The sequence below is a fragment of the Heptranchias perlo genome, chromosome 31 (assembly GCF_035084215.1).
Source record: "Heptranchias perlo isolate sHepPer1 chromosome 31, sHepPer1.hap1, whole genome shotgun sequence".
Classification (NCBI taxonomy): Eukaryota; Metazoa; Chordata; class Chondrichthyes; order Hexanchiformes; family Hexanchidae; genus Heptranchias; species Heptranchias perlo.
Window position 1 is genome coordinate 18,159,033 of NC_090355.1, and position 284,371 is coordinate 18,443,403.

Below are 284,371 nucleotides of genomic sequence, written 5' to 3' on the forward strand. Positions count from 1 at the left end.
GGGAGAGCCCTCACCCACGCAGGAGGCCACCGCGTCACGTAGGGCAACCCCTGCCCTCCACCACCCCCCGCCAAGCCAGAGGACAGACCGACGTGAAACCGCAGCCCCAGTGCGAGGAACCACCTACCTACCCTGCACAACCCCTCAGACCAACACCTGCCAGATGGGTGGTGCGTTGACATCCTCGGAGGATGAACAGCATGACCAGCCTCGCAGTCCACGCCGTCTGCCTCGGAGACGTGGAGCCCCCCAACACGGTGCTGTGGCACACCCACTTGCACAGCAGGAGGGAGGGCAACCACAGAGAGAGATGCGTCGCAGGAGGCACTACCCTCCGCACAGGGTCTACAGACCAAGGCTCAGCTTCATGGACCTCTCCGAGGAGCAGTGCATACGTCGGCTCAGAGTCAATCGCCAGGTAGTCGCCAACATCTGCAGCCTCCTTAACGACGAGCTGCTCCCGGATGGACCAAGCAGCATCATCTTACCTGTCGCTGTCAAAGTCACCACTGCCCTCAACTTCTTTGCATCCGGATCCTTCCAGGGTGCCACCGGGGACATCACAGGGGTCTGTCAGTCGTCTGCACACAAGTGCATAAGGCAGGTCACCGATGGGTTGTTCCGCAGGGCCTCGCACTACATCAACTTCGCCATGGACGAGCACAGCCAGATGGAGAGGGCGGTTGGATTCCATGCCATGGCTGGCTTCCCACGGGTACAGGGTGTAATCGACTGCACCCACATCGCAATACGGGCACCTCCGCATGAGCCAGGGCTGTTCATCAACAGGAAGGGGTATCACTCCATGAACGCCCAGCTCATCTGTGACCACCGCCAGAGATTCCTACACGTGTGCGCCAGATACCCCGGCAGCTGCCACGATGCCTTCGTACTCAGGGAGTCCACCGTCCCGCCCATCCTCCACGCACCCAACGCCGGCAACGGCTGGCTCCTCGGCGACAAGAGGTATCCCCTACACACGTGGCTCATGACGCCTCTGAGGAACCCCATCACCGAGCCGGAGCGTCGGTACAATGACAGCCACACTGCTACCAGGTCTACAATTGAGCAGACCATAGGGCTGCTCAAGATGCGCTTCAGGTGCCTTGATCGTTCTGGGGGAGCGCTCCAATACACACCATTCAGAGTGGGACGAATCATAGTTGTCTGCTGTGCCCTGCATAACATGGCACTACAGAGAGGGGTGCCGCTGGAGGAGGCCCAATCCACACCCGCCACCCACATTGAGGACGGCGATGAGGAGGAGGAGGAGGAGCAGGAGCAGGAGGAAGAGGAAGAGGAGGAGGAGGAGGATGCAGAGGAGGACGCGGACGCGCCAGAGGATGGTGGACACCCATGCGCCGAACCACGACTCACCGGGATGCTCGCCGGGCCAGGGAGGCACTCATACGTCAACGGTTCTCCTAGAGTCAGACAGTGCGAGGTGCTCGCATCTCCTCACCTGCACATGCGAGGAGCCATACCAGCCCCCTCCACTGAAGACTGTTGCCAGTACTCCTGCACCCACAGCAGTGTGCCCAATGGGCAGGTGTTCGCCGTCATGATGGGCTGCACGGAACGCACCTATTGCACAGGCCGCGGAAGAATGGACGAGAGGTGGCAGGAGTGGTGAGAATATAGTGTTTAATATGTACAATGTGAGATAATATAAACAAAAAGTGTACAAATTAACAGACACCCTGGTGCATTCCCTTTGTGCTTATAACGCCTTTGGATTTCTTTTGCGGGTACCCCTACGTGGTGCTACCCCTGTGGCTCCAGCAGAGGTAGTGGCAGGTTGCTCCTGTTCTTGCCCTGACCGGGTAGATGCTTTGGGCGGACGGCCCCTGGGTTTCGGTGCCCGTGACGGCACCTCCACAGACTGCTCCTCCTGCACCGGGGCAGGGGCAGACTCGGCCACCTGGAGAGGAGGCACCATTGCGGGAACTGGTTGAGAGGGGGGCAACGGGTGGGACGTGGGGGCGCCTTGAGAAGCGTCCCCGCTTCCATGTCCCCGGTCACCATCATCCCTCTCGTGGCCTCGGCCCACATCACCCCTTCCATCCTGCTGGACAGCAGTTTGGATGGCATGTGTGAGGCCTTGCAAGGCCACCCCTAGTGTATCCGTCAGCCTGTTTATGGCGGCGGAATGTTGCTCACCCTGAATCCGTACAGCCGTTGTCAGGGCCTGCACGGACTCGATGTGGAGCTGTGTGTGATGCTCGAGGGAGGCCAGCCTGTCCTCCACCGCAGACGCTCCCGCACCTACCCACGACACTGTGTCGCCGGTACCCTCCTGTACCTGCGCCACCAATGCCCTCATGCAGGAGTTGGACTCCTCCATCGCCTGCGCAATTGTGGACAATGCGCGCGGCACCTCTCCCAGTACCTCAGCAATTAGCTGGTGCCCCTCGACGACTCTCCTTTTCACTGGTGGCCCCCTGGGTTCAGCATCTGGGTCCGGCTGAGCAGAGCCTGGAGAAGAGTGCTCCCTCCGTCGCGGACCCTCCGCGGCTGCCCCTGCCACCAGGGTCTGCTCATGCTCACTCGTGCGCGGTGAATCACCAAGTGCTACCCCAACTAGTTGGCGAGGGGGACCCACCGAGGTGCGTGTCTCTGCACTGGTGGATGGTTGGCTCAGATGTGACGATGCACCCTCAGAGACCGCCATGTCCTCTGAGGAATCGCCCTCCTCACACACAGCGCTCGCAGACGGCCCTGCAAGAGAACAGAGGGCACTATGAGGCATGTGCACCAACGTTACGGTGCGCCTGATGGCAGGTGATGATACGGTCACTCGCGATCATGGGTGTTGAGTGTCAGCTTTCCCTTACCGGCCGTTTCTGCAGCGACAGACTCGCCATCTGCGACCGACAGGCAATGTGGCGTGCGGGCGAGGTCGAGCGCCTCCACCTCTGCGTCGGTGAGGTCTACCAGGTGCGGCGGGCCACCTCCGGTGCGTGCCCTTTCCCTGTTGTTCTTGCTTCTCTTCTCCTGTCAAGGCAAAACACAGATGCGTGAGTGGGTGCGTATTGCATAGTGACACGCATCGAGCATCGGTGTGGGTGGGTTGAGCGTGGGGCGGATGGATGGGAGGATGCGTGTGCCACATGCCCATCCCATTGCATGGGGATTGGGGTGTGTGGTAGTGTTCGGGTGGGGACAGGGACGGTGGGTACTTGCGGGCACGGCGAGGATGGTGAGTGAGTGGCTGTGAGGATTGCTGCGGGAGCGCTGTGGTGGCTCTGCAGGAGGGGTTGTGATCTGTTTGGCGTGATGGTGGGGACGGGTTGTGGGAGGGTGCGTTGGTGTACTCACCTTGCCGGACCTAGTGAGGTCATTGAACCGCTTGCGGCACTGCTCCCATGTCCTTGGGGTGTTGGCCCTGCTGCTGACCTCCGCCGCCACCTCTGCCCATGCCTTCCTGGTGGCGGCAGGGCACTTGCGTCCATCCGCAGGGAAGAGCGTGTCCCTCCTCCTCCTCACGCCCTCCAGCATCAGCTGCAGCGCAAGGTCCGAAAAACGGGGCGCAGCCTTTCCCCTCGGGTGAGCCATCATCTCTAGCCTACTGATTGCAGCAGGAGGGGCTTTGGGAGACTGCCCCTTTAAGTGGAGCTCCTACATCGCATCGACGGTACTTCGCATGCGCAGCCCGCCGGCACGCAGCTGGGGAGCGGAGAACCCGGAAGCAGGGCTTAAGCAGTTCAATTATCCCGCGATCGCGCGGGGGACGCACGCAATTAGCCGTCCGCGTTTTCCACGCTCCCGGAGGACCACCCGCTGGGAACCCGCAGGCCTGCTAAAATCGAGCCCATGGTCTCTGGATTATCGATATCTGCACAGTATCTGCCCTTAGTGAAACCAGTCAGAGCTTTGTTAATCAGGCATGATAATAAAATGTACAGTTTTGTTCCTCCAAGTATTTTTATGAACTGCATTGAGTGTGGATACTTGGCATCCATTATAATCTTTTTCCTCTGTGGAATTAAGGAATGAGCAGATCCTTCTTGTCAAATACCACAAGGATGTGTCTGCAATTTATTACTGTCTAAGAGGGTCTCCATGTCGAACATATCTTAATTAGGCATTAACAATGTTTTTTTAGTAATAACATTTTAAAACAGAAGGGTGCAGCGCAGGTATCTCACTGATAGATATAAACTGTACCTCAGTAGATTCAATGATTATTATTAAACTCTGTAAAAAGGAATATACAAATCACTTAAGGAATGAAGTAGATGACAGATCAGCAACTAGACTGAGTGGAATTTGAAGCCACATTAACCCATGTAGTATTTTGGAGAAAATAATGATATCCAGTTCTATGTTTTATTTCGAAGGTATAATTAGATGACAATGATCCATGTATTACTTATTTTAATTATATTAATAAATGAATGAATTCAGGTAAGGTTCAGTTTTGTTAAAAACTGATGATTGCCAGGTCAGCTAAATACTGATTTAAAAGGACCATAACAAGAATTGCATTGATAGTGACTATGGAGGAAGTTTAAATGGTGTGTGAATGCAGAGTGGAGAGATGTTACATTGAGTTGACTAACGCTAATTGCATAGCGGAAAAGCTTCACCAACTTTACTAACATGGGGTTACGACTGCACACTGACGGGTCTTAAGCTGATCACCTTAATGTAGGACTAAAACTTTCTATTATAATTTTAGTCATTACTAAAGAGGCAAACGACAATGTCCATTTATATTGCACTTTTAACTTAATAAAATATCCCAAAGCAGTTCACAAAGGTGAAAATCAGACATCAAGCAAGTGCTGGGAGCAAGTTTGCTGAAGTAACCAAAGGCGTGATCAAAGAGATAAGCATTGAGGAGGCATTTGGAGGAGGGGAAAGAGGCAATAAGTCCAAGGATTTAGTGAGAGTGTTCCAGAATGTGGCAATAAGATAGCTGAAGGCTATGTGCCCAAAGGCAGAGGGCAGGTGCAAAGGAGACCAAGTCGGAAGAGTGGAGGGTGTGCCTGTGAAGGGCATGTAGAGCTGGGAGTGAGGTAGAGGCAGAAGTGGGTGATGTTGTGGAGGTGGAAATAGGTGGTCTTTGTTTTGGCTGGGATGTGGGATTGGAGTTGAGCTCAGTGTCCAACGGGACTCTGAGGTTGTGCAGCACCAGGATCAGCCTAAGTGAACAGCTAGGGAGGAGGATGAATCGGGGGGGCTAGGGTGCGGAGTTTTGGTGGGAGCCAAACAGGATGGCTTTGGTCTTGCTGGTGTTAAGCCAGAGACAGTTACTGGCTCTGTGTGAGTTGATCTTAGACAAACAGGTAGGAAGGTGTGTTACTGTCCCTGCCTGGCACTGTTATATTTCTTGCCAGTTCAAAAGTTGGATCATAAAGTTATCAACAACATTTTGAGTTTCTGGAATGTTTATAGAATTTGGAACTGTTAGGCTGCTCATTTTGATCTTTCTAGTGGAGAAATGTTAAAGAAAATCCCCCTCTTTAATTCACTTTATTCCATCTCACCTCATATGCTTTGGTCAGAAAATAATCAATTAAAAAGTCTGTGTTAGGATTTTGATTGATTGTCCATTTTATCTCTAACTTAGTATGGAAGTAGATGACTGTAGGGCCTCACTGTAAATGAATCTTTGATTAAAATGTGTTTTTCCTTTTTGTGCCCACATTGTGAAGGATTAATAGCTGTTTGCCTTAGGTGGATACGTATGCTCTTTAGGCAGCAAATAATTAAACTTTTCACATTTAATTCAGTGCAAATTATACTCAATCCATTAGCCTAACATAAAGCACTCTTCCTTTGAGTTTAGTGTGGTGCGAGTGGAATTTAATTAATTCGCATACAAAAAGTCTGTATATCTGTTGCATATAGGATATAATTTTCCTTGAACTACAGACAGTCTGTGACAGCATCTAATGAGCTGCAGTTTGGGTGCATGTGCTGCAAATGTGTAGGACATATGTGTAACATCTACACGCAGAATGCTTTCAGATGTTTACAGTATTGCGTTCTTCATCTTATTCTTCATTCACTTGATATACAAAGTCACAAAACTATCTGGGCAATAATATTTACAGTATTATAAATAGGTATGTAATGACACTGGTATGATTTCATATCCTGTTTAATGTGTATTTCATCTCCACATAGGGAATCTATAATGAAACAGATTTGCCCTTTCATAAGGATATTGATACAGATAACATATTTCAAGAAAAATTCAATCAGTTCGTAAAATATTCAGGCAGACAATCTGCTCTTTCCGTTCTTGGGCTTCATTGCAGATGTTTAGATTGGAATCGGCCGTGGTCTGGTGCCATTAGTTGGGCCGCCTTTAGACTACTTGTTACAGTATCTAGAAAGATGTTGGCTTCAAGGCATTCACACAGTCACTCGCCTGTGTTTCTGTCCCATTCTACTACACCAACCCATTGCATCTTTAGACGACCGTCACAGGCAGTTGCACATATTTCTGATCATCGTCATCCAGGATACATTCTGTCTTCCTACCAGCCTGGTTTCTGATAAATCATTCTGAAGATAATGACTGCCATCAATTAAACGGAGGTCCCTCCAATACCCGAAGCCTAGGTGAAACCCTAGACGATGGAGCTGTTGCCTAATTTCATGACTGGCAGCAAACACTTCCTACAATCACACTCCCATTAGACAACATCAGGGGTTTTTGCATTAATTTGCCCACAGGATGCTTGACCAGAAATCTTCCACATATTTTCTCACAAATGCAAGCTACTCCTTGTAGTTTCTGGCACTGATGTGTGGGCTTCCTGCCATATAGACCCTTCTTGTGCAGCATTTGTTTCACAGTCTTGGTATTTATGTCGACTGTGCTGCTTTATAACAAACCATTGGCAACTTGGATGTTCTTCTCGACCCTGCCTTGTTTGATTGATGGTTTTAGAAGTTTTTCTAGACTGCTCAAACTGATGAAAGCTTGGTAACACCATTGCTAGGTGATACCACAGTTGAACCCTTCAGATGAACCGTGGAAGCTGCTACATTCTGAGACCATCCTTGACTGAGCACTGTCCACATTGTAATACTGTGAATGTTGTCACTGCAGTATCTGTATAGTACATTGCTCTGATTAATACCTGAATAGCACTACAGGACAAAATAGGATGAAGCAGTAATATTTCTGGAGGTTCTCATACTGCAACTTGAACGCTTGTTAATACGACATACTTTGTTTATTTTAATTTCATAAGATTATCTGAACACAGTGTAGGTAAGTTCTTTTGTGAAGCATAAAGCATTTTCTGAAAATAGGTTGTGTTTAACATCTTGTTCCCTATACTTTTTGGGATATTTAATAGTATTTCTTACTGGATGAACTGGGGATGAATAATTCCGATCTATGGGATAGTCTCAGGTGCAGTCTTTTTATTCAAAAAATTGCTGCAGAAGTTGTGCAAGTGAGATTTTTAAAAAGTCACAGCATTGTGGATACGTGCCAATTGTGATGTGCCCTGATCTCAACCCATGGGACAATGCATGCAGTCCTAGACCCTGAGAATATTTACTTTAAGAATACATTTAGATAGAAATAAAGGCAAGCCTTGTTGATTAATTTTACTATATAATTTTAGAAACATTTCACACATTAGGTTACTGAGATTGACAAAAAAAAGCTGTGTCCTTAGTAGGTTATTAACCCTGAATGTCCTTCTGTAGTTTTTCAAATGTTATGGGAGGAGTGCTTGGTGGGTTGAATGGCATTTTCTCATTTCTTGCTTTCTTACCCTCTCGTAAATATACAACTGTTACCTTCCACATATTTCTCAGAAAATAAATACTTTCATTCATACACACAACTTACTGCAAGCCTTATAGCTTAGTTACCGCAGACCTCATTGTGATGGACTTTCAAAAGAGTAAAAATTGGATAAGTAACATTGTGTGTCTTGGTGGAACCATAAATACAACTGTTAATTTTATTTGTATGGTTATCATCTCTGATCTTTAAATGTATAAAAGATTACGGCCAGCGAGATTACTAGTCACACAGATAGAATGAAAACATTTTGCCTGAGTACCACATAGTACCCACCGTTTATAGTGGGCGCATTTGTGCGAACGCGATTTGCCCACTGCACGCGATGGCTGGTATAACGGGGTAGCACTATGACCATACTCTACTTCTGTATATACTGTAGATCACTAATGATGAAACCAAACAAGACTGCATGCAATGCAATTAGCTTTATTTAAACCACAGTCAAATAATTATGTAAAAAAAAATGTTAAATGCTAAAAAAGTTTTAAAAATTAAAAATGGGTATTTAAAATAAAATAAAATGATCTGCATTAAAATTGTGTAGTGGTCCAGCATGTTTCCACCAAAGAACTGTGGAATCTGAGTTTCAATTGTCTTTCTCTGGATGCTAGACTGTCAACTTTTCTGAGGATCTCCCAGTCTGGATCTATAGCTGGGTGCTGCTCCATAGCACATCGCAATACGAGAGCAGCAAAGCCAACATTGGCCGGTGTGACCAAAATCTCTTCACTGTCCAGATCCTGTTCCTGTTCATGGTCTCCTTCCTCTTCATTTTGAGCTCATGTTGCATCCACCGCCTCTCCAAAGTCACCCGTGTCATTTCCAGATGGAGCATCCTGGTCACCAAGGAATCATCCTCTCACGTCCCATCTGGTGATGTCACAGTATCCATTTCTGCCAAACTTTCATCAGCGTTTGCCTCACCATCAGTTTAAAAAAAGCTCTGCTTTCTTGAAGCAACGCTGGATTGTTTGCTGATTGATTGAGTCCCAGGCATCTTTCAGCAGACCAACTGCATCCAAGAGATTGGATGCAGTCAGTTCAGTCCATCTCTTCATAGATCTTCTCTCTCACTGCTTTGACACAACGTTGCTTCGTACAGTAGATGGTGCACTAGTCCAAGGGTTGGGTCAGACAGGTGATGTTGACAGGGAGGAATACAAGTTGGATGTTCCACCACCCAGAGACCACGAGAGTGTCTAGAATAAGGACAATACTGCAACCTATCAATCTATGATCCCACTACATATCCATTCCGAAAAAATATCTGAAATAATCCAGGCAGTCTTACTGGCGTGGTAAATCGCAGGCAGATGGTGAACCTCTCTGAAGTAGCATGGGTTCTGCCACTTTCCAATAACCAAGATCACATTTCTCAGTGCCACCCATATTGCAGCGTGCCATAACAGAAAGTCTTTCCTTGGCTTTCTTTTGGCCAAACAGAGCTTCACCGTTGAAGGCGAGGGTGCTATATCCAACCCACCTGTAGAAACCACCAGTCTCATCACCATCAACAATGTCCCGGGGTCCCTAGCCTTTGTGAAGCCGAGGCAACATGTTTTCCATCCACAGCTCTGCACCTGTAACATTGGAGTTGAGCTTTTCCCTGTGTGCACGGTGGGACACTGTGTTGTGGCGAGACTTCCATCTCTGAAGCCAGCCCTCTGAGCGATTACAATCAGGCTTTCCAAGTGCTTTGGCCAACTGCTTGGACTTTTGGGCTGGAAGGGAGCCTCTGATAAGGGCATCTCTCCCACGACCATTCTGAAACCAATGGAGAGGTGCCACCTCAACTTTCCCATCCTTACCCTCTCGTTTCCTTTTTCTGTTCTGATTATAATTCTGATGCCATTTGCTGTAAAAAAAAAGTAATTTAAAGGGTAGTAAAACATTGCTTGCTTGTTAATTCACACAACGCTGTGAATCACCTAAAATCATTGAATTGTGTTACACTTTTAATCTTTTACTTTGTTGAAAAAATTCAACATGATGGGATGAACAGTTGTGCTTGTGAATTGGGCTGTAGCCAGGAGACAAATTAATACCCATTTTAATATTGACCTTTAAAATGAATAAACATAGTAAGAAAATAATGAAATGGGAACTAGTAAAAGCCATTTGGTGAATCCAGCATCTCCTATTATTTAAAATCGCCTTCACGATCTTCCACAGATTTTCATTCTCCCTCTTGCCTCCGTGCCAAGCGTATGTTGCTCCACTTCCCATTGGGAAGCCTTGGGACGTTCTACTACATTAAAGGCGCCATATAAATGCAAGTTGTGTTGTTGTCAGTTATTCGGCGATTACCTTTTTGAATACTTCCAACAAAGTTAGCATAATTTATTTTTTTTAAGTCAACAACACAAAGCTACATTTTCATCACAACATGGATAAAAATGCATTCATAATTGTATGATCTATATTTAGGTACATATTGCTTTATTTTTGTAAAAATAAAATGTGACACTGGCATTTTATAAATGAAACGCACAGGGGCCAATTTTACTGGGCCAATTTTACTGGCCCTCCCCACACCCCAGCAAAAGTCAAGGGGGTACATGTGTGAAACCCACCCAACCTGAATGTAGCTTAATAAGGCTGAATTGCCAACGTAAAAGGCCTGCACCAGCACAGATCCCAGTGAGCTATGGACCTTCTGGCTGAGGCCTCCAGCCCCACAGTGGAGCCCTGCCGCACACAAGAAAGAAAATTTACCTGAGGCCTAAGAGGTTGCGGGCAGCTCCTTTTCCAGATCCTTCGGCGTGAAGGGGCTGGCCAGCCCACCTCTGAGGCTCAGTTTCCATGGGCGGTCTTCTTTTCTGCCAGATGCCAGGCAGAATCCTCAAAATGGCGCACACTTTGCACCTGCATCGTTTATATTAGATTTGCATGTTCCCACCAGTTTTCAGGATGCTGCAGGAAATGCCCAATACGTAAAAAGGGGCGAAGCCCAGAACTACAGGTCTCCATTAGAATGTTCTCTGCCTAATACCCTGGAAACTAGCGCAGAGAGGCCAATAGGCAGAGGAAAATCCACCTCACATAGTTCAGTGTAAATGTCTACAATTTTAAATAGATAGCAAAAAAATATAACATTTGAATTAATGTTTACAACCACTGCAGCTTAATGCTGTAATAAGAGCTCATGAGTTAGCGATGTACTGGTGAGGGGATTAAATAACAGATAAATGCCAGAGGTAAATATTTATTATTCTAGGGTACTACAAATTACTTTGGAGCCTGTTCAGTAAATATGCTCTGAGGGCATAAGACATTGGTTTGATGTTGCTGTGTCTGACAGGCTCCCTCTGTTTTGGTTCGAATATTCAGCGAATGTCAGAATGGACCGCTCTGCCAATTTAATGTAAAGTAACTGTGCCTGGGGAGATTAAAATAAAAATTTATAGGAACGTACGGCTTTTATAAGAACTAAGGCCTCTATGGGATTCTGCAGTTCAACATGATACTCTTATACAACTGAAAGTATGTAAACAGTAATGTGCAGAAAATACAAGAATACATCTTCTTCTGATAAAAAGAAACTCTGGAACAAATGTCGATGGTTATTGATTACCCTCTGACAACTTGTACTTTTTGTCTATTTAATGAAGCTCCGTGTCGAAGAATTGAAGGAATATTTTATTGGATGTAACTTGAATTTGGTGTCAACGCACAATTATTAATTATAAAAATGCTGGTGGTGAAAGACCGCTGTTATTAACATTCTGGAGAAGTTTATGTATTTTAGATCAACTCTGGATGTGCTAAAGTAAACACGAATTCTAACAGTATTGTCTGTCTTTTAAAGATGAATAGTGTGCTCTTCACAGAGTCTGTATGATCGAGTGCTCCGTTACTCCTCTATAGCTGGCCGTAGCTCCCTCATTCATTACTTTGTCTCTTATGAGTGATGGGTCAGTCTCATGAGTGGGCATAAAAATGAAATCATATGCAAACCTCGGTGAGTTATTCTGTTCATAAAACTTTGCATTTTCAGTGGATCTGTGCAGTTTTAAAGCAATTTCCTCCTCTGCTCTGGTTCAAGGAATGCTGAAATCATTCATGTGGTGATGTCATTGCCTTTGCTAGTGTGGAAATACGATTTTTATTTCCACCGTTCTGAGACCACACAAGCATTATAAAAAATCTTTACTGAATTTCACAATTTTACAAGTTACAGCTGTGAGGGAGGAAGGAGTACAAACATCAGGAATAAAGCTGTCTACTCACATTTAAGTGATGCGTACGAAATATGTGAATCTCACCACAATCTACGAATCTCTTTCCTGATCTATTTTGCCCACAGGGATTAGGAGTCACTCTTAATCTACTGCATTTGCGCAATGCTTTCAAACCCAGTACACGACCAACTTGAGCTGACAAGGGAAGGCTGCACGTACAAAAAATGGCTGAAATGCAACTAACTTTTCTAAGAATGACAGAAAAGCAAATAAATTAAGACCTAAGCATCAGACAGTGATATATCTAGATGTTACCAACCAGGGAAGAAGCTAACTGCCTTCTTTAGTTGTCTTTCTTAAAAGCAAATAGCCTAAGAGAAGTTTGCTACTAGTATGTATAATATTTGTGATTGTGGTGAAGAAAGGATTGAGGATATGCTTCTGTTATACAGCTCCATATATTGTATATCTTTGTCATACCATCTTCTTCAGATGTGTGCTCTTAGCTCTCACACTCTGTGCTTCTTAATATCTCAATCCTTTGGCTGACTGTATATCACAGAGCATGCAACTGAATTTACTAACGGTAACAGAATGGATATGTCTATGAAAATCATGAAGCAATATGGATATCTGCATAACTTGGATTAATATTAACAATATAACTAGGAATTTCTGATTTCTGTTGGAGATGCCTATCTTAAAAAGAACAGACATTATATTATATTGATTAAGCAAGCGTTGATAATGAGTACATGATAACTTGTTACTGAGTTTGGCAAATGACCAGTATTCAATCCCACAAGTTTAAAACTAACCAGTGCTCTTTCCATGGCTCCAGTATATTGCTTTATCTCATTCATCATCTTATTGACCAGACAGGAATAACCGCATTTCGTAATTCTGCTGTTCATTCCAGTAAAAATGGATTTACATGGATATGATAAACCTTATTTTTGTCATGCCTTGTGGATACATATCTCTTGCTAAATAATTGACAGAGCATTATTGGTATTAAAAGCAACCATGGATGTTTCCTGGCAGAATATTGAGCGGCCCCAAAATAGGAAGGAACTATGAATAAAAATGATTCCATAAGTATATTTAAATATGGTATTGAAAATACTGAAGTCGCTGAAACGTGAATAAAATACATGTAGCCTCTTGAGCTTTTGACTTAAGACCTCAATGACTCCTCAGTAAAGTCGTGCTAAAACATGATAGGCATATGCTTTTACTTTTAAAATTTTGCCTAATTGCACACATGCAAATCAAAATGCCGAACAATACCACGGTTTAAGGCTCCGCAAAGTCCTGCAGCAACATGTTGTGGGTACTGTACTCATAGAAGTATCAATATTGAACATTAAGTCGCTAAGGATCAAGGCTGTAGGTCAGGAAATTGCCACAGACACAAAGCTAAATATACAATCTCCCTGTATCAGGCAATCATGATTTCCAGCAGATTTGAAATGACATTTTAACCACTTTAATTCAAAGAAGCTCTGTCTAAGGAGCGCAGTGTGTGCCATGGAAGAACTCGTGCCGTTTTTCTATTTTGGGTTGGGTTTTCCTATAATTGAGTGCATGTTTGACTAACTACACTGAATTCTTTAGGTCAGTTGTTTGTAGAGACAAACTGATGGAAGGAAATAATTTACCTTATGGGATCAGTTACCTGATTTAAGAGTTTACTTTATAAAAAATTGCTTCGGAATGGTTCGGTGAGCTAACAGCTGCCACACAACAAATCTGGTTTCCAAAACTAAACCATGTGTAGACTGAAGGGAAACACATGCACATTTTTGTCCGAATGTTGGTCCGAGTAATTAAACACTTTCTTTTCACTTTCATTTTTTTTGACAGGATAAAATAGTTCATATTCACCATCAAATGAGATTATGTGTAAAGTTTGTTAACCTAATTACAGTGACTGTGTCAGCCCTCTCTGAGAAACTGTCTCCAAGCTTATTTATTTCTATTTAATGGTTTATTGAACTTTTGATTATACGAAGACTGTTTAAACTCTAATTACTCGAGTGTTTTTGCAGTCTTCTAAAGAAATTGTGCACAAACATTTTTTTTTCCTTTCCCCATTTAACAGCTTGTTGATTCCAGGCCATATACTTGGTCTCAGGTCCAAAATACACAGCTCAGGCTGCAGGATAAAGAAATGAAATTGTAACTATACATTTGCCGGCTTTATAGGACAATTACAGCAAAATCTATGATTCCTTAACAGCCTGCATGCCATCACATGCTATGACCAAATTTGATAGTTGTCTCAGTAATGATTTTGATGTCCATGCCAGGGTGTTTTTGGCTGGAGTTTAGAATGGTTAAAATAATCAGTTGTACCTCATGCTTTTATTATCTCTCTGACCCTTACTGCAGGGTAAAATAACCTGGAGTATAAAGGACCTTAACTGTGTCTGAGTGAAATACAAGGCAGCAATCTAATTGAGTTGCTTTGCCAATATCGCACACCTTGAGAGAGATGAATGGTTAAATCTCCTATTTGAATCCCAAAGGCTGCATTAGTGCCTTAAAATCACTGACAGACATTTATTTACTTTGCACTGTTTAAAAGATCATTGAGGCTCAATACCTATGATCCCATTGCCACTTAAAGGTAAAACTAATGCCAGGTGAGGTAAAGCAAAGGATATTTTTTCTTTAATGACACATGACCTGAAGTGTATTTTGTGGAGTTATACTGCAGCTATTAGTTGTACACTGACATGATCTTGAGTGTGGTGCACGCAGTTATAGGGCTAGAAATTGTTGTGCCTTTGTCATGTTTTCCGGGTCCAGAACGCGCGTCACAAAGTTGAATTCTGCGGCACGGAGTTCCACGCTGGAACGGCCTCAGAATTGTACCCGACGACTTGTTGGTTCGGGCACTCAATAGGCGCCCTTGACAACCGCCTGAAACAAACAGAGACTTCATTTAAATATGTTAACTAGGGTCCTGCGCCTGAATCAGGACCCATTTGTGAAATTATTGTCCACTTGTGCCTGAAACGTCAGTTCCTTAATGTGTCGAGCAAATTATGGTGGGAATAGTCAGTAAGCGGTATTTAAAGGGATCCTCACCTCCACAAGTTGGAGCTGGACTCCTCCATGCTCTTCGACATTGTGTGCAGGCTCGCTGGCAGGCAGGACAGTGCACTTAGAAGGTCCATGAGGATTGCCATCACTCTTCTTGCATACGGTGGGCCTCAATGACTTCATCTGTGTGCTCTGCAGCAGGGCTAGGATGCGAGCTCTTTCCCGAGCAAGCTGCTTCCTGGACCTTCCCACACCTTGCCCTTGCTCCTGCTCACTAATGCTGGGTGCATCTCCACATGCAGAACACTGTAGCCTATCCTCTGAACTACGCGGGGTGCTAGTCTCTGAGCTGGTGTCTGCAAGTGTCTGGTCGAGTGACGCTTCCTGTTATGCAGTGCTGCCCACTTCCTCTTCTTCTGCTCCCTGAGGGCTGCGTGGACCTTCTTGACCTGAAATGGAAGAAAGGGACAAGGGTTAGCGTTCAGTGGCATGGGTAAGCAGAGACCGATGAGTGGCTTCTGAAAGTAGCAGCAATTTGTCATACATAGTGCGTAAGGGTGAGATTTAAGTGAGGAGGGAACGAGGGGAAGATGGTTTAAAAACATGCAGGACTTGTCCTCCAGCCTCGCCAGATGCCAAGCTCCTGTCAAACCCTCTGCCCACGATGTCCATAACCTGTTCAAGTGGGGACAGCGCATGGTTAAAATGTGACTGTTAATGTGTGTGAGTTTGCCCTGCAGGAGAGTGTGTCAGTGTTAAGAGTAGTGAGAAGTTTTGAGGACGTGCATGTCAGGGTGGAACATTGCTGCTGGTGTGTGTAAGATGGCAGAGGTGTCAGGAGGTGAAGGAAGTAATAGTGAGGAGAGCAGCAGGTACAAAGTGCTGCAGTAGGAACAGAAGGAGGTGGAGTGAAGTGTGCTGCAGTGATTGGAGGAGAGTGCTGGTAATCGGGGAGTGGGGAGGAAGGGAAGGTGCTGTGAGCACTGGGGCAACAGATAGTGCAAGGCTAAGCAGAGAGTAATGCAAGTTATGAATTAGGAAGCTTACCTTTGCTACTCTTGTGAAGTCATTGACCTTTTTGCTGCATTGTAGCCATGTCCTGGGGGTGATACTTCTGGCACTCACCCATTTTGCCCACTCGTGTTGGGCAGATGTCTTGATGTCTTGATATCTTCTTGTCACCTGGTGGATAGAAGATATCCCCCCTCCTGTTGAGCTCCTCCACCAAACCTCCAAAGCAGCGGCAGAAAAAAAGGGGCACTTACAGCTTCACCTGTGCCTGGAATTGTCCACAATCTTCATTTATAATTGCCTGCAATCAAAATGCACCTTCCCTTTAAGAGGTGCAGGCCGCCTTTAAAAGGCGTCAGCAACATGCGACATTGACGCCCCCCATTAGGTGATCTGCCAGTGAACTGTGTGAGTAGTGAGGGCAACCTGCCTATTTTATTTTAATTAAAGAGACCAATTTGGGACCTTAGTTGCGTCCACGTGATCGGGTGTGCGCTCCAAGCAAGACGACTATTCTGCACCTGAAAACAGGCTTAAACCAATTTCTACTCTTGCTTGCACCACTCTCAAATCAATGGAGACAGACCTATTTGCACAAGTAGTTAAATACATGCACAGAAATCTGCTTGATGACATCTAAATGCAGCTGATATTTTTCTTAACATAGTCAAGAGTCGACTCGCTTCTTAACCCTTTACTAACATTAAGAGGGTAATTTTAACCTAACCTGCCAGGGGGGAAACCCATGAAATAACTTTTACACCTCGCCCAATATTACACTCTCGACTTCAATGGAGAGTAAAATTGGGCGGGATATAAAACCAGCGTTGCACCCAATCCCGTCAGTTTCCTGACAGGCGGGTTAGGTTAAAATTGCTCCCTAAGCTTTTAACCACCTGGGCACTTTTCAAATTTTAATCTTTAAACTTTTCCGACATAACAACATGACTGCACTTCAAAAGTAATCCATTGATTGTAAAATGCTTAGGGACTTTCAGCAGATGTGAAAAGGCACCATATAAATGTAAGTTCTTTTTTCCAAACTTTAATCTTAAATTGGTTTCTCAGTCATTGAAGCCAAAGCATTATTAAACTGCCTCTCAAGGTGATATCACACCTGACACCAATCGCCAGTGGTTCTGCTACAATTATATTGCACACTTTCAGTTACTAAATTGTGAAAAGTAGCTTTGTTGCAATAAAAATTGTTCAGTATTACTAGCCTGGTCTTTCTGCAATATCACACGGTTACTTTTTGTAATGAATTACAGATAAACTCACTATCTTGTATATATTTTGGGCTCATTAAAAATGTCTTCCATTTGGCTGTTGATGTAAACAGATAGTGAACATTCTGATGTTGAGCCAAACTATTTATCGTGAGTTTTCCCACAGTTTGCAGTTTCAGAACTTTTCTTTCTGACCTCCTACAGCTCGAATACTTGTTACAAATTTACAAAATGCCCTTTTGGACATTTCTCAATGAAAGGTTATGTAACTTCAGTCTTACTTGATTTTCTGTCACCAGGCCTGTCACTCATTCTTTTTTTGTTGGGGTGGTTACATTCATTGTTGCTACTTGAGAAACGTCTCTGGACTATTACCTGTAAATATGACTATCGTTACAGATATCGACTAGAAACATGTTGACTTTCAAACTCACATAACTTGTATATGTAAGTGTCAAAGAAATAAGAGCAGTGAGGGTTGGAAGTTCTGCAAAAGACAGTTGAGAATAACCAAAGTAAAGACTTGCACTTATATAGCACTTTATCACATCTCTCAGATGTTTCAAAGCACTTTGCATAGAATGAATTACTTTGACATGCAGTATGTGGGTAATCACTGTAGTTATTTTGTGCATAATGTCACACAAACATCAATGAGATGATTGGCCAGTTGATCTGTTTTAAGTGGTTGAGGAAGGAATGTTGGCTGGGAAACTGGGAAATCTCTGAATAATGCCATAGGATTTTAACATCTACCTGAACTACTGGAACTAGTGGGCGTCAGTTTAAAGTCTCATCTGAAGAGTGACATTTCTCACAATGCAGTGTTTCCTCATTAGTGTACTAGAGTATCAGCCCCCGATTATACACTCACTTCTTCTTAGTGTGAGGCTTGAACCCAAGATGTTCTGATCCTGAGATGAAATTGCTATCAACTGAGCCAGATTCGAATAAAGAAGGGACACGAGGCCAACATTAAAGCTGCTTGTAGAAAACAGGAAAAGTGATCCAAAGAAGTTGTTTTATCAATGTTAGAAGCAAAGAGAATGTTAAAGACCAAGTTAACAAAATCTTTAGATGCTTTTTGATTGGAGCCACTAGTTTTCATTCACCTCTGAAATACTGTCCGTTGCTAGATTTTCACTCGAAGCTGGTGGTAATTTTTCCGTAAGATTTCTTCCACATACAGGCGAGTGAAGCTGCACAGTGGAATTTTCTTCATCACAAAGTTTCACTTAATCCTCATTGACAGTGCGTGAGTTATATTGAACCCTATTGTTCACTCAAAGAACAACACTCAGGTTTAGAACCCTTGTAAGTTTTCTTTTATTGGTTCGTGGGATGTGGGCGTCATTTATTGCCCATCCCTAATTGCCCTTGAGAAGGTGGTGGTGAGCCACCTTCTTGAACTGCTGCAGTCTGTCTGGTGAAGGTTCTCCCACAGTGCTGTTAGGAAGGGAGTTCAAGGATTTTGACCCAGTGACGATGAAGGAACGGCGATATATTTCCAAGTCGGGATGGTGTGTGACTTCGAGAGGAACGTGCAGGTGATGTTGTTCCCATGTACCTGCTGCCCTTGTCCTTCTAGGTGGTAGAGGTCGCGGGTTTGGGAGGTGCTGTCAAATAAGCCTTGGTGAGTTGCTGCAGTGCATCCTATGAATGGTACACACTGCAGCCACGGTGCACTGGTAGTGAAGGGAGTGAATGTTTAGGGTGGTGGATGGGGTGCCAATCAAGCGGGCTGCTTTGTCCTGGATGGTGTCGAGCTTCTTGAGTGGTGTTGGAGCTGCACTCATCCAGGCAAGTGGAGAGTATTCTATCACACTCCTGACTTGTGCCTTGTAGATGGTGGAAAGGCTTTGGGGAGTCAGGAGATGAGTCACTCGCCGCAGAATACACAGCCTCTTACCTGCTCTTGTAGCCGCAGTATTTAAGTGACTGGTCCAGGTAAGTTTCTGGTCAATGGTAACCCCCAGGATGTTGATGGTGGAGGATTCGGCAATGATAATGCCATTGAATATCAAGGGGAGGTGGTTAGACTCTCTCTTGTTGGAAATGGTCATTGCCTGGCACTTGTCTGGCAAGTGGTGCTCTGAAACAAAAGTCCTGTTGACGTTACTATGAAAAACTTGCATGTTGATATTTATATGAGGATTTAGCTCAACAACTATAACAACTTGCATTTATATCACGCTTTTAATGTAGAAAGAAACATCCCAAGGCATTTCACAGAGGCACAAGCAGAACACTAGAGTTGCCATTGGTGACATTGGCTAAATAATACTTGGGAGGACTGTAGGAGAGTGCCCAAGAGGGTAAGTAAACATAGAAACATAGAAAATAGGAGCAGGAGTAGACCATTCGGCCCTTCGAGCCTGCTCCGCCATTCAATATGATCATGGCTGATCCTCTATCTCAATACCATATTCCCACTCTCTCCCCATACCCCTTGATGCCTTCTTGTGTCTAGAAATCTATCTAGCTCCTTCCTAAATATATTCAGTGACTTGGCCTCCACAGCCTTCTGTGGTAGAGAATTCCACAGGTAGCTGGTCCTTTAAACTTCTAGATCTTCCAAAAATGTTTATTGGTTATTGATTTGACCAAAAGGACATATATGTGTTTGCAGATTCCTACCCTGATATGGCCTTCAAAGGACATGTTGCTTATTTTGTTTAAATTGTAAAATACAGTGCATAAAGCTACTAAAGGGAAATAGAGGGCAAATTATGATCATTTTATATTGGTCTTTTGTGTGAGCACAATTTGTATAAATCTGCATCCATAAGTGTGTGGAAAATATAAATAGCTTGAAGGTTAAAACCTATCTCTTTGACCAAGCTTTTGGTCACCTATCAAATTTTATTTGATAATCACCCCTGTGAATCACCTTGGGACGCTTTACTACATTAAAGGCAATATACAACTGCAAGTTGTTGTTGATGTGGTTGATGGGGCCGAACACTTACTGTGGTGCAATTTAATGCACTTTTAACATTTTTTATTCCTGTCCTGACCTCTGTTTGCCATTCTCCCCCATTTATATTTGTTGTCAGATGTTGGTCACTGCAGGCCTGCTGGGCTCCAATATGTAAAAGAGAGAAGAGCAAAGGTGCAGGACCACACCACGTGCTAAGTTTGACACAGCAGTAGGCCTTAATGAGACGGCAGATTCATAGACCTGCACCTTCATGGGTCTATGATGATGTCGGTTCTCTGCAGCTCAAGTCATTTATATTTGAGAGCAGCCGATGGCCGCAGAGCCACACATCTGCGACTGCTGCACTCCTTCAAAGCAAGAGTCTTCAGAAAGATTCGCCATCAGACATGCAGCATGTTATGGCTGTTTTCATGCAGTGTTTAAATGTGTGAGTTGAAGCTGCATCGATCAGTGTATTGAGACATCGGCCTCTGATACCTGCTGCGATGCTCGTGGGGAGCATTGGAAGCCCACTTGCCTCAGATTGAATACTCCCTCAGGCTACAAACACAATTTCCACCGGCACAAATGCTATTTATGTCCTTGTACATTTACTAAAACAATTCACTCTACTGTTTTGTAATGAAGAAAACAATGAATATGGTATCTCTCTCACTGTAACACTCATCAGTAGTCTTGTCAGAATAAATGGAACAAAATTATAGTCACGTTGAATGTCCTGTTTTGGTGTAAAAATGTTGTCTTAATTGTCAAATGGTCAAAAAATGATTACCCTCCCCCTTCAATCTTGCTCTTATTTTTTGCTTTCCTTTTGTCTGAAAAATCCTGTGGATCTCGATACATTAATTGATGCAGTTTCAATTCATATTTTTAAATGCTGCATTAAAACAGTCATAACACGCTGTATGTTTGATACCGAATCGGTCTAAATTACATTTGTTTTTTGATGACTGCGCCACTGAAAGAACCAGGTGCCCAGGTCAGATTAAGTCTCACAGACATAAAAGGACGGAGCCCATGCAAAACAGAGCCACTGATTGCATCAGTTTGTACTGAAATCACTTTTTTATTCATCTAGGTGAAGATTACAATGTAATGTACGGAGCAGATGGAGATAAGAGTCGTTGACAGCCAATTACAGCCAACTGAAGTGATTAATAAAGCTCTTCAGTTTTGTATAACTATCTCTGCATCCAACTGCAAATTGCATCTCATCAGTGCTTGCAGAAGGAAGTTAATAACAGACTGATTCATTTTGAACTTACTGTCACTCAAGCATGCAGCTTTACAAGAACACTGATATGCTAATGTCATACAATCTTGTGGAAAAATTGTATTCTCCTGGAAGTGCTGAAAGTGCTTTGCACCTTGGAGCCTAGGAATAGATTCTGAAGAAAATCTCTTAAAATATGCTGGCTGGAAGTAATACAGAGAGAGAGAAATAGGAGCACAGCAGTCAGAATAATGCTTTTAGTGGACAGTTATGCAGGGCTCCATTTGGAAAAATCTATTACTGTTTCTTTTTTCTGCACAAAAGAAATTTCAGACCCTGCAGAAAAGACCTGGCAGTCTGAGGTCTCCATCAGGGGGGAGAAATTAAATGCTGTTATGATGGAAATTATTGGTCACTTACCTGCGTTCAACCTTATTTTCTGATTTCGGTCCCCTGCTATTTTAAATTAGACTCCTAGCATCCTTTGAGCTGAATCAATGCTCTTTAACCCCTCCACATTCGCATTCACCACCTGTAGCATAGGATAACCTGGAGGGGGATTTACATCTTATTCGGGTTATTTATCTGATTTCGGAGAGCCTCGTCCTTAGAACTTTTTGCTTAAGTCAATGAAGGGCTGTTTTGTGCAAGCACATATGAACCATACATAGTGTGCTTGTGATGTTCTGCTAATTAGATTATCATATCTCTGGTCATTTCCTAGTATTTACTTGCATAACACTTGAAGAGTAATTTTTTATGTGGAGTACATTGAAATTTTTGGTGTGAGAAAATGTTGTATAAAGACAAATGTCCTTTGTGGTCAGGCAGGATGTTCAACATTCATATAAAATCATCATGTTTCTAGTCTCCAAACCAGTTTAACCAGCTAAAACCAGAGGACTTATCAGCGCAGGGCATTTGTAAGCACCCCACTCTGAGTGAGAAAAATCCCCCAGACAGGTCTACATCTCCAGAAATCTTAGGTTCCATCAATGAGCCTGACATCAACTTGGATTACTGCAGGCCTGCCTATCTTAGGTATCAGATCACCAAGTTTTCCATAGGCAATTGACTTAATTCCAATCTCTTATTTTCCTGGTGTGCCATCTTGAATGCAGTTTGACACCAAAGAAATCCACTCATCTCCCTCCCAAGCAGGGTGGATATCAGTTAATCATTTGACAACTAACAAGTACGAGTTGGAGCTCTACTCTTGGTAGGTACCAAGAACTCATGAGTGCCACACTGAGCAGCACACCTCACCATAAGACCTGTGAGTACATTGATATCATTGTCCTGACCACAGCATTGAAGTGTAGTACAGCAGACATGCCTGTTATTTTCAATCTTCTAAGGAGGGAGAGTTAAACCTGTAACTGCTGTAAATCTACAGCATACCATTACTACTGTTTAATAATCTGTTTACAGTTTATAAACTGCAAAAACAGATGTATTAGTCTAAGCCACAGACTAGTAGAGTGCTCCTGAAATTGAAGATCATCACTTGAGGGCATGTGATATAATCAGTGAGCTGAAGTACATTGATGACGGTTTTCTGTTCAACTCCTGGACTTACTATAAAAGCCTTAGGTATTACGAACATACAAAATTGACGGGCAGGAAAAGACCAGCTGGTCCATCAAGCCTGCCCCAGGTGAGCAAGTAAAGGCACAATCCAATTCATATGGGGTAATGGACTCACCCATAGGAATGTTTTGAGATCCTGAACCCAAGATGGAGTCAAAACCCAAAGAACAAATAAGATCGTAATGGTTTGCCTTACCTTGGCTGATTTCTTCAGGTCTGAAAGCTTCCTACTTTGGAGCCTATGGAGGAGATTTTCGACTGCCTACAACCCGTTTAGCAGCATAATTGGGGCTGTAGACAGACCAAAATGTTAAAAAAAAAATGTACTGCTCACTTTCAATCAAGCCTCGAAAAAGGCAACCAGTGCTTCCTCCTTCCATAGTAATAGTTCATAATGTAGAAGAACTTTCCAAAGTTGCCTGTTGGCAAAAGAGGCCCTTCCCTTTAAATGACTGCTGTAGTTCCAGCATCCCATGTTCAGCATGCTGTATCCCATCCCTATAATTTGTGAGCTCCCTGAGATAATGAATTATACCCTGGACGCTCACTGTGAATATCTATAAGGGCTGATCCCAGACAATTCGATGGACTCAGCTAACAGCTGTCCATACAAGATCAAAGTCAGTAACACAAACTTCTGGCCTACCCATCATCCCGCCCCCACCCCCAGCATCACAGAAAATCTACCTATAAGTAAGTTGCACCAATCTTTGTTATCATCAATCTAAGTGTTTATTTTCATTTGTTTAATACACTGGGGAAAAAAATGATATGAAACAAATGTTAGAATCTGACTATTGAATCATGATCCATTAGAGACCATTGTGCATGACTTTTAAGAACATTGCTGGTTTCGGAACTGTTTAACAAACCTATTTGCATGACACCTCATTTCTGCATTGAATCATAGAATGTTACAGCACAAAAACAGGCCATTTGGTCCATGAAGTCTATAATGATTTTCTCCATATGAGCCATCTACTCTAATCCCCCTCTCCTGCTCACACTCCACACCGTTTAATATTCCTGTTTTTCAAGCAACTATCTAATTTCCTTTTGAAAGTACTTATCGAATCTGCTTCAACATTGGTTAATGAATTCCATATTCTAACCACCCTCTGAAAAGAAACTTTTTCCAATATCCCCTTTAAGTTTTGTGATTACCCTAAATTTGCACCCTCTGACCAGTGGAAATAATCTATCACTATTTCTCCTATCATAAGGCTTCATAACCAAGAACAGCTCAGTCAAATCTCCCCTTAATCTTCTCCGCTCCAATGAAAAATGCCCTTTCTCAAGTCTCTCTTCATAACTGTAACTGCTCATCCCTGGTAACATCCTAGTGAATCCACAGTTTCCAGTGCTTCTAAATTCTTCCTATAATGGGGCACCCAAAACTGTACTCAACCACTGTGGCTTAAGGGGTCTTGAAGAAGTTCAACATTACTTCCTTGTTTTGTATTCTATGCCTCCAGATACAAAACCAAGGATTCTGTGTGCCATTTTTATGGCCTTATCTTCTTTAATAACTTGCTTATTGCTCCAAAGGGACACTGGAGCACAGTTTGCCATTCCAACATTGACACAGAACAAATTTTGTTTTCCAAGTGACAAAACGCAAATCACGTTCTGTATGAAGTATTAGCAGCAGAAGGATTCAGAAGACCAGCAGGACAAAAGAGCAACACGTGGAACAATATTTCAGAAATTATGAAACTTGTACCCTGTAGAGTAAGAAAGAACGCGCATTTATATAGCAGACTTGTTAAATGAATACTTTGGGCTCGATTTTAGGATCGTGTTTCCGGCGGGTTCCCAGCGGGGTCGCCCCGAAAATCCCGATATCCGGTCACGTGACCGGATCGCGACGAAATCCCGGCCACTTCCGGGTACCGCGCTGACGTGCGGGGCTGCGCGCGCAAGCCCCGCTGGTGGGAATCCCGCAGGCAATTAAAGCCAGCGGGGTTCCACTTGAGAGTACTTACCTTGCTCGTTGTGGTCAGTTAATGAGCTGAAGCAGCTGTCAAAAGAGGAAGTGTGGGATTTTAGGTTCAAGGCAGTGAGTTTCCCACACTGGGGGAAACAGTCTCCCTCCAACCAGGCGTGTTGCAGCCAGCAGCCTGTGGCAGGTGCCAAGGTGCGCTCCACGGGGGAGAGCCTTCAGCCACGCAGGAGGCCACCGCGTCACATAGGGCAACCCCTGCCCTCCACCACCCCCCGCCAAGCCAGAGGACAGACCGACACAAAACCGCAGCCCCAGTCCGAGGAACCACACACCTACCCTGCACAACCCCTCAGACCAACACCTGCCAGTTGGGTGGTGTGTGGAGACCCTCGGAGGACGAAGAGCATGACCAGCACCAGCAGCCTCGCAGTCCACGCCGTCCGCCGCAGAGACGTGGATCCCCCCAACACGGTGTTGTTGCACGCCCACCTGCACAGCAGGAGGGAGGGCTACCACAGAGAGAGACGCGTCGCAGAGGGCACTACCCTCGCCACAGGGTCCACAGACCGAGGCGCAGCTCCCCGGACCTCTCCGAGCAGCAGTGCACAGGGAGGCGCAGATTCGCTCGACATGTAGTCGTGGAGATCTGCAGCGTCTTTCATGCCGAGCTGCTCCTGGCTGGCCCCAGCACCAACTGCTTACCTGTCGCTGTCAAAGTCACCACTGCCCTCCACACCTTCTCCTCCGCATCCTTCCAGGGTGCAGCCGGCTACACCGCCGATGTCTCTCAGTCGTCTGCGCGGACGAGCCCTGCAAATACACCTGCACCTACTCTGCAGTAACACGATGGGTGGCATCAGTGGTGGGTCCTCATAGTGATACCCAGGAGCGGGCATTATTGGACACAACGGACAGGATTCGCGGAGACATGGCAGTGGTGGTGTCAATATAATGTGTGCTGTTTGTTGCTCTGAAATTCAATATGGGTAACACCCATGACAAACCCTCAGACACCCTTGTGCACTCCCTTCATGCTGACGAGACGTTTGCCTTACGCTGCCTACTGCACATATGTGATGCATGCCCTGTGGCTGCAGCACAGGTGGTGGCAGGTTGAGGCTGGCCGTGAGGGAGATGCACGAGAGGGTGAGTATGGGATGGAGCAATGAGATTGTATGTGGATTGGGTTGCGTGTTAGTGGCAGGATGAGTACTGGCGAGGTGAGTAGGTGGAGGTAAGATGAGGATGGGGTGTGAGTGGGTATGAAGGGTGATGTGACAGAATAGTGTTGGCGGTGCAGAAGGAGATGTGGGGTGGGGGCAGTGTTGTGGCAGACGGAGTGTAGGGGAAAGACTTCGTGTTCTCACTTTGGCTGACCTACTTAGGTCATTGCAGCGCCTCCTGCACTGTATGCAGGTGGGCGATATGTTGGTGGCGCAGGTGACCCCCTCTGCCACCTCGAGCCAGGCCTTCTTGGTGGCAGAGGCAGACCGCTTCCTCCCGCCCGCCGGGGGGAAGATCTGTGTCCTCCCCCTCCTCCTCACCCCATCTGATGATACCTGGGGTGAGGCATCATTAAACTGGGAGCAGCCTTCCCCCTGGGCTGCTCCATGCTGCAATTTGTGCCATTGGTTGCAGCATCTGTCAGTGGAGGACTGCCCCTTTAACTAGAGAGCCTCCAGCTGACAGATCGTACTGCGCATGCGCAGCCCGACCGACGTTCAGGCCAGCGCCGTGGACCCCGGAGGAGCAGGTAATTGATTCCTATTAGTGGGTTGCCTGCTACGATCGCGCGGGCAACCCACTAATTTCGCCGAGCGTGTTGACCACGCTCCCGGAGGACCACCCGCTGGGAACCCGCAGGCCTGCTAAATTCGGGCCCTTTGTATCTGTCATCATAGTAGAGGAAGAAGATAAAATACCAATGGTATAAGGGAAACAAAAAAGTCAAGTGGAAGAATTTATTGGATTTAATATAAGTTTTTTTTAAATGGTAATGGAGAAAATAATGGGACTTGAGATAAACAAATCTCCAGGGCCTGTTGGTTTCCACCCTGGGGTATTAAAAGAAATAGGTGAGGAAATTGTAGATGCGTTAGTCATAATTTTACAAAGCTCTCTTGATTCAGGAATTGTGCCGATGGATTGGAAAATTACAAACGTCACTCAATTATTTAAGAAGGGAGGGAGAGATAAACCAGGTAACAACAAACCTGTCAGTCTAAAGTCAGGTGCGGGGAAGTTACTGGACTCCATCATCGGGGAGAATGAATTTGTGAAGGGTAGGTCATATCTGACTAGTTTGGTTGAATTTTTTAAGGAGGTCATTAAATTGTGGAGAAGAGAATATCTATGGACTTCCAGATGGCATTTGATAAGTTTCCACATAAGTGATTAGCAAAAAAGAAAGCGCATGGAATTGGAGGCAACCTTGCGACATGGGTTGGAAAATAGGAGACAGAGTGTAGGGATAAAGGGAACGTACTCTAATTGGTGGTATGTGACAAGTAGAGTTCTTCAGGGAAGTGTACTGGGGCCTCAGCTTTTCACCATATATAACAATAACTTAGATATAGGAATAGAGAATTGTATATACGAGTTTGCAGATGACACTAGCTTAGGAGGCACAGCAAATTGTGCAGGTGGCAGCAGAAAGCTACAAAGGAACATAGAAAGATTAAATGAGTGGACAAAACTGTGGCAAATGGAGTTCAATGTGGGGAAGTGTGAGGTCATCCAATCTGGATCCAAGAAAGACAAATCTGTATATTTTTAAAATGGTGAGACATTAGGAGCTGTGGAGGAGCAGAGATTTGGGCGTCCATGTACACAGATCACTAAAAGCTAGAACAGGTATAAAAAGTAGTGAAAAAGACTAACAGAATGTTGACCTTTATGTCAAGGAGGCTGGAATACAAAGGGGAAGAAGTTATGCTTCAGTTGTACAGAGCCTTGGTCAGACCCCATCTGGAGTACTGCCATCTATTAATTAAATTAGCAAAGGCACATCAAACTATTCTGGACACAGGATATCACAATGAATCAGTGGCATTTATATTAGTGGACGACATGAAAATTGCTGGGCTGATGACAAGCAGCAAGCATTATTTACCGTTTGCCACTTATAGATTAAGTAGCGGACTTGGATGCCGAGAAGCTGACATTGTCACTTGAAAAGATGGGCTATCATTCTTTCGGGTCATGACAGTTATTTCCTTGGTGCCCTCCTGTCCTGTGCAATTTATTTGAACTTCCTACTGTGCTGCAATTAAAATATTGTAACCCTTTCCATGTCATTGATTTGTTTCCAAACAGTCTGTTGCAGTTCTGAGCACCGATGTATATACTTATTGACTTTGTTGGCAGTGCTGTCCCAAGCCTTTTGAAGGCCCTGGATGATGGTAATGCTAAATAATGTATACTCTTGCACTACGTAGAAAACACATTATGGTCCACCACTAAAACGCAGTCTGTGCTGCCACTTTCTACCATTTATCACCATCAGTACAATATGTCACATTAGTTGCTTTGGTAAAAGGCTCACTTTCGCTTAAAGTGCTAAGTTTAAATCATTTCCACTTGCCTCTGATTGACCTAACTTACTGCTGATAACTTGATACCCAGGGAAACTTACAGAATCATAGAAGGTTACAGCACGGAAGGAGGCCACTCGGCCCATCGAGTCCGCGCCAGCTCGATGCATGAGCAATCCAGCTAGTCGCACTGCCCTGCCCTATCCCTGTAGCCCTGCACACTTTTTCATTTCAAGTACATATCCAGTTCCCTTTTGAAGGCCATGATTGAATCTGCCTCCACCACCCCCTCGGCTGTGCATTCCAGATCCTAACCACTCGCTGTGTTTAAAAAAAAAAGTGGGCACAATTGTCTGGGCAGCTACTGTCTAAACCTGGCAGTACAAAAGCAAGAGTATTTAACACTTAGCTTGTGACAGCCTTTCTTCTGAGCTAAAAGTGGCTGAAGCTGATTATTTTTCTATTTGTTTATTACATTTAATGATGAAGGTTTTGTTGCTGTATAATGATGTACTATTGGGTCCAAAGTCTGGATTTTCCTCTTCTTACCAATTGATACTTAGGTGGATGGGGACAGGAAATGGTCTGGGGCTCCCCTTTGCAAGATCCCTCTCATTGTACTACAAGTGGAAGTGCCTGCCCTAAAAAGTGTGGGTGTATTTTAAAGAGGTGGTAATGACATGATGACATCACACATCACAAATGGTGTCACCACAACTTCATTTACATTCAGTCAAAATCAGGCTCATATATGACAGGCATCTCGGGTTGCTAAGCACTGGGGGGAAAGGCAGAGGCGAATTTCAAGAGTCATACACAATATTTTAAAGCTTTGCAAAATGTTTATTTCTCCACTTATTCTGAAAATTGTTTTTTTGCTCCTACCAACTACTTTACCATCTGCCATTTGTTGCAGGGCTGCCCCCCCCACCCCCATCAACAGCCCCCCCCCTCCCACCCCATCCATCAGCCCCCCCCCTCCCACCCCATCCATCCATCAGGGATTATTCTCTGCCTCCGCTTCCTGGAGAAATGGGAAGTGGAATGGAGGGAGGGCACTGGATGCTGAGGCTGCACTGGAGACGCATGGCACCTAACTACTAGTCCCACCACACTTTAGGATACAGGCAGAAGTGCCACTACCTACATTTGCCAGAGGAGAAGGAGGCACAGCACCAGCTTGAAGAGGACAGTTTTTTCCTGACTGCAAGGCACATTCATACAAGACACTTTTTTTTTACTTCTTATCTTGTGAGACCTGGTAATGTCATTAAACTTTTTCCAGCACTGTGCTTGAGTCGTTGGGTTGGCACTGACTACCATGGCCAGCTCTTGCCACTGCCGCTATGCTGCTCTCTTTGAGGGATGGCATTGATGATCGCTATCCAGTAATCCCTGTTGTAAAGTGTGTGCATGTGAACATCAGGTTTGGACAGCATTAGGCTTGGGTCTGATGAATAATCCATTGATATTTACCAAGCAGGCTCATATATGAGGAAAGATAACTTGGGTAAAATACCAGAGGACAACTCATGTTCATGAAACCAAACAGCAGTATGAGTCTGTACCTTCAAGAGATAAGAGGAGAAAATTGGAAGCAAGGGGGAAATAAAATAAGAGGCAACATTTAATACTCCTCCAAAATCCTTTCTGGTAAAAATTACAATCAACTTGTTTCCTTCCTTTCAGCTTTGAATGTAAAATCCAATACTGTTGATTTGTTAACAGCCAGATGACTTCAAGTATTATTTGATTGTCCCTCCTTTTTCCCCGCATCCTTCCGAGCTGAGAGGATGGGTGATTGACCCTCCACCAATGGCATTAAATAATCCCCCACATGGAAGCAGTTGAATAGGACCGATGGGTGAATGGACCTCAGATTTTCCTTTTCTGTGGGAAAGCATAGCCTTTTACTTAGCATCTCCTTTCATGTGGAGATTCAGCATCCCACTGCTCTCAGGAGCAATTTGTTGCACTTCTGGTGTACACCTCCCCACTTCTATACATTTTAAAGTTAGATTTAAGTAACATTAAGTGCTCTGAGAAATTAATATATTTTCAAAGATTTACTACAAAGCTAGCTTCATCTGTTTTATGTTAACAATTCTCACTAGAATTCAATGGATGGACTCTCAGCACCTGCAGTAGATTTATCCATATGCTTCTCTTCTTCCCAATCCCTTTTCATGTTCTTTTCCAGTTTGATTATGTGTTGGATTTAGTCTGAAATTAGTGAAGTGTGGTTTCACTGCAGCACCATATAGACTGTATAACCCAGTTGGTTACCTGTTTTCTCTGGGTTACAACATAGAATAAGTCGGTCATTATCAACCTTGAAAGTGCTTATTTTTAAAAACACTTATATAATTCTGAGTTGGTAATGAAGCAATACTAATCAATGGCTCATTGGTAGAATAGAAAAAGGAAAATGTTCCATGTAGATCCAATTGAAGGATTGGATTGACGAGGGACTACTGTCAGTTCAATAATGGACTCTTGATAAACTAAAACCATATAATCAGTATAAGCACAGGCACAATGGTACAGCTCAGAATCCTCACATGTTGTCTTTGCATTCTCACCTTATTACTTAACCCTGATATTGTGGTTACTCATTAGTTCATTTTAATTGCCGTGTTTTTTAATCTATTCACACTGCTGTGCCATCAGTAATACCTTCAGTAGTAAACCACAAATTATTTCGAATGACAGGCCTTATTTCACAATCTTTTGCTCAACATGAATGACAGCTTGTATTACCTGGAGCAGATGGTGTCTAATAAAGACCTTCCAGCTCAGGAACATGAAAATCAAGTGTTCATTAATCTCCAAACCCTCAGAGTGGTTTTGTCGTGTTCTGACTGGGATTTCCAACTACAGAGGCCAAAAAACAGACAAAATTAATCTGCCAGGGATCAGGCGCACGTTCACTGCTACACCATTGGGATCAGATTTTTTTTTTTGGAGAATCCTAGGTTGACGAGATGAGGTAAATCAAGTTGTACCAATTATATGATGCCAAGGTTGGCTTTTAAAAGCCTGTAGATTGTCAGAGGAAGGGAAGAATGAGAAAAGTAAGAGGTTCCACATTTATGGGATCCGAGGAAAGAATGAAGTGGAACACGAGACTTGTTTTCAACATTGTGGGAAATAAAGAGGAGTAAGGGTGGCACATTTGAAGTTGAGGAAGAATGAGAGAAGAACGTACAGGGGAGTGAAGAGTCAAGATGTGGTGAGAGAGAAAGATTGGATGATCGTGGTAACAGAAGGACTGGCTATCAAAAGTGTTTTTTTTCTTGAGACTCACAGGTGACCATTTTGACGGTCAAGGGGTCTGGTGCCAATTCACTGCTAGTCTGACTGACATACATAACTGGCATTGTGAGTTTTTTAGAACAGCAATGGTCATTTACAGCCCACAAGCCAGTCATAAGAACATAAATTGTGCCATCAGAAAAGGCCACTGGCTCAATCAAACCAGCTCTTTCCAGCAGGCCACAGAACTGAATTTGTCTTCACTGGAGATTATGAGCAGATATGATCCTGGTTTTTAAAATGCTGAGAGGAATGAATAGTGTAGATACAAGCACGTTATTTAAACTACACAGGAAATATAAAACTAGAGGATATGAATATAAGGTTTACCAACAAGACATGAGATGAACATAATGTTTTGCCCCCTCAGAGTGGTGAATATGTGAAATAGATAAAGTTATTAATCCCACCTCAATTAAGAATTTTAAAAAGCACAGCTGGATGAATATCTAGTTAGAAGCAGAACTGAGGATTTTACCCAGTGGAACAGGATAGTTCTTAACTGCCGCAACCCTGGAAATGTACCTAACCCAGGAATTTCCTCAGCTTCTCCCGCTCTGTACGGGGTTTCACCACACTTCCAGCGAAATTACGGCGGCGGAACGGGAGCAGGTCCGAGGAGAATCCCAGCCTGATTCTTATTCAGCCCTTTGTTTTTTGGTTGCGCTTTATTGGGTGCTTTCTGTCAAGTAAAAAGTAAAAATTAGGACATATATATGGTAACTTTACTCACCTCACTAAAACGAGTGTTTAACATAAATAGCATTAAAGACCATGCATTCTGGTGCAAATGATCCTGTTCAATAATTTTGTCTGTTATTTTGGAAGAAGCTCAGAAACATAGCCCAACATTATTAACGAGGATGGAGATGTTATCTGGTTTTATCAGTTTAAAACAAAAATCAGACAGCTTAACTATACTTTAATTAGGCTTTGCACACTTACTGTAATTCTATGACGATGCAGAGATACATACCTCCAAGGATTGGGCCTTATACTTACTCCTGCACTTTAGTACTAAGCAAACACCACCTGCTGGATTTTCTAAATCATTACAATGAGTAAAACAACTTTGTTAAATGACATAATCTTATTTGCTATAAGCATTGCCTGTTACAGATTCTGAGCATGATTCAGCATGACTTGTTGCAAAATAATATTCAGGGAATGCTAATTGAAATAGCATTATGAATGACATCATGGAATACTCTAACATTTATCAGTGTACGGTAGAATACTTAGCCTCACTAATAATAAATACTGGGTTAAAAAAGTACTTGGAGCCAAATAGCAAGCCCTTACATAGAGTAGGCTAAGAATTTTGACTGTTGCATGCAGGAGTCCCAGACAGGGGACCTCAGCTGAAATGCGTCCATCAATTTTAGCACTTGGCTTTCCCCAGTCAATAGTTGTAATATATTGCGCTGACAGGGTGCTCCATAATAGAAGTCAGCAATGGAGATTAACCTACCCAATGAAATGTGCTTCCTGTGGGCTGATATGGAATGATGGCAGCCATGGGAAGGTCGGCAGATCAGGACAGGCTGGAAGGCAGCAGATACAGAGATGGGAAAAAATATTTTTAAATACGTGGGTGCTTCATTTTCATCAAGCAGGACATGTAAGCAACATCTATAAATAGGAATTGTATTTTTGCTTTCTATTCCCTAGGCCTTTTGGTTGTTTGTTTTTGCATTTTTAAGCTATTAGATATATGTTACATTGTGCTGTGATGGTCCTTTGCTTTCAGATATGTCTAATGAATCTTATCAGAGAGTTCTTGAAAGGATTCCACTATGTATGGATGGCTCTTAAATAGTAACAGTACATGAGGTTTTTTTTGTTGAAAGCTATCTTATATTTTGTACCCTGCCCCCTCTCAGGGATCTCTCTGCACCATCCACCATCCACGGGCTGAGGACATACTGGGAAGCTGCTGTCTGGCCCCTACAAATGTAACTCCGTAACCAGGCACTGAAAATTGTGTAGCATCAGCTTTGTGTGATTCACCCCCTGATCTTCCCTCCATCTCCATTGTGTGAAACAATGGCGGAGGGAGGGTTTTGTTCATTGATACACATTTGCAAACTACCACAAAATCTGTCAGATTAATTTTTTTTGGAAGGCTGCCTGCCTGAAAATTTTAATGCAATAAGTATTTAATACAATCACAGATGGTAAAATGTACTTTAGTAAGCTGCACTGATGTGTGGTATCTAACTGTAGCTACAAAGTTCAAAGCCCTTCTTCATTCTCCCAAAGCTTCAGTTCCAAGCATTCACTGTACTTGGGAATATTGCAATGTCTGCTCTTGCCTGAGTACGAGTGCACTTGATGCTGTTTTTCTGTAGCTGGCACAATTGAGTTCAGACACTAAACACAACAAGTCCTGGTCCTAAAAATATAATTGAAACCAGCAAGTTTTTAAATAATCACTGGGGCTTTGTATTTTTAAGTTTCAATTTTAACAGTTGAAAGCTTGTTCTGACTTAAACTGAGCCCGTGATGTGCTTTCAGTGCTAATGTTGGCATTTAGAAGCAGGAAGGCCTTCAGTAGCAGTTGAATGTCGAGGGATCTCTTCGTTACTTCATCCAGTCTTCCAGTCAGAATTGACATAGCAGGCCTCTGCATGCTTTTGGACATAGATATGTCATCTCAGCAAGGAGTTATATTTAACAATCATTTCTAATGGTTTTATAGGAGTATTCTATATTGAAAGCACTTCTCCAAAGTGACATTCCTCTTTAAGGCCATTCCGGAGTCTCACTGTGGAACATTCCTTTAATAAGTAGATCCAATTTGTGCTGCTTAGGATGTGAGGTAATCTGAAATGCTGCTTTCCATATCAAAACAAAGTGAGACAGGGACAAATTAACCAGCCATGACATAGTCAATGGGCTTTAAAAAGTAAAAATATAAATTGTATTGCTAGGGTTAGATTCCATAAAGTGTGTGTGATTGGTTTATTCTAATTACTGGACTTAGTAAGCACATAAATTGCCTGATTTCACATGCAAATTAGTAATTCTGAAATGGCTCTTCCCTTTTGTATTTCTCCCTCTTTAGGTCCCTCCTTGCCATGTACCAGCTGCTAGTTGAGAGAGTGGGCACCTGGACAACCCATTCCCAGTTGTTTACCAATGCCGTGCATAAGTCAACTGCAAATTTTGCTCCCCACCCTGTGCAGAGGCACCCAGCCTGCACACAGTGTCGCCTCCTTAGAAAATCACAGGCAAAAAAAGCACATCCTGTCATTCGATAGGCACAGTGTCCATTGGAACACCGAAATGCTGTGCCACCGTATCCATCCTCAATTATTATTTAATTTTAATTTTAGTCATATTAATCCATCAAAATCATAGCTGCTAAAAAGCTTGTGCTCTCCCGCAACTGTGTTTGTCTTTGTGAATTAATGCATATTAGTACATTAATGCATATTAGAATGTAGATAACAGAAACACTCCTCAGTTTTATGAATTGGATACCTGTACTCAGGAGAAAAAAGTAGGAAAGATAACTCTCCAAATTGATCCTAATAACTACTGTTCAACTCTCTGAGTACCATCTTAAGGTGCCAACCTTGGCTCAGTTAGTTGCCTCTTGCCTATGAGTCAGAAGGTTGTGGGTTCCAGTCCCACTCCAGAGACTTAAGCATATAATCTAGAATGACACTTCAGTGCAGTACTGGGGGAGTGCTGCTCTGTCGGAGGTGCTGTCTTTTGGATGAGACGTTAAAGCGAGGCCCCATCTGCCTACCTGAAAATTTTAATGCAATAAGTATTTAATATTTAATTCAATTGGATGTAAAACATCCCATGGCACTATTCAAAGAAGAACTGTTGAGTCCTCCCAGTGTCCTGGCCAACATTTATCCCTCAACCATCACCTGAAACAGATGATCTAGTCATTATCTCATTGCTGTTTGTGGGACCTTACTGTGCACAAATTGGCTTTCGCAGTTCTTACATTACAACACTGATTACACTTCAAAAGTATTTCATTGGCTGTAAAGCGCTTTGGGAAGTCCTGAAGTCGTGAAAGGTGCTATATAAATGCAAGTTCATTCTGATTCCTAACAGAACAATAATGTTCAATTCAATTGTACGGTAATGGCCATCAATGTAACAACCATTTTAGCAAACGCTTTGCAGAAGCTTGACCAAAACTGTTGCTGTCTGATATCAAACTCAATTTGTGAGCCATATGGTTGATTTGGGATTTTTAAAAATTATAATATGTATGTCTGCAGCCACCAATTTTTTCATTACTATTTCTATGACAACAGCCAGGAATGAGCATTTAAGTCTTTCAGGGGTTTTAAAGACTTCTTCTTTAGAACTAGTAAAATTTGAATATTGTTGAAATCAAAGCAGGAGTCTCCCTGACTTGCCAGGAAACATGGAAAATTCCTCTTCTGCTCTACAGACTGTTCCCATGGACACACACCAAGACAAAAATCAACTGCTGCTGGAAAGCCATCAATTCAGCAAAAAGACACCCTTTGGTCTGTCTGAAACCTGCTGCTCTTCCAAAACGAAGACCCAGTCCATAAGAGTGTTGCAGACTGGCACATTCAATAGTCCAGGCCTATGGGCTGAGGGATGCACGGAAGCTTAGTGCAGTTGCTGTAAAGGCAAAATGAGGAACAGCTGTGATCTGAGGTGCTCTTGCCATTGTATCTTGCCATTTTCACATCGTTCACCTGAGGAAGGAGGAAGCCTCCGAAAGCTTGTGAATTTAAAATAAAATTGCTGGACTATAACTTGGTGTTGTAAAATTGTTTACAATTGTATTTGTGTACTGAGAGGACTGAATGAAACATCCTTTCAGTTTGAATAATTATCAAAGAACCAAATGTATTAAGGTGAACAAACACCTCTGAAAACTGCGTACTTCCAAAACATATGTAGCACCTTCCAAATGTTTTGGATAGGGAAGTTCTCCTGATGCCCTGGCCAACATTTATCACTCAACCAACACCACGAAAAACAGATCAACTGGTTATTTGTTTCATTGCTGTTTATGGGATCTGGCTGCGTGCAAATTGGCTGCTGCTCTTGCCTTAAAAACAACGGTGACTACACTTCAAAAATAATTCATTCATTAAAAAGCACATAGGAACATAGGAACAGGAGTAGGCCATTCAGCCCCTCGTGCCTGCTCTGCCATTTGATAAGATCATGGCTGATCTGTGATCTAACTCCATATACCTGCCTTTGGCCCATATCCCTTAATACCCTTGGTTGCCAGCTCTTCCTGAGGATCTGAAAGATGTTCTTTAATATATATAAATGCAAGTTTGTTCTTCTTTCTTCGTCTCCTCTAAGCCAAAGTGGTTCAAATTTGAGTAATGTTATTTTTTTTGAGTAGATCTAAAAAGTCCCATCATATCTTAATGGTACTTTTTCCATCCCTTTCTTCAAAATAATAGTCTTTGGAGATCTACACTACATAACAAAGTTAATATTTTAATACCCTATCCCTTTAGAAAAGCGTGTGTGTGATTTATGTTATCATAGAATTATACAGCACAGAAGGAGGCCATTCGGCCCATTAAACCTGTGCCAGCTCTTTGAAAGAGCTATCCAATTAGTCCCAGTCCTTTGCTCTTTCCCCGTAGTCCTGCAAATTTTTCCTTTTTAAGTATATATCCAATTCCCTTTTGAAAGTTACTGTTGATCTACTTCCACCACCCTCTCGGGTGGTGCATTCCAGATCATCATAACTCTGGTTGTGGTGCTGCCTGTCTGTCCACTCTGAACATTAACTCAGGAACGTATAACACTTGTTTAAATACAAATCACATGTCCTAAGTTGCAACATCTTCTCATCAGACATTGAATGCTTTCCCAAAGTGAAGCCTGCTGAAAACACTGCACACATGTGTATAGGGGTATCCATAAACAGTGCCTGACTCACTCAGTAACTTGGACATTTATCAGATGTTGCCCAGACTAAGGAACTTATCAACTTTCCTTAAAGGCTGAATTCTTTTCACAAATCAACAAGTCCATGTGTTTGCTTTAATAATCTGGAAGTGTTTTTTGTGAAAGCATTTCTAATTTTACAACTTCAGCTGTCTGATCCTGCTCAACAGCCCACAAAATAATGAAACATTTACAGTTTTGACTTTGTAAAACAGAGCTAGTGCTCCCCAAGACCATGAGGTAATATGATCTGATTATTAATAACTTCAACAACGGGTGAAGGAAACCGGGCAGAAAGATAAGAGAACTGAAATAAGTAAAATATTAAATATCCCCTGTTTTATTAATATGATGGGATTATACCAAGTGTTTATAAATAAATAATGCAATAACATCTCTACATCACCAGTTGTGTAAAAAAAAAACGATCTTACAAAATCTGCATTTCAAGTTTGTGCTGCAATATTTTTCACAAGAGCAAGCTAAACCAAAAGATTTTGTCCAGCTTTGATTTTGCTCCTGGCCATTTTCATGCCATTTTATAATGAAAGTGACAAACATTTGTGATGATCTAATTTCCACAACAAAAGTGCGGATGAGAAATCCGCAGAAGTAAGGCTCACGTGAAAATGGTAGAATTTGCAGTCGTCACATCTACTGCAGTATAACATTAACCAGTAGGTAATATAGCGCCTGTAAAATAGAATTTTCAGAGCAACTGGTTCTGCCTAAAAACTCCCCATTAGGGCGTCCATGCCTCTATATTATCAGTTCTACTAGAAGAAAAGTACCTGGACTGGCAATGCAATCTAAGACAGCAGAGCACACCAAAGCATGTTACAAGTTGCACATTTTACTTTGAATGCTGCATGATAAATGTTGGATCAACAAGGCAATCAGATCACAAAGACCTCTCTGACATCCTGAGAACCATGTTTGCTTTGCACTGCTGAAGGGCGCAAGCAGCAATTCACTGATATGGGCATTTTACTCAGTAGGAAAGAACATTTCCACTCGCTTTTTAAACTTATCTTCCATAATTGTCCAAAAAGCAATAGACACAATCAAACAAAGACAATGAGCGGAGACCACAATGGACCACTTACTATAGTTGAAATATGCAAAGGATATAAATGGAAAGCAGTGTCTGTGTTAGTAGTCTGAAGCTAATCTGCAGCATATTATTGAGTGGTTTGCTTGGTCACCCTTGCATTATAGGTTGACCATCAGGTTAAAGAAAGTTTTGAGACTTGCACTGAACTGGACCAGCTCACATTTACAATGAGCTGAAGTTCATGGCGGGGAGCACATAGCTAAATGCAGTGAAAAGTTTTTCATACCTGAACACTGTACTTGGTTGCAACGCACAATGGGAGCACGAATCCAATAGCCACGTCAAAAAGGCCAATGCAGCATGCAGCCTACAGTGAAAGGTACTACTATGGCTGTACAGCGCAATTGTGCTCACCACATTTTGTCTGTCATCAGCACGTGGAGTAGCTAGAAAAATTCCACCGAAGATGTATATAATTGCTCATGAAAATGACGTGGCAAGACAGAATGACGAACACTGAAATCTTGCAGTATGCCAACATGATTAGTGTCCAAGTTATGGCTATGCAGGGACAGCTCTGGTGTTTGAATTTCAGACATATAACTCTTCCAAAGACATATTCCACAGCTAGCTGGTGACAGGAAAAATATTTGAAGGATGTGAGGCTGAAATTTAATGGATGTTACATGCATCCAGAAACCTAGGACAATCTAGCCAAAGATCACAATCTGTAAATCTGCTATGGACATGGGATTCATGCTTTGAACCCAACAGAGTAACAACAAAAGAAAAGTCAGCCAACAACAGTCATGAAATATATATGGCTGTCAATATGGTTTGCACATTGATCTACTGAGGCATTCCTATAAATACCACTGACTGGCCCTTTCTCCTACATATATGCTGTGGCCAAATTTCTTTTGTAGCATTACTATTTGGTGACATATCCTGACATTAGTTGAACCGATGAAATTTTTTAAGGAAGAGGAGGGGGTACTTGACTGATTCACTCACTTTTGTACTGATGTTACAAAACTCAAAAAAAACCTGAGCATTTAGCTAAACTTACATTGTATTTTCATTGTAAAAATGTGTGTTTTTCCAGCTTATTTTAGCTAGTTACTAAATGAATAAAATGTTTTCCTAGTTCCTGGGCTTGTAGCAATCATATTATTTGTATTTTTCCTCAGATTCAATGGGCATGACTTTAACATTAAAAAACGGGTGGGTTGGTGGCAGGGGGCTTTCAAAATCGCAACCATTCCAGACCTGCCCATTTCCGGTTTTCACCGGGGCGGGACGAGGGGCAGGCGACCAACACGCTTCCAATTGGCGGGTTGATGACTAAAACCTTTCAAGGAGGCTGCGGGCCTCCATTTTTGCAGAATTTGAAATTTCAATCCCTGGGGACCTGGATTCTGGAGCTGCCTTTTTCACACCATGTGAAAGGAGGCAAGAAGGCCTGAAACTGCAGGTAAGTGCCTTTCTGGCACAGCTTGTGGGCCCGGAGGAGCCCGAGTGCTTCCCCCAGGCCCAACAAGCCTACCTACAATGACACCCCAATGATTGTGAACCCCCCCACCGATCCCAGACTCCCCCATGATGACCCCCGACCTCCCCCCCCACAAACGATCGTGGTCCTCTGCGATAACCCCCGATCCCGACACACCCTCCCCGGTGACTGACCCCTGATTTCCACCCCCCCCCCCCATGGCCCCCATGCCCATCGGTGCCACATGCCCACCTGTGCCCCCGTGCGCATCTGTGCCCCATCCATATAATCAAAGACTTACCTGAAAACTTACCTAAGCATCTCCTCTCCCTGGCTGCTTTCCCGTCCGACTGAGACCAGCCTGTCACTTAGGCTGGTCAGTCGGATGGCAAACCGCCAAAAAAATAATAAAAGATGTCCTTACGTCAAAATTGTAAGGACGTCCGGGAAACCCGTACTTCCAGGTTGCCCATCTGCAATTTGACCCCACCCCCCCGCCACCCCATTCCCGGTTCGGGGTCAAAATCATGCCCAATGTGTACCAATTCAAAAAGTACTATTTTAACTTTTACAAACTCAATCACTAGATTGTTTCAACCAAAAGAAAATGTAGATTATGGGAACAGGAGTAGGCCATTCAGCCCCTCAAGCCTCTTCTGCCATTCAACCAGAGCGGCGGCGGACCTGAACGGGAACAGAGGAGAGAGACCGAGAGCGGGGATAAAAGAGCGGCGGCCCGAGGCCCGAGACCAGAGCAGCGGCGGACCTGAACGGGAGCAGAGGAGAGAGACCGAGAGCGGGGATAAAAGAGCGGCGGCCCGAGGCCCGAGACCAGAGCGGCGGCGGACCTGGACAGGAGCAGAGGAGAGAGACCGAGAGCGGGGATAAAAGAGCGGCGGCCCGAGACCAGAGCGGCGGCGGACCTGAACGGGAGCAGAGCTATAGTGATAGGGGACTCGATTGTAAGGGGAATAGACAGGCGTTTCTGCGGACACAACCAAGACTCCAGGATGGTATGTTGCCTCCCTGGTGCAAGGGTCAGGAATGTCTCGGAGCGGCTGCAGGACATTCTGGAGGGGGAGGGTGAACAGCCAGTTGTCGTGGTGCATATAGGTACCAACGATATAGGTAAAAAACGGGATGAGGTCCTACAAGCTGAATTTAGGGAGTTAGGAGTTAAACTAAAAAGTAGGACCTCAAAGGTAGTAATCTCAGGATTGCTACCAGTGCCACGGGCTAGTCAGAGTAGGAATGACAGGATAGCTAAGATGAATACGTGGCTTGAGAGATGGTGCAAGAGGGAGGGATTCAAATTCCTGGGACATTGGAACCGGTTCTGGGGGAGGTGGGACCAGTACAAATTGGACGGTCTGCATCTGGGCAGGACTGGAACCAATGTCCGAGGGGGAGTGTTTGCTAGTGCTGTTGGGGAGGGTTTAAACTAAAATGGCAGGGGGATGGGAACCGATGCAGGAAGTCAGTGGGAAGTAAAGTGGTGACAGAAACAAAAGGCAGTAAGGGAGAGTGTACAAAACATGACCGGACAGATGGTCTGAGAAAGCAGGGCAAAGACCAAGGGAAGTCTAGATTAAACTGCATTTATTTCAATGCAAGAAGCCTGATGGGCAAGGTAGATGAACTCAGGGCATGGATGGGTACATGGGACTGGGATGTTATGGATATTACTGAAACATGGCTAAGGGAGGGGCAGGACTGGCAGCTCAATGTTCCAGGGTACAGATGCTATAGGAAAGATAGAGCAGGAGGTAAGAGAGGAGGGGGAGTTGCGTTCTTGATTAGGGAGAACATCACGGCAGTAGTGAGAGAGGATATATCCGAGGGTTCGCCCACGGAGTCTATATGGGTAGAACTGAAAAATAAGAAGGGAGAGATCACCTTGATAGGATTGTACTACAGACCCCCAAATAGTCAACGGGAAATTGAGGAGCAAATATGTAAGGAGATTACAGACAGCTGCAAGAAAAATAGGGTGGTAATAGTAGGGGACTTTAACTTTCCCAACATTGACTGGGACAGCCATAGCATTAGGGGCTTGGATGGAGAGAAATTTGTTGTGTATTCAGGAGGAATTTCTCATTCAGTATGTGGATGGCCCGACTAGAGAGGGGGCAAAACTTGACCTCCTCTTGGGAAATAAGGAAGGGCAGGTGACAGAAGTGTTAGTGAGGGATCACTTTGGGACCAGTGATCATAATTCCATTAGTTTGAAGATAGCTATGGAGAATGATAGGTCTGGCCCAAAAGTTAAAATTCTAAATTGGGGAAAGGCCAATTTTGATGGTATTAGACAGGAACTTTCAGAAGTTGATTGGGAGAGTCTGTTGGCAGGCAAAGGGACGTCTGGTAAGTGGGAGGCTTTCAAAAGTGTGTTAACCAGGGTTCAGGGTAAGCACATTCCTTATAAAGTGAAGGGCAAGGCTGGTAGAAGTAGGGAACCTTGGATGACTCGGGAGATTGAGGCCCTAGTCAGAAAGAAGAAGGAGGCATATGACATGCATAGGCAGCTGGGATCAAGTGGATCCCTTGAAGAGTATAGAGATTGCCGGAGTTGAGTTAAGAGAGAAATCAGGAGGGCAAAAAAGGGACATGAGATTGCTTTGGCAGATAAGGCAAAGGTGAATCCAAAGAGCTTCTACAAATACATAAAGGGCAAAAGAGTAACTAGGGAGAGAGTAGGGCCTCTTAAGGATCAACAAGGTCATCTATGTGCGGAACCACAAGAGATGGGTGAGATCCTAAATGAATATTTCGCATCGGTATTTACGGTTGAGAAAGGCATGGATGTTAGGGAACTTGTGGAAATAAATAGTGATGTTTTGAGTGTACATATTACAGAGAGGGAGGTGCTGGAAGTCTTAACGCGCATCAAGGTAGATAAATCTCCGGGACCTGATGAAATGTATCCCAGGACGTTATGGGAGGTTAGGGAGGAAATTGCGGGACCCCTAGCAGAGATATTTGAATCATCGACAGCTACAGTTGAGGTGCCTGAAGATTGGAGGGTAGCAAATGTTGTGCCTTTGTTTAAGAAGGGTGGCAGGGAGGAGCCTGGGAACTACAGACCGGTGAGCCTGACATCTGTAGTGGATAAGTTGTTAGAGGGTATTCTGAGAGACAGGATCTATGGGCATTTGGAGAGGCAGGGACTGATTAGGAACAGTCAGCATGGTTTTGTGAGAGGAAAATCATGTCTCACAAATTTGATTGAGTTTTTTGAAGGGGTAACCAAGAAGATAGATGAGTGCTGTGCAGTAGACGTGGTCTACATGGACTTTAGCAAAGCCTTTGACAAGGTACCGCATGGTAGGTTGTTACATAAGGTTAGATCTCACGGGATCCAAGGTGAGGTAGCCAATTGGATACAAAATTGGATTGACGACAGAAGACAGAGGGTGGTTGTAGAGGGTTACTTTTCAAACTGGAGGCCTGTGACCAGCGGTGTGCCTCAGGGATCGGTGCTGGGTCCGCTGTTATTTGTTATTTATATTAATGATTTGGATGACAATTTAGGAGGCATGGTTAGTAAGTTTGCAGATGACACCAAGATTGGTGGCATTGTGGACAGTGAAGAAGGTTATCTAGGATTGCAAAGGGATCTTGATAAATTGGGCCAGTGGGCCGATGAATGGCAGATGGAGTTTAATTTAGATAAATGTGAGGTGATGTATTTTGGTAGATCGAATCGGGCCAGGACCTACTCCATTAATGGTAGGGCATTGGGGAGAGTTATGGAACAAAGAGATCTAGGAGTACAGGTTCATAGCTCCTTGAAAGTGGAGTCACACGTGGATAGGGTGGTGAAGAAGGCATTCAGCATGCTTGGTTTCATTGGTCAGAACATTGAACACAGGAGTTGGGATGTCTTGTTGAAGTTGTACAAGACATTAGTAAGGCCACACTTGGAATACTGTGTACAGTTCTGGTCACCCTATTATAGAAAGGATATTATTAAACTAGAAAGAGTGCAGAAACGATTTACTAGGATGCTACCGGGACTTGATGGTTTGACTTACAGGGAGAGGTTGGATAGACTGAGACTTTTTTCCCTGGAGAGTAGGAGGTTTCAGGGTGATCTTATAGAAGTCTATAAAATAATGAGGGGCATAGATAAGGTAGATAGTCAAAATCTTTTCCCAAAGGTAGGGGAGTCTATAACGAGGGGGCATAGATTTAAGGTGAGAGGGGAGAGATACAAAAGGGTCCAGAGGGGCAATTTTTTCACTCAAAGGGTGGTGAGTGTCTGGAACGAGCTGCCAGAGGCAGTCGTAGAGGCGGGTACAATTTTGTCTTTTAAAAAGCATTTGGACAGTTGCATGGGTAAGATGGGTATAGAGGGATATGGGCCAAGTGCAAGCAATTGGGACTAGCTTAGTGGTATAAACTGGGCGACATGGACATGTTGGGCCGAAGGGCCTGTTTCCATGTTGTAAACTTCTATGATTCTATGGCTGATCTGTATCTTAATTCCATCTACCACCTTGGTTCCATAACCTTTAATACCCTTGCCTAACAAAAATCTATCAATCTCAGTTTTTAAATTTCCAACTGATTCTTTTTCAATTTTCAATTATACTATTGAATTCTGTCTTGCCAGTCACAGAATAATCAGGATTAAAATTAGATTCAAATACAGAAAGTAGCCCAGTCTGGTTGATGTATATGTGAAGCCAGTTCGGGGGAAAAGGATTGTTGAGAGGTGGCTTAGTCCTCCCATTGCTTCTGGATGGTGACCTGTCTCACAGGCCATCTGGAATATTTGAGGATAGATATTCCAGGATAGAAGGGGTTCAAGCCATTCAATTCCAACGTAAGCTGAGAGATGTCTTTTGAACCTACTGTAAGTGGCAGATATATATGGGCAAATACCATTCAGAATCCCCTTTGGCCTGTGAGGGAACGGACTGTAATTCGTGTAGACCATTTGATTCACAGATCTGTAGCCAGGAGCTGTCTGATGTGACTTTATATTTGGCAGCCTTTTCCTGGATCCGGAGGCACCCTGAAGCCATCATAGAAAGGAGCACATCAGAGACTGTGGGTTGATCCGCCGAAAACCATTACAGTGACCGTGTTTCCACTACAGTTTAAAGTGAAAGATAGTGACGGAGCAATGCTTTTGTTGTTTTTGATGTTCCAAGGAGGAACAATAAAATTTGTAATAAATAAATCTACTGTTTGTATTTAATACGGTTCATTTATCTGTTTAACAAATCTATTTAATAGCTCATAGAATCATAGAAAGGTTACAGCACTGAAGGAGGCCATTCAGCCCGTCGAGTCCGTGCCGGCTCTATGCAAGAGCAATCCAGCTAGTCCCACTCCCCTGCCCTATCCCCGTAGCCCTGCAAATTTTTTCCTTTCAAGTACTTACCCAGTTCCCTTTTGAAAGCCAAGATTGAATCTGCCTCCACCACCCCCTCTGGCAGTGCATTCCAGATTCTAACCACTCTCTGTGTAAAAAATTTTTTCCTCATGTCACCTTTGGTTCTTTTGCCAATCACCTTAAATCTATGTCCTCTGGTTCTTGACCCTTCCGCCAATGGGAACAATTTCTCCCTATCTACTTAGTCTAGACCCTTCATGATTTTGAATACCTCTATCAAATCTCCTCCCAACCTTCTCTGTTCCAAGGTGAACAACCCCAGCTTCTCCAGTCTATCCACGTAACTAAAGTCCCTCATCCCTGGAATCATTCTAGTAAATCTCTTCTGCACCCTCTCCAAGGCCTTCACATCTTTCCTAAAGTGCGGTGCCCAGAACTGAACACAATGGTCCAGTTGTGGCCGAACCAGTGTTTTATAAAGGTTCATCATGACTTCCATACTTTTGTACTCTAAGCCTCTATTTAGAAAGCCCAGGATCCCGTATGCTTTTTTTTACCGCTTTCTCAACCTGCCCTGCCACCTTCAATGATTTGTACACATATATCCCCAGATCTCTCTGTCGCTGTGCCCGCTGGTTTATATTGCCTCTCCTCGTTCTTCCCACTAAAATGTATCACTTTGCATTTTTCTGCGTTAAGTTTCATCTGCCAGGTGTCCACCCATGCCACCAGCCTGTCTATATCCTCTTGAAGTCTATCACTATCCTCCTCACTGTTTACTACACTTCCAAGTTTTGTGTCATCTACAAATTTGGAAATTGTGCCCTGTACACCCAAGTCCAAGTCATTAATATATATCAAGAAAAGCAATGGTCCCATCACCGACCCCTGGGGAACACTACTGTACATCTCCCTCCAGTCCAAAAAACTACCGTTCACCGCTATTCTTTGTTTCCTGTCACTTAGCCAATTCTGTATCCATGTTGCTACTGCCCCCTTTATTCCATGGGCCGCAATCTTGATGATAAGCCTACCATGCGGCACTTTATCAAACATCTTTTGAAAGTCCACATACACCACATCAACTGCATTGCCCTCATCTACCCTCTCTGTTGCCTCATCAAAAAACTCTATCAGGTTAGTTAAACACGATTCGCCTTTAACAAATCCGTGCTGGCTTTCCATAGCCAAAGCTACTTCTGATAGAATGCTCTGAAGTTGATTAAAGCACATGACGGCAAGTCATATATCCAATAGGCCAAAATGCACTGACACAGGTTCTCTATTCAGCTCCTGGGCTCACTACATTTCTCTGGATATTGAACAAAGGCACACTCTGGGTCATGACAGGATAGAGAGCCACATATCCCAGTTTGCCAATGACACAAAGATAGGCAGCATTGTATGCAGTGTAGATGGAAGCATAAAATTACGGAGATATTAATAGATAAAGTGAATGTGCAAAACTGTGGCAAATGGATTTCAATGTAGGCAAGTGTGAGGTCATCCATTTTGGACCTATAAAGGATAGATCAGAGTACTTTCTAAATGGTGAAAAGCTCAAAACAGTGGAGGTCCAAAGAGATATGGAGGTCCATGTACATGGACCATTAAAATGTCATGGACAGGTACAGAAAATAATCAAAAAGGCTAATGGAATGCTGGCCTTTATATCTAAAGGACTAGAATACAAAGGGGTAGAAGTTATGCTACAGCAATAGAAAGCCCTGGTTAGACCACACCTGGAGTACTGTGTTCAGTTCTGGGCTTAGGAAAGATATATTGGTCTTGGGGGGAGTGCAGCGTAGATTTACTAGAATGGTACCTGGATGCCAAGGGTTAAATTAGGAGAGATTACACAAACTAGAGTTGTATTCCCTGGAATTTAGAAGATTAAGGGGTGATTTGATTGAAGTTTTCAAGATATTATGGGGAACTGATAGGGTAGATAGAAATTATTTCTGTTGGCTGGGGAGTCTAGGATTAGGGGACATAGCCTAAAAATTAGAGCCAGGACTTTCAGTAGTGAAGTTAGGAAACACTTCTACATGGAAAGGATTTTGGAACTCTCTTCCACAAACAGCCATTGATGCTAGCTCAATTGTTAATTTTAAATCTTGAGATTGATGGATTTTTGTTAGCCCCATATCCCTTCATACTTTTGGTTAAGGTATATGGAGTTAGGTCGCAGATCAGCCCTGATCTCATCGAATGGAGTAACAGGCTCGAGAGGCTAAATGGCCTACTCCTGTTCCTATGTTCCATAAGGTGCGAGGCCTCATTCATGGGATTGGTCTTCTGACACTCAACCAAGAAAAAAATATCCACTGTTAAAACCCAAAAACGTAACAACACTGCTCAAGAACAACCCCTGCTTGGTCAGCTATGGACTGGTAGTGATGACATCATGGAGATTTTTGAAGACCAGACAATTACATCCTCCTTATGAAAAATGAGGGGAATGTAGAGTTTAAAAATAAATAAATTCTATTCCCCGGGCTCACTCATGGGTAATGGAAATGCTTGGCCATACCAGCTAAGATTTATATTCATGTTATTTATAAAGCGATCCAGACTCTTCTGAGCCTGAAGCAGTGAGAGAACGATCATTTTTGTTTGGCCTTATACCACCAAGCAAGTTTTGGACGAGGAAGTTGGGGATATTTGTTAGGGTGCTGTGTTCTCTCATAATAATTGTCAACGCAATAAATCACATTAACTTTTAACCTTTTGAATTAGGATTCTTTTGTGTGTAACACAGCACCAAATTATAAATAGCTCATCATAACTGTCAAAATGGGAAATAGGTAGGATAATGAGTAAAATGTGTTAATGTATATGTGCAACAAAGCGTAGAATATAAGACACCATATCCTTTCTGTGAGCAACCTGGGCAGGATGCCAAAGGTACCAAATTACAAAATGTTAATAATTTGCCATTTGTTTTCTGTTATCTTTATTCATGGGCTCATAATAAATGCTTCAGTGAAAAAACTCCCTGAGCTGAGATCTGAGACCTATCCTGAACTCCTCTCAACACCCCTATACACCCACAAAATGTTGGTTGCTGACTTCTGCTGTTCTATTATCATGCTACATTTATTTAAAGGAGGCATACGCTTTATTTTGTGGCACGTTCCCGTTCTCTCTCCACCCGCCCCCCCCCCCCCCCCCCCCCAATCTTAACTTGCCTGAATTCAGACACAGGAAGGCTGCCCATCCCAGAGGAACAGGGGCCTAATTTAAATGGCAAATTCACATCCCGATGATGTCATTGGGAAGCAGACGCCATTTTAACTGCAGGCTCAACAAAGGTCTGGACAGCCTTGAAGCCGCCAGCGATAGATTATGGCAGGCAGGATCCTGGCCATTAAAGGCCCCGGTAACTTCAATTTTCTTTTACAATTTAAAACAGTAACAGGGGAGAGCTCCTCCTCGCCCTACAAGGATAACTTGGGCTCCCACTGCCCTGGGTTTCCGCTCCACCTCCTCCCCCCCATCCCTGATTGCGGACTTTACCAACTCCACCCCCACCCCCACCTCACCGGGGACCTTTTCCGTAGGTTTGGGCGGGAGTCAATGTTCGAACATGCTACTGAGGCCTGGGAGTTAAAATCTCAGATGGATTGCCTCCCACTTCAACACCGTACCCGATTCCCACCTGATCACTTACCTTGCTGGCGACCGGGATGGCCCGGCCTTGGCCAGGCTTAATCCGGCGAGCTGCATCGGGACACCCATTTGGTGACTCACAGCTCGCCGGCCTGATGTAAATGAGACTGGAGCCTCAAATCATGGCTGCCTCTTCGCCGTGGATATGGGCGACTGTCTGCCGCGCTCTGCTGGTTGGTCACCATAAGTTAAAATTGACCCCAGGAGCTACTGGAATATAGAGGACCAGAAAAAAAAACATTGCAGTCCATCTGACCAGCCCCAGTATCTAGGAAATATCTCAGCCCACAATACCTCTCCTTCCCCTCTATCAAATCTTTCTCCAGGTACTTATCCAACTCGTTCTTGAATTTGCTGATACAACCAGCCCCCACTGATTTCCTTGACAATCCATTCCATACATTCACCCTCCCTTATCTATATTTGAGGCTATGTTGCTGCTAGCATCAAATCTGACTAATCCATTACCATACATTGGAGGTGTTGGAATGCATTACATTGTCTTACCTTCCTGTTTGGAATCAGGTGCGTCCACCTTTTCAAGTCCCTAAGCATTTGCACATAAAAGGGTTTCTTTTGCAATATTTTGTTTGCAGCTTCGCTTGTTTTAACTCATTTCTCCAGATCACTTAAACCTCTACTGAAATGTTTCAGAAGCTACACCGCTAGAACACTTAATTTCCAATAAAAAAAACTAAGAGACCTTGGCTCAAATTCCAATCTTAAAAAAAAACTGCAGAGCTTAAAAAGAGGTTGGAAAATGTTCACGATGGGAACAACAAATCAAGCACTTCTGTGTAATTATGCATACTTTAAGCGAGGAGAATGATCATGTCTAAGAAATATCTGAACTGCTCCCTCCAAACCTAAGGGGAAGGGGAGGGGAAACCAAAATTCTTCTCATCACTCCCAAAGCTAATCTTAGTAAGGGCATCTTTCAGCTTCAAATTCTAATCTTAACTGACGTCGATACTCGAGTTTCCCCCTGGAGATTGAGTTTCCCACTCCGAGCCAACTGATGGAGGAGAGAGAATTTAAGCCAGAGTATGAGACCTTTGCCAGCGTTCCAATGTATCTCCAATTGAAGATGTGGTTATAATCTATTGACCGCTTCAGAATGGACCATCTTCACCTCGCTCAATTCTAGTGTTGGGGTCTAACATGAAGAATGATTGGGGGTGGAGAATTGGGGAAAAACTCAACAGGAGCGTGCAGCTCACAAGAGCAGCAAGTTTTAGTTGAAAGGTTCTGATGTCTTGTAGAAATGTCACCGGCTCTGTGTCTAACTTCAGCAGATTAACATTTTTGCATAGCTAAACTTATTAACACATTATGTTGATTTTTTTTTTATTATTTTAACAATCTTTTGCACAGTAGTAGAATGATGTATCCATTGAAAACTATTTGATAAATGTCAAATGAAATAAAGTAATCAGCTGAAAGCAATTTGCATGTCCCTGGGACTGCCAGAGGCTTATGATTTTCCTTCATTCATCTATCATGAAATAGTGTTGTTAGCCAAAATACACAAAGCAGTAAAATTGCTGACATATGTAGACTAACTGCAAAAAAATCCCACATTTTTTCTTGTGCCTGGGCAAAATAAATTTTTGTTTATTTGAAGACCATAGAGCATTTTCTCGCTATTAGCAACAATGTTTTTTTAATGCAGTTCTTAAACAATGTGCAATTTCCTCAGTTTATTAGGAAGGACTACAGCCATAGCCTGATTGGCAAGATAAAATTGCAGTCTTTTAACAGAGTGTTTTAACCTGTACATATACATGAAATCCAAACTCCTGTAAAATGCATTGCATTTCAACTTGAGTTCAACAGCAGAAATAGCAACAATTTGATAGGACTGCATTTCACTGCAGAAAAACAGGAGTTAATTTTAAACAAAGTTCCAAAAAAGTGAAATCTCTGCATAATTTATGATTTCACTCAAATTATTTTTATACTGACATTACGTGGGGGAAAATTAAACAAAGAAAATGTAGCAGGTAAAGCGTTGTGTCAGCAGCTTGTTCATCCCACCCTGCATATGTGGATCTGTAGATGCAGCCTTCCAGAGGAGGGAATCATTTGTTTACATCCATCTTTTAATTTTATTCACTGAATAATCTAAATGAAAGAATATACTGTTATCATGTACGTTTTTGTAATTCTACTTCATATTAGATGCCAGTACATGTTAAAAGCAAGTGATTCAGTCGCGTTTGATATTCTAGGTTGTAATACTGTGTCAAATAAAAATGTTTGCTTTAAATTGCGTGCCCAGCGCAGCAGAGAAACTGATATCTGACAGCAGAACGAGCAGTGTTGGTGAAGGAGGAGCCAGTATTCTATAACTGCAGTATAGGCAGGGACAGCAGCTGGATAAATAACGTGTGGTCCACTGTATAAATATGCTGTACAAATCACATACAGCTTTAGTATGGTACATGCACCAGTGCCAGTGTTTAGCTGATGTTTACAGTATAATAGATACTGTACTGGAAGGGTGCTATAAATCTAACTCGGCAGAGGGATTATAGTGATGTCATAGAGGCATCAGCAGAACACTGAGATTTAATTACAGCTTTTAACTCCTTGGCATCTGTTGTTTTATATAATACATAATGACATCATACTTAAAATAAACTTTTAAAATCGTTACCTTACTGTTACTCTGGAGAGAGTTGTGGAGAGGCTTTGAGCTCTTAACTCTCTAATTATGGTATCAGCAGTTGGAACTAATGCCAATTGATGTAATTGTATTTTGAAGTACATTAGCAAACAGTTCATTATGCTGGATATTTTGGATGGAGAATTACACATTTTAAAATTTACAAAGCACTTTGGAGTTATATGGTTGAAATTAAGCTGTTTGTAAATGTCAGGGGGGCTTTGATACTGCAAAGGTTAGCTAATACCTCCATAAAATGTAGTTTCTGTTTGTTATAAACTCATTTGTAAAATAATTATAGACTTCAATTATTTCACTGGAAAAATTTCTAACATCACATTCATAATACAGAGGAACCTTTTTTCTCACGAGCACGTTCATGCAGAATTTAATTTTCATACTCACCCAGCCCAGATTTTTTTTTACTCTTCTAACCAATGGGGGAGAGGTGGATTTAAAAGTAGATGAAAGATCTGTGTGTGTTTTTTTAAAAAAGAAAAGTGGCCATTAAAGAAAATCTATTACAAAATTACATTTTACCCATCTTGCCCTTTGTAAGCTTAAATCTGAACAATAATTTATTATATTGCCATCAGTGAACAAAATAAATGATATCCTCACTAGCAAAATGTTACTTTTTGACACTCATTCAAACTAACTTTTTTTTCAAACAATCAGGCTTTTGGAGCAATTTGGAAGCAAATCCAAAGCATAATTCAGCAAGGTTACTCTTGAGTCCTGCAATTCTTATTTTCTAACAACACGCAAACAGAAGTTCCTGCTGCACCTCAGCTCATATCACCAGGTCTACCATTTGAGTCCAGTAACGCTGATCTGGGAAGTTGTGCGATGTTTTTGTTTTGAGCAAGTTTCTGGTGCAGTACTGACTGTCATTCCTGGTTGAACTTGTAACCGTAGCAAAGAGGAAAGCTCCAAAATAGCAAATGCATGAATTCAGGTGCTGCACTACGCAAGTTTTTTCTACTTATTTTAAAATGGAGTAAGTGCAGATTCAGAGCCCTTTACAGAGTCTTATAAATACTTTTTAGTTTTTTTTTAAGTTTTAGAACAACAAAAAGCTGTGCTTCATTAAAACAACATTACAAATATTTTTAATACACAGAGATGAAAACTCTAATCCAAAGCTGGGACACTCCCTTAGGGATGAGGATGCTTTTGTCAAGGCTGCATCTCCAGAAGTTTAAGGGATATGGACCCAGCAGAAAAGGAAACTTCATTCACTATGCAAGAAATGCCCTCACACCATTCTAAGTTATGTGACCCGATGCACCATACCCAGCATAAGTGACTTTGCACAGCACAGCCTGGAACAAATCCGAGGAATTTCTACTTGCTGCGTGTCCTGCAGTTTTCTGTCCGAGTCCCACAATTTGCATTAAAAAAATTTGAAAGGCAGCTAAAAAGCAGAGTTGAGTGGATCCGAATAATCATGTACCTTACTCCTACCTCACGAAGAGCACTCCTCAAATTTAAATCCTATTTTTACACATTTAATTTAGAAAGCAGTTATAAACTCAGAAATTAATTGTAAATCTGATTAGTCTTGATTTTCCGCTTTAGTGGAATTGGAGCACATCTTCAGTGAGATACTAGGACTTCCACCGGCCACAAAGATGTGCCCCTAACCACAGCCAATCTTCTGTCCTCGGGGCCATTTGCATTATTTTGGTGGGCTCACCGGCCTTTGCCGGCAGCCTCTGTGCTGTTGATGTAAATCTAAACAATTTTCAATTGTTTTGAATTTGGTGCCTATACCACTGCAATCACCATGAATTGCATTGGTTTTTGGGTCAATTAACTATGGGTCAAATGTAGGAAAACAAATCGGGTCATGTATTTCCATCATTGGAATATGATTTCGATGCACCCGTTGTGTATGGACAGCGAAGTACCTATGCTGCAGCGCATTGTGTGTGTGAGTGCATGAACATGCATCATACAGCTCAGTTTTGTCAGAAGGATTTTTTAGTGTGAAACTATTTCAAGGAATTTGTGTGCCAAAAGTTTCAGTATCAAGTTGCAGCCAGAAATGGTGCCTTGTTATAGTAAAGGCATGCATGGTAAGCACTTAAAGGGTTGTAAGATAGTTTAAAAGTTTTGCATGGGGTAGAGGTCAATGTGTAACAGGGTGCAAGGAAACACTCTTTGACATGCCTACTTTGCCCATCTACTTGGTAGGTCACCTTTCCTTGGCTACCTTCTATAAGTCTGAAAACTTGCAAATTTGCTGCCAGTTGCCCTGAGTGATACAGACCTAACTGACATCACCTCCTGTTAAGCACTTTTGACTACTCCTGTGGGGAGAATTCCATAGAGTGCCATACTTTCCCCCAACTTGAGCAGCATCAAAGAATCTGGGGCTCTGCCTTGCATTATCGGTCTGCAGCTTGCAAACAGGTCAAGAAATCCTCTTCCCAAGATTCGCCTGCAAAAATTAACCAACAATTTATACAGGTGCTGCAGCATCAAATATCCCACCCCTAAATCAGTGAGCTTCCCTTGTGAGTGGTGAGTTACACACCAGGAGCTTGCTTTGAATACGTAACTAGATTTGAACCCAGATGATTGACTGGGATTGGACATGCATCACTCGACTTTTACAAAGCCTGCACCGCAACATTCCTCCATCACTGCAAAAATCTACCTTTTATTCTCATGAAAGTCAGCATTTTCCAGTGCATGAACATTGGGCACAGTTGTACCAACTTGAACTTAAAAGCTTCAAGGGCTCAAATGTTCTTTTGAATTTTTGAAAAGTTATAACATTTGCAAAAGTTTTTCTACATTTTGCTAATTATAAATTAAAACTAGATAAACGCACACAGCCCTGGAATATTTCATCAAATAGTAAATTTACTATGTTTTAAAATATTAAGTATAGTCAGATTAATGCTGTTTGTGTTCATTTTCTTAAATAGCCACCTGTTCAGACCTAACACTAAGGAAGTGCATGCAAACGACTTCCAATAAATTTCTTAAATTAAGAAATTATGTGGTTTCATATATTTTATAGACTATTACAGGAAGAGAATATTGTGAAGAAACAACTTTTTATTTTAAAGATAATTACAGTTTCATTTTCTGACAACAGCATGGATCTCTCAATCATTCACATAATTCAAGTGACAAAATTATGTAGTCTTTTACTTGTGGCAGTTAAACTAAGTTATACTTTACAAAGCTAAGTTACTGAGGCACACCAATCAGAATGTGTCAATTTAATTTTCTACAGTTTGAAATAACAACTATGTAGAATGAAAATGCATTCAGTCTTTTCAATGTACAACTTATCTTCAGCGACTAATGCATAATGTGGTGAGATACAGGGCCATACAAAAGAGTAAAGGAAAGGACTTGCATTTATACAGATCCTCTCATTTCCTCATGACACACCAAAACACCATCAATAGATTACTTCTAAAGTAGATTCATCGTTGTCATGTAGGCAAACAGGTCAGGAACTTCCCAAGTTTGATCCATAGTCTATGCTCAGCAAATGGACAGGGTTTATGTGCTTGTTGGAAGGTCAAATGGCACTATATTCAAATACCTTGTTAATATTCAGTGGCTATGTTAATAGTTGTCAGTCAGCCTTGGCTCAGTGATAGCTCTCTTGCCTCTGAGTCAGAAGACCGTGGGTTCAAGTCCCACTCCAGAGACTTGAGCACATAATCTAGGCTGGCACTTCTGTGCAGTACTGAAGCAATGCTGCACCATTGGAGGTGCCGTCTTTTGGATGAGAAGTTAAACTGAGGCCCTGTCTGCCCCCTCAGGTGTACATAAAAGATCCCATGGCAACATTCAAGGAAAACAGGGGAGTTCTCCTGGCATCCAACATTTATTCTTCAACCGACACCTAAAACAGATGTTCTGGTCATTTATTTCATTGCTGTTTGTGGAAGCTTGCTGTGTGTAAAATTGGCTGCTGCGTTTCCTACATTACAACAGAGACTACACTTCAAAAGTACTTCACTGGCTGTAAAGCACTTTGGTAAATCCTGAGGTTGTCAAAGGCGCTATATAAATACAATCTTAATACGCAAAGAATAGTCTCTGGAGCAAACAGCTGAATGGCTGCCAGTACCCATGGAACTGTATCCAGCATGAGCAACCACTTTCTGGAAAGGAGGTGGGAAAAAATAATTTCTTTATCTCCTGCCCATTTCATATACTTTCCATCCTGCTCAACCTAAGAGCTCTTTGGTTTTTGCCATCAGATGTTTGTCCATGTCAGCAACAACATCGTCTGCCATCTGTTGAATCTGCAAAGAACAACAAAGGAATTAAAAGGAGTTTATCATCTACAACCACTGCTTAACCTCTCACAGAACCACTGTTTGCAAAGAAACTTTGCTATAGCACTGAATGCAGTTTTTTTTGGAACATTATATTTGAAGTTAAAATAAAATAAACTAGCAAATTAATAGTAATTTGGACTAAATTTTTGTTAAGCTGCTTTGGCTTTCTGGATACAAGTGTGCATATTTTGCTGTGTGTGAAATAAAAGAAAAAATACTTTAAGCTATCATTTTAAACTTCCCTAATTTAATTAACTTCACACAGAGCAAAATATACCCCAGGTTCATACAATATTAATTGTCCCAATTTTTTATTAACAATACAAAGATAATGAGACAGCTTGTACCAACCACAGTAGTTTTACACTATCCAGAAAATGTTCAGGCCTACATACAGCACCACATTGGTAAAAGGCCTTGTTCTTTTTTGATCTGTATAATTTAATTGAAATACGCCTTCTTCCAACAATTATCACTTATCCATCACTGGTAAAAAGCAGTGGTTTCTAAAGACGTTGCGAACATCACAGAAGCCAGTTATTAGCAGCCTTGTCCGAACGATTTGCTTTGCTCCTGACTCTCACTCTTGTTCACTGATGAATAGTCAATTTATAAAAGATAACTTACTGTTAGATCTTATCGCATCATTCAGTGGACAGCTGATAAATGGAATGAGTTGACCTTTTGCGGGGGGCATTGTGCTATTGGGTTTAATAATCAGTAAGATAAAATATAAAGTGACAATAGAAACATGCAGGAGAAATTTGCAGGACTATGGGGACAGAACAGGAGAATGGGACTAATTGGATAGCTCTTTCAAAGAGCTGGCATGAACATGATGGGCCGAATAACCGGTTCCTGTGCTGTATGATTCTATACAGAGAGTAGGGAAATGTAGCTGATTAAGCAATGGCTTGATAGAAATCAACTAATTCGGAAGCACTGGTATGACACATTTCACATAGAAAATGGTCCAGCATGATGGGCAATAAATGCTGGCCTCGCTAGCGACGCCCACATCCCATGAACGAATTTTTAAAAAACTTGTTGCTTGTCCATCTATTCCATGATTTCTACTTATTCACGGCCAACTTTTGTTGATCCTGTATTCCTTTGCTGTACATGTTATGGTACAGATACAGAAATAAAATTAAGACATAGAGTTGGTATTTTGCCAGTTTATCTGGGCTGCAGCATTTAAATATAATTGAGAGGATTATTCCTAATCTGCATGCATTATATAGTTAACCTCTCTAACTTCACTGTAACAATCAGAATCAACATGTTTAGATCATGTGATTCAATTAAACCATTCCAGCATACTAACACTAGGACCCTGTGTAATAACAGTGTATGAATACTTAACCCATTCGGCTGAAATGACACTCTCCACTATTTTAGCTGGGGTGTCAACCCGTTTAAAATGGTTGTGTGATTTCAGAGCCCAAGTTTAAAAGATTTAAATCTGTTTAAAGGTGGATATCCTAGGCCGGACTTATTAGAATCACAATATTAACTCTCCTGCACTACAAACAATTTGCAAAATTTTAAAAATGTTCCCCAAACTTTAAATAAAATAAAGTAACAGAAACCAAAGTGACTCCCCTCCACAATACACAAACTAAAAGGCTTATTTGTCAATTTCAGAACAACGTTACAAACTCAACCAGCCAGTATAGAGACTACTGTAATTAAAGTTTAAAGAACTTTAAAATGAAGAACAAAACCAAATACTGCAGTCAGAAGGAAGTAATTACAGGAATTCATGCAAGAGACATACAGGGATCTGCAATGGGTTTTAGGCTGGAATATCATTTACCAGAAAATTAATGTAGCAATGCCAGTATAATTACATCTTGCTTTATTTAGCATGTACTTAATCTTTGATATATATGATATCTATACCAACATTAATTGGCCTTTTCTATAAAGATTTCTGCAGTCAGAAGGGCCAGGTGCTTCCCCACAGGAAGCAAGAAAAAAATCAGAGGAAGAATCATTGCTGGGCTGTTGTGGATCTCCTGGTGGCCAAATTCACATTGGCACACTGGACACCTGGAAGTGGATTACCTGACCCAACTGTGAATGATTTGTGATTCAGGAAAGCCAAGTCAGGAAGAAAGGGGAGAAGAATCCTCAACTAAGGAAAATTCCTCATGTAGCATTACCTCCAATCTATAGGTAAGACCCCCGTAACCCCTCCTCCAGCTCAACTAAACACAAGGAACCTGACCAAACAAATCACGTTGATCTTTAAGCATTCAATGCCTCCAGAGTCTGCACAGTTCTATCAGCAAGAACCATTCTTCCATAAGCACATTGCAAATTGAATCTTGACCTCACAAAATATGAATATGTACAATGATTTCCAGCTTCGTCAAACAAAAAAAAGAAATATGTTGTTACCTGCAGAGCTAAGTGTTTTCAATGACTAAGATCAATGTCTAGTGATGTAATCTTCAATCACAGCCTGGATTTGCTGAAGAGGTTATGAACACTTCCAGACGCTATTTGCATTTAATTTGGAGATAGCAGCATAGAACAGGAGTAGGCCAATCAGCCCCTTTAGCCTGTTCCGCCATTCAATGAGATCGTGGCTGACTATCCGAGCTCCATATCCTTTAATACCCTTGGCTAGCAAAAATCTATCAATCTCGGATTTAAAATTATTAATTGAGCTAGCATCTACTACTTTTTGTGGGAAAATTCCACAATTCTAACACCCTTTGTGTGAAGAAGTGTTTCCTAATTTCTCTCCTGAATGGTCTGGCTCTGATTTCAAGGTTATGTCCCCTTGTCCCAGATTCCCCTACCAGCGGAAAAAGTTTCTCTCCATCTGCCCTATCAATTCCTTTCAAAATCCTAAAAACCTCAATCAAATCACCCCTTAACCTTATATATATTCCAGGAAATACAACCCTAGTTTATGTAATATCTCCTCATAATTTAGCCCTTGGCGCCCCTTAGATGCAATTTAGTTACTGACTTGCTGCTTCTTTAGGAGATCTTCCACAAACAGCAACTAAACTCTCTGGCCATTATCAAGCAGGAATGCCTACCATCTTCCCAATAAGCTGACATGTCTGTACATAATATCATCAGTAAAATGAAAGCCAGTATGCAAGCCAGGGATTTATTCACTGACTTTATGGGTAACACCAGATATCATTCACAATCACTTGGCTGAGAGAGAAGAGGATGTCGACTTAACTCCATACTTCTGCAGTATTTTGGATTTGTATTTATTGGCAAGTCCCCTGTGGTTTTTGGTATTGATATTAGTTTCCATCATATTAATAATTAATTTGATTTCAATAATGTAAGGTCAGTGGTGATGATTAGGGCTTGTAATTTAATTAATGGACTGAATTTGAAAATTTGCAACAGGAGAGTTTATTTAAATGATCACTAAGGGGGATTAATTGCATTTGGTGCTGGAAGTTTAAATGGCGACACAAAACAAAGCGTTTTGAATACCAGATGATCATTTAGACATCCAGCTCCATTTCCCCATGTCACTTTTGAGATGGTACTATCCCAGCCACCAGAAGAATAACATAACTTTACTCCCAGTAGAACTGCTGCATTAATGGGAAATTTTTATATTCCTTTCTACAGTGCACAATGTAAAAATCTTGTAGAACATCTATGCATTAAGTTTTGATGCTGGACTTGGGTGATGCTTAAATGTCAAAAACTGAAAAGCACCATTACTCACTGCGCTGGTAATAAAATAACCTTTGTCTCACAGTCTGAACCTTAATGTCAGTTACACCACATTCCTGTAACTACTTTACAATCCAGAGTGTTGGGAATGGTAGCCTGGTGGTTATAAGGACAAATCCCACCATGGCAAGTCATGAAATTGAATTCAATAAATCTGGTAATGTGTGAGCTAACATTGGAAAATGATCTTGAAAGCTAACAAATTTTAAAAAACAAACAAGTGAAGAGGAACTTGCCACCCCTACGCAGTCTAACCTACACGTGACTCCAGTCCCACACTACATGGCTGACTTTTAATGCCCTCGGGGAAACTAGGGATGGGCATTAAATACTGCCTTGCCAGTGTTGCCCACATCCCAAGAATAAAAAAAAAATCCAGATTTTACATCACATTTGTAACTTGTAACTTGCTGCTTTTGAGTAGGAAATCTGAGCAATTCACATAATGAGCGAAGTGACTACATATATCTGACGAAAAGCTATTAGGAATGTATAAAAACAACCAATCAACATTTGCTGACTGCTCAAAGATACCAATATAAAAAGGAAAAAGGGAACTAAATACTTTATGAAAATCCTTTTGACCACTATCTTGAGCTTTCACTATCTCAAACTTAGTACTGGAAATAAAATTTGTAACATAAAGATATTAAAAAAATTGCAAGAAAACAAGCATCAGTTCAGCAGGATTTTGTGTGTTGAAGCATCTAACAACATTTTGTTGGAGCCCTGTATCTCTCTGAAAAGCCGAAGGCTTTCTTCCTGTTGCCAGAGACTCAACAGTAAACCAGACTTTCTCCTAACGTGCATCTATGGCTTCAACTCCCACAATTTTTTTAAATTTTAACACAAGTCTGGTCAGTTGCTGTTTGTAACTCCCTCCCCTCCCCAGGTAAAGGGAAAGAAACCAGTTTTTTTTATACAAAATTTCAAAACTTTTGTAACTTTTTGTGAGATAAATTGACTGAAAAAAGAAGTAAGTTTGTTATATTCAAGGAGGTTGTTTAATAAGCAAATACAGCTTGTTACATGTAACATTAAATGTTTCACTTGAAATTTAATATTTTGTAATGCATTCTGAATGGTTGTACTACCTGCTTTGAGTTATTTCTTAATATAAATAAAGAAAAGTACAATTGATATAAGTGGAAAATTCAAGAAGAACTCTCCTAGAATTCAAGTTTGGAAGGACATTCTGAACAAAAGTCCTAAATTTAAAAATAAAATCATTTGGTGCATAGGTGTCACAATGTCACTACCAAACAAAATTTTGGAGGCATTAAAATTAATATAAACTTTATCCCAGGAGGGGCAACGAATGGAGCAACGATTTCACAAATCAGTTAAAAAGTTTTTCCTCCTTAGCCATGCTGAACCTTAGCTCCCTAGCCCTTTGGGACCTTAACTGCAGAAGACTGTATCAATATTACAGTCTGAGATCTGCAGTTCAGGTCTGAAACCACTAGGTGTTGTAGTGGACAGTTACATCAGCAGATTGATTTGATCCGCCGTTGACCAGTTTACACAATCTTTAGCATTGCTACAAAGTCGGAAAGCCCATCATGTCCACTCCCCCTTACTTTGCAACAATGTAATAATGTCTGACTCACCGTGAGCAAAACCACAAGAGATCTAATAACTGTATTTTAAAAATTGCAGTTCTTCATTTTCAACATAACTTAATTGGCCCACCATGTAGGAAACCTTAAGTTTCAATGCCAAGTAAATTCATCTTTGGACAAACTGCAGCAAACCTTCCCTGTTTGCAGTAGCAGGAAGATTACAGGCCATATCACAGCGCACTGACATTCTGGCAATTGGTCACTGTACCATCTGTACACAGTACTGCTCCATATAACATTAATTCAGACATGAGTACAGTTAAGCCAAAAATAGACGTTCACTACTTTTTTACATGAACTAGTCAGACTTTCTGTGGATCGTTGATCTTTAATTTCATTGCCGGTGTCGCTTCTCCACTGCTTTATTTTTCTTTCATTTATGCACATACAAGTATCCCCTTCTCTGTGGGGGGTTGAAGAAGTAAATTATATTTTGCATGTTTGTTGGTCAGAATTTACAGTATCACTTCCCTACACTTGCACTGTATTTTATACCTCTGACATCACCCTCTGATCCTAATAAGATGGTGTGGGGGGAGGGTAGAGAATTACAGGTTTTTTTTCTAGATGGATGGTCTGAATGATCTTCTTCATCCAGATCTAGCTTGTGATCTTGTCTTTGCAGTCTACCGTGGTTTGACAGCAGCCAATTTATAAGTAAACAGTCAAGAAATAATGGGGAAAGGGTTCAGTAGTTCCAAATCATCTTTTGACCGTACACAATTATGTAATGCATCCTTTCTATCCATTATTCCACTTTTATCAACCTACAGATAGGATAGGGGTATCATAAAGTCAGGTACTTAGTCCTGTAGTGCAATTGTGAACACCAAATGTTTTCAGTCAAAACATTATTACATTGCTTTTAAGAAACATTTAAGAAATCCTTTTGGTCTACTGAAAACATTAAAAACAAAAGAATGAGGTTGGGAAAATTGTAACCATATTCTGTTAAAAGACACCACACTGACCTGTTTTTCTAGTAGTCTGATTGTATCTTCAGAGACAGAGTCCTTTGATTTCTTTACATGAACAATGGCATTAGTGCGCATTTTTCGCAGTGATTCTTTTGACTTGTTTGTAAACTGTTTGGCAAGTTTGGCTAGATTTTCCCTATGTTCTCTGGTCACCCTGCAAAAATGGTTACAGATATCAAAGCAAATTCCAGAAAAATAAAGCCTGAAGGGTGTGTATACACAAACACAATAATACATGGTTTTAAAAAATACTGCATTAAGAATCTTGCTAGATTTACTCTTTGTACATAAATACATAAACTGCTTTGTCTCCTGTATTTTCAAAGGTAGATTCTTCTAATCTGAATGTTTTACATCAGAATGTACAAATGTTCCCGTTATTTTGCAACAACACCATGCTGCACGTCACTGACAGGGTCAGTCATTCTGATTTTTAACTTTTTAATAAAGGAAATAAAAAATGACTGTGTAAATAGACTGGGGATGAATTGCAGAGTTGTAATTCCCCTTGGTTGGGGTTGACTGTGGCCTGCTAGGAGGTGTGCAAGAATGGTATCGGGTGACTCGTGTTCAGATTTTCCCTCCTTCTGCGAGGGTGCCTCGCCTCCATTCACCATGTCTGCTGCACCTCAGATGAGATTAACAACATGTAGGGAACTGTAAATCAGAATCTGTGCTCATCCATTCCATGCAGACCACATTAAGTACGTCGATCACTGCCCCATCATGCCATCTCAGCACATTTCTGAAGCAAAATTTTAAAAGCATTATTTCTTGTCTTCAAATACACTGAATTAAGAATGTGTGGTAATGTATTATGCTTACTTTTCTCCAATTTTACTTCTGAATTTTTATCATTGGAAATTGACAGAATTCCACTAGTGTATTGTAAAAATAAAATGCTAATATTTAGCTGAAATTGACCTTCAGTGCTCCTAGGGCTAACTTCTTTGTTATGCTCTTGTAACATTCTATACAAAATACCAAAAGTATAAGTGTCTACAAGTAAAACTAATAGCGAAAATGTTCCAAAAAAATCAATTCAATTTTTGCTTAGCATGGTTTGGTGATTTATGCCCTTAAGCCTCAAAAGATTATTTTGAAATGGTAGAAAGTTCAAATTTGCATTCAATCTTCATTTTGTAAACCAGTCGCTACGCATGTTACAAACAATGTTTGTCGGTTGTATTGCTGGGTTAAACCTTGACATTTCTCTGTTCTTCATTATGGCACCAGCTCAGTGTGAATTATAGATTCATTATAAAAACAATCTCGCATAGTAATAGTAGCCCTGAAAGATCTGTGGTTAGAATTGACTCTGAACTTCATCTAGTATAATTACCATGGGCCAACTGAAATTATGAAGCAGCAATTTGAATTTAAAATACAAATTTTCCTTAATAACTATGATTAGACAGTATCTAAAGTTCCTATTCTTTTCCAGGATGTGAAAACACTTGTTACATTTCTATTTACATGAATAACAAGCTTTGATTTGGCTAACAATAGGACATATTATACACAGTGTATTTCACAACGCATGGATTAAAATAAAATATACTGATTGTAAATTGCTTTGCCTTTTTGCATATTAAAGCTGAAATAATGGATTTCTATATTTAACACTCACTTTGCATTTTATCACTGGGGTACAAATATTCCTCATAATTTTTTGTCAAAAGGAAATTAGAAAGCAAACATTTATATCCTCCAATATTTCATTTATTTTAATTTTTTTTAAAATCACAAGATTCTTTATATTTAGAATTGATCACTGAAATTAAAACTGAAAACTTGTAATTATTATTCAATAAATCAATCAGTCCATGACAACCCTCATTTTGATTAGCTGTCAAAACAATGCTTATGATAACAACAGTGCTAAAATATATCTTATACAATGCAATATTCCAAACCTACCATTACAAATAAGTATTTTAATACTTTTAAATCAACAAATTTTGGGAAACATACAAGATATTTGGGATGTGTTTGCCTACATGAATCACTGCACTTCGAAAGTAATTCATTGTGTGAAGCACTTTGAGACATTTCAATATGATAAGGCACTATTTAATGCAAGTATTATGTATTTAAGAACACTATATTATGTTTAATAAAATTAACATTCCTGTATTCTTCCCCTCTCTTTATGCCTTCCTGGGCTATGCAGCATCCTCCAACCAAGGTAACAAGAAGACAACATTCCGATGGCCTCTGGCAATAATGCTTTTGGCCGGCTGCTAGGAGCTGTATGACAGATGTGCCTCAATACCAAGTTTCCCCTTTTCCCTACTGATAGCTGGCCTCCACTCCGTGATTTTCTCAAAGCAGGAAAGTGTGTGCGGAACGGTGGGTGTTAATTAACTTGCTATTACGACAGGACGTCGGAGCACCCAACTGTTATACCATTCCACTACAAATCAATGTATTACCTAGGAATTCCATAGTACAGTTGATTAAATATCACAACTGAATAAGCATCAAGTGGAATTTTGTTGCAATAAGCAAAATAAACTATAAAATAGATCAGAGAACTGAACACTGCTGCTTTCCATTTCATTACATAAGTTATCACACTAATCAAATATGCAACTTGAAGGGGACTATTGGCTAAACCAACAAATTGATATGGTTATAATTAATTTGATCAGCTGTGGCATGGAATAACAAAAAGGATAATATATTAATTTGTAGCAGCAAAGTATCATACTGGTCAGCATCTGTCAAAGCATAAAAGATTTTGGGCAACTCTGGTTACAAACCCAACCTACTCTAACACAGAGCACGTGTCCCTCACACAGAATGTTCACACACAATTTTAGGACTTTGCATAGTCAGGGTTTTGATTCCTTGGTGCACGTGTTATAGCAAAATTGCCATTCTCTACAAAATTAACTTTCTCTTTCCCCTCCCTAACCAATATATTCACAGACCCATCACTCGTGGGTAGGATAAAAATAATATAGATGAATATCCTCTTTTACCCATTTCAGATGCTGACGGTCAAGGAACTAAGTTCCTCTGGGTGGTGAGGGTGCAAGTATTCCTCAAGCACCTTCAGCTCCCAAAACGGGGTGGGGGCAAACTGAATTTCCCAAACTTCAGACACCACTACTGGGCAGCGAGATCAAAGTGATTGTGTTCCACTCTTAGCCCTAGAACGCCGTATCCCTGCAGTTTCTCCTCAGCTGCCTTCAGCCCACTCCAAACTCATCTTGTTTATGAAACCCTTGATCCCCTTTGCACTCAACTATTGACCACTCAACTCCTCTTCCTGGCCCCCATGTTAGCTAACATCTCGGGCATGGTGCTTCAAAACCACCATTATCACCCACCTCCTCAAAAATCTCATTCTGGACCCATCCATCCATGCCAACTACCATCCCATTTCCAACTTCCCTTTCCTCTCGAACATATGTCCATGTCTCCCAGTTTTGTTCCCTTTTCTCCCATAACTTTGAATTCCTCTAGTTCCGCTTCTGTCTTCATGCTACCAACAGCCCTGACCAAAATGAAGAACGACTCTGACTATGGTGCTTTATCTCTCCTTAACCACCCCGCAGCTTTCAGCACAATGACCCCAATCATCCACCCCTGTGGGATTGTACTATATGGCTCCATTCCTACCTATCCGAATGTAACAAGAGCATCTTCAGTGATGGCTTCTCTTCCTTCTCCCACATCGTCACCTCTGGAGATCCCTAAGGAACAATTTTTGCCGCCCTCCTCATCCACATTCTGCCCCTCCGTGACATCAACAGGCACAGAATCATCTTCCACACGTATGCAATGACATCCAGCTCTACCTTTCCACTATTTCTCTTGACTGCCTCTGTGCTGTCAGACTGTTTGTCTGACATTCGGTCTTAGATGAGTTGTAACTTCCTCCAGCTCAACATTGGGGAGACCAAAGCTCACAAACTCTGCTCCTTTGCCACTGATCCCATCCCCATTTCCCTGGCATTGTCTCAGGTACCTGTGAAGTACCCTGGAATGTTTTTACATTAAAGGCACTATATGAATACAAATTCTTGTTGCTGTATGAGCATTAAAAACAATTATTGCTGCTATTGTGACATGATATCAACAGCCATTAAAGAACTAACTGTACACACTTAAAACTTCAGTCTTTGAGTTCTGTTTAAATGACAGAACTACCAACAATCAGCAGACTTTTGCTTTATGTTATCTACACAAAGGGACGTTTTCAGGCCAATTTAACGCTCAATTATACATTACTATTACTGAAGTGAATCAGACAGCTTAAGATCAAGTCGTGTGAGAGTTCATGATTAAAAGAAGGCATTTGGTATTCAAAATGAACGCTAACTGAGCCATGCCTTGATAATTGGAAGATAAATTGGATTATTCCAAGTAATTACATCACAGTTTTCAAATATTCCACTTGTACTGTGTATGTCCTGAGCTTTTGTGTACATAAGACACACTTCCAAGAGATCAGCAAGCTTGACAAAGGACCCAGAATGAAAATTATAGGTTTAGAAAAAGCAATAAAATTGGTTACAAATAAAATTACTTAAAACTAGAGATTAAAAAATCATCTTATCCTGGCAGTATTTAAACTAGTTAAAAGTAGAGTTTCTTAGTGAGCTTTTGAATCACAGCAAGTTTGATTTCAAGTACTTGAACTGGCTTTGTAACTTTCAAGTAACATTTTCCACAACATATTATTTCTCTGTATTTTACAAAGTATTCTAAATTGGAGCTAGAGGAGGTAAAATATTTAATTCACATCATTTTCTGAATACAGAAAACAAAACATTGCATTTTATACAGAAATAATCTTCAACAAGAAAATTCACCATGTTTCAAAAACTTAATTTTCAGCCTTAAGTATTTTTGCCAGCAACTGCCCTGTAATGACAGTCAGCAGACAAAGACGGAAACCTTAGGCATAACCTTCAAATTACTTACTTAGGAATTGGCACCCTGATCAGAGTCCCATCCACTTCTGGGTTCAGGTTCATTCCACTTTCTCTTATGGCCTTGGTGGCAGCCACCGTCGCCTGTGAACCAGATCAAAAGGTAAAGGGCATTAGCAGAATAATTACTTACAGATGACGGTTCCGTCTCCGTCCGGCTAATCTATTTGCCCAGAACATGGAAACGTTTACCTCTTTCACCAAGAATATCAGGAAGTTAGATTCAGTCCAAGCAGCTTTGATCCCACTGCGAATTGCGAGCTAAGTCCCCTTGCACACAGAGGGATAAAATTGTGGTATTGTAGAGGAGGAGAAAGGAAGGAAATTTTTTTTAAGAAAGAAAAAAAAGTTCTGCCTCTTTGAACATATTTTCAATGGTTTGAGGCAATCTATTTTAGAAACCACAAATTAATGCTCTTGGGGATAGTTGCAAAACCAAGAATTTTTTTTAAAATCTAAGTTTTTTAAAAAAAAGTTTAAATTAGGTACCTGTGTAGATGTTTTACACAGCATTCATTATAACTGTTAAATAAATATATTTTCTAAAATATCAAACAGACTTATTAAGTTGAAAAGCAGGACTTAAATACATAAAAAGAAATAACCTACATAATTGTTAAAGGGTACTGATCTGACATCGATAAAAACACAGGTAAGTAGTTATAAGGAATAATTTTTGGGTTGATCTAAAGGCAATGAACAGAAAGGACTTTATAATCAAAACCAGATTTCCTCCTAATTGTGTTAAACATTTATTTTATTATGTACTGGGCACAGAATTGCTCATTAATCAACTACAAATTATTTCTTGATAAAGTAGCAATAATGATATGCATCAACAGCATCAAGCAGTGAGACTTGGTGTCCACAGTGACACTCCTTGCCAACACAAATATGAACTCAAAACTTCAATAGAAACAGCCGCAAATCTAAGTGTATGTACTGTAAAAGGTAATGAATACGTGAGACTGATTTCCAGCTAATAATCGCCTCTTAGATTCAGCTTTGGTTTCATTGTCCCTTCTACTTGTCCACTGGTCTCCCAGCACCAAACACCATCCACACAACATGGATTTAGCAGTTGGCCTGCTCCAAAGCCTCCATCAATGGTTTTCTAAATCCATATGCTGAGAGATATGCAAAAGAAGCCTCAGGTGCCACCTTTTCTGATTTTTGCTTTCTGCTTCTCCCTAGGTACAAAACATAGTCAAAAGAACTAATGGGATCTTGGCCTTTATCTCAAGGGGGCTAGAATTCAAAAGTGTGGAAGTGATGCTTCAGTTGTACAGAACCTTGGTCAGACCCTAACTGGAGTACGGTGTTCAGTTTTGGGGCACCGAACCTCAGGAAAGATATATTGGCCTTGGAGGGTGTACAGTGCAGATTCACCAAAATGATACTAGGGCTTAAAGAGTTAAACTATAAGGACAGGTTGCATTAACTTGGCTTGTATTCTCTTGAGCTTAGACGGTTGAGGAGTGATCTAATCGAAGTGTTTAAAGTGATAAAGGGATTCAATGGGATAGATACAGAGAAACTATTTTCTTTGGGGAAATCCAGAACAAAAGGGCATAATCTTAAAAAGAGGGGTAGGCAATTTAGCAGTGAAATCAGGAAGCACTTTTTCACACAAAGGGTAGTGGAAATCTGGAGCCATCTCCCCCAAAAGGTCGTGGATGCTGGGCTAACTGATATTTTCAAGGCTGAGATCGATGGATTTTTGTTGGGTAAGGGTATCAAACGATATGGAGTTGAGGTTCAGATCAGTAATGATGTAATTGAATGGCGGAACAGGCTTGAGGAGCTGAATGGCCTACTTGTTCCTAGGTTCCGAAAAGTCTGGTCTGTGCTCAGTACATTCAAGTTCCATGACTGAAATAGGGAAATTTGTGTGTTAGGATTTCCAGGTGACAGCCTGCATGTCACAAGTCTCTGTGCTATCTTTCAGAAATCTTATTTTGAAGAGAAGCAGGCAGTAACATTTAGCGTATTATGCTAGCTCCCCAGTGCCCTAATGGGTAAATGGTAACTTGTGCACAATTTAGCACCAGGCCACAGAGACAGAAGGTCCTGGGTCTAATCCCCAGTCTGGGCAACATCAGACAATTTCAGTCAAGGCAACAGCTGTGGAACTACAATTAGCCTCAACGTCCCTGAGCAAGGGAGGAAAAGGTTAGCCAGGTTTCCCACTCTTGATCACTATCCAGTGACTCTTACTGCAAAATGCACTGCAATGCAAGTATTGATGGGATCAGACTCAGTTGTGAAGCCCCTTATGGTCAAATAGTTTGCCAATACTCACTGTCCAGGCTCACACACAAAAAAAATGGTCACTTCTGAGATACCAGAAGACTGCTACCCCTGTAAAACAATACTCGAGCAAAAATCAACATTCAGGAGAAAAGCAGAGAAATGGAAAAAAAAATTGGGGAAAAATAAAGAATGTTAATGATGCTGGCACTTAGTACAAATAAAAACATTTGATATCCTGAGGGATATTTTTAACATTCCTACAGGGGGGGGGGTTTATAAGCCAGATGTCAAAAACCAAGACAAAGCTACTTGTAAATCTCAGTATAGATCTTACACTTTACTTGTACTGTACTAATGTTTCCCATGGCAAATGAAAGAGCAGGATATGTACATAATGTTTAAATAGCAACCTCTTCTAAAGTGATGGTTTTCAAACTGCAAATAGTGGCACATTCTTTTGAAAGACAGTGCTCATACGGCAGAAAGCATTTTTAAAATTAGCACACAGCAATAGAAATAACATGTTAGTAAGCCAGATATAAAAATAACAATGCATTTACTTAGCGCCTTTAACTTAGAAAAACACTCCAAGGTGCTTCATAGAGGCATAATCAGAAAGAAAAGGGTGCCGAGTCAAAGAAGGACATACCAAGAGAAGGGTGACCAAAAATTTGGTAAAAGAGGTGGTTTATAAGTAGGGTCTTAAAGGAGGAAATGCAGGTGGAGAAGCATGAGCTGAGGCAGGGAATTCTAGAGCACGGGGGCATAGGTGGTTGAAGGCACAAATGCCAATGGTGGGGCGAAGGGAGAGGGAAACATCACTGCCTGTGCAAACTCCAGCCGGATACTGCTCTATTCTGAGGCTAGCTAACTAAATGCTACTTTTGCACCTACTCACTTTTTCCTCTAAGGAAGAGGGGATTAAACAGTTGATTTGCTATGATGTCTTAAATACCAACTGTAGTTATAGGGGCAGTTTCTTGTCTGTCTGCTCACTGATGCTGTTGTGAAAGCATTTTATGTCCTTCTGGATGTTCTCCAGTTACTGGCTCTCAATACAGAGGTGATCTTTCCCATTTAAAGTTGTTATTTTGTCCATTTGCTCCATTCAGTGTGATCTGGTGGGCAATAATGTAAAAAGCCTGACGACTTTAAGATCTCGACCTTTGTTTGTAAACCTATCTTCTGAAGTGTTCAATGTGTTTTCCAAAAATATTAGATATATTTAGGAAAAATAAAAAGTGGCTTGACTATAATAGAAAACTCAAATTATGAGATTTTCACTTTTTGTATAAACTGTTATTCTAGGTCTGGACAAGAATAAAAGTGAGGGGAATAGTGTTGATTGCCTATGAATGTTGCAGTGAATACAAATAAACTCACCGTCAAGGCGAAGCCCAAGTGCAAATTTCAGCAGAGACCAAAATCTGAACTCATATTTCATATCTGCGAGTTCCATTCTCCAACACATAGGGACTCTTGGGGAGTCCATGTGATCATCGGGGGACACACCATGTTCAACAGGCACAGTCTTAAAAAAGTTTTTTTCTGTATTTGTTGACGTCATTGCATTATTTCTGTATACAATTGGAAAAAGTTTTCTTCAGCGCTAGCAAGGTTTTCCTTTAAATACCCAATAATATCTTTCAGAAATTAGGACTGCAAAGTCCCAGGGAGTATGTCAATATTTGCAGGAGTCCCCCCCCCCCCCACAGGAAAGTTTGAAAACTACTGGACACAATTACAGTTTTACACTCAATGTTTTTAACATTGAATCACACACCCAAATTGTTCGGAGTCAAAATAATTCAATATTATGCTGAGCTCGCATAAATCTCAGTACTACAGATCTAGATCAGTATTGTTTTGACAGAGCAGTGCCCTTTTATTCGAACACAAAGAGAAATCAGAATGTAAAAAGCAAGCTCAGGTTGCCTTTCTGGTGATGAAAGCAGAAACGCCAATGTCTTTATATAACAAATGGTCACAAGCAGACAGGAAAGTGGTGATAAAATAAAGATAAACCTTTCATGCCTTGCATTAACTGTATAACACAAACTTTCTACAGTTGTGAAACTTAAATCTACAGAGTTACACCAATATGGAACCAATCTTTGTTAATTAGACTGGTTCTACTCACAGCATTCAAGGTACTCTAAATTTCACTAAGTATCATTAACCAGCAGTAATTTTGCATTCTTATTCAGCCATTAAAGACAGTGCAAAAACTGGACAGCTCACAGTTCCATGCTTTAGACACTCTGTCAAGGAAATGGTGACAATGTACCTGATCAATGCCATACTTAATCTTGATGTGGAGATGCCGGTGATGGACTGGGGTTGACAAATGTAAGGAATCTTACAACACCAGGTTATAGTCCAACTGTTTTATTTGAAAATCACAAGTTTTCGGAGGCTTTCTCCTTCGTCAGGTGAGTGTGAATGCACCTGACGAAGGAGAAAGCCTCCGAAAGCTTGTGATTTTCAAATAAAACAGTTGGACTATAACCTGGTGTTTGTAAGATTCCTTATACTTAATCTTGGGAGTATTTTAGAAATTTAAAGTCAATAATTTCTGCACATATTAAATATAAGAAAACATGATCAGATTTTGAAAGTTGCAAAGGGCACTCAGTGGAATCATTACCCACACTGTGAAGTTGCTCAAAACCATTTTCAAAATATTGTTCAACCCTATTGCAGGATACAAGCCGCCAGAAAAATTCAGTATTCAAAAAAGTTTACTCGTGACTTATGCAAACGCATTTTCTGGCTGTTGTTAAGAAGCTATAAATGTTGTACTTCTGTTTGTTGGACTAAAAAAGTGATTCCAAAATATAAACCTAAAACACTTTCCAATTGAATTGGAAATGTGTCAAAATCTAAGATGCTTCCACTTACATTACATATAGATAACTATGGGAATAGAGGGTTATATCTACTAAGAGGCACTAGAAAAACATAACCCATAGTCCAAAATACGCAGTTTCTGACATGGTTGACTTTCAAATTTTGATGGTGAGATTTGATCTTTAATCTGATAGCCTGGAAACAGTAATGCACACACAACAGATATGTTACTAAAGAAAGCATTTTACTTTAGACTAAATATAGTTTGCACCATTTATGGCTTAGTAGGTAAAGGCACCTTGTGGTACTGAGTCATGCAGACCAGGAAAGTTTGAAGTTCAAATTCTAGTATATGCTGAATTAGCGAGGATACTATTATTTTCCTCAGCCTTCCTGAGCTAGCCCCCATCTTGTTTGCTACCCCATTATCCTTTGCTGGGAAATATGTCGGAGGATGTTAGGTGAGGACAGAAATGGCAAGGCTACAATGGTCTTCCATGGTCAAATAGTCTGCCAATACTCCGTTTAGGCTCACACATTAAAAATGGTTGCTTGGGTGAATTACTGGTGGGTTGCCAGTGGCATAGAACTATACCCAGCATGAGGCAGCACCTTCAGGAGAGAAACAGTTTGTGCCACCAAACTGTAGTGTGCCAGGGCGTCGGAACAAATTATAACTCACACAGATAAAGGAATAGCAGAACTCTCATTGTTATAATGACAGTCCTATTCAGAACATGTTTGTCTTTGTAACCATATTCATAACAGTAAAAGACATTATCAGAGTAGGCAGAGCAATTTTGCACAATTGTAGTGAAAGCTCTGTTTATCGAGCAAACATGTTCTAGAATACGACAATACAAGGTGGAAATGTGGCTCATTTCCTTCTCATGAAAGATGCTTTGGAATGGAGTACTTAAAAGTTAAAGTAGGTTTTGAACAATCCATCATCTTGTCATGCGAGAATTTGAATTTGAACTGTATAACCCGCTGCTCTTTTTGTGGTGGTAGCCTTTGAAATACAGTACATTCACAATATCCAGCAAAATGTGTTCTTCGAAACAGGTCACAGAACCATACAAATTGCAGCATAGGAAGAGGCCATTCGGCCCAGCCCACCAGGGCCAGTCCTCGATCTTCAACTGGAGTTATTTACTTGAATCACATTTCTTTTAGCTTTCCCCATTATCCTTTTATATTCTTCCTTTTCAAATGGTTATTCCATTCCCTTCTTAAATAATGATATAGGGCTTGATTTTAAAAGGGCAGCAGGATGGCAGCAGGGGGGAGTGGGGTCAATGGGCACGCAGCAAACCCGACGAATAAAAACTTATCTTTCCTCACGCGATCGCAACTTAATTGGTGGCCATTAATCTTGTTTCCGGGTTTGCTGTCCGAAAGCTGCGCAGTGGGTGTCAGACAATGACAGGCTGTCAGCTGGAGTGTCTGGATTTAAAGGGCTATTTCTCCAATGGATTTTGCAGGAGCAAAGAACAAGACGACCCAATGGAGCAGCACAGGGGCAAGGCTGCTCCGAGATTCAGCAATGCCTCACTTCAGCTGCTACTGGCCGGGGTGAGGAGGAGGAGGGAACTATTTTACCCGGCCGACAGGAGGACGTGCCCTGCCTCTGCCACCAAGAAGGCCTGGCTCGAGGTGGCAGAGGAGGTCACCAGCAGGAGCACCATCTACCGCACTTGGATCCAGTGCAGGAAGCGTTTCAATGACCTAACTAAGTCAGCAAAAGTAAGTGCACTTACTGATTCTCCCGCATTACATGGTGCACATCACCCCACCTTCCCCCCCAACTCATTCTGTACTGCGCCCCCCCCCCACCTCCTCATTTGTGACCCCACCATTACCCAATCCTGATCCGATGCGATGTCTCTGTCTCATACTCACCCTCTGATGGACCTCTTTCACGGTCAGCCTCACCCGAAGCAATACATTCATCGGTTGACCACTTTACCATCACTCACTCATACGTCTATACTTTCTCCCCTTCTCGAAGAGAGTGTAAAATGCACACAAGAGGGTGAGTACTGGAGGGGGGCCACAACAAATAGTGGTCCTCACAGACCCGGAGGATGAGGCCCCGCAGATCAGCCGCACCCTCGAGTGTCTGTCCATCGGGGACGCTGAGACTGGCACACCACAAATGTCTGGTGACACAACTTTAACATTCATCGCACACAACATGAGTTGATAACAATGCTTGGCATGTTGAACACCTCAGTAAGCTCATCACAACATGACCCATCTGTGATGACGCTTAATATTACCTTCTGTTCTCTTACAGGCCCTTCAACGACCGCAGTGACGGCAGAGAGCAATTCCTCTGAGGAGCTGCCGGCCTCTGAGGGCGCACCATCACATCTTAGTGAGCCATCCACCAGCGCAGATACTCACACCTCGGTGGGTCCTAGTGGTCAGTTAACTGGGTTGGAACCTGGTGAGTCACCACACACAAGTGAGCATGAGCAGAGTGGCAGGGCCAGCTGTGGAGAGTCCGCGTCAGTGGGCGCACTCGTCTCCAGACTCTGCTCAGCTAGATGCAGATGCTGAACCCCGGGGGCCATCCTTTAAAAGGATTAAGGGACAGCAGCACATTTGCAAGGTACTGGAACAGGTGCCTCGCACACTCTCCACAACAGAGGATGGATGAGTCCAACTCCTGCATTAGTGGAATAGTGGCACAGGTACAGGAGGGAATTTCTGACTGTACAGAGTTACTGACTCTCGGACCGTACAGAGTCACTGCCTCCCAGTCCTACAGAATCACTGGCTCCCGGGGTCTGTACAGAGCCACTGTCTCTCTGTCTGTACAGAGCCACTGACTCCCGGCCGTTCGGGCTCACGCTGAACAAAATTCTGCCGCCTCAAACAGGTAGACAGAAACTTTGCAACTGGGCTTCCAAGGCATCACACATGTCCTCCAAACTGTTCTCCAGCAGGGTGGTAGGAGTGATGTGGGCCTGGTCGAAGAGCGGGATGCAGACAAAAGGGGACATAGAAGTGGGGATGCCACTCAAAGTGCTCCCACATCTCACCCGTTGGCCTCCTCTCAACCAGTACCCGCAATGCTGCCTCCTCTCCAGGTGGCCGATTCTGCCCCTGCACAGGTGCAGGTGGAGCAGTCTTTAGAGGGGCCCCCACAGGCTCCAAAACCCAGAGGGCATAGGCTGAAAGCTAAGCAGTCCGGCCATGGACATGAGCAACCTGCCACTATCTCTGCTGCAGCCACAGGGGATGCACCACGTAGAAGCGGTAGGAAGAGAAAGGCTAAGGATTTGTGATCATGAAGGGTATGCACAAGGGTGTCTAACAGATGGTAATGTTTTTCATTTATATTTGGTGTTTGTTAGTCACATTAAATGTTATCATTCTCACCACTACTGCCATGTCTTAACCATTCTTGACTGGCTTTTGTGATAGCGCCCTTTCATGTCCTTCATCATGAACGGCGACACTTGCTGCCACCCAGTGGGTCACTTTACAGTGGGCGTATGTGTTGTTGCAGGACTGTTTTGTGTCGGGAGGGGGAAGCTGGTGTTGGTGCTGGTATTTCCAGGTGGTGTGAGGACTGGACTCTTCTCACTTTCTGATCTTACGAGAACCGTTCACATTTGAGTGACTGCCTGGCCTCACAAGTAGCCAAGTGAGCCGCTGCTCTGCCCATGGGTTTGTCCTCCTTCTGCTCCTGCTCAATGTGGATGGCAAATGTGGATGGTGGATGAGGGCATGTGGCCTCTTCAACCAGTACCCCTCTCTGTTGCGCTATGTTGTGCAGGATACAACACACTACTATATTGCGACCCGCTCTCACTGGTGCGTATTGAAGCGCTCCCGCAGAACGATTGAGGCATCAAAATTGCATCTTCAGCCCAATCGCGTGTTCAATTATAGATCTGTTGACGATGTGGCTGTCATTGTATCGATGCTATTGCTCAATGATGGGGTTCCTCAGAGGTGTCATGAACCACTGTCCCCGAGAAGCCAGCCCTTAAGGGTGTTCGGTGCGTGGAAAAGGCCCAGGATGTTGGATTCCCTCATGGCAGCTGCCAGGGACAAACATGAAGAAATCTTTTGCAGTGGTAACAAACGAGCTGAGCGTTGATGGACTGATACTCCTTTCTGTTGATGAACAGTCCTGGCTTGTGTGGAGGTGCTCGGATTGCTATATACATGCAATTGATTGCACCCTGTACACCTGGGAAGCCAGTCACAGAGTGGAATCCCACTGCCCTCTCCGTCTGTCTGAGGTCATCCATGGGGAAGCTGACTTATTGCGAGGCCCTGCAAAACAAGCCGTCGTGACCTGCCTTATGCACTTGTGTGCTGACGACAGAGATCCCGGCAATGTCACCGGTGGCACCCTGGAATGATCCGGAGGCAAAGAAGTTGACGGCAGTGGCCACTTTAACTGTGACAGGTAATGAGATGTCGCCAAGCCCAGCTGGGAGCAGCTCGGCACGAAGGAGGCTGCAGATGTCTGCAACCACCTGGTGACTCACTCTGAGCCTCCGTATGTACTGCTCCTCAGAGAGGTCCAGGAAGCTGAGCCTCGGTCTGTAGACCCTCTGACGAGGGTAATGCCTCCTGTGACGTCGCTCCCTCTGTTGTTCCCCTTGTGCAGGTGCCTGTGACGCAGCATTGTGTTGTGGAGCTCCAAGTGGCGGAAGTGCACGCCGTGCCTGGCGAGGATGGTGATGTTGCTCGTCCTCAGATGTAGTGGTGAACGCAGACATCGTGCCCCCCATCCTGATGGTGTCATTTTGAGTTGGTAAATATGTGTAAACAGAACAATTCTGAGTGGAAACCAAGAATTTTCAGTCTAAACACAAAGATATCCCAGCCAAAAGTTTGCCTAAGAGAACTGAGTGCCCTGCTGCCATAACTCACCTTTTATCCCCATTTGTCACACAGGCATTTAAATGTCCAAATGGCTGCCAGCTGAAACACGACTCCTTCAACATGGCGTGTTTCACACAGCACGGGAAACACGTTGAGGTACGTTGAAATCGCTTGCCTTCATTGTAAATTGCATTTATTCATTTTTAAACTACTTCAACTAGGTGATTTAGTGCTTTAAATACCGTCCTGCCGGCTTTAATTGCCGGCAGGACTTCTGGGTTTGGGAACGGCGCGCGCACCCAGATGACTCTGGGTTGTGCACATTCTTCAGCGTATTGGAACTGGGATTTCTGCCCGCTCCAAGAAAAAACACGATTTTCTTTGCCCCCCCACCGCCCCCATCACACCCTGACGTTTCTTTTAAAATTGAGCCCATAGTCTCTGCCTCAATGGCTAATTACAATAAAGCATTCCATGATTGAATAATCCTCTTCACAAAAAAATCTTCTAACTTCCCTCTTACTCTTCTAGTTACAATCTTGAGTTTCTGGCCCCTTGTTACCGATTTGCCAAGTAGTAGAAACCATCTTTCACTTTTTGCCCTCTCAAAGCCTTTCATAATTTTGAAAAATTAAATGTATTTAACAGGCTCACAGTACTTTTATTGATTAGAAAATATTACACATCACATTGCACCAAGCAGTGCAAAAGCAGAGCAGTGCTCTGGTGTACCAAGATGCTGAGCTACAGCAACAGGTTCCTGCCCATGATTTCTCACATAGCAAGTTTCTAATTTTCAGGAGGCTATGAGGGCTAGGTGCTAAGTGGAGAATAGGCACTTCCCACTGAGAATGAGGAAAAAACAAAGGGAAGAACATAACTCCTTGTGGCCTGTTAGATGGCAGTATTGACAGAGGTAACATGCCTCCCACCCCCCTCAGTCAATGGTGTGCACTGTAGGGAAAGAGAGAGCGAGATAAGTGCTTTGTATCTCTATTTACTTTTATCACCATTTCACATTGATTTCAAGTGAGATATATTTAAAGATGGCACTCTGATTCTGAATGTCACTTTAGAAAAATCAAGGTTCTGCATGATTCTTATACTTGGTACTTTTAGGATTTTTAAGTACTTTAAGAGCTGCACTTAAATAAAGAATTTATTAGTCTATAAAACATTTTGTAAATGTACATTTTGCTCTTATAGTTTACAAAGGTTATGACAAAAGAGTTACTACATTTTTTCACCGAAATACAATTTCTTAATTGAATAATCAACGTCGTACACACAGAATTACAATGTTTTGCCTCGACTAATATTTAGCTACATACCAAGTAAAGGTAAAATAAGCACATACCACTAATTGTATCCACAAACACACACTTACAGTACATAAACATTGTGCATATTCTATACATTCACTCACCTCAGGGAAACTCATCATATTTACCAAGATGAGTTGAGGCGACTTCAGGGAGACTTGTCCCAGATGGTTTAATGGAAATTTTCCATTGTTAGTAGTAACTGTTATATGATCCAAAGCACCTAAAGGAAATATCATGTTTTCAGCACATTGATGACAATGTTTAACAAGCAAGATCAAGTAAAATGTAAAATGGGGCATTTTTAAATAATGTTTCTATAGTAGTAAATGTGCTCGTTTTAAATTGAATGTTCACAGATCACAAACAGGGCTTCCCTGTATTCAACGTAAAATTTTCCTTGTAAATCCACTGCAAAATTCCCATACCTCTGACCTACATATAAAATGAACATAGGTCCTGCAAAAAAAATTGAAATTCAGCTCAATGTTATCTCTTAACAAACTGCCTAGTGGCAATACACAATTATACATCAAATACAATTTGTGATGGGGAGGCATGCTACAAGTGACTGGCTGTTTGTGACACATTTTATGTTCTGAAACCACAAAGCAGCCATTTTGAAAATAGACAGAAAACCCAAAACTGCTGATTCTACGGATTTGCTATTTTCTTTCCTGTGATCAACTCGGAAATAAGTTTCCTCCACAATACATGAAAGTCTCAAGCTGCTGGACCAGTCTTGTGGACTGCTATCAACATAAATCAATTACCTGATGTAACCCTGCCAATCCCAGGATTTCACACCACATCATCCCTGCACCATGCAGCAACAGAAATATTAATGGAGCTATTTCTGGCTACTTATGTCATTGTGAAAATGAGTCAGATGTAAAAGAATCACTGATGAATTGATCATCTTCAAGTAACTATATTAGAGAATCACAATGGATAGTAGGGCATTATCTTGTAAATCCAAGTGAGGATGAATCTCCTGCAGAGGTTTGATCTTGGAATATGAAGTCATTATGGTTTAAATTTTATATATATTTCCAGAAAGTCCTCCTTAGTTATGTTAATAGCCTTCATGAGGCAGAAGGAGTTGAATATTTTCTATAAATCTACCTGAATTAACAACTCCCTTCTACAGACCTGACTGAAAGGAATTTTGGTTTAATGGTAATAAGTAGGAGTTTTGAAAAATCAATTCTGGTAGTAAATGAAGCCTGACTAACATAACTATTCAGTCAACACTACAATAATAATGGTTTTAATAATCCTTTTTATTTACAGTAAACATGGACTGAAATACTGATGTCAGACCCCACAATCGATTCTAAAAGAACCTTGGCATTTGAAGACCGTTCTATTATAAATAAATCAAGGACTCAGCATTACAGTCCAGCATCCGTTCACATTCTGTCTCTATAATTCACTTTTCCTATTCTATTCAACTCACCTACAGCTAATAAAACTGTATTATTGGGACTTGTTGAACACCTCACTGAATACACATTGAACTATTTATTATTATTTACCATACAGTATGGCAATTACAGCTTCAGGTGTCAAACGTTCTATTCTGACATAAAAATAAGCAAAACAACAGGGGCTGGTGCTTCAACATGTTACAAGATGGGTATTATTTTGCTCCTACTATTCCACATGCCAAAAATTCTTATACACTTCACTACAGGTCAGAAACAAGTGAATTTAATTTTATGGCTGGCAGCTCATTCTCTCAAATTTTGCAGTTCAATATAACCAACATTCTTTATTTGAAAGTTTTATGTCAGTACTTATATCAGTGAAGGTGAAACAATTCCTTAAGTGATAGAACTCGGTACTTGATAACTTGCTTGATATTTGGATCACAGCTAAATTGTTTCTTTGCAAATGGATTCATGACAATTAGAATTTTCCTGCCTTGGGATGCTGTTACCTGTCAGCCTACATGGAAAACCAATCCATCACATCTGCAAACACTTCTGCTGGACAGTTTTGACATATGCCTCCTACAAAAACCATTTTCAGGAAGCTATTAGCAAAAATGGATTCTTCCTGGTCAAGACCATGATAAAGAGGCGCTGTGGAAGGTCTTACAGGGTGACCAAAGTACCAAAGATATAAACTCCTGCTTCAAAATATAATATAGCACATCCAAAGCATGGTTATGCACTCAAAATAAGTGTGCAACATCAAGACTTGGGAATCTTGCATTGGGATAACTGCAACCAGTGTTTGGATTTCCTTTTAAATTGATATATAATTTTAATCATTTTGAGTACTTAATGTCCTACCTATATAGCTTTCAAAATGAAACTTTCCACTCTGGTGAATAAACTTTTAACAGCACCTTTCTATAATTTTCAAATTCAGATTACTGAAATGTACAATTAGAAAAAATAAATGGAATACAATGTTTATAATTTTCATAAGGCTATAACGTGTACTCAGGAAAGAGAGAGGGGTTATGTTCCTTTTTTATTTAACAGAACGCTTTTGCGAACAGTAAGTAAAATCGTACTCTATGGTTTGGTGAAAAGATAATAATTATGGATAGCTTCCTGCTGAATAACAATATTCTCCAAAAGTGAAAATTGAACACTGGGCATTTTTGGTACAGAAACAGAGCCATGATCCTCAGACAATGATTTCTGGAAGTTATTAAGGTTTCACACCATAGATTTTTTCATATAAAATTTGGCTAATTACCCATCTTGACTTTTTAGCTTCTACCACTCAGACAAAGAATGTAATGAAATTTAGCCCGGGGCAAGTTTCAGGAAACCCAAGAACACTTAATTCAGGCACTTGACTATTAAAATAGTGCTGCATCACCAAAATAACAGCCTCACAACTGCACAGTAGTGGAAATGAAGGTCAATTTTGCCAAACAAAATGAGTGACTATTTGGGCAGCGATTTAGGTATTGGATACATAGTGGGGAGCCAAATCAGCTTAGTTGGATAATGAATAAAAATAAGTAAAATGGAGGTCAACGTCCTGTTGCATATTATGACTGTGTGATTTTGATGAGAAGAGACATTCTTATCACATTGTAATGTGCTGGCAGCCACTTTGACCACAGCAGCAAAGAGCAGCTTAGGATTCCTCTGTAATGTTATGTGGACTATAGATAGCTGTTTGTGTGGCATTGTGCTGGTTAACTTGATGAAAGAAGTGGTGAGTGGCAAAAGCAAAATTCTGGGTGACCTGTGGTAGCACATATAGTCACACTGGAAGGCTCATGCTGTGCAAAAAATCAATTCCAGCTGAGCAATAAACCAGCATGAATAAGCCCACACACACATGGTATAATTAAATGTTCATTATTTCTAAAACCTCCAGGTTTTTAAAATATTACATTTTTATACAGCAGGAGCTATAATGAATTTTTAAGCATACCAAAATACACTGTACATCTATAAAGCTTACCTGGTGAGGTTCTTATATTTAGATTCTTCCCATAATCATCTTTGAGGTTCTCTATGATTTCCAGCATTTCTTGTTTTAATTTGTTGAGGTTAATAATGTCCTCCACTAAAGCAGCATTGATGTTCACTCGAGGTCCTGGCTGTCCTTTAGCTTTCACTACAAGTTACAAACAGCAACAGTTAAGGTGCATTGAACTGCAAGTATAAAGGAACTATGAACTACGCTACTGTAATCTCAGCTCACAGTAAATGACCACCGAGAGCTCATCTGTAAACAGCTGAAATCACTTAAATTTTTATAGATTTACTTGCCACAGCTGTCAGATTGAGGGTGAGTCATTTTGTATTTGTATACCAAAGGAGCTGGAGTAAAGGTCTTTTCAGTGATTAGGCCACTTCTTTTTACTTCTATACTCTGTATATCAAATTAAGAAGGATGTTTTCTTGTTTTCTGACTGCTCATAAAGAACTCTTTGTAATGTATGCAGTGCTATAATGCTGCTCATTTTCAAGTATTTTACCAAAATTTAGTAAGTCAAAATCGTCGCTGAACTCACCTGAGCAAACATTTGATAACCACCTTACAATTACATTCTAGTGGTTGTATTTGCATCTTATTGGCTGTGTGACCAACAGATATTTTATCGATCACTTGGAAAGGCCTTGTAAACACTTCCAACTCATAAACAAGCAAGAGTATGCACAGAGTTCAGAGATGGATGCCAAAAAATGTCTATGTACGGTACACGTCTACGTACCACACAACAGGGTTCCAGATGATAGGATTTCAAGCCCAAAATAAGATTACATTTTAAACCATGACTCTGATCATGGAGAACCAGTACTTCAACCCTTACTATCTTCAACCCTTATTATTACAAAAACTGAACTGAACCAGACAACTTTCTATAATAGTATCACAAATATAACCATTACATAGTCAAATGATTTCAACAACTTAAACACCTTTTCCATTTCTACAGTTGTATATTATTAAAAAAAAGGGAGGGTGATTACCTTTGGTCTTCTTGGTAGCCAGCTGCCGGCTCTGTATTACATGCAGGACCCCACACTGCTTGCAGTTGTCCAGGAACAGAGCTGCAGGTCTTATCCGGCTCTGCACTACTGATCGAACAAGAACCGGCTGAAATTTATAGAACGTAGGTCCTAGCTGGTACATCTGTCTCAGCACAATCGCCATTCTGGAGGAAGCTGCTTTTAATTGTTACCTACAGTATTAAAGAAAGGCATTTTCAGTGTTGAGGAATAATTCAAAAAGAATCAGTAAGACAGATCCAAGCCAGAGAAGTTTTCAGCAGTTTGTTAACATTATTTAAAATTTGATTTTTTTTTCCCACTCTCCCTAGTTTTCCCAGGCTTCTGAGTCACTTACATATTCCCAATGTTACAAAGCAGATGAAAACAACTTTTCCTTTAACATCTTCCAACATTCAAGACAAAACTGCTCATTCTGGTATTATTCCAGTTTTTTCATTAATAGATTCGTTTACACGTAGCCTAAATTAGCTGCTTCCAACTCAATGTAGCATCAGCCACATACAGCCCCTGAAAAGTACTGCCAATCAACTATTAAACTAAACATTTCAGCTGTTTTTAACACCAGCTGCTATCTTGTGCATAACCAAAACTTTATAGTGTATTTATCAGAGCTCAATGCATAGCTGTTACAGTTTTTAAAAAAGGAGAGGGAAGACACTGAGATACTGTGGGAAATATCCTAAAAATTTAAACAATTTATTATTCTTATAATTAAGGTCTTCTAATTTTTTTGGTTGAATTTAATGCTGATGAAGGTGGCTGATGCCAGTGCTGGAGAATGGAAACGGTTTCCACTTTTAACACCCACTGAACCACTTTCCAGTTCAGGTATAACACAGTCCAGATGCAGAATAAAGTTCATTCCACTCTATCCCTTCAAATGCACCTTAAACCAATTTTCACAACAGCAAGCCTTGCTGCAAGGGCGTGAATGTTTCCAATTTTCACACAAACCATCCCTGTGGCCTCGGAGCGAGATTGCTAATTAGAGCTGTATTTAGAGCAGCTTTGTGCTGTTGATCTATGCCCGTTAGGAACTAGGTTCAAACTGCCCAAACTCATTTTATATAGGACCTTTATAGCAGAAAGAGGAAGCATTTATCCCATCTGTCTGGGCTGGATTTGAATGCAAATCCCACAGATCAAAGGACACGTTTTAACACAATGTGCCACCCGGTCTCCTAAAATAGACTGTCTGAATTTCAGTAACACTTAAGAAAGTCATAGTCGTGAAGATTTCACCTGGTTACAGGAGGATAAATTACACTGGCTCAGTGCGTAAAATTATCAGTATTATTTGTCTACATCAGTCAGTGTTACTAAAATCTCAGCTGTTTGTTCCTGGTTTGTTACTTATCTGATTCTGATCAGAATTCTGTGAATATTCTGACTGAATATATCATTTTCTGTAGATCATAAACAGAGTTCTAAACATAACCAACTATTAGTATTTCCCTATAAAAGAGATTGTTCTATTAAAGATTGGTCAAAGAATCTCAATTAATGATTCAAAGTACTTGTCACTAATTGTGTTAATTCTAACCTGGGAAAGTTGTTAATAACATTTATAATAGGGATCCTTGATTTAATGGCTCCTCAGCAGCTAGGAATGGTGCTACTGTGTAAAATTACAAGCATCCAAGGCGGAATCTATTTAAACACAGTATAGAGCATTACAATGCTAAAACGCAGACTCGTTACTGAATTGACTGGGAATTCACAGTACAATTGTGGTAGGTATGTCAATTATTAATCCCTTAGTGTAAACATCTTTATGTATTAAAGACATGGACAGCAGAAAAACACACCCAAAACCATAAAATCCTCACATAAAACTAAAGCCAATAGAAAAATAAATAGAAGCAGGGGGTGATTTTGAAGCAGCAATTTTACTTTTCAGTTCAGATGCCAATTCAACTCACTTGTGTGGTTTGATGAAGCCACCTGACCTCCCCCTCCACAAATAGATTATTGTCTTGTAGTGACTCCCAGATATCTATTATTCTCTTATTTATACAAAGGATGGCATTTCCTGGTATCAGTGAAACAAGGCTGCATTTATATTTGTAGTGCAGGTCTGGAGTTAAAACCTGAGCTGATTCCAGAACAAAAAAGCTTGAGAATCCCTCCTGGTGAGTCGCTGGAGCTTTTCCAGATCTCAAGTGCAGCTTTTGACCTTTACATGTGGTGTCAGTAGCAGGGTTCAAAGAGCAAGTGTGATTGGTAATGGCTTTACAAGCCGGAGCAGGACTTCAGAAGTGGAAATGGACCAACAGGAGCGTGCCTGACATTTTCAGAAGAATAGGAGGCAGCATGTTGCAAGGTGAGCCAGCAGGATGTGCAGAGAGGTGCAGCAAAAAGTGGTAAATGAAATCTGTGACTTCAATATCAAGCTGATTTTAGCTTCAAAGCATTAGCTTGTTGCAAATCTTTGTATTTGAGGAGCGGGTAAGTGAACTAAAGCTACACTTTTTAAATAAAAACATTTTCCAAAGTATAAACTACTATCCTTCTGTCACACTCCAAGTCCCGTGCACCCATCACTCCTGTGTTCACTGACCTACATTGGTTCCCAGTCCAGGAATGCCTCTATTTTAAAATTCTCATCCTTATTTTCAAATCCCTCCATGGCCTTGCACCTCCCTATCTCTGTAACCTCCTCCAGTCCCACAACGCTCCAAGATCTCTGCACTTCTTCAATTCTGGCCTCTGGCACACCCCAGTTTTAATCGCTCCACCACTGGCGGACGTGCCTTCAGCTGCCTAGGGCCTAAGCTCTGAAATTCCCTCTCTAAACCTCTCTACCTCACTTTCCCCCTTTAAGACACTCCTTAAAACCTACCTCTTTGACCAAGCTTTTGGTCACCTGTCCTAATATCTCCTTATGTGGCTCGGCATTGTATTTTGTTTGATAACGCTCCCGTGAAACACCTTGGGACATTTTACAATGTTAAAAATGCTATATAACTGCAAGTTGTTGTTATCTGATGTAAAAGTATCATATCCTTTGAACAGAGGTGGGGAGGAAGACTAATGGAGTGAAATGGCAGAACATGCATCACAACCATTTTTAAGATGCTGGTGCTGAGATGAAGTCGCTCCTTTATGGAATTAGGTCCAGGCATGTGCTACACAATTAAAAATAAATGTTGGGTTTAGTTATCTTCCTAGAGGGTCATTCATTTGTTTCATACTTTTATAACTTATAAGGGAGTGTTATGCAGTTATACCTTTTTTTAAATAATCATGCCACTCATCTGGACTGCTACTTATATTGCAGTTGGAGGAGAGGGTGCAACTGAACTTACTCAAGTTAGCCTAAAAATATGAGGAAAAGAAAGTATGAGGACATACATCACTCATTCTTACCAGAGTAGGAGCTTGCCTGATGCTTTTTTTTTGTGTGGAGCATAATAGGAATCCTATGTGCCATCTTTGTTGCTTGAGGACTGACTATGAGCAGTTTGACAAAATTTTCCAAAGTTTCTGAAGTTCATTCTTTTATGGTACATTCATACTGCAGCAACCAAACTGGGAGTAAATCACTTCTGAGTTAGCTTAGGGTTTAGAGAGCTAAATCACACTGACACTTCCAAAATCAGATCAGAGTTCCCAGCAATTTGTTAGTGTGGTAACATCATAACTTTCAGAATGCATTCACCAGAAGAGAAAGCCTGACAATAAAAGCTGTGTTTTTGTAAGTAAGCTGCCTGAAAGTTACTTGGGGCAGAACAAGTGCCCATCTCCATCAACCAAAACTGCAGAAGAAAGCATATACACTAGTCTGCTATGTGCAGTTCATGTCTCAAACTATCAGGTACTGTGGATTCCACTTCCTGCACTAGAGTTTGACATCATATGAACCCTAGATGTGCTACTAACTTGCAATATCCTCCAAGATATCAAATGTTCAACATGTACACTGTAGATATCATTCATTAACTACTGATACGGACTACATACTGTATGGGACAAAACATGTAATTTGACCGAGAATCTGGTGAAAAAGTATTGTTACAATATCACTGGATTTATGTTTTACCACTTGCCTAGCAAAGGGGTTGTCAAGTAACCCTCTCCCAGGTCTATGCTGCTCTGGATCTGGCTACTAGGAGGTGCACAATAGTGACCGAGCATGGCTTGCCCTCCAACATTTCTACTCTTCTGTGGAAAAGAAATTCATTTCTACTCACCCCTCACCATCCTAGTCGACCTGAGGTCAGGAGCTCACTATGTGGAAAAACATACCCCAGCAGACTGGAAGTGCCACTGCAGTTAATGGGTTGAAACATTATATAAGCAGTACTGCCAAAAAGAAATTCTACTTTGAAAGAACTACTTCAAACTCGATATTAACACATTTGAATAAAAGCATCATATCTCACACAGATCACTTCCTATTCAATAGAAGCTTCGTTTTAACCTTTGCAACCTGATTTTAACTTACTATACTGTACAAAATCACATGCAAAGTTTTAACTGAAAAACCTTTCTAAATACCTTCTTCAAGTACAGAAGCAATCATGTTTAGAGTGCTTCAGAAACAAATGAGATGCACATTTTAATGTTTTTTTTCCCGTTTATGCATAATGGTTTATTCAAATCATTTCATGTACTTTTCTAACTTTTTGTCATTCCACCTACCGTATGGTTGGGTTTTTAATATTACTTCTGAGCACATATGCTGTGTAAAAGTATTTTTAAGTAAAACACCAAAATAAGAGAAGAATAGCCCAATTGTGGGGCATCGGAATTAAGGATTTAAGGCTCATTAACAATCTTAATTCCCAATGAAATCTGTAATTACTGTATTCGTGCAGCTGCATGTTTAACCCTTTCTTCCTGAAACTGGATTCTCAAAGGCAACCACCATCATTGTTTGTAACTTATTCATTATTCTAGTCAATAATAATTAGAATTTGTGTTGTAACCCCATTCTGGAAGCAGCTCTTTTACATCTCTGGTTCTAACGTTACTGTGCAATTTCCTCCTGTAAATTAGTGTGTGATAGATGGCTTGACTGATGAATACAACTTTGTAATTTTATTCCCCAATATGTAATCAGTATTTTTCCAACTGTACAATTAAGTACAGTTGTAAAAATACTATGCCTCAGAAAATGTCAATTTCTTCTAGCAGATTTTAAAAAAAACTTCTCAAGTCTCCTCCTGTAATTCATGTTTCTTTTATCCTCTGAAGTAGCATCTCTCTCCTATTCCCGAGTTGAGATGGCAATCAGACAACCTGCTTTTCTGCTTGAGACAGACACTAGAAGAGTGACCCAAGGTGATTAATTTGCAGATGTTCTTCCAGTGTTCTTGGGAGAAGAGCTCTAGGCTCCAGTCACCACCCAGCAATGTTGTGGTCATGAAGGGGAACTTGTCATCTCACCACGCTGTGGCACAGCAACGAGAGCCTTTTGAAAATCTTATCCAGGACACATGAAATCTGACTGACTAATACTGCAGGTATTCTTCAGCATAATCATCAACACAATGTTGCAAGTTGTGAAAGTCATGGAGTACCTAAAATACTTCAATAAATCGTTTAATACAATTTCAATAAAAGTATTTCCAAGCATGACTTTTTGTGCCTAGAATGGATTTTCTCGGGTGAAACAGTGGGTCAAAGGGTTAATAGAAGAGTGGATAACGTATTATGCACTTCACTGAGACTGGCTACCTTTGTGTGTCCTGAAACACAAAAGGGCCTCACCATGCTAGAGAAGACAGCAACTAGCTCAACTAAATGTATGCCCAGAAACAACATACAACATACATCACAGCCTTAATTTCCCACAGACTCGCTGGCATGGGTAGGAAAACTGTGTCCCCAATCTATTGTGCCCCTATTTGCGCCACACTTTTGAAGGAAACAGAGGCTGCATCACAGACCTGTAAAACTTCATCTAAATAGTATATTTAGGAAAATGAGGTTCCACACTGAATTTTATGAGTTCAGATCAGGCGCATCACAGAGAAACAGATCTGGACTGCTTTAGATTATCTTTTAAAGCAAGGCTGTGGTTGATGTTACGCTAAGTGTTATGAAGTCTAGTTTACTGGCAGTGAATATTTCTTTGTTTGTGTTCGTACATCCTGCATACTTTTCCTTCCTCTACATTGTTGCCTCTTTGCTGAAAGGCAACATTCGGCTAACACGCACATTTCTGGAGTTTGGGTAATTACTGCTGCAGCACAAGTTACAGCTAACAAAGTTGGGAGGATGGGAATCCCTTTCAGTGCTGGATGAATTGCATAAAGAGGACCAACTAACAACCTACCTGACATCAGGTTTACCAGGATTAGCAATTCATCACTTTCACAGGAACATGAGTAGATCATTCAGCCCCTTGTGCCTGCTCCGCCATTTGATAAGATCATGGCTGATCTAACTCCATATACCTGCCTTTGGCCCATATCCCTTAATACCTTTGGTTGCCAAAAAGCTATCTATCTCAGATTTAAATTTAGCAATTGAGCTAGTATCCCATGGAAAACGCCTAGTGGAGAGGACACAGTAGGTTTCACAAGACATTATAGACAGAACCCATCTAGTCAATAGTGCTCCACAAGTCAACACAAATACAACAACTGGAAGGGATAACACTCCATAATCAGGTGATTCCAGACCACACAGAAGTTATCCTGCACACTAATACCCCATGAGCTTTTATTATGTAGTAGTCAATGGTGTGTATGTTATTTGACAGTCCTAGGAAATAAAGATTTGCATTTAAATAGCACTTTTCCTGTCCACCAGACTTTCCAAAGCACTTCACAGACAATGAATTACTTTGGAAGTATAATCACTCCTATGTAGGTAAATGTGGCAGCCAAGTTATGCACAGCAAAGTCCAACAAACCAACAGACAAGATAAATGACTAGTTAATCTGTTTTTTTGGGTGTTGTTGGTTGAGGGATAAATATTGGCCTGACACTGGGGGGACACCCAGCTCTTCTTTGAATAGTGTATTGGAATCTTTTACATCCACATGAACAGGCAGATGTGTCCTCGATTTAATGTCTCATCCAAAACACAGTACCTCCAACAATGCAGCACTCCCTCAGTACTGCACTGAAGTGTCAGCCTAGATTATGTGCTCATTTCTATACTGGAGCTTGAAACCACAACCTTCTGACTTGAGCTGAGAGTGCTACCACTGAGCCAAGTTGAAACAGAGAATGACTGGATGGCTTTCAGGTGACCAGGGCTACAGTTTGTAGCCGTGGCTGATGATCTCAATTAGGACTCCACATATGCAGCAAGCAGAGTGTATACACTGCCCATGCCATCACCTGAGTTACTTTGGAGCTCACCATAGGGATTATGAAGTAACAATTCTGTTTTTTGGACCCCTCAGGCCTGGTACAGCTGTACAGTCCATTCAAAGCCTCCAATGTCATCACTGTCTTCTGCACGCTGCATAATTTTGCCATGTGAAGGAGAGCGAGCATACAGCAAGACAAGGTAGAGGCTATGCCCTTGGGTGACATCAACAGAAATGATGTTATGGCAATAAATTTAGAGTGGAGTTCTATTATGAACAACAACTTCCCATAATGAACATCTCTTGTTACTGACCATATGAACACTCACACACTTGCCCATTTCATTCAGTCAAGCTGGCCATCAATCTTTCAGGCCCTTCCTACCACTCATTCCCTTTCTACTGGCTTACTCAACTAACATGGTTCATACTAAGAAATAAAAAGGCCAACATTTTCTGATATTTACATTGCAAACATCCTACATGGTGACCCTATAAGGTGTGCTTGTCCTACTCCTCAACCTAAGGCTGTGTCAAAGTGCTCCATGAGTGGGAGGAGCAACCATGGTGGTAGGTTGCTGTTTGGTACTACTGTCCTGTGGGATGCAGTGTCACTGCTAGGTGCAGTGTTATGCAATGTCCCTACAGCTGCAGTTGCCATGTCCGACAATGCAGTGGCTGCCGGCACATGCCTGCTCCCTGGCACTTCCACAGTCCTTTGAAGAGCTTGTCTGGAGTGGGAGGATCTTCAGGCACTTTCAGAGGAAGCCACTGTCTCCAGTGCTGGATACCTAGCTGGATTGTCCTGATCTGCTGGACAGCAGTTTGCATCTCTGAAGTTGGTAAAGTCTGCTGTCACTGCTCTTTCTAAACAATCGCCCAAGCTATCCAATTTGGCAGTGAGACTTTTGTAACGGGTGGGGTGGGAGGTGAGGTAGAATTTTCACATGGGTTTACCTAATCTTCTGCTACAACTTCAGTGGAAGATCAGCGGAAACCCTGGACAAAGGCCATAAATGCCTGTTTCTGCTAAAGTTAAAGCGGAAGATCGACAGAACCCTTACTGAGTCCAGGGTCTCGATGACATCAGGAACTGCATTCGTGGGAGCGTGTTCTGTGCTTATTCCCTCACTTCTCTGAGGCTTCCCTGCAGATGGCCATGATGATGCCATTCACTTTATGGTACTCTGCACTTGAGTAAATTCCTCACATATACTGCAGTGATGTCAAAATTATGCTAATACACCATCAACTTCTCAGGGTGAAGTCAAAAGATTTTGCAAGTGCCTTTTGTTCCTACATTAACTCCCATCTGAAGGCAGGCCGAGTGTATACTAATCCCATACAGCTGACATAGTGGACTCAGACTGGTCAGATCTTTTTTCTTCCTTTCCCTCCACCTCCACTTGTTCCCCCTCAGTTGTGTCTTGCATTTTACCTGCCATCTCTTTCTCAAACTCACTTACTACATTTCCCTGGGTGCTAATATCTGTGCTGGTGCTTGAATCAGGTGGAGTGCTTAGCACAACACGCTGTGAATTACTGGGTTAGTGACAGCACTTCCTATGACCTCCTCAGCTTGAGGAGAGCCTAAAGGAAGAGCAAAGAAGCAACGTATCCCCCAGCCAATGCTGTGTGCATGCTTTGCAGCTTACTTCCCAGAGAATACAGCAGATAAACATTTAATTAAGTCCGTGTTTTGTGTGAAGGGAGAGTATGCATATATACAAAGATACCTTAGCAATTCTCCCGATGCCATTGAATTTTCCCTCATTTGCTCCCAGCTGTGGCAGACCTGGCAGACTACAGTCACTCGCTCATGATCCCCATGCATGCGGCTTGCAAACATGCTAATCACAATTCTGTTGTCTCCTACTATAATAACAATTTAAATTTAAATAGTGTCTTTAATGTAGAAAAACATCTCACAGTGCTTCACAGAAGCATAATCAGACATAAATTGACACCACGCCAAAGAAGGACATATTAGGAAGAGTGACTAGATGTTTGGCCAGTGGTGAGGTTTAAAGAGGGTCTCAATGGAAGGAGACAGAGAAGTTTAGGGAGGGAATTCAAGACCGTAGAGCCCAGTCGGCTGAAGATAGCCGCCAATGAGAGAAGGGCAGAGTTATAGAGTTGTAGCGCTGGAGAAAGTTACAGAGATAAAGAAGGATGAGGCCTGGAAGGGATTCAAACACTAGTATGAATATCTAAAATAATTATTACTCCCCTTTACACGTGAGCAGCAGGCCTTTAAGAGCTGCTGTCTTGCCTAATTATGCGGGTTTTAGCCAACCATCTTGCTGGCCTGCCTTCTTCCATACTTTTCCCATGAGGAAGGAGTCTATTCAAATAAAGGAGAGGGGCTTGCATCTTGAGGGCAGCCCTCCCTATTATTTGGATGGGAATGACTGCACCATGAGCAAGTGCAACCCTGATTTTGACGAACTCAGATAATCGGGACTCGTGCCATCTAAAAGTTTAGAGCTGCCCATAAAGGAAGTACTGCTAATAGGCATAAATCAATGCTACAGTACCAACTCTATGAAACAAATGGCTTTAATTGACACCACAGTACCTTATGCTTAAAATAAGGGAATGGCAAGCTGAACTTATCTCCAATATGCAGTGGTCCAATGAATATTATAAAAAGCCACAAATGTTCAAATATATACATATGAGCTAGAGGCTCCCATTTTAGTCTGCATCCTACCAAACATATTTTCATTGCAATTCTAATTAAGACATCATTTTCTAAATGTAAATTACATTTTATCAAATAATCCATCTAACTTAAGAATCTTCATTATGTCCAATTCTGGCTAACATTTTATTTTTCAGAACATTTTTAGAATAAAATGAGTTGGCAAATACATATGCTATTAAGAATGCTGGTCTCTCAACAAGGAGATTAAACTCAAATCCCAGTCTGGTCTGACGCCAACGATTGTACACGGGATTGGTCCGACTGACTCTACAGAAGGGATCCCTTCCTGTATTACTCAAATATGCTCTTTGCCAGGAAGGAGGAATGACAGCACCAGTGAAGATGTTCACAAGATGGACAACCACACCCAATAGACCATGCAGAGGTGGAGTGAAATTTGAGGGGCAGAAATAGAGGATAATCACCATTTTAAAAAGCTACATGAACTCTTGTTCTGTAATATAATAATACTCCACTTTGTAAAACTAAATTTTCAGACTGACAGACAATATTTCCTGTATGAAGTTTATAATTACAGTTTTTACCACATGAAGCTATATTTTTCTCTCTGCAGTGCAACTAAATAATTCTGTTGATAATAGACTTAGTACCATCCTTGATAATTCATGGTAATCTGCATTGGTTGAAGCTTTGGTATAAGTGCCAGAGGCACAAATCTTTAATTTATTTGATTCCATAACCTTTTCAGCATTAATGTGTTATGGCAAGTACTACTGAATGAGAGGAATGGGCCTTTACATTGAAACCACAAATAAATGTCTTAGCAGACAAGGGAATCTCATATGGATATGTTAAATATTCATGTGCTATAAAAACCACAATTTCAAAGCAAAAGTTTGTAAAGAAAACTTCTCAATAGGCACCCAATAATAAATTCTAATATCAATTGCTATTTGCAATCTATTTCACCTCCATCTCAATATCCTGATGGTTTAAAGGTGAAATCTTTGTTTCTGGGTTATATAGATGGGAACACCCCAGGTTCAATTCCAGAACTGCACTGATTTTGCAGATTTCAGCCAGAAAGATAGTAAGGGTGCGACAAGTGTCCACAGTACCTCTGGGCTGGGAAAGGGAAAAATCAGTCACAGTTGCCACTACTGAATGCTATACAGCAACCTGACTGGAACTGCGTGTATGTGCATACTGGGTAAGTACACGATTGGGCTCAATAATGATGTCCTGCACAGTTGGCTAGCCTGTTAGATTGAACAATCACGCTTGGGCAAAGTATTGGAAAGCAACCAGTTCCAGCGCCAGAGCGAGGGAGAAGAGAAAAACAATTTAAAATTGCTTCCAAAAAACCTAAAGCACGTGAACCCCAATCAATCAGCATGTAGCATTACACTTACATTGAATTAAGATTTTCAGCCTGCAGCTCCTAAACCTAAACCTCCTTCACTTATGCTACAGAATTTGGATACAATAAGACACATTTGCACAAATATCTTTTGAAGGCTTACTTAGTACAAACACTGCCAGCCACACACAATTGGAAACAAAGTGGATTTGCTTTTCTTTTATCTTTTTGAAGTCCTATTTAATAGAAACCAAATTCAGCTTGCATCACTCTGGAAAACATTAACAATGCATTATGCAGGTAAAGTGCATTAGCTCCATGATTGAAGTCATTAATGGACAACATCAAACAAAATGCATCTTTATAACCAGATCCTTTTCTACACCTAAACCTGTATTTTGCATTAACAGAACAAGGCTGCGCTCCTTAAATTCTAGAAATAAATATTATTTCATTCTTATTTAACAAAGGACGTATGTTTCTTTTTGCAAGCATAATTTGTTGTTTTTAACAAAAGCTGTAAAACTCCAATCTGCAATTGATACTTTATTTCACTTTTTTAAAAAATTCTCTCTATCTTCTTTCATTTTTAATTTCACCATTCTGTGAACGAGGGGCTAAACAGCTGACTAACTGGCAATGCTCTGCCAAAATACTCTTGATTTGGGTGTTGGGATGTGCACAGGCTTATTGGCTCACAAATGAACCCTTTCTTTCTGTTATGAATCAGACTTGAACACATGGCCTAGCATTCTGACACAGTACATTTGCATAACACCAGATTATTTCAGAAAAACTATACTCATTAATGAGTTACTGTTCACAATTGAAGTTATGAGACTTAAAAGTAAAACCGTACTTGCATCTTATTTATAGATCCATCAATAATGCTTTTCCAAACAGACAAGGCACTTTCAACACTGAATGTACATTACACACGATTCTCTAAAAACAGCACTAAAATGGCAGACTTGCACCAACTGCTGGTGTGGTTTCCTGGGTGGTAGAAAGCACCTATCAGCAGTTTTTATTTATTTTCTTTTGCAACTCACAGCTCCAAACCCAAAAAATTATTTAGTGCATCTTATGTTATTTCAAGAATGTTTTTCATCTTCACCAGAACAGGAATTAAATGGCCACATGCATTTACAATGCATCGTAATGCATCCTTTAATCAAAAAACAATGGAAATGCAACTGGGCAAAAAAAAACTGCCTCAACACCATTTTCTAACCCCAGCTTCAGAAGAGCACCCAATATTGCTATTATATATGAATTTTTCCATTGTCCACACAAGTCATTCCAGTGGCTTTTGGATGAGATTAGCTGTTTAGCACCAATTTGAAGGATATTTTATACTGTGTACCTATGACTACAAAAAACTAGATTGAGACTGTCTGGACTTTGGTCCAAGAGGTCAAGGGCCAGTGTTCTAACCAACCGTATCACCCAATCCAACTGCTATATCAACTGCTGAGTCTGCAATCTGGAAATTACATATCAATGGGTGTCCTTGAAAGAAAGAACTTGCATTTATAAAGCATTTTTCACATCCTCTGGACGTCCCATTGCACTTCAGTCAATGAAGTCACTCTTGTAAAGTAGACAAACAGATATTACAATCTCAACTCTTGAAAAGGCGTGTCAGCTAATACTCAGAAATGCACTCTTACTTAGACAGCATGTTAAACAAGAGTTTTTAGGAACAGTCAGGCTTAATAAATCTAGCCCTTTTTGAATACTCTCATCTCCACCTACCCATCTTCACTCCATATTCCTCAATTCCTTTTGTCTCCAGAAACATACCGATCAAAAAAAAAATTCTGCTTGATTTCCTTTCTTGCTCCTAACTTTTAAACTTGTGTCCCTGGTAATGGAACTCAGTGAAAAATTGACTTGATCAGCCTTGTTAATCCATTTCACAACGGTAAAAATCTTTTTTCCAAAAGAAAATAAGCTCAACTTCCTTAACCTTCCCTCAAAGCTTAGATCCTTAATACTCAGAATCATCTTTGCTGCTCACCTGTACAGAATCTCAAGGGCAATGATGTGTCTCCTATAACTAGATGACCAGAAGTGCGTACATTACTTAAAATGGGATCTGTCTGCTCAACACCTTATACAGCAACAATAAAATCCAACTAGGTAATACGCCAAACATTCATTTATTTAGCTGTGGGAAAAATACAGAAAGTGAAAATCTGCCATAAAGCTAATCACTCATCGCTGCAAATTTATTTTGCACAGTCCTCCATCAACACAAATCGAACATTTTGCATCAACTTCATCATCAAAGTGAACTGGTATTTGATACCTTCTGATCAAACGAAACTAAATACTGCACCACTATGCCACACAGAAAATAAAGCAAACTCCCCTGCTTTATTACGAGAAGCGAATACCTTTGAGGGGAGGAAACGTATTTAGTTGCTGGAGAGCACTCATACCTTGAACTGCGTTCCCACCGTATTCCCATTATATTTATGATTTAAATTATATGATTAGTACAAAGCATAATAATTTATGATCACACGGGGCTGATCTCTGACATCTGTAAGAAACATGACCCACTAAAGTGGACCAGAAATGCCAATGGAAGGACATGTGGTTTGAAACTCTTTTAGGTGTGAGAGGGGTGGAGACATTTAAGCGAGGAGGGGGGTGTTTTCAGCTTTACCCGCAGACATCTTATTAAAGTGGCCGATATCCCACTGTTATTGTTGTCGTCTTGGGAGTGATTCGACTCTTAAAGCCAACTACCTACCCAGTGGGGTTAAAGGCTCCCCGCTCCTCCTGCCGTTCACCTTCGTGCTGCATCCGTGGGGCCACAGGGCCCGAGCTTGCTTCCCGTCCTGCGCCGCCTCAGAACTACGTTACCCAGAATGGCGGTTTGCGTGCGCGCGAAAAGGCTGCGCGCGGTAGCCGCGTGAGGCCTCACGGGTAATGTAGTCCAGCCCGCCCTCGCCGTTCATTTTAAAAACTCGATCTCGCGGCACTGACAGGAGAAACGGGTTCAAAGGTGAACAGTTGTCTTGGCCGGATGTAGTAAACAGGAGGAGGATGAGGCGATAAGGAGCGGAGGGGGAATGAAAGCTTCACCCGAGTCGATAGGTAATAGAGATGGACGGCGTGAGGGCCGCGGGGAAGGAACTCTGATAGAGTTCGGCAGCCTAAGGTTTATGGGGATCGAACCGGCGGTGGGAGTTTAAATAAAGCAAATGGCGCCGCCCTCGCTTGAGAGGTGATCGGCCGAAATCGAAGCGCATTTTTGCCACTGACCCGAAATTGATACCGGGGCTCTCGTAATACAGGGCGCCCGAGGGGGTGGAGGAATGAACTTGGCCGCGGTTGGCAACTTGAGGCGGAGGCTTTTATTTCGCCCTTGTGAGTTGTTCCCACAGCGACCGAGGGCCCACGGCCACTCATTTCCACCCCCCCCCCCCCCCCCCCCCCGGGTATTAGCCCCCGATCACTGCGTGGACAGTCCCCGGGGTAAGGACTCAGACGAACTCCATTTCAAGCCCCTCCCGTTTACATGACAGCGCTTGAAACTTGTGCCATTGCGGTTCTTGTGCAGATTCCTCAAGAGGTTGTAAAGAAAAACAGTGCACCGAACGGCAGGTCCTTCGGTAGCTGAAAAGACAGGTTAACGTTGCAGTTGGGAACCCTTGGTCAGCCTTTGGTGTCTGATGTAAAAATGATGCAAATATTATTTTGTGCAGCAGTGATGCATTGTAACTACCTTAATTTTGTTATCTTCACTTAATCTGTCACAAATTACATTCTGTTGACTGTGGCAAACTATCCCACCTCATCCTTCTCAAACTGTCTGCAGCCTTTGACACGGTCGACCACACCATCCTCCTTCAATGCCTCCCCTCCGTTGCCCAGCTGGGCAGTACTGCCTTCGCCTGGTTCCACTCTTACTTATCCATTCGTAGCCAGAGAATCTCCTGCAAAGATTTATTTTCCCATTCCTGCACGGTTACCTCGAGTCCCCCAAGGATCCATTCTTGGCCCACTCCTAATTCTCATCTACATGCTGCCCCTCAGCGACATCATCCAAAAACACATTGTCAGATTCCACATGTATGCTGACGGCACCCAGCCCTACCTCACTGCCACCCCTCCACTGCCTCTGTTGTCAGACTGCTTGTCTGATATCCAGTCCTGGGTGAGCTGAAATTTCCTCCAATTAAACATTGCTAAGACTGCTGCCATTGTCTTTGGCCCCCCCCACAAACTCTGTTCCCTAGCCACTGATTCCATCCCCTCCCTGGCCACTGTCTCAGACTGAACCATACTGTACGCAACCTCGGGGTCCTATTTGACCCTGAGCTGAGCTTCCAACCCCATATTCTCTCAGTCACCAAGACTGCCTGCTTCCATCTCTGTAATAATTACCTTCTTTGTCCCTGCCTCAGCCCATCTGCTGCTGAAACTTTCATCCATGCCTTTGTTACCTCCAGACTTGACAATTCCAATACTCTCCTGGACCACCTCCAATCCTCTGCCATCCTAACACTTGTGCTCATCCAAAACTATGCTGCCCGTTTCCTAACTAGTGACAAGTCCCGTTCACCTCTCATCCTTGTGCTTGCTGACCTACATTGGCTCCCGTTCTCTTTCTCCTGTTCAAATCTGTCCATGGCCTCGCCCCTCCCGATCTCTAACCTCCTCCAGCCCTACAACCCTCCGAGAACTCTGCGTTCCTCCAACTCTGGCCTCTTGTCCATTCCCCACTTCCTTCACCCTACCACTGATGGTTGTGCCTTGAGCCGTCTATGCCTTAAGCTCTGGAATTACCTCCTTAAACCTCTCCACCGCTTTCCTCCTTTAAGACCCTCCTTAAAACTTACCACTTTGACCAAGCTTTTGGTCACCTGTACTAATGTCTCCTCCTTTGGGTCGGTGTCAATTTTTGTCTGATTAACACTTTGAAGCACTTTGGAATGTTTTACTATATTAAAGGTACTATATAAATGCAAGTTGTTGTCAGTTTGAACTGAGACAAAGGAATATCAAAGGTACCTTTCACCACTAAATATAACTATAAATCATTGTTGAATTCAAAGGTATCAGGATGGTCTCTCAGAAATTGTCTCATGCTTATACAGCCCTTTTTAGGGCAAAACCCAGTTGTGAAACCCTTTCTTGTGGGATCCCCCATGGGGTAGACAATTGGCTTTGTCCCACTCTTGCAGCCCAGTAATCAAGTTAATAAATAATTATATATTTTTGGACAGAAAGTATGTGAAAGACTGCCTGTTAATTTGCTACCCCTGAATTTATTAATTGACAGATCAAAAACATAGTTGCAGCTATTCACTATGTTGATCAGTTGTTAGCAGTCCACCTAGATAGATATGACTCCTGCTTTTTGAAGTGCTTTGTTGCATGAGACAATTAAATATGTATTACAAGTGTATGAAAGACAGGTTGTTTCCAGCATATAGAAATTAAATTTAAATATTCACTAGCTGCCCAGCTACCAAAATCCTATAAATAAGTGTTTAAAAATGGGGAGGAAATTTTCAACTTCCCCCAATGTGGTGGAGTGGACTTAAGATCCCCTTGAGTGCTGACCTCATCCTACCCCTGATCTCCAGTCTTGCATCCAACACAGGTCAGCTTCTTGTTTTGTACTCCCTTTGCTGCAGCACTTACTGCTGTTCTTCAGCTACTGTCCCTGTTCTCTGGAACTCCTTCACCACCTCTACCCTGGTCCTTTCCCTCCCTGTCTTTGCAAGCTTCCTAAAGATTCTTCACTTCAGCTGTACTTTTCACATTATTGCCTTGAGACGATAATGAACATTACCTCCTCGCCCCCACCCCATGAAAAATAAATTCCATATACCCACATGATGGATTCACAGAATTCTTTTCCCACTCTCCCTTGCTCCTTGTCCACCACCCTGTAAAGGGTACTGAGATGATCATTATAGAAATGTACGTCATTGTAGAGTCAATTTCATAACTTGTACAAGGTGGTTTGCTGTACTCAAGCACTATTATACTCTAATGCATGTTGGAGGCCATGAAAATTGAGACCTGAATGATATAAACTTTTGCAATTACTTCTGAATTGACTTTAGTATGAAGTAAAAATTCCAGTCATCAGTCCTAAATTTGCCTTTTTTGGTATTTTGAATGTGAGCTCTCCTATCCTGTTGTGACAATTTGACTTGAAATCATAATCCAGATTTATTTTTTTCTGTATCTTCTCTTAATTGCCTCTATTTCAAGGCTGAAAACCCCAAGTTTCTTTGGTCTTTCCTCATAACTCTGTTCTGTGCTGCGGATCAGCCTCATGGCTGCTCTCTCCATTGTCTCTAGGGCTTGAATGTCTCTCGTGTCTTGGTGACCAGAATTAGTACACAAGATGCAGTCTGATTTTAGCTTCATACATTTTCAGTGCTACATCCTCCAACTTGGACTTCACTGACTCTGCTACATAATTCAGCATTCCGTCTATTCTGCTGCTTTGCAGTGATTTAAACATGTAAAGTGCTAAGTCTGCTACCCCTCCTGGGTCTTTGAATTTCGCCCTTGGATATTCTGACACAATTCATTATATATAATCATAATTATTTTTTACTGCACAAAACAGTTCACGTATCTGTACTAAATTTTTTTAAAGGGGTCTTTCCTCCTTCCTTCCCCACCCCATTATTCAATTGTCTCCTCCCATTTTCTGAATGTAGTAAGTCTTGTGAAGTACTGGTTCCACTAGCACTGGCCACCCTCTGATATCTCTCCTAAATCAGTGCTGTTCATGTGTGAGCCTCGGTCAGAGAATTATAGGTGAGCAAGATCCTGTCCTTTGTCCAGTTGAGACCACTGGCTAGGGATCATAAGCAGCCATTCTGCCTGTGGTCTGGTTAAAATCAGCTAATTCGACACAGATGGAATTGGACCAATGGCTTTTCTGATCTGTATGGCTGAGTTCCACATTGGACATAAAATTACCAACTGAACCACTGGAGAGGGGAGCTGGAGTTTTGTTTGTATCTACACAGTGGAAAAGGGTGTGGGCGGAGGGGATGTGTGTATTGGCCATTTCTCCTGGTAAATGGTATAACATGCTACATTGTATTTTGTAGTCAAAACAGTACAGTTCCTTGAAGCAGCTGGAAAATGTCTGTTTAATTCAGCCACTGCCTATTTTAATAAATGTAGTATTAAGAGTAAGTCTGGTTTTACTAAAATAATGTGCACAATCAAGAATATAGTTTGTACTGACTTACACCTCTCATTACTTGAAGACGAATGAAAAGGGAGCTCTTACAGTGGCTGAATTAATATTGTGGCCGTTCATTCTTCTTGAGGTGTCAGCCTCAGCTCAGTGGTAGAACTCGGATTCAGAAGGTTGTTGGGTTCAAGTTCCACTCCAGAGACTTGAGCACTTTATCTAGGCTGACACTTCAGTGCAGTACCGAGGGAACATTGCATTGTTGGAGGTGCCGTCTTTCGAATGAGACATTAAGCCGAGGCTCCGATGGAGGTAAAAGAACCTATGGCACTATTCAAGGAAGAGCAGGGAGTTCTCCCCAGTATCGTGGCCAATATTTATCCCTCAATCAACATCACTAAAAATAGATGATCTGGCCATTTATCTCATTACTGTTTGTGGGACCTTGCTGTGCACAAATTGGCTGCCACGTTTCCTACATTACTACAGTGACTGCACTTCGAAAGTACTTAATTGGCTGTAAAGCACTTTGGGAGGTTGTGATGAGTGCTATATAAATGCAAGTTTTTTTTTTGGTAGTGACGTATGGGGACTGAAAATGAATCTCTTCCATTGGAGAATGCTTCTATTCTGTCTGAAAGCTCCTCACAAGAGGGACATCGACTCTGGATTGGCAATCTCGATTCCAGGTTAACTGAGTAAGTACAGTAAATGTTGGTTTGTTTTCCAAATAGAAAGTTCAGTTTCATAATTTTGTCACTGGTCTATAAGCATTATGCTAAATAAAAAAACTTATTATTCTTTTTTTAATGCCCACATAATTGTTGGTTGCTAGATAAATACCAAATACATCTTTTCAGTTCTGTATTGCCCCTGTCTTCTGTGGAGCAGGATCAAAATGACTTAAATCTAATGTCTGTACAGTATATTAACATGATGGGTAACAATCAAATATTGACTTAAAATTATTAATCTCAAATTAAAATGGAATATGCAAGTTCACAGCACAAAATCACTCATCATTTGATACAGATTCTGTCTTTGTCATTCCTTCCATTTTACATTCTTTTCCCCACTGTTCTACTTTTTAGTGGAAACTGCTCAGTTGACTTACCCAACTGATCATCTTACATTGGATAAGTTGAAGCCTTCGTAATTAGATGCAGCTGCTAAATAAATACCAAATGCATGTTTTCAGCTCTGTATTACACCTACTTCTGTGGAGCAGGATCAAAATGACTTAAATCGAACGTCTGTATAGTATTGTACCATGACTGGTAACAATCAAATATTTCAACAAACTCAAGGGTTTCTGCTATACAGCCTTGACATAAAACAGTGAGGTTCCATTTTTTTTAAAAAAAGAAGCTGCATCTAATTATGAAGCCTGTTATTAGGAATCATAGAATGATACAGCACAGGAGGCCACCATTCGGCCCATCATACCTGTACCGGCTCTTTGAAAGAGCTATCCAAGTAGTCCCACTCCCCTGCTCTTTTCTCATAGCCCTGTAAATTTTTCAAGTGTTTATCCAATTCCCTTTTGAAAATTATTATTGAAACAGCTTCCACCACCCTTTCAGGCAGTGCATTCCAAATCATTACAACGTGCTGTGTATAAAGGTTTTATCTCATGTCGCCGCTGGTTCTTTTGCCAATTACCTTAAATCTGTATCCTTTGGTTACGGACCCTTCTGCCACTGGAAACAGTTTCTCCTTATTTATTCAATCAAAACCCTTCATGATTTTAACATGTCTATCAAATCGCCCCATGACTTTCTCTGCTCTAAGGAGAACGATCCCAGTTTCTGTAGTCTCTCCCCGTAAGTGAAGTCCTTCATCCATGGTACCATTCTAGTAAATCTCTTCTGCACCCTCTCTAAAGCCTTAACATCCTTCCTAAAGTGTGGTGCCCAGAATTGGCCACAATACTCCAGCTAGGGCCTAACAAGTGTTTTTTAAAGGCTTTGCATAACTTCCTTGCTTTTGTAATCTATGCTTCTATTGATAAAGCCAAGGATCCTGTATGCCTTTTTAACAGCCTTCTCATCTTGTCCTGCCACCTTCAAAGGCTTATGTACGTACACCCCCAGGTCTCTCTGTTCCTGCACTCCCTTTAAAATTGTACCATTTAGTTTATATTGCCTCCTCATTCTTCCTACCAAAATGAATCACTTCACATTAAATTTCATCTGCCATGTGTCTGCCCATTTCACCAGTCTGTGTCTGTCCTCCTGAAGTCTGCCACTGTGCCCCTCACTGTTTACTACGTTTCGGAATATATTTTAGGAATACAATATTTTGATATAAGATTGTTAAATTTCACATTAGCTATTTGACATCATTTCATTGGTTAAATTGGTTATTTTTATGTTTGTTAATTTTTTTTAAAAAGCCCAAGATATCGGTGTTAAGTGTAAAAGTGTTATCTAGAATGATTTTTGTTCAGCTCCAATGCATTCAGAAGAATGTTTCTAAGTATCCAGACATGCAGCTATTGGTAGGTATCATTCAAACAACACTACTGCTATTTGGTTTTACAAAAGAGGGCTAGAGAAATGTATTCATGTACTTGTATGGATGCAAAGAATAAGAATTCAGAAGCTAAAGTAAGTGGTTTCATCAAGACAAAATAAACCTTCTCCAATCATACCCACTTTTCACTGCAATTCCAGCAGCAAACTGCGGTATTGGTAGAGTTGTCACCAAAAGTCCTATTGTGAATTCAGCACTACATTGACAAAAAAAAACATTTTTGCCTGTATCATGTCATTGGTTTTGTTCTTTCTGTCACGGTACAAATGGGGTTTAAAAATAATGGCCCAACTTGTTTTAATACACAATAGTACCAGAATATTTGTTTTATCTGTTCAGGTCGCTGAGGGAGGGACTGGGCCATTCAACTCAAATGCAAGCATCTTGTGGGTTTTGTTTGAATTTGTGTTCAGCAGCTCTATTTGCATTTGATATATATACATATTTAAATTTCTAGTGTCCCGGTTATTTAAAGCATTTCTATCTTGGTCTAATTTAGTGGTCTATCTGAAACCACGAGAGAGAGAGACCAGAGAAACTCCATGGACAGTCAGCACATAAGATTAATATTCAGCGACAATATATCCGGTCTTGTTCATATTGAAGTTTACTTTATTTTCTGAGGACTGATGGTAGATCTACAATGCTTTACTGTTCACTTATCTTTTTACTGTTTAACAAATCTGTTTGGCAGTTTATCACCTAAGCCAGAGTCTAGTGTTTGTTCCATTTCCTTACAAAGCTGAGAAAGATCACATGGGGACATGTATCTAAGGGTGATACTAGTATCTTTGTAGTTCAAATTCTCATTTGTGGTTAAAATTAACCACGTGGATAATGGATTACTTTAGTCATTTTATATCTCTATCTACCCTCTTAATAAATCTATATTATGGGTGGTTAGCAGAATTGAATTACTGTACTAAATACTTCATAATTGCAAAATTTTCTAAATAAACTGGGAAACTTGTCATTTATTTGGTGTAGGAATATTGCTGCAGTTCTGAAAAGGCTAATGCTGTATTTAGAAATGCTTATTAGCTTAAGAAAAGGTCAGTGATACTGTACTGAAACTCTTCTCTGCCCTAAGTATGTAGAAGTAGATTTAAGCTATTATTAGACTAAATCTCTGCTTTCATACTGTACGAAGTGGTAGCCGGGCTATGTCAGAACAAACTAGCATTGTTCCTCGGGGTACAATCACTGGTGGTGATTGATTTACCGTATGTGGTTGACTGCTGTTTTATTGCTTTCGGTGTTTGGGATATTATTGTTTTGAAAGAAGCCTTGACTCTAATGGCAAAAAAATTTGAATAGTTGTTGTAGTGCCAGGCGGAAAGCAAGAGGAAGAGGAAAGAGCGGAGAATTGGGAAGGCTGCTGTTGTGACTCACGTTCACATCAGTTGTCAGGAAGTAGAAGGCAAACTTAGCCAACAGTAGCCTGCATGACCACTCCTTTTTGGGCAGCTGGGACCTTGTTAATTGTGACTGCTGTCACTCTGAAGCCTGCTTTTAAATAATGTACTAAGAGCTTGGGTGTATTTTACTGACTGAACAAAATCTGCTTATTATTACATGCAAGTGGCAGAATGACTTGAATCTCATTGAGTAACATTTGGAACATATCAATTTAGCCAGTTTTTGTCAGACTCATGTTTTATTGTCTCAGATTCTGACAGGTTTCTGATATAAATACAATCAAAATAATTACCTTACTATCTTTTATGGTAAATGAGAGCACATAGCACTTCATTGAGAGGCTGGATGCTAAATTATATTTTTGACAGCAACTAAAGTACAGTTTTAACATATGAACATACAAAAATGATGGCAGGTATAGACCGTCTGATCCATGAAGCCTTCCCCACAGTCGTGATGTGTGAAGCATTATGATTAGATACCCCCTACCCACCTGCAGCCATGTAAGCTCCTGGGATAGTTGCAAAAACAGATTAAAAACCCATGGCCAATTAGGGACGGGGAAAAATCTGGAAAATTCCTCTCCGACCTCTTAGGCGATCAAAACTAGTCCGGGAGACCACATTAACCATGCTTCTTTGCCTAGTATTTCATCTACCTTTTTATAAGAAATGATCTCTGCACCACCCAGGAAGAGGCCCAGCTCTCTTGAAGGTATACAGAGAGTCAGCACTCACCACAAGCCAGCAACTTGTTCCATAGGTCTACTATCCTCCGGCATAAGAAGAATCGCCTAACAAATAACCTAGTCCTACTTTTTGCGTAACTTAGATCGGGGGACCAAAGATCATGCGTATATCAGTAGGAACACAATCTAGCCCTTTAACTATTTTATATACCTCACCCGAAGTCTACGCATCTCTAAAATAAATAGACCCAGCCTTTTAAGCCTATCTGAGTAACTATGGTTGTTTTAAGCTGGAAATCATTATTTTGGCCCTCCTCTGAACCTTTTCCAAAGCCTCTATCACCAATTATATGAGGGGACCAAAACTGGTTGCAGAGTTCTACATGTGGTCCAACCAAAGTTTGTACAAGGATAAAATGGCATGTTTTGGTTTATATTAGATAGTCCTGTTAACACAACCAGTACCTGATTTGCTTTGGCTATGGTTGCTCGGCATTGGTCATGAACCTTTAGATAATTATTAACTAAAACATCACGGTCCTTTTCGATCTCAACCGGTTTCGGTTTCAGTTCTGTTCCATGTAAAGAGTAAGTATAGTTGGTGTTGGTCCATCCCACGTGCATAACACTGCACTTAACTAGATTAAATGCCATTTGCCAGAATTTGGCCCATTCTCGCAGTGCATCTAAATCATCTTGCAGAAATTTGTTCTCCTCCACAGTCCTTAACGCTTGCACAAATTGTTGTATAATCTGTGCGCTTGTGGTTCATTCCCTCAACACCTATATCCAGGTCATTTAGATAGGGCCATTGCTTTTTACTAACACCAGTTCCTGTTGGACACTACTGGTAACTGGCCTCCAAGCTGATACACAGCTGTTAATAACAACTTTGTGCTTATGGGAATGCAGCCAATTTTTAATCCATTGTAGCAACTTCCCATTGACTCCACAAGATTCTGTTTTGCAGAGTAACCTTTTTTTTAATTCGTTCATGGGATGTGGGCGTCACTGGCAAGGCCAGCATTTATTGCCCATCCCTAATTGCAATTGAGAAGGTGGTGGTGAGCCACCGCCTTGAACCACTGCTGTCCGTGTGGTGTGAAGTACAGTGCCCACCACTTACTCTGTCCCTGTTTATCCTGGGACAGCTACCTATCTCGGGCAAATGGCGCTAACCATTTGCCATTACCATAGGCGTCAATTACAAAGGCCACGCTTAAACCATATGAAGTATGCCGACTATTTTGGGCAGTTCAAGCAGCTGTTCGGAGTCAACCTTCTGTCCTGCCCTGTCCAATGCCGTTCGGCCTGTTAATTTCTGAAAGGCATTCACAAACGCAATGGCTCAGGAACTTTGAAATTGACCAAGGCAGATCGTAGGCAGTAACCGACACAGTGTAACTGTTACTATACGAGAAGCTGATGACTATCTAAACGAAGAAACGGATATGAATTTAGCCGTACGCCCTGCAGCACAGTTTTAATGTATTTGAATCACCCCCTTAATAAATGTTAATTTCTGAAAGACATTCACTACCACATAAGTTGGGCTTATCAAGAAAACAAGAATGCTTCAACCTTAATCCCAAACAGGATTTTTTTTTAAAATCATGATCTAAAAACTTTTTTTGCTGGTCTAACTGTATTTTTTTGATTTACAAGCACCTAACAAAGTTACTTGCACTCATCATAATACACTCTGTTGGCCCATGGAGCTTTGCAATATTCCTTACACTTGCAATAAAGTGGTGGCACTGGCATTATTTTGGGTGCCCACCTGCTGTAAAGTCTGTCAAATTTTATATCAGACGTCACGTATAGCGGGCAAGTCGAGTTTGCGCAAATGAGCCCACTGTACGCCTTGGGAGACTTTACCTTATCAAAGGCTTTCTGAAAATCCAAGTAGACAGTAACCTAGTAACTTCAAAAAATTCTAACCAATTGGTAAGACATGACCTCCTTTTCCAAAAGCTGTTTTGAGTGTTTCTGATGACTCCTTCTTTATCCAGCAAAGTCTTGTAATATCTGTCTTTAATTCCAGCTTAAGTCACTTCACTATTACAATCAGAGTTTCTTTCTTCCTTGCCCACATCCCCCCCCCCCCCCCCAAAGGCACTGACTCTTGCTGAGTTACAATTTCACGGGTATTGACAGTTCTCTGGTACCTGGCCCAAATGGCCATTCTTTATGTGAGCCTTGATGGTGAGTGTTGGCAGGCTATCATTTGACCGTGGTGGAGGGGGGACAGGTATCACAGCCAAACCTAATCCAGCCCTCATACAATGTACACTTTATATCAGGGGACACAGATTGACGATCAGGAATCGTCATGGAAATTACACCATGGTGCTTGTGCTAGCTGTTCAACCGGAGCTATCGACTCTAGTCCATGTATCCTTTTACATTCTTGCTTTTCAAATATTTATCCAATTCCCTTTTTAAATGATGTAGCTTCTGCCTAAATAGTAAAGTATTCTGTGTTCTAATAATCCTGTCTGTGGGGAAAAAAAATCTTCTAACTTCTTCTTTTGTTAATGATTAATCTTCAGTTTATGGCCCCTTGTTACTATTTCACCAGCCATCTTTTACTCAGAACTTATCATAATTTTGAAAAAGTCTTGTAGATTCACCCTATATCATTCTCTATCCAATTGGGGGGAAGCCTTTCTTCATACATAGATTAATAATTGTAGTGAATCTATCCTGTACCCTTTCCATGCTCTAATATCCTTCTTATAGCTAGGTGCCCAAAACAATATAACTTTGGTCTAACCAACGTCTTGCACAAATTCAACATCACCATCTCCTTGCTTTTGTAGTCAATGTCCCTGTCCATACCTATGTAAAATCCCATTTGCTGTCTTTCATTGGTCTTTTCTATCAGCTTTTAAAGTTCTAAGTATTTGCACCCCTAGATCTGTTTCCAGTCTGTTAAGAATCTTGCTGCTTAAGTTATATTAACTTTTACTGCACATTTCTCTGCATTGAACTACATCTGCCACCTGTCTTCTCACTCTACTAACCTGTCTGTTCTCCTGCAATCTATTGCATTCTTCTTCACAATTTTCAGTGCCCCCAATCAACAAATTTCTATATTATTCCTCTTGTACCTATGTTCAAATGATTTCTATATAAATGGAAAGCAAAAGAAGGCCCAGAACAGATTAAATGCACACACCACAACCCACATTCCGAAAAACATTCATTTACATCCCTACTTTCTGCTTTGTATCCCATTTTCTCTTAAGCTTCCTCTCTTTCCATGCAGCTACATTTGCTTTAATACTGTGTACCTTAATTTTCACAGCAAGTATTTTATGTGGCAGCTTATCTTGTGCCTTCTGAAAATCCATATATAAACAGCCACTGCACGCCTTTTATACACTAATTTCTTCAAAAAAATTCAATTAACATGTCAAGCATAACCTGCACCTTACAGATGCAGGTGTCTCTGATTAGCCCAAGTTTTTCTCAGCGTTCACTGATTTTGTTCTGTGTTATGGACTCTGGAAGTTTACCCACAACAGTCGTAAGACTATTTAGTCAATACATTCCTGGGCTTGTACCTTTCTCTTTTTTTTGAAAAGGGTGCAGTGTTTAACACCCTCTAGTCCTTTTGGCACACCTCCTGTTTCCAAAGACTTTTGAAATGTTTTCTTTACTGACTTTGTTATCTTCCCCCCCTGACCTCCATCAATATTGGGGAATGCATACCACCTATGCCTAGTGGCATTTCTGGAGTTGCTGGATAGTAATCTAGAGTGAGACCTCCCATTTTTTTTCTCTTCCTCCTCCCGCCAATGCAGAATGCTAAAGCCAGTTTTAGCACCCCAACTACTGTTTCCGATTAGACTATTGAGACTAGCTAACTCTGCAGAGTTTGGAATTGAACCTGGGACAATCCTAACCTTTAACTCCGTGCCATGCCAGGCAGTGCATTTACTGACCACGTCATCAGGCGATCTTGCCAATATACAAAAACATGCTTTTCTATCTTTGTTTTTGAATATTTTTAGCTAAACCATGAAGAATAGTGACCTCTAAAACTCTTATCAAAGCTGTTAATAAATTCATAAGAAAGAGTGTGATTTTGGCTCCCCTTTGCAAGTAAACACCATCCCAAACTGATTTTTAAATAAATCTCTCAATTTTTAGAATTTCCCAGAAAGTGTCAGCATGAGACACTTTGACTACATTCCTGCAAAGGCTTATTAGATACAATCTTTGTGTGGTTTGGAACTCAGCCATATGGACTAGGAAGGTTCCAGATTAACCCTTGACCTCTGCTGGGTTATCCAATCACCAGAAAGAAGCAGGGTGTCCTGCCTGGACCAGAGTGGGGAAGAATTATCCAAGGTTCCCATATTAGATTGTTAACCAGCAATGCCTGCTGGAAATACATGCTTGTGGATACTAGACAAAGAAAGGATAAAGCTCTGCCTCTTATCTCCACGGTTGAAAGATAACCAATGATCAGACAGAAAGAATAACCACTTGAATGAAGTACCAGAGAGCTATTGCTGTCTAAGGGACAAAACCCCAAGCATAGGTTAATGTCTTAAGGAGATGAAGGCTAGGGAGAGAAAATAAAAGTTGCAAATTTGGAAGAATAACAAACAACTGCACAAGGAACACTGAAAAATGCACAAGGGATTTCCCATTTTTAAGGCTTTCACTTATTTTAATTTTATGAAAATTGGTCGCCTAAAAGCTGGATGTATTAGAAAGTTGGTGAGTATATTCTCTGGTTGTCAGCTTTGAATGAACCCTGTTGGATTTGGGTTTATACTGAAGATAATTGAAATAACTATGTTGTGAACATGTGTTTTTTTATAAAAAGTAAAATCTTTAAGTCCTTTCATTTATACTTCAATACCAGATCCATGTGGGAATATTTCCTGGAGCATGTCTGTTGTAATTTTTTCTTTGCTTACTAAACTCTTAACATTTGACTTTTGACTTGTGTCCATTTACAGTAGTTTTTTTTTTTAACAACTGCAGTTTTTAAACTGCCTGTAATCCAGTCAGTGCTAGCATCTTAATTGTATTTTTCTACATTTATCTGCTGTACTGAAACATTCCGAAGAAAGAAAGAAGAACTTGCATTTAAAGAGTACCTTTCATAACTTCGGGACTTCCTAAAGCACTTCACTGCCAATTAAGTACTTTTGAAGTGTAATCACAGTTGTAATGTAGGGAAATGGGGCAGATACAGCAAGGTTCCACCAACAGCAATGAGATAAATAACCAGATAATCTGTTTTTGGTGGTGTTGGTTGAGGGATAAATGTTGGCCAGGATACCGGGAGGACTCCCCTGCTCTTCTTTGAATATGCTATGGGATCTTCAATTTCCATCTGAGTGCAGACAGGGCCTCTGTTTAACATCTCATCTAAAAGATGGCATCTCCAACAGTGTAGCACTCTCAGTACCACACTGAAGTATCAACCTAGATTATATGCTCAAGTCTCTGGAGTGGGCCTGAATATATGACCTTCTGACTGAGGCAAGAATGCTACCACTGAGCCAAATCTGACATCCTGTAAGTAGTAATTTGCTTTTGTTTTAGATATTCTTTACATGGGTGAAATGTGATTTTGATTTAAGTTCTAATAACAAAAGTGAGATTTTAGAAAGTTAAGCCGTCAGGATTGTTGTTCCCTGTCCAGAAATTTTTAGCTAATTATTGTCTCTGTTCCTTACTTGTGAACTCGCTGAGTTGGAAGGGCACTGCCTGCCATACAGGTCGTCAGATGCTAGGTTTTGCCCTGAGTTGACTGATCTCGGCTGGGGTGATGCTATAATGTCGTTCATCACAAGACAATTACAGATGACCAGGGCCATTCGGCCTATCTTAATTCAAACATTGCCGAAAGACCCTAAAGACATCATAATGTTGCACCCAATTGTTTTTTAAATGGTTCTATGGTTTTTAAAAACAACAACTTGCATTTATATAGCACATTTAATGTAGAAAAATGTTCCAAGGCATTTCAGAGGTGTAATCAAAAAATGGACATTAAACCACCAAGACGGTGATATTGAGCAATGAGGTGGGTATTAAGGCGGGTCTTAAAGTGGAGAGGCAGAAGGCTTTAGGGAGGGAATTCCAGAGGCGACTGAAAGTACAGCTGCCAATGGTGGGTCGAAGAGAGGGGCAATGTATAAGAGGCCAGAGATAGAGCAACGGAGAGTATGGGGGGTGAGGGGGGGGTTGTAGGGCTGGAGAACGTAACAGCTTAGCCCCTCCCTCCCTATCTTTGAAGCGATTTAAATGCAAAGATGAGAATTTTAAATTTGAGGTGTTTGGGACTGGGAACCAATGTAGGTCAGCAAGGGCAGGGCCTCCACTGCTCTATCTGGAAATCCATTCCATGCATTGATCACTGTGTGAAAAGAATTTCCTGACTTCAGTGCTAAATCTGCCTTTTTTATTATTTTAAACCTGCGTCCCATTGTCCCACTTTCTGAATTTAGTTTAAAATAATAATCCAAATTTACCTTTTTCAGCCCCTTAACTATCTTGCGTACCTCTAAGATCATCTTTCAGACACCTCCTATCCATTCATTCTGATAACTCAGATACCTGACACTAGGGCATGGCCCCATAGCTCTTCTGTGCTTCTTCCAATGCTTGGAATAGAATGCAGTGCTCACTCTTTGGGCTCACATGAAGATGGACAGCTTGGGCAATTTACCAGATGGCTGCTTGCAGCTGGAACCAAATCCCAGCTACAGTAGGGTTGTGGGGGGTGGTTGGTGAGAAGGAGGAGAGAGAGAAAACATTCCAATGCATGGTATCCACAATGGTTGTCTCGTTTGCTATACTGAATTAACTTAGTTGAATCGCTAGATTAACACTGCCATAGTTGCCAGGTGGCCTTCAATACTTCAAAGCGTAACTGCAGCTATGTCCGTTACTAGTAGCAATTCAAAGTAATGTTGGTTGTTCTAATATTTAAGTTAAATACTCGAGCTCTTTCAAAATGCTTTTTTTGTGCAAATATTGTACAACTTGGGACTGCCCTATAAGTTTTCTTGAAAAGTGGAAGTTTTTGTAAATTTGTCTGCTCCAACAGCTTGTATTTAAGTGTGTTGCATAAATGTTAAGAGAACTCCCTCTCCTTAAGATGTTAATCAAGCCATTTTTTGAAAATAGTACCTCTGTACTCCATATGGAAACCCGGCGGGGGGAGAAACTTAAGGAAGACAGGAATGGATCTCTCATGCTGTGGCTCAGCATTGTTGATGGGGCATAACAGAGAACAAAGGTGGGCCAAGTTCCTGCCTCTTTGCAGCTTCTATCAAGTGACTGGAGTCAAGTGCTGTATTCATTTTTAAACATAGTTCAAGTAGGAAAGCCCAAGGTCCCCAAGAAGGACACTTCCACTGCAGGGCCAGTGAGGTCAAGAGGTCAGTAAGGAAGAGGTAAGACCTGAGTGGCTGCCATTACAAGAAAAAAAAACTGAGTCCGTGCCCTGCAGATCACATGATTCCCATGGACCATTCAGATTGCTAAAGGAGCAGAGGGGTCATTGTTGTCTGGTAAACAAATGGTATTGGTGATATGATTCCCACAGGAGTTTCAAAGTGCTAGAAGGCGATGCAGACTCTGGACCAATGGAATGGTCAGACAGTAATAGACAGGTATATCGCCTGTGATATTGCTCACGATGAGTGCTGTATGCCCCTGATCTGTTTCTTCTGTGTGTCATGAGTGTCTTTCCCTGTGTTTTTGTGTGTCTTTCCCTGACCTCTTTTATTTCATTATATCTATCTTGCCCCCGCCCACCCTGCTGATTTTTGTTTTCTGTTCCTTGATTTTGTTTGTGACCTTTTTATCTCTCATGACTCTCTAATTGCCCTTATCTGTATCACCAGTATCTTTCTGTATTGCCATCTCTTCTACAAATGTCTCTACCCTGACTTGTTACCCGTAAGCCTGCCTGTCCTTCATTTGCTCCTCGCTCCCATATTTTTTTTCGTGTATGATTGTCTGTAACAATTCTATCCTACAATCTGTATGTTAGAATGAACATTTGTCTGCTCCCTGATATTTTTTCAACCTGTGTCTTCTCTCCTTGCAATGTTTATTTCCCCATCTGTTTTCTTAATGCCTGTCTTTCTCACAACACGATCTCTTACTTTCTGCCCACCCCCTCCCCGGTTTCTGATCTCCTTCTCCATGCATGCAGTCTTTCTGTAGTTTCATTAAAATATGACACAAGCCATAAATCAGTGGATCTAAAATTAGTTCTCTCTCTAAACTCGTGACCCCCTTATTTGTACTTTGTGTTGCGCAATCCTTGCAACTTTTTAAACCTTAATCAATCTTTGGGAAAAGTACAAATTTGTCCAGCCTCAGTGGGTGGTGAGTGGGAAGAGTGAGCACCTCTGTATGTGAAGGTGACTAGTAGAGGGAAAATAAAGGAAGTTGTTAATATACCACCAAACCTACTGCATCGGATTATCAACACTAAGACTGTTTAAGTCAAGTTAGTACATAATTATAAGCAAGAGAATGGGAATCTTTTGTATACTAAGAATGGAGGCAAACCACAAAAATAAAGTTACTCCAATTGAAATTTCAGCCAGAGTAAAATGAGGAGTCATCTTCAATGTGATGTTTGGCCGATTTTTTTTTAAAACCATGAGCTTTCAGTATAGAATTGTTATCAACATCCCAGTTATGGCTTTTGCATTGTGATACTGAAAAGTTACAGAAAATTGCCATCTAATGGCTGAACAAAAGGGGTCACATTTACTACAATAGCTTTTTAAAATTAGAGGCTGATAAGTGCTTTTGAAACCTGGCAGCGAATTGGGTGGAAATGACTTGTTTGATCGACAAGCTGTGTTTTCAGCTGTTGAATCCATTGCTGCTGTTGACCATGTCCTGGAAACACAAGATTGGATCTGAAAATGAATGGCTGTACTCTTTATATAAAAAAAATTAAACTTATTCTTCCAGAAAGACTTGGACACTGGGATGTCATAGAACTGGTTTTATTGGAATGTAATTGTGCCTTTGTTTCTCTGTCCAACTGGTATTGGAAAGAGCACAATAGATGGGGTACTGCCAGTTTTTGTGCACTGCTGTTGCCGTGCTGCTCTGTGGAAGCAAATGCTAGTGACAGACTTTTTTTTCCCAAGATTTGCCAAGATACTTTTTTTCAATGCAACACCAATTTAATGTATCTTGTTTTCTGTTGCAGTAGTGTTTTTTTTATATATGGTGGTTGCGGGGGGGAAACCAAAACTGTGAAGTCTTGGCAAGTGAAAATGCCCCACTTTTTGTTTGAAGGGAGAGAAACAGGAAATGATTACATGTGAGGATATCAGTCAATTATTTTATTGCCAACTTGCTAGCAGGAGAATGGTAATTTATTTCCAGAGTACAATAAATATTTTTTCCCGGCCATGCCATCCTAAGTACTTATTCCCTTTCTCTGCCCTTTTTAGTTAGGGTAAAAAAAAATCTCTTTCCCCAATCTTTAACTTTTTTTTTTACTATGCTTTCCTGTTACTAACCAACCCCTTCCACTGTGACATCCCCCATGCAGTACCTATGTTGCTAACATGCCTGCTCTGAAATTCATTGCACAGTTACCTGAATCATACTTGTCTTTTATCTGATGAATAAACATAGCATAGTACTATAGCATAGTACTGACCCCTCACACATGACAAGAGGTTCCTGTAAATTAGTGTTGCCTGAGCGGTTGCTTAACAAAATGTTCCAGCTTGGAAAGGGAGCATGGCCCTAAACAGAGCCTTCAGTAAAATCAGAAAACCACCTATTTGAATTTACAATTCAGGCTACATTGTGTGGGTTTACTCAAATTATGTGTGGATGTGCAGGTTTCTTCAATAGTGGTAATATTCAATTCTGAATCAACAACCACAATCATATTAACAGCATTCCCACCTGTTTTACAGATATAACCTTCTAAAGCTTCTCCAGAAATTTGGAAAAGTAAAGCAATTTGACTTTCTGTTTCACAAATCGGGTCCACTTGAGGGGCAACCTAGGGGCTACTGCTTTGTCAACTTTGAGACAAAAGAGGTAGGTATTTTTCCAAAGGTAATATTGTTTTGGGGCCACTAAAGATTCAGATCAATCATGATTTTTTTTTAAAAATTCATTACTTATGTTGGTTCTACTTACTTAGCATTAAAGAAGTCTGGTTAGTAATACTGTTGTACCTATCCTTAACACACTAACAGTGCATTCAAGTTTTATGTGAAAACCCAATCTAAGAATTGCTTCAATTTTATTTAACTAGGGAGCAGCATAGTTTTTTTTCAGATACCTGCTTTATGTGCACGCCAAATGTTTTTCATTATATCTATCACGTTTACAGTGTCATTTTAATTTCCCATCTACCCATCTTCTCACTATGTTCCTCAATCCCTTCTCATGCCACAAATCTATCCATTTTTCTCTTGCACGCACTTATTATTCACATTAGTGGCCTTCCCAAGTAACTTACCAGCCTATTACCTCAGACTTCACTCTTTATTCTGTAATTTTTATTAGTCCCCCCCCGTATTAGAACAATTTGCCTACTACAACTTTGTCAATCACCCCTCATAATCCTGAAAGCTTCAATTAAGTCAGAAAAAGCTTAGGAAATTGGCTAGTTGATTAGTAGGCCGCACTTTGTATGTTGGGGCACGCACCGAAGCTCCATACCTTTTGGCTTAAATTGTAATGAAAAGGCTCAAACCAGGAAATCAAAAAACAACAAAGCTCACAGCTTTGAGAACAAACAGCAAGACCACTCATATGGGCTTCTGTAGACACAGTCCTTGCTTCAATAGCATTTCCATATCATCGCAAGGGGGGAAATTAATAATGAGTGCACAAAATCTCGCTAATTAAATGTTAAGTTTAATTAGACAAAAACCACCTTAGCCTATAGCATATATCTTATGCCTTCTAATTTCTAATGACTTCATGCTTGAAACTTGCAGCTTTAATATCACCCCCTTAGAACGTTTTGAATTGAGATTTGTTTTTGTAGCATGTTGTGAATGTTCATTATTCCAGTGGCAAAATTTGTGCTGCTTTCCTTTTTTTAAAAAAAAAACATTCAACCAGCTACCTGCTCTTTTTTTCAAACCTCACTAAGCATTATTGAGTACAGTGTTTGTAGTGTGATTTTATCTTTGCCTTAATTTCTCGTATTAAAATGCTAAACCAGATATAACACAAAATTCACTGTATTTTCTGAATTAATAATGTATGTTTGAAAGTGAGTGCAAATAATGTTGCATTAGTACTTACAGGGATTAATATATTTATATGGAAACTAGTTCTGTCATATTTTCAGAAACCACTCATGTATAAGTTTGGAGACTGTAAACCATTGGTTAAGAAAAGGTTTCAAATATTAAACCATAGTAGCAACAAAGGAAAATAAAGACCAGCTGACCTTTGCAGTGAACATGAGGAAAAAGTCCTGAGCCAGTCTGTTTACCAGTCAACTGTACAGGCCTTAATAATTGGTGACCTTAGGTTCCCTCCCTTAGGTATTTTTGTTCTATTGACTTCACTTCCTCTCACATGCTAATAAGGTACATTTAGCATTTTCCTGCAGAGAAGGAAAACTCTCAAATCAAAAACAGCTTTGGCTGTGAAGGACAACCAATCTTGTTTTGTATGTTGATTTATATTTACCATATTGTTTAAATGAGACTTGATAGTTATGTTGTGCTAACTTTGTACTTTCTAGACCTGTCTTCAACAAGCATAGGTACAAAAGCTTGTTGTGTTTAAAAGAAAACATACGACTCACTAGCTTTCAGTCAAGTTGGTAGGTTGTGTATGTTGCAGGAGTGGATCCCAATATTTTGGAAGGGGAGTTATCTGGGACTGACCTGTCGCATACAACAGTCAGTACATGTTAAATTGTACTTTTTTTGATCTTGTGCTCAATTCAGCCCGATAAATCTGTGCCTTTTCGGTTGGCTCTGAGCCCAATTTACCTATCTTCTTGTCATATCCTTTTGAGCTCTATCCCAAAATGCCTTCAGTTGTTTCTTGACCCAATTTGTACTATTTACGTCAATGGTCTTCCTTGGTGACTTATCTCACCAGTTTATCGTCTTTTGTATGAAAATATTCTTCGTGATGCCGCCCCCCCCCCTCTCCATACTAAAAAAAAATTGCCCGGATCAGCTTTGTCAGAATCCTGAGAATTATAATTAGGTCACCTTGAAATCCCTTTTCCAAAGAGAACAAGCGGAACATCCTTAACCTTTCCTTGTAACTTAGATTCAATATTGCCTCCTTGCTTTTGTATTCTGTACCTCCAGATAACAAAGGATTCATTTATCTCTCTTTTTTAATGGCCTTGTGTACTTGTGCTCCCACCTTTTTGAGGACCTGTATATCTGTGCAATAAGGCTCCATTTAAAATCTTACCATTTAAGGTGTGTATTTCCTTTCCCTATTCTTGTATTACTTCATTTTTTTTCTACATTGAACTGCACTGCCCATTCTCTTAGTCCTTCTATATCCTACTATCCTTACTATATCCTGCTACAGTCTTTCACAACCTACAGTGCAATTTGGTGTCATTAGTAAATTTCAGTATTGTTCCCTGAATCCAGATCATTTATGTATGTAGTAAATGAGAGCAGTTCCAACACAGATGCATGTAAAACATTACTCACCATGTCTTTCCATTCACAGAAAGTTCCTTTACTCCAACCACCTCCTTGTGGCTACATTCCCTATAATTCCACGTGCTGCTATTTTTGCTGTCAGTCTCTTATGTGGCACCTTTTCAAATGCCTTTTGAAAATCCATATCAGCCATATGTTGCTGTACCACATCGACTACATTTTCTTTTTTCTACCCTCTGTTATTTTTTCAAAGAATTCTGAGGTTAGTCAAGCACAACCTGCCTTTTGGATATCTGTGCTAAGTGGCAATGATCCTGTTTCCCCAAGTGCTTATTAATGTATAGATGAGTAGTTTACCAACAACTAAAGTAATGCTAACTGGGCTGTAATTTCCTGGCTTATCTTCATCTTTTTTGAAAGCCCCTGGCACAATTTACCTTTCCCAAGTATTTTGGAAGATTATAGTCAGCCTCTGCTATTTCTTGCCCAGTTTCTCTGGATGAATGTAAGCCAGCAAATCCTGGTGATTTGTCTACTTTAAGTTTGGGTAACTTCTTTATGCCTATCTCTTTTTAAATGATAACCACGAACTGTTCTCCAGCCACCTCTGGTGGTTCTAAATTCTCAATATCCACCTCCCTCTGTATAAACTGAGACGAAGTATTTGCTTATTATGTCCGCCATCACCCTACTCTTCAAGACAAGCTTGCCACCTTTGTTTCTTAGCATTCATATTTGACTATCCTCTTACCACGAATGTATTGACAAGTTCTTCAATTTGTAATTTTGAGGAATAAAAAAAACAAGTGAGCCCACTAATTACTAGCTGCTGGCCTGTGAACTCTAGGCCACGAAAATCCTGGGTGCTGGTTCTCTTGCATCTCATTCATACTGGCTATTTTGTCTGAAATTTTTAATTTAACTGGCTGCAGCTTCAACTGTTTAACCAGTGAAAATGACACCTTGACTGAATTAGAAGTTTAGCATTGATGGTCCACTCAGGATTATTTCTACTGGATTTGTTTTGTGATGATGACTAAAAGCAGCATGGTTGCTTCTTAACTATTCTCAATTTCCCCACATATGAACAATGACGGACAGGAAAAGACCCAGTATTCCATCCAGCCTGCCCCACACAATTGTGATACCTTGTGTGTCACAGTATATACACTCCCCGCCCCATTCCATGTGATCACCTGGGAGTGGAGAAAAAACAGATTTTTAAAAACCCAGGCCAATTTGGGGAAGAAAGATCTGGGAAATTCCTCTCCGACCCTTTTGTCAATCGAAACTAGTCCAGGAGATCACTCTGGCCCTGATAATTCTATGCATTACGATACCTACCTTTGTAAGAGATGATCACTGCCCCAGCCAGAAACAGGTCCAGTTCTCGCTTGAAGGAATTCAGCGAATTGGCGTCCACTGCACGAGCCAGCAGCCTGTTCCAGATTCTGTGGGAAAAGAACCACCTTCTAACGTCTAACCTAGATCTTGCCTTGTACAACTTAATATTGTCACCCCCCCCCCCCCCCCCCGGTCCTCCCTGGCGTATTTAATTGGAACAAACGGTCAACTGGAACACAATCTATTCCCCTCATCTTATAAACCTTAATCAGATCACCCCGACATCTATGCTTCTCTAAAGTGAGTCCCAGCTCATTTAGCTTATCTTGATAACTAAAATGCTTTAAGCTGGGAATTAGTGTAGTGGCCCTCCTCTGCACTCTTTCCAAAGCCTCTGTCACCCACCATGTGAGGGAACTACAACTGGATGCAGTATTCCAAATGAGGCCTGACCACCTCCCCTTGACATTCAACGGCATTACCATCGCCGAATCCCCCACCATCAACATCCTGGGGGTCACCATTGACCAGAAACTGAACTGGACCAGCCATATAAATACTGTGGCTACGAGAGCAGGTCAGAGGCTGGGTATTCTGCGGCGAGTGACTCACCTCCTGACTCCCCAAAGCCTTTCCACCATCTCCAAGGCACAAGTCAGGAGTGTGATGGAATACTCTCCACTTGCCTGGATGAGTGCAGCTCCAACAACACTCAAGAAGCTCGACACCATCCAAGATAAAGCAGCCCACTTGATTGGCACCCCATCCACCACCCTAAACATTCACTCCCTTCACCACCGGCGCACTGTGGCTGCAGTGTGCACCATCCACAGGATGCACTGCAGCAACTCGCCAAGGCTTCTTCGACAGCACCTCCCAAACCCGCGACCTCTACCACCTAGAAGGACAAGAGCAGCAGGCGCATGGGAACAACACCACCTGCACGTTCCCCTCCAAGTCACACACCATCCCGACTTGGAAATATATCGCCGTTCCTTCATCGTCGCTGGGTCAAAATACTGGAACTCCCTTCCTAACAGCACTGTGGGAGAACCGTCGCCACACGGACTGCAGCGATTCAAGAAGGCGGCTCACCATCACCTTCTCGAGGGCAATTAGGGATGGGCAATAAATGCTGGCCTCGCCAGCGACGCCCACATCCCGTGAACGAATAAAAAAAAAGGTCTTGTACAAGGACAAAATAGTATGCTTTGTCTTATAATCAGTTGTTCTGTAAATGTGCCCCAACGCCCTATCTACTCTAGCTATTGCTTCAAGGCTTTGCTCATGAACCTTTAGAGACCTAAGCACTAGAACGCCCAGATCTCTCTCTCTCTCCACCTGCCATAATGCTTTTCCCTGAAGGGTGTATGTATGTTGAGTATTTGTCCTGCCCACATGCATAACTCTGCACTTCTCCAAATTAAACATCATTTGCCAGTCACGAGCCCAGTCCCCCAACACATCAAGATCCGCCTGATGCAGTGGAGCATTATCTACGGTCCTGACACTCGCACAGATCTTGATCTCATGTGTAAATGTGCAGATCGTCCCCCCAGCACTTACATCTAGATCGTTCATGAAAATACCTGACTAAGGAGGAAGCCTCCGAAAGCTTGTGATTTCAAATAAAACTGTTGGACTATAACCTGGTGTTGTAAGACTCCTTACATTTGTCCACCCCAGTCCATCTCCGGCATCTCCACATCAAAATAGTGAAGAGCAGTGGTCCCAACACCAATCCCTGCGGGGCACCACTGATGACTGGTCTCCAAACCGATCCAAATCCATCTGTAACTTTCTGACTATGTCCTTCCAACCAATTCTCAATCCAGCTTAATACATTACCACTACTATCGAAGTCTTCGATCTTGCAGAGAAGCCTCTTATGTGGTCCATTAAGCAGCACCACTGATAAAAGCAGCTTGATTCCCAAGCTGACACAACCAACTGATTTGCAAGTCCAATAAGAAACTCTCAGTACTGGCCCAAGTCCTGACCCAAATTCTACATGCTGTAGGTTGAATGGTATGATGTAGAGCCTTGTTGTTTTACTCTGGGGAAAGGTCTGAAACTAGCAACTTCACTATTTTAAATTAACAGGATAGATAGTATATAGATTCCAAGTGGAGTCAGCATATATAAACTAGATTTTAAAGTCTAATTTTAATACTGTCTCATGCACCATTCAGAATATACATCATATAAAATAATAGCTGGGCTGGAGTGTATATCAGCTGTAAAAATTAAGGGGTTAAGATGACATCCTAAACGGTGATTGAACCTCAAGTGGCTTGTAAATGTTGTCTGAGTAGCATGATTCTATTGCAGCTCACAACTCGAGTATTTTGTATAATCGAATGGTTGGGTTATTTCTATACTTGCAGTAGTTACTGCACTGGAAAGTACACTGCAAATGGCCATCCTCGGATGCTGGAGATTGTCACCTGTCCAGTTTGAGTTGGAAGTTTTCAGGTATATTCCATCATATCACACATGGCAGTGTTTGAGGAATGGTGTTGGGACATGGAACATTTTCTTAGATAATTGTGTTTCATTACCTAAAGTCAAGTGTTTGTTTTAGTTTACAATAGTTCGACCTCCCATTGGATTAAAAAAAAGTGATTATTTAAAGCTTATCATTGCAATCGAAACATTAAGATATGTTATAGTTCTAGGACAAACTGAAGTTCTTTTTAAAATGCTAAATGGTATAGCCCTCAATAAATTTTACATGAATAGGTTTTCAGCTTACAGTGCCATGCTGTTGTTTTTCTAATCATATTTGAATCATTTTTGATTCTGAAACCATCTCTGTCAAAACACTTCCTGGGTAGATTTATAAAATGCCTTCTCGTGGGGTACTGATAAAATTGTCCTTTTGGACCTGTGTATAGCTACACAATTCTTGCCAGCCCTCCATGGTTTTATGCACTTTCATCTACTAGAAAGAAAGAACTTGCATTTATATAGCTCCTTTCATGACCTCCGGATGCCACAAAGCACTTTACAGCCAGTGAAGTACTTTTGAAGTGTAGTCACTGTTATAATGTAGGAAACACAGCAGCCAATTTACCCACAAACAACAATGAAGTGGATGATCTGTTTTAGGTGTTGGTTCAGGGATAAATATTGGCCAGGACACAGGGAAAACTCCCTTGCTCTTCAAATAATACTGTGGGATCTTTTACATCCACCCAAGAGGGCAGACAGGGCCTCGGTTTAACGTTCCATCTGAAAGACGGCACCTCCGACAGTGCAGCATTCCCTCAGTAATGCACTGAAATGCCAGCCTAGATTATGTATTCAAGTCTTTGGAGTGGGGCTTGAACCCTCGACCTTCTAACTCAGAGGCAAGAGTGCTACCACTGACCCAAGGCTGACACCTACTAAACGTAATGAGTTATTCAAATAACTATACATCAGTGCTGAGGTTTTTTTAGAAAAAGCAAATGTTGCCTATTCAAACACTATTAACTTAGTTTCCTCCTTGTTTTATTTTTCTAGGAAGCCGAGCGAGCCATTCAGTGCTTAAATGGCAAACTTGCCCTCTCTAAGAAACTGGTAGTGCGTTGGGCACATGCACAAATGAAGGTGAATACTGTTGCTGAGCTTTTCTCAATTTGTCATAAATATTATATAAAAGTCTTATCCTGCAGACTTTTGATAAGGGATTTGAGATTTAAAAGCAGCCTTTTTGTTTGCTTTTTTAGATTATAATTTTAAAATCAATGTGCTTGCATTAACCCTTACCCTGCTGAATGAACAGAAGCTCCATTTGATTCACACAATAAGAGCTATAACTTGTGCCTTTAACCAAGCCAGATCTTCTTCAGTCTTTTTGTCAGTACATTACATATTTCAGGTTATAATTTTATGAATAGTTGATATCTTCATTTGTGATAGATAACAGTTCATACCTAAATTCAGCTTGACATCCCAATGCGAGTACCTTACTTTCCTAAGTTTTAACTGCTTCAGGGTTCTTTGTTAACTGAATTTCTATTTTTGATGTTGGAAGACTATTGTACCCTAACAGTTCTGAATTAGAAGAGATCTGTAGATGGGGGTATGCGCAGGCACCCTTGACTAGGGTCTCATGGACAGAACATTCCTCTAGTGTGCACATACGCTGACGACACCCAGCTCTACCTCGCCACCACATCTCTCGACGATTCCACTGTCTCTCATTTGTCACACTGCTTGTCCGACAAGCAAAAATTTCCTCCAACTAAATATTGGGAAGACCGAAGTCATTGTCTTTGGTCTTTGCCGCAAACTCCATTCCCTGGCCACTGTCTCAGGCTGCACCAGACCATTCGCAACCTTGGCGTCCTATTTGACCCTGAAATGAGCTGCCGACCACATATCTGCTCCATCACCAAAACCGCCTACTTTCACCTCCATAACATCTCCGCCCTGATCTGCTCATCTGCTGCTGAAACCCTCATCCATGCCTTTGTTACTTCTAGACTCGACTATTCCAATGGTCTCCTGGCTGGCCTCCAATCTTCCACCCTCCATAAACTTGAGCTCATCTAAAACTCTGCTGCCCATATCCTAACTCGCACCAAGTCCCATTCACCTAGTGCCCCCATACTCGCTGACTTACATTGGCTCCCAGTCCAGGAATGCCTCGATTTTTAAAATTCTCATCCTTGTTTTCAAATCCCTCCATGGCCTCATCCCTCCCTATCTCTGTAACCTCTTCCAGCCCTACAACCCTCCAAGATCTCTGCGCTCCTCCAATTCTTGCCTCTTGGGCATCCCCGATTTTAATCGTTCCACCATTGGCAGCTGTGCCTTTAGCTGCCTAGGCCCTAAGCTCTGGAATTCCCTCGCTAAACCCCTCTGCCTCTCTACCCCTCCTCCTCCTTTTAAGATGCTTCTTAAAACCTATCTCTTTGACCAAGCTTTTGGTTACCTGTCCTAATATCTCCTTATACTACTCAATGTCAAATTTTGTTTAATAACGCCCCTGTGAAGCGCCCTGGGATGTTTTACTATGTTAAAGGCACTATATAAATGCAAGTTATTGTAGTGAAATACATGTTGAAAGTTACAACTAATTCAGACATTGTAGAAAATTGTACCCAAAACATCCAGGTCTTTCAGTACTGGTCATCTGTTCAACAGCTGTGACTTACAAATTGTATACTGCAATAGTGCATTATACTGACTGTCTGCAGCGCACAGCTGACTGCCGTGTGCTGCAGTTCAGACGGGGCTCTTGCTTAATCGCAATAAATTTTCAGATTTAAACTGTTGAAGTAAGAACATGGAAATGTATCACAATGAGTTGTGGTAATGGTCAGGGTTCTTAGTCTGTATTGGAGGGGAGGAGAGTTGGGGAACTGATCCTGTACCTTAAATCAATGAAACTTTCAAATTGATGAATTCTGGTTCTTAAAAGGTTAACTGAGGGTTGAAATAGAGAAAGTGAGAGAACAGCTCTAGTTCCTTGCTAGGAGTTTGTTGAAAAGATTGTTTTTGTCATGTTCAGAATTGTTAATTGCAATAGTCATATAGGCTGATTAATTTATCGAACTATGCTAATTTCTGTTTGAGTGCTGCCATAAATAATGGGGAACGTTGTATAGTGTTCTAATTACGACCTATAGCTTGGGTATGTTGGGGATCCTGGCTATTTTCATGAAAATTGCATGGATAAGGAGCAGTTAACAGCTGCAGGACATTTCAAAAGTTCCGCCTAGAAAGTAAGTTTGAAAAACTGCCAAAGAAAACATTTCTGAGGAAGCTGAACATGCTGATCCTGTTTCAGGAGGCCCTACAACCCAGGACTAGGAGCAGGGACCCTAATTTTTAGGTTTCAGGGTGGGGAAGCCGACAGCTAAATTGAAAATTGTAGCTTCCATTTTGATAACTACAGTAACCAATTTTTCATATCTTTTGCTTAAACACTTTAAGATGTATATTTCAGTTAGACACATTAGGTTGTCTTTACTCAGTCACTTATTGTCTTGTATCTATTTTTTCTTTGTAAATGTTCCAAAATAATTATGTGCAAGATAAAGATTGGTACTCTTTAGCACTGCAACATGTACAGCAATTGTGTATGCAACTATTACCCAATGTGCAATGAAGAGATTGTTACTTCAAAAACCAGTAGTAAAACTAATGTGTTCTAGGTCTTGAGCGTACAAAGCTTTAAAAAAATGCTTATTACATTTGCATTTTACAAAAGCAATGGAGGAAGCAGTGAGAAATTATACATGATTTAGGAAATATGACAACATGTGGACTACACATACACAATTTTGGTTAAATTTATCTTGACTCTACTTAGAATACATCTCTCAACTAGAAAAAGTCAGGGCCCAGTGCTGATCATGGTTGTTTTTCTAGCAACAATGTAAAATCCATTTATTTTGGGATACTTAAGCCAGTAGTCTATTCAGATCAGTACTATTGCTTGCTCACTTAGGCAGGAGGAGAAAGTTCAGTAATACAATTTGTGAAGAGCTAGGCAATTACATATATTTGTAGATTAGCACAAGGCTCCAAATGCCCTCCACATACCACATTTTCTGCAATCCATTAATTTCTCCTACTCTTTCACATCTAATAGTATTACAAAATATAATATGCATGTAATCTTGTAGATTTGTGAATGATGCATTTTGTTTATATATGTACACCATCTATAATGGCATTGTGTAGAGATTTAAATTGATGAAATACCCATTGACTGTTTAAGAGCAGTTTGAGTTGCTGTACCACCTTGCCAGTTTGACGTTTAATGCAGCTTCAGACTCACCTGTTTTAATTTTGCACGATTGCCATCTCCCTATTCTGCTCAGTCAACTTGATCTGAACATGGCTGAATATATCCATTCCAGTATTGTGAATATAGCTTTTGCCAAGAAACTCTGTTTGAGACTCACTGGGAGCATGGGTTGGAGATTAGGGCAGCAGTCTTGTATCCCTACCTCCTGATCTGCACTTCTTTCAATTGCTGGAAGCACAGGATAGTGCTTGTATTCCTACTTTGGCATCACTTATTTGCAGATCTTTTATTACCATGGACAATTGTAAGGTTCTGAGAGCCCAGTGGTGGTCCAATATGTAAGCCTGTGAATGTTTTGCCCATTTGAGAACTATGAAATTGTCAGATTGGAGGGAAGTATACACTGATGTCCCCCAGAGATCGGTATTACGACCACTGCTGTTTTTGATGTATATTAATGACCTGGACTTGGGTATGCAAGGCATAATTTCAAAGTTTGCAGATGACACAAAACTCTGAAAAGTAGTAAACAGTGAGGAGGATAGTAGCAGACTTCAGAAGGACATGGACATAGGCTGGTGAAATGGGCAGACACATGGTAGATGAAATTTAACACAAGTGTGCAGTGATGCATTTTGGAAGGAATAATGAGGAGAGGCAATATAAACTAAATGGTACAATTTTAAAGGAGGTGCAGGAACAGGGAGACCTGGGGTTTACATACAGAAATCTTTAAAGGTGGCAGGACAAGTTGATAAGCATATGGGATCTGTGGCTTTATAAATAGGAGGCATAGAGTACTAAAGCAAGGAAGTAATGCTAAACCTTTATAAATCACTGGTTAGGCCTTAGCTGGAGTATTGTGTCCAAGAGGGTGCAGAAGAGATTTACTAGAATAGTACCAGGGATGAGGGACTTCAGTTATGTGGAGAGACTAGAGAAGCTGGGGTTGTTCTTCTTGGAGCAGAGAGGGCTAAAGGGAGACTTAATAGAGGCATTCAGAATCATGTAGGGTTTTGATAGAGTAAATAAGAAGACACTCCATTGGCAGATGGGTTGGTAATCAGAGGACACCAATTTGAAGTAATTGGCAAAAGAGCCTGAGGTGAGAGGAGAAGAAACTTTTTTACGCCACACATTGTTATGATCTGGAATGCACTTGCTGAAAGGATGGTGGAAGCAGATGCAATCGTAACTTTCAAAAGGGAATTAGGTATATACTTCTATGATTCTAACTTGTACTATTTCTGTATCAAAGTAAATGTAATAAAGTTTATATTTAGAAGAATTTATTCCACTGTAACTCTTGGTGTTTCTGCTAGCAAGTTAGGTAACTATTTGGCAGAAACTAAGTGCCCTTACACTACAAGATATTGGGGCAGAAATCGCTCCTGAAATAACACTGAGCTCAACAGTGCTCTCCGTTGTTAGTGGCAAAATGGAGGAGCAAGTTCCAGCATTTGCACGTGCGCAGTGAAACGCGGAAATCCAGAACTTGCTCCTAATGGTTCGCCAGCGATATGACACCTTCGAATTAAAGGGACATCACGCTGCAATCGGAGAAATCATTGAAAAAGTGCAAACTTGCTTATCTGCCCAGCTGGAAGTAACTAATTACGCCACCAAACAAGTACGCTTAAAAAAATACCAGGTCTAAACTAAGTTTTAATAGCGCAGTAAGTCTTAATGACTGCCAAACAACTAAAAATTAACTTTTAAAAATGTGGAGCTTCATTACTCCTTATTTTAATAGCTTTTGGTCATTAAAAATAATTTTAATTTATTTTTACTTTTCCCTTCTGTCTCCTTTATTTAATTCAATTATTCCTTACCCTCTTTTTACATTGATTTTAATGTTGTACCTTTCACTTCCTGGTTTTAACGTTCCAAGCCCGCAGAGACCATGAACGCAGCTTGTCAAAAATGCTGCGATCTGATTGGTCGAGGGGAGAGCTTGATCCTCTGATTTCTCCCAGGGTCCTAGCTTCACCTGAACTGAGGCTGGGCTCTTCTCCGCTTCATATTAGAGGAAGTGGCCAACGAAAAGTCCACGGTAAGTTTGTGGGTTAGTATAAATCTGTGGAGCGGCGAGCAGTGTTCGTTCGCAGCTCCAACCATTTTCTACCCCAATGTGTTCTTTACTGTTTAGTCAGACTATGTTTTGAACAGATCTGAGACTCTATATAGTTTTATCCACTGATCGAAAGTGCATAGCAGTTTTGGCCAAGCAAAAGTTTATATTTCTTCCACTTGTTTTCTATGCAGAGATATGATCAGTACAAAAATGATAAGATTCTTCCAATAAGTCTGGAGCCTTCTTCGAGCACTGAGCCAGCCCAGTCCAATCTGAGGTAATGTAGAGAATGTTTCTTTAGCCAGTCAGTCACAAATGTGTAAAGTCTATGGAACTGAAAAATGGCAGTGTTCAATTTATACCATATTTACATAAAATGGAACCTCTCATTTTCCTGTAACACGTTTGGTAATGACCAGATAATCTGTTTTAGTGCTGCTGGTTGAGGGATAAATATTGGCCAGGACGCCAGGGAGAGCTCCCCTGCTCTTCCAATTATGCTGTGGGATCTTTTATGTTCACTTGAGAGGGCAGACAGGGCCTTGATTTAACATCTCATCTGAAAGACGGCACTTCTGACAGTGCAGCACTCCCCCAGTACGTCACTGGAGTGGGACTTGCACCTGAGTCAGAAGGTTGTGGGTTTGAGAGTGCTACAACTGACCTAACATTAGGTAGAAACACTTGATTCCCTTATTACAAGAAAAGTACACTTTGAGCTTCTCTGGTCACTGACTTTATTCAGTGAATGGAAAGCAGAATACTGTGAATGTTGGAAATCTGAAATAAAAACAGAAAATTCTGGAAATACTCAGCAAGTCAGGCAGCATCTGTGGAGAAAGAAACAGGTTGATGACCCTTCGTCAGCACTGGAAGATTAAACCGTTTTTAAGCAAGTACAGAACCAAGGAAAAGGCGGGGGGAGGAAAGAACAAAAGGGAAGATCTCTGATAGACTGAGCGCTCAATCCGCAAACGTGACCCTGACCTGCCGGTCGCTTGCATTTTAATTCCCAATCCCACTCCCACTCTGACCTCTCTGTCCTCTACCTCTTACACTGTTCCAATGAAGCACGAGGAGGAGCACCTCATTTTTCATTTAGACACTACAACATTCCGGACTCAATATTGATTTCAATAACTTCAGATCATAACTACTGTTCCCATTTTTTTCCACACCGTTCACCTGAGGAAGGAGGAAGCCTCCGAAAGCTTGTGGAATTTAAAATAAATTTGTTGGACTATAACTTGGTGTTGTAAAATTGTTTACAATTGTCAACACCAGTCCATCACTGGCATCTCCACATCATGCCCATTTTTTTGGACAGCAGGTGCTGGTAATGGTTCTGCTGTAGCCATTTACAGCTCCTCTAGATCCATCCTTTGTTTCTTTACTTGTCCCATTACCACACTGCTGTCTTGCAACATCATCCCTATTGTCAGTTAATCACACCTGCCCTCCACCCTATCAGAGACCTTCCCTTTTGTTCTTTCCTTTCCCCCCTTCCCCAGGCGCTCTACTTGCTTAAAAACTGTTTAATCTTCAGCTTCTCCCAGTTCTGACAAAAGGTCATCGACCTAAAACGTTAACTCTGTTTCTTTGCTGCCTGACTTGCTGAGTATTTCCAGCATCTTCTGTTTTTATTCAGTGAGTAGTTGAGTTTGTAGACTAGGAAGGCCCTAGGTTTAGTCCAAGACCTGTGTGGATTTAGCTGATTTCAGCTGGAGTGACTGTAGCTTTGCTAAAATTGGCCTCGGTAACCTGGGTTAGGAAGGGAGGAAAAAAATCAGTCAGAATTTCAGGGCCTGGTCAATATCTAGCAAATTCTATTGGAAGTGCCCATGTGTAGGTCTTGGGAGAGAACAGGATTGGGCACAGCTAGGATGTCTCCACGGTCAAATAGCCTGCTGACATTTGCTGTCTAGACTCCAACAGTAATAATAGCCACTTAGATGATCAATGCCCATGGAGCTGTAGCCCAACGAGGTGCCAATACCTTCAGGAGGTGAGGAAATTGGTAATGTGGGGGGAGGGTGGAGTGCATGTTTTGAAGGAATTTTAGATCATTTTTAGCTGCACACACCAGAACTGAGCATGGTCAGAGCTAACAAAAAAAAAACTGGGAAGGAAGGAGGAGGTCAAATATAAATTATAAGGACTTGGTGAAAGAACAGTAACTCCTCCTGCTCTGGCCACCTGATTTCCCCCTCCTCTCTGCAGCTAGGTAAAACATCAAAACAGAGAGGACAAATCAACCAGTTTAAAATATTTTATGTACCACATATTAGGCCCACTGGATTGTTTTAATGTAACCTCAGTGCATTTTAATTTTTTTTTGAGAAGAACCGGGCTCTCACTTGTCCTCACCAAGAATGATATCTCCTTTTGTTACACAACTTATTCACTATTACCAATGTTTCTGATGGGCAGGGTAGGAGATGATAAACAAGATGCTGTTTACACTGCCAATCTAACATAAGAATATGCAGGCAGTGGTTTAAGGTTTTTACTGCCAATAAATGAGTTGTGTGTTATTAGACTGTAAAGAGACAGATACCTTCTGGCCCCTGTGGTTTGAGATGTTCATGATTAGCCTGCAGTAGCAGTCAAAGCACGAGAGCAGAATAAGGACTAAAGTCTCTTGCCATTTGATATTTTACAGAAACGTAAACAATATTTGAAAGAGTAGTAAACTTTTACAGTGATACTGTGAGACTAGTTTTTTAAAAAATGGTGTAATGCATATGTTGATCCTTATTAAATAGTGACTTTTTATTACTATAAAATTGCACCACATTGGAATATTATAGCCTACAACTAGATGAGTTCCTGTTTAGAGAAATTACATAGTTAGTCCTGGTGAGTTTCTTGCAAGGAGTCTCAACTGTGCTGTGTTACATTGGTGGAGTCTCAATAGAATTTCTCCAGCTGCATTAGATGTACTGTGGAATTGTAAGCTTGTGCTATAAAAATTTGTGGGGATGGGGTGTGTGGGTCTTTACAGTAAATTTTAAATTTGTGATCCAAACTCCATACCCCATATAATTACAATAAGTATATTTTCATGGACTGGGTGTCCCTGCAAAAATAGCAAATTTAAATTTATCACAAAAATAATCAGTTCTAGAATAGTTGTCATTTGAAGTGTGTTCCACAAAAGAAAAAAGTGCCATTTACGAACTACAGCTTCATCATTTGACTGCACTACTTTTTGATGGATGTTATTCTAAAATTACTAAAAGATCGTGTAGTTTGGTTGAATCAAATTCTACATATTGCTGTTCTGATCAAATGTAACCCTTTCTGCCAACAAGGATGTTCCTTTTTTTAAGAAACATATTTTGTATTTAAATGAAAACTTGAAACATTATAGAAAAGCTTTCCTTTTGGTGCTTTAGATATCTGCACTTACTGAAGTCTGGCAAACAATGTGTTAAGCTATTATGCTAATTGCCAGCTACTTGATTTTGAAAGTCACTTTGCTATTGACTTATCAAAGCCGCAGGATATAATGCAAATTAAAGTGCTTTAATCTTGTTCTAATGGCCTTCTCTTTTTTTTTGTTGCAGCATTAGTGCAAAAATAAAAGCAATCGAAACCAAGCTTAAAATGATGGCTGAAAACCCAGATGCCGAATATACAGGACCCCCAGCTTACTCGTACAATAAGCCCACAGACAAAGTACCAGGTAGCAAGTCACGAACTGCTCCCTATTCTAGACTTGCTCGTAAATCCAAGCGATGACTGAGACCAAGAAAGCTTCACTTTCAGTCAGATCTTTTTCAGCAGATTTCTTCAAATGATATTCAGTGACACTGTAGACATTGTAAAACCTAACAATTCCTGTACAGTGAATTGATATGATATAATTTATTTTTCTAAGAGAACAAAGTTAAGCTGTTTGTCTTTATAACACGTGGTTCAAATGTATTCCAGCAGGGTCATTGGGAGTGCCAACTACTTCTACTCTTCATCCTGGAAAGCTGATTCCCTAATCTGGGTGTCTATTTTGGCCATGCTGTTTAAGGTTCTGTGCCCATGCCTTTGGGTGATGTCAGTGGGACTGAAATACATCTGTTACTTGAGTAATGTCACTTAAAAGCTTCTTGCAATTTGTGGTGCAGGGATGTTCTGTTGTGGCTTATCATGAAGGACATATCCAGAATCTTGCGAGTTTGTCACAAAATGCTCTTGATGATCTGGTGATATATCTCCTTTCCATTTCTTTGCAAATTTAGAATCGCAACACAAATACAGTTATAGATTTAGCAGCAAAGAGCATCATGGAAAGGCTGGTGATGAAACAAAAGTTTTATTTTGACACATTCAAAATGAACTGAAGGCTTGTTAGATCTCAAACTGATATTTGTAAAATAGTATGTGCTGTTCTTTTCCATGATACAGCAAAGGTGAGTTACGTAGCAACACTGCTTTGCTTGTAAATCAGATGAGTGGCAAGCTAAATTTTGCCACTTTGTGTATGGCTGGACTATAACTTTTTAAAAATCCAGTAACAAAATGCACATTGGTGATCCAGATCAGAATAAAAGTGGTGGAATATAGTGAAGCTTCTGACATTAAAAAAAATTCTTGTGATATTGGCTAGATTTTCAGGATCCATGGTATTGTGCAATTGATTAATGGTTATAGATCCAATGTCCAGTCCATGTAACTAAAGCACCTCACACAGGTTATTTTCCCTGACTCTGTAGACCTTCAGCTTTTTGTCTTTATTCATTATTCACAAGCCTTGAAATTCATAAATGCATCGAGATTGGCAGGTGTAGTATGTGAAGGACTTCACGAAAGAAAAACTGCAAAGCACACTCCGATTTTGTTTTAATGAGACCAGACTTGTGTATATTTTTAAAGATATTGGTTTGGGAGCCTATAACTTTCTTGCTATGGGGACATGATTTGTAACTGAGTTTGGCTGTTGGGGATGGTGATATGATGCACTGCTTGCTGCATGTAAGAGGTTTTATCATCCTCTGCACTAATCAGATTTAGCTTTCTCCCTTAAATGCAAGGAGGACATTAAAACAATTTAAACCATTTGTAACAAAATATTTGCCATGCACATAGTATAGTTGTGTATTGTAACGTGTGAACATGGATTTGTAAATATTTACAAAAATTGATACTATTACTCTAAACAGCCTTAGATGCCAGTGTTAAATTGGTTAATGTTATGAAGGTTGAAGTACAGGTTTGATGTTGTAGTTGGCCAGATGTCTTGAGCACTATGATCCTGCTTTTTGAAGAGTGAGCCTTTCTTATTTTAGCCAAGCCACTAACTCAATCTCAGGAACTGACTGGCCTTTTTTTTTATGTAAACCACCCAAAGTGGTAAGATTGCTTCCTATTTTTTCCCAATCCTTAGTATACAAATCAGGCCCAAAGTGATTGGATAATTCCCACTCACAATGGGTTGAATCCTGTGACTTAGAGAAGGGGTACCTACCTAACCCTAGGTTTCTACTTGTACATTGAAGAGTCATCTATAGAACAGATCATGATTTCAATTAGAAACTGTATTTTGTGTATATTTTATGACTGAATCCCTTTTAAAGACTTTGTTACTCCATGCTAATAATGGTAAAAATCTCAATGTCATTCCTTGTGTAAAATTTGTTATTTATGGCTTACAATTAAACATTTTTAGGTAAAAATATTAGATTTTCAAATCATCAACATTGGAGAATGGAGAAAATGTATTGTTTTTTTTCTAGATTTTGTGACTGGTATAACAAGTTTCCTTTTCTGTAATGCTTGTTTTATCTTTTTGAAACTTATTAAAAATGAAAGTATTTAAAAATAGTTGGCCTAAGTATATTTCTGTGCATCTGATCCATACTGATTGCAACAACATCACTTTCCTTTGCAATTAAATTTGAAATATTTTACATGCAAAATGGCAGCCTAAATCATTAGTGTAGCTGTTATACCATGATGTTAGAGCTACATTAGAGTGATTCAGGCTGCCATTTTTGTATAAAATGTTAAGAATTGCAAATACATAATATGAAAAATAATGCAGTTAAATTTCAATTTTTCTTGTCAAAACTCCTGAACAAAAATTGTTAACTTTTTTTATTTGTATACCTCTGCCCCTCCAGTTTACATTAAAAAGGCCGATAAATACATTGCTACATTCAAACTGGAAAATAATTTGCTTTAATTCTAGGAACCAATTTTTTTAAAAGAAAAAACTTGCGATATAGTGCGATTCACAACCTCAGGACTTCCCAAAGTGCATCAGTCAATGAACCAGTTTTGAAGTGTAGTCACTGTTGTAATATAGGCAAAATGAGTATATGCTCTATAAGATTAACCTGTATAAAGCTTTGACCTGAAGGGCACAATAAAGTTGCAGATTTTCCTTAAATGAAGCCACTCAATAGATTTTCTTTGTTTAAAAACTGCTTAGTTTGGGCACATAAGATGAAACATTTTTAAAAATTGTATACATATACTTTGTCCCTGTAATGATGGCTTTATCTAGAGGATGAATCTGCATTGCATGAGAAAGAAGCTGTATGTTTAAGCATGAATTTGTATGTGCTGAAACTTTTTTTTAATAATATTACATCAGTACAATTCTCTTTAGACTTTGATAAATGTAAGGTTATCTAATTTCCAAAAATATTTGGCAGTATAAATGTTTGAGCAAAGTGCAATCACGTGTCTATGAAAATGTTGCCATCAGCTGTTTAGAGCTTTGGTCATCCAGTTTCAAGATAAAATAAGGCTGACCCAGAATTTGGAAAAATTGATGTTCAGCCAGTTCCATAACTGTCCAGTTGTGAGATTGGTGCTATTGGTTACCATTTTGAGTTTTATTGAATTATGACCGGTTTCCAAACAGGGAGATTCTGATGTAGAGGAGTTGTATGTACGCACAGCCTCAAAGATAAATGTGGTCACGAGCTGCTGGCCAATAGTGGGTGTTCTTTCCGGTTGCCCCTTAAGTATCCATGGTGATAATTTCCTGGCTTTAGACTGTTGAATAAAGTTCTTCATTGAATAGGTAAAAAATACAATTCTTCAAAAACCTTTACCTAAGGCATTTGTAACATTTAATTTGAACAACTTTCTTGTTTCATAACTATTGTTAAAATGTGCAAAGAGATAGAAATATGACAGACTTAAGATTTCTACATCAAAGATTCATCTAAGATATTCAAGTGCAAATTGGTTGCCTATTTCTGCTTAAAGTCGAAGAACTATCACCCAAGAAATTAAAGCTTGTGTTTTGTTCGATAATGGATTATATGATTTGTCAAGTCAACAACATACATTTATCTTACTAAGGCAGTTTAAGGGAAAAAAGTAATTCTGTAACAATTATAAGTGTGTATATATTTTTTATCTCATCCAAACAAGAGGATCCTGAAGATTTGATGAGGTAAATAAATAATCAAGAGAACGAAAGAACTTGCATTTTATGGTGCCTTTCACAACCTCCAAATGTCTCAAAGCACTTTACAGCCAATCAAGTACTTTTGAAGTGTAGTCACTGTTGTATTGTAGGAAACACAGCAACCAATTTGCACACAGCAAGGTCCCATAAACAGCAATGTGATAATGAGCAGATAATCTGTATGTGATGTTGATTGAGGGATAAATATTGGCAAGAACACCTCTGCACTTCTTTGAAATAGTGCCACAGGATCTTTTACATCCACCTGAGTGGGCAGACGGGGCCTCGGTTTAACGTCTCAGCCGAAAGGCAGCACTCCCTCAGTACTGCACCGGAGTGTCCACTTAGATTTTGTGCTCAAGTCTCTGGAGTGGGACTTGTACCCACTCTGATTCAGAGGCAAAAGTGCTACCACTGAGCCACAGCTGACGCCTTTCAATAGTGGAAGATATGAAAAAAAAATTGTATGGCATTGAAGGTCAATGATGTGAGGGGCTGTTTCCCACTCCAATTTGAAGGTGGCAGCAATGAGATTCAGACATCTAAACTGGTTTTTGGAGACGAGTGGAAACTAACAGTTTTGTTTCCTTTTCTCTGCTACTTCATTTTCTGCTCCACCTCCAAAAAAAAAAGGGAGTGAAATTGGTAACTCAATTTATCCAAAAAATCTGTTTTATGTTCAGACCTGGTTTAATGAATGTTCAGGGAAAGAACCAGAAATTTTCCACTGGTAGAAATTAAAGTGAATAGGTATGAGTTAGCTTAGCTGTAGTTAATTCAATGATTGGCACAGTATTGTCGTAGATTTTGTTGCAATAGTTTCATGAACTGGTTCCATATTGCTGGTGATGGGTGAAGACCGCCAAGGAACACAGACTCCACTGGAGACTGAGCATCCAACCCACCAACTACCATCAGACTTTTAAACAACCTACTGCCCCACAATTACCAACATTTAATCAGATAAGCAACGCACATCTTAGGGCACCTAAAATGGTGAGCAGAAATTTGTGAAAATCTCCAATGCGTTGCTCAGCATTATATTTCATCTTCTGTCATGGGAATTTGAAAATTTCAGTTTTTGAATATTTAAATTGTAATGAGTAAAAAGGTCAATTCATCAAGAAATAAATATAATTTTCAATACGAACTACAGAAGCAGATGCATACTTATTTTAAAAGTTGAATTGTAATTTGCCCTTTGTTTCTGATTTCAAAACCTAGAGGTTGATTACACTCATAAGAGCATCTATTAATGCCCTGGATCTATAAATCAGTCTTTCAGAATATGGAAATGACTGGGTTAGTGAATACGGTTATACAAATTCATTGGTCTGCTTAATTATGCACTGTTTCCTGCTCTCTTGAGCTGGATTGATGTTCCTGGCTGTTACTTAACTAGTTAGGTGGCTGTTAAACTGCTTAGGAGGGTCAAAATGAGCACTGTTGCAGGTGAGTCCTGATCGGCTGAATTTCTGTCTGTAAGGCTAAAAAATACATGGAATAAAACTGAATTAATTTACATTTCTAGTCACTGCTTTTAGATTTTTTTTTTAAAATGGCAAGTCTAACATTTCCCATGGATCCTGAATTTCAAATAGATTGTGAATAAAACTAGGCTAAAACTGTGTGATGTGTCCAATAGGCAGATGTAAGTTGAACTGTACCAGAGGAGTTAAACACAAGTTTGTTTTAGAAGATGTTGCACAATCGTTGAGTGCAGAAATGTGATAGAAATTAAACTTTCTGAAGACCCTGCTAACTGATGCCATGTGTCATTACAAAAAAATACTGTTGATGAACCAACAACAACTTGCTGCATTTATATAGCACCTTTAACATAGTAAAATGTCCCAAGGTACTTCACAGGAGCGTTATCAAACAAAATTTGACGCCAAGCCATATCAGGATATATTAGGACAGGTGCGTAAAAGTTTGGTCAAAGGGGTAGGTTTTAAGAAGTGTCTTGTTTCCTACATTACAACAGTGACTTCACTTCAAAACTACTTAATTGGCTGTAAAGCACTTTGGGATGTCGTGAAAGGTGCTACATAAATTCAAGTCTGTCTTTCTTTAGAGGAGGAGAGACGGAGAGGTTTAGGGAGGGAATGCCAGAGCTTGGGGCCTAGGCAGCTGAAGGCACAGCCGCCAATGGTGGAGCGAAGGAAATCAGGAATGCGCAAGAGGCCATAATTGGAGGAGCACAGAGATCTAGGGCTGCAGGAGGTTACAGATAGGAGGGGCAACGGTGAGAATTTTAAAATTGAGGCATTGTCAAACCGGGAGCCAATGTAGGTCAGCGAGCAGCAGGGGTGATGGGTGAAAGGAACTTGGTGCAAGTTAGGATACGGGCAGCAGAGTTTTGGATGAGCTCAAGTTTATGGACATATAAGGTTGCTACTTTTGACCCAAAAGTGGTGGTATATTTCAAGAGTCCACTGAAGCCAAGAGGTAGCCTCACAGTGCTTGGGCGTCCCACCGACTGTGTATGTAACTGCAACCTGGTGCAAAGGTATGGTAAGTTTAATAGTTCCCATGCAGTCACTAGATCTCGTAGTTTTAAAAAATTCCTATGTGCTAGCATTAAAAAATTAACTGGGGATTGGAGTTCAGCACGTGTCCAAACAAGGAATTGCACAATCTGCTCATGCTCAGCTGCTGCCTTTGCATTACATTTTACACATACACACATATCTGTAGTATAATGGCAGCCTAAGAAAATTATGAATGTGTATTTGAAAACCAGGGTTGCTAACAAGATACATTACATATTGAAGTAAAAACTGGTGATGTACACCCTGGACAAAATTACTGTTACAATTATGGAGCCAATGAAGAAAGCAGTTGATGACCTGTTTGCAACAGAGGTACTCACTCATCTGAGAAAACAAAGTATGGTGATGTCTGGGAAGCCGAACAAGCTGAGAATCATTGATCATAAGCATTTAAACTGAACAGTTAAGAGATCTTACAATCTACTGCCAACAGTTGAAAAGATTGCTGCAAAAGTCAAAGTCAAGATTTTGCCTGTACTAGATGCCAAAGATGTGTTCTGGTAAATCAAGATGGCCAAAGAATCAATCTATTGGCAACCTTCAATACTCCATTTCAAAGGTAGTGGTGGCTGTGTTTGCTGTTGGATTGGCTTCAGAGGAGTAACAAAATGGAATGCATTAAAAGTCTTGAGGAACTCTATCAGTAAAAGTTATTGAAATAAAACAAAAAGCAAAATACTGCAGATTTTGGAAATCTGAAATAAAAATAGAAAATTCTGGAAACACACAGCAGGTCAGGCAGCATCTGTGGAGAAAGAAAAACGATTATAACAATGTCCTGAAACATTAACCAAATCTTTTTCCTTCAAAGTTATTGCAATGACATTTTAGTGTATAAAGAATGAGCTGGTCTTATGATTACCATAGAGCATAACAAGATTCTCTGTAATCTGTTTGAGGGAACACATGAGAGGTTAAATATATGGGTCACCTATTAACTATTAGTAGGTTGAAGCCACATGAAAAGAAATTGAAGCTTCCCTGCAGATACTTAAACCAATTTATGTCCATTCATTCAAGCACTTAGTGGGCATAGTGAATTATCTTTCAAAGGTTGTTCCACATTTCTTGACTGCAACTGAATCATTGAAATGTATAGAATACAAAGGTGTGGAATGGAGTTGGATAGAGACCCATGACCATGCTGTAAATGAAGTCAAAAAGCTAAGCACAGAACATCCAGTTTTAGGTGTTGTGATTTGAAGGAGATCCATTGGAATCAGGTTGGTGCAATTTTGAACCAAAAAAGATAGCCAATGGCATATGCCTCAGTTCTTTACCAGGAAGGAATTATGTACAAGGTGATAGAGAGGTTTGTCAAGATATATGGCTGTAAGGTTTCAGAAATATGTGTAATGAAGAAACATTTTAAGGGAGACTGAGCATAAGCCCTTGAAGAGTATTGTAAGAAATCACTCTTTTCTGCATCCAAATGATTGCAAAGAATTTTTTTTTTATTCGTTCATGGGATGTGGGTGTCGCTGGCGAGGCCAGCATTTATTGCCCATCCCTAATTGCCCTTGAGAAGTTGGTGGTGAGCCCCCTTCTTGAACCACTGCAGTCCGTGTGGTGAAGGTTCTCCCACAGTGCTGTTAGGAAGGGAGTTCCAGGATTTTGACCCAGCGACGATGAAGGAACGGCGATATATTTCCAAGTCGGGATGGTGTGTCCCTTGGAGGGGAACGTACAGGTGGTGTTGTTCCCACATGCCTGCTGCCCTTGTCCTTCTAGATGGTAGAGGTCGCGGGATTGGGAGGTGTTGTCGAAGAAGCCTTGGCGAGTTGCTGCAGTGCATCCTGTGGATGGTACACACTGCAGCCACAGTGCGTCGGTGGTGAAGGGAGTGAATGTTTAGGGTGGTGGATGGGGTGCCAATCAAGCAGGCTGCTTTGTCCTGGATGGTGTCGAGCTTCTTGAGTGTTGTTGGAGCTGTACTCATCCAGGCAAGTGGAGAATATTCCATCACACTCCTGACTTGTGCCTTGTAGATGGTGGAAAGGCTTTGGGGAGTCAGGAGGTGAGTCACATGCCACAGAATACCCAACCTCTGACCTGTTATTGTAGCCACTGTATTTATATGGCTGGTCCAGTTAAGTTTCTGGTCAATGGTGACCCCCAGGATGTTGGTGGGGGATTCGGCGATGGTAATGCCATTGAATGTCAAGAGGAGGCGGTTAGACTCTCTCTTGTTGAGATGGTCATTGCCTGGCACGTGTGGTGCGAATGTTACTTGCTACTTATCAGCCCAAGCCTGGATGTTGTCCAGGTCTTGCTGCATGCGGGCACAGACTGCTTCATTATCTGAGGGGTTACGAATGGAACTGAACACTGTGCAATCATCAGCAAACATCCCCATTTCTGACCTTATGATGGAGGGAAGGTCATTGATGAAGCAGCTGAAGATGGTTGGGCCTAGGACACTGCCCTGAGGAACTCCTGCTGAAATCTCCTGGGGCTGAGATGATTAGCCTCCAACAACCACTACCATCTTCCTTTGTGCTAGGTATGCTGTTATGTTTGCAGAAGTACATGTTGAAATTGTAATACAAGCTGGGAAAGGATATGTACATTGCTGATACTTTCAGTAGAGCTGTTTGCCTGGACAAATAAAGATGGTGATTATGAAGTACTCCTGACCAAAGCTGAAGATAAATTCATTGAAGAGACCAGGAATATCTACATCATGCACTGTCCCTCTATCTTGGAACAGTGACTAGCTGAAATCCAGCTGACAGCTCAAAAGCTCAAGCCCTACAAAAATTGAAATTTGTTGTTTTGACTGGATGACCAAAGTGCAAAATATCGTGATCCTTATGTGATTAAAGGACATGACCATTTCCAACCTGACCTGTCTAATCAAAAAGAGATCTTGTTCAAAGGAAACTGAGTTTCTTGGCAGGCAGAGATGATGTGCATAATCCACCCCAGCCATGTTGGAATTAAAGAATGTCTCTACAAAGCCAGAGATGTTATATGCTGGCCCAGCATAAATGCTGAAATTAAATTCTACATTTTTTTTCATGTAGCATATGTATTACATATTGCAAATCACAGACTGAAGAACCTTTGGTGTCGCACGATATCCCTGGCAGGCTGTGGCCAAAGGTAACTGTAGATTAATTCATCCTAGATAGAAAAAAATTATTCCATTGCTTCAAACTGCTATTCAAAGTATTTTGAGGTTAACTTATAACAGATTACTAGGAAATCTGTTATTGCAAGTCTTAAATCACATTTTACTTCTCGTGGCAAAGCAGAGAGAGGTTAAAATCCTTCTGCTGTTTTAATGAAGTTTTAACCCATTTATTTAACTGGATTAATGTCTAGATTAACACAGAAATTTGATGTAAAAATGTTAACCAATTTGCTAAAATAGTGCACTGAAGAATTTCAGTCCTATAGTGTGTAGTGGCAATGAATCTCTGATCTTAAACTTGGAGTTTAATTTGCAATAGATTGGTGCTTTACCCATTTAACATAATTTTCAAATTATGCATGGTCCAATGGTAGAGTGGTGATTGCAATTAAAACAATGAAAGGATTGATCAAGAAAGCTAAGGCAGATCAAGGTCCTTACTTATCCCTGATGACCAGAGAAACACTCCAACTGAAGGATTTGACTCTTCTCCAGTGCAAATACTGATGGAACAAAGAACCAAAATGTCATTTCCCTTTCAAAGCCAAGAATTATGGAAGGTGTTCTTGAAAGCTAGAAAGGAGTAAGGGGGACATTTTTTTTTATTTGTTCATGGGATGTGGGCATCGTTGGGAAGGCCAGCATTTATTGCCCATCCCTAATTGCCCTTGAGAAGGTGGTGGTAATTACACTATTACAAAAGAGGAATAGGACAGTAACTAAAGCTAAATGAAGAAAATGCAACCATGATCAGCAGATAACAACAATCAGTGCAGAAAGCATCATGTGTGAAGAAAGTTGTTCCTAGACCTATGAAGTGAAGAGTATTATGGAACAGTGTAGACACAATTGCAGACAATTGTGAAAACAAAGGAATCTCCTGATTGATCTACAAGATGCCAAGTGGATGTGGATTCTTACACAAACTGTGCCTCTGTATCACTGAAAACTACCAACTGCTGCTGGGAGCAAACTCATGCAGGATACAGAAAAGGAACCAAAGAGGGAAGACTTACTCAGATCCTCAAGTCAGAAACCACCACCATTAACGACAGAGATCATTGAGAGGTAGACCGATCAAATTACATTGAAGTTAAAGGAGAAAGTTGTAAGATAAAACTCAATTAGTTTTAATTTAGTACGTTGAAACTTATCATGTTTTTTTAAAGAATAGAGATGAAATGATATATGCACAATACAGATATTAGACCAATACCAGAGATCAATGTATTCCTGTAATCCTTGCAGTTCAAGAAGTCACAGAAATCATAGCTAAGTACACAACTGGACTGAGCCAATTAGCTCAGTTTTAAGGATGTGTTTTGTGAAGCATACATAAAGACAGCAAGTGGAAAAGAAACTACTGAGTGTGTGATGAATGGGAGACATCACTACAATTATCACTGTTTATCCAACAGCAGCTTAATGGTGTGGTTGTACATGTTTTATATGGTTTATATAATACACTTTTATACTTATATCTAAACACTAATATCTAATACCCGACACAAGTTTAAGATGGATTACAGATGAGGCAGTGCTAAATTGTACGATTCAATTGTTCTTTTCGGCATGGATTACTTTGTACCGTAAACACGCAAGTGGTTTGCATTTAGCTGCGTTAAACCGTCAATTCGTTTATTATTTGAAGGATGTGTTGCACAACCAGTTGTAACAATTCGGACCGCTGGACCGCACATGACCCGCACCATGGATGGTGCACGCCAAAGTAACGCTTCACATTACTTTCTGAATGAAGTCATAACACTTTCAAATAAGTCACTACAGTAAAGTGTAATACCTAAAGACCGCAGCAACTCACAGTTAAATGGGTAATGACGATTTTGACTTGTGGCTATTTGTAGATAACTGTGTAGTTTATATCCTGTTCTTAAAACGAATAATATAAATATGACTTTCCTATTACCTCCAAACTCAGCACAGTTGTTGGTTCTATATCCCTGTGCTCCATAAAGTTCCCAGACTAACAGCATTGTAACAGATTAGAAACGAGTATCCACAAATCTATTTTCTGTATCAAGCGTACAAATTCAGAGTTCCACTTTGCACTCGTTCTTGGGAAGTGCAGCAAAACATTGGGGATTTTGTGTGGGAGCAAGAGTGTCGATCCAAAGAGCCCTAAAGTTGATTTATTGCGGACCAATCGTTAGTTGGCGTATTGATTTGCTTTTGTTTAATAGTCGCCGAATGACCATTTCACGTCTACAGTATAACATTGATATAATACTGCTTATTGTAAAAACTTACTGAGCTCCATAGTAGGCACTTTGTGATTATAATCTACATAGTGGTATGTCGACGGAGCAGGGTATCATCCGTCCCTTTCCCACACAAACCGATGATAGGAAGGGGTACAGGTGGAATTGGATCAGTTCAATTGGTAATTGTTTAGGAGGTTTTATCAGTTGTGATTCATTTTTTGAGGGACAAGCTTCCTATCCTGGAGGTGTTGGCTCCCTCTTGGGGTAGAGTTCCAGCAGCCTTACGGGTGCCCATTATACATGTGTGATCATGGCAGCGAATACAGGCTATTTAACCGTGGGATGCCTCACAGCTCAGCCAGATCATGTCCTTACCCGCGGTCCACACAAACGCATTTCTAGCAGAGGTCACTGGGTACCAACCCTGACTGATTCTCGCCCCCCTCCCCCCAACACAAGGGCACTGAAGCCTCCTACTGCCCAATTCTCAGCTAACTCGACACAGACCAGAGAAGGAAGCTAGGACCTTTAATATGTATGGGTCAACTACTCACTGAGTAAACTGGCAGGGCCACTGGGTCCTCCTTATTTTTTTAAAAGTTATTACATATTTGTTCACCAGTCATTGCAGGTCCCCTTTAAGCGCTACAGTCAGTATTTCAATCAGAAATGGCAGAGTTCAGCAGAGAAATACTGTCGCCGCGGATTTACCAGTTAAAATGTCAGAGTACACCCTCAAACCAAAATGATCAAATAACATTTTAACCCACAAGTGAATCTAACGCAGTCCGTGGTGGGAGAAATGTTGCCCTTTTTTTTCTATCCTCATCGCTTATTTATTTTTTCTATCATTTTGGCCACACCTTCCGCAGAGCTGGAGAGATTTACTCGGGCTACTGGGATATCTGTGGGCGTCACAGCCGTCGCTACATTTCACCGCTATTCTGCTGGGAATTTGTTGTGACGAGCAAGGGCCCAGTTCCACTAGCAGGTGACGTGGAAACTGTTGGTTGTTTCATGAGAGAGTTGTGAATTATTTGTTTCATGTGAGTTCCCCGTTGAGTGGTTTAAGTAACTGGTTAGTTGTCTCTGGTGCTGTAATAGTTAAACTGATGGCCTCAGTATTTTGCTTCATGCCAAACTGATCCTCTGACCGTGTGATTTCCTAAGAAAACACATTTCACCAAATAAATCCGAAGTATATGAAATGGGCGATTGAATATGTTTTATTTCTTGGAAAGCGGATAATTGATATGAATTATTGTACTTTCCGGAAAAAAAATCCAGCTGAACAGGGAAATGGCACCGTTCATATAGTTTAAAAACACTGTAGTAAAAAGTTACTGATATAGAAACTTGTAAAATGAGTTGTTACTACACTGAACCTAAAATATCGATTCAACCAAATGGAGAAACGCTGGCCTCGTCCTCAGTGCTACCAAAGATGAAAGTGTAGAGTAGAACATTGTGAGGTGAGAGGAATGGATGCCAAGTGGTAACTGACCTCATCGGAGATGTCAGATGTGCTTAAAGGGAGTCTGCATTCCTCGCCTGAATAGACTGAAGTTCACACATACATGGGAGAGGTAGTGGAGAGTAAAGTGTTGGTGCACAATGCATCTGGGAGTGAGCGGGACAGGTACGAGTCAGTTTTGTAGTCCCATTCACGAATGGGATAAACTGCTCTTGAACTGTTTAACTGTTTATGCAACAAATACGCTGTTACAGGCACCGAGACACTCCAGTGGCTCACTGTCTTTATGTAAAATACTTTCAGGTTTCTGCCCAGGGTTTTGTCTGCCATCTTGAAAATCCAAAAAGTGAGGATTGAAATTTGAAATTGTGCGGGCTGCAGGGAGTCCCGGTTATATTTTAATAATCTAACATCGCGCTATTTTAGATTTCTCGCTCCTTCCCTCATTAGCTCTCTAACTATTAAAATAATCTATAATTAAACGTTAACCATGCTGGTAGGTGGACGGTAACACGGACATGCCCCACAACAACAACATCAACTTGCGTTTATATAGCGCCTTAGATGATGATGTTTCTTTCATTTGCAAATTTTAATATGTATTTATATAGGAACAGGAGCGGGCCATTCAGCCCCTCCAGCCTGTTCCATCGTTCAATTAGATCATGGCTGTTCTCTCCCTCACCTCCATAATCCCTTGGCACCCCTACCTAACAGAAATCGATCCATCTCAGTCTTAAAAATTTCAGTTGACAGTCTTGTCCACAGTCTTGTCGGGGAGAGGGTTCCAGATTCCCACTACCCTTTGTGTGAAAAAGTGTTTCCTGATTTCACTCCTGAATGGCTTAGCTCTAGTTTTAAGATTACGCCCTCTCGTCCTATATATTTTTCTTATAAAATGTTTTGATGCCAATCCATCAGGGAGCTAGACATTCAAATTGGCCCTGTGACAAATTAATCATATGCACTGTTTCAGACCTTTGACCGGGGTAGTGCTGGCAATTGAGGAGGACAGGCAAGTGGTCCGGTCCATAATACATGCGAAAGAGCTTTGAACATTAAAACTAAAGACAATGGTTTGTGTTCGTAGACGAGCAGTATTAATATACGAACACATGTAAATGTCGTAGACACAGTTGCGTACACACCTGTATACAGGTACAAAGCCTAGTTATCCACAGACACACAAATAATTACATGCCCAAATGCAGCTGCAGACAGAAATATACTCATCCAGATGCTTAGGTATACATTGACATTTATGAAATAGATGACTAGATGCAAATACATATATAATGCTCCACTGATGCATTTCTATTTTATCATAAATATCATAGCAATATAACGGACCCAAGAAAAACAAGTATACGGGCATAAAATCTAAACAAAATAATTACACTGAAGATTTGTCACATATCACATGGAGTTTGAGTTGAGCCAAAAAATTGCGACCAATTTGCATAAAAATGCACCGGTCCGGAGTATGTTAGGGTGGAGGATGGAGTGAGGAGCAGACAACAGCAACAGTGCCATGTGCACAGATTACTGTAACAGTCCAGACATGCGTTTAATCACATGCCTAATGTCATCATCTCACCTATACATTTTCAGTCAACCAGAGAGGTGTACCTTTCATTTATTTGTAGATATGTGCGCATTTGGCAAGTACAATAACTAACTCCCTAAATCGTATTTTCCGCTAAAGGGATACGTTAAGGCGGCAGGGTTGTTAATCAGCAGGTCAGTTTTACACACACCGAGCAAACCAACTGCTTATTTGGTTTGATTTAGGAGATGGGTCATCAATATATAGATGACCGCAATGAATTTCCATTATTAAAAATAGATTGTTGTAGGAATTTAACTACATTCAATAAACGCCTATGAAAAGTTATTGGGAAACAGATACACAGATCTTTAAACCCTGCTAACCTACTGATAACCCCATGGGCGCTTCTGGCTGAAGTTGAATTCACTACGGTTAAAGTGAATGAGAGGAGGTAAACTTTTTCCCCCACTCCCTCCGGTCAATCCTGATTACACAGTTAGATTAAACAGATCCCTAAACCCCTCGTACTTCCACATGGACTTTCTCTAGAAGCTGACAGACCAGACGTGCCCTACATGATCGAGTCACTTCACTTCCTGGCTTCCAGCAACTCCATCTCCAAACGGAAAAGTGGAAGGAAGAATTTTTTTTTTTACAAAGTCCAGTAAACATTCAGCTCTGGAAAAAGCCCGCTGGTCTGCAACAAGCTCGCTGAAGTCGAGGATCTGAACCTTCCAACCAAATTGGTGTGTGTATGTGTGTTTTTTTTTCTCTCCACGGCGAAGAAATCGCAAGCGCTGCGTTGATGTCCAGTTTCGAAACGTAATCACACTGAATGCCCCCTCATACCTCAGTGCAAACAGGATTTTCTGGTACGCCTCTGATAAATGCTGATGCTGTCTAACCGTGCAGAGCTCCCGAAACACGGGGAGCTGTCCACAAGTGGATTTTATACTTTTATCTAGCAAGGGGGAAGAGAAAACATAAGAGGGAATCTTTTGATCGACATTGAAACTTCTCGAGCAGTTTCCTGGGTGTTGCGGAACCAGTTCTTTTAAGACTCGACGTTCCCCATGTACTGGAAAAGTGAAACTCTGGCTCCTCTGCCAGAGGGGAACAAGGTTCTGTCTGAAGGAATTCCAGCCGAAAAGGTAAAACACTTCGCTTTTACAGGGGGAAAGAGAGAGCGAGAAATATTACTTTGGACAATATGTGTGCAAGTTAAATGGGAGTTTTTAGTAACTTTCTAGTCAGTCCGTGTGTTTGTCCCTTGCTTTTTAACTATAGAAAAGCAGCCGGCTGCAAAACCTTGTTGGATATGAATGGCTTGAAAATCTGATTTAAATGAGGATAAAGTTTGTCCAAGTGTCTCCTGTGAGCTTATGATTGGAATTATTACAGGGGAGAAAAAGATCTCCAAATATAGATAAAAGGCGAACTTGGGGAATTAACTTCTCAAACATAAAACTGAATTGAAAATAGATCGGCCCTTCAAAAATAGGTGTTAAGAGTGTTGGAGGAACGTCTAATTATAAATGGGCCGTAGTAATATCAGTGAGATTTTTCAACTGTAGTGTAGTGTTATGTTTGTATACATTTCCAATTCACTGTTTAAATTGTAATAGTGCCCTTAACCATTTAAGTTTGGGGAATATATTCAAACAAGTATATACTGTTTACAAGACCATTGGAAACAAAACGTATTATAAAATGTATGATGCAATGTGTGTGCCAAAAAAAACCCTCCTAGATACGACTGGGCTCCCAGACCTCGTGCAAGTTGTACCGTCTCCTTAAATGCAGCTAATAATCGAAAACATGCCCTGTTTCCATTTAACTCCGCACTATGGATCCAAAAATTACTACCTTCCTTCTCAGTATTAGCTGGTTAAAAAGGAGCATTTGCAATTGTAAATCTCGATCTGAAATTAAAAGGGGGAAAAAAGGAGGTCTTCTGAATAGAAAAAAGCTTTCAAGCTGTCCACTTCACACTCTCAGCTCCCAGTCGTTCGTTCAAAAAATATTAGATTTTTAATTACTGCCATTTAGGAAATCAAATTTCCAATTCTGTGGTGCCCGGATGCCTTATTGATTGACAGCTGTAATTGACACCCTGGCTGGCACTTATCTTCCGGATTTCATCCAGTTTCTAATTGCAGGTAGTTTATTTCTCTGCCTTGGATTGCACAGAAAGTGAGCGATTACTTCAAGAGCCCAGGGTTAAGTGGAGAAAAGATCGAATCAAAATTAAAATTGCTTCATTAAATGCCGTATTGTTGCAGAGATTTAAATGCCCACTAGAAAAATATTATTTATTATTTTAGGCGCATATATAAACGTCCAGTTCTTCTTTAAAGACCTTTATAAGACTGCTGCAGCAAGCATTGCATTCATGTTTCTGGTTCAAAATCTCTCTTAAAGGTAATGTCACAGGACAGTCAGCATAAACAAGGCACATCGCGCTGTGTGGAAAGCAAAATTTTTCAGATCATGGTAAGTAAGAGATAATTTAAAATGAACACGATTGATCAGAACTTGCTTCATTCACTCAAGGCTGACTATGTACCTAGAAATTTTGATTTTTTTTTCATGTAAATCCTATGTTCATTTGCAGTTACAGGATTCCACTTGCATTGTACGTGTCAATGTCAGATTAAACAATTCGGCGCTTTTACAAGCGGGGCCGTCACAGTAAAACAATCAAAGTTTGAAAAGAAAAAGTAATGGTGAATAACAGACTATGTTAACTGCGTCACTTTTTTGTGTTCTTGTTTTTTTCAATACAGCTTTAGGCCGCTTCTAAGAAATAAATAGTTTAATGTTACGAATTTTCGTACTTAATCAATATGATTTGACTCTAAACGCTGGCCATTATTTTCCCGTATATAATTGTCATTTTAATGATCAGCTGAAACATACTTGAAAATACCCCCCTCGCCAGTGACAATTTTTAAAATCCAGTTGATTTTAGCCCTGTTAGTGTGTGTTGGATTTTATAGGATAAGGAGATACATATGTGGATGGTAATTATTAACTGTTCGAACGCTTCACCTATTTCGGTGTATAACACATGAGCCCCAATATATTTGTATTTTTAAATGACAAGGATCAAAGCGTGCTCTTCAGATACAAGTCAATGCAGCTGTCCGGATGAAATGCATATTGTTGGCTAAACTCATAATATTTAGATCCTTTGTAACAACCCGTGTCATAGAATGCGATCCCCTTCGAACTCCCCAGTGCAAAAACAAAACTGGTCAGCCTCGGCTGTAATGTTATTGGTGATGCATAATCTAGTTAAAAATCGACCGCAATAAACCCGTAGCATTGATCGACCTTTAGATAGATGTTGCACGATGCTGAGTATAAAATGGGGGTAACATTTGAATCCATCGATAGAAAACACAGTCGGAGTAGCGAGAAAACCGTGTTGGTTTGTGAAAGTGGCATCCCCTGGTTATAGGCAGGTGAACTGTAGGTAATATAGTACAGAATCGCACACTAATCGAGTGTGCTTATTGGTAAAATGTATTAATTCTCCGGCCCCTCTTTACTTAAAACAATAACATGATTTTCGAGGGTTAACAAAATCCAAAATCGATCATCAATAATTTTTGATGGGTGCATTTTAACTGTTCTAATCAATGTTATGATAGGACTAGTCTATAAAATCAGACATCTATCCAAGTAAAATCAGCCCTTGTTTAGAGAGGTGTGCAGCTGGTTGAGTCTGATCTGCTAACAGTGAAATACGTGTATTGGATAATGATTTATTTAACTGGAAACCAACAGATCATCTATTTATTTGGTATACTTTATTTCTCAACGTGAAAGGTTAGTTTCATAAATTTAAAATCTGTAATCCAACCTTATATTCGGCCTGCTTGTAGAACTAGTGCTGACAGCAAATAGTTAATTGCAACAAACATAGTGTTTAAATTTAAAAATAATATGCGATGGCAGTAGCTAAATTTAAAGTGGGGACGGGAGTGTTTTTATAAGGTTGTGAAAGGACTCTAGAACAGATATAATACTTTAAACAGATATGTAGTTGGATGAAGTTTATTCATTTTTCTTTTTGTCCTTTTCTACAGTCCCACTCTGATGGTGACACGCTGGGAACTAACGTGGAGAAGGATGAGCTCCGATCTTCTCCCAGTCCTCCATCCACTCCCTCTATTTCCTCTCCGCCTTCATCTTCTTACTCCATCACCTCTGCTGACAAAAACATCTGTGCCAGCTGTGGCTTAGAAATCCTAGACAAATATCTGTTAAAGGTGAGTATTTTAATTAAAGGTCACAAGGAGAACAATGCCAGAATAACACCTTCATATAGAGTAATCAGATACGTGCAATTCAAATAAAAGCCCGCTCATCTAATGAGCAAATAGTCTTAAATCTCAATTGAATTAGAAAAGTAAAGTAGATAATGGCCACAAAGAGGAGAAAGCGAGTCTTGAAGCGTTGATCTCCTCTGATAAGCGTGGCGAATGAAAATAGGTCTCGCTAATTCAGATTACTCGCTGCGTCAATTCCAATTTTATATATTTACTTTTCGATATTTGTATATAGTAAAATAAAATACATGTACTTTGAATCTACTGTTCAGCAGTGCAGTAGATATTGTCCTGATAGATGGAACACTGGGGTACATAGATGCATTGGTCTGATTCAGTGTTATAGACAAACACAATGAGTGATGGTAACACAATTTTCAAAGTTTGAAAGGCAACATCTAAAGGATGTTTGGAAACACCGTGTTAAAGTATCAAAATGTTGCAGAAAAGGCCGCTTCATAAGTTGTCATTGAACGCGCCATCAACATCCAAATTAGAATTTTGTTGGAAAATTCCCAATATCCTTTATGGTGATATGGGAGGCGTTGTGCATGCTGGGTAGATAGAGGATTATGGAAAATAAATCGGAACTGGGTTATAATAAATGGGAATAAGGAAACAATACTCTATAATGACAGAATTTACTACTTGGAAAGTGTGGATTGTTAACTGTTGGTTTTTAACTCCTTGTAAGTGGAAATACTAATCACTCGACAGAAACATTGGCAGAATCGAGCAACGTTTTATAAAATTAAATACTCATTTTTAATACATGAATTCTAACGAAAGAAAGGTTCACTGACTATAAACTACACATGCAGTTATATTCGTTGCTGCACACAAGCAATTCAGAGATGATTATAATGTTACGAAATGTGGTTTCACCCGAACTGTTGGGGGACTCCAATTTATTTAAAAGGGAAGTATTCCGATTTCTAAACCTTGACCTTGTGACTTCCTCGCTGGTTTTCTATAGATACGTGTATTTAATTAATGTTTGTGGTGGGATCAAGGGATAAATCGCGTGTTGCTTGGAACATCGGTAACTGGAGTTCTTGTTAAACTTTAATGTACTTCGAATTCAAAGTTATGTCGAATTTACTATTTTAGACTTTTTGACATTGTAAAACAAATGAGGGGCGGGGGAAATGGAATGATGGATTGGTGTAACACTATGACAAACTCCTTTTAAAACAAATTGTATAGAACTCTTTACATGAATATCCAAATCTATTTGGCATGAAACTCGTGCAGGTTTTTTTTAGCACATTAGGCAAAACCACATGAATCTCTATTCAGATTGTGACTCGTAGAGCCCATACCTAATTATTCTCACTTGTAAATAGTTGACATTCTAGTTATATTTTGCAGACAGAGGCAGGGTGCGTACGCTGTCCATCTTGGGTGATGGACTCATCGATCAGCAGAAAATTACCCCAAAAGAGTAGCATTAAATGTTCAAGTAACTTACTTAATGAAACCTTTCCTTCGATATTTTGAACCTTATTAAATAATTTTTACAATCTGAGGTGGGAAGATGACGCCATCAAGGCGATCTCGTTATTTTCCATTATATGTTACAAATAAATTATCGTAAATTTTGCGTCATATTTAATATATAAATATATTGGCAACCGCAAAGTGGACCTGATTACTTTGGTTTTCGCTTTCAATGTATGCGATAAACTTCGGATGCTGTATAAAAAAATAAAATAAAATTATGTACATGAGATATATAAGATTATCAGAAAGTAATACTAATATCCGCATTCAATATTTCGCTAAGTATTTTCAGTACCAACAGAACATTGTGCTCTACACCTTCGTCTCTTTATAATGTTACAATAACATTGTAGTTTATCGCTGGTTATAAAGTAAATCAGACAAAATACACAAGAACAACCTCAAATAAACCCTAAACAGATTATTAACGAATGTATGGACTTGTTGGCCTCAGTTCGCACTTTCCGCGCATTTGATGTGTTCAGGTCAAGTGACTGAAGTGCTTAATCTGACTCTGTGACAGTTGATGGATTTTCTGCATTAAATTGCAGGTGAATAATCTGATCTGGCACGTTCGTTGTTTGGCTTGTTCAGTCTGCAGGACCTCCCTACGCAGACATACCAGCTGTTACATTAAAAACAAAGAAATCTTCTGCAAAGTGGATTATTTCAGGTAAGGACCCAAATTCCGTTGAGAATCTAAATCGTTGCTTTCAATCCCATTTTGTAAGGACTCTGTTAAAGTACATTAGGATAATAAAAAAGGGTAAAGCGCGCTTTAGAGAGCACAGAATGAAATATCTGGAGACAGCGTCTTAATATTTCATAACCAACCTTTTAAGCACGGTTAGGGGTAACATTTTTTGAGTTACTGAATCTTTTTAAACCGAACTTTCATCAGTTAAAGTTGTAAATTTCAAAAGATTTGATGTCACCACGTAGTTAGACTCTGTATGGGTGTGTGTGTGTGTGTGAGTCTGTGAGGGTGTGTGGTTTTTAAACGGGTCCTTTCAGTAAATCAATCACATGAAGCACTGCGGTGCAGTAATCAGGTATCCAAACAGGTGACCGCAGTCTGCCCTTTACAGAGTCGTATCGGTTTGAAAGTTGAGAGAATGTTTCAAACCTCTTCATCAGATCAAAAATTCTCTCTGTTCTCATCTATAACCAGTGTACATGTTAAAATCCAGCGAGTAGGCAAAAACAGCGAATAATTCAACCCTCCTGCTATAAATAGTGTTACAAATTGTATTTACGTTTTATTTTTCACTCTTTCGGAATTATTTTAGCTTCTTGCTATTTGCCTAATGTTTAGTTCATTTCGGTATTTTAAGTTCCGTTTTCTTACACATAACTGCGCGATTCATTTAGACAATTATATGAAAATAATCCCAACTCCTTCCATGATGTGCAATGTACGTAATGTAATTATTAGAAAGGAACAGGCAGGCCTTTGTGTCGGCTGTGCGAGGCTTGCATTAGTATTGTGTGCCACATTGAAACATTTTACAAGGTCAGAATTTTCCATTTTTTCTCAGAACGGGGAAACTACACTGCCCCTTTTTATTAATCAACTTGTCAATTTAAGTTCCATTTGTAATTTAAATTCCCAACCAGTCAATATACTGTATGCGATATTTGGTTTGTCATTGCTAGATTGCATTCAAAGGTGTTTGTGGGGTGTATTGTACCCTAAAGAAACGATTGAAATATATTTACAAAATCATAAAATCTAGCTCAGTCTGGACGGAGTTTTCATATTTCATGAATAATTTATTTCAAGTTATAAATATTCTGCAGCAGGATGTGCAAGATTTCCAGGGCACTGCAGAACTTTTAGTAGACGTGTTGGTAGTGTCTCAGGCTTCCATCTTTAGATCAAACCCTGTATGATACTAGTTCAAAGTAATCTGGTGCCCTCGGTGCTATGGGGATTTGGTCATTGGGATGTATTGGATTACTGCAATAAAGTTAATATCAATTTCAGGGGAGAAGACAAGGCTGAAACATTTGCCGAAATTCCGATAGGAAGTTTATTTCTTCTTATTTTGCTGACAGTTGATGCGTAAATTCACAACATGAGAAGTATGACTATCATTTTCCTTGAACTGTTAATGTCCATATGGGAGGCCTTTCTAGAGCTGCCACATCAAACGTGCCACCAGTATATACCAGGGATAGTCTATACGAAAACTTGAATTTGTTGCTTGGATCCAGATCTGAGTTTGTTGAACGCATTCTCTATTGCGTCGGTCCAGCAAGAAGTATTTACATTTCAACAGCTAAATGATCTTTACATGTTGTAAATTATAACAGAACAAATGTTATGCACGTCTAAGTTATCGCACTAAAAATACATTAACAATTTGACCAAAACTATTAAAATTCCTCTTCAATGTCTTAGTTCTTTTATCCTTTTAAAACTTGCTGCAAATCTTTTATTCTGGCTTTGTGCTTTGTCAGATGAACAATATTTTAGCCTTGAGCAAACATGTTTTACAAATATATCATGACATATGACATGTGTTGTGACAGCCTGTTAAATTAATTCCCTTCAAATTTCAAACATAGTTTGACTGTCAGAGCTATCATATTCAAACAATGCTTTCAACGTGAAGTAAAATAGTCATCCCACTCCCAAAAGTGTGGATCCCTCAACATATGTGTGTGTTTGTTGCGTGTGTGTATCATCAAATTTACTTCATTTCATCTACTTCCTCTCTGTTCTACTGATGAGTTGAATCTCACGCACTCTCTGTTTTATCTGTCAAAATGCCATTCTGCTGAATTGCTCATATTCACAAAAGAGAGGGCCCCTGAATCAGTAACATTTAAGGTGCAGATTCAGGATTTCAGACTTTGGAGCACTGGATTTTGGTAGAATTTGAAAAGGACACTGTTAGGTTTGCAAATCTATTGTACGTTTACTGCATTAATACGCTGCTATCAAGTTAAATCATTTCATTTTTATCAAAGATTGGCCAAACACCGATTCTTCTGATCAGTCATTCAGAAATTGTGCCAGCAAAACAGAATAAAGTAGCTAACTTTTAAGCAAGAATAATTGATCATATCAGCAAATCAATTAAAATAGGGCTCGGTTTAACAACAGCTTTTATATCATTTATATATTTTGTTAAATGCCAACAAACAAAATTATACGTTGGAGTAACTTTGTAATCAGTATTCTTACTGGACCAGATGGGCTTTCTGCACAAACCAACTGTGTGTATGGGGAAAGAGTAGGAATAAACTCACATCTTATGAACCTTCTCGCTCCTTATAGAAGTAGTTCGCAAAAACAAATGCCACCAATATAGGTGTTGGCATTTGATATGCTCGTCATCCAATCGGTGTTTCCACGAGAATCTAAAGCTGGGAATAATTGAAAGCAGTGTAATAAATTACCGAGGGTAGTGATAATTATGTTTGAGCACCACATTTAGCATCTGGGCCCGTAAATAACCATGTCTAAGTAATCTTTGTCATGGCTAAATATGAATATTTTCCATCTGTAGCATTAAGTTAAGTTGGACTGTTTTCTTATTTTCCATAATGCTGAAGGTGGGGGAAGGGAGAGCATTGGCAATGTTGTTAGCTGATGGTGTGTTCATTTTTTAAAAATGGATTCAGTAGAATCATACAAAAAATGAGTATAGGTGATTTATTAAAGGCGGTGGTATACTGTACCGTACTATTCCACGCTGCGTCACGCCATCGCACTGAGAGCTCTCATCACACCACGATTTAAAACCATGGTTGTCCAAAGTAAGTGTATGGGATTAACCTTTAGTAGGCTAAATGAAGATTTGCGTCGGGCACAACAGGTGAAATCAGATCAGAGTTGCACCGCCCTTTTACAAATCAATCACTTACCCGTTTAAAGTATTGACATTTAAGTAACCAGAAAGCTCATTCAGAAACATAATCAGCAGTGAACAAAATAGGATTGAAATATTTGTTAGTCAAAGACAATGGGGACAATTACATGAATATAAATGGGGGGGGGGGGGGGGGAAACGTCGGGTGTTTATAGTTTAAGTTAAAACAGTGACTGCACTTCGAAAAGTATTTCATAGGCGGTAAATCGCTTTGGGACGCCATGAGGTCGCGAAAGGTGCTATATAAGTACAAGTCTTTCTTTTAGCTCTATAAAATATCAAAGAGATACTCAGCTTTAATAAACGAGAGGGAAATGGCCCAGTGCAGGCTGGTCAAATTTAAGGACAAAAGCATATATCTGCCCCATCGTGCTGGCTGTATTAACATTTCTGCTGCGTGTGGATTTGCAGGCAGAATGAGAGTGCTTGTGTCTATAGATTCTGTGCATCGGAACTTTCTGCTGGGGCTGCGGAATATCGAGGATTAGGCTAAAGAGAGCAGATGTTTGCTGAAGCATTAATCTGCTGAGTGACACCGGGCTGCACTTGTATCATGAGCAACGTAACTCACCAGCACTGCTGTGTTATCCTGGACATTGTATCTCTATATTTCACCCATGAAGCACCAGTGTTTAGGGTTTAAATATTGAACAGATAGGAGGAGACATAATCAAGTTCTTCATACAGCGCACTAAAATACAAGCGCAACAGTAACTGTATCTGTCATCTGAACCCCAAGATTGTATTAAAGCTACTCCCTCCCAGCTGCGTGTTAGTTTATATAAAATAAGCAAATTCAGCTTTTATTTAAAAAAACACTTGAACTTGGAGCAATAAGATCAGATGTTAGTAATGCTGTGACATAAGCAAAATCATAACACTGCAACAGCACCACGATATGAGCAAATAATGACACCCCATAATAAGTACTAGGGTGTTAGTCACCGTATTGCAGTATAAATAGAATATTGAACGTGATTGGCACATTCTTATCTGCGTAATAATACTCATTCCTATTAATTAAAACAACGCTTATTTCTCGAGCTGTGTGACAGCTCATTATCTTATGAACACTTTTAATGGAACTATTTCCACTCCTTTTAAGGGCATCACGCAATATGTTGAATGTTTAAACACAAGCAGACCTTCATCATCCACGTGCTCCAGGAACTCTAGCACGAGATAATAAACGTTCCCTTAGCAACTACGCTGGCACCAATGAACCAAAAAGCTAAATTATCCAATTAAAATGGTTACTGCAATTACGCAATTAATGATTTCACATGATGTCATTACATCACTGGGTGCCACATCATCTCAGTCTTTCGTCAGTCTATAAGGTATATAAGTTTGCACTTGTACATACTGATTCTGGCCTGTTCATAGTATAAGTAGAAAATATGTTGGGGACCTATTGAATATTCTGTCTAAAGGCGAGGTGAAATGTAACCTCTATTTAGCACACCAGTGGTGAAATACCAGTGGGAATAGATTTCTGCTGGCGTGACCTCACCCTGATTGACCAATATCACAAAACACCTTCAGCTGAAAACAGAAAAAGCAGGGAAAATTCAGGAGCATCTGTGTAGGAACAGAAGGTAGTCAGTCTAAGACTCTTCCTCACGATCTTCAGCCGATTTCCTTGGGCTCAAATATCTAGAAAATCAATTGAGTTCAGCGCTCCTGGGCTAGCGATAGCTAAGCAGTGACTAAGCTGGAAGGAGTGCATGTTGTGATTTGTTTATGTGGTCGAATATCCAATGTCCACGTTTAAAATATTTCTTGAATAGAAAGTCTAAAAGTCTTGAATAAAAAGATAGTATTTTTAAGATAAGAAGAAACAGATAATCTGACAGGCCTGCTTTGACCTGTGGTAAATATATTTTCAAGTGAGGCTGACCAGATAACTTATGAGTGACAAATACTTGTGTGGAATGTACACCCATCTCTTATAGGTATGATATTGGGTGGTAAAATGTCATCACTAAGCAGCTCCATATGATCTTGTAGGGCATCAAAAACTTTAAACAAACTTAGTAAAATGAAAATAATTTTTTTGTTGATTGAAAATCAAGTGCTATAAATATGATACACAGGGTTACCATGTAATGTGATGAATATGTCCAGTTATGACATTGTTATGTGAGCTACCGAGGAAGCATTGTTAATATTACATACTTTTAATATCACAGAGTCATCCACTGTGATATTCTGTTTTGTGGGCATTGCCTGAATTGTTCCAAGTTTTCCTTGTCGCTCAGAGGTAAAGATACCATCTCTCAGTTGTACAGACCAGAAAGGCTCTAGGGGAGAACAGAAATAGGACTGGTTGTGATGTCCTATTCACACAAAAGCAATGGCCATTTGGGCAAAGAACTAGACGAAGACCAGCGTCCCTGAAACTGTACCCCAACACATCAGCCTTGAGGAGGGGAGTGGAAAAGATTGGAGATAAATTAATTAACTAAATAAAATAAAACTGTGTCAGTGTACATTACATGGGTATGAACTGGTTTATTTTCATAGTTGTGAACAATGCCTTCCAGGGACTGTGATATTTCCAGCAGAGCCTGTAGAAATAAAGAACATTAACAATGCTAAAGTAACTGCTCACAATCATAGAATGATACAGCATAGAAGGAGGCCATTCAGCTCATCGTATGGCTGTATCATTCTATGATTGGCTCTTTGAAAAAGCTATCCAATTAGTCCCACTTCCCTGCTCTTTCCTCAACACCCTGCAATTTTTTCCCCTTCAAGTATTTATCCAATTCCCTTTTTGAAAGTTATTTTTGAATCTGCTTCCACCGCCCTTTCAGCATTCCAGATCATAACAACTCGCTGCATAAAAAAAGGTTTCCTCATGTCGCCTCTGGTTCTTTTGCCAATTACCTTAAATCTGTATCCTCTGGTTACTGACCCTTCTGCCACTGGAAACAGTTTCTCCTTATTTACTCTATCAAAACCCTTCATGATTTTGAACACCTTCTATTAAATCTCCCCTTAGCTTTCTCTGCTCTAAGGAGAACAACCCCAGATTCTCCACTCTCTCCACATAACTGAAGTCCTTCATCCCTGGTACCATTCTAGTAAATCTCTTTTGCACCCTCTCTAAGGCCTTGACATCCTTCCTAAAGGATATATTTTTAGATCTATTTTTGTAAACTTTTGCACTCTTTAAGTGAACGCTATCAGTACTGGTGACCCATATCGGTATTAGGGTACTTCCAGGTTTAGCATGTTTAGATGCAGAGTAAAGCTCCCTCCCCATTACATGAACCGCAGTTTCAGATGAGCATCCCCTATTCTATAGTAATTGTTCTATTTCCCACACCAGCCAACTTTGTGCTGTGGAACCGATTTGACATTACACAAACTCATTTCATGTAGACCCTTACAGGCAGCGATGACATTCATCCCAGCTGTCTGGGTTGGATTCAAACACAGCTCCCATAGTGTCATGTGTGATGAGGTTCATGCAAACTGTAACCATATCACAGAGATTGTCCCATCAGTAAACTTTCTGTTGCTTCATCATTTGACCTGATCTTAGAATCCAGCCCTAGCACATCACACTCCAGTTTTATTTTATTGTAATCAGTGTTCTGTCTTTCAGTGCTTGACATTGAGAGAATACGCTATATCCCAATTCAAAGTGAGATGAATCCTCATTCAACTCAGTCCTCTTGATCTATATCGATGGTTAAGTAAAGCATTAATGAGCCCAATACCAATGGTGCTCTGCAAAAAAAGGTCTGTACAGTAACAATTATGAAATTTCAGAAAAGCTGTAAAATGAGCATAGTTAAGCAATTTTTTTTTAAAGTTAGGCGTCTCTTGTTACATCATTGAGGAGGTACTTTGCTCCATAGATTTTCTATTCTTTATTTGAAATATTTATTTTGACTTTTTGAATAACGTTCTTTGTTTACAACATGGTGTATTAGAATACATGGTATATTGTGGTAGTGAGTGAGCTTTACTGAGTGCCTTGGGCTGGTGGATGACTCTGGAAATTGATTCCAGGAAGTGGTGTTGGCATTAGTTTGCACTGCTGTGTCAGTACCCCATGGGTTTTGGTTGTGTCACTAGTACTTTGGAAGTTAACCTATTCAAGTGATCGGATTGTGCTCCAGATGCTTGGTGTATGAGCTACATGGAGTGTTGTGTGGGCAGTGTTGTTGACCTGAACTAGCTTATAAATGCAGAGAAAACAAAAGAATTTAAGATGACGGTGACCTCAATATGCTTTAATGTAGGTTAAGTCAGATACTACAACTGGTAGATAAAACTTTTCAATTTATTACTTCAGCCTATTTATAGTTAGCCGTCTTCATAAATGTGAAAAACAATCTCTAACATTATTGCCAATCTCATTATCCTCCTGATTAAACTGGGCTTTCATTTAAGAATCAACAGCTGTGTTTTTCAGTGTGGGAGCCCAGAGCTAGCTCACCATTCTCGCAACAGCTTCTACAAATCATTTACACGTAGTTAGCTAAATTTCACAGCCTAATATAAAGTGTATTTTCAATTATACTCTTGAAGTTTCAATTTCATACACATACAAGAATATATTTTATGGCAGTATATCGCTGGGCATACTTGTTTAATTTAAGGCAAAATTAAAATCAATTTTTAAAAATAAAATTAGTGCAGTTGGTTAATACTGTGTGCGTTTGTTTTTCCCCCCCCTTAAAATTCTAACTTGCAAATGCCACTTTGTTCTGAATACTGTGACCGTGCAGTTTATTAACAGGTTTAGATGTTCAGCCATTACCTTTGTTACTGTCTAGAGGGTACTTACATTTTCTCAAATACAGTGATATAGAAATCTCACCACAGCTCCTATGATGTGAGGATTGCTGCTTTTATGTCCAAGTAGCCATTCTCGGAGTTTTGATTTAAAAAAAATAAAAACACATGATTAAATTACTGGAGAAATGAACAGTATGACATTTATAAGATGTTTCTGAAGTACTGGTTAAAAGTTACACACCCCAGGGCCATGGCCAAATTGCCTTGATGCTTAAAAATGCACTGCCTCCAGTCTTCAGCCAGCCCAAAGCATCAATTTGTTCTCCAGAAGCACTTTGTAATAGAATTGTATGAGGACATCAAAACATATGTTAATGGATACAATTATCTAAAACTGAAATAAAAGTAAGAGTGGAAAAAGGGGCACACTTTTTCATTGAATGCCAAAAATAATGCACAATAAAAGTAATGATCAATGACACTCCGTCCCAATAAAAGGTTATAATACTCGGTGCTCTTCGTCCCATTGACAAAGCATCTTCCTGTTACAGATGATGTTTACACGTACACTGAAGTTCCAGCTGACAAACCACATTCTCCATGGTGGGGTGACCTTGCCATGAGCACTCAGATTCTTATCATATAGGTGCAAGCACTTCATAACAGAAGGGAAATACTGCTGTTTATTGTTTATGTGAAGTCAGTTAATCGTATTCCCCTGCCTCATGTTAAAAATGGAACTGATGTGTTTTGAAGAAATTTTTAAATTTCAAAATATACTTTATTTCATAAAATTTAAAGATACCACAATTCCAAGGCGATAAAATACAAAACAATACAACCCGGATCATTCACAATATGATTCCAATATTGCAATTTAAAAACACAGTACATATCTTATAATACATGCTGTACAATACAAGGTGGGATGGTCTTACTCGGTGGCCTTTCCCCATGAAGCCTTTGCATAGGTCGCACCTCGCTTGAGTGCATCCCACAACATGTACTCCTGGACTTTGGAGTGTGCCAGTCGGCAACACTTGGCCGTGGACAGCTCCTTCAGCTGGAAGACCAACAGGTTTTGGGCGGACCAAAGGGCCGCCTTCACAGAGTTGGTGGTCTTCCAGCTGCAGGTGATATCTGTCTCGGTGTGCTTCCTGGGGAACAGCCCGTAGAGCACAGCGTCCTGTGTTACTGAAATGTTGGGGATGAACCGGGACAGATATATCTCTCCACACTTTCTGCACAAAAGGGCAGTCCATCAGGAGGTGGACGGCGGTCTCGTCCCCACCGCAGCCTCGAGGGCAGCTCGCGGTGGTGCTGAGATTCTTTGCATGTTGGAAGGACCGCACTGGCGTGCCCTTCTCACCAATGTCCAGGCTACATCCTGGTGCCTGTTGGTTAGTTCTGGCGATGAGATGTTCTGCCAAATGGCATCGGCCATCTGGTCGGGGAACTGCCCGATCAGATGCACCCTCTCCTTTCCCTGCAGGACTTTCAGAACATTCCATGTCGACCACAGTCTGATGGTTTTGTGGTCGAAGGGCTTCCTCCTCAGGAACTTCTCCACCTGAGACAGGTGGTGGAGTATGGTCCAACTAGATGGGACATCCTGTGTCTGCTCGGCCAGCGTGGCCAGACCCAGTCGTCTTAGTGTGGTGGACAGGTAGAAACTCAGCACAGAGACATTTGGTGTTTGCGTACTGGGGCTCTACACACATCCTGAGGCAGCCACACACAAAAGTGGCCATCCAGATCAGAACAGCGTCGGGGACGCTCTGCGCCCACCCCCCCCCCCTTGTCTGGGGACTTGTACATGATGTCCCTGCGGACACGTTCTACCTTGGACCTCCAGACAAAGTGGAAGATAGCTCGGGTGACTGTGACGGCGAATTGGCGGGGAATGGGCCCAGACCTTGGCCATTTGGAGCAACACCGCGAGTACCTCACACCTTATCACCAGGTTCCTGTCGGTTATGGAGAGGGATCGCCCCATTCACATACCAAGCTTCTGTTTGGCCGTGGCGACCCGTTCCGTGTTTTGAAGATATTATAGCACTGTATAATGTTTGGAGGCCATACTTTGATCACAGGAGGACTGAATACTCCTAACCTGTTCTCTTAACACTTTAAAGTGCTCTACAGTTCAGGAATCTATTGCTGCTTGAACATCTTTGAGGAATACCATCATAACAGATGACATAGAATGTGTTGCTGTTGTACATACTAATATTTTTCTAAATTATGCATTGAAGTAATTCTATCTGTCTATCTCTATCCCTATTGTGCTATCCAAAACACGGTTAGAATAAGCAAATTCATTACATGCATCAACGTGACACCATTACCCCAGGTGTCATATCTTCATAGTCTAACTTATTCTTTTCTATCTCCATCTTGTGGAAGTACTTACCTTCCCCAGTCATTCCTATTTCTCATGATCTTCAGACTTTTACATGTTTGGGGTTGCCTAAACACTACTTCCTGATTTACATCATCGACTCTATTCTTTTCAATTTTGGTTGTTTCCTGAACTATGGACCTCGGGCCTTCACCTAGATTTGCCAGTTAATAGAAAAAGTAATATCTAGTGTATAAATCACACACTTCTGCATGTTTTTATGGCCTATGTACAAAAGGGGAACAACTTATGAGGAGTTTAACTTAGGTTTTTATCACAAAAGCAATTTTAAAAACACAGGTCTGAGTGGTTACCCGGATGTAAACTGAGGCATCAATCAAAGTCTTGGGTCTAATGGAAGCAGTAAAGGGGAAGGTCAGATCAGGAAAATAAACTGGAGCTAAGCAATTGGCTCTAAAGTTGCTGCATAGTTGGTGTTGCAGCCAAAGTTGGTACCTGCTTGGCTTCAGTTATGGTTCTCTTTGCCCATCAAGTTCAAGTTTCACAAGTGATAGATGAATGTTTTATACTGACTGCAGCGAAATGCCCACAAGGCAATAGTTTACCAATTATAGTCTGAAAACTGCAGCCAAGATAAGTTTTTTTTTAACATTCACGTAACACCAGAATTATGGAAATAAATATCAACCCATATCAATTTTCTTGATCTTAAAAGGTCCATTTAAAATCATTTTACAAACTTAAAAATGAAACAACATACATCTGTTCAAACAGAGCACTGGATGGATCTCCCTGTGACTGGCAGCAGGTAATAGGACACAACGTTCCATTAAAATATTAAACTATTCTGTAGCCTAAGTTCTGGCACAGTTTGAAATGCAATGCAAATATTTTTAAATATAAACTACATTACGCTCTTGAATGAATTTTACTTTGTGTATTTAGACATTTTTTAAAGAAATGTTTATTGCAGCAGCCATTTGGGACACAATTTGCAGTTTGAGTTATCAAGATTCTAGAATGATAACATAGTAACCCAACAGAAAATCACAGCATATTGAGATAATGGAATCCAAACACTAGCCGCTCCTGAAACCTAGGTTTTAATTTAAAAAAACATAGTTTAGGTATCAGAATGCTTCGTGTGTAAGAAATTAATTGAAATAGATAAATTAAACAAAGCTTGAAAATATCCAAGTTATCAAAATTAGACTGGAGGAGACAAGTAATAGTGATCCATAAATCAGTAATAATCGAATATTACTGCAACAGGTTTTTATCAATATGTATGTTACCTCTCCATTGAAATGGTGACTAGCGTATATTAATTATCTGTGAAAGCTAGCAGTGCCTCACAAGCTATGCTTTATATGATGATGCAGTTACATTCAGTAAAGATACTCAATCAGCCTAATTATTTTCAGGTATTGATAACTCTAAACTATATTTTCATAATTTGACTGATTGGCAATTTAAAAAATTTTTTTTTATTCGTTCATGGGATGTGGGCGTCGCTGACGAGGCCAGCATTTATTGCCCATCCCTAATTGCCCTCGAGAAGGTGGTGGTGAGCCGCCTTCTTGAACCGCTGCAGTCCGTGTGGTGACGGTTCTCCCACAGTGCTGTTAGGAAGGGAGTTCCAGGATTTTGACCCAGCGACGATGAAGGAACGGCGATATATTTCCAAGTCGGGATGGTGTGTGACTTGGAGGGGAACGTGCAGGTGGTGTTGTTTCCATGCGCCTGCTGCTCTTGTCCTTCTAGGTGGTAGAGGTCGCGGGTTTGGGAGGTGCTGTCGAAGAAGCCTTGGCGAGTTGCTGCAGTGCATCCTGTGGATGGTACACGCTGCAGCCACAGTGCGCCGGTGGTGAAGGGAGTGAATGTTTAGGGTGGTGGATGGGGTGCCAATCAAGCGGGCTGCTTTATCTTGGATGGTGTTGAGCTTCTTGAGTGTTGTTGGAGCTGCACTCATCCAGGCAAGTGGAGAGTATTCCATCACACTCCTGACTTGTGCCTTGTAGATGGTGGAAAGGCTTTGGGGAGTCAGGAGGTGAGTCACTCGCCGCAGAATACCCAGCCTCTGACCTGCTCTCGTAGCCACAGTATTTATATGGCTGGTCCAGTTCAGTTTCTGGTCAATGGTGACCCCCAGGATGTTGATGGTGGGGGATTCGGCGATGGTAATGCCGTTGAATGTCAAGGGGAGGTGGTTAGACTCTCTCTTGTTGGAGATGGTCATTGCCTGGCACTTATCTGGCGCGAATGTTACTTGCCACTTATGAGCCCAAGCCTGGATGTTGTCCAGGTCTTGCTGCATGCGGGCTCGGACTGCTTCATTATCCGAGGGGTTGCGAATGGAACTGAACACTGTGCAATCATCAGCGAACATCCCCATTTCTGACCTTATGATGGAGGGAAGGTCATTGATGAAGCAGCTGAAGATGGTTGGGCCTAGGACACTGCCCTGAGGAACTCCTGCAGCAATGCCCTGGGGCTGAGATGATTGGCCTCCAACAACCACTACCATCTTCCTTTGTGCTAGGTATGACTCCAGCCACTGGAGAGTTTTCCCCCTGATTCCCATGGACTTCAATTTTACTAGGGCTCCTTGGTGCCACACTCGGTCAAATGCTGCCTTGATGTCAAGGGCAGTCACTCTCACCTCACCTCTGGAATTCAGCTCTTTTGTCCATGTTTGGACCAAGGCTGTAATGAGGTCTGGAGCCGAGTGGTCCTGGCGGAACCCAAACTGAGCATCGGTGAGCAGGTTATTGGTGAGTAAGTGCCGCTTGATAGCACTGTCGACAACACCTTCCATCACTTTGCTGATGATTGAGAGTAGACTGATGGGGCGGTAATTGGCCGGATTGGATTTGTCCTGCTTTTTGTGGACAGGACATACCTGGGCAATTTTCCACATTGTCGGGTAGATGCCAGTGTTGTAGCTGTACTGGAACAGCTTGGCTAGAGGCGCAGCTAGTTCTGGAGCACAAGTCTTCAGCACTACAGCTGGGATGTTGTCGGGGCCCATAGCCTTTGCTGTATCCAGTGCACTCAGCCGTTTCTTGATATCACGTGGAGTGAATCGAATTGGCCGAAGACTGGCTTCCGTGATGGTGGGGATATCGGGAGGAGGCTGAGATGGATCATCCACTCGGCACTTCTGGCTGAAGATGGTTGCAAACGCTTCAGCCTTGTCTTTTGCACTCACGTGCTGGACTCCGCCATCATTGAGAATGGGGATGTTTGCAGAGCCTCCACCTCCCGTTAGTTGTTTAATTGTCCACCACCATTCACGACTGGATGTGGCAGGACTGCAGAGCTTTGATCTGATCCGTTGGTTGTGGAATCGCTTAGCTCTGTCTATAGCATGTTGCTTCCGCTGTTTAGCATGCATGTAGTCCTGAGTTGTAGCTTCACCAGGTTGGTACCTCATTTTTAGGTACGCCTTTGGCAATATTCTATTTAATTATTTTTGTATATTAGTACAGGTTGTCGTTAATGCTGTGTTAAGCTGGTCCACAATAAAACCATCAGCAATCCATTCTTTTCATGAAGTAAATTAACAGGACTGGCTGTAATCTTGAGATTTCATAGTTGAGAACAAGGTTAAAATGCATGTGACTGAAGGTTCAGAAACTAAAGACATTTTAACTGTGAATCTGAAAGACTTAGGATATTCCTATTGGATTGAAATTTGATTCTTGGAGTTTAAATGTCTTCCAGTCTCTTTATTTGAAATATTCTTTCTATTGCACTGACTGATGCTTAGAAAAAAATACATTCATTCAAACTGTTAATTCTATCTCTATTTAAATTTAGACTTTCACAATTAAATTTCTTAAAGGGACAGTGTGCTCAATGGAATTGCCAAATAATAAATGTTCTAAAGGAATGCATTTAAATATTCATCAATGACTCTCCGATAACCTTTGTTGATGTATTTAATGGTTTAAAACTCCTTGCTTGAGGCAGCTTGGAGTAGATAGTTTGTGTAGGATTGACGCCATGAAGTTCCACATCATGACCAAGTGAGTGAGAATGGTGGGGCTGTGGGCAGCACCCTCCTGCTCATGATTTCACTGGAGTGGTACTTCGTGAGCAGGCTATTATGAATTCAGATTTTGAAACACTGAATTTGTGGAAAATAATTTCAACAGACACAAACAGGGTGGAGTTTGTCAAGAGAGATATCCGCAACAACAAAGCTTCCCTATACCTTTTATCTCACCTGCTGGCAATGTCTCTTGTGCCAGGGTTACTGCATCACAGCTGCACATCTCAATGCAGTTGCTGCGAGCTCCACCTTTTTGCTGGAAGGTATCCCTGCAACACCTGCCCCTTCAGTGAGGTGCATTCAAATGCAGGTGGTGCCATTGTGAATTTTTAGGAAATTCCAAGAAAATGTTGGCAACTACAATTAAAGTACAACCTTAGAATGCACGACTGCAACAGGAATTAGCATCTGCTGGGCAACCATTCATCTTCTGCAATTTGTTGAACGGTTAATATAAAATAATTTTAATGCTTTATGTAATGTCATCAGAAACAGATAAAAAACTATTTCTTTGAAAGATATTCTGCAACAGATATTATCTAATGTACTAATCAACATAATCGAAGTCAATCTGATATTATCTGATAGGGCTTTGGTGAGACCACACCTGGAGTACTGTGTACAGTTTTGGTCACCTTACCTAGGGAAGGATATACTTGCCTTAGAGACGGCGCAACAAGGTTCACTAGATTGATTCCTGGGATGAGAGGGTTGTCCTATGAGGAGAGATTGAATAGAATGAGCCTATGCTCTCTGGAGTTTAGAGGAATGAGAGGTGTTCTCATTGAAACGTATAAGATTCTTTGAGGGCTTGACAAGGTAGATGCAGAGAGGCTATTTCCCCTGGCTGGAGAGTCTAGAACTAGGAGGCATAGTCTCAGGATAAGGGGTCAGCCATTTAGGACTGAGATGAGGAGAAATTTTTTCACTCAGAGGGTTGTGAATCTTTGGAACCCCAGAGGGCTGTGGATGCTCAGTCATGGAGGTATATTCAAGACTGAGATTGATAGATTTTTGGACTCTAAGGGAATCAAGGGATATGGGGATCGGGCGGGAAAGTGGAGTTGAGGTCAAAGATCAGCCATGATCTTATTGAATGGCAGAACAGGCTCGAGGGGCCGTATGGCCTACTCCTGCTTCTATTTCTTCTGTTCTTATATTATGTATATAGAATATGAATTAAGCAGATAATTGAAAGAAAAGAAAGATAGACGTGCATTTATATAGTACCTTTTATGACCTCAGTCAATGAAGTACTTTTGAACTGTAGTCAATTTTGTAATGTAGGAAATGTGGCAGTTAATTTGAACACAGCAAGGTCTCACAAACAGCAATGTGATAATGACCAGATAATCTGTTTTTAGTGATGTTGGTTGAGGGATAAATATTGGCCAAGACACTGGGGAGAACTCCCCTGCTCTTCTTTGAAATAGTACCGTGGGACTTTTAAGTCCACCTGAGATGGCTTCAGTTTCACGTCTTTAAAGCACCTTCAACAGTGCAGCACTCTCTCAGTACTGCATTGAAGTGTCAGTTTAGATTTTTGTGCTCAAGTCTCTGGAGTGTAACTTGAACCCTCAACCTCCTGACTCAGACTGCTACCACAGCTGACACATATTTGGTACATAAGCAGAATTTTTGTGTCAAACTTTTTCCCCTTGTATATGTAAGTGGTAACTTCATAATGTTTGATAATATACTGTATTCTCAAATACAGTGGCAAAATATAATTAAACCTTGTTACAGAACGAGTGCTTAATAGAAAGTATATTCATCATCTGGGATTTACTGCATTAGTACAGTTCTTGCAGATGTACTTTGGCAGTGTATGAGGAAGCCTGGTTTATCACTTCTCTGACTGTAAATCTGCACCATTGACACTTAAATAAATGTGTCCTTACCTTAAAAGAAATAAACTCTAAATTGTAAGCTAAGGATATGCTCACTATAATCGTTTTAGCAAATTTCTAAAAATACCCTCCATTGTTACAAATGTTGATTTTTGAAAATAACTTGAATTCCTATTTGTTTTGATTGATAGGAAAAATTGCAACAATAACAAGTTCTGGCTTCTATTACCCTTTAAAGACTGATTTCCTTTTTTTAGTTTGTGAGAAACTATTATGTTTCCCATCGCATATTGCTTCCTGCAATAATATTCCACATGAACGTAAGGCTGAATGAAACTGAACCAACTAAGAACAAAGCACAGAGCAAACATATGTCCTCTTTATGGGGCTGTAGCCTTTGAACATTATAACCGTAGAATATTCTATGGTTAAAAACTTACCAATTCACTAAAATTCTTCCCCCAAAAGACAGGCAAGTGCTGATATATTTCCAGTGGTACAAAAATAAGTGCTCCCTGAATAAATGCACAATCTGCATTTCACTTACATAACAACAATGACTGCACTTTAAAGCATTCACTGTCCATATAGCATTTTGGAACATTTCTGAGAGACACATAAGTCGCTATATAAATGCAGATTTGTTCTTTCTATCTGATGTAGCACTGAACCATAAGAGCCCAGATTTGTTTCTTAGGCTGTGCTGAGTTGGCTGATATCTGGTGGGGCAGGAGGGTTATAGAACAAATTAAAATATGCTTCTCTTTGTTATCCGATGACCTGTGCTGTGAACTGTGTGTGCAGATGAGAGCAAGATTGGCCCCAACTGTGATGCACATTGTAGTCAAATAACCTATTGACACTGGATGAGGTATTTGAGGGTTACAGGCACTCATTGGACCATACCCAGCCTGAGTCAGCACTTGTGGGGGGAAAGGAGGGTGTGGAAATTGGGGGGGGGGTAAGAGAAGCAATAAAATAACCAAATCTAATAGGTACAAATTATAGTGTATTCACATGATGTTTCTAATCACTTGACTAAAGCTCTGCATACACCCATTTTGGAAGGTTCTATGCCAGTATCTGGGTCAAGGGGAAGAGATGTTATTGTAGGATGGTAATTATGTTTCTGTTTAATGTATTTCTTCTTTTTCTGGACAGTTTGGCAGAGAAACTACATTTAAGTCTCTGCCTTTAGCCAAATCAGAGTTGCAGTTTATATTTCTAAGATGGTACATAAATGCTAGCAATTTGTTAAAGTACACAATGAATATATGCTTGCTCATGTGTAAGGATAGTGTTGTCTTGGTCCCCGACAGGCATGTACTGACAGCAGCTAAACTGAGAAAGCACTGCTTCCAATGAAAACAGATATCACAAAATCAAAGCAATTACCAATGTTTTAAAGGACAATTGCACCCAAATTACAAATGTGGAGAGGCTGAAGGGTCACTGTCCAATTGGGTTTTGTTTGCCCAATTGAATGCAGCTACTGGTAGCAGGAATTGGAGATTTGTCTTGTTGGATTCTTAGACAAAGCATAATATTTTACCCTTTTACATCAGTCAGGTCATTTTCTGTTTAGTAAACCAGGATACTAATATTTGTTTAAATCTTTAAAGTTTGTTACTTTTACACAACCATGTTCCAGTCCACAAATTGATTTTTTATTATTAAAATTAAATTAGAAGAAATTGGAATTACGACAGGATATTCTGCCCTTCACAGTAAGTGATGTGTTGGCACTTTCTGTAAAGGAGCATTCTAGAAGAAAAGCCTAAAGGCACGACTTCAATCCTGCAGTCTCCAAGTTTAATAGATCATCAACTTTATTTAGAAACCGAAGTAAAAATGACTGATAGTGAGTCGTTTTCAACCTAAATGCAGATACAAGAAAGTTGTTTTTTTAATGAAAAACTGTATAGGAAAGAAAGTAAAACAGAAAAGGACACAAATGAAGACAGAACAAAAGAAAAGGGAGAGAGTTACTTTATTTCACTGCAATTTAAAGCTTTGTCTTTATCTAGAGTATTTGTGTAATCATCACTGAATATTAATTAGTTAAATTGCTAATACATGTGCATTAAGTACAAACTATTTTGGAAATTACAAACTATAGTTAAAATATTACTGTATTGCATGGCAAGGTTTGTATTTTGTATTTTTTTCAAATATGCATAGAGAGCATCTTAAATTTTACTGCAGAAAGATTATAAAGTTGTGTAAATGTGGGCCATCAAATTAAATATAGAAAGTGATATGTTAGCTTTTAAAAATTAAGTGGTTAAAGTGGTCAATGAAAATTCAGCTTGGCAGCCCTATGCTGGTCCATTTTTGCTTTGCTTGGCCCACATTGCTTATCCCACGGGTCCTGATCTCATTTACCCATGGCCCTCACCCTTAATTTTCAGAAGATTGGCAGAGGGAGCAGGCTCAGGACTGAGAATGTGAAATCAAGTCTTGAAGCCCCACCCCAAAAAAAAAATTGTATTTGTGCACTGGAGTTATCTATTGATATGATGAGATGTAATAAAATTTAACTCTATAAGATTTAAATGCTACAAAACAAATGGTAATAGTTACAAATATTCTACTGTTGAAAAATCTATCATGCACTAAAATTTAATAACTTTGTTTGATATATTTTTCAATAAAAGCCACATGTGCTATCTATAATTTCCAGATTACAGCTAGGGGAATTGTAGAGGAGGAAAGAATGAAAGAGAGAACCTGAAATTTGGAATATAGTGTTGATCTTAGATTGAGACTTCAGTTTCTAAAATTAGTTTAATATTATAAATCCCACAAAGTAACCACTCAAGTAACTCAAACTGTTTGGCTAGCAATGCGAATTTGTATGTCCTGAGATTCAGCACTGAAAGAGTTAAGAGTTGGATTGTAAGGACGGAGCAGTTACTGGCTCTCATGCCTGTAAGAGATGATTAATACCATCATGGCATTTCTCACACAAATAAACACACATCCATGAAAAATAACCTCTGCAGGTTGTGTTATAAACACCTTATTGCACAGTCTGGCCTTTGCTTCTCTTGACTCCTCCTCCCACACTATAGCCTTGCTTCTGAATCTCAAAACTGTGCAGTAACTGAGATTGCGGAGTTGCAGTAAGCAAAGGACTGTTCACAAATAGGACAAAAAAAAATCCAGTGTTGCAATACGATAACCAGAGTCGTCAACTTTTGGGAAAATGTCCCGAGTGAGATTCATAATCAAAAAGAGAAACGGATCACAAACCTACTTAAACATATGGAACTGTTTTTAAAAATGAGGTACATTAAAATGTGTCATATTTTAAAATCATGAGTGAGTCTCATTCCAAATGAGTAACACTTGATATGCCAGATTATAATATGTAAGTGGGAAAGAGGGAACATGCCTTTTCTAGGAATATATCATCCTAAGTTGTGGGAAAGTAACTTTTCCAATGAGTAACTAACTATTTTCTGGTGGGAGCACCCCACTGGTCCAATCTTTTATCCAGAGTTGATGGCTGCCCTTTCCTGAAACCCTGATCAGGCCCCTAGTTTAAGAGTCATATGATGATTACTAAATTCACTAAAGCAGGTATGCCTTCAGCTGTTTCTTATGGTATGAATTAATGTTAGGGGCATTGTAGGGGGCATGCGGTACCAGATTTCTTTGATTACTTTTTCATTTTATGTCATGCTCAAAAACTCACTATTTTAGACCACCCACTGCTAAAGCTCCATTTCCTGATATTTTATGATACAAGACTTCAGATATACAGCTGAGACATAATTGCATTTCTGATGTAATGTTTCCTCTTTTTCAGCCGGTTTGGCACTAAGTGCGCCCGCTGTGGTAGGCAGATCTATGCCAGTGACTGGGTACGGAGAGCACGGGGTAATGCCTACCACCTGGCATGCTTTGCTTGTTTCTCCTGTAAGAGGCAGCTCTCCACAGGGGAGGAGTTTGGGCTGGTTGAAGAAAAAGTGCTCTGTAGGATCCACTACGACACCATGCTGGAAAACCTCAAGCAAGCAGCGGAGAATGGTAATTGTAGTGAGATTGTTAATCCAATGGATTTATGTACTGCTGCATGCATGTGTCCTCGAAACAGCAAGAAAAAGCGACGCGAATACAATTTTCTTTATACAGTCAAATCCTGCTAAACATGTCGCCAAGAAATGTTATACTTGGATTAAGATTCCTTTGATTTTTTTAAAGTTTTTTGAAGTGCAGATAAAATGTTCAATTTTCGAATCTCTGTACTGCACTCACTTAATTATTCATTGAGCAAATCAATCTAAACAAAATAATATAAAACACTTGAAATGCAACATTTGGAATGTTCTGCAGCCTCTCGATGATACTTGGTAGTGACTGGCTGTATGTATTGTGCTGGTAATTGGATAACATTTAATGTCTGACTCAGAGTTTCTGTTGTGCTGGGTATATTCTATGCTATACCTTGTATCAGAAATTTTACGTGATAGGAATGATTGGAAGGTGGCTTGGTACATTGGAATTCTGTGATTCAATTGGGAGTTGAGTTTATCTGGAGCTGAATGTATATACGATAAAAATGACTACAATACAATAGCTCTCACCAAGGATTCAATACTGATTGTATCTTTACGTCCGTTTTGCCCATTTCCTACTTACCTACTTTTCTTCAACTTATTTTTGCCCCTTGTAGCCCACACACCACCACACATCCTCCCTGGAGTTGGCAATGATGACACAACAGCCATTAATGCCAATTCATGACTGGGCAGTAGGGCATACGATTTATGTGGAAATGAGTCATTGCCTTTTGTTTTCCTCTGACAGTTGAATGCTTTGTGCCCATGTGGCACTCCACCTAATAATTTGAGTGGGAAATGCATTAAACTCGTCTGACTGAGGTTTTACAGGAAGCACTGGGTCATAAAACTGCATGGTCAAGAGGCACTTAACCACTTTACTTTGATAATGTAACAACATTATAGGTTTCTTTTTATTTGATTTTCACTTTGATGATGTTTTTATGTCAGTGTGAGGGAAGGGAACATTTTTCCATTATTGGCACCTAGAGGGTTAGCTGCAACAAAGGTCTCCTTGCACTGTCCAATTCCTACACCTGTCGTCCTTGTGACTTGTTGAATTGAGATTATTAATTTGGCTGAAATTATGGACAGTTTTATTCTGTGGATGTACAACCACTAGTAACTGAGATTGCCAAAACATATTTCGCATGGCTCTGGCAAAGAGATTGGACTTTAGTGTGGGGTTAATAGGATAGATAGAGAGAAACTATTTCCTCTGGTGGGGGGAGTCTAGACAAAGGAGCATAACCTTAAAATTAGAGCTAGGCCATTCAGGGGTGTTGTCTGGAAGCACTTCTTCACACAAAAGGTAGTGGAAATCTGGAACTCTCTCCCCCAAAGAGCTGTTGAGGCTAGGTCAATTGAAAACTTCAAAACTGAGATTGATAGATTTTTGTTAGGTAAGGGATATGGAACCAAGGCAGGTAAATGGGGTTGAGATACAGATCAGCCATGATCTAATTGAATGGTGGAAAGGGCTTGAGGAGCTGAATGGTCTACTCCTGTTCCTATGTAATTCAAACACAGACCCCAGAGATGAAAGGACAGCGTGATAACAATTCCCTTTAGTTGGATATTTGGAAATATTTTGCTTGAAAATAACAATAAGCTGTTTATCGTTGCATTCACTTGTCTTTGTCTTTTGTTTATCAAGTTAATCTTTTCAGGATGCAGTAGCCCTTAATTACCCTGAAATAATATTTCATAGCTCCAAGCATCTACTTTTATTTAACAAAATCTATTGGTAAAGAAATTGAGATTTATTGCAGTAGTTATGATATTAGATGTACATTAACATTGGATTTGGTGAAAGTCATGGTACGTTTCACACTGAATGTTGAGTCCACAAAGGGTACTTTGGAGCAACATGGAGCACTTTATTAGAAAGGGCTGGAACCCTTACAAAAGTTTCTCCAAACCTCTTAATGTTATCTCGTTATTGTGAAATGTTTTCTCATTATTATTGTTTCTTATTATACAGAAAAAAATGGCCGTAGCCAGCACAGTAATATATAGTGGGTGGAATCACAAAGTTCACTTTTAGTGGCACACTAACACTCTGGCCTTTAACCAAATGGCTCTGCTGGGAAATCAGTCAAGATCAATGTACTTTACTGAAGATAAGAATGCTTTCATGTTAGAGCTGCAATATCCATTTATGTTAGCCATACAAAATCATTGAAAATCAAAATGTGCAATCATCTTTTTTCTGATTTTTTCCTTCAAAGGTTATAATAAAATTTGAATATTATTGTGTTCTAAACCTATAATCTCAACAATTCATAACTTTGCCAATGTCACCCAAAGGAAGAGGCTTTCACCTCCAGTGGCCGTTCAGTGACATCTTATGCCTATTAATTTATAGTTTCTCAATCAGCTATTAGAGTGATAGTGTTGTATTATCTGGTTATGCATTGTTCAGACATAATAAATGTCCTTGTGTACCCTACCACAAACTAAGGATAACAGGTTAGTTAAAAGGCTGGTCTACCCAATAAAGTCCTACAGGTGATGAACCTAACCTTAGCTCCCCTAGCACAAAACATTCAAAAGGATGGATATTGAGTTGTGCCATTTAGAAAAGGAAAACGTTTTAACTTGTGTGTAGAAACCTCACAGTCTGGTTCTATTGATGTGCACTGTTGATTCCATTGAATTGGTCTATTATGTTATGGTATCTGAAATCACGTTGTGATAGCCTTAGTTTGCACTTGTAAGTACAATAGCCAACCCGTCCTAATGCTGCAGTTTTCTCATGGGTATCAAATAAGTCATTATGACCTGCACCTGATTTCTCTGTGCCAGTCGTCAGAGTAACATGTGTCAATTGTTAACTTCTTTTGGAGTGCATCCATGAGAACGTGTTCTTTGCTCTGTGTTGTGTTTTATTAGATTAAGCATCAGGTTTTTGCCAAACATCATAGAACAAATCTTGTTCGAAAAAAATAATTTCCCACGGCCCTCAAGAGTTAAATATGTTAAACATATTGCCTAATTCCCTCCGCCAGGCGGAAACGGGCAGTAGCAGAGTTAAAATGGAGGTAATAGAATCATAGAAATTTATGGCACAGAAGGAGGCCATTTGGCCCATTGTAGCCGAAAAAGAGCTATCCAGCCTAATCCCACTTTCCAGCTCTAGGTCTGTAGCTTTGTAGGTTACGGTACTTCAGGTGCATATCCAGGTACTTTTTAAATGCGATGGGGGTTTCTGCCTCTACCATACTTCTAGGCAGTGAGTTCCAGACCCCCACCACCCCCTGGGTGAAAGAAATTCTCCTCTACTCCCCTCTAATCCTTCTATCAATTACTTTAAATCTATGCCCCCTGGTTATTGACCTTTCTGCTAAGGGAAATGGGTCCTCCCGATCCACTCTATCTAGTCCCCTCATAATCTTATACACCTCAATTAAATCCCCCCTCAGCCTCCTCTGTTCCAAAGAAAACAACCCCAGCCTTTCCAATCTTTCCTCATAGCTAAAATTCTCCAGTCCTGGCAACATCCTTATAAATCTCCTCTGTACCCTCTCTAGTGCAATCACATCGTTCCTGTGATGTGGTGACCAGAACTGTACGCAGTGCTCTAGCTGTGGCCTAACTAGTGTTTTATACAGTTCGAGCGTAACCTCCAGGCTCTTAAATTCTTTGCCTCGGCTAATAAAGGAACGTATCCCGTATGCCTTCTTAACCACCTTATCTACCTGACCTGCTACCTTCAGGGATCTGTGGACATACACTCCAAGGTCCCGCTCTCAGTATCCTCCCATTTATTGTGTAGTCCCTTGCCTTGTTTGCCTTCCCTAAATGCATTACCTCACACTTTTCTGGATTAAATTCCATTTGCCATTTCTCTGCCCACCTGACCAGTCCATTGATATCTTCTTGCAGTCTACAGCTTTCCTCCTCACTATCAACCACACGGCCAATTTTTGTATCATCTGCAAAGTTCTTGATCAAGCCCCCTAAATTTAAGTCTAAATCATTGATTATATACCACAAAAAGCAAGAAACCTAGTACTGAACCCTGTGAAACCCCACTGGAAACAGCCTTTCAGTCACAAAAACACCTATCGACCAATACCCTTTGCTTCCTGTCACTGAGCCAATTTTGGATCCAACTTGCCACTTTTCCTCGGATCCCATGGGCTTTTACTTTTCTGACCAGTCTGCCATGCGAGACCTTGTCAAAAGCCTTGCTAAAATCCATGTAGACTACATCAAACGCGCTACCCTCATCGACCCTCCTTGCTGCCTCCTCAAAAAATTCAATCAAGTTAGTCAGACACGACCTTCCATTAACAAATCCATGCTGACTGTCCTTGATTAATCCGTGGCTTTCTAAATGATGATTAATACTGTCCCTCAGAATTTTTTCCAATAATTTGTCCACCACCGAGGTTAGGCTGACTGGCTTGTAATTACTTGGTCTATTCCTTTCTCCCTGTTTAAATAATGGTACAACGTTAGCAGTCCTCTGGCACCCCACCTGTAGCCAGAGAGGATTGGAAAAAGATGGTCAGAGCCTCCACTATTTCCTCCCTTGCTTCTCTTAACAGCTTGGGATACATTTCATCCAGGCCTGGCGATTTATCTACTTTCAAAGATGCTAAACCCCTTAATATTTCCTCTCTCACTATGTTTATCCCATTCAATATTTCACACTCTTCCTTAACTACAATGTCTGCTACATTGAAACAGTGGATAGACCTACTGCTCCAATCCTGCTCTGACGTCATATTTCCTGGCCTCTTCAACTGGGTGGCAGAGGCACCTGTCTGAATCAGGCAGGGGGCCTCATAAATCAATGCAAATCAAGGTCCTGAGCCATAGGACCCTGATGCCATTTTAACTGCTGACTGAGAATTTCCACCATGGGCAGTCTGCTCCGTATAACCCGGCAGAAGTGTCCCTTCCAGGTTAGTGCTAAGATTAATTTTGAGGCCCCGGGAGCAGGAGTGCTCCTCCGTGATCCGCAAGAATAATGTGGGCTGCTCCTGCCCCAGGTTGCCCCCCAAATTCCCCCGCCCCCTCCACAATCACAACCCTCCTCTGACCTACCTTTTTTCCCAGCTGGGCCGGCCTTTGGGCCGCCCGATATTGTCAGCTCACAGCCCGCAGCCCACCACGTATATGTTAATGAGGCCTGGCCCTCGAAGTGGAGCGGGCCTCCCGCCAACACACTCCACCAGTCGACCACCTGATAGTTAAAATCTAGGAACAGTAGTAGGCCATTCAGCCCATCTTGCCTGTTGCACCATTCAGTTAGGTCATGGTTGATCTGTATCTTAACTCAATTTACCCGCCTTGGTTCCTTATCTCTTTATACCCTTGCCTAATAAAAATCTATCAATCTCTGCTTTGAAATTTTCAGTTCACCTAGCTTCAACAGCATTTTGGGGGAAGAGAGTTCAAGATTTTCACTAACCTTTGTGTAAAGAAGTGCTTCCATAAAATCTACCACATTTTGTGTGCTCCCAAATGGCAGGGGATGTGAAACTGCACCCAAACTGGAGCAGCGTACAATTTTGTCATTTATGTTATGGGTCTGAATATGGGGTCTGCTTTATCCCGTTTCATGAACAATCTCTGCAGACTAAACAATGAGCTTATCCCAGATCCATTCAATTCAGGCTTTCCGCACCCAGCTTCTAAATGGAAAAATAGACAAACCTAATTGAATCAGATCTGGTGTCTTCCAACGTATTCCCGTCAATCTAGTCCTGTCTCCGCATCACTGCTTCTCAATTTTTTTTATTCATTCATGGGATGTGGGCATCGCTGGCAAGGCCAGCATTTATTGCCCATTCCCAATTGCCCTTAAGGTGGTGGTGGTGAGCCGCCACCTTGAACCGCTGCAATCCATGTGGTGAAGGTACTCCCACAGTGCTGTTAGGTGGGGAGTTCCAGGATTTTGACCCAGCGATGATGAAGGAACAGTGATATATTTCCAAGTCAGGATAGTGTGTGAATTGGAAGGAAACATGCAGGTGGTGGTGTTCCCATATGTCTGCTATCCTTGTCCTTCTAGGTGGTAGAGGTCTCAGGTTTGGGAGGTGCTGTTGAAGAAGCCTTGGCATGTTGCTGCAATGCATCTTGTAGGTAGTACACACTGCAGCCATGGTGAGCCAGTGGTGGAGGGAGTGAATGTTTAAGGTGGTGGATGGGATGCCAATCAAGCGGGCTGCTTTGTCTTGGATGGTGTCGAGCTTCTTGAGTGTTGTTGGAGCTGCACTCATCCAGGCAAATGGAGAGTATTCCATCACACTCCTGACTTATACCTTGTAGATGGTGGAAAGGCTTTGGGAAGTCAGGAGGTGAGTCACTCACCCAGCCTCTGACCTGCTCTTGTAGCCACAGTATTTGTGTGGCTGGTCCAGTTAAGTTTCTGGTCAATGGTAACCTCCAGAATGTTGACGGTGGAGGATTTGGCGATGGTAATGCCATTGAATATCAAGGGGAGGTGGTTAGACTCTTGTTGCAGATGGTCATCGCCTGGCACCTGTCTGGCGCAAATGTTACTTGCCACTTATCAGCCCAAACCTGGATGTTGTCCAGGTCTTGCTGGATGCAGGCACAGACTGCTTTATTATCTGAGAGGTTGCGAATGGAACTGTACACTGTGCAATCATCAGCGAACATCCCCACTTCCGACCTTATGATGGAGGGAAGGTCATTGATGAAGCAGCTGAAGATGTTTGGACCTAGGACACTGCCCTGAGGAACTCCTGCAACAATATCCTGGGGCTGAGATGATTGGCCTCCAACAACCACTGCCATCTTCGTTTGTGAATTCACCACATCCTTCCTGAGGTCAGTGCTTCCTCTCTGATTTCCTCCAGCACTTTCTTGTTGCGATGATTTCAGATTTTTGACATTGACTTACTTGACAGTGATGATAATTTTGCTACATCTTGTATTGTTTTGTGATTATTATAATTTTGTACCAAATAATCATTCACTGGCTAAGTTCTAATCTTCCTCACCTGCGCTGCAGTGTGCTTCAGAAGATAATTTTATTCTGCATTCTAAACAGCAAAAGGAAAAACATCTGTAGGGCATTGAATCAACTAATGCATTGAATCAGAGACACAAATCAGCTGCTCTGGAGACCAGGCTTGCTCTGGTCTCCCTTTCAGTTGCGGTGGGACAATGTGAAGCACACATGCAGATTATGATGCATTTGTAAAACAAATGTTTTTCTGACATAGAGTTTCATGAAGGACTAGCCTGTTTTCAATGACTGAAACCAACAATAACCCCATGAGTTGAAAACAGAATGGTTTTTCATGGAATATGGCTGTAATGTTGCATTTGATTCACTTAGCATGAATACATTGTATTTTTATTATGAAGTAATTATTCATCTGAATTTTCTTGCCCCTCTCTTTCTTGGGTTTTCCCTGCTCTGCGTATCATTACCTACCCTAGAGGATAGCAGTGATCTGCTTCGAGGCCTCCACTAAGTTGACTCTGGTACCAGCTCCGAGAAGGTGTGCAAGAGTGGCTTTGTGTGACCATCTCTGATTTTTTTTTCCTCCATCCCAATGGGGAAGCATTAGTTCTCTGCTTTGTATTTCGCCTTGATAGCACAGTTGAGACCAAGCATTACATTTTTAAACTGTCAATGTGAATTCTGTGGCTTTTTTAAAAATTCGGAGATCAGGCAGAGGTCATTATTCGGAATGATAATGATCAGAACTCCACATCCCAGAATTTTGCATAAGTTAAGCAAAACAAAAGAGAACAAAAGAATAGTGATCTTTTTCTGGAAGCTATTTGTGAAATATGATGGGTTGGTTCACAGGTTCCTAAGGATTCTAATCTATACATACAGACTATTAAAATCATAGTGCACTTAAGACTGAGTGGCACATTGGTTTAGCATCCTTCATTACTAACTTGCCCCTCCCATGTTGAGAAATGTTCCTGTGGACAGTTCTGTTCTTCCCTTTCTCCTCCAGAGCCTGAATTCAAAATCAATGTAGACTGACAAGTTCTATCTCTCTCTCCCTCTCTCTTTCTCCAAGGGTTCTATTTGAAATGAGGTTAAACAATTTAACTTAGTTCTTAGTGGGCATAAATCCACAGCATGAAACCTTCCATACTGTGGAACTATTTGGTACGTAATTGTCTGTCTTGGTCCAATAAGTTATTTAGATGGTTATTAATGTAATATGCAGAAGACTGAGGGGTGACCTGATAGACGTTTTTAAGATTAGGAAAGGGTTTGATAGGGTAGATGTAAGAAGGTGTTTCCTCTTGAGGGGGAGACCAGAACTAGGGGCCATAAATATAAAATAGTCACTAATAAATCCAATAGGGAATTCAGGAGAAACTTCTTTACCCAGAGAGTGGTTAGAATGTGGAACTTGCTACCATAAGGAGTAGTTGAGGCGATTAGCATAGAAGCATTTAAGAGGAAGCTAGATAAACACATGCGGGAGAAAGGAATAGAAGGATATGTTGATGGGGTTAGATGAAGGGTGGGAGGAGGCTCGTGTGGAACATAAACACTGGCATGGACCTGGTGGGCCAAATGGCCTGTTTCTGTATTGTACATTCCATGTAAATCTATGTAATTCTTCTGAGGTTCAGGTGAGGTGCAGTGTTGTGTTCTGCAAAACAAACTTTATGCAGCATCTTGATCTAGATATAAATCTATATCATACAAAACCTGGCACTACTTGATGCTGACACTGGCTGAAAAATGTGTTCTTTCCTCACAAATGACAACCTTCACCTTGATGAGCACAACACTTACATACTCTCTCTCTCTATCTATATATAAATCTTGGCTATATTGGGCAATATCACATTTCAAAGAAATTGCTATTGAACCTTTAACGAATCAATCATACATGAAATGTTTCTTTAATAGGATATAATTGTGGGTAATGTAATAATAATTTGTGACACCATCCATGCTTACTTAATAGAAATTGTATTTCATGGTTCTCCCCTGCCCCTCAGTTTTCTTCAGAGAATAGAAGGGAAGGATACTGAGGGGTGGGGAGAGATCATGAAATATAAAAGCTTAGGTTATTTCACTCCATGAATAGCGAGATATCTCCAATACCTCACTTGTGGCTATTACCCATGTGTGAGCCTACACAATGTGTCTGCAGACTAATTGACAATGGGGAGCATCACAACACAGCCCAGTCATCTAATATTAAGATATATGTCTTTTCCAACAATCATCAATGGATGGCCATCAGGATTGAGAAACCTCGCTGGTTAATTCCGTCCCTGGTCTAGAGGCTTTGAGACTGTTTCCAGTGCCTAACCATTTCCCAGTTTAGACAAGCTAACTCACAGGGATTGAATATGAAACTTTCCTTGTCCTTATGGCTCAATAACACACCACTAGGTGCATTTACTCATTGAACCATTGAAGAGGTATATTTCATGATTTAGTGTGCAGGATCCTGTGTATATCAAAAAAGGCTTATGTTCTGGATATCTCAAGAGAGGAAAAACTAACAGTGCATCTCAGTTCTGCCCCTCTCCCATGCATTTCTCCTGGCACTTTAGCATGGAGCACTGTTAATGTTGGAGTCATGTAAGAGTCTATAGTGTCTGCCTTCCCAATGGATAGAGATTGACCAGAGACGAGAGCCCTTGAGAGAATAAAATGGAGAAAAATCAAGACAAAACTGTAAATAGAAAAGAGGCTTGTGTTCACAAATATAAGCATATACTGTATAACCAGGCCAAAAAACAGCTATAGTTTGCCAAATACTTCTCAGACGTCATGGCAATAGAGACACATTGGCCAGGATATAAACCCACAGACACATTCATCTTGCAACCTGATCCCACCCAGATTTCTCTGCATTTGATCTCCTTATAAAAGGCACTGTTTTAAGCCATGGATAGGAATCTAGTTGCACTTCCTAGGCCCAATACTTTTAATGAAGATAATATACTTGTACTTAATTACAATTGGGGAAAAAAATAATGGATGCATTATAGATGGACGCTAATCCTTGCTATGTCTATATACACTGATGAGTTTAATTGATAATTTGTGCTGCATTTTTCAAATGAAGTAGTCTCCTGGGATACTGGGACTGGGCCAGATGGACTGCAATGGTCTATTCCAATCTTTATATTCTATGTTCCCCATTTAAGTTTAACTGTTTTTAATGAATTCCCACAATAAGAAACAGATTGAACTGGCCCAACTTGAATCTAAAGCAACTGTGTGGTAATAGTACTCACATATAATGAAAAATTATTTCTTTACAATGTTTTTTTTAATAAAGTTCCCTGAAATGAACAAATGAAATCCCAGAGTAATTACAAAATGACAGGAGCCTCTGCTCTTATTCTCAATATGTCCAAGCTGCTCTCACTGACACACAAGCCTCTTACTGAACAGCCCCCTTCACCGATCTGTTGTCTTGGCCTTCTACTTTCACTCTCAGACATCGGAAAATTGGTATCGTTCCTCAAAGAAAGCAAGAATTTGGGGCACTTCTTTAGCGACTTTCACGCTCTCAGGATTGTCCCAAAGTGCTTTACAGCCAATGAAGCTTTGGAAGTGTAGTCACTGTGTTGTAATGTCAGAGCTTTGATGAAGGGAACGTACTGTCGGTGAAGACCTCAGTCACTGGCCAGTGAAAGAACTGACTGACTTTGTCAGACGTTTGAGTTTTTGCTGTGTCTGGATTTCAACCTCCACCTTCCACACCCCGTTCTTGCTCCTCATTCCCTCCAGTGTGTTTCACGCACCAAATGGGAACTCCCAATAAAGGAGCTGGTAGGATCCAACTGAGGAATTAGGAATTTTATGGGGCTGCATTTTAAATTGTTTGTGTTCCTGCCTGACCTATCTTATTTAAGCAAAAAATTAGGGAACAATTTAAATATATAGTTAACTCCACATTGAATAAACACCCACATATAATAAATGTTCAGCATGGCATTATGGTGTTCATTATATGCCCGATTGACAGTGTAATTTATTTATTTTTTCTCTCTTTAATCTGATAAAATTCAGTAACTCTGAAATGATAAAAAGAGGCAGTAATAATAAGTGTTTTATTACGTCAATTAAAAGATTAATAAATTTGGTTCAAAATTGCTTTCAAGATCCTTTATAGTGTGTTAGCACCTAATGGACTTTACGCACAGATAGAGAGCAATAGTTGGTAATGGTACCCTTTGACAGAGAGAGGTTTTGCTGCTAGATTAGAGCACAGAAGATTCTGAACTTCCATTGCTAGGTGTGCCACACCCTGTTCTTGCTCCTCATAAATTGTTCCCTAATTTTTTGCTCAAAATAAGATAGGTCAGGCAGGAACACAAACAATTTAAAATGCAGCCCCATAAAATTCCTAATTCCTCAGTTGGATCCTACCAGCTCCTTTATTGGGAGTTCCCATTTGGTGCGTGAAACACACTGGAGAGAATGAGGACCAAGAACGGGTGGGGCACACCTAGCAATGGAAGTCTGGAATCTCCTGTGCCACACCCCGTTTATTTGGAAAGTTATGTTTGTATGTATTTGAATGTGCAGGCTGCAGGCAAATTTCCTTCATTTCCTTCTGAACCATTCTATAATTCTATTTTGCGGGGCTACAGGGAAAGAGCGGGGGAATGAGATTAACTGGATTGCTCTTACAAAGAGCCGGCATGGGCTCGATGGGCCGAATGGCCTCCTTCTGTGCTGTAAACATTCTATGATTCTATGATCATATTATTTTGTAAATTTAGAGGTCATTCATTGTTGGTGGAGAGTGATGGTAATGATATTTTCCAGAACTTTTCAGTCCATTTTATTATTTAACTTTTGAGGACTGTGTATGCTTCTCTACTTTCAAATGTGTGTTCCATCATAGACACTTTGCCAAAGAACAAAATGTTTGTTGATGGACAATATCCAACAGTCTAATATGGAATTCTCTGAGATAACTGGAAAATGGAAGTCGTGGGTGTTGGACTGGTGAAGGTAGAGATGGCAATGCTGAGGGCAGCAATGGTGTTGAGTTGAGGATTACAAAAGTTCTACAGTGGTCCTCTGAAGGTTAAACACAGACTGGGAGCTGCACTTTATATTCTGGATTTTGATAAATTTCTTTTCCATGCTTTTGTATTAATATTTTCTTTTGGTTAGCCAATTATCTGACGTGTTTAAACCAAGCTACTGAGAAATCTTACAGTTAGAGTTTCTGTTTGCCTGATATGGAGTGTACAATCTCTATCTGTAAGTATACACACCCCTGCTTAAGTCCATAAAGCATAAGTGCAAGTTGGCAGAACCAAGGCCTAAGGACCCCCAAGTGGGCAGAGAGGTATTGCTGGAGTATAAATAATTCAAATCATGCATATTCCCACTGCTTGTCCAGCCAGGACCAGCTTGCCTGTTAGGGTATTCACTTGCAAGATTAGCTGGAGAAGAGTGGGAAGAATATCAGCCCCCAGTGACAGGTCTACTCCTCCAAGTTCCATTATTGAGCTAGGCTGACTAGTTTATCATCAACAGTGCCCTGCAGTGCTGCAGACCTACATAGCTCAGATATCAACTTACCTAGTTTAGCACAGAAGATTCTGAACTTCCATTGCTAGGTGTGCCATCTTGGCACCACCTTGATACAAAAGAGATCCATTCACCTACCCTCCCTCCCAAAAAGGATAGTCATAAGATGCAGGAACTAATCACTCTCCATGATCAATATTGTCAGTAACACAACTTACCATAATGTGTGCATAGCCACCACACACATTATACCCCAACTACTGGTAGCTCCACCAGTTGGGGTGCAGTGCTGCATTGTTTATTTCTCTGGTTTACAGTGAGCTTCTTCTCTTTTTAAAATGTTTTTTTTTGTTTAGCTGACATATGCGAAAGCCCAACACCACATTATGTATTCCTAGATTTTCCAGCTTCTTTTTGAGGGCTGTATGATGCACTAGGTAGAAAGTTTTATGAAAATCAATGAAGGCAATGTGATTGGATTTCCTCTGAATCTTACAACACACTGTGATCTTGCATAAAGCCACAACCTGTCGTACACATTGTTCACGGGAGCAAAAATGAGTCTTTTCTTTTCTGATTACCTTGTGGGCCTCCAAAGCATTTCATACCCCTATACTGAAACAACCCAACAAAACACCTTAATAGCCATTGATATCAGTGAGATTATTCAGTAGTTTTGCCGCTTATTAAGGTTTTTCTCATTATGGGGAAAAAACACAACTGGGCTCTGGAACACCCAAGAGTATGGATGTCCTATTCATCAATCTCAGAATGGCAGCTCCAAGAAAAGTTAGTGGCTCCTGGGACTGTTCTGCAAAACCGTTCTTGCCCAGAACAGCTTCTAAATACTGGGGATGAATACCTTCTCTATCTGGTGTCTTGCTATTAACCAGGCAAAACAGTGTGGAATTCACTTCCTCCCATCAAACTGGTTCATTAAGGTCTTCTATCTGTGCAGCACACTCCGCCAGCTTTTCGAATCTCCATGCAAATGAGATTTTACTATGGCCTTTTGAGTCACATGCCAACTCGGTACTTTTTTTCATTCCATGTGTATTTGTAGTGGTGGTGATAGGAGGAAGGGGTGGGTTGACAATACTTGGGAGTAGATTTTCACACCCAGTAGTGCACTAACAGGTCAGGGATAACAATGCAGGGCTTCCCTTATGGTATCAACACGAGTGTTCCATCTCTCATATTGTCTGTCTTTAGAGATTGAAGTGTGTGAGATGACTGAGTTAGTCCAAATTGTGCCAGTTATGGGGGCAGTTTGGTGCAGTGGGTTGAGATGGTGGGTACTCATTTCATTTAAAACCCTTTACAATTATCTGAGACTTTCATCCCAGATATCTAGCCTGGATTCCAACTCAAGTCCCAAGAAAACACAATGTTTTACCACCAAGCTAACTTTCTGTAAATTTCCAATACGGAATATTATAAAATAGCATGATAGGAACATGTATCAATTTAATATTAATAAATTGAAGAGGGATAATATGTTTACAATGTTTCCAAGCCTTCCCTTTGATTTTGAGCGCTATGTGCAATAACATCGTGAATAAACGAGCTGGCTGAGCAGCTCTGGCCCACAGCAGTTTCCCAAGTTCGTCATCTGAATAGCTTTGTTGAAATGTCATTGCAAAAAAATATATATTTTAAGATAATTTGTTTCATTGCTCATAAAATTAAATCACTTCAATGAGTCAGTCATATGCCAGCCAATCAAATGGTGTGTTACGGCAAGGGCCTGTTCACTGCCATGGACCTGTTCACTGCCATGTACTAGCTGTGTAATTACATAGTAAGAATACTGGTTATGTACAAGGCAATACATCTTGTACATGATAGCATGGGAAACTGACCAGATTTCAGGAGGCCATGCATTCAGATCCATGCAATAAAGATGTCATGATATTAGTTAGAATCAGTTAGAAATGGTAAAGTTCAGACCAATTGATGTACTAAGTTGTTTTGAATTGGTTATTAACTGAAAGTTAAACACATGGAATTAGAAGCCCACAGGGAGGCTGTGTGATTACGAGCAGCATTAGGCAGAGGGAAAGCCTGCAGCTCAGCTACAGGCAAACTGAAATGCTGTGAGTGCTACAGACACATTTATTAAGATCTGTTTTTACTGAACACTTAATGAATGCAGGGCTATGGGGAAAGAGTAGAGGAGTGGGACTAATTGGATAGCTCTTTCAAAGAGCCGGCACAGGCACGATAGGCTGAATGGCCTCCTTCTGCGCTGTATGCTTCTATGATTCTATGAATAGACATAGGAACAGTAGGCCATTCAGTCTCTTGAGTCTGCTTGCCATTCTATTAGATCATGGCTGATCTGTAGTTCAACTCCATTTGCCAGCCTTCACTCCATGTCTTTTGATACCCTTCCTTAACAAAAAATATCAATCTCAGTCTTGAAAATTTCAATTGACCCAGCATCCAGCCTTATGAGGCATCGAGTTCCAGATTTTGACTACCCTCTGTGTGAAAAAGTGCTTCCTGATTTCACTCCTAAATGGCCCAGCTCTAATTTTGAGATTATGCCCCTTTGTTCTGGAATACCCCACCAGAGAATATAGTTTCTCTGTAGCTACTCTATCTAATCTCCTTATCATTTTAAACACAAACACACGGATGTTAGTAAACTAAATTAAAGTAAACCTAAATAAAATAAGATTATATTTTGGGAAAGGATTTCATACAGTCTCTTTCCTTTTGTTGTTTTGTAATAAGAGTTGTGACTGTGAATTAGAACACAGGTATTGAAGATACATTTAGCACGTGGCCCCCGGTGAAAAATGGTCTAAAGTATATGCTAAAAACTGTAAGATATACCTTCTTTGTCATTATTGCTTAAATATAATCTTAGAGTTAGGTCCATTGCCCTTTGTGGGACTTTAGGAGTAGGCTCTTGTTTGGTCCATTCCCATTTTCTTTTAAGCGTGTGAGGAGAATATCTGTCTGATTTATGAAAGCTGCCAGATAAGGGTCCAAACTACCCGGTGTCTCCAAAGTACCTGTTGGGACTGGACATTTGTCCCACAAGAACACCGATATTTCCTGGACATAAGAACATAAGAAATAGGAGCAGGAGTTGGCCACATGGCCCCTCAAGCCTGCTCCGCCATTCAATCAGATCATGGCTGATCTTCGACCTCAACTCCACTTTCCCGCCCGATCCCCATATCCCTTGATTCCCCTAGAGTCCAAAAATCTATCCATCTCAGTCTTGAATACACTCAACGACTCAGCATCCACAGCCCTCTGGGGTAGAGAATTCCAAAGATTAACAACCCTCTGAGTGAAGAAATTCCTCCTCATCTCAGTCTTAAATGGCTGACCCCTTATCCTGAGACTACGCCCCCCAATTCTAGACTCTCTAGCCAGGGGAAACAACATCTCAGCGTCTACCCTGTCAAGCTCCCTCAGAATCTTGTATGTTTCAATGAGATCACCTCTCATTCTTCTAAACTCCAGAGAGTATAGGCCCATTTAACTCAATTTCTCATGACAGGACAACCCTCTCATCCCAGCCAAGTCCCGGGTACACCACTACATAATCGCCAATATGTTGTTTCCAGCGTGTCTACAACCCAATAGACAAACCCATTAACGTAACAAGAAAGCTTGTACCGTGACTGCACAAAATGTGCTCACTGTTTCTTTTATGAGAATGGGGAAATAATCTGTTGTAAAAAAAAGATGGGCGAGGTGCCCAAAGACAGTCTTTTAAAATTAAGGTGACGATCTTTGACCAGTGCTATCAAATTTCTGTGACGAGGGCTAACTGCATAACTGCCGGGTAACTAGGAGTGAGCGAGCAGGGATTGTCCGTTTGAACCATAACCATTGTTGAAGAATTACAGTATAACTATTTCCTGATCCGAGTTTCCTCTAATTCGTGCTTTGAGCTTTGCTTCCAGCCCAGATCTGGGCCAGTGCTGGTAGAGAGGTTTGTTATATCAGAATTTATTTCAAGGCTCAGTTAGATTTACTCTCTCAATCTCGAATTTGACGCCGATCTGACTGATCAGATAGCGGCAAAGGGGTTGGATGTTTGCACTCATTTGGCCTGTACGTTACATACCAGAGTAATCGGAATTACACTTTGCCGCTTCCCGCTGCAAGAGCGGGTTTGAGGGGGAAGGATTAAAAGCGGCACATTAATCATGATTAAAGTGCACGCAGAACACAACGACACATCCCATAACTTTGCTCGACCAATTCTATGCCTCCTTGCCTGCTGCTATGTCTTCCATTCACACAGTCCAAGTCTGAACTTGCATTAAAACCTTTTCATACTTCGAAAGATTTCTATTATATACTAACATTGTTCATTAAAAAAATATATTCTGTAATTATATATTCAATTCTGCTCAGGTAGGCAGTAAGGAGTGTTGTTACTATTACTTTTTGCAGTCCAGCTGCAGTCTGTATGAATTGATCAGCGCATTGCAAAAAACAAATGCCTGAACAGCCTTACACTGCAGGGGGAAAGTGAGTACAACGTTGCACGGATTTATATAAGATTTTGGTGGCATAGTGACGTGAATTTGAACTGAGAGATTTTACATTGTGTTAAACGAAAGTGACAGATATAATTATTCAGGGTGGTTTGTAGCTGGAGTTTTTGGCCCTGCTACTGAATCAGTATGGAATGGTTAAATTCAGATTTAATGAAGACGGGTCAATAGATCGTGCTTTATATTAAACGAGTCTGCAGCTTGTTTCTTTCTCGGGTTGTTTTAAAATTCTGGGCAGTTTTTGAATGAGTCTCTGAAGATTTATAGATCACTGCAGGCGGCTGTCTTTCGATGCCCACACACACACACGCCGCTCTTCATTTGTAATTATGGCTTCGGAGGATAATGTTGACAATTCCGGGGCGAAGGGAGGGATTTCCCTGGTCATTGTGAGTAAGGACATTTTAACCACATTCTTATTTAACGCATTAATGGGGTCTCCTACACATGGGGAGCCGAAACAATTCTTCCCCCCATTCGCCTGAAAGTTTTTAACATTTGCGCTGTTTTGCATTAAGTGGCTGTGTAATTGTGAAATTGCACTCGGGGCCTGGGAATTTTAATAAGGATCAAACCCTACTACAATTTTCCTGCTTTTAGGAGAAATATTATTGAATAAATGTATTTGTGAAAGACATTTTCTTTGAACTGATGGTCAAAACCTTTAATCAAAACGTGTAGATTTTAATGGAGGGGAATTAAACATGAAAGTGAAGTTTTAGGAATGTGGGCTTGTAAAATGATATGCTTTTCGTATCATTCAGTTATTTCATTGACTTTGCGGATTTTTTTAAAAGTCCAAACCGTGCCTATATTATTATACTGGTTCTCATTTACACAGCGCATCGCACACCCATTTCAACACGGTCAGTCTCCTCTTCCAGAACTAAAACTAACAAGTTATATGGGAACTCTGTCTCATGGAACCCACTTGGTCCTTAAGGGAATCAGGCATGTCGGTCTTAAGTAAATGATGAGTTCACTCACGGAGTCGCTACTTAAAATTTCTAAAATTGAATTTCACCACAAATTTCATGTTGCTGGAAACAATAATTTACTTTATGTTGGTGTGATTGTTTTGCTAATAAACAGTTTATTTCAATTTAACATTAATATAACGAATACATTTTCAGTACTAATATACAATCTTTATATCTTTTCACAATATAACTTTTTGCAATTAAAGTAGTAACACTTTCTTATGCTAATGCATTTGACCACAATTTCAGTCACAGTTCATTTACGTGTTATTTATAAATTTCAAAAAAACATTTTGTCCCTTTGCAAAAGTGCAAAACAGCCCTGTTAGAACAATTCCGTTGCTTTTTTGAAGTGCATTCCAGTATCTTAAAGTTGGCGATTCATAGTTTAAAGATATTATAAAGTGAATGAATCAGACGTACAATCCAAAGTTTGCAATGGTGGCAGAAGCTGTGGTTTTCTGTGGAATGCAGACGTGGGGCTGGATTTCACGTGACAACGTCCTTGATCTGGTACAATCCATGATGGGGAGATGCCGGTGATGGACTGGGGTTGACAATTGTAAACAATTTTACAACACCAAGTTATAGTCCAGCAATTTTATTTTAAATTCACAAGCTTTCGGAGGCTTCCTCCTTCCTCAGGTGAACGATGTGAAAATGAAAACCTCGAAATTCATTTCAGGTGAACGATGTGAAAATGAAAACCTCGAAATTCATTTCAGGTGAACGATGTGAAAATGAAAACCTCGAAATTCATTTCGAGGTTTTCATTTTCACATCGTTCACCTGAAATTCATTTCGAGGTTTTCATTTTCACATCGTTCACCTGAAATTCATTTCGAGGTTTTCATTTTCACATCGTTCATCTGAGGAAGGAGGAAGCCTCCAAAAGCTTGTGAATTTAAAATAAAATTCAGGTGAACGATGTGAAAATGAAAACCTCGAAATTCATTTCGAGGTTTTCATTTTCACATCGTTCACCTGAAATTCATTTCGAGGTTTTCATTTTCACATCGTTCACCTGAGGAAGGAGGAAGCCTCCGAAAGCTTGTGAATTTAAAATAAAATTGCTGGACTATAACTTGGTGTTGTAAAATTGTTTACAATGGTACAATCCATGCAGGATAACCACAATGATTTTTTAACTCAAAATATTGTGGAGGTGGTTTACATGTTTTAGTTACATTTTGAGGGGTAGGGGCTTTGTTTTGGTAATTATTTTACCATGGCGACTTTTCCTCTTGACACTTCCCACTTTCTAACCTTTCTGTTCCCACCTCAATTACTCCATTTATTCTTTCCTTATGTGCCGACACATCCCAGGAAATCCCTATGTCCACCTGTGGTGTTGACCTTGCTCTGTTAGATCCACGTTGCCTTGTTCTTCTTGTGTGTCTTGAGGTTCTTTAGGTGCATGGCTGGTGTAGGGAATGAAAATCCCTTTTTAGATTGATTGCCTTTATTAAAAATCAAAGCAGAAAAAGATTAAAAAGTCAGATTGGGGTGAGTGGGGAGCCGTGCTGGAGGAGGCGATGTTCTCTCACCCCTAATCCCAGGCACTACATAGTCTCTCTGTTACTAATTCTTTTTTAACTGTATGTTACGTGAGCAACTTACCCCATCATAACTCGGATCCTGAGCTATGAAATTTGAGACATTTTTTACATCAAGTACAGTGTCATTAGGTACAATATTCAAACCTAAGACAAGCTAATAAACATATTTTCCAAGTCTTAATTTATTTTAACAAAGATTGACATAACCATTCCTATAATCCAGTTTTAGGAATTATTGTCTATCACATGATGGCTTATCACGTTTATATGTTTTATTTTTAAATTCAGGTAATGGGCTGACCTTGGAGGGAGCTGTACCTTCAGACCAAGACAGTCATCCCAAACCAGCAAAGAGAGCACGGACGTCATTCACAGCAGAGCAATTACAGGTAGCATTGCGGCAGGGATCCCCGTCTCTCTTACTGCGGGGGAGTCCATTTAAGATCAGTCACTTTCCATGTTTGTTGCTACTAATCCTGAAGCATACTTAATGAATACTATTGCCTGCTATCAGTGAGGAAACTGGATAACTAACCAGTGGGATAAAAATTATATTTCAAAATCACCCATTGAACATTATAGTACTTCCCCATTTAGACTGTATCCATCTACCATTCTTACCTCCATATTGTATAACCTCACAGCTTGTTACTTTAAACTGTATCTTCCATTATTCTGCCCACTCACTTAATTTATTAATTTCCTATATAACATAAAGCAAGCCTCGATGATTCAACCAACTCCTGTCATACCCGGAAGTGCTTGACGCTGTTATTGGGTGCAAAATATAAAAAATATATTGCTGGATAGCAATCCATCATTAGAGTGAGACGGTAGTGAAAACATATCAATAAATACAGCGTCCATTCACAGAGGGGCCCTAATTTATTAAAGGGACTGTCAACCCAAAATGAACCAAATCAGGCAAAGTCAAGTATTTGCAAGATGATTAAAGTTGCCCTTTTCAGGTCATTTCAGATTTTCAGTTGAATTCAATGCTCATCCCTTATAGTGACATCTAGTGCCAAAATATAGATCCCACACCAGCTGCTTTGTTTTCATTATCTTGTCAATGACCATCTTTTCCTTTAACAGACAAGAATTGATTTTAAGAGGGAGACACTGCCTTACAATCCTTATATTGAACTCTGCCTTTGCTGACAGTACCTTTCTCTCACTATCTGTGTACAGGTGATGCAGGCACAGTTTGCACAAGACAACAACCCTGACGCACAAACACTTCAGAAGCTTGCGGACATGACTGGGTTGAGCAGACGTGTTATCCAGGTATGAATAGATTCACATAATTAAGATGTTTCTGAGCTGGGTAGCTGCTGAAATTATATGCCAGTGAATAGCTCACTGCATTATATCAAAGAATGAATCCCAGAAGGTGTGTTTCTGTTTTGTATAGATCACTAAACGACAAGCCCTAATAAGAAGTGGGATGATTAATGATGATTCTCAATCTTATATTGTGGAACTATGGACCAGCAGAGGGACAGACGCAGCCAGTTCCCAGCATTTGTTTCAGTTCCATTATTTTGGCTGCCGGGGTTGTTTTTCAGTGCAGCAGATTTTCTCTCATTGAGCTGGAATGGTGGGAGCAATTCCTGAATAAGCCAGATGCAGTGTGAACGTTCAAACTGTGCTTCGTTTTTTAAATGTTAGACTTTGTTTAATCTATTTGTTTAAAAATTTCTAGGCACCAGATGCAATGGGGAGGAGGGAGTAGTGAGAGTTAGGATGGTGCCACTGGGTCACCATTCAGTTAAATGTAATTGGTCCTGTTCATAAACTTAGGTCAGTATCTTCCAGGATATTATACCGGCTAACAATTCTTTAACCAAATCATGAGATGCACAATGTAAGTCAGCCAACATTAACTTTGAAACCGATAACTGATTAAACAACATTCCAATTTTACATTTGCCATTTCAAATTAATTTGTATTACAACTTGTGACGCACTTTGATAGTAAAACCACAGTCAGTATAGTTTTATTCAAGACCCAATGAACACCAATTGTACGGATGACAGAATTTTATAAATGGTCTGGCCCCATATGTAATGTTTGAATTGTGATTTATGCTTACAGTCTGCTACAAATATTCCAAGTGTGGGTATAACAATGGAATGTTCCCACTGAATCTGTTGGCATTGTTGTGAACAGAGTACCTGACTTGGCAGCAGTGCTATACATCATACGTCTCTTAAGATATGGATCATTATAGCTCAGCCGTGCCTTTGGTACTCATGCTATTCGGTTCGCTGTCACTCAATGCAATGTTTTCTATCACCTCTGCTCCCCATCATGTGTGATCTTTATACACCTGATATGTTAACACTCACTAATACTCCACTTTTATGCCTTCAAACTTGTAGGGACTATGGCTTTTTCTAAAAATATTTTTTCACCAGTATTAGCTATTTTTCAATTTCTATGGAATGCAATGTAAGTAAAAACATGTTTCATTGTATTATAATGTAAAGTGATCAGGGCTGGAAAATTCCACTTGTCAACTAGCCTGGGTTGATTACCTTCCAGCTCTTGATGAACTAAGAATCAAGACAGTCTCCAGTGCAGTGAGTTCATCCCTCCAATAAGTCCTGAGCTTTCTGGCCACGTGATCGATGTGGCCCATGGCAGCTCTTCCCCATTTCGATCCACCTCTATTCCCAAAGCATATTTTGTTCCTCTTGGGATTAATATTTTCCAGTCCAATACATATTTTTGGTGAGCATGAAGTTAACTTATGTCAAATTCAGAAATCTTCCAAAGTGCTGAGAAATATTTAAAATGAAAATTCCAGCTCTGAAGGAATTACACATCTCCAGATTCCAAGAGTTATTTTAATCACCTTATGTATTATTCAGCTTTATCTTAGTGATGGAACACAGACACAAGATGGGAGCCAAGATGCAGGGAGGAGTTACAGTGTAATATGCTTATTGCTGTCATGTATATGTTTGCCATATGTCTGACAATAATTACCATCTCTCGGGTATAGAAACAACCATTACCTAGAATTATGGGAGTGGATATACTGTTTTGACATTGAGGTTTTGGTATGTTTGGAAATTTAAATCCAAATTTCTGATTATAAATTTTATTTTCTGGTTTCCAAATCTGACATCCAGCTACGGATTTGGAATGATATTTTTCAGACTTCCCAAATCTGAATTTTGGACTCAGATTCTTTAACAGTGCAATCAATTTCTGTTGATGATATCAGGGGGGTTTCTCACACCAGTGGGTGTACTTACCCTGGTTGGAACTGTGCTGTTGCAGGAAAAAAATGGAATGTGAACTAGAGTGGTTTGAATTCAGAAGTGGCTGTGAAGCTCATCTCTGGCTCCCCATGGCTCAGTGAGCATGTCCAGTAAGTAGCTGCACTATGGAGATCGAAGGTACCACATTCAATCCCTGGTCTGTGCTGAGTTAGCTGAGCTGAGCTGGAGGGGTGTCACAGTTGGCATCAGCACCTGGGAGTTAGAGAGAAATATATCAGCCTGTGTCCCTGCTCCTATTTGCTATCCAGCAACTCTACTGGAAAATGCATGCGTGTGGATACCCACCCTCGAGCTGCCTGGTTCCCACTGACCGCGATTTTTACGCAGGCTTCTGAACGGGCAGCTGAGCTTTAAATATGCAGATCGGGGTTTGATGACATCATCGGGCTCTGACTGCAATTTTAACTCAGGCCCAAGTGGGGAAGCCACTGTGGCTTTCCTGCTGGGCTGAAGAAAGTCGGGACATGTCGGGGAGATCAAGAGACTCAAACAGATAAGATTTTTACTTTCTTTTGTCGGGCCAGGAGGAGAAGGAGTGCTTGATCAGGCCCTACAAGGAAAGTTTAGACCACCGATGCCCCAGACTCTTCCACCCCCCCACTTCCGTCCCATGAGACCCTCCCAGGTACCCCTTTTCCTCACTTATTTTGAGTGCTGGCAGATGGCCATGGGCCACACAAATTTCCTGAGGCCAGCAGCTGCTTCCCGCCAACTTCCCCTCGGGCAGGGAATGCACTGGCGGCACGATAATGAGGCCCAGGAGTTAAAATAGCACAGGCCTGATTTCTGCAGCAGCGGATGAGTTTCCAACTCTCCTCCACATCCACTCACCCAAAACCTACCCGGAGTTAAAATCAGGGCCGCAAAGAGGGTGCATGCTCAGAGCTGCAGTGCTCAGTCTGGTTACTTTCATCTGTACTATATGTCCATCAGAAGATCAGGATTGTGCTTCACATGGATGTACGTTATAATTCCCCTCTCCTCAAGTTTCAGTCCTCATTATTCATGTTTATGAATAAATTATTAATTGTTTTGAATATGTACTAAGTTGTGTTCATATTTGCACTTGGTAACTAATTATATTTAAGTAACTTAATAGATGAGTTATAGATTTCATATATTTTTTTAAAAGTTTGTTGGGGTACCTTGTAGTCATGTGCACAATTGAAAAGATTCCTAATCATTGGGCCCAATTGTGGTTTTCACCATGGAGTACTATGATGGATTCTACCTATTGCTATTGCAGGTCTGGTTTCAAAACTGCAGAGCACGGCACAAAAAGCATACTCCACAGCATGCAGTAGGTCAACCAGGTCCCCCTCGGTCACGCCTCCCTCCATCCCTACCAGAGGACATCCATTACCAAGCTTTCAGTCACCATGAGCGGACCAGGATGGTGGCACTTCATGGCTATGTGGAAAGTAAGTAGACATGTGTTACATTCTGTTCCACTTGAGTTTACATAATATTCTACAGAGTCTTCCTCATTCAGCTATGTGGAATTCTTTAAAGTATATAAGCTTTGGGAACAAGCACAATTTCTTTTATTATATCAAACAATTAAAGTATTCTATTAAATTGAGCACCTTAAGTACTATGCCCAGTTTTGATCATTCAAACCCGAAAGCTAGTGCAGAAAGGAGTCATGAAACTGACTCCTGGCATAAGAGGGTTTAGTTATGAGGAAAAATGGAAAAACTATGACTGTTCACCTTTGAAAGACAATGACTGAGAAGGAGCCTTTAAAAGTACACAGGACATTAAACGGTATAGAAAGGTAAATCTGGAGCACTACTTCACAGGCAGCCATTACAGTCGGCTAAAACATGAAAGGTCAATTTGGAACTGATATCAGGAAGAACTTCACACAGAGTGATCAACATTTGAAATAGAATTCAAAGTAAAAGAAAGGACGACTTGAATTTATATAGCACCTTTCACGACTTCAGGATGTCCCAAAGTGCTCGGGGAGCGAATATGAAGAAACTCGATTTATTCTTCAAGATCCAGTTGCGTGATATGGGGAACTGTTAAGGCTTTTTTTTCCCTAGATGCATGAACTAAGGTGGGCCTAATGGCGTTCCTCATCTGTAGTTATCCTGTGATGTTATGAATTGCCCCTTAATATCCGAGCTCTTACCAGCATCTTTGATTGGACTTTACTATATTTATGCAGCACTTACCTAGTCATGATGTCACTGAAGTTAACTTCATGATGTCACAGCAGGATGTTCTAAACAAAATGTGAGTCCCCAGGCTATTTCCCACCGACAGTTTCTATCCTGTTTATGCTGTTAATTAGAAATAGGAGTGCTTCTAATTATCAGTTTGTTCTGGTTTACAGCTGACGGTATAAACTCCACAGATTGCCCGCAGATTGAAACAGATTTTCCCAGACCCGCAGTCATTGGTGGTTTGTAGAATCTCTTTTGGGCGTACCTGGGAAGAAACTGCCCCTGAATCCTTCGTTATCTGGAGACAGTTTGAATCAAGGCACTAATGTATAATTAAGGCCTTTTTGCCTTGAAAATAGGATTTTTGTTTCTTGGCGCACACAAGCATATTGAGTATCAATACCTCTGTTAAAATAACAAAGGAATTTCACACACACACTTCAGCCTATTTTCTACCAGTTTGAGGGCAGATTCGGGGCAAACAGATTCGGAGCTATTTCACTGGTTCACTGATGTCTGCCACCACTTCTGGAAGTTTTTTGCCTGAAATGATGGCAGGCACTTAATATTCCCACCCATATTTTGGTGGACATATGCAAACAATAGTTTACTTTTAGATGCTTTAAAGCCACTAACTGAATTTCTCCTCTTGGTAACAACTATATAATGCTTTAACCATGTAATGCTTCCTACAATGTTAATACGACCTTATACTTATGAAACTAATCACTACTCTATTCAAATGAATTGGTATATTTGCTCTCATTTTATTTTTAGGTCATCCATTTTCAGTATTGACAGCACAGTCTATTCCACATCAAGCTTTGGCTCTGCCACAGTTGCCAATCAGCCGCTGATCCCTCTACCGAAAAAATAATCTTTGAAGAACAGATGGCATTCATGGATCATGTGTCAAGCAAAAATTTAATTCATAAACCCTGCTTGTGTACTTTCTCAGTCGTTTATTAAGATGCTAGGACCTGTCTATATGCTGTTCACATGGCTTGGTTTTCAAATTGTTTTGGATCCAATTCATTATCTAAAGAAACAAAAACAGAAAATGCTGGAAACACTCAGTAGGTCAGGCAATATTTGTGGAGAGAACAGACAAGTTAACATTTCAGGTGTGGACCCTTTATCAGAACTGATTTCCAGCATCTGCAGTGTTTTGCTCTTTGTTTATTATCTAAAGAACATGCTCACTAGTCCGGAGGCTGGACCTTTTTGGTTCTTATCAGGGCACTGACCGATGTCAATGATAGAGATCAGTTTTTCTCCATTTTGTTTCCAGTAACAATATTAAGGTTTTCCCATATCAGAGTTGGTTAAAACAGCTGGTGCATAAAATCGCCTCCAGCATTGCATCAGTAAGGCTTTGAACTTTGTTTAGCTTTTTTGACTTAGTCCATTTTCTTTATATTGACAATACAGCATTAAGGAGGGTTGTGATTCATATCTCCCAATATTGCCAACAACTTGTAACCTTTAAATATCCTGGTCTAGTATCAAACATGTGGACACAATATGGATGGATTACTTGTAGTGCATTTTTTGAATTGGCACTTTTTTGACTCCCAAAAGCACATGACACACAATAATAGCAGAGATCACATTCTCCCATCCCACCAACGACGAAACATGAACACAGAACTCTACTCCACACAGAAAAACTTTCTGCATAATTATCTCTCTCTCTCACAAACTTTGTGTCTCAGGCCTTCTTTTCAAAATAACTTGCTAGTGAAAACTTTCCCTCTTATTTTGTGTTACTCCACCACATGCACATCAGCCAGTCTACATCACTGACATGGGAATGCATCACAACACAGCAACAGTCTTGTGCCATGTTGAATGTCCCACATCATAACACAATTTTGTTGCCGTCATTTGTCAAAAGTAATTTAAATGAATTGTTAAAATCAATGACTCTATTTTAAACAAGGTACATAATGGGGCTTGCTGGTTTAGAGAAATATAAACCAGGAGAAAATCAGGCCCACAAAACTCATTCATCGTTAGTGCATAATTCGTGAGCCCAAACAGCTCTCAGTGGTTTATGGTGGCTTATTTTTTTAGTAAACAACAAACTTCTTCATATATCGCCTACAAAATTCTAACAACAACCAATAATGTCCAGCTCAGGTGAAATGATGTTAGTTAAAATTTGAAGTAAGGAACCCATCAGAAATAATCATTGTTACCCATCTCACTGCATTTGAACAAGGCTGAATGATTGTGTCTCAGACCAGCCCAGCTAAGGCCACTGGCTGTAATTTGTTGTAGAATGTTTCATTCATGTGGCACGAATTAATATGTCTGAACTGAAAAAGAAGCCTAAATTAATTGTTTCCATTTGTCCAAATAATAATAAAAGGAACATGATGTAGACATCCCATGAGAGCAATGTAAAGCTATAGGGTGAGTCAGACTGGGTTGTCTGTATTGTAAATATGGCCTGCATAGGGTTGCTGTCCTTGAGGCACAGTGAGAACAATAGATGCATTTGGACTGCCCTGCTGGTCTGGTTGGTAAATGCACCCCCCCTTGTGATACTGGGATAAACAGACCAAAGGCTTCTAGGTTTGATCCCCAGTCTGCACTGTTAGATGATCTCAGCCAGAGCAACAGTAGGGCCCCTGCAATTTTCCTTAGTTGTCCTGAGCTAGGGAGGGGGAAAATCTGCAAAGAGTCCTGCTCCAGACTGCTACCTGGTGGCCTGTGCTGGAAAGTGTGCATGTGAGGAGAGGAAACTCCAAAGGTCAGATAGCCTGCAAGCACTCTGTCTAGAGTCACACATTAAGAATGGTGACTTGGCAAAGCTCCTGTCACTTATGGAACCATACCCCATTAAGAGTCAAGGCTTTCATGAGAAGAGGAAAGAAATGGGGAGAATCAGTGGAAAATTGAAGCACTTGGGTAAATAGAAACAAATTAAAATAGTTTGCCAGCTCTCATCATGAGGCGTGTGGACCTATGTTAACATGAACATTGCAAGAGAAGAGAAATGACTAGAGACCACAGCAGAATGCGTGTCGCACATTTTATTCATGGGAAATTAAATGATTTAAAAGGGTTTCTGCTGTTTTCTTCACCTGAGTAAGCAATCCCATTTCTTTCTAAATGCAAGCTGCTGTGCTATTGCAGCCAGTGTAGCTAGAGCTTGTCAGATCCTGGAACGTGCGTGATAGTGTTACAGAACAATAGTGACAAAGACGTAAACTCATGTCTTAAAGGTGAGATTTACATTTTTAAAAATTGTACCACCAAAAAAGGGCATCATTCTGTTCAAGATATGTATGTACACAAACCAGGTTTCATTGGCTTCAATGTAACTCCTGCAGTGTAGAAGAGCAGAGTCTGTCACCATAGTGAAACATTTTGAAGTATGGTCTATAGACATCCCTTTCAGTGGATTATTCATGCTGAGATAGGCAACTTGAGCTCATAAGGAAGACATCACAATGCAGGAGAACCTCCAAAATTAAACCATTTACTCATATTTTTCAAATCTTTTATGGAATTAAAAGTAGGCAACCTCCAGTGCGTTGAAATGGGAGACAACCATCAATTCAAGTCAGAAGGATCATTTGGTGTTTATACTGCCCAGTTTTCAGGGTAAGATTGAGTGCTTGAGTCATCCTGAACGATGCTTCAAAAATCAATAGAGTGCTTCATTCCTGGACTTTAAAATAGACCAGAGTTTTTCTGGCATACAAGTGTAATATCTATCTCTCGCTTATCTGACTGGTAGCAGAGCCATTGTGTGCATGTATACAGTAGAGAAGGAGACTTCACTGGGATAACTGTTATTTGGCCGGCTAATGGTTCACATATCCATTTTTAGCTCCACTGCTATTTTATCTAATGTACTTAGATCTGTGTGTCATCCTGTGTTTTAACTGGTAGCAGTGACTAATAGAGGATGCAAATGCTGACGTGTCTGGTTGGCTAGAGAGGTGAGAAAATAATATGGTATTAATGGTATTAACTGAGTACTTTTATTGTCAGCGTTTCGCACATTTTACCATAAAGGAAATCAAGTTGAGTAGTTCTCGCCATTTATAGCACAATGGATTCACAAGCAATTCCAGCAAATAATGTATCAGCAATTACACAGGATTAACCACAGAACATTGAATGAATCATCGTACCTCATACAGACAGGTTTTACTGTTCATCATTCTATGTCTAATGAAAATGTAAAGGTTTACAAGGACCATCCAGGCTAGAGCAAAGAAGCACAATGACAAAATTATTTTGTTTTAGTAAAAAACTAAATTGTTTACTTCTTTCCAAGCATACAGTCTTTGTATGTACAACTTTGTATGTACAACTTTGTAATCTGAAAAGGGAGGTTTCACTCTAGTTCATGGATTATGCTGAAGCATAGACTCATGTCCTGTCATATGTGTTCTTGTACATAGATGTTTAAAGCGTTTTTAATCCAAATGTAAATTGTTTGTTTTAGCATGTGATGATTAAACATGTCTTGGCTTACAACAATTACCATTACAAAATGGATGCTACTTTTAAAATGTCAAGACACTGTTAATCAAGTATTTATTGTAAAATATAAACTTCTGTAAGCACTTTTAAAATTTTCAGTTTTTGTAACATTTAGACTTTTATTGTTGTGCGTTGTTAATGTATTATTTGTGTGATTAAATGCAATTAAAAAAAAGTGCTGCCACTTTGATGAATTCAAGCCTCCGCTAATATCATTTTTGTTTTAAGTTTTACCTTTCTCCCCCAAAGTCTCCCTGCATCAAACACCTTCCTGATCTGTGAAGATAGACCTCCATTGATCTCACTGAATAGATGGGAGATGTAAAAGGACAGCTCAGGCTCAGGCCCAAGACCAGGTTGGCTTTCTCTGATTTTCCCTCCACACTTGTAGGCAAGTGTCTAACCTGTGCTTGGAACGGCTCAGGTGGAAAACTCACCATGTGGAGAAACATGATAATGAACCCACAACTTATTATTAATCCCAGCGAGAGACTGGATTGGTTTCACTTTGATCGATTTACCTGGGTAATTGGTGAATTATTTCACCCTGCCTTTCGAGTCCTTTAATTCCAAAAAACAACAACAACGTGAACGCTGATGATGTCAACAAGGCAACTAGCTTTAAAATTCCTCAGACTGATGGTGTTGATCAACTGTGTTCATAAAGGCAGAGTCAAAGTAACACAATCATTGTGTTAATGACAATGAGTGTAAAATTGGGTGTCAGACAAAAGGCTACAGAATGTTTTTGTGGTTTAAAACACAGAATTGCTTCAAGTAAAAGTAATGCTGTAATAAGCTAGTGCTCTTAGTGCTGTGAAATTCAGCTCATTCACATTGCAGGGCGGATTTCACATCCCCAGCAACAAGTGAGATTGTGCGCGTGCAATCGTTAACTGCCAGTGTTGCTACAGCCTTTGGAGGAGCCTGAGAAAATCACCTTTTCTGTTTATTATATAAAGCATGAGGACTTTCCGAAAGCTGAGTAAAGCGTGTGCAGTTATATACTTATAAGAGGAGCAAAGAGTCTGACTGGATTACAATCTAGATTTCTTGTGTGTGATCAATATAACACACACTGATGCATCAACAATGCCAACATAAATCTATTACAATAATATTATCAGCAATAACAAACCTTAAAGCAAACACATATTTGTTTAGAAATCCGTGTGAAATAAATCTGTGATAATTCACACTGATCAAAAGAAATACAGAAAAAAGATAAATCTTTTCATAAATTAATGGTGTGTAGTTGACACAAGCCAGTGCAGTCAAAACAGAAAATGTTGGAAACATTCAATAGGTCAGGCAGAGTCTGTGAAGAGAGAAACAGGCCTTTCATCAGAACTGGATGAAATTAGAGATTTAACAGTTTTTAAGCAACTTCAGAACCAGGGTCAAAGACGGGGATGGGGGGGGAGGAAAGAACAAAGGGAAAGGTCTGTGATAGGGTGGAGGGCAGGAGTGATTAAATGAGAGAAGGGATGGTGGTGCAAGGCAAAAGTGGGTGGTAATGGGGTAAGTAAAGAAACAAAAGATCATAGAATCATAGAATGATACAACATAGAAGGAGGCCATTCGGCACACTGTGCCGCTGCTGTCTCTTTCAAAGAGCTATCCAATTAATCCCACTCCCCTGCTCTTTCCCCATTGCCATGCAAATGTTTCCCCTTCAAGTGTTTATCCAATTCCCCTTTGAAAGTTACTTTTGAATCTGCTTCCACCACTCTTTCAGGCAGTGCATTCGAGATCATAACAACTTGCTGTGTAATTTTTTTCCCTCATGTCACCTCTGGTTCTTTTGCCAATTACATTAAATCTGTGTCCTCTGGTTACCGACCCTTCTGGCACAGGAAACAGAGCAAATAAGGAGAAGCTATCAAGAGCCTTCATGATTTTGAACGCCCCTATCAAATCTCCCCTTAACCTTCTCTGCTCTAAGGAGAACAATCTCAGCTTCTCTGGCCTCTCCATATAACTGAAGTCCTGCATCCCTGGTACCATTCTAGTAAATCTCCTCTACACACTCTCCAAGGTCTTGACATCCTTGCTGAAGATGGGTCCAGAGGAAATGGGAGAGGTGATTATGATGTAAAGTTGTTGAACTCAATGATGAAGCCAGAAGGCTGTAAAGTGCCTAATCGAAAGATGGAGATATCTCTGATCAAGGGTGGATTCAAAACATAAAAGGTGGAATTTAAGTTGGAATCCATATGGAATAAGTCGGAGCCGGAGACAGTTGCTGTGGTAAGAAGAGTCCATCCTCAAACTTCTCCCTTTGAAGACATATATTTAAAGTACAGCAAAGGAGGGTTTGTGGCACAAGGGCCACATAGCAGTCTGAACTACATGGGAGGAAGTGGCTGAAAGGGTCAATGCTATGTAAATGAGATAGAAATTTGCCAGCCTTTGGAAGGTGAACCAAGGCAAGCCTACCCAAAATTTGCTTACTGAAAGTATATGGACATAACATCCTCTCAACCTGATGCAGCTTGATTGAAGCCACATGCAAAACAATCAGACAATCTTTCAGATCTTTTACTCATGCATATGCATATACAGATTGCTGTAGGGCAAACTTTGTAGCTGGCACTGAAATATGCAACCACTGTCACACTTGAATCTTTAAAAGTTGTGCCCACAAAGCAAGCTTCCAGCAAAATGGAAGTGTATGGTGTGTGCCCATTGGCTTGCACACACATTGGGCAGGATAAGCACTTGGGTGTAATTTCTGTGCACTTTCAGCATCCAACATCTCAACACTTTGTATCTGCTTGCAAGAGAAGACTTCACTGGAGGAGGGCCCTGCAATTGCAGGCCCATAAATAGATTTGAGGAGCTCACTCTTTAAACTCTGAGCCCATATTCACTCACTCACAGGCATGCACTCTACCTTGGCAGCATGACACACAATATATTGGCATGTCAACTCTATGTTCAAAGGGTTTGCTGCTGTCACCATTCAAAACTACCTATCTCATCTGTTTTTATAGGTGCCTCCGAAAATGATGATACAGCTCCTAGTACCAGCAAAGAAGCCAGCATCTCACAGCACCTTTCCACACTCATTCCACCTGGTACAAATGCCAGCATAGCTACATTCACTCTGGGGATTTAGCTAGTCAGGTTGCATTGAGAGCACTAAGTGAAACACTAAGCACAGGTGAAAAGGAACAAATAGAAGCAGCAGTAAAGAAATAGGAACTGCCAACCAGAGTACCAGTTGAGTCCTTCCTCAGCTGTCAAGTCCAGAGATTGGTATCTCACAGGACCTGCTGATACAGGAAGGCTGCTATCTGAGCACCAGTGCTTTATACAGTCATTTGAGAATATGCAAAGCACCCTGCAAGGTCTGACAGCAACTATGCAGGAATCCATCACCCACATGTGTGCAGTGGTGCATGGCCACTTAGCAAGAACTGCAGTCCACCATAGAGTGCTGGCAACTCCAAATACATCTGCAGCGGAGACTCACACCAGTCATGGTTTCTCTCTTGAATCCTCTGGCTTGAGACATTGGTCTCCAATGTACAGAAGCCTCTCTTGTCTGTGTGCAACATACTAGGAGATCAGATTAAGAGAACCTTGATGCAAGGCTTCACATACCTCATTTCTGGCTAGTAGTCTGTTCCTATGCAGATCACTGAACATGCTGAGGAAGTGCCTGGCAGCAAGGGCATGGCAGGAGAATACACGAATAGGGCAGCTGTGTCTTCGTGACGTCACATCTCTACCACCCAGACACGTCACTCAAATGACAAGAAATGGTGGCAAAAAGCAAGCAGCCCACTTTTTGTCACCTTCTGTGGCATTGCACATGGTATTAACGGTTGCAGGACTAGCTCATGACCTGGCATAAGGGGGCAAAGGATCACATCCATTTGAGAAGGCACCGATTGACATTCAGGAGTCAGACATCTCACTTACCCTTCCACCGGGGAAACACCTCAATGGAGCAGCAGAATAGGTTCAAGAAGACACATACCATACACAAGGAGAAGCACTGGGGAAAATATTGTTAATGCCACATACACTGCTCACTTGTAGGGAAACAAAATGGTTGCATTTTATTTCAACTTTGTCCAGAGACTTCACTTCTGATGGGATAAAATAAGGTAGCAGTAGATGAAAGAATGGGCATGCATGGTAGTTGAGATAGGGTGGGGGATAATGAAGGGCATGGTGGCCATTTGGCCACTGCATTGTACACGTGAAAAGGATTGGTAATGCATTGAGTGGCTAAGCTAAAAGTGCTGGCATTTAGAATCTGGAGCACTACATTTCCTAGTTGCAACAAGAGTTGACAAGCCATTTCATCCACCTTGCTCTCATTGTTCGCTGCTGCTGCTAATGATTGAGGCTGTATTTCTTTGACCACCTGCTGCATGTTAACTCCTCTCTCAATTGCAAAGCTGTGAATCAAAAGATTACGAAGATCTTGGAGACCCCATCAGAGCTACACTGCAGAAAACACCTGATCTGTTCAAGCTTCTGAACCTCTACTTTAACATGCAAATAGTATATTCCACAAAGATCCTAATGGAGACATATGCCTCATTATATTAGCATTCGCATCTTGTTCATGGTTGTCTTAAGTAGCCAGGACTATAGCGAATACCTTTGGTCTCCAAGGACTTATTTGTCCAGTCCCATGCCTCTTTCAAATAACAGTAGGTTGCTATAAAATGAAAGCATTGTGACTGCTACCAAGGTGGTGAACATTTACATAGGAACAGGAGTAGGGCCAGTCAGCCCCTCAAGCCTGTTCCTCCATTCAATTAGATCATGGCCAACCTGTATCTCAACTCCATTTACCCACCTTTGATCCATATCTCATGATACCCTTACCTAATAAAAATCTGTCGATCTCAGTCTTGAAAATTCCAATTGACCCAGCATCCACAGTCTTTCGGGGGAGAGAATTCCAGAATTCCACTGCCCTTTGTGTGAAAAAGTGCTTCCTGTTTTCACTCCAGAATGGCTTGGCTCTAATCTTAAGATTGTGCCCCTTTGTTCTGGATTTTCCCACCAGCGGAAATAGCTTCTCTGTATCTACTCTATCAAATTCTTTCATAATTTTAAAAACCTTAATTAGATCACCCCTCAACCTTCCAAACTCAAGGGAATACAAGCCAAGTTTATGCAACCTGTCCTCTTAATTTAACAATTTAAGCCCTGATATCATTCTGGTGAATCTGCGCTGCACCCCTTCTTCCTGAGTCGTGGTGCCCAAAACTGAACACAATACCCCAGATGGCATCTGACCAAGGTACTGTACAACTGAAGCATCACTTCCTCCACTTTGTATTCCAACCTGCTTGAGATAAAGGCCAACATTCCATTTGCCTTTTTGATTATTTGTGTACCTGTGCATTAGTTTTCGGTGATTTACATTAATGGACACCAGGATCCCTTTGCTCTTCCACGGTTCCTCGCCTCTCGCCATTAAAAAGATATTCTGATTTGCCTTTTTTGGATCCAAAGTGGATGACCTCACACTTCTCCAGATTGAATTCCATCTGCCACAGTTTTGCCCACTCACTTAATCTGTCTATGTCCCTTTGTAACTTCCTGCTCCCATCTACACAGCTTACTTTGCCTGCTTTAGTGTCATCTGCAAACTTGGATATACAACCCTCTGTTCCTTCATCCATGTTATTAATATATATGGTGAAAAGCTGAGGCCACAGTACAGATCCTTGGGAAACACCACTTGTCACATCCCTTTATCCTTCCTCCCAACCAATTACTAACCCATGTCACAAGGTTACCTCCAACTCCCTGCACTGTAATTTTTGCTAATAATCTCTTGTGGTTTCAATTTTTGTCTGATTACATTCCTGTGAAGTACCTTGGGACGTTTTACTACATTAAAGGCGCTAAATAAATGCAAGTTGTTGTTGTGTGGAACCTTATCAAATGCCTTCTTGAAGCCCATATAGACAACATCCATAGACATTCCCCTGTCCAGCACGTTAGTGACCTCCTCAAAAAATTCAACCAGATTGGTCAGACATGACTTACCATTCATAAATCTACTCTCTTTGACCAGCTCATATTTCTTCAAATTCTTAGTCACTCTGTCCCTGGTGACAGATTCCAGAAACTTCCCCACAACTGACGTCAAAAACATAATTCCCAAATCTAGAGAGCTTTGGAAAATTATGACTAACGCATATGCAATCTCCCCATCTGTTCCTTTTAATACCGTAGGGTGGAAACTATCAGGTCCTGGAGATTTATCTATCTTATCTATCTTTTTTTTTAACTTATATTAAATCCAATAAGTTCCTCTCCTTGGCTTGTTTTAATGTTCCCTTGGAATTTTGTCAGTGAAAACAGATACTAATTATCCATTAAAGCATCACCTGCATCTGTCTTTAAGGGCCCACATTCTGCCTTATCACTCTCTCAACATATTTATAAAAACTTTTATTGTTAGCTTTGATATCTTTTGCAAAGTTTTGTTCATACTCCCCTTTTGGACCTCTTATTACATTCTTTGTATCCCTTTGTTGTTTTTTACAGCTCTCCCAATCTGCTGAATTTCCACTTTTCCTTGCATCTGTGTAAGCCTTTTCTGTTAGCTTAATACTGTCTCTTAGCTTGTTTGTTGACCATGGTTGGTTAACTGCACATGTGGAGCTCTTGCCTTTTAGGGGTATGTACTGGTTTTGTATTGTACCAAATACTTCCTTGAAAACTTCCCATTATTTGTTTGTAGGTTTACCCATTAACAACTCAGTCCAGTTTACTGTGGTCAATTTATTTCTCATCCCATTAAAGTTTCCCTGATTTAAATTTAAAATCTTGGTTTATGACTCTTGCTTCTCTCAAACTTATATCAAATTCAATCATATTATGGTCACTATTCACAAGATGTTCCCTTACAATCAGATTGTTAACTAATTCTGGTTCATTACTCATCACTAAATCTAATATGGTCGTATCCATTGTCAGTTCTAAAACATTGTTTCAGAAAACTGTCCCGAATGCATTCCATAAATTCATTGCCTTTATTACTTGAGCTATTCTGCTTCTCTGTGAAAATTAAAATCTCCCATTATAACCACATCGTTTCTGTTACATGCTTCCCTGATCTCTGTATTTCTATATCCTCCCATTACATCACTGTTGTCAGGAGGTCTGTAGGCAACTCCCACCAGAATCTTTCATCCTTTGCTGCTCCTTAGTTCTATCCAAACTGTTCACCCTTACTGATGTCCTTTCTTTCCAATGCTGTGATTGTGTCTTTTATCAGTAATACTATTCCCCCCACATCTTTTTGAAGTTCCTTGTCCTTTCTGAAGGAAATCATGACCAACTTGTATCCATGTCTCTGTAATGGTTAGTGCATCATATCCTTTACAGGATCAGTTTCTGCGATTCCTCGTTCCCAGCATGTTCTAGGTTCCCCTTACCCTGCTGACTGTCTGTCACACACTTCTCTTCCTATACATGTAACTCTCTATTTGGTAACCTATCTAGATATTTCTCCTCCTTCCTTATGTGTCAAAGTGTTTCTATCTTGCACTCCAACTCAACGACTCTGAGTCAAAGTGACTCAAGAGATAGACATTTCCCACAGGTGTGGTTATCTGGGACAATCTTACTGTCCACAAGTTCCCATGTGCTTCCATTATCTAGTCCATATTTATTCATTTACTTATTTTACAGCAATTATTTATTTATCTCTAGTGCTGATTGGCCTTTTATACTCAATTATGATTCAGGTGGATTTAGTTTGGTTTCTACTGGTTACTTCTATTTCTCAGTTTAGTATATTTAGCCTGTTACATCCATTTACTTAAAGCTTATAGTTTGTTTTTTGCCCCTGCCTCTTATGCTGAGAACCTTGATTCTCAAAGACCATCCCAGCATCATCGATTTTATATGGGCTTACAAAGCTGCTAACTCGTTCCTAACATGGAACTGAGGAAATCGCACCTGGCAGTCAAAACTAATTTACATTATTCACAGAGCCTTACCGAGGCTCTTGCACAATTTGATTAAACGCACTCTTAGAGCATAGATCGTGCATGATACAAAAATCATATTTCATTAGAATTGTAAGAGAAACAAGCCCAAGGCCCGTTCACTAAATTTTCCAATCCCCACCCACATCGTGCCAGTGCAACTGGTATCCCCTGGTGGGTCCGCTCCTGGGGCTGGTGAAAACCACCATAAGCAGGTCCAGGATGTGTAATGTGACAGGGGCAAGCTGCTCCAACTCCAATTCTGAACTCCAATGGAGTGAGGTTACACTTTGTGTCTACTGGTTGGCTTGAAGCTTGCCACAACCGATGGGCACCACAGGACACCATCTGTCTAATCAATGATTAGAATGGGATTGCGATTTAACATCTGCATACATTTTTAGTTGACTGGGTCAATTTCTTGGTTTTAGTGGTGTGCTCCTCCTGAGGTTAGGACACTTCAGGTGATATTTGTTCTGGTGGCATTGGGCTCATGCCCAATGTCATGCTTTAAGCCCAGGCAAAATAGAGTGAACGCAACCAGTGAAGTGGTTACAAAGTTTACCCTTATATTCCACCAGCTACATTCCAGGATAACTGAAACAGACTTGTCCAACCGTGAGTTCATTTTTTAGGTTGGGAAAAGCAGCAGAAGTTGTTTATTCTTTAGCTGTTTGACAAGAAAACACTATCAGACTGAAAACCTTGGAATTGCCCAACCTGCAAAGGTTTCACACAAGCGACAAAAAGTAACTGGTTCTGGGGAAGTTTCGAATATGAAAGAAAGATATCTACATTTGCAGGTAGACTACTGCACCAAAATCTAATTTAAACAGGTCAAAAGTTCACTGCCTTTACCAAGTACCTCCCTTTAAATAATGGAAGCTTAAAAATTAAATTCAGATCACATAAGCAAACCCCTCACTGCATCTGTAAGAGTCACTTTAGGTCTCTCCAGAATACAAGGATTATCTAAAACATTCCCAAGTCACTTAATACAAAATGCATCTTATGTGGCTCATAAGCAGCATTTTAGAATGGATGGAAGATATCTAATTTACTATTTTTGTGGCTCACATGCTACTGACACTTCAAAAATCTATGACCTCAAGGACATTGTACTCAGGCAGATATATCACACTTCTATGGGTGCAGATCAAATTTCGACTTTCACATACGTAGAATTACATAGAATTTACAGCACAGAAACAAGCCATTCAGCCCAACCTATGCCAGTGTTTACACTCCACATGAGCCTCCTCCCACTATTTACTTCCTCTCACCCGATCAACATATCCTTCTATTCCTTACTCCCTCAAGTACTTACCTTGCTTCCCCTTAAGTGCATCTATGCTATCCACCTCAACCACTCCATGTAGTAGTGAGTTCCACATTCTCACCACTCTCTGGTAAAGATGTTTTTCCTAAATTCCCTATTGGATTTATTAGTGACCATCTTATATTTATGGCCACTAGTTTTGGACACCCCCACAAGTGGAAACATCTTCTCCACATCTACCCTATCGAACCCTTTCATAATTTTGAAGACCTCTATCAGGTCACCTCTCAGTCTTCTCTTTTCTAGAGAAAGGAGCCCCAGCCTGTTCAGTCTTTCCTGATAGTGGTACCCTCTCAGTTCTGGTATTATCCTCGTAAATCTTTTTTGCAATTTCTCCAGTGCTTCTATATATTTTTTGCAATATTGTGACCAGAACTCTCCACAGTTCTCTTAAGTGTGGTTTAACCAAGGTTCTATATAAGTTTAACATAACTTCTTTGCTGTTGAATTTTATTCCTCTAGAAATGAACCCCAGTGTGTTGTTTGCGCTTTTTATGCTTTGTTAACCTGCGTTGCTATTTTTGATTTGTGTATTTGTATCCCTCGATCCCTTTGCATTTCTACCCCATTTGGACTCTTATTTTCCAAGGAGTAGGTGGCCTCCTTATTCCTCCTACCAAAATGCACCATCTCACACTTATCTATATTGAAATTCATTTGCCGTTTACACACCCATTCTGCAAGTTTGTTAATGTCACCTTATATTTTGTCGCAGTCCTCCTCAGTATTAACTATACACCCAAATCTGCAATTTCCTATCAATGGCAGAATTAGTTTAACCAAATGAATAATACCAGTTGACAGAAATCAAATATGTTTGTTGCAATAATTCTTTATTTCATACAGTTTTGGCTGTAAAGTTTTAGCAATTACTTAGAATCTTTATCAAACATTGTTTGATACATTATCCCCTGAAGAGGTTTGGCTTCTGTCGATTCATAGAAATGGTTAATTATAAAATAATTATAGAATGGTGGCAATGTTAAGACTTTTGCAGTGGTTGACATTTTGTCAATGTAAAATACACTTTTCAGGGAAATGGGGGTGTTTGCTGATGATTGCATACTGTTCAGTTCCATTCACAACCCCTCAGATAATGAAGCAGTCCATGCAAAGAGCAAGACCTGGACAACATCCAGGCTTGGGCAGATAAGTGGTAAGTAACATTTGCACCAGACAAGTGCCAGGCAATGACCGTCTCCAACAAGAGAGAGTCTAACCACCTCCCCTTGACATTCAACGGCTTCACCATCGCCGAATCCCCCACCATCAACATCCTGGGGGTCACCATTGATCAGAAACTTAACTGGACCAGCCACATAAATACTGCGGCTACAAGAGCAGGTCAGAGGCTGGGTATTCTGCGGCAAGTGACTCACCTCCTGATTCCCCAAAACCTTTCCACCATCTACATGGCACAAGTCAGGGGTGTGATGGAATACTCTCCATTTGCCTGGATGGGTGCAGCTCCAACAACACTCAAGAAGCTCGACATCATCCAGGACAAAGCAACCTGCTTGATTGGTACCCCATCCACCACCCTAAACATTCACTCCCTTCACCATCAGCGCCGTTCCTTCATCGTCGCTGGGTCAAAATCCTGGAACTCCCTACCTATCAGTACTGTGGGAGTACCTTCACCATACGGACTGCAGCGGTTCAAGAAGGCGGCTCATGAATGAAAAAAAAACATCAGACAAAAACCATCGTTTACAAGTGTAAAACAGTACAAGAGAGCCAAAGTGGCCACAGCAGAATAGCTATCATATTGATTAGTACATTCTTTTCATTTGTCATTAAACCATGTATTATTATTATTGTAACATTAAAGAGAGTGCTTGCACATAAAGCAACATTGATCATTATATTGATTGCTAAGGTTTGAAAGGTGAAATTAAAGTTTGACCAACTCCAATAAATATAGGTCATCATGGGCACTCACACATCTGAAAGACTGTTCATTTAGTGTTGGACTAAAAGTGAACTTTCCAGCCCACCCCATCCTCCCTGACCTTGCCATTCAGTCAATTTCTTTTTCTCTCTTTCATTTTCCACCATTCAATTAAATTAACTATCCACTCTAACTGCACAAATGACAGAACATTGATTTTCATTATTGATGCATTGCAGCATATATGATTCCTAAAATATCCCTTGCAAGCTACTTTTCCTCCACAACTCTTCACTTGGTTCCCAATGGGCAATATTTGTATCTGAATCCTGGTGATCAAGTAGAAACTTTAACTCCGGTTATGCTGCACATTTGAATTTCCAGCAAACATACGAACATATGGACATACGAATAAGAGCAGGAGTAGGCCATTCGGCCCCTTGAGCCTGTTCTGCCACTTGATAAGATCATGGCTGATCTGATTGTGACCTCTACCCTACTTTCCCATCTACCTACTATAACCTTTGACTCCCTTGTTAATCAGGAATCTATCTAACTCAGCCTTAAAAATATTCAATGACCCTGCCTCCACCGCTCTCTGGGGAAGGGAGTTCCACAGACTCACGATCCTCTCAGAGAAAAAATTTCTCCTCATCTCCGTCTTAAATGGGAGACCCCTTATTTTTAAACTGTGGCCCCAAGTTCTAGTATCTCCCACAAGGGGAAACATCCTCTCAGCATCTACCCCTTCAAGTCCCCTCAGGATCTTATGTGCTTCAATAAGGTCACCTCTCATTCTTCTAAACACCAATATATACAGGCCCAACTTGTCCAAACTTTCCTCATAAGATAACCCCCTCAGTCGAGTGAACCTTCTCAGAACCGCCTCTAAAGCAATTATGTCCCTTCTTAAATAAGGAGACCAAAACTGCACACAGTATTCTAGATGTGGTCTCACCAATGCCCTGTACAACTGTAGCAAAACATCTCTACTTTTATATTCTATTCCCTTTGCAATAAATGACAACATTCCATTTGCCTTCCTAATCACTTGCTGTACCTGCATACTAACTTTTTGTGATTCGTGTACTAGGACACCCAGATCCCTCTGTACCCCAGAGTTCTGCAAACATGGTTAATTAGCACTAAGTGTTTGAGTATAAATTGTGTGGGTATTTGTTTTGGTTAAAAGGAAAATGGAGAATGCTGCAAATGTGAAATAAAATCTGAGAATTCTGGTACTGTAAAGCAGGTCAGTTAGCATTGGGAAGAGAAAGATAGGTTAACATTTCGACCAGGGCCTTTTCATCAGAAGATCCGATGACAATCCTACTCGAACAGATGCTGTCTGATCTGGTCATTCCCAGCGTTTTATGTTTATTTGTCGTGACTATAGGTTTGAGTTAAAACCCCCACCTCTTTTTATAATGAATGGAGTTGGCCTGGATAGGATGCAGATTTGCATCAGACTGCTACTACTGAATGACGGTAATCTTCTTATACTTTGTGCAATTGAAGAAAATAAAGCACTGCAGACATTGGGCTGGGAATTTAATGCCATGTGGTGCATGAGCTGAACCAAGGCAACCATACGTACAAACCTTAGGAGAGCTTGGGCTCAGATCATCCAGATCCAAATCATAAATGTTATTGACGTACCCTTAGGGTATTTAAACATAGCCCCTGTGCAATTTACCCTTGTTCCACTCATCATAAAATAAAAAAATGAAGAGATTTCAAACCCGAGGGTATTTACATTGATTGTGCGGGACTGTGATTTAAAGCACTAGTATATTACAGGAAGCAATTTCAAGCCTGGAACAAACAGTACTCTTTGCTTTGTTTACACAACGTATAATTACTGACATAATAAATCCTTTAACAACTGAACCTAGTTTATAAAAATAAAAAATACTAATTTAAGGAGGGAACTTAAATTGTTACAGTATTGCATTGAATTGTGTGTTATATACTGCTATTTTGATAAATGTTAATAGTCCTATTAAAAACTGCTTCATGTCTAGAAGTTCTAATGAATTATATCCCAAAAAAAGATTTTTTTTTTCATGGAACAATGAAGGGCTTCTAGAGTGCAACTGTTTTGGATAAATGATTTTCCTCTGCAGTCTTTTAAATATATCTTGTGGGTAAAACAAGTTACGTGATCCTAAAATCTTTACATTTGTGACTCAGCACTGGAATTCTTGCCACAGGCCCACTATAGTCATTCTGGCGTCCATAGGTTCACTGTTTTGGGGGAGCATAGAAAGATACTGAAGCCTTGAGTCTGCAATTACTGTGGATCTAAGCTGGTGGTTTAAAATAAAGTCCGCCTCTGACACCTTACTTATTTGGATATTCTCCATGTGTCAGCCTGCACAATGATTAGACTAAGTAACTGTGGTAGGCATCACAATCTGCCACACCCTGTGGTCACCCAACATCCAAAAATGCAAGTTTTCCAGAAGCGGTCACTGGATAGCAATAATCTTGCCTCCTGCCCCATTTACGCTGGAAAACGGGGCGGCAGGCAAGTGAATTTTTTTTTAAAAAGAGTCCCACCCAACGCCTGCCGGACTCGGTGGTCAAGGGGGCCTCGAGCCAGCACTCCCCCCGAAATAAGCACTCCCCCCGAAATATTTATATCAGGGTTCTAAGCCCATTGTAAGATTGCAACGTGATTTTTGTGGGGCAGGACGAACACTCCTGCTCCTCCTGGCTCCATAAAACTACTCTGGCCTGCTGCCAGTCCCTGCGTGGCATCCCCTGGAATCGTTTCCCCTTCTCCATGTCCGTACTGTCGGCCCACTTGGCGTAGGAGCTGGTTCATTTCCCACCCTCCCTGACCAGCGGGATGTCTTGGAGCTGCAATCGATGCTCGCTAGGTGGCTCGGGCTGCTCGCTGCTGTGATCGAGCGGACAGCGCGGTCAAAACGCTGGCCGCTTGCCTGATTACCGCAGCAAACCAAAATTGGCCCCACTGTTTATCTAATCCCTTCGGTGTAGATCTGATTCTTCCTATGCATATGTTCAAAGCAGAACCTGCAACATTAGTGTTGAGATGAATCGGAGGATGAGGGGATACAATCACACATTGCCACTACCACATTAGAAACATTTCAGTGTCCATTTATTGCTTTTATTTCCCAAATGAGATGAGCTAGGATTAACTTCCTGCCCTAAGAATCAACATACAAATCCCCTTCTATTATTGTGACAGACACAGAGCACTAGCATGTTTATAATATAAATAATTTAGTACAGCTGCACTCTTCTACTAAATTCAGGACTGACAAAGGGTGTAATGTGAGTCATTATGTTTCTTAGACAAGTAGTTTAATAACCTGTTGTTGGTGTACAGAAGACTAGAAAAGGCTTGTGTATTCCGATAAACACTCCTGAAAGACTATCAGCTCCTGCCCGTCGAAGGTGTTACACTAATTAGTTTGAACTTACAAATACAATAAAATTCAATTAGCTGAACAAGTGCACCAAGATGTAAATGTATATCTGGTTTAATATAGAGGTTATAAAATTCCATCTTACAAAGTAATGAGCATCTTTCCCATTCCCCCACAAACGCTTCTGTTAATTGTGTTTTAATTACTTTTTACTGGTAAACAGTATACAGAAGGTGTACCTGATTTATGTAAACCACAGAAGCACACAAAGTTTCCACCTCATAGTCATATCTATAAAACTGAGTAGCTATCAAGGTATCCTTAACTTATACCAGGAAAATATTCACAGCATTTAAGGACAATATTCCAAATCAAAGCTACAATCCACAATCATGAATGTCAGGTGGTAAAAGGCAGGATCATAGCATTCAGTTGGGGACAGCATTTGGCTTAAGTTAGTAATCCTGTAGTAATAACTACCTTAGGCTAACTAGATTGGGGATCAACTACAACTTTAGCAGAACAGTTTTATACTGAAGGATTTATACAACATATATCAAGGCTACATGTACACATCAGTATGAACACTGCTCTATTTACTTTTTTTGACCTGTACTAATCAGCATGTGGCAGATCAAAACTGTGTGCAGTATAATTATCAGGACAGAAAAATGTGAAATTGAAGAAATTATGAATCGTATATCTTACATGAATTATGTGCAGAAGATAAAGAATTGAGAAAGATTACAGTTAGTATTATTTCCTTAAGACTCCCCAAATCCAAATGCATTAAATCATAACTTTAAAAAGTTAATGTGAATGAATTTTTGTTTCTTTTAAAGAAAAGGGATGATGTGTGAAGAGCATTTAAATTCAACCAATTCTGTAAGGTTCGTTAAGTAATGCTAAACACCAAAGGAATGAGGATACAGGGAGGCATTAGCATGGGTTCCAAAAGCCCGGCTCCAATATCACGAGGGGTATCTTGGTAGTTGTTGCTGGTGCAGTTCAGGCCTGTATCCTGTTATCTGATCCCAACCTTTCCGACAGGTCCGGACTATCCATTCATGCTCATCATCATCTGAAAATACAGACAGACATTTTCTTGTAATTTGTCAAATGAAAATGGAACTTTGCCAGTGAAGTTCAGGCTGCAGCATGCTGCAATTAGATTTAAATTGACTCAATCCTTCAGACCCAAACATTTGTATTTTTTGCATCTGCAATCAGGGAAGGCTCCAATAATGCACTCTGTTATTTTATGACTTACGATGGGCATCATGTCAGACCACCACCTCCTTGTTACATCAATTACATCTGCTAACTTGCACTTTTTGTCGCATACACCATTCTGCTCAGGGTGGCCATGTACTGTATTACAATAGTGGATGATAAACATATTTCAGCTTCAGCAGAACCCTGTAGGATAATTGCAGTAGGTTTCATGGCTAATTTGAATCAGTGCAGCTGCAACCTCTTCAGTGGTAACCCATGAAACAAGATGAACTGGCCTATTGTCATGAACAAGGCTTAAATCCTTCCCTGATTGTTCATAATTGGTGACGATGGCCTTAACAGCCACTTGACTAGCCTTTTCACACTCTACCTGGCTGTGTGGCCACCAAATTAAATCCCAGATGCCCAGGCTGATTCCTGCCAGCTGCATGGAAACTAACTACTTTCTCTTATTCTCCCTCACCCTGTGACACTGGGTCAAACTCAAGAAACACATTTTATCACTTTTTAAAGCGCAATTAATCCTTGTGGTTTCAATCGTACTAGCTACCAGCTAACTATAATTACCATTTAGCTTAACTGCAATTGTTTGCATATGGTAATTAAAGCTTAAATACAATTGCGCGGCATATTCTCACCTTTTTGTATAATTTATTCTTTGAGACAGCAGCTACATTTTCCCTTTTTAACATAGCACAACTCTATAATCAACTGGAAATTGTTATTTGGCTGGGATTTGATCATTGGCAGGATCTCAGTCTTACCATTTTAACTTTGCAAAGGAAAACACTATTCAATATTTTAATATATTTTTCAAACATTTGGGTAAATGTATCAAATATATATTCTCCAATATAACAAGACTTTGAATATAATCATTGTGTATGATTTGCTCTTTAAATTGTCATAAAATTTAATTATATGATAAAACACACTCTTTATAATGTAGTTTTTCCAAAACAGTGTTAAAGAGCAGGACTAGTGTAAAAGCAGGCTTTTATTGTTCCATGTAACATTCTGTTTAAGTTCATTTTATGATTTAACAACAAGTGGCAGAAGAACACTGCTGTACTAAATCCCAGTAGTTAGGACCTAAGGTTTATTTTCTCAGTCCAGTAATTTAAGTGATAAAGTAGGTATTAGTATAGAATGGCATTCCCACTTTATGCTCGTGTCTACTTTTTCTCTAATATTAGCAACAGGATAAAATATAGCCCTTAGTACCTTCTGCAATATATAATACACATTTTCAATGTCTAATGCTTTATTTTGTACTACAGCACTGCTATTGCTAGCAAGCCTGAATATGAGGGCAGCTCTGCAGCACTACTGTATACGATTTCATACAGTATCATTTTCAGATACCTCCCCCTCCCCCTTACACTGCTGTGGCACAGTGCCCAAACCCAATGAAAATTCATCATAGTCAGTGAGGGAGTAAAAATGAAATCTAAAAAATGAACCACTGGGCTAATCTGGAGGAAGGTCTAAAAGAAGAGCCTGGAGATCTTTTTGGTTGGGTACATTTTCCATAAATAAGCACCATGCTATCTACAGCACAGTATACTGTAGGTATCCTCAGCTTGCCAACCAGGGTTTGTGGGATAACACCAGCATAATATTTCCTATTTTGCTGTTAAATCTAGCCATGTTATGCTGCCATGTTCATATTGATACTAAAGTGACAATACAACTCTGGAGTCAAAAGGTGTGCACACATGCACAGTACTGCTTTATCATTGGGCAGCTAGCAGTGTCTGCTGGCTATGCATTGCACTGTACATGTTCTAATCTCAGACACCTTAAAACAGCAAGGAGTGGTCACTATTTCACATTCTGTTTCTCCCCTTATGCCTTAAACAAGTAGAGGGAAATGCATCAATGAAGAATGAATGAACACAGAAGCTTGCAAGAAACAACATATCTACCTCTTTTTGCCCCAATCTGTTTGTTAAAGGGTAAAGCAACAGTCAGTAATGTTTTTTCAAAGGAAATAAGAACCACAATTCCCCAAAAGTACAGTATTTGCTGAACAGACAAAGGTTATAGCACACATGTAAAAGCTTACCACGGTATGTATCACACACAAGCTGCACGGCATTTATGTAAGAGATATAGGCCATATGTAAAGGAGGTAACTGCCATTTTCACTGCTGCTACACCCAGCTGAGATATTTGACAAAGTAAAACCAGGCCCTTGGTTACCAACATAGCTTATCCTACTCTCAGATACCACTTCCAGTTATTGTGAGATTATACATGTTGGAGTTGACACTAAGAAATACCCAAGTCACGTGGTACCAAATGGAAGTGAAGTGTCAACACTTGGCTAATTTAGAGAAAAACTGGTATCCCTCTTAAACAGTGCAAAAAAGTCATCATTGTTAAAGTGCCTTTCAGTAGTAAAGATCAAAAACTAGTCCTTTACAAATCTGTATCTTTTCTGTAATAAAAATAAGGCAGGGAGATCTGGTAGTTTAAGCAGTTTATTTCAGACTATAAGATAAAGTTCCATGGTTGAGCATTCTTTGAGTTTTCCCATTTTGGATCAATGAGGTTTGTCAGCCCTTGGCCAGACTGGACACAGTTTGTGCAGAGAGTTTCAGGGATACGTAAATGGAAAGCTGATAGAATGCAATCCATCCCACCTGAACTGTGCCCCTTGTTGCCATTGATGGGATGGCATTAGCAGCAACCACAGATCATTTGCCCTCTGGTACAAAGATGCATATCTGGTACAAAGATGCATAATGTGCAGCACCAATGTAGGGGGGGAAAATCAAGTGGGGAAAAAAGAGAATGGGCACAAATAACATTTAAGAATACATTACTTACTACTAGAAATCAGGGAATATCTTTGAAACATCTCGGCACACATACTCTTGTAAAGTACTTCAAACACTTTGAATGGCCCCTGAGCATTAGACAATTATTTTTGTACATTCTTTAACTATTAGCTACATAAAGCTTTTAGGAACTTTAATGAGAATTTACAGCTACTGTGAGTTGCTTTCTGTACAATGTGTTTATCTCAGTCCATCTACTTGTTTTAATTGTCAAACTGTGAGCTGGGAATATTCTTTAGACTTTCACTTGCATTTAAAAGTAGTCACATTCTTAAATTAGTAATCTACATTTTAAACAAACAAGGAAAACAAAAAAAAAGTTCCATTTTTGATGGAGATGCTACATATTAGAAAACTGTGCCCTTTGCTTGTCAAGAACAAATTAAGTACAGGATTGCCAAAGGAGGGACTGTTTTACACCCTGTTAATCAGTGAAAAAAACACCAGTCTCTACAGAGAACATTCAAGCACATGGGTTAAAGGCCAAGGAACCTGTGCATCCTTTAAAGCCACTCCCAGACCTAAGAGCGAGACAGCAGCACTTTCTGCTAACCTGTCTGGTCTTTGGAACTGCGTAAAGAGCTTCCTGAATATTTCCTACCATCTGCTTTTGCTAGCTTCAAGCCCTGGCCAGAAGCCTTGGTGTTTCCTGTCCCTTCCTGCGATGTCTACACAGAAGTAGCTCTAGGTCTGTCCCTTTTATCCCAGCCTTCTTTCTCGGTTCCTCTTGCCTGCAGCTGTTCCTTTACTCTTCCTCTACAGCCCTGGCCTTCTGGCCCATACTATCTCTCTCCAGGGAACCCAGTTCCTCTGCATATTGGATACCAACTGCCCTCAATTGTTTTTTTTTTCTTGAAGGAAGGTTGTTGGCAATATATCTTTTTTAAAACACCCCCGGTGATGGGTTTGGCTTTTATAAACCAAGAATAAGCTCAAGGCAGTTTGATGTACAAAATGAAAGTAATCAAATTTTGTGCAGGCAAAAGTAGAATTATACATGAAATACGGGAAGCTACTTTCGTACACGAACAAGACAGAAATGTCAGAGAAAAACATGCATCTTATTAGTCCATAAAAGAATTAACATTTAAAGCACAAAGACTGTTAATTCTGACTCAACTCGCAGTAAGAAGTAGTTAAATTCTGCACATAAGCAGTAGGATTCATTGAACTTATGAAATTGCTTTCATTCAGAAATGTAATTAGATGTACTTCAATATACTTCAGTATTATTTCCCTGTAAAACAGTCAAAATGGCACCAAACTCAAAGTGTTGTGATGCCTTGTGCAAAATTTACTATTTTAAATCACAAAAACATGGGATATGTACAGGTGTTTATGCATTGAAGAGGTGACAAGAAACAGAGAAGCAAGCATAGGGAATTATTATGTGACTGATGCCAGTCAAACAATAGATTAAAGATAACTGTTGAATGCCACAGAGTCTTGAAGAAAGGAAACAAATTACCAGTTCATATTTCAAATCTGCAGAGCAGACTGGATGTGTTTCTAAGAAACTTACCAGCATTACGAAGAAATTCATTCTTGTAATCAGTGATTATTCTGGTTTTTGGGTCATAGAAGCCATCGCCACAGTCATAACATCCTTCTGGAATTGTTCTTGGAGGATCCAAGTTTGTGAGCTGGGAACGACCTTAGCCAAGTGCAGAAATATCAACAGATTACAACAATATCCACTGTATATACGTGTCTTACATATAGGATAATAGATGGATGGAAGTGAGTTCAGCACGAATGCAGTCAAGTCTAATTATGTCACAAACCATGAGAGCAAATCTTGAGTGGTTTATGAAAAATTTTCCAAGGCTAAATTAATCCCTAAATACAGCTGTTATTCTTTATAATATGTTTTGCTTTTGGGTTAATAAATTTCCTGAGCATGGTAGAGATGGCATGATGCAACTGAAAGGGTAGAAGCTATATACCATATAAGGTAGAATAGCAGTAATTCCAGTCACATATCATAGTAGCTTACCAAGAAATAAACTATTGTATAGTAATATCTTACTACATAAATATGCTTATTTATTATTTGCTCTTTGCTTTGTGAAATATTATGTATCTTTTGATGCTCTCTTATAAACATACCTGCTGGTTTCAATCCTTTACATATTTCAGTGTAAAAGCGCCTATCGTAACCATCACAGTACTGCCAGTCTTCTTCATATTCCAATCCATCTGCAAATATGTAGTTACCCTAAAAGACAAGTATAGCGAATCAATAAATGTCAGATACAGGTTGGAAGCACTGCAGAGCTGTTAACATCAGAGAAAGATTGCCTGGAAGACATTTCCAATCAGAAAGAATGAAAGCATGTAAGATTACTTATCACACAAAGATCTTTTTATTTTTAAGACTAACAAACATCAAAACATTTTTGAACAAAGCTGAGTGATTGTCACTCCCAATGAATGACAATATTTGGTCTGATACTGTCCAAAGATATTCAAATCGGACCTGTATTACGACTCCACTGTCCCAGGTGGCTACATATTTGTTTCCATTGGGAAAGTATAAGGTTCCATTGCCATGAAACATGCCGTCTCTCATTTCTCCCTCGTATCTTGTTTCTGTTGGGAGAGTGTACACCCCAAACCCCTCCATCCTGAGAGAAAACAGAAAGCAGAAAATAGAAAGTTGCATTAATATTGGCTGGCTATTCATAATGACACTGAATGTGACAGAATAAAAAGAGTTTCCTTCCGATGTTGCTTGTCTCACTCAAACTGAACCATTTCTCAATAAAATCACTATACAATGCATTGGCCAGTTTTTCATTTACTGCTGCTCTGATCTTGTGCAGATTCTGAAGGAGTTGCAAGCACTTGCATAGAACTGCCATAATAAGAAAGTGTTTTTTTAAAGTAAAGGGGGTCGATTTTAACCCTGTCCATTTGCAGGATACTGGGTGGGTAGGCAATTAAAATCGACCAGGTGCCTTACCTGCCGATGTCCCGTATGGATCCCCAGTCTTCAATCTTAACCTGCTCTTCTAAGCAGGCAGCAAAGGCGTCCGCCTGAAGCCGATGGGGGTCCTTCTTTAAATATGCAGATCAGAGTCTGATGATGTCATTAGGCCCCGACTGCTATTTTAACCATTATATTTGAACTGAGCAGGGAAGCTGCTGCGGCTTCCCACCTGGTGAACTCTAGTCAGAAGAGGATCCAAAGCAGAAGACGTCATTCAAGTTATGTTTTTTCACTTTCTTTTGAACAGTTGTGCTCCTCCAGGCCCCACAAGGAACATTTAGGCCTCCCCTGCCTTGGACTCACTCCTTCCCTACTGTGAGACCCCCCCTCCCGGAAACCTAGTCCCCTCACTTACCTGAGTGCTGGGAGGTTGCCAAAGGCTGCCCTAATTTATTCAGGCCAGCACCCACTTCTGGGAAAGTTGGCCAGCGGCATGTTAATGAGACCCGATTAAAATCACTGCAGCCTCATCCCACCATGGGCGGGCAGGAATATAATTGAAGCCAGTGGGTTCCTGTCAGAAACCTGCTGGCAGTTAAAATCCCCACCCCCAATATGTCCTGTCCTTTCACCCCTGTGTTTGAATCCATCCCAAACTAATGGAATGGAAGTCTTGTCTCCAAAAGCTGTAAGACTCCTGTGTGCAATGAATTGACGCAATCTCAACCCAATACTGGGTGTGGGTTCACAGCACAAAACTGCGCACAATTTGCTACAGGCTCCTTATATCAAGCAAGGGCTAAAGATGTTAGATGTGAATAATGAACAATTTGCACTGGTGAAGAAGGGGATGCTTTCCGAGGTTGGGGTAAAGGCACATTGGCCTGTATTTTCCAATTCTGCCCTGACCCCAACAGACCTTCCGAGGTTAGGCTAATTATAATAATTGAGGCCGGTTCCTGGTGGTACTTCTGTCCCCAGGTTGCCGGCTTCAGATGGTGAGTGAACAAGGAACCCCTGTGGCACTTGCTGCACCACACCGCAGCCGGCAGTGCTGGTCATGGAAAAATGTTTCTCTTTAATCCTTTTTTAAAATATCTCGCTGGTCCAAATGCAATCAATAGCTCTATGTTCATGCTGTTCAGTGTTGTTGTGGTGTTAATGCATCAGATAACATATTTCTGTCATAAATGTTTAATTTGAATATGGGTGTATTCAGCATCCTGCAGAATGACTCCCTGCCATATTTCCTCGACTCCCCCACCCAGAAACCAACTGAAAAAGGGCAGAAAACGTTTGGAAATTCCAGGCCATTGTTAATCTCCATTAATCTTCATCTGGCCAAGCTACACCAGCAGTAACATTCTGACATCCCTTTCTTTGATTGGCACAAGAACTCATCAAAAAAGTTGTGTATGTAAAAAGTTGAATAAATGAAAAATTTATATAAACATGATATTATCAAAATTTCTAAAATGTTGGTCTGAACTATCTAGGTTTATAAGAGTTGCAATAAGTAGGAACTGACAATAAATGGTTTCCACTGGATTTTTATTCACTACCAGAAACATTGAAAGGATTCACCCCTGACAGAAGCTCGACACCATCCATGACAAAGTAGCCGGCTTGACTGGCACCCCATCCACCACCCTAAACATTCACTCCCTTCACCACCGGCGCACTGTGGCTGCAGTGTATCATCCACAGGATGCACTGCAGCAACTCACCAAGGCTTCTTCGACAGCACCTCCCAAACCAGCGACCTCTACCACCTAGAAGGACAAGAGCAGCAAGCACATGGGAACAACACCACCTGCACGTTCCCCTCCAAGTCACACACCATCCTGACTTGGAAATATATCACTGTTCCTTCATCATCACTGGGTTGAGGACTTGGAGCTCCCTACCTAACAGCACTGTGGGAGAACCTTCACCACATGGACTGCAGCGGTTCAAGAAGGCGGCTCACCACCACCTTCTCTAGGGTAATTCGGGATGGGCAATAAATGCTGGTCTCACCAGCGACGCCCACATCCCATGAACGAATTTTTAAAAAAGGTGCACTTCCTTCAGTGGATTCTTCCTAGTACCATTTCTTATTTGCCAAATAAAATCATAGAATCATAGAAAGGTTACAGCACAGAAGGAGGCCATTTGGCCCATCGAGTCCGCACTGGCTCTAAGCGAGAGCAATCCAGCTAGTCCCACTCCTCTGCCCTTTCCCTGTAGCCCTGCAAATTTTTTCCTTTCAAGTACTTATCCAGTTCCCTTTTGAAGGCTATGATTGAATCTGCCTCCCTCAGGCAGATCCTAACCACTCACTGTGCAAAACGTTTTTTCTCATGTCACCTTTGGTTCTTTTGCCGATCACATTAAATCTATGTCCTCTGGTTCTTGATCCTTCTGCCAATGGGAACAGTTTATCTCTATCTACTCTGTCTAGACCCTTCATGTTGGCCTTTTTAACTCTGTTGATTTCATATCATACACAACACATCCTAGTACGTCGGGTTTCACTCACCACATGTGTAAAGCGGATGGTAGAGTGTTTGCACATTGTTCTCACTAGAAGTGAGAAAGATTTGTGGTGATCGAACAGGCTTCAGTATTATGCAGTTGATCATGGCAAATCATTCACACTGTCAAAGGTAGCACAAACTAGGTGATGCAATATAAAAACCAAGAACAGAAAATAGGGAACTCAGGCAGAACTATTTCACACAAAGGCCAAGATACATTTGGGATCAGTTACCAGGAAGATCTTTGAAGCAAAAAGTATAAGTGGGTTCAAGAGACAACTGGATATGGTTTCTAGAGATTGAGGGATAACATGAAAAGGTGGGGCTGAGATCAACCAAAAAGGGTGGGCTCCAAGTTCAAATAGTCTTTTAATGTTACAAAAATCTCCCACATTCATAAACTTAGAAAATAAAGAAAAAGATCATAAGCAAGATTCAAATCTAACACATCACTAGGTGTTTTTAAATTCCCTTTGTTTTAAACAGTAGTGAAAGTTTGGTGTAGACATAGTTTTCATCAGTAGATGTCTCTGGTGCAATTGAGAAATCGTAATTTACTGTACAACCTCTTTAAATAGTGCTAATGACATCTAGAGGGTGAATTTCCTCTTTTACCAAAAAACAAAAGCACATCTGTTTTTCTTGGTAATTAACAACCTGCCAACAAAATTGCACTCTCAGAAATCGCGCTTCAAAGCTCCCCGCATTGCAACTTCGTGAGTCGTTAACCAGGGACAAAAACAGGCATTCTCCTGGTTTTCATTAGAAGTGGAATTTCAGGCCCCTACTGGCAGAAAATGAGTACTGCACCATTATTTTTTATTTATCAGGACATGTATTGTTGAACGGTGTTACAGTCAACACACAAGATATGAACTTCAATAGTAAAAATGAATGAGAAGGTGTGGAGAAATGTGCATGATATTAAAAAAAAGGCTGGAGAAGTGTTCAGGGCTGGAGCAAACTCTCTGGGTTCAAGTGACTGGATAAATCACTTGATTTTATTTTTGTGGTTTATGACGCCATCTGAAGCTTCCAAGATGCCACAGGCTTGAACTCAATCTCAGCTTTCTGTAATTGTCCATATAATCAAGATGATTTGTCATTTGATGCAGTGGGATTGGGCAACAGTTCAGTTATGCTGTGAAAACAGTGGTTTGGGACAACATATTCTAATTCTCTTTTTAAAATTGTATTTTCAAAAGTTTGCATTCATAAATATAGAATGGCTTCACAAAATATATACGTACAATCAAGGTTTGCAGAGCACTGATTTGAAACCAACATTTCAACAACAGTACAAGCATATAATGCATTGATTCTACAAATTTAGAAAATATTAGCCGAGAGATTACTATTGCTGGTATTTGCGTATGGCCAATTAATGCGTTGGCATGGCATTCTGCTTTTCACTTATGACAGAAGCATTACCTGTTTAAAATAAATGGGCTAAAGCCCGTGTCCTACACATGTGTTAAACATGTGCACACTAACATTTTAATCACAAACTGGAATTATGCACAGTAGGACTAGCCTTTTACTGTGCACTGAGGTCGTGAATGTGCAAAGGCTTGAACCGTCATACATGCATGGAAATCAGATAAATATCACCAGGAAAGGATCAGTTATACAGAGCGAGCTGTTTGAAAGGAGTAAAATTCGAGCTTCAGCAGCCCGTGATAGGGTAGCCTTGAGGGCAAAACCTATTGGGTAGATTTCCAACAAGGCATGGATAATTTACTGAGTAAGCTCAAAGATTTTTTGGTGAATTAAGTTTTATGTGTTTGCAATGATGGAAAATTTATTTTTTGTACTATATCCTCAGGTTACTGACAAAGCAAAATGGCGGCTGAAAGCATTTTCAAAAAAATATTTTGATTGATTTCATTTGTTCTCTTTCTCCTTGCAAATAATTTGTTGATAGATTTCTGCTGATTCTTCGTTGGTAGCTTTCCTATTTGCTTTCATACCAGCATCATTCAGTTAACAGTGATTGGTTTTCTTTTGTTGCTTTTCTATGAATGACAATGATCCAATCAAAAAAAGTATGATGGGCTGCATGACATGCATTTTGCACACTTGGTGCTGGAGAATATATTAATGAGGAACGGGAGGGAGCAAGGATGGAATGCTGAGACTACAAGCAGTTATTAACCCTTTAAACACTAGAACATTCATTTGTTATGCTAAAGGAATGTAAAATAATTATTTTTCCTCTCGGATGGGCAAGAAATCAGTGGGCTAGAACTTGCCAGCGAGGGAAAAGACTTACTTATTGCTCATAATGTCTAAACAGTGCGACGCAGCAATAAACAGAACAAATATTGTTCTGTGTAATACTGCCAAATCAACGAGTTAAAATTTCCAGAGCTGGAGCTGTACAGTCCTGTGGTCAGGCTGCATCTGAAATTCTGCATCCAGTTCCGGTCTCTGCAACATAAGACCTTAAAGGCATTGTAGAGGGGAGCAATAAGGCTGGTCCTCAGTGTCCAAGGGAAGGGTATTTAGAACAATTTGATAAACAAGGACCCTGCAATCTTGAAAAGGGACATTTCACAGGATATCTTATAGAAATGTATAAGATAATTAACAGCATAAAGTAAATCAGAAAGAATACTTTCAGAAAAACTAGGGCAGCAAGAGAAGATGCCACAGAGTCAGAGTTGTGAATGGCAAATTTAGGACAGAATTTAAGAAGAGGATGATAAACAGCTGGAACAGCTTCCCAGGAAGGGGACTGAGGCCAGCAGACTGGCATCATTTAAGAAACAGATAAATACGGTTATCAGAAAACAGCAGAGTTGGTAATTTGGATGGATGAGATCAGATCGGATGGCCGGAAAGACTTTCTTCATCTGAATTTAAATTGTGAAAATTTCCTTTTTTTATTCCAGTGGTTGGGAGCGAATAAAAGAATCATGACTTACTTTAAGAGTTCAAATACCATCAAGATCAAATTATAGATTCACTCTGTATCTTCCATTTTTTTTAGGATGTACTACAGTGCCAATAAATTAAAACAATGCTTACAGATAAAATAGTTTTAGAATTATACTGATTAATTGAAAGTGGTAAGAGGTTATTGAAATATCTATCATCGTTGCAGAATAATGTTGTCACACGATTCACAGAATTCATGTTGTGGTTGAAAAGAACGTTAAGAATATCAAGAGCTTAATAAATAGACGGTAGAATTAAACAGAAAAACTGCAAATGTTGATAAACAGAAAACTCTGGAAATACACAGCAAGGCAGTCAGCATCTGAAAGGGTAAAGGGCGACAGGTGAACGTTTCCGTTTTCCAGCTAAAAAAAACTATTTGCTTTTCCCCTTTCAGCTGGTGCCCAGTTGCAGCACTTTCTGTTTAAAGAGCAGCCTCTCCACCTGCGGCTGCAGATGATGTCTCCCTCCCCAGTGAAGTCAATGTGAGGCCCTTGGTCCCTTCTCCCAGTGCTTCTCCTTAGGTCACAAGTAAGCTGACATTTCAGTCCGGTCACGATGGGATCGTCCTTTCCATACCTGCCATTGTGGTACTCCCCGATGTAGCTGCTACCTGTATACTCCATGGCTGCGCCGCCTTCACACAGCGACCCGCGGACCGCTGCACCCCAGCCGGCTTCAGGCACAACAATGTCACCATGGCAACGCCCTTTGACCCGACCAGTCCACTCGTTGAAAAAAACAAAACCTCAAAATATTTACACACAGCGGAACAATTAATATTTTACAAATATAAATAAATAAAATGAAAACTAAAAGTGGAAGTTGAAAAAAAATTAACATCACAGTGGAGCTGGGCTGTGATTCAACCAAGCTTGCTACCCGCCAATGATTGACAGTCCAGTTATCCAATCATCTACGTGCGAATTGCGGCGACGGGCAAGAATCGGCCAATCACAAATAAGGTATGGGCGGGACTATGTAAAATGATCAAGTTAGGCTGTGTGGGTGCGGCGCATGCGTGCTGTTGTGACCTTCTGCCGGCAATTTGGGCCTCGGGCTGTGAAAGGAAAGCTCGGGGGTTCGAAATGACAACGGTGGAGCTGCCGTCGCTGCAGCAGCTGAATGTGCAGGAGGTGAACGTGTCGTCGGCGGTGCTGAAGGCGGCTGCTCACCACTACGGCTCACAGTGCGACAAGCCCAATAAAGAGTTCATGCTGTGCCGCTGGGAGGAGAAGGACCCGCGGAAATGTCTGCAGGAGGGGAGGAAGGTCAACGAGTGCGCGCTGGATTTCTTCAGGTACTCCAGGCCCGAGCGAGGAGCTAGGCGGCGGATGCTGCTTCTGCTGGTTTAACGATTTTAGTCCGCACGCTGTGCTTAGTTGGGTAAAGGCCGGCAAGCCCCGCACTGGATTTCAGACGACAGCCCGGCGCTGCACATCAAAGTGACAGGACAAGGGCTGAACCGTTCGATCTCTCAGCAGATCGAAATTATCTGACCATTATTTGAGAAAGTGGGTAGGCATGGTAGTGTAAAACTGTCAATTTTAGGTGCTTTCATTCGAAAGTTGATTTTCAATAGAAAATATTAATATGAGATGAAAATGTAAACGAAAAATTCAGGGGATTGAATTCTGCATGTACCCTGATGATATCCAGCTCCTCCTCTCTACCACGTCTCTTTACTCCTGCATTGCTTTTTTTGTCAGCCTGCTTGTCCGCCACCCAGTCTTGCATGAGTTGCAGTGTCCTCCAGTTAAACATTGGGAAGACTGAAGCCATTGTTTTTAGTCCCTCCATAAACACTGTTCCCTCACCACTGATTCCATCCTCCTCCTGAGACACGGTCTTGGTCTGAAGCAGACTGTTCACAACTTCAATGCCCTATTTGACCCCGAGCTGAGCTTCCTACCTCACTGCCTCCATCACAAAGACTGTACTTCCACCTCTAACATCGCCAGTCTGCCTGAGTCTATCTGCTGCTCCACCCTCTGTAAACTTGCGCTTATCCAAAATTTTGCCACCAGTATCTTAAGGTTCCCCAAGTCCCACTCACATCATCGCTGTGCTTGCTGTCCTATATTGGCTCTCGGTTCACCACTGCCTCAAATTTAAAATTCTCATCCTTGTGTTCAAATCCCTTCATGGCCTTGCCCCCCTCCCTTTCTCTGTAACTTCCTACAACCCTCCGAGAACTCTCGTTCCAAGAACTCTCACCTCTTGTCCATCCCCCACTTCTTTCACCCCACCATTGATGGCCATGCCTTTATCTGTCTAGGTCCTAAGCTGTGGAATTTCCTCCCTAAACCTCCCTACTTCTCCAGCTGGCAATAGATTGCAGTGTGTAGAGGACTGACAAGATGGGTTGTTACCATTGGGAGGACTGTATGGGAGTGGAAATCCAATGAATGGAAGTTTTCAAGTCAATGCTTGAATCAAATTTTCAAAAAAAATCTACAACTTTAGTGAAAAAGTGTTAGCAAAGGCATAATACTTGGGTTATGAGAACTTCCCCAGTGTTAAAATTAAATACACTCAAACTTGTTTGTGGCTTACAAAGTAGCACAAGCACATGCCCTCATTGTGAGTTAAATCCATGAAGTATAGTTGTTGCTTTCTGAAGTTGTGAATGGGACTGTGAATTGTTTTAAAGGAATTAATGTGGAATGCACTACTATAGTTAATGGTTGAAGCAAAGACCATATCAGTATTTAAGAACAGATTAGGTAGGGAATAAAAGGCTATGGGAACAGGGTGAGCAGATGGGATTAGGATTGTTGTGTGTGAACAAGCAACACCCACAGGTTGGGCTGAGCAGCCTGTTTCCATGTTATTTCTAGGCAAAGGAATTTACATTCAGTTTTAGTGCACCTTGTGCACTTAAATCTTGCAACTTAAGGAGCAGGAGGAATCATAGGAATAATGTGTGAATGATTTTTTTTTTAGAAATGAGGGGAAAATAGCTTTGCCTTTTAAGTTTTGAGGGCTTTGTTTTTTTTTAAAAACGTGAGCAAAGTATAATTGAAATATGCTCACTTGCTTGATGTAGGAAATGCACCTGTTACGTGATATCACTGAGGCAATATAAGCAAAAATGGCTAAGTTTGACTCAGACTCTTCATTTACTGATAATATAAGCATCATCTTATCCATATTTAAACAATTTAGTTTTTGGGAACTAAAGGAGTAACCAAATTCAATTGCTGCCTGCTAACTGACCATGCATTTGTTTTCAGAAATTAAGTGGGCTCAATTCACACTCACACCCCAAATTTCAGTAGCAGATCTGTTGACAAGGAGCAGTTATGCTGAATGGCAAAGTTATTGCTGCTCTGTTAATTTCTGTTTCTGCAAGCACTTGGCTTTTGGATGCAACTTCAGAAGTCAAATAAATTGTTTTGTGCCAGATTGCATGGAAAGTTGCAGATTGCAAGCAGTGAAGGAGATAATGATGATGATTAGCTATAAGCAATGTAATTGAGAGGTACGCATTGAAGTCCTGAGTATTTATCAACATATACAGTGTCAAAATTCCTAGCTGACTTTGGACAAAACAAATCACTGGTGTTTTTTGTCATGCTTTTGCCAGATGTATTGGTACACTTGTTACCTGCCATATGGTTTTTACTGTTTGATTGTTAAATAACAATTGCATTAGAAATTTAAGAGATTTTGGTAGTTGACTGCAATTTAAGGCATTTTCTCAATTACCATTAGAAATCTTGTTTACACTGTTGACAGCATGAAGGAATTGACTTGCATAGATTCAGATTAAATCAAGTCATGATTTGTGAATTTTCTCATGTCAAGGTAATGAAATTTGCTGCTGAGCAATAAAACACTTTCCATTTTGGGCACATGGTATCAAGATCAAGTACTCCCTTGCTTGGCAGGTTTGCAGCAGTTCAGTGCAGAACTAAGCTCCCTTGCCTGTGCCCCAACAATGTGCCTCAGGAGAGCAGCCCCTGCTGCAGCAGTGATATTTTTCTGTTTCCCACACCAACCACCCTGTGGCCTCTGAGTGAGATTGCCAATTACTGCTAAATTAGTGGCAGTTTTGTGCTGTGGGCCCATGCATACCACCGTGAATTGAGACTGACTAGATTCATTTCATGTATGGCCCTTATAGCTAGAAGACAGAGAAGACTTCAATCTCATCAGCCAGGACTGGATTCAGACCAGATCCCAGAGATGAAAGGGGAGTAACTAACTTAATACTCCACTCAGTTCCCCATAGTAAATATTTTAAATATTTTTTTCCTGAGACTTTCCTCCTTTTTAATATTGTAGGAGGATGTGAAACTACTAAGTTTTGATCTAGATGCTAGAAAGGGAATTATCTTTAACTCAATCGCCTCTTGTAATAGTTTTTAAAAATTCTTTAAACCAGCTTATTATAGGAAGCTTGGCAACACACAGTATAAAACTTTTCCTGATTAAGTTCTGTTTCAATGATGGTACTCATCAGTCATGACATTGAAGAAGAATTCTGTACAGGATTTTTTCCAAACTTGCTATGAGTTACAAAACATAAAATAGGTGTGCACTTATCTCCCATTGTACTATTTTGAGTTTTTGGTAATTCAGTGTCATTTGCTTCATCTTTCAGCCTTTTTTGCTGTTAATTGATTTGTATCAAAGTGTAGTTGGTTACAATGGGGCAAAAAAATGAAGGTCAACGCCATCACACTCGACAGAAATATCCATAAAGTGGCAAGCTTTTTAATGTTATACAAGGCACGTGAGAATTATTTGGATCTTTGATAAATTATGGGAATTGCCAGCTTCAATGCATTCTTATTCTGTGTTTACTGTTATTTCCTTATTGTTGAAGTATTTTGTAGAACCCTCATAATTTTGGCTTATGGGACACTGAGTTGCTAATGTATCAATGTTTTTTTCATGTAGGAAGATAAAGACCCACTGCGCTGAGCCTTTCACAGAATACTGGACATGCATTGATTATACCAATCTGCAAGAGTTCCGCCAATGCCGCAAGCAACAAGAAGCTTTCGATAACTGTGTACTAGACAAACTGGGCTGGGTTCGACCGGACTTAGGAGAACTGTCTAAGGTAGAGTAGATTATTCCAACTTCAAATACTGTGAGAATGACAGATGGTTGGGCTATTTCTCTTTATTTAGAGAACAATGGCAAAAAGAAGAACTTGCATTTATAAAGTACTATTCATGACCTCAGCATATCCCAAAGTGCTTTACAGCCAATGAATTACTTTTGAAGTGTAGGTAAATGCAGGAGCAAGTCTCTCAAACAGTGAGATAAATTACCAATTGGTCATGTTGATTGAGACATAAATGTCGGCCAGGACGCTGGAAGGACTCCCTTGCTCTTGTTCAAATAGTGCCATGGGATCTTTAACATCCACCTGAGCAGGCAGACAGGGCCACGGTTTAACCTCTCACCTGAAAGATGGCACCTCCTGACAATGCACCATTCCCTTAGTACAACACCAAAGTGCTAGCCTTGACTTTGTGCTCAAGTCCTTGGAGTGGGACTTGAATCTACAACCTTCTGGCTGAGATGCAAGAGTGCTACTACTGTGCCAAGATGATACCGGAAAGCACAAAAAGGGCTTTGTTACTGATCGTTTAAGGACTGCAGCAGAATCAAGTAGTCCTCCCAAAGATAGGCAGCGTAGTAAGCAGTGTAGATGGAAGCATAAAATTAGAGAGAGATGTTAATAGATTAAGTGAATGGGCAGAACTGTGGCAAATGGATTTCAATGCAGGCAAGTGTGATGTCATCCACTTTTGACCTAAAAAGGATAGATCAGAATACTTTCTAAATGGTGAAAAGCTTGAAACAGTGGAGGTCCACAGGGGTCCATGTACATAGATCATCAAAATGTTGTGGACAGGTACAGAAAATAATCAAAAAGGCTAATGGAATGCTGGCCTTTGTATCTAGAGGACTCGAATACAAGGGGGTAGAAGTTATGCTACAGCTATACAAAGCCCTGGTTAGACCACACCTGGAGTACTGTGTTCAGTTCTGGGCACCACACCTTAGGAGGGATATATTGGCCTTGGGGGGGGGGGGGGGGGGGGGGGAGTGCAGCATAGATACCTGGACTCCAAGGGTTAAATTACAAGGAGAGATTACACAAACTAGGGTGGTATTCCCTGGAATTTAGAAGATTAAGGGCTGATTCGATCGAAGTTTTCAAGATATTAAGGGGAACTGATAGGGTAGATAGAGAGAAACTATTTCCGCTAGTTGGGGAGTCTAGGACTAGGGGTTAGAGCCAGGACTTTCATGAGTGAAGTTAGGAAACACTTTTACACGGAAAGGGTGTTGGAAGTTTGGAACGCTGTTCCACAAAAGGCAGTTGATTCTAGCTCAATTGTTAATTTTAAATCTTGAGATTGGTAGATTTTTGTTAATCAAAGGTATTAAGGGATATGGGGCTACAAAGGGTATATGGAGTTAGGTCACAGATCAGCCATGATCTCATTGAATGTAAGAACAGGCTCGAGGGGCTAAATGGCCTACTCCTGTTCCTATGTTCCTGGATGCTGGGAGGATTCCCCTGCTCTTGTTCAAATAGTGCCGGGGGATCTTTAACATCCACCTGAGCAGGCAGACTGGTTTAATCTGTTGCCTGAACAACTGGCTTAACCTGTCGCCTAAAAGATGGCACTTCTGACAATGTAGTAGTCCCTCAGTACAACACCGAAGTGTTGGCCTTGACTATTGCTCAAGTCCTTGGAATGGGATTTGAATCTACAACCTTCTGGCTCAGGTGCAAGAGTGTTACCACTGATCCAAGATGACACTGGAAAGCACAAAAAAGGGCTTTATTACTGATGACCGTTAGAGGACTGCAGCAAAATTTTCCATCAAATAGTACTCCTCACTACTAATTGATCAGTGGTATTGTTTTGGTCGATTCTCGCCACAGCATTGTACCTCTATCATTCTCTGATATGAGCTGATTCTGTTGCTTATGTTCCTTCCATTTAAAATAAAATGAGGACAAGAACAGTCATTTCAGTCCAGTGAATCCTATCCCTCCAGTATTCACACTCTCCCAGTCAAGCTTTCCAACTGCTTTGAGTGCCCCTCATATCTGTGTCTCTTAGCTTACTTAGCATGGCAGATTATTCCATACATGTGAAGGAGTTTCTTCTGGTAACTGTGTTCTATTTATCTTTCACCAGTTCATATTTACAATCTCTGGTCCTAATTTCCTTAATTTTCAAGATTTCTCTTATCTAAGCCATTTAATATTTTATATATTTCGAGGTCCTCCCTTAAAGCATCATTTTAGGCTGTAGAGATTGAATTGTTTTAACTTTCTTTATAGTTCCTCTTCTTTGCATTTGGAATCATTCACATTCTACTTTTCTGCACCCTCTCCAATATTTTCACATTCTTGTTATATCACAAATTCCTGATGCATCATGGTGACCAGAACTGTACACAGTACTGCAAGTGTGGTCTAACTGGTGCATTGTGGAGTCTTGACATAACCTCATTTGACTTGTTTCTCATTATATATCCCAGCATTTTGTTAGCTTTTTAAAATTTTCTCACTACTAATTCTGTTAAATTCACTTTGTACTTGCGTTCATTATTTTGTCCAACGTGCAACACTTCGTCAGTATTAAATTTTATCTGCTATCTGTCTCCTTTAACAAATCCTAGCTGCTCTCTATATTTTATTGTTGCAAATTTCACAATCTTTCATTTGCTTTCAAAATTCCAATTACTTTTATAAGTAGGAAGCACTGACATGTGCAGAACACCACTCATCATCTCTGTCTGTCAAAATGCGCCTCATTAGCATCCTCTATTTCCATTCTTGTACCAAATTTGTATCTGGCCCAATAGTACACCATAGGTTTCCAGCTTAATTCAAAGTCTTTCATGCAGACCCATACCAAAAGTATTCTGAAAGTCCAAGTAAATTATATTGCAGGGAATTCCATTGTCTGCTTTAACTATAATATCCTCAAAGTCCAGATTTCTCAAGGAGGGTGATCTTCCCATATATCCATGTTAACTATTTTATTGAGTCATTTATATTCAAGCACTCCTCCAGTTTACTCGTTAGAATGGCTTCCATTACTTTGCCTTGTGCAAAGTTTTAAAACCACTTAAAACCACCATGTTTGTTATATCATTGTAGCAGAATGTAGTGTATGTGCTACATATTTAGAGAGATAGTAACAAACTCCCCTAATGGCTTAATTGGTAAAGGCAGTATGTAGCTAAGACCTACAGACACGAAAGCCCCAGCTTTAATTCCCGATCTTGGAATTATCTTACCCGGGTGGCAGTAGGGGTTGCACTTAACCTATTGAGGGAAATAGGTTAAGTGCACTTAACCTATTGAGGGAAATAGGTTAAGAGGTGTCTCTTTTTTGGTTGTTACCAAGTGATCCTTGCTTGAAGGCATGTGTGTAGATGCCAAGTGAGGACAAGATCAGGCTTTGGTGTGAGGCCTGCAAGGTCAAATAGGCTAACTCACTTTCTAAGTTTGTACACAAAGCTGTGATACCAGAGGGCACCAGGACTTTTGGACCATGTGTAGAAGTCAATACTTGGTAGAGCTTGAGGGGATAAATTTGGCAAAAAAAAATATTGGATATTTGTTGTTTTATAAATTTATTCATTGTTTTCAAGTCTGCAAATATCTATAAAATGTATTTAGAAGATTTCCATATTGTGACTGATTAGCAATTAACTCTCATTACTCGGTGGGTAGAATTAACTAATTAAAAACTTCTGAAGTCCATCAGCAAATTCTTTACTGATTAGTCCGGTTGCAGATACCTGTTTGGTGCTCACATATATTGCCATATTTATGTATTAGACCTAAATGCTTGAAAGGCTGCAGGACTGTTCACTATTTGCACTTGATATACTGTAACTATTTAAATCCCTAGCATTTAAATTTTAATTGCTCATATTTCATGTTCAGGACGGTATTGAACTAAGTTTAGTTACTGGGAAGTGAATTGTGCTGTGTACTTGCTAAAATATTTTTCAGTGAGTGCAGATATCATCTGGAACTAACTTGGCTAAGTTTGTTGAGCTTTGTGAGAGACCTTCACTAACATCGGCAGATAAATTGTCATTAACTCAGGATACATAATTCTATTATTCTGTGCATGATAATTTAGCTCACTTAACCATCAGGTCAGTACTTTCTTGTTTTCCCACAGTGATAGTAAAGCACTCAGTATTTTTTAAAAATGTGATTAAACTCATTTAAAAAAAAATGAAGAATTATCAGTGATTCAACTTGCTTTTTGATCATAAAGTTGCAGTATTTATTGTACTGACCGGGATTTGTTCACTCTGTTATGGTTAAATCACAAATATGCAAAAACCTGTCTTGTATCATTTTAAAGTGATGTGGAAGACATTTTTGCAAACTCATGGTTTACAAGAAAATTGAGAATTGTACATTGTGTTTAATGGTACAGCTGATGAGGCCTGTCATTGGGTCAGTGAAAAGTTTAATCTTTGATATTACATATCTACTACCAACCAGTGATTTGAATTGATTATTGACCCGTGTAGGTGGATGGATTCCTGTTGGGGCAATTTTTTTGCCTGAAATGAGAGATTGGTAAAAGTTTGGTTTCAGGTCCACATCCCTATTTACTCTTTGTATTGAGTCTACTGCCCAAAAAAATTATTAAAATTCCTGTGGTTTAAATTATGTTGCATATCTTAAGATTTTCAGTTCTTTTGAAGGGTATATTAGGAATTTCTGCTTTTTTCAATCATTCTCTGTTAAATTAGTTGGCACCATGGCATCTTGCCAGCAGACTCTATACATATCCTATTCCAGAGTTCCTCAGCAAGCTTGTCTGTCATCCAGCTGTACATATTTTGCAGAATTTTCAGGAACCATTTGCCAATACTCTCCTCCTGGGAGAACTGAACCCAATGTTAATAGTTGTGAGAAAAACAGTTCTGTATTTACAGTGGGCATCAAGCCAAGGCTTTGCTTCATTTCATGTCACTAGGCTTTACTATTTATGTTTCATATTCTGTTTAGTGACATTGTGGTTATTCTGTTATCTTTAACCCTCAGTAGACTACAATAGCACATAAGTGTGATTTGAATTCTAAGAAATACAACTAGGTTCAACTTTTTGTAATTCAAACTGTTTTTGTTTTGTCTAGTAATGGTAGCATTGCTATTGTATTGTGCATATCAAATGACTGTCCCTGATCTATCTGTCCCTCAAAATTGATTTGTATACTAGTAAATTGCCCGTGATCAGTTGATAAATATAAGGTTTTTATTTAGATACAAAATAAGACTGAGTTGGGAGAGAGATTTCGTATGCTTGCTGCATAGAACCACCTAGGAACCAGTACCCCTATTATAACATAACAATTGACATAGCAAAATTGAATGGGAAATAGTTACACAGCAAATTACAGTAGAAATGCTGTCAGAAAGGCATGACCAAAAATCGTGACAGCAGGAGGTAAGGTTTGTTGACAGTAAGTGCATGACCTACGCATGATGGAAATAACTAGACTGCTGCAGGTTTAATGTTCTGTGCTGAAGCTGTACATTAGAACTGTAAAGAAAATGCATGATAGATCGTCAGATGAAGTGTGTATTTTGGAAGCTGTAACAAACCTTCATGCCTATGATAATTATTGCTCTGGCAATGAACCATTTTCAGAAATGTTTTGTAGTTTGACATTTTTTTTAAAAAGCTTTTCCTTTCTGCTAGTATTTTAGTGAAATCTAGCCAATGATCCATGTTTGTAAATTTTAATACTGAATGAAGAAGAACACCTTAGCCAGAAAGCCATGAAAAGTTTACTGGAGGGAGAAAGATTCATATCTATCAGGCCTTTGTGGCAGTAACCAGTGGTTGTGCTTAGAGTTGTGATTTTTTTTTTTCCTGAGTACACGGGCAAAACAGCAAAAGTTCTGGATATACAGCCTTCACTTTATACTTTCACATGTGCTCAGAAGTATAGACCAGAGGTTCCACTTGTCCAGGGCATTTTTAGTTCAGAACTGGCAAAGTTTTCCATGTGTCCTGCCCGGTGGATACAAGACTGAGTGCAGTTCTACTAACACTTTTGCAAAATACCAGATCTGATCCATATCCAGAATGGTGGTGTGAGAGCCCCTTGAGATTAATGGGTGGTGTAGGATGGAAGTCCAGGATAGAATAATCATACACAGATTATAGACTGAGTGGCCTTGGTAGGCTGGGCTTTTCTCATTCTGGAGTTTGTTTTTGTGTCTTGTGTCCACCAAGGTTTGACATCCTGTGGACCATAATTCCAGAAAGGTGACAAGTAGATTTAAAACTTATCAGGTGGATGGTTGGGAGTCCTGAGCACTTTATAAACTTGTCTTTTTTGTGAGTGAAATGTTGCCACCTGCGCTCCCAATACATTTTTTAAAAAGTACCACCTGGGAATGGAGCTCTGCCTGTAACCTACGTGTTGCGGGAGACAACTACGCTTGCAATACGAGAGTATAATTCACGGCCAGGACTTGCCGGCTGTAAATTGCACTCAGCACCTACTGGTTTCTGGTAACACAATGTAACCGCAGATTGAGATTCAAGCTGAGGTATATGTTTATCATTCGTAGCCAAGATTAACAAGCATTGAGCTAAAGAAATAGTGAAATCAACCTGAGAGAAACAAAATCGTGTGGAAAATATGCAACATTAACATAAAGACATAAAATTGAATTCAAGATACAATATCTGTAGCCAGTGAGTTTGATTTTTGTTTTCAACTCCTGAGCATTTGTATGCAGTAAGTGACACACTGAGACAAACTGGGTGCCTGTTGGTACCTCCCAAAAGTTTGTTTCTTGCATTTTAAGTTGGTCTAAAGGAAGATATCCTGTGTACTGCACTGGAAGTTGTATGGCAGTAGAACAGCTGTGAGGAAAATAACAGCTAATAATGGTGACACGAAACCAGTGATCTCTAGTTTCACTGGAATTGGCCAAAGTAGCTTTTTGCTTAGCGTACGTAGGAGTGGTTGAAAGACCCAATCATTATCCGATATTGGTCACTGAGTAAAATGAAAATGTTAAAAGAAACTTGTTTTAGAAGAAGAAAATTCACTATGTTGAGAATAGAGCTAACGTGAATTAAACTATTTGGATCCCTCAAAGTTCTCCATTTCTAATTCTTCCTAAAAGAGATTGTTTTGCATATAGTGGTCAATAACTGAATTTGTAATGCAAATTTATACATTTTTTTGCATTTATTGTGAAGTAAGCCATAAAATTGGATTAGAGCTTCTTTGGTGCCTGTTCAAATATCATATATTTTCACTAGTTCTAACCCACATGAGACATGCAATTCAACGGGAGTATGTATTTGATTTGATACGACAGAGGAATGTATATGTTTTAAATAAGATTGAAAGCTGAAGATTCAATGAAATTCCTGAAGAATCAGAAACTTGGCCCAAGTTGTGACAAATTGTACAATTCCATACTTTGTATTTTAGCAATACACGTCAGCAGTGTCCTCCATCATAACCCAGAACTGAGTTAATAATTTCTATAATATCTGTGTACCTTGGTGAATTGCTGAATTTTCCACAAGCAGCTGTTATAAATGCACCAACTCTGGGGACATCCTATAGTGCTTACATAAAGCAGCATTTTCTGGAGGAGAGGGGAGAGGAGAACAATTGGGTAGAGAAGATAAAGCAAAGCATTGTTTAGGTTCCACTCCAGAGACTTGAGCACAAGCACAAATCCAGGCCGACACTCCCAGTGCAGTACTGAGGGAGTGCTGCACTACTGGAGGTGCCATCTTTGGATGAGATGTTAAACTGAGGCTGGTCTGCCCCTTTGGGTGGACGTAAAAGATCCCACGGCACAATTTGAAGAAGAGCAGGGGAATCCTCCCCGCTGACCTAGCCAATATTTTATCCCTCAACCAACATCGCTAAAACAGACTATTTGGTCACAATCACATTGCTGTTTGTGGGATCTTGCTGTGTGCAAATGGCTGCGTTTCCTGCATTACAACAGTGATTACACTTCCAAATGTACTTCATTGGTTGTAAAGCGCTTTGAGACAACCTGAGGTTGTGAAAGGCACTATATGAATGCAAGTCTTTTTCTTGAGGCTTGATAATCCAATGATTAGCATTGGATCAAACCAGTCTGGTGGGACAGTACTTGAACTGTGGTTGATTAATTTGGTTTCATGATGCAAAATTTATTGTATGCTTCAGTGACTTGAAAGATTTTTTTCCTTCATGCCATTGGAAGGAGGAGGGACAGATTCAATGCATTAGCTTTGTTATTCATCTTTGAAATGGGAAGGGTGGGTTGTTCCAGAAGATTTTGCTATACGTTGGCATATGTCCATGATAGCACTTTATAAAGCTATGCAAGAGTTCCCATAAAAGACTTTTTTTACAATTGAATGAATAGTATTGATGTAAATTGGGTGTATTATATAAAAGATATGATGACCTCTGTTGTACATTTGGTTGTAACTCAATCAGTTATGCTGCACAGAAAAAAAATACTGTGCCAGATGACTAGGTTTAACATGTTCCAATGTAAGACTGGGTCAGTTTTCTAAATAAACAAATTTCACTTGGATATTGTAAAGTGTTTTCAGTTTGCTATGGTATAGTTATTGAGTACTCCAACCTCAAATTGCTATGTGGGTAGGGCATTGAGCATTAAAGAGCTCAAAAGTTGTGTTTCATGTGTTTTCTGCTCAGAACTGGCAGTCCTGAATGACAATTAAATTAAGAACTGACCATTATTGCTGGGAATATGGTATACTCTTACAATCTTTATAATAAAACCCTTTGTTAGCACTGAAAACAAGAGGGCTGGACCTTAGTATTCAGGACTCTCACCTCATCCAAAATATGAGTGTAGAGTTTTTAAAAAAAAACTTGTGCAGGTAAACTTCATCTATAGTAAGTGCCCCATAATGTAAAGAGAGTGAACATTCCCTGGATACTTCAGATTTCAATCAAACATCATCAAATAACAGACAATTTTGTTTTTGCAAATGTTAACTTTTTTTTTCAGTGGTGACCCTATCAACACAGAGATTTGACAAACAAGTTGTGGTTTGGGAATAAGTGCAGGGAATGTGACTGTCACTAATTTTAATTCAAATCTGATTTGATAGGATTAATCATGATGGTGTGTAAAGTGTTGCAGTGAAGGAAGTTATTTTTATATATGGAAGATAAGTGTTTAGCTTGATTTTAATCTTTACTGGGCTTCACTGAAATGTTTTTGAAGATTAGTTAATCTTTAAAAACATTCATCTTTGCACAAGATGATGATTTCCTACTTTCCATTACATTTAGAGGAAAGTATAAGGTCCTTTTACTTAATGAATCTTTATATATAATGTGTGTAGCATTGTGAAGAGTATTTCTCGTGGTTCAATTGATTGCTTGCTTTGTATTCCATAGGTTACCAAGGTGCAGACAGATCGGCCAATTCCTGAGAATGTCTATCATTCAAGGCCAAGACCAGAGCCTAACCCAGTTAGTGAAGGAGAGTTACAGCCCTCTAAATATGGCAGCAGGCTCTTCTTCTGGAATTGGTGAAGGATGAAGCAATACCCCACACTCATCTGAGAGACTGAAGAATTTAAATAACTTGTTTATGTCTGCACCAATCCAAGTGGGTGTTTAAAAATACCTAGGGCTAGTTGGAGCACAGACATCCTTATCATTGGTGTACACAATTAATGAGAGAAATAAAAATATAATTTAATCGTGCCCTTGAAGTTGCTATAATTTTTTTCTCTTTCCACCTCCCCAACATGAACAGCATCGCTGCTCTGTGTAAGCACTGAAGTGTAAAAGCACTGGCCTGTACCTTATGTTAAGCATGTACAGACTGAATAAGAGCAACACTAAATATAGTTTTGGGATCTAGATAGGCCTGAAATATGTGTAAGCATTTTAGTTCTAGACAATATAGAACAAGTATTTGTGAATTTAAAAAGGTTTACAGCCAAGTATTCAATATTTCTATTAAACCTGTTCACAATCACTTATGGAATAGATTGACATAATTCCATGTGAAATGTTTTTAAAAGCAAATGCAGATTTTATTGAATAGTGCACATGCAGAAATACATATCAACTTTTAAGCCACAAAGACCATTCCATGTTTTACAATTTTGTTTTTTGTAGAACTATTTTAGGTAGCCATTCCATAAACAGAGTCTGTCTACTATGATCCAGAAGCTGTGATTTTTTTTTTTGGTGATGTACCCTTGTAGAGTTACATCACCTGAGGATTAACAATTACTCTTGCCATACTCTGCTTACTGGATTAAATGTTACCAAGCTCATTTCAGAATAACAGATATTAAACACAGATGAGTTTTACAGACTACAAATGCAAAACATTACATTTAGAGGGATGAAGTATAAAAGTTTGGACTTGTATTTGAGAAAAATCTATAACAATCAATTGACCTTTGTAAGAACTTCAGTAGGAATATAAAAAGTGCAGAAGTTGTGAACACAATACTGTTTGAGACCTGTTGTTAACCCTTCATTTTGTTCACTCAGGTTTTCAGATGAGCTTAATTCAATAATATTCATAAATACAATTGGCACGTAAGCTTGAGTAAATATACTTAAGTAATGGGATTCACAAGATTTAATCAGCAGAAGAAGTCATTTGTATCTACAAAGGTCCAAACACCATTATTAGGTTTCCAGACAAATCTGTGTATTACCTAAGTGTAACCAGTCACAATGCACATACAATTAATTTGATGTAAATTGCAGATGTTCCTTTTTTTCTGAACAATGTAACGATTAGCAATTTATATAGAACAATGCAAGTTTACAGCACAGAAGGATCATTTGGCCCACTGTGTCTGTGCCAGCTCTTTGCTTGAGCAATCCAAAATTAATCCCATTGCCTGCTTTCACTCAATAGCCCTCTAACTTCCTCTGCTTCAAATATTTAGCCAGTTTTCCCTTAAAAGATACAGTGGTCTCTACCTCACCCATTCCCTGTGGCAAAGCATTCCATGCTTAAGTAACTACGTGCAAAAAGACCTAATCCTCTCATTAGTACCAATTTTCATTTGACCTTCATCAATTATTCCCTAACCAGAGGGAATAGTCTATATCTCATCAAAACTTTTCATAATTTTAAAAATCTCCATGAAATCTCTTTGCATTGGAACTAATCCCAATATTACAAATCTCTGATAATTATAGCTTCCCATCACTGGCACCATCCTGCTGAATCAATGCTGTGTGCTTTCTATAGCTTTAATATTTTTTTATAAATGGGGTACTACTACAATTGGTGGTGTAACCATTGCATTGTACAAATGCATCATTATTTCTTTACTCCTGTATTCCACATCCCTATTTATAAAACCCAAAATCTGATTTAGGATCAAAATACACTGCAAATTTGTGAAATCATAGAAAATATATGTTGCATCTGTCAGAAATGGATACCCAAAGTTTAATGTTCCTGAATATATAGTACACATTAGAATACTTTGAGAGATGACCCAAAACTCAGAGCAAATCAATGTAGCTGACATTCAGTATTTTTTGGCTGATGGTGTGGTGGCCGGCCCAGCACACTCTAGTACATCTCTCTACTGCCTTCTCCATTGTGCTGCTAAGGAATTTGGATTGTGCACAAAAAGTGAACCTTTATGTTCAGGCGTGTCCAGTCTTTATTCCTAAGATATTTACTGTCTGTTATATTCTAAATTTACTTTTTTCCCCTGAAAGGAAAGGCAGAAATTTAGCAGTTCTGTTGTTTTCAAACTAGTAATTTTTATGATGGACTATTGTAACAAACTAAAGGATTAAACTTAAAAGTACATTAAACCAAGTTACTTTTAATATTTTGTTAAATGTATTTACCATCTTGTACAGTGTGCATGATGCTTTGCTGAATAAGCCCAGCTTTGCTCATATTTTTAAGCCAAGTCATATTTATCCAGTTTAAAAATTACAAATCTGACTGATTTATTGGCAAACACGTCAACCACGTTGTGTGTAATAAGATGTAGATGAAACATTTGAACAGTACCAAGCTGTCCACCAGCTTGGGTTTTGATAGTTTTGCATTGATCAGAAATGTTGAATGTTATTTGACACTTTGGTGCATCATTTGTTTTATATAAAACACTTTCTAATCTGCAAAACTTGTAGAGACAGGGTGGCATGGTGAATTTGAGCAGTTTTCTCCTCCAGTGGCTGGGTTTGAATCCAACCCATACTGGGATGAAAGCTCCTCTGTTCTGTCATGGTACTAAGTGAAATAAGTTGATTCAGTTCCTAGTGGGCCCAGCACAAAGCTACCCTTAACTTCATTCTTAATTTGGTTTTATTAGTGCAGGAAATGGAGAAGTCGCAGTGCTCTTAGATTAAGGCACCTGGATAATTTAATGGGATCTTTAACCTAATCTGCATTCTGCATTACCCAGAAATACTCAATGCCATCATTGGGAGTTTTTCCTAACACTGACATTCACTCACTAAAGTTCACCAAAAAATAAAAATTTAAATTTAAATGTGAAACTTGTGTGTGTATATATGATCACTAATAAATCGACCTCAGTATTTAAAGTTCAGCGGAATCCTCAATTATACTTTGCTGAGCAGGTAATTAAAATAGGAAATTACATCGCTTATGTCTAAGTACGCAGACTGCATTCTGTGTTCTAATTTAAACCTGAATTACAATGCATTAGATTTCCAAACACAACCCTGTATCTGTACATTTAAAATGTTAGGCCCCAGTTATGTTACACTCAGGTTGATCATTTGAGCCACATCAAAGCCAAATGTATTGTTCAATTTTTCTGCCATTCATGGTTTGGTAGCTGTAGTGAGGCCGCATGGTAGAGATGGTCACACTACCAGGGCTGGCCTTTAAAATTTGGCACAATATTAAAAAGTGCCTAGCAGTCTGTTGTATAGCATCCAGGATCCCAGTGTTAGAAAACAACTGACTGCTGCCAATCCTTTTCTAATGAGTTCACTGGTAGTTCGGCACTGGTGAGCAGAATGGGATGCAAAGATCTTAATATCCTTGCATCATTAGAGAGGGAGGCGGCCAGCAATATAACAGAAGTCTCTTACTCACCAGCATAATTGTGGTTTGCCCATTCACACGGTACTGCCTTTCCCCTTTTACACCCCAGATCACAGAAAAGCTGGCAGTGAATCGTTCAGTGCATTTCTGCTAAATAATAAAACAATTACCTGGACAGGATCTTAAAAACAAAAAGTATAAAATGAACATTATACGTAAAGCAGATTAAAGAGAAAATGCTACAAAATATGTTTGTGAAATGTCCAAATGGTAAACAAAGACAATTACCTGGGCACAATCAAGATACAAGAGCTTGGAGGCAAAACATAGAAAGCGAATATTACCAATGAAATAGATGTGTGTTGTACAGAAGTCAATGTTGTATAAGATGTGTAGGTGGATATGATCAAAGTTGCTGGTTTGGAGTGAATGGTCTTGATTGGAAGTGTTCTGTCTTGTTATGATGCCCTCTGCACTGCTGATTAAATGACTCGAGATTTGCTGACGTTAGGTGCTCATTTGATAGGGCACGCTGAGGTCAATGTGCACGGTGGCCCACCTGTTTTCAGATGACCAGAAAACTGCATTGCAAGTGTATCTTGCGGTTTCTCGGTAGACAATAGAAACGAACAGCTGGTTTGGATTTCCTGTGAATATTTTAACAACTTTAATAAAATGCACTTACCATGCAACATTACAGTTTGCCTGGAGGGCTGGCAGTCTAACAGCAATATATTTACACTTACTGTAAATGATTTTGACACTTCTACTATCACAAGGGTGCAAACTTTGGATGCCAATCGTGTCTCTGAAGTATGTTTATTAATATGATTAAAGCCAGGTATCGCATAACTTTCAGAGGTAGGTCACGTTAGTTGTCCTATTTAATATTGCTGATTGTTGGTGCTTTTTTGCAAAGCTTTATACCTTTACTATACAACGCAATATTGTGGCAGTAAAGTAGTAGTGTGGATATTACCTTTTTAACAAACTAGTTTTCTTTAGAATTTCGAAATTCAGCAAATTTATTTTTTATATAGTATTTGTTCAGATATGTAGGCGGGATAGAATGTGTCAGGTACCCAAGTATAATACACTAAAAGATATTCAAATATGTGTTGCTGATGCCCCACCGTGTCGGATAGGCTATGGGACGTTATATGTGAAAATGACTAAATGTTCATGCAGAGTGTTACACCCTTTTATTTTACCCGAGATTGGGTCACAATATATATTATTTGTTAAAAATGCTTCAAAAAGCTTCAAAATGCTTCAAAAAGCATTTTTCGCTTTAAATGGGATTATTTGAGGCTTTGTAGATGCGTAGAAGAGAGAGGGGGAAGGGTCTTATGTACATTTCACGAAATAAGTAGACAAATTCCCTGCCATTCATAGATCCCAGATGGCATCTTTATTACAGCTGGGGTAAAATGGATATAAGTTGCAACAAGTTGTGACATGACAGTACCTACGCAAAGAGTTCAATTAAAGGTAGACAAAAGGTATGCGAATTACAGCAGTCTAATACATAAGTGGAAGAAAACACGGGGCTCAGCGATACTTGAGATCTAACTTCTGTTACCCGAGTGTGCGGATCCCGCTCGCCAGTTTTCGAAAGAATTTTGAGCCAGTACTATGCTGTCGTACTGACTGTTATTTTTACAGACAGAGAGGATCCATTTCTAATTGTCATTTGTGAGAAATGCAGTAAAACCATTGCTTATGTCTGCAGGATTTTTAAAAAAAGATTACACTTGCATTAAGTTGTTTTGGTCAAAAGCAAACCGCGAAGATTGAGGAGTTCTGGAGAACCCATGGGCCGGTTAAAGGAGCTCTGCAGTGCCCACGGTTTGGTTAAAGGAGACATGCAGTGCACACACTCTGGTTAAAGGAGACCTGCAGTGCCCACGGTCTGGTTAAAGGAGACCTGCAGTGCCCACGGTCTGGTTAAAGGAGACCTCCAGTGCCCACGGTCTGGTTAAAGGAGACCTGCAGTGCCCATGGCCCGGTTAAAGGAGACCTGCAGTGCCCATGGCCTGGTTAAAGGAGACCTGCAGTGTCCATGGCCTGGTTAAAGGAGACCTGCAGTGCCCATGGGCCGGTTAAAGGAGCTCTGCAGTGCCCACGGTCTGGTTAAAGGAGACCTGCAGTGCCCATGGCCTGGTTAAAGGAGACCTGCAGTGCCCATGGGCCGGTTAAAGGAGCTCTGCAGTGCCCACGGTCTGGTTAAAGGAGACCTGCAGTGCCCACGGTCTGGTTAAAGGAGACCTGCAGTGCCCATGGCCTGGTTAAAGGAGACCTGCAGTGCCCATGGCCTGGTTAAAGGAGACCTGCAGTGTCCATGGCCTGGTTAAAGGAGACCTGCAGTGCCCATGGCCTGGTTAAAGGAGACCTGCAGTGCCCATGGCCTGGTTAAAGGAGACCTGCAGTGTCCATGGCCCGGTTAAAGGAAACCTGCAGTGTCCATTGAACTGTTAAGGCTGAGAATCGCTGATCTTGTGCCCGTGCCATGCGACGGTTGTTTTCTCAGTAACTGCTCAGCCTGTCTGCACACATTTTCCAACACACTTTCGTTCCTGCTATACTTAAGTTTACCACATAGTCAATAAGTTACCTCATCTTACACTCGTTAATAATGGCCAATAATGAAACGCACAGTGGTTATCTGATTGAAAACTGTTTCATCCTGGGCTTATCCAATACATTTTTTTTTGCGTGAAAATTGCCAAATAAATACACCCCTTAGGCAATGTGTCTTACAAATTAAAATAATTTGAAACTTCAGTGTAAACAGAATACCTCATAGTAGCTAAATCCGGTTGCAGTGAATAATATGCTGCCCAGAAGGAGCTGACAAAAGGGCGAAAAGTCTGTTCGAGAGGAATAAATGATCGTAACTTGCAATACACGCATTAGGAGACTACAGATTTACCTACACCTGAATTTTGGAAACAGGCGTGTTTCAACAAGAATAACAAAAAATATTGTCATGTTTGATTCTTACTGAAATAAACTCATATGTAATGATTGCAAGTGAGAGGAGAGAGGAAGGAATGGAAATTGCCATATGTCAAATACTGGGGTGAAGAAAACCGCGGAACTGAGCGTATTCTTCACATTTTAAAGTTTAATCTTGAAAAAAAGAGATGGCATTAAAACGGGAGGTTGCACTAATACTTTCAAATTTTCAGGACTGTATAATCCCCTGTTTATTATTCATACACTTTGCTGCTAAATCGGCACCTTCAGTAATGGACGTTCCAACATAATCTTTAAAAAGTACGTCTCAGTAGTGTAATCAGAAACCAGATTCTTTGCCAAGTGGACTGAACTATATATTGTTCCTTGATAAGAGAAATCTCCCTTAAACACTGCGTCGTTTTCCACAACTGGGCAATGTCCTTATTCCTCTGCACAGAGCGTTCTAGGGAGGATGACATCGTTGGCTAGCTCATGCTTTGTAACTGTTCCATCTATAACTTTACAGAGTTCTGCCTTATGAATAAAGCATTTTAAAATGAAGGTCTTAATTCTTTGACAACTTAATAGCACAGGCCAAATTCCTGGTACTTGAGATATGATGGTCAAGGCCACTGATTTGCAGTCTTCATGGAAACATGCAGGGAATTGCAGATTGCTACTCTCCAAATCCCCTACTCCCATGTTTAAAAAAAACAAATTTAACTTATTCAGTCACCATAAACCCTTGGGCCTAATTATTAATGCATGGATTTGTGGAATGTGATTCCAAAAACTCCAGTAAAAAATGTAATTAAAATGGAATTTGACTTTGTCACTTACTACAAAACAATGGGCCTGCTGATGACCGTGGTCTTTTTGGTGAGCCCTTACATACAGTTTTGCACACAACAACCTTTCTCTTTCAAACATTTACTCATAAAACAAAATAATGTGTTCTTTTTACACTTTTATACACCTACCTGTGCTTTGTATCACTTATTTGTAGAGTTCTGTGACCTCTTAACTTTGAGGTAAATATTACTGTTCACTACGTAAACCATTGCCCTGAAGTAAATCTGTTATGTGGGACAGGATACCTTGGTTATATTATAATCTAATTCCAAGTAATTAGAAGTATTACTTGAAGTTAGATTACAAGTTGACTAAGGTATCATTAAGAGTGTTTCAGTAGAGTTCAAACACTTGGAGTGACTTAATTTCCAAGCTAGCCTTCATTGAAGTTGATGGTCCATCACTACGACATATACTATAATAGACTGAATTCAATACTTTAAGTCTTTATTTGTACAGTAGCTTACAGCGAAAGATGCGGAATCTTACTAGAAAGAGGATGGCTGGGAATTTAGGGCACTAATTTTGGCTTACATATGTGCATTAATATTTAATTGATCCTCACAGAACACAGGAAGCATTTCCTAGCTGATATTATCCAATTTTTATTTATCATTAGTTTGGAACTGGTTGTTGAGGCAGGTTTCAGTCAGTTGAATCAGTTGTTCCAAGGAGATGCCCTTGATTTGTGATGTAGAAGCATATTCATTAGTAACGAGCTGGTGGTTTAAGATTATAAATAAAATTATCGCTGTACACCTTAGATTCCCTCCCTGCTGTATTTTTTCTTGAAAATCTTTGATTGTTTTCCCATAAATTTTCATAAATATGAACACAGCAATGAAAATACTAAAACCACAAAACTGATCTGATATTTTGTTAATTAGCAACAAAATGCAATGTTAAAGGGGGGGGGTTGAAAGACTTTATCACCTTGTAACTGCTGTATGCAGTTCTCTGCACTATTTAAAATTTTAGAAACGCAAGACAGCCATTTCTGGTATATGCAGAAAATTTATGGAAGCTTAAAATCCTGCTCATTTAGCTTTTACTATTTCCATTCCTTATTCCAATTCAAGCAAGGTTTCCTGTCAGACACAAGAATGACTTAGATATGGGAGTGATCCATTGCGAACTAGCATACTGGAGAAAATTCAATGTTTTACCCTTATGTTTTAGGGTTTTCTTGATGTGTATTATCTTAAGGATATTTAAAATTGAAAATCAGCCAATCCTCATTGTGGAAAATGATTAAACTTTGGGATAATTTACTTTTTCAGGGCACAGCAGAGAGTTCAAATTCACATTTTGTTGAGGCTGCAGTACATCAGGATGTCAAACAACGAACCCATAACATGAGATTCAAAACTATCTTGGAGCCCAACAATCCTTCTACAGTAAAATGATAGGGCAGAAAGGGGTACAGGTTCATTAATTCTGCTTTCCTCTACCCTTAAGACTCAGTATCAATTAGGCAACCAATTGATCCGTACTGCACTAGCCAGGAGTCTGCAAGATGAAGTATGTAAGCGAAGGTTGATTTGATGAGTTCTGCTGTATACAGAGTAGTTATAAACATCATCAATGTTACTCCCTTTTCATTCACTCTTGGATTAAGCCTAAAACAAGTTCAAGCACAAACTTTACATGATGTTAGAAGTGGTTGGATGAAAAAGAAGAGCGAAAAGGAAAAAGGAGAGTAAAAGTAAAAACAAAATCATAGTAAATAAAAAAAAACCTTGTGCAGTAAAATAAACAATAATAAGATGGAAAAGCTGAAACCTCAGCCTAGCTTTTGAGTGAATGGAGATCTTGCAGAAAATTAGAAAAGATTTAAAGAACAGTTTCTTAGCAACTATTAGAGCAGATGAGACAAGTGAGGTGGCAGAGAAAGAAACATTAGATATTTATAATCATTTCAACTTTGAGGAAGGAGAGAAATTGGCACTAGATAAATAATAAGAAACTTTGAGCCGTCCTGCAATCCTAGACAAAATGTGATGTATGAAAAGCATAGAAGTTCCATATGTACAGAAAATAGGAGAAATCATTGATCAGTATGTACATGAATAAGAATTCACTGTAAGACCCATGAATCTTAGGAACTGACTGTATCCTCAATAAAGGACAGATTAGTTTGTTGAGTACTAGATAATTCTCTAAGAAAGGTTGCTCAGGGAACAAGATTTATATTAAACACAGCTGTACCTATTTGTAGGCCAACTGAAATGATAAAAGTGCAAGCCAAAGAGCTGTACAGCAAAGTATAGAGAACTATTCTGACAATATTCAAGAAAGAAGTTAAGAAACATCAAATGAGAAATCTGTAATGTGATCCTCAAAGCTAAAGAGAAGGAAAAGAAAAAAATGAGTGGATGACGTGGAACATAGCAAAGACCATGAGTTGTCCAGTCTTTGGGAAAGTATACATTAAATGTGGCAAAACATAACCTTTATGCTAAATGTTGCAAATCATAGAACAGACAAGGCCAACTGTACACAAAAGAAAAGGAATTTCATTTGTATATAGTAGCTGAAAATCAAGCAAAGAGATCGGAGCTACTATAAATATTGAATGAAGTAATCACACCATTTAAAATGGATGCAAAAGCATGTGTGAATGTCATATCTGAACAAGGGTTACAGCATAGACCAAAACTGCAGGAGACTAAGGCAAAAATGATAGGATATTTGGGAGCAGGCATATGAGTGCAAGGAAGGCATATTGCCACTGTCACTCTAAGTTGTCACTTGTAGTGTACCTAAAAGATATATAGCCAGTTACTGAGAAACTCAATCTAGTACATCAAACACTCAAAATGAAACTGGATATAGAATAGTTATTCTGGAATACAAGGATCTATTTCAAGGATTGAGGCGTTTGCCAGAGGATCAGAATTGATAAACAATTACCCCAATAATCCACCCATGTAGAAAAATACTACTCACACTGTGGGAACAACTAAAAATGGAGCCTAATAGAATGGAGGAGTTACAAAATATTAAAAATAAACTAGAAACAAATAGAATAGTTTAATTATTAATTATTGACAAAGGGAATGGTAAGTTGCTAGTTTGTTTGCATCCCAGAGGCCTAAACAGGGGTGTTAAAAATGAACATTTCAGACTTCCAACTCATGTAGAAATTATAGCACAATTTTCAAATACAGAATATTTCAGAAAGTTATATGAGTGCTCAGGTTTCTGGCAATTGAAACTGGACAAAGCAAATTCCAAGTTATGCAGATTCAGTTCTTTTTATGGAAAGTATAGATTCTTAAAGTTTTCTATTTGGCATTGCTTTGGTTCTGGAAGTATATCACAAGACCATCTATATGATGCACGAGCACATTGAAGGTGGATGACATAATATGGTATTCACCCAAAGAGGAGCATGATGTCCAATTTTGGAAAGTTGTCAAAGATACAAGAAGAGTCAACCTGAAATTTAAAAAAAAATAATGTGTATTTGGAGTCCATAAGCTGATATTTGTTGGTGATATCATCGTTAGTGAAGACATTAAGTTTGAAAAGACGAAAGTTTCAGCTATTGAACACATGCCACTGCCTCCATTTGGGAAAGTGTCCCAGAGACTCCTAAGTATAGTTAATTACCCGGGTAATAAATTCATAACAAATCTTTTGAATATGTATCACCATTTATAAAAATGTATCACCATTTATAAAACTATTAGAAAAGACTACTGATTGGAACTGGAATCATAAACAGAGAGAAAGTCAGGAAAATTTAAGGAGATTGCTCATGAAAGAACTAGTTCTGAACATCTATGATCCAGCATCATAGATAGGTTTAAGAGCCATGCTGCTGCATGCTTGGTGGAAATCCATTGTGTATGCATCACATTCTTTGACTGATGCAGAGACAAGATGTGCACAGATCAAGGAAGAACTGTTATTCTTGCTTGTGAATGGTTCTATCAGAAATGCTCTATTTGTGAAATCTTTGAATGATTGTTCGTTACAAGCACAAAGAATGATGTTCAGGCCACAGAAGTATGACCTGAAGACATCATTTATGTGCACTGTCAACATCATATTAAGAGGGATGGACTAAATGAAAACAGCAATGAAAAAGCTGACAAGGTTATTCAAACTTACATTGACATGGTTGAACGTCCGGCAAGTGACCAAATGGACAGTCAGATACTCCCACCAGTCAAAGTGGGGAAGATCCACACAGCCAGGTGTGTGTCCACAACTTTCAGAGGTGGGGGAACATGGCACAGGATAAAGACCCCATGAAATGATGTCAGAATTCTCAGGTCAGGCACATTGTAGACGATTGCTTGTCTAGGTGATGGGCCAAATGCCAATGGGAAAAATTGAACCAGCCACAGGGTCTAGCTAGAAAATCAGTTGTGGTTGGGGATTAAAGAAGTAAGGCTGTCGACATGTACTGTTCAAGGCTTTGCTGAGGATGGTTTGAATGATGGGGACTTTATTGCTAATATGTTTGAGAAGGGGATGGCTTGGGTGGTTATTTAAAGTCAGACAAAGGCCATGGTGCCAAGCCAGATCAAAGTAGAGTTAGTACAGCCCATGAGGTAATGGGCAGATTCTGGAGCAAGGAGGATCCTGCTACTGCAGCGATGCCAGTTCATGTAAGAGCATGTGAAAGCGTTCCCTGCATGATATCTTGCAAGAGACAAATAACCATGGGAACCTGGATGGTCTTGACCACAATCAATCAGCAGAGGCTCACGGGACTGACTGAATGTTTGGGTGCGGGAGGTCAGCTCACTCAGGGATACAGCCTGAACCATAAGATATGAGGACCAGCTTTCAGACTGTAATTACAAATTCAGACAAGTCAAGAGACAGGAATTGGAAGATTTTGGAAGATAGTGGTACTGTGGGCATATCAAAAAGATTTAATTCAGGATAGTTTATAATATCCGTCTTCCCGGAGGTAATATGCCTTATGGAATGAAGAATGTATCTGCCATCTTCCAACTGCTAGTGGATTCTGTTCTAACAGGGACTTCGGATTATGCTCTGGCATACATTGATAACATCACCGTTTTTATTGGATGAACACCTCACCCATGCTACCAAAACACTAACCCAGTTGAGAAGAGCAAGGTTGACTGTTAAGGCCAAAGTACAATATTGACAGAGCTGAGGTATTGTACTAGGGTCACTATTTGGGTGGAGGGAAACAAAGACTGGACTAGGTGAAGGTAGGCACCACTGAGTACTGCACAGTGCCCCAGCATGAAGAATGAGGTATAGGCATTCCTTAGGTTGGCCAGTTATTAACACAGTTTTGTTCCCAATTATAGCAATGTATCTGCGCCATAAACTGATTTAACATGGAAGGTGAATCTCAACCAAGTGAGCTGGTCCATTCGTGTGGAAGATGCTTTTGCAAGGTTGAAAGATGCCATGCATGTGGGCCCCATGCTAGATAATCCAGATTATTTCCAAGCTCTCATGGTCCATACTGGCACATTGGATGGGAGCATTGGTGCCTTTCTGGGTGAGATAAATGTCCTTGGGGACTAACACCCAGAGTCACAAGCTGCCATGAGAATTGGCTTATTCACCAATGATAAAAGAATGTTTAAACATCACCTGGGTGCTATAGAAGCTACAACTACACCTATAAGGGACTTAAAATAAACCTGTAACAAAAATACACGTGTTGTGATGGAGCATTATTGAACACTGTCGTGGTTCCCAAAACAGAAATGCCAATGCACTGTCATATTAGAAATTAACACAATTTCTGTCCTCATGAGTATTGAATCTGAAAGAGTGGAGTGATATTACAAAATAATTGCATTTTTATCTAAGTTTTAGCTTGGTATGGTTTGTTTAATTCTGTTATGGTACATAGGAATTAAAAACCAACTTTACTCACAGGAGAATGTTTCAACTCATTTCGTTATAATTGTTACAGCAATTAATCTAAAGCCTGAAAGAGCCATTCAATTCAAATACAAACACCTTGTGCAATTTGTACAAATATTTTTTATTAACAATTTTTTTTGAATTATTACAGACAGTTGTTTCAATTTTTTTAATGTATTTATCAGCCTATGTTTTTTTTCAAATCAGTGAGTCTGTCTGGAATCTTTGAAGAGAAATAGCTCCCACAGATGGTGAGAAAGGAAAATAACTGTTACAGTCAAAAAAAATAATTATACCATAGTTTAGCACAGTAGTTGCAAACTATTCATTTTCTACTACTTGGGGAGCTGGCAAAGGGTCATGTGAAAATCTAATTTGTGTTCTACTATTCACTTCTTCTCTCAATGTTTAACAACTTTGGCATTTAAAGCCTAAATTAGTTTCTGAAGACAAGAAAGATCACACAAGGGTTTTTGATAAAACTAATAGTTGGATTAAATTGAAGAGATGTCTGTTTTTGTTTCTTGGGTACACAATGGTTATCTGGGCAAGTGAAGACATTCTCCGAGACAAGGAGAACGAGGGCTCACCTACAAGAGTAGCAAATCAAAATATCTGTAGTAAATAAAGACTGAAGAAACCCCAAGAATATGATGATAAGCCACTGATAATAGTTTTCATGTGATTTTTTTACTCAAAAAATGCTTCTTCAATCAATCTTGCAGTTTGTTTTCAGATCATTGGGAAAAACATACTCAAATGCGTTATAGCCTGAAAAAAATCAACATTTGCACTGAGAAAAATACTTTTTCTGTATTAATCATTAGTTTTTTCAATTCCCAGCATAAACAATAGGCACTATAATTGCTCTTTCTCTGAGCTAGGCTATCTCTCAAGTAAAAATTAAGCATTCAATAATAGTTTAAATATGAAATTTCACCTGAAATTTTTTTTTAAAAATTCATTCACCAACTTGTTTTTGAATCATTTGAAAAGAATCAAAGAAACTCAGGAATCCCATTGCAGCACGAGGAAGGATATGCTTCAATTTTTACACATTCTGATGCATACTGGGCAACTCTGCACACATCCTGAAATTACAAGTGCAGGCTCCTCTCTTCAGCTAACAGAGTGATAGTTTCTGGAAAAAATATCAACTGCACGATGAGAGCCGGAGAGTTCCAAGTAAAATCACTAATGAAGTACTCTAAAACAATTTTATAGGTAAGTTTAATCATGTTTCTGTGATCACGTACTTTTTAATGTTTTATCGTGTTAGAAATTTTATTTTGAATCCTAGATGTTCATGTTTGTGGGAGAAGAAAAATGGTGGATGAAGAGTCTTTGAAAAAAACATCAAGTGCTCGATCTTTGTCGCTTTTCTGAATTACTGAGTTCTGATTTGTTGCAGTTTTAGGAATCCAGAATTTGAGTGAATCAGGTGAAAGTGTGATACAGATAGACAACATGACTGACAAAAGGAAGTGTGATGGACAAGAAATTTAAAGTGATGGACAAGAAATAGGTTTTTATAATATTATTAGTCAGTCTCCCATGGCATTGCACATGAGGAATTAAGACCTTACTGAAGTGTGGTTAGAGATCGGGGGATAATTGGACCTGGGCATACTGACATAATTCAATCTCCATTTTAAAGTCATACATTATTCCTTATTTTTATATCACATTTTGATTTTACATTATTATTTACAGTGAAATAGTTAAGTATGATAATTTGGAGCATAGTAGTTTCTCTAAGGAACTGGGTGATGTAAAACAGTGGTGCTATAGAACCACCACTGGCAGAAGGGCGTAATTACACTCTCCCAGGTTTATATCAGCAGTTTCCATTCTATTGTGGACATAGGAATTTATAATGGCAAAAACTGACACAAAAGTGTGACAAAAAATGTAACAACAGGAAGTAAGGTTTTGTAGACAGGAAATGCATGCAAATTTGTAATATATTATAGATATTTAATATAGGTATTGAAAATCTGGCTCAATGTCAGATTGTTAAGCTGCCTGTTTGGTTTCACAAACCCTATATTGCCCTTGGAAATTGTTGAAATGGGAAACTAGCATGTTATCATAGAAGGATGTAAAACTCACTGAAAGTTGCTGACAACAAATAGCAACACAATGTCACAGTACTGAAACTGACTGCGCTCAAGATAAATGGTTTCCATAGTGATTTTTCCAGGTGTGGTCTTTGGCTTAGGAAGCTGCTGACAGATAGGCCTGACCCTGGCAATGTGCAAACTGCAGGGAACCGCGGTCAGCCCGAGGCGTGGCTGCAGGGGCTCGTGGCAGTCTGTGCTTTGAGGTACACAGAGGAAGGTGGAGGTCACCATCAGTTAGCGCTGACGATCACAGGAAGCACATTTTGGCAAAAGAGAGACACACAAAGCATGAGGACAAAAATATAGAATTTCTTTTGAGACAGCGGAAGAATAGCTAGATATATCTTCTGATTCGCACTTCAATTGTAAATATTTATTCTTTTGTTTCCTGTAACTGTTTTTTTTACTTAGTGATAATAAACACATATTTTTATTAATCTCTGGTGACACAATTCAGTTTAGTACCCTCTAGTGAATGTTGTAACTTGTAGCACTGAGACACACTGATTGTCTGACAAGATTAAAAAACAGAAACTGGAGCTTCAATTTAAATGCACACAGCCAGTCTATATTATACAAAACATCAGACAGCACAGTCTGGGCCTCTGTTAAAGGCTGATCGCAAAGTCCTCTGGGCAGTATATCAGTTTGGTGTTCACTTACCACATCATTATTTTCAATGTGAGTGTATATGTGTATTATATATAGAAAGATGTTTGATAAAATTTCTTCGTGTAAAAGTAGTAAATCATTGCTTATAGTGGACTCTATTAATTTCTGTTTTTTCAGCTAATTTGATGACAGTTGCTGTTTACAATTAGAGCCCCGGTGTGACACTTTGCATTGACTGGTTTAGTTATGTTTCGAGATACAACTAAATAAAATGTCTAATAAATGGAGGCTGCTCGATGGTCCTGTAATATGGAATTTATCCCACAAGGCAGATGATCGCAATGTCTTACGACCATGAGTTAATTGTGCGGATTCCCACTTGTAAGGGATAATTTTCATTGCTTCCCATTCAATCATCTGTTACAAGTTATAAAAGGTTCTTTAATTAAAAGGCTTGTATATGGTGCCTCATACATTTAATCTGTGGTAGCACATTAAATCTGTCTGTAGCAGAAAGAAAATTACTCGCCACACTTTTCTCATTGGCTCAAATAAGCAACTTAAGCACATGGATTTGCTGAACTATAGATCAGCAAAGATTTTTCACAGAAACCCACAGAAAACCAACTGCTTGAAAGACTGTAATTCTTTTTTTCAAAGTGGTTACAGCCATTACATTTCTGGCCCTGTATGTTTATATATATCCATATATATAACATCTACAAGATAAGCATAAGAAATGTTATAATTCTTGAAAAAGCACAACCGTGCCCATAAAACCAATTATTATATGCTAGAGGTGCCTCCAAATAGTTTCCCCCAAAAAGGCTTGATCCTGTAGCTGAAGCTTGGAGCATGAGTTCTGCTATATTCCCTGGATTCTGTGAGTGAAGAGGCTCAAACAAGTAGCAGACACCCAAAAATGTACCAATGTAACTATGTTCATGTCATTTGCGGACCAAAACTCCCATAATGCACCAGTGTCCACATGTGCAACTCTGATAGACTACAACCCCCAAAAGGCATTTAAAGCTGCCTTTTTCTCCTCAGTCTAATAAGGCACTGGACAGCCAGGCAAAGTTTACAAAACAGGAAGTCATGGTATGTCTTGAAATCATGGTATGTCTTGCTATCAATTATTTAAGAAAGGATGTTCTCGCTTACAGCTGCCATGATAGATTGCTGTGTCCTGTCAGTATTAAATAGGTCAGCCTCTACCTCTCTTGAGGTCCAGTAGTTTTAATTTTAAAATATGTTACCCAACTCTCTCTGTATCCCCTCCCCCTCTCACACCGCTGTGCTGCACTTACTGGCTCCAATGGGTCTGCACTCCAGACGCCAAACTATCCATCAACTAGTGTAAAATGAAAATTCAATGTTAACATCATTTAAATTTTATTTCAGTCCAGACTATCTAAAATGCACAGAGTGCTTCAGTACCTCTCGTGCATTTATGTGTAGAGCCATTCACCTTCTTCCAAAGGATGTTGTCCGCCATCTTGAAAACCAGTTTGCAGTGATTCAAGTTACCAATGCTGAGCAGACATCTCCCCAATAACTACATATTTTGATAATTTGTCATGGAGTGAATTTATATTTCTAGCTTCATGAATCAATAGCCCTAGCAGTATTAGAATAATATAAATCTATTTGCCCTAGATGGCATCCTTTCTGCTGAGCACTGGTAAAAGCAGCAAACTTCTCAACCTCACTTTCTTCCTGACATGCCAATTTTGACATCTATTTATAGTCTTGTAATATTTAAAGTGCCAACGAATTCCAAGTTTAAACTAGTCCAGTGATGAATTATTAAAATATTCTGCTTTTCAGATGTTTGATCAAAGTAAATTTGGAGACTGAGTGGAGTAAGAAAGCATCTCCACTCCCTGCTGCTGATTGAAATACACAAATTAAATGCGTATTAATAATTTAAACGAAATCAACCATCTGTATCCCACATTGTGGTTAATATAAATCTCATTTATGACATACCAAAATATTTTCATGGCAATTTAACAAACATAAAATCCACAGCAATGGTTAAGTTACATGGTGCTTTATATTTCTTACAGGGATATTTAAGATGCATCATTTCATTCTGTATTTTTGTTATGAATTACACAAGATCAATTCAGTTGGCTGAAGGGACTATAAAATTAATAGACGGTTTTCTTTGAATCCATGTTAACTTCTGATTGAGCTGAACACTGGTAACCTGAGGATACTTAAGGATTTGACTGTCTCAATCAATTGTATATTCGACAGTGACGAGCTGAATAATACAAGCTGCCAGCCTGTGGTATGAAAGGTAAGTGGCATGCACCAATATCCCCGGGCACCAAATGGAACTATCCTTGCTTATTATGTGGTTTGAAGGATGTTGAAATTAATGATGAATATACTTCCTAAAAAAACTACTGTTTGCACATTGCATAGACGCTTGGCACGATGGCAAAACTGTGTGATTATTTCTGTTATCGTCGGCGGAAGGTCTGAGAAGAGGGGAGCTCCACAGTAGGTAAGAAATCATTACAAGTAGCGTTACGAGTTCAAACCATGATTCGAATGGAATGGGAATCTGGTTAACTTCGTCTTTGGCAAAGCACCACGTATTTTTTTAACATTATACCACACGTTAGCAACAATATAATCGAGAAAGAAACTACACAAAGCTAATTTTCAGTGCAATGTACAAAACCAATTAAATCAAGAATTCAAACTAACTGAAGGGGGAAAAGTAATATATATTAAATCACGGTCTCATTTTTTTCATTTAAGACTGGATTTTACTTACAATTTAGTCTAGAATTTCTAAAGGATTAGCAGTTTGGTGGATAGATTTTTCTCTCTTTGACTGTCGGGTGGGTTCTCAACAGATGCCATGCTCATGAGGGGAGATAGCTGCCCACATCTTTCCTCCATGTGCCAGTTTCATGGCCTGGGGGAACTCCAGGTACAGACCCCTGGCTGTAATTGAAGCACAGTTGTAGGCCTAATTGGACTATGGCTGTGGTCTGGAGCTCCGAGATTGGGGTCTTCTGACCGTAATAGAAATCAGATCATTTGGTCCGTCCAGCCTGCTCCTTTCCAAAGACCACATAAAATCTACCCCAACATAGACTCAACTCACCCATTTAATCAAGGGATGTTCTGTTTTAAATACTCACCGATCCCCAAAGGTAATCAAAGAGAATTTCAGAATATTCATCCCCCCTCACAATTCCATTATTCAGCCCAGGACTGCTGTGCTGTATAGACAACATTGCACTGCCTGCAGCAGAAATACAAAATGTTACCATTTTAGTCTACCATATCTCTATCATCTGCAATCCAGTTCCCAACAGGTGTTAAGTGATACAACCTCAACTGTTTAGCTGGAGTCTGTTCTACATGTCAACTATTTTGTTAGAAAAAAAAAGTTCTTTTAATCCCTCGTTGCACTTGAGGCTTGTTAATTTTAACCCTGTGTCATTTAGTCTGCACTCACAGTCTGAGACACTTAGCCAGCTTATATCTCCACTACCTGTGCCTCTCAGCGTTTTAAAGGCCTGGATGTGTCTCTCTTCAGTCTCCTTTTCTTCAATTGTCAGTAAGTTCGGTTCTGCAAGTCCATCTTCATAACTTAAAACCCTATATGTCACAATCATTCTTTTCTTTTGCTCTTCTCTGAATCCTGTCCAATGCTTTGAAGGTAGGGTGCCCAAAATCATTCCAAGAGTGACCTCACTAGTGATTTGCACAAGGTTAGAACAACTTGTTTTGAATTAGTCAAATGCCCTCAAGATGTAGCCTAGTATTTGATTAGCTTTGTTGATGCCAACGTCACATTGACTGGAAGCTCTCAGTGAATGATCAATAATCACACCCAGATCCTTTCCCTTCTCATCCTTAACTAAAGAACACTCTTTCATCGTGTACACATGTTTGCTGTTTCCTGTTCCAATATGCATTATATATAACATTCTTTCTTAACATGCCATGCAGAGATTTTTTAAAAAGACATATTAGAGCAGCTTGGCGTCATCCAGGAGATGTTCAGATTCTGCAGGATTTGCCAGCAATAGGATTATATACAGATGGGGTTGATCCAAACATACCACCTATGCACTTCTGTAGTGCCCAATATTGAATGCACTCTTAATTTTGTTGATTCAACTATTATTTAGTTAATTTTTCACAGTTTCTAATTAGTCCGTAATAATCAGATGTCTTCCTGCTCCGATTGGTTGCCCTTTGCCCTTCTTTTGGGAAATGTCTAAATGAGTTCATTATAAAGTAAGCTGTAACAGACGGTTACTTGTCTAAACCTGACACTAAACGTCACTATTCTGTAGAAGTCGACCAGAACCCATGTGTGCAGCCCGAGCTGAAAAAGAACAATTTCTAAAGGAAAGGGCGTGTATGTGGGCTATTGGAGAGAAACAAGTCTGGCAATTCAAGTGAAAATAATCAGAGCAAAGCACCATTTCATTAGAAACTTTTCTTTTCGTTATACTTTCTTCAAAATTTGCCTGGCAAGTAAGATTACATTAATAGAATGATTCTTTGGAGCAATAAATTTCCTTTGAAGTTTTTAGAATGTGTGTTCCATTTGTCAGAAGTGTCTGCAAGTGTAGTTTTTTTTTGCTGAAAATTAAAATTAGTGTTACTGAAGATGTGAAACTCCATAAAATCATTGCAATGTTTCTTAGGTTTGATTGAAAAAAAAAGTACTGTCCAAGAAGGGTTAAAGAGAAATGATTCTTAATTTCTTTTAAGATTAATAGTCTGAGGAAAAAAGTGCATTGTATTTTGTTCATGCATTTTTCATTTTGGTGCTTCAATTCCTGATAATTGAACGTCTTTTTTGAGCTAAGAAGAACCTGAATTATACAATAATTTGAATTAAGCAAAGTAAATAACACAGAAAAGTGGGAATTTAGTGCTTAAAATTTTAAATTATCATTTAATTCGAATTTACAAAATGAATGATGAAATAAGTGACTGGAGTAAGAGGAGCAGACAATTCTTATTTCAAACTAATCCTTGCTTAAAACCATCTAATATTGTAGTACAAATAAAGCCCATAGTGTGTCGTCAAATATAATTTCACACAACCTTCAATTTCTCACGTTCCATGTTCATTCACTATTATAAAGCTTTCTGGTTAAGCACAATCTGATAATATTTGGGGAATTTTTTTTAAAAAAGCAAATGAAAGGTGATTTTAGGGAACACATGGAGGGAAAGTCAACTCGGGTTGCCCGCTTTCCCGCCGTAAATTCGACATATTTTGCACCATGATCTGACGTGCCCAAACTGCGCCGGAAGTGCACCAGACGCCAAATTGGCTCGGGTGACTTTTAGTCGTCCAGGACGCCTGCCTGAAACAGGTGTTTGGCTCCTTAAATATGCAAATTGGGGTCCTACGCTGGCCGTGGGACCCCCTAATGCAAAATTCAGGTACAAGTGGGCGTAACTTATGCAATACTAGTTGTAACAAGCATTGAGCAGCTTAACCAGCCGTCCTTGAAAGGCCAGCTGGAGGCCGCTCAAAAAGAGACCCAGGAAATTTTCAGTTTGTATTTTTGCAGCCCCAGGAGAAGCTCCACCTGAACCCACAAAATAACTCCGGCCCACTCTCGGCCTATTCAAGGCCAACCCTGGCATCGCCTCTGCTTCCCCAGGCCCCCCCTGCCACACAGCTCAGCAAAGGGGCCAGACAATTTCCCGCCCTGACCAACCAGCGAGCTGCAGTGTGGTGCCCGCTGCTCGTCAGTGGCATTTATGAGGCCTGAAGCTAAATTTGGCTCGGGCCTCAGGCCAGTACGTGGAGCGGTCGTTATGCCGACTTTGCACCCGTTTTAGGCCGCAAGTCGAAATTCTCGGCCATGCTCTCTGTGTAATCCTGAGTATGATTTGAGTTACGGTGTAGTGGAAGTAAATAGGTGAGAAGAGTCTGCCACACACAACACTAAGACCAGAGCAAGCCAGACTTGGTGCTTGAGTAAAAATGGAAAATGCTGGGAAATACACAGCAGATCAGTCAGGATCTGAAAGAGACAGATAGGTTAAGGTTTGGAGTGGGACACTTCATTAGAACTGACACAGTCAGATTGGAGAAGCCCCTTTATAGGACTGACCAAAACAAAGAAAGGAGGAATGAACAAGGTTTGAGGCATGACAGCTAGGTTCACACTAAGAGACAGTTAATTGATTTAATAGCCTATAAATAGATTCAGAAATGATAGAAAGAGGTTATAGTGCTGTATAACCTACAAAGATCATCGAAGTTTGTAGCCCCAGAAAAGCAAATCTATACCTGTATGAAATAAATCTAATGCCGGTAAACACAGGCTTATGAATAACATTTTGATGTACGTCCTCTAGCCTAACTTTTTGACTTGGGCCTCATCCATCACAGGGACATTTTTTGTAAACATCTAAACTAACTATATGAACAATGTAAGAATGAGGCAGTATTGGAATGACTACAAACAAACTACAAAGAGGAAAAATGTGGTTTTAAAATTGTGGTTCTTTGATGATGTTGCTGGGCTCATATTCTTAAATCCCCTGCCTCATTTAAGAAAATACATAAAATGATTATGAAAAAGGGCTACAAGGTCCTCGCCAGAGCCTCTGGTTAATATCATGTGGTCCTCATTTCCCACGTTTTGATCCTGACATGAGGAGTTCAAAAGTGCTTGTTTGACTTGCTAGTATATTGCCTGAGTTTCTACAGGTCTAGGTTCATACCTAGAATGTGTTGGATGATAACTTTTCAAATTGTTTTTTTTACCAAATCTTAATGAGTATATTGAAAGGTTTCTATTCTCATGCGTACTTCGTGATGAAAGACTAAAAGTTGAAATCCTGTCTAAATTATTTCTCTTTGAATACGCCCCTTGAAATAGCCACGTTTCTGTTTGTAAGGTACAATTGTGATGATTTGGAGTAGCTTCATTGCTCTAATGGCAGAGCATTGGACTGTCAATGGTGAAGGCCACCAGCTTGGCTTACAGTTGTGACCCACTCTCAAATGTTTTGACAAGAGCAGTCAACTGTCCACCAGCTTATTAGATGGGGCACCGCACACTGGTGCAGCTCTTTTCAGCCCAGTCGGAAGTTCATCTCACAGGGCGACATTGCTGCTGCCCATAGTGAAAGGCAAAACTCTATGACTGTGGCAGGCAGCTGTACAGACCTGGAGGGAAAGAAATTCAAGGCAGCCCAAGACTTCTCAATCTGACTTTGCCTGACACCTGACTCTGCAGCCTTAATTTCAATGAGTTTTCAGCTCGATCACTAGGTGACACAGAGTCTTTCAAAACAGTAGCCCTGAAATTAAATGACTAATACCCTCTACAAGAGCATGTGTATCAAAGGTATCTCAGTTTTAGGATCAATAGTAAATGTGAATTAATATCAGATACATGTTTGCTGGTAATTATGCAATGATGTTATCATAATTTCCATAACAAAGGGCTGAACTAGCAATGTGTGGCATTTGTAATTAACATGTTAATACATTCGTATGAAATTCTTTTGTCAGCTATTTTAACAAAGGAGTTAACCCATTCATTTTAAATGAGTTAACGTTTCCACCAAAATAGCAGAGAAAGAAATTATAAATGAATGCATTAAGTGTTGGTATTCCACAACAAAATTTCAGGACTTTGATTTTTATGACTTTCACTTGCTTCCCCTCCCAATAAAACATAATCATCAAAAGGTGGTTTAAATAAATACAGTGTAGGATGGGTGTTATAAACAGAATACTTCACGGAGGTCTGTGTGATATGATTTCAATTTGCATTCATGAGGCTGGTCATAACTCACTTGTTGACGCATATTGTCGCTCTGTTCATTGAAATAGAAATTACCTCCTCTGGCCAGACCTCCATGAAGCATCCTCTGTTTATTGTTCTTTCACAAGTGTGAGAGCCCCTTGACTCACTAAATCATGAAAGTTATTCTCACAAGTGAACTGTTGGGTGATATTAGCAATTGAATGGATTCTGTATTCTCCTGCTACCCTGGCAGGTAAAACATTTGCTTCACATCTCCCATGGGAATGTGTCTGCCTACAGGTATCAAATCCATCTCTTCAAAAGAATTTTAGGCAAACATGTTAACCAATGCATTACCACAGGACATTAAACTCTTAAGTTATGATATGGAGAGAAGGGCAGATTTAATCTCAAATGATGGTCAGTACATCTTAATTCACAAGACAGCTGATTTGACAGATTTAAACCTCCCTTGTGATGTTTTAGATTGCAATGGATTTGCACTTGGAAGGTTTTTTAGTCTCCAAGGGGATTTTGGATTTTGATTTGATTAGAATCGAACGTGAGTGGGTTGTCCCTTTGATTTTGCAATGAATGAAACAAGAGAATTCCAAGTAATTACAGAGTTTACATGTGTTTTGGGGTGGCTCCCCATCATCTATATAAAGCCTTGAGGGAGTTGTTGAAATGTAGAAGTGCGTGCATTGTGACAGGATGTTGGACTTGTTGCTTGCTGCCACTTCAGGTCTCATTTATTCCACTCCATCACGGGACTGACAGCTGAAATACTAGACAGCCACAGCTACACGGTTGGGATAGGCCGCAAAGAAAAAAAAAGCAACAATTGCAAAACATGGCAGTTCATACTTCTATAAAGGTGTTTGCTCAAGGAAACCATGTTGAGTCACTGACAGATGTTCACACATTGAAATGGAATCATTAAATATTTTTCATGCAGTAGCTGCCCATTTAACAATCGCTGTACAATGTACAGATTCCATTCTCAGTGAAGTGTAAAGGCAACACACAGGACTCTGTTTGCTTAAGCTGTATGTAAGTGGGTGCACAGCTGCCATTCAAACAAAAAACCTGGTGAGTTTTGTTTTTAACTTCGCTGTACCTTCATACAGCTGAGAGGGCAGCACACAGGCTGCAGCCCCTTTATAATTTTTGATGCCAATTCTCTTTAGTGTGTCTCTGACAGGAGAATTGCCTGCTTTGGCCTTTTCATCCCAAGGCAGTGTATTCCACCACTGTACGTCCCCCACCCAATCCCTGGCCCCCACTCCCCACAGAAACATGGAGAGGCAGTGCACAAATGTTTCTTATGTGAACGCATTAAGTAGTGCAGTACCAGAGGAAATGAATCCTCTTCTTATTTAAATTATGTGAGAATGAGGGTGTTCAAGATGGTATGTCATGATTATTAAAGTTAATCAAAATTACATTCAAGTTCGCTTAGGGGAATCGCTGGTTAAGAGAATCAAAATGAAAAACCCAATCCATTCCAATACTGTAATGTTATTTAAGAAATTGCAAGATTCATCTTAAGGGAATCAAACTAATGGTGCAGACATACTAATTATGGTTTTGTAATAATTTGGTGTTTAAAAGTGATTCTCGTGGTGACATTCACTTTTTAAATGAAACATTTGTTGACTCAACATGGTTTCTTTACCCAAAGAGATTTTCTTGAGAGGTCTCCACGTGGACAGAGAGGGGTGAGACAGCTCATGGAGTATCTGTGACTAAGCAAGGGGAGAGACAGCTCAGATTCACATGGAGTATCTGTGAGTGAGGGAGGGGAGAGACAGCTCAGATTCACATGGAGTATCTGTGAGTGAGGGAGGGGAGAGACAGCTCAGATTCACATGGAGTATCTGTGAGTGAGGGAGGGGAGAGACAGCTCAGATTCGCATGGAGTATCTGTGAGTGAGGGAGGGAAGAGACAACTCAGATTCACATGGAGTATCTGTGACTGAGTGAGGGAGGGGAGAGACAGCTCAGATTCACATGGAGTATCTGTGAGTGAGGGAGGGGAGAGACAGCTCAGATTCGCATGGAGTATCTGTGAGTGAGGGAGGGGAGAGACAGCTCAGATTCACATGGAGTATCTGTGAGTGAGGGAGGGGAGAGACAGCTCAGATTCACATGGAGTATCTGTGAGTGAGGGAGGGGAGAGACAGCTCAGAATTCACATGGAGTATCTGTGAGTGAGGGAGGGGAGAAAGGGCACTTTTACTGTTGCAGTTTATAACTGGTTATTTCCTCGACTGACACCTTCCCCTGAAGGTGCCTCATGAGAACAGTTGGAAGAAATGTTAGAATCAGAACTTCTGAGCAGAGCAAGGTTTCCTACTCCAGTCATGGTTGCTGGATCTATGGTGCTGGATCTATAGTATTGGACCTGCCTCTCTCTCTCTCGCAGCCACGATTATTTTCATGGCAATATCTGCAGATTAAATACAGTAAACACTACCATAAGAACCATTAAAGCACCTGACACACTCATTGATGTACCTTTAAAGCCACACATACCACATCTTCACAGCCACGGTAAGCTATTGAAGGATCTAACACATCCCTGTTACGGATAACACTGCTCTATATAAAAAAATGCACACAGGAACAGAAAATGAATCATTTCAGCTTGATGTATGCTGCATTTCCGATAACCTAACAGGATTATGGGTACGGTAGCATAGTGGTTATGTCACTGGACTAATAATCCAGAGATATGAGTTCAAATCCTGCCATGGTAGCTGGGGATTTTAAATTCATGTTAAATAAATAAAATTTGGAATAAAAAGCTAGTATCAGTAATGGTGACCATGAAACTACTGGATTGTTGTAAAAACCCATCTGGTTCACTAATGTTGTTTAGGGAAGGAAACCTGCTGTCCTTACCCAGTCTGGCCTGTATGTGACTCCAGACCCACAGCAATGTGGTTGATTCTTAACTGCCCTCTGAAATGGCCTAGCAAGCCACTCCGTTGTACAATCCTGCTACAAAAAGTCATAATAAGAATAAAACTGGAAGGACCACTAGGCACCGAACACGCCTTCATCGTCACTGGGTCAAAATGCTGGAACTCCCTACCTAACAGCACTGTGGGAGAACCTTCACCACATGGACTGCAGCGGTTCAAGAAGGCGGCTCACCACCACCTTCTCAAGGGCAATTAGGAATGGGCAATAAATGCTGGCCTTGCCAGTGATGCCCACATCCAATGAATTAAAAAAAATATACATTTTACAGAGGAACAGAAGTCATCTTTGAAGCCAGTGGTACGTCTGCTCCTTATGGTGATACCTCAGAATGATTCACTTTTACACATTACCGTCCACATTTAGACTGAAACGATTTCTCCCCAGCCATTGACCTGACCAGATGGGTTGGTAATCCCTTAACTATTTAAAAAAACACACCATTTCTTAAATTACAATAACTATAGCATTACAATATTTACAATTTATTTGCTTGGTAGCAGCATCACAGCCATAGAAAAATAGAAAGCACGTCTGGGTCTACCTTATATCAAACTCAAAAATGTATCTTTAACACAACAGGAAATTCATTGTTTATGTGTCAGGTTCACTCATTTAAGTACCATTTATAATAGAACCCCACTGTGTAACCTATGTATATATTTAGGAATCACAGTGTGTATGCCATAATAAGCTGCTCCTAGACACTGAGTAAATAGTAACGCTGCAGGGCAAGTGACTGCTAATGTATATGTTCTGTGGGTCACAGGGTGTAAGATGGGATCCAATACAGTCACATTTGAAAAGGTTGCAGCAGCTTGGATACCAAGTGCAAAATGGCCCTATCTATTGGAGACCAGACAAGCCCTTTGCCAAAAGGACAGTACTGTTTCGGTCAGTGGAAAGCGCAGGTCACCGACAACTAACACAGAGTGCTTCAGGTTCAACTACATGTGCTAATTCAACTCTTTCACATTACTTTTCAGTAAAGCCTACAGTCCCGGTGATATCATCAACACTCGACATTGAAATAAACTATTTAAAAATGTTTAAGAGAAAGACAGTAATTAACAAAAAAACAAAAGGCAAAACCTGTAAGTTTTTAAAGGTGACGCTGACTCGTTAAAAGTTCCGATGAAATCTGCCAGTGACCTTTTATACATTTATGTTTTAAAAATCGTTGCTTAGCCCTTTTGCTTCTTTATGCCAAGTTTCGAAAAGCATCTGTGTGGCAAGAGAGTGCAGCCTGCTTTCTTTAATGATAGGGCGATTAGTAATGAATGGCATATCTAATGCACGCTTCCTCGATTACTAACAAAAGGGCTGCAGAATAAATGGATTATTCAACAGGTGCTGCCCTTTTTCATGAACACCTAACCTCATATCCACGCTCTCTGTCTGTGCTGGATATTAGTCCTCAGTCATGTGGCGGTGAAGGGTTGCTTTTAAATAACCTGTAATTATAGGGAAAACCTTTTTCATGTAAATAGCTGGAGGCTGAAAAACACACGCATGGGTCTGAATCTACAGCAAAGTAAATGATACAATGAGACACCATTCAAAGGCTACACATAGGAAACTAATTCGTTCTGTTGATCTGAAAATTATTTCAGATTGTTCATAGCATGCCTTTAATTTTATATGTATGGCACTGAGTGTGAATTGCTGCTGTTATATTTAAAGCTATACTCCTGACCTGATTTTCTCAGTAACACTGGGACTATTTGATCTTTATGTAAATAGACATCAAGAATGGCTCTATAATGATCTTTTTTTTTTATTTTGCACATTTCCAGAACCTCTATAGAGATTTATAGCTGCAAAGATACAGAGCAGAATTATATGAAATGGCACAAACCACATTGCAATTAAGCCTTTGTTAGAGCATAAGATTTATAACTTTAATATTATATAAGGGTGAAAAGATTTGCTACAACTTGTGCTTCAGCAGATATAATGGCTGCTGGCCAGTGACCAACATATATATAGTGGCCAGCAATCAGTGCCTAACATGTATAAGGGCCAGTGACCAACATACATTGTGGCCAGCAGCCAGCGACCAAAATGTATAGAGGCCTTTGACCGATATGTATCATGGCAAACAATGAGTGACCAACATGTATAGAGAACAGTGACCAACATATAAATCATGACCAAGGGTCAACGGCCAACAAATAGACAACTTGGCAAGACACTGAACGGAAATATTTGTGCAGATGATTGCTGGCAGTTTTAGGATCTTTGCCTCCACAAAAATTGCCCAGTGCTTTAAAAGTGGCCTTTCAAAATGGAATGAATGGAAAGTTTGGGGTTTCTTAAGCCTTATGTTCAATAGCTTTTGTTGGCATACAACTTGCATATGAATAAATTTAACAGTATTGCACAATTAAAAAAACAAGGCTTTTATCAGTAATTATGATGATTACCTAATGGGTTACTTTGAAATTAGTTTGACAACAGTGAACGTTTAACAATTTGAACTGGAGCACATAACAACAATTCATCAACATAGAGAGCTGAGATCATATTTCGAAAAATAAAACTCAGCCTAACTTTGCATCCTAATAAATAGTCTTGAAACATTGCCTAAAAAGCAGAAATTATTTTTAATGTATTCTTCCCTATATAGTGTCACAGAGCTCTGAGTGTTGTCACTCAAACAACCCCATATCACCACTTCAAATGGGACAGGGTGGCAAGAACTAAGAGTTTATTAAGATGCAAAATTGAGGGGACTGAATACTGGGAAGTTTCATATAATTTACAATCAATTCCACACATGTAATCCTGAGATCAGCACGTTCCTTACACGGGTAGTGGTTTCTGAGTCTCAATTGGTCCATTCAGCTCTATTGCACCACCCAAGATTTTACTGTATAGTAATGTAGAAAAAATATTAACTGCTCTCGGTCTATAAAGTAAGATATTGCCCAAGGATTATGTACATGACTGAGATTATGTTCCTGTGCCAGAAGCTGCAGCTCAGTATTTCAGTGTTTATGTTACCAGAACATTGTAGTCAGTATTTGTTTAATTACTTTGGCTACAGCAACCAAACTACATTAGTCTAGTAAGTGTCTCAGTGGGCAATGGTCCTCAAGCAGGCTATTTACAGGAGATTGCCAAACATCAATGCATAGGATTTTTCATGTTGAACCCACCCCCCATTCTGCCATCTATACATGTTAAAGTAGTTGTTGAAATCTGTCGTATTTAAAAATAAATTGCCACTAATTTTTCTACAGAGGGTATTTACATAACCATGTGGTAATAATCAATCTTACAAATTTAGCTCAAAGGAACAAAATATGGTCTGTCAGTGTTTGTATGATGTGCTGTCTGCTTGTCATCATTAAGACAGACAACAGCACCCTCAGCAGGACAGTCCGATAGATAACGATATCATGTAAACCCTGTTAGAATCTCCCTCGTGTCAAAGTATCAATGTAGTATGTCAATCAATTAGCAATGATCAACTTCAAGGCCCCACATATCTGAAAATTTATGATGTACTTTATATATAGGTAGACTAGCACATTTACCACAAGTACAGCAATGTCTGGTCATGCCATGTAAATCCCCTAAATGTGACATTATAGCCCAAAGGTGACCCCTCTCTTGCACTATTCAAAGGACATCAGCCTCTCCCAGTGCATCAGTAGGTAATCTGGTTAAACCTTAGTTATTTCCATTAATAATAATGATCATTACACTTTCAGTTTTAAGACTATTGACACCTTTGTACTAAAGTACTAAGTGCACTCCCAATTCAAAGATACTTAAGCAAGTATCTTTCCTTCTTTATTCCGCGTAATGTGCTCCCCCCTCCGCAAACCCTGACAATAATTAAAAAATAAACTTCCATTACCGTTCAAATGAAAAGACTACCAATTAAACAAATAACTTATTAAAATAAAAAGGAGGAAATTTATCTATAATTCAAGAAGTGTGAAGAACACAGAGTCAAAAATCCACAAGCAGACACTTCTCTGAAAGAGGACCCCCAGGTGCTGACAGCTGGTACAAAAGAATGCTTTTCACAGGAATAAGGCTATGATCCTCCCAAGAAGTCTGCTGTTTGCTTTGGATCATTACCAAATCTACAAAACTGAGGAACTGACAACAGTTAAAGCTATTTACGCCTGCACTCACGAGTTTGTGCATGTTTCTGCAATCTGTGTTTTCACTGCTGTTAATAGTGTTGGCATCTATTTCAATGTGGCAAGGTATAATCAGAGTTCTAATACACCTGTTGTGTTTTTTCTGTGCGCACATCTGGGACCATGACCTGATCTGCTATCCATCAAAATGGACTACCAAAACAAATACTGCGGCCGTGTGCTGACTTTAACTCTTTATCTCACCAAGTAATTCTTATAAACCAAAGTGCTCACTATAAGAGCTGTACAGCGATGACGCAAAAGCTTGAAATGAAGTTTTAAGAATGTGTCCCTTGATTTTGTTAGTTGATGTTAAAGATAACATGGAATATACATAATCCAGTCTTGAGAGTTTCCCCACTTCACTGAATGACATCATTAATTGCCTGTGTTTCTGGGAGTTGTGACAGACTCAACAAAGCCACCTCTGCCTTCTCTGTAATAGTGATTGATAGCAGCAGTAATATCTCATTTACAGCAACAAAATTCAAGTAAATTAAATCAAAGCAAACACTGAAGCATGAATTTGTATGGCTCAATATACTATAGGGAAACATAGGCTCAAGTGCGATTTGATTGAGGTATATGAAATAAGGAAGGGACTATCGAGAATAATGGACCTGTGGAACAGGTTGCCGGTTCGTGCGGTGAACGCTGATTCACTGAATTCCTTCAAGAGGGAGCTGGACCTGTTTTTGGCTTGGGAAGAAACATAGAAACATAGAAAATAGGAGCAAGAGTAGGCCATTCAGCCCTTCGGGCCTGCTGCGCCATTCAAAATGATCATGGCTGATCGTCTAACTCAGTACCCTGTTTCCACTTTTTCCCCATATCCCTTGATCCCCTTAGCATTAAGAAATATATCTATCTCGTTCTTGAATACATCTAATGACTTGGCCTCCACAGCCTTCTGTGGTAGAGAATTCCACAGGTTCACCACCCACTGAGTGAAGAAATTTCTCCTCATCTCGGTTCTAAATGGCATACCCCGTATCCTGAGACTGTGACCCCTGGTTCTGGACTCCCCAGCCAATGGGAACATCTTCCCTGCATCTAGTCTGTCTAGTCCTGTTAGAATTTTATATGTTTCGATGAGATCACCTCTCATTCTTCTAAACTCTAGTGAATATAGGCCTAGTCGACCCAATCTCTCCTCATACGTCAGTCCTGCCATTCCAGGAATCAGTCTGGTAAACCTTTGTTGCACTCCCTCCATGGCAAGGACATCCTTCCTCAGATAAGGAGACCAAAACTGCACACAATACTCCAGATGTGGTCTCACCAAGGCCCTGTATAACTGGAGTAAGACATCCCTGCTCCTGTACTCAAATCCTCTTGCAATGAACGCCAACATACCATTCGCCTTCCTAACTGCTTGCTGCACCTGCATGCTCACTTTCAGCGACTGGTGTACAAGGACACCCAGGTCTCGTTGCACCTCCCCTTTTCCCAATCTATCACCATTCAGATAATAATCTGCCTTTCTGTTTTTACAACCAAAGTGGATAACCTCACATTTATCCACGTTATACTGCATCTGCCATGTTCTTGCCCACTCACCCAACTTGTCTAAATCACATTGGAGCCTCTTTGCATCCTCCTCACAGCTCACATTCCACCCCAGCTTTGTGTCGTCTGCAAACTTGGGAATGTTACATTTAGCTCCCTCATCCAAATCATTGATATTTTTGTGAATAGCTGGGGCCCAAGCACTGATCCCTGCGGTACCCCACTAGTCACTGCCTGTCACCCGGTAAAAGACCCGTTTATTCCTACTCTCTGTTTCCTGTCTGTCAACCAATTCTCAATCCATGCCAGTGTATTCCCCCCAATTCCATGTGCTTTAATTTTGCACACTAACCTCTTGTATGGGACCTTATCAAAAGCCTTCTGAAAATCCAAATACACCACATCCACTGGTTCTCCCCTATATATTCTACTAGTTACAGCCTCAAAAAACTTCAGTAGATTTGTTAAGCATGATTTCCCTTTCATAAACCCATGCTGACTTTGTCCAATCCCGTTAATGCCCTCCAAGTGTTCTGTTATCACATCTTTTATAATAGACTCTAGCATCTTCCCCACTACTGATGTTAGGCTAACTGGTCTGTAATTCCCTGTTTTTTCTCTCCCTTCTTTTTTAAATAGTGGGGTTACATTTGCCACCCTCCAATCTGTAGGAACTGTTCCCGAGTCTATAGAATTTTGGAAGATGATCACCAATGCATCCATTATTTCCAGGGCCACTTCCTTTAGTACTCTGGGATGTAGATTATCAGGCCCTGGGGATTTGTCAGCCTTTAGCCCCATTAATTTCCCTAGCACTATTTTTTTACGAATACTGGTTTCCTTCAGTTCCTCCCTCTCACTAGACCCTTAGTTCCCTAACATTTCTGGGATCAGAGATCAATTTGTACAAGAGGTAGGTACCCTGTAATGTAAGTCAGGGTCAATGTGATCTTCTGGACTAGTTTTGATTGCTTAAAGGGGGTTGGAGAGGAATTTTCCAGATTTTTTCCCCCTAACTGGCCGGGGTTCCTTAATTTTTTTTCTCCCAGGGGTTTACCTGGCTCTGGGTGGGTTGGGAGTGTCATATCATGATGCATAAGACATCACGACTGTATGGGACAGACTGGATGGACTAGTTGGTCTTTTCCTGTTGGTCACTTTCATATATTCGTATGTCATTTCAGACAATTCTGAAATAAATGCTATATTCTGGAAATTCACAGCAGGTCAGTGACTGAATAGAAAGACAAGTTAACAGTTCAAGCCCCACTACAGAAACTTGAGCAATAGTCTAGGGCTGACACTTCACTGCAGTACTCAGGGAGCGCTGCACTGTTGGAAGTGTCATCTTTCAGATGAGACGTTAAACTGGGGACCTGCCTCTCAGATCCCATGATACTTTTCGAAGAAGAGCAGGAGAGTTCTCCTAGTGTCTGGGCCAAAATTTATCCCTCAACCAGCAATAGGTAATTAGAGATGGACCATGTGAAGGTGAGGAATGGATGGGAGTTTGAAGTATAGTTGATGGTATTTTCAAGATCAGAATGAGAGGAGGAGGACCCACACAGCAACAGAAGATGACATCTGGGAGCGGGCCTGAGTAGGACTGGAACAAAGAATGTCCTACAAATCCTACAAAATATTCTATAGAAAGACGGGCGTAGCTGGGACCGATGGATGTTTCCATGGTGCCGCCTTTTATCTAGACGATGTGAGTGGAGTTAAAAGAAAAGTTATTCAAGGTGAGAACAAGTTCAGCCAGGCGGTAGAGGGTGGTGGCGGATGTAGATTGATTTGGCTGCTGATCAAGATAGAAGTGGAGGGCTTGCAAGCTGTTCTTGGAGAGAGATTGAGCTGTAAAGGGACTGAACGTCCATGATGAAAAGAAGAAAATCTGATGTTATTAAAGTGGCAGTGGGCATTGGAGGAATCACGGATGTAGGAAGGTGGAGAGTGGAAAATGGGGGAACGAAAAGTAACAAGATACAGGAGGTCAACTCGTTTTCATCAAAATAATGAACAAATACTCATATTTTTCAGGATGTTTAATCTCTCTACTTTCTCCCCACACCCCTATACTGACCACAGCTGAGAGGGTACCAGGCATTGGCCAATATCACCTGAACTGGTTACTATGAGTGTACGAGACAAGCTGGGGGTGATTCTTGCTCTAATCGCTCCACTTAGCAACCCCTACAGCAGCCTGCATGACACTGCACCAACCCATAATTAATTCTGCTCTAGTCCTTGGCAGCTTTATGATTTTTTGGGGGAAGTTCTATTTCCATTTTGACTGCTCCCAGGTAATCTAGCACTTTTCTCTAACAGATTACTTAATATTGCTTTTTCTGTTCGATTGTTCTACTTGTGTACCAACAAATGGGTTCCAGCTGCCAGCTATTAGCCAAAGTACATAATTGCCAACTGCTACTTTTACAAGAAAATAGGATAGGCATTTGCTGCTAACAGGTGATTTGGCTAATACATCTCACCTGGAACCTGTCTATCAATCCAATCAGGACAAGGCATGCTTCTGCTATCTGGAATTTCTTTGAAAGGGAACACTTATAGAGGATGGGTTTTGATGTATGCTGAGAATGAAAACAATTATGGTACTGAGAGATAAGTAGTTACTATTAGATGGACTATTGTTTTTTGTACAAAAAAATAACTATCTGCCTCCCCAGACAGTTTCTTTGGTTGTAGGTGGTAGGAAGAATCCTGGAAGAAAAAAAACAAATTCTTAAGTGGTAAATTAGCCTGGGTATTACTGTGCATGTTTTAATTAACCACCCTCTATGCTAATAAGGAAGCATAGCCTGTACTTGAAAAATGACCTGATCTGAGCATTATTAGGTCAATTGAAGTTGCCCAATATATCTGAAGTGTTGAAAGCTGCAGCTCCTGTTTTACTAGTCCAGGACCATGCTATAAAGTAACTTCTTAGATTTTTCTCTCTCAGACTGTTTGTTTTTGGTCACCTGGTGTATTAACCATTTTGAAGTCAAGGAAATGAAAGTTCACCATGAAGGTTCTCTTTGACTGCTAACCCATGTTAGGCCTTTAGCTACATATGCAACCTTGGAATACCTGTGTGTGTGTGTGTGTGTGTGTGTGTATATATATATATATATATATATATATATATATATATATATATATATAAAATCTGTTGACTGTGTGGAAACCTTCCTGGACCAATGGGTCCTGTGCACTCCATCTCACATTTAGTTATACTTTACAACACTAGTTTTTCACATCTGTTTTTTGTTGATATTCTCAGTTAGACTGGTCCCAATTATTTTTTTCTCATGTGTCCCCTTTAAGGGAGAACACTTGTTATGGGTCAATAGAACTGGTCAACAAACCATCTTATTAAAGCAGTCCAGTTCTAAATAGAACCAGTCTATTGGAGGGGGGGGGAAGGCAAGCAAGTCTGAGGAAGCGTCAAATTACAATGGGAAAAAGAAACAAGGTCAACCAAACGAGAAATGAGAAGGTTTTTGACAAATGTTGAATTTGCATTTCAATTTTTACAAATTATTTTGCTTGTGGACATTATTAAAGTAAAACTTACTGGTGTGTAGGTATGATGTCACTGTTAGCTAATACCTAAAATTCACTGGATGAAAGAGCAGCAAATGGCATAACAGTGATGGTAGACAAAAACTGCAACACCACCAGCTGATTTCTCCATGATAAGCAACACAAGGTTAAACACTCGGCAGATGATCATGTTTTTCAATAAACTGTTGGAATTGTCAAATAAAAACTGGTGTTGAGTTTTCTTAAGGAGCAGTCATTATTACAGTAATATTTCTGTAGTATTCTTGGAGGATGTTATCAGCACAAAAGTCAATTATATGTTTGTGCTATAGTAATTATTGTCTGCTCAACACAATGCAGTACTTTCATCAATGTGAGAATGCCTGTGTGACAATAATGATGTGGCTGGAAGAAAATAGGTGCAAAATGTAAATCTAAAATAAATCCTTTTTCTGGTTATAAAATGGCTGCCCCATATGCTAATAAAAAGTACAAAATGGCTGCCTAAAGTACGGAAAACAATTTGAAATAAGTGCACACTGTGGGCCCCACTAAAGATAAATGCCCTGCACGGTATGATCTAATGCTCGTTCAGCTTGCTATAACCTGCCAGATTTTAAAGAAAATTAAATAAGCATATTGAGTAAAATCATTCACAATGATTATTTTGAAACTGTTCATAAATCCATTAACTTTGTGATGGTCAATTCAATTTTATGAATTTTTTAGTGTTATTCAATTTCCTGCCCCTTTTCCAGGTTTTAACATTTTAAAATGTTTTATTTGTACTAAAACGGTTTGCTTAGTGATTCCTTTACGTGACGTGTGTTATAGCTTCCAGATTTTTCTTGTAGTGATAGTGTGCATATAGGAAAGAAGGCAATAAAATTCAGGAAATACTAGTGATCCTGATGATAAGGACATGGTAAGGTAATGTTAATGGTGGACTTTGCTCACATCACAGGCCCACCATGACGTCATCAACTACCCATAATGAATGATGTAAATTACCGCACTGATAGCTCGGTAAGTACTGTCATGAGTCACTACTACCAAGATTCGGAACTGTCAGATATCAAGTCCACCTCAACTTCATTTCATTATAGGCCAACATAGTATGATTGCTTCTTCTGTTAATTTTGGACTGCGGTGCAGTTTTTGCCTATTTGAACAAGATAACAAGAGACTGTCATTGACTCAATGACCACGAAGTGCAAGAGTACTGCTTGGTGATTTTAAACAAGGCACCACTAAAACAAAAACATTAAAGTGTCACAAACAGCTCCAGAGAAGTCAACACAGATGTTTACATTGCACGTGATAGTATTTTAGCCGTGAAATATAAGCTGATATCACTGTCTTTATGATGGTATAAATGGTCTGATATCTCATAAGCTTTTCACTGTTGTGAGGTGGCCCTCACTCGTGAATAGTAATTTCACACTTAGTCATTGTGGGATACAAAAGGCAATGTATTCCAAGAAAAGGTTTAAATTGTCTTAACTCACCATTATTATACATAAGAACAAGGTGTTAATTTTGCTCACCATTACATTACTGAATCTATTGTATAAACCAAAACTTCACTTGTATAAATTCAGATAGTCAACAAGAAGCAAGTGCCAAGATGATAAAATCTAATCCAAATTGCAAATAAAAAGGAAATAATTAGAAGTGATTGATGATGAGGCAGCAAACTCAGTGGTTTAATGACATCACCAGCCATCAGGCTGAATCTCAAGTTCCTTATAACTTATTTGAACCCTGAGCCCGAGACTACAACCTTGAAACAACTTGAGATGTGTAATATCTCTCTTGTTGATGAATGAACTTTCTTTTCTGAATTCAAAAGCAGAAAACGCTGGAAATACATGGCAGGGCAGTCAAGCTTTTGTCAAGAGAAAAGAATGTTTTTGACCATTTTGTTTTGCACCCTTCATCAGAACACATTTATCTGAGTTTCAGAATGATGATTTTGAGCAAGCTAATTGGTGCATGGAATATGAGATAAATATGGATCAAGGCAAAAGTCAGGATTGGTTTCATCCATTTTCCTGTCAGCAGGAGCACATCTCCTTGTTCCAGAAAACAACTGCAGGCCACCGCTCCCACCCCTCCCCCACCATCTCTCTCTCTCCCCCCCCACCCTCCCCGCCGGACTTGGTGTTATTCAAAATTGGTTAAGCCCAGACAGATGATTTGTGTTATGGCTCCTGATTGGCATGCCGCCCGAATCATGCCTGATTTTGGGCACGAACTAATTTAGACCCCAGATCTATAAAAGCTGTGTTACTGGGATATAGATTGCCAGGAGTTAATCTTCTCACTCTCTAATGTCTCTCTTCCACTGTGAAGTCACAATAGCATATTACATCAGGCTTATGGTGGTCTCCTGGATACAGTAACAATTTGGGATGGAGTTTGGTGAGAGGAAGAGAAAGCATATGATGTGATTTAGTGATTGTGGTCATTTGAAATAGCTGAAATATTTTGATATAAAATAGCAAATGAAAAGTACAACCAGAAAGAAAAAAATAAGCTGTTATCCATCGAGCTACGCAGAGTCACTGATCAGTGATGAAAAATGGAAGAGTTTGCAACAATTCAGTCTGTCAATGTCGCTCATCAAAATCAGCAAACACAGGCCTTTGTTTAGCTCATTTCAAGATATTTCTTTCCCACTGAAAATAAATTTAGAAAAATAAAGTGTCTCCTCCCTCAATGCCTTGGGTGATAGCAAGATCCCCAGTATGAGTGGTATGGAAAGAATCAGATCAGGTAAGGTATGTGTGCATATTTGTTGAAAAAAAACTCTTCACAGAAATAGTCCAACTATTGTGAAAGCAGCTCTAACAAGATCACAGCAAGGTCATTT

General features: G+C 40.3%; 5 protein-coding genes across 6 annotated transcripts; 3 read left to right on the forward strand and 2 right to left on the reverse strand.

Annotated features, from left to right (window-relative positions):
- Nucleotides 1-55,002: 55,002 nt before the first annotated feature.
- Nucleotides 55,003-97,491, reverse strand: mrrf (mitochondrial ribosome recycling factor). The gene is made up of 7 exons (XM_067969668.1): nucleotides 97,379-97,491; nucleotides 83,274-83,485; nucleotides 82,258-82,413; nucleotides 78,924-79,042; nucleotides 67,533-67,624; nucleotides 62,589-62,748; nucleotides 55,003-56,233 (listed from the first exon to the last, which is right to left on the reverse strand). Exons 2-7 carry the CDS (start codon nucleotides 83,455-83,457, stop codon nucleotides 56,156-56,158), a joined length of 789 nt encoding a protein of 262 aa, XP_067825769.1. The 5' UTR covers nucleotides 83,458-83,485; nucleotides 97,379-97,491; the 3' UTR covers nucleotides 55,003-56,155.
- A 125-nt stretch (nucleotides 97,492-97,616) lies between these two features.
- rbm18 (RNA binding motif protein 18) lies at nucleotides 97,617-135,018 on the forward strand. 2 transcript variants are annotated; one of them, XM_067969669.1, is made up of 6 exons: nucleotides 97,617-97,725; nucleotides 102,386-102,504; nucleotides 116,390-116,516; nucleotides 123,935-124,021; nucleotides 129,441-129,526; nucleotides 132,819-135,017. In XM_067969669.1, exons 2-6 carry the CDS (start codon nucleotides 102,392-102,394, stop codon nucleotides 132,991-132,993), a joined length of 588 nt encoding a protein of 195 aa, XP_067825770.1. In that variant the 5' UTR covers nucleotides 97,617-97,725; nucleotides 102,386-102,391; the 3' UTR covers nucleotides 132,994-135,017. The 2 variants fall into 2 exon arrangements, with proteins under 2 accessions (XP_067825770.1, XP_067825771.1); XM_067969670.1 differs by lacking the exon at nucleotides 97,617-97,725 and adding an exon at nucleotides 113,610-113,721 and having other exon boundaries at nucleotides 102,425-102,504; nucleotides 132,819-135,018.
- A 13,663-nt stretch (nucleotides 135,019-148,681) lies between these two features.
- Nucleotides 148,682-200,417, forward strand: lhx6a (LIM homeobox 6a). Its single transcript, XM_067969483.1, has 9 exons — nucleotides 148,682-148,759; nucleotides 150,030-150,101; nucleotides 151,703-151,885; nucleotides 154,000-154,121; nucleotides 174,171-174,391; nucleotides 194,264-194,364; nucleotides 195,167-195,262; nucleotides 198,516-198,690; nucleotides 200,221-200,417. The coding sequence occupies exons 1-9, from the start codon at nucleotides 148,682-148,684 to the stop codon at nucleotides 200,298-200,300; spliced, it is 1,128 nt and encodes a 375-aa protein (XP_067825584.1). The 3' UTR covers nucleotides 200,301-200,417.
- Nucleotides 200,418-218,657: 18,240 nt separating this feature from the next.
- Nucleotides 218,658-231,739, reverse strand: morn5 (MORN repeat containing 5). The gene is made up of 5 exons (XM_067969484.1): nucleotides 231,612-231,739; nucleotides 225,121-225,268; nucleotides 224,751-224,859; nucleotides 224,164-224,295; nucleotides 218,658-219,640 (listed from the first exon to the last, which is right to left on the reverse strand). Exons 1-5 carry the CDS (start codon nucleotides 231,656-231,658, stop codon nucleotides 219,531-219,533), a joined length of 546 nt encoding a protein of 181 aa, XP_067825585.1. The 5' UTR covers nucleotides 231,659-231,739; the 3' UTR covers nucleotides 218,658-219,530.
- A 307-nt stretch (nucleotides 231,740-232,046) lies between these two features.
- Nucleotides 232,047-245,786, forward strand: ndufa8 (NADH:ubiquinone oxidoreductase subunit A8). Its single transcript, XM_067969485.1, has 3 exons — nucleotides 232,047-232,332; nucleotides 235,941-236,106; nucleotides 245,475-245,786. The coding sequence occupies exons 1-3, from the start codon at nucleotides 232,121-232,123 to the stop codon at nucleotides 245,610-245,612; spliced, it is 516 nt and encodes a 171-aa protein (XP_067825586.1). The 5' UTR covers nucleotides 232,047-232,120; the 3' UTR covers nucleotides 245,613-245,786.
- The last annotated feature ends 38,585 nt before the right edge of the window (nucleotides 245,787-284,371 follow it).

Bases quoted from the DNA above. Each gene is read 5' to 3' on its own strand.
- mrrf (XM_067969668.1), bottom strand. From the start codon at position 83,457: ATGGCGATTGTGCTGAGACAGATGTACCAGCTAGGACCTACGTTCTAT. The intron at 82,414-83,273 runs GTAATCACCCTC...TGTAACTTGTAG, and splicing joins GGCTACCAAGAAGACCAAAG to TGAAAGCTAAAGGACAGCCA. The intron at 67,625-78,923 runs GTGAGTGAATGT...TCTGGTTCACAG, and splicing joins ATATGATGAGTTTCCCTGAG to GCGACGGTGGCTGCCACCAA.
- rbm18 (XM_067969669.1), top strand. From the start codon at position 102,392: ATGGGGACTGAAAATGAATCTCTTCCATTGGAGAATGCTTCTATTCTG. The intron at 102,505-116,389 runs GTAAGTACAGTA...CCTGTTTTACAG, and splicing joins CTCGATTCCAGGTTAACTGA to ATATAACCTTCTAAAGCTTC. The intron at 124,022-129,440 runs GTGAATACTGTT...TTTTCTATGCAG, and splicing joins GGGCACATGCACAAATGAAG to AGATATGATCAGTACAAAAA.
- lhx6a (XM_067969483.1), top strand. From the start codon at position 148,682: ATGTACTGGAAAAGTGAAACTCTGGCTCCTCTGCCAGAGGGGAACAAG. The intron at 148,760-150,029 runs GTAAAACACTTC...TCTCTCTTAAAG, and splicing joins AAGGAATTCCAGCCGAAAAG to GTAATGTCACAGGACAGTCA. The intron at 151,886-153,999 runs GTGAGTATTTTA...ATTAAATTGCAG, and splicing joins TAGACAAATATCTGTTAAAG to GTGAATAATCTGATCTGGCA.
- morn5 (XM_067969484.1), bottom strand. From the start codon at position 231,658: ATGGAGTATACAGGTAGCAGCTACATCGGGGAGTACCACAATGGCAG. The intron at 225,269-231,611 runs GTATGGAAAGGA...GTTTTCTCTCAG, and splicing joins GGGGAGTACCACAATGGCAG to GATGGAGGGGTTTGGGGTGT. The intron at 224,296-224,750 runs GTATGTTTATAA...CACTTGGCTAAG, and splicing joins TAAAGGATTGAAACCAGCAG to GTCGTTCCCAGCTCACAAAC.
- ndufa8 (XM_067969485.1), top strand. From the start codon at position 232,121: ATGACAACGGTGGAGCTGCCGTCGCTGCAGCAGCTGAATGTGCAGGAG. The intron at 232,333-235,940 runs GTACTCCAGGCC...TTTTTCATGTAG, and splicing joins TGCGCGCTGGATTTCTTCAG to GAAGATAAAGACCCACTGCG. The intron at 236,107-245,474 runs GTAGAGTAGATT...TGTATTCCATAG, and splicing joins ACTTAGGAGAACTGTCTAAG to GTTACCAAGGTGCAGACAGA.